Genomic DNA, 288,358 nt, shown 5'->3' on the forward strand with positions numbered 1-288,358 from the left:
CCCTGAGTATTTTGAAATGTGACCAAATATGGAAATAGTGTTTGTACAGAAGTAATCAAGTAAAAACAAAGTCACTGGAGTGGTCCCTAATCCAAGATGACCAGTGTCCCTATCAAAAGAGGAAATTTGGACGCAGAGACAGACATGCACAGTAAGAAGATGATATGGGAGATACAAGGAGAACACCATGTCAAGACAGAGGCGGCACCTGGAGTGATGCTGTCACAGACCAAGGAATACCAAGAGTGACGGCCACCACCAGAAGCTAGGAAAAGGCAAGGAAGAATTCTCCCCCACAGGCTTCAGAAGGAGCACAGCCCTGCCAAAATCTTGCTCTCAGACTTCTAGCCTCCAGAACTGCGAGACAACACATTTCTGTTATTTTAAGCCACCCAGTTTTTGGTACTTTGCTATGGCAGCCCTAGGAGACTAACATAAAACCAAAGCAAAATTTCGGTCACACTAAATATTCTCAGACTGCTATACAAGAATTTCTCTCATCTTTCTATTTCATTTGCTGTAATTTGGAATAGAATGCATGTAAGAATTTTACCAAATTTTCCTCCAACTTATCCAAGTTCTATTCACAAATTTTTTTTTATATTTTTATTTTTTTTTAAAGATTTTATTTTTTCCCCTTTCTCCCCAAAGCCCCCCAGTACATAGCTGTATACTTCCCGTTGTGGGTTCCTCTAGTTGTGGCATGTGGGACGCCGCCCCAGCGTGGCCCGATGAGCAGTGCCATGTCCGCGCCCAGGACCCGAACCAACAAAACACTGGAACGCCTGCAGCGGAGCGCGCGAACTCAACCACTCGGCCACGGGGCCAGCCCCCTATTCACAAATTTTTTAATGCTGTCAGTCTTCCTCAAATTGATTGCTTTTCCACCCAATTCTGAGGAGCAGGCATTTTCTTTTTCCTATTGTTTCAGATGTTTCTAAGCTGTAAGGAGGATGCTGCTTGCCTCTTCTAGAAACTGAACTCTCACTTGATTCCTCTACATGTTTTTTGTTTTTTTCCAAAAAAGACCCTATGATGCCATTATTGTATACCTATCTTGCTTTCTGGTTCCTTACATGATTCTAGATTCTACCTTTTCAAGGCTGTAGTTAAAGAATTGAATAGTGGTACTGAAGAATTCTCAGAACAAAGGGAGTATCATTACCTTGCTTCATCGCAACGTCAGTGTGTGCACCCACCAGGGTACTTGTGTGTGTTTGTGTTTCCACAGGAGCATATACGCACCAAATGTTTATCCCCCCAGTGATCTTTTCCTTTAATTATGAATGATGTTAATTTGAATCGAATGGAGACTGCAGCCAAGAAATCAAGAGAAGACTGAGACTTGGAAGGGCAGCGATGAAAGAATTGGGAAAGACCAAGTGTAAGGGAGTGTCATTAGACACCAAGGCCAAGATTATCCACACCCTCGTATTCCCGATTACTATGTATGGATACGAAAACTGGACAGTGAAGAAGTCTGACAGAAAAAAATGGACTCCTTTGAAATATGCTTTGGAGGAGAGCTCTGTGGATACCCTGGACTGCCAGAAAGATGAACAAGTGGGTCCCAGAGGAAATTAAGCCTGAACTATTACTGGAGGCAAAAATGACAAAACTGAGGCTGTCCTACCTTGGGCACATCACAAGAGAAGGCAGGATTCTTTGGGGAAGATGATAATGCTGGAAAAAGTAGAAGGCAGCAGGAAAAGAGGAAGACCAAGTACGAGATGCATTGACTCTGTAAACGAAGCCATGGTCATGAGTCTATAGGAGCTGAGTAGGGCTGTTGAGGATGGCACATTGTGGCCATCACTCATTCACAGGCTCTCCAGGAGTTGGAGTCAACTTGACCACACATAACAACAGCAAGGATACACATCTAGGGAAAATAGCACAGAAGTTTGTTGAATGCCAGAAATCTGCCCAGGGCTACACATTTGCTGTGGAAAACCCGCATATGAATATGAATGCAAAAGTTATGTCTGATAAGTTTCTTCCTTAGTATCCTAAATAAGTCAGTTGACATAAAGATTTAATGCACTTTAAGAAATGAACTAATTTTGCTCTCTTACCAAGAAGGAGCTTTTCTTCCGAAATTTAATCGGATATAGCACAGGAGCTTACTTCACGATTTGTAATAATAAACATCCTAACAAGTGAATTATCAGATTTATGATCTGCGTAATTAAGTTAACTAATTGTTTCACTGATATACATATCCCTGAGTTTAAATCCTTTCTTTTATATTTTATTTTGATAACTTCTGCTGCCATGGTTTCTAAAAGTTATGTCACCTGTCTTTTAAGTTCCTATAAATTCCTTAAGATCCTAATTGGCAGTGGCTAACGGAATTGCTAAAGATAAGTCACTTCTACAGCTTTTTCAGTTAAAGCCATTTAAAAAGAAAATATATCATCATAGCAAAAAGGTTCTATTATGTTCTATCAAAGCCCGTTCATGTAATGTTCATTTTTAACAACACAAAAAATACTACCTGTGAATCTTTATCCACTAATAAACATAATTTGGTACTTGTGCTGTACATCACTCTAATTGCAACCCTATCTTTTATGCTAAAGACAGCCTCAAACTCTGGGTAAGAGGAGGAATTTTTTTCTTTCATGAGAGGGTTTAATTATGTAGTCTCTCAATTGTCTTTGTTACTTAGTATTTGCCTTCCTTTCAAAACACAATACTCCAATTTATCAAGTAATCATTCTACCTGCTCTTTTATCTCTCATTTCACGTATTCATCCAAAAGCTTTAAAAATAATTATTTTCCGATGCGTCTACATTTGTCTTGCTTTGAAGTAGGATGGCTTGTTTCTAAATGCTTTCAGTTCTAACCTCTAACATTGGTAAAAAGTATGCAACTTCCAAAACACATGAAAATATAAAGCACATGAAAGCTTTTGTAAGATAAAGATATGGAAATTTCTAGATTAGAGGATGAGAAGTGAAATATATCCCCTTTATCTGACAGCTCTTGCTTTGAATTGGACCACCTAATTTCGTATTTGTATGTATGGACTAGACAGTCTATGAACACCACAACTTTTTTTCTTTTTAACATGAGTCAGATGAAAGAGAAGCGATATATAATAGTTCATCTTTTAAAATCATTACAAATTAATTAGACCTCTGTTAGTCAATACTTGTTAGCACTTGGTATTGCAACATTTGCAGTATTGCTGAATTTTTGTATCTGATTTTTCCCCCCCAGGAAAATGGACTTTCAATTATGGAACAATTTCCTGGAGGATCATCTTGCAACACAATCATTACTTATAAAACATGATACACACATTGGAAGTACTTCCTCTCAAGTTTTCTAATATTTCCTAAAGTTGTATTTGGCTAGGAAATATTCATTTATTCTTTACCCACCATAAAAAAATTTTTAAAGTTGTATTTCTATAATTTAAAGATATAACAATTGTTAAAATTTTTATTGTTTTTAGTAAATGTTACATTGTTATCAGTAACTACCAAATGTGTTCTACTAAGTGTTTAAAAACACCATTTTTAGAAAGATATAAGCAGATTTGTATCTTACCAGGCGTGCAGCTTTAGGTAAGTTATACAAACTCTGCGATCACAATTTTCACTTCAGTCAAATGGAGATTATAATAGTGAATAGCTAAGAGAGATCATTCAGTCAAGAAATAAGCATTAAATACCTGCTTCATTTTTAAGAGCTCTTTTAGTGCTGAGGATACCCTTCTTAATGAAATCAGGAGATCTCTGCTGTCCTGGAGCTTACATTTTAGGAGGCAGCAAAGTGAGTGAAAGCAAATAATAAACATAAAACATTAGGAGTTCTAAATATAGTGAAAAAGAAATAACAGAGTAAGCAGTTGGAGAGTGAGATGGTAGGATGCCGTTTAAATTGAGGATGATTAATAAAGACTTCCTTGCTCTGTTGACATTGAAGCAGAGACCAACATCGAGTGAGAGAGTCATGAAATCTTCTGAGGGAGAAGGAAGTGGTAAGTCCAAAGTTCTTGAGGACCACGTTGGTGTCTTCACATTGCAGCAAACAAGCCACGATGGCTGCAGCTGAATGAGCTAGGATGAGAATGGAAGTAGTCGACTTTAGAGGTTGGTATGAAGGAACAGAGCATAGAGAAAGGAACAGATCATGTAGTCCACATACAGACTATGGATTTTAACCTGAAGAAGGCCAGAAGTCATTGAGAGGTCTTGAGCAGGAAAATGAGAATCTTATCTATATTTTGAAGAGATTGGTCTGGGTGTTCCTTAAGAATAGACCAGTGATGAGTAAGGGTGAAAGCAGAGAGCTCATTTCCAGGGTAGTCCCAGATTTGTTCCTGCTTCGGGCTCTTTGCCAGCTGCCTCCGTCCAGAATACTGTTCCCACCATTCTTTATGGCTGACCTCCTCTCAGTCATGAAGCTATGGCTCAAATATTATCTAGTCAGAAAATCCTTCCCAGACCATCCTTTCGAAACTCTTTCCACTGCCACTCCTAATAACAGTATCCTAAAATATTTTTCTCATAAACATATAAATATTTAAGATTATTTATTTCTTAACTATTTGTTTATTAAGTGTTTCCTCCAATAGAGCTTTTCTTAACTGTTGGATTCCTCCTGGCCTAAAAAGGTAACCGTAGTATGGTAGCTATTCACTTAATATCTCACGAGCAAAGTATGAGTATTCCAGGTAAATAGAATTCTTTCAAAACAAGAGTTCAATAAATCTATAATAGACTAGTGACAAAGACCTTCTCCTTGACCAAATTTTAGTCAGATCTTTCTGAACCCTCTTTTCAGCTATGCCTCAACCTTGGGCCCCAGGCCTTGCCAGGCCTGCCAAGCCCAGTTTTAGCAAGAATCCTGCTAAGTTAAGTATAGAGAGAACACTCCACCCTTGATATCTCATCACCTTGGCTTCCCTTCAGCAAGAATCCTGTCAAGTCGGTTTAGCAGGAATCCCCCTACCCTTGATGTCGCCTCTTGGCAATTTTCCTTCCACAGACGTCCCCTCACCCTGCTCCTTGGCTATAAATTGTCCTTGTTGTATTTGAAGTTGAACTTGATCTCTCTCCCCTACTGCGGTACTATTTCTGAACATTTCTATTGCTTTAATTTTTTCACTCTTATTCAGAACTTAAATATAAATAAATTTCTGACTATATTATTAAAAGCTTTTTTAATTCAACATAATAGATTCTGAGGTGTAGTCATGTCAAGCAAGTTTATTCAATCATTCCCCTGAAAACAAAGGAAATGCTGGTTTGTTAAGGAACCAAAACAAAAAACTCCACAGAACTGTATAGAAACATCAACATGCCGACAAACTTAAGAAAGAATTACCCAGCCAAAATCACAGGGAAACAAGAGAGCTCGGAAAGATAAGGGAGAGCTATAAAGGTTACTTTTGCTTTGAGGGTATTTTCTACTTCAGGCTAAACAGCCTACAAATTTGAAATCTGGTTAAAGAGGAGACACTCTTCCCATTCCACGTTGACATTAACATGTAAAGAGAATGAATGAGCCAATTAAAAAACATCAAAAACTTGTCCATGTTTAATATAAAAACATACCAAAAAAGGGGCACAAGATCTTTGCTGTAGCAACAAAGGAAAGAAGGAAATGTCATCCACCAGTTGCCCCAGGAACTCAAGGATGGATTCAGATGCATTTAAGCCTTTAAGAGATGAAATCACCGACCACCCTGAACCAGACCAAACCCCACCAACAAAAGCAAGGCCTATGGCTTTTGCCTGGTTTTTGATGCTAGGATCTCCTCTTTGGGAGGTGCTTAGGCCTTATTACCATAATGTACAATGTATGTGGAAGTGTGTTTTCTAACTGAGCCTGTGCAAGCGAATGCTTACCTCTCCCTTTTGAATATTTGCTCCCCATCCAAAATAAAAGGCCCCTGCTTCCCTTTGTTCTGGGACAGCCACAGCTTTGGAAATGATTCCGCATGGCCTCCCATTTGCTGCTAATGACAAGTGCTTCTGGTCCAGAGTCTGATTTTAACTGCCAGCAGGCAAACCCACTTCGTTTGGTAACAGAAGGAATAAAGGAAGGAAAGAAGAAGAGAAGAGAAGGAAGGAAGAAAGGAGGGAAGGAAGGAAAGATGGAAGAAAAGGAAATTACCACTACTGATTATGCATAGGTTTCTTGCAAAAAATTCACAAAATTTGGAGATTATTTTTCTGTAAACTCTGGACTTTTCCCTTGGCCTGTTACCTCTTTTCTCTTTGCCTTTTTCTCTAGAACACTAATTTTTAAAGATGTTTATTGTTGCTTTGAGAGAAAAGGGTTCCATGGGCAAATAGGATTTGAAAATACTGCCTACTTTCCTTTCTTGGAAATAAACCACCCAAGTATGCATATTAAAAGCTCTGAGAAATTCTGCAGTAACGAAACCAATTTCTCAAACTTATTTCACCTTTCAACTCCTTTTCTTAATATATATTAATAGGTTCTCAAAAGTATGATCTCCTTGAGTTGCAGAAAATATGTATTAAAATTATTTTTTATTCTTTATGTTCTCTTTCACAGTTAAAGAAATTGAATTAATATATCAAATCAAATTAATGGACCAGATCGAATTCCCAGGACCGAGAGCAATGACTACTGGTGTAAGGTAGGTGCTCAATAAATATTTGTTGATTGAGCTTTATGAATCAGGTTGTTGCATATGAAATTATAAAGTCATGTGTAGTGAGAGAATATATTATGTCTGCTCTACTTTCACTTCACCTTTGTTTTCCTCACAAAATCTGAATTTTGTCACAGAATCAGTATTTGCACATGCCCTGTCACTGTACTTATTGGTGACAGATTTACCATGTTCTAGGACTTTAACAATAAGACTGAAGCAATTTTCAAGGCTATCGTCTGGTAGCATTGCATATATTTTCACTGCGAAACAAACAATGTAGAAGGCTAAGTAGTTTTCCAAATTTCTTGAAAAAGTACTTAAAAATGGTTATCTTTGTCCAAACTCTTATTTGATAGTGATGTAACAGGCTGAATAACAGTGATGAGAAAAAATACTAAATAACAGAAAGAGAAACCTGTTCTTTGAAAAATCTCAGAAAATAATATGGATGATACTAGGGAAATATCCATATTAACCATGTTTTTTGAATACATGTATATCAAGAAAACAAAAGAAAAAAGACCAAATAAAGAGAGAGAGAGTAAGAAAGGAAAGAACAAGGAAAAATGTGTATGTTAGTAATTCTGCCAGAAGTTTACGGTATATTAGTATTTGTCATTTTGTCAAGAGTTATACGTATTGTTTATGTATCACCATGATTAAATGAGGACATTGAGACTTGGAAGGCTTAAAAAATGATTTTCAAGGTTCCAAACTAGTATGAAGCACTTGTAAAGGACTATGCATAGTCCTTTCTGATTCCAATGTGTGTATTAACGCATACCTGTATATGTGTATTCTTCTGCAATTATGTTGTGCTAGGATCATATTGATGAGAATATTGGAGTCAGACTTGTGGGCTCCCTTGAGCCAAGACATGTTAACTCTGCAACTTGAACGCACTAATTTTTATGCTTCGTATTATAAATGGCATTGTGATACTTATAAAGAAGTCTAAATACTACATGATTATTGTCAATAGTGACACCTGCAGGGCAATTTTCCATTTCAAACAAATATTGGATTTTTCCATTCTGTCGTGTGTTTTTGTCATCATTATCATCATCATTATTATTACTTTAATTTTGGACCCACATGGAAACCAGTAAATATAGTTTTTTTTTTTGATGATTTTGGCTTTATGAAGATAGATTGAGAATGTGAGGACAATCCTTTCTCCAAGTAGTGTTGGTCTTAATTTTATATAAACTCACATTTTCCTTGACTTGATCTCTTTCTTTATGACTATGTTAGTTGAAATAATATACCCTCCAATATATGAAATGGTGAAGTCTGCCAACTATATTCATCAAATGAATTAAGATAAACTTTTATACACTCAGGTAGATCCAGAAGATTTTGCCTTATTGAATTGATCTGAGTCTCTCAAAATAATCTGTAGAATCTGAGTGTTTTCTAACAAGCAATGTTGTAATAGACTTATATAAATATTATGTAATTTTTTAACTCATCAAGAGTTTGTTTTTATTAAATTTGGTGTCATGTTCTAACATATTATTTTCTCTCATTTGTCCTTTATTAAACAATGCTGCTTTTGAGTATAGGCAATTTACAAGGTGTGTAATCAACTTGTTTTTAGTGATGGTAAATAGCTGCAGGAGCTCTCAGTCCACCTCAACAAAATTTCCATTGCAATTTGCTCTTAAGTTGCATGCTAGTACCAACTAAAGAAAACACTCTGGCTCGGGGGGAAATAATGAATATTTTGTTGATGTATTTAAGATTGTTTGTCGGTTCTCACTGCTCAAGGTTATTAAGAAAACATAATTTCTACATATAGCAAATTGCGTTTCTCTAATGATCTTACTTTGAAAGCGAAGTTCTAATTAATTTCATTGTGTCACCATTCTCAAGTTTTCATTCTTTTTTTTTCTTTCAAAAAAGGAATCTGGTCTTTGAAATGATATTTTGTGTGCTATGGACAGAAAATGCAGGCGCCTTTTAATATATTGGTACTCATTCATGAGTGTGCCATACCACCTGTATATGAGTGAATGTGTAAACTAGATGCCTCCTCTTTGGTACACTAAAGAACACAGTCAGAATTTTCAAAATGTGAAATTGATTTTTTTGTTCATGTTGTAGATGTCAAGCACTGGGGGATGACTTATCAATGATGTGAATCCTAGAATGAGAAATACAATCTTCTTTATTATTTCCCATAAGGCATTTTGCAATTAGTCTACCAAAATCTCCATAGTGCCATCTTTAAACAATCGAAGATCTAATTTTTGACTACTTGGCTCTAATCAATAAATTATTTTATCCTTTAACAGTGCCTATTGAAATTTCTTTGTGCAAAGTCATTTATAGAAGAACATTTATAAAATTATGTGAGATAAGCATTTCTGCAGAATGTTACTTCTCCCATCCCCATCAAAGCTGCTCCACATACACACAAATTTTTGAACAAAAAAATTTGGAATATACTAAATACTCCATTCGTCTTTGAAGAGCCAAAGACATAATGTAGATTTAAAATTTACTGAATCTGAAATCTGAATCCACACTACTTGACCATTGGATCTTTTCTTCCCTAATTCATATGAACGTAAATACATTGTGAAATGCTGTTCTCAGTAATAGGGAACCATTGAAGGTTTTGCAATTCATGAGAATAAGGACTATATCTATGTGTTTCCCAGGATCTAGCACATTACTCGCACATTATAGATATTTGTTTAATAAATAGCTAAAAGGAGTAACTACACCTTAGCTTTGCTTCAAGAAAATTAATCTTGCAGTAATGTGCACAGTAGAGTGGAGTGGGGAAAATAAGAGCAGTGAAGTTGGACAGAAAGTTATTACAACTGTTAAGATAGATGCTGTGACATCACTACAGTGAGTGCCTTGCTTATTTTTAAAGCAATGCCTATTCCGCTTATATGCATAAGTATCATAACTCCATTATAATAATGTAGATTCAATTTATTTCCTGAGTTTTGGTCTTTGTATTCATCCTTTAATAAACATGTTTGGCACGTTGTTCTGACACTCAGGTACAGTTTGTTGGGAACATTCAGTTCATATATCATTTCAGTTATTTTAAACTTTTCCATTAATACCACCAATGAGCCATACCTAATGCCACAGACAAAGCAAGATCACCAAAGAGCGTTTACTCAATCACTGTCAAAGCCATTCTTACTGGAACTCTTTTTTTTGCTTCAATAGACAGGTGAGGCAACCCTAAGCAAATACTAAATGACAAGTTAATGTGGAAAAATTGGAGACAAAGTAGAATGAAAAAATAGCCAAAGTACAAGATTAATTTTTTATGTTGTATCATTTCCCTGCTTTAAATATCCTTTCTTATCAGTCTGTTGAAATCACATTCTTCCTTTCAAATTCAGACCAATCTTGCCTCTTTTAAGATTTCTTTCCAAATACCTGCTATTGCAATGCACCTTTCCCTCAACTCATCTTTAATGTACTCAAAGGTCTTTATTGAGGGCCAGCTCTGATGGTCTAGTGGTTAAAGTTTGGCGTGCTCTGATTTGGTAGCCCGGGTTTGGTTCCGGGGCATGGTACCACACCATTTGTCTGTCAGTGGCCATGCTGTGGCAGTGGCTCACATAAAAAAGAGGAAGATTGGCAAAAGATATTAGCTTAGGGTGAATCTTCCTCAGCAAAAATAAATAAATAAATAAATGAAAAATTTTAAAAGTACGAGCACCTACTTATAAGTCAGTCACTATTTTATAGTCTGGAGATACAGCAGTGAACAAAATAGAACAAGAATATGATGTCACAAAACTTATGTTCTAGCATGAAAGGAAGACAATAAGTAATTAAAAAAATGAAGTTTGTCAAGTAGTGGTAAGAGCTATGGAGAAAAAAATAAAAGCAGAGTAAGTGGTAAACCTTATTATAGAAGTCATGACTGTTTGATAATTATTTCTGTTTATATCAGCAACATCATGGGTGAGTTGTAATAAAAGGTCTAACTCAATTTTTTTGATCTTTGACTGCTGACAGCTTTAAGCCTCACACCACTTCCTCTCCTCTGCTCTGCATCTGGATAAGCTGATAAGAAAGCACAGATGTTCTTTCCTTGGACACCAGTGGGAGTTTCAAATCAAGCAAGCCTTTGCTGGCATAAAGGAACCCCATCCTGAACCACCATAAAAACCCCAAACCAATCTCTTTTCCCCACTTCTTTCCTTTTTAGACCAGCTTGGAATGACTGTCTTGCTTACCCCAGAAACCTTCATTACCCTTTGTTTATGATGTCATCAGTCTTGACATCCAAATTAAACTTCCCATGGGGGTCCATACTGATTTTGCCTGTAACACTTGCAGATATGGACGTGGTGAATAATACAAGCAAAGGTCCAGAAGCATGAAGTATCCTGGTGTTTTGGTGAACTAAAAACCCAGTCTTACTGGAGTAAACATTATGAAGTGTAAGTGGTGGAAGATGAGACTAGAAGAAAGGCATGGGGTACATAACTAAGTTGGTACATATTTCTTGGTAAGCATCTTGGCCCCTATAGCAGGGTTGATGAGAGTATAGAACTTGGAGTCAGAGAAACCTAGAACAGAACCCTAGATTACTGACACTAGGAGAGCTGTTTGTCTCTAACAGGTTATGTTGCATCCAAGCTGATATTCATGACATTCTTTCTTCACAATACTGGCAGTGGTTTTCCAAATGCTCATATTTGATACAAATCCCTTGTTTAAACCATTCAAATACTTCTCATAGCTTTCAGGACAATGATCAAGCGCTATCTAGCTCCTCCCTGGCTATCCAAACTCATCTTTTGCCATTTCCTGATATCCAATCTATTGACTTGAGTCATAATAACCATCTGATCATATTAGAAAGTACTATGTTCTATCACAATCAATGACAGTGCACCAGCCGACCCTTTGTCTAGAATCCCCTTTCTAGCCTGCTTTGACATCTAAACAGTGCTTATTTGCACTTCAAGTCGCTGCTACAATGACTCTTTTTTCTTGGAGTTCTTCCTAGACCGCTCCACTCTCAGTCTGAGCGGATCTTCCTTCATGCTGACGACATATGACTTTTCATCATACTGTTTTTCATACTGTGTTATAATGAATCATGTTTTCCAAAAAATAACTACCACATTTTAAAAACTATATATTTTTTATCTCTCTCTGTTTTTAGTGCCTGACATAGAATAAGTGGTAAAGTTTTGTTAAATGAATAAACAATTCAAAAGTTAAAAATATCAGATTTTGTTAGCAACAGGATGTGAAAAATGAAAAAAAAAAAACACATAGAAAGACTTTTCTTTGGAGTGTGTTCTTGCATGGAACAGGCCAGGAACCAACTTAGATGACATTCTATTTTAGTCATATCAGATAGAATAGTTGGAAATTTAAGGCTATGGCTGAAAGAGAAGGTCAGGTACAAACATACGGCTTTGAGAATCAAAGGTGTATACATATTTGATGTTTGAGGAATAATTGAGAACATCTGGATGGACGATAGAATAACTGTAAGCCATAGGAAATATAGATATTAATATAAAGATAAAAGGCATACAGTAAATATGCCTGAGAAGAAACAGTGTTATTTTATTTGTGTTATTAATTTATTGTTTACTTCTTCACAAAACTGTAAGAAGGCTCCCCAGTGTCTGGATAAGTTTGAGCATGGAGTAGAACATACAATAAATATTTTTGGAAAGAATAAGCTTCCAGAAAGGTGCAAGAACAGGAGATCATATAGTTGTAGGAATCAAGCTTTATATGCTGGGAGAGTTTACTTATTTTAAAGGTAATCATTGTTGATGGTGATGCTTAAATGATATGCACAAAATTTAAATCATTTTTAATATTAAATTTACAATAAAGTTAGCTACTTTGTCTTTTTGGCATCACCCCATTAATGTCTAAATATAATGATTATTTCAGCATTTTTGGCTCTCTCTTTCCTCTGACTCTCAAATTGCACCTGTTATTCATATGAGTTATTCTCCTCTACTCTTTTCTTATTTATATTCTGTATCTTAGTCATTGGTGATTCAGATGAATATTTATTGCACTTAAGCTGTATTTAACCAACAAAAAAAATCAACGTTCACTTACTATTAAAAATGGTCTCAGAGAAACTCTTGAAGTCATACTTGTCACTATTCTAATAGGTATCTTAGCATTTGTTAGAAAAAAAAAGTAACATAACACAGTCTTTCAAAATGGGTGTATTTTTACCCTTTATATGCATTTTAAGTTCCTGTGAACTTGGTTACTGTTATGGGCTGAATGTTTATGTCTCCCCCAAATCCGTATGTTGAAACCCTACTCCCCACTGTGATGGTACTAGGAGGTGGGGTCTTTAGGAGGTACTCAGGATTACATGAGGTCAGGAGGGTTCTGCCGTCTTGAATGAGATTTGCGCCTGTGTAAAAGTTGTTACAAAGCCTGCTTCTTTCTGCTCTTAGCCATGTGAGGATACAAGGAGAAGACAGCCATCAACAAGCCAGGAAGCGGCCCCTCCCCGACACTGGATCTTCCAGCACCTTCATCTTGAACTTCTAATAATTTGTTATAAAAGCCTGTACAGACTAAGACAGTTACCTGACACACATCTAGTCAACGCCTGTCCTTTTCAGGTCAGGTGATTAGTCATTGAGTCACCAGAATACATTGAGTTCATTTTTTTAAAATTTAGTAGTAAATAAGCATGATAATTTAATTTATTTTAACCTATAACAACATTTCAGTGAATAACTGGGAATTTATTCAAGCATCTAGTGTTTTGATGAACTGATTTGAGTAGGAGTTGACAATTTATTTTCATAGTTTTATATTATTTAAAATATAATCTTAGTATTTAGTTTCCTATATGGAGATTCATTACTATTTATAAATCTTACATTTTTTCATTGGACATATTTTCCATTTTCCATCAGAATGAGGGAAAGAATTGGAGGGTAGACACCATTTCCTTTATTTCCTTATCACAAATTGCAGTAAAGAAGACTTTAATTGGTTAATTAGAGATACTCTTTGTTGAGTTTTTATTTTGTGCCAGGAATGGTGTGAGGAACTTAGCATATCTGATCCTTTTAAACCCTTACAATAGTACTATAAGGAAAAAATTGTTTTCATTTTTCCAGTGAGGAAACTGAGGCTTAGAAAATTAAATAATATGTCTACTTCTGCAACCCCCATGGTAGAACTTGGATTTGTACCAAGTTCAGTCAATACAGGCAGTCATTTCTGTCAGTTCTGTGAATACTTGCTGTGTTAATTTAGTTGAACATACCTGTCATAGAAGGTGACCTGAGACAAGGATTTGAGGGCTAGTAGATTGTTTGGAAAGTGCATTGTAATATGACCCTTAGACCTGAAAAAGAGGGCCTTTGCCCAGCCTGGTGCCTTGGAGTCTCTTGTGCATTGGAGTGTTTTTCTCAGTTTTTCTAAGTTGTCCTCTGGTGGCTAGGAGCAGCCAGGGCCAGTAGTGCTATCTGGGCAGAGGGCCCCAAGCCCATTAAGTCTTGTGGGCACTGGCAGTACTGTCACAATGGTGTACTGATCTGCCACTGTGAATCTCATGGGACAAGGTCCCTGTTTTTTCTTTTGGGGAGTTTTCCAACCTTCTGCGCTGTGTGTGGGGTTGACTAGATGTCCTGAGGTGTTCTGTAACTCCCTCATGTGATTGTCCCAGGGCCTTGGTTCCAGGAAGACAGCCTGGTAAACAGACTGATCCTGCTGGCCAGCATGGTATTTCTTTCCCACTATAGTATGATACTGGATGGCCAGAATGGGGATGACAGGCTGGTTTTTGGTGATTCTTACCTGTATAGGACACAGGTTGAGTTCAGGGCTTTGAGTTACCCATGGTCTACTCTCAACTCTTGAGATCCACTTAGGTGTGGGGCCCACATATCAGCTGTCACCTGTGAGTTATTTGAGCACGACACTAACTCTATTTACAACATTTGAGATCAATGGGGGTAGAAATAAATATTGTTTACCCTGTGAACCCCCTGCTGTAGGCACCCAGAACAGTCACACAACCTCCCCTGCAAGTTTCTTGCCACGTGTCAGGCAATCCTCCAGGATTGGCTGCACTTATCTCTTGAGGACTTTAAAGATATTTCAATCCAATGGGCCTTTTCAGTTAATCTCATCTCTTGCCTCCAATCAATGTCGAGATGTTATGCCTTCCTGATCAGTCTTAAACTATGCTGAACTGGGGATGGACATTCTTTGCTGAATGGTGCAGCTCTTCTTGATCTGTTCATGGGCCCCTTGCCTATCTCCCCTTGTGGCAGCAGTGTGTGGAAGGCAGTGGAGTGGACAAATTTAAGTCCTAGGAGAACAGAGATCATTTTCAGTTTCATTCACTACTGTTTTACAACACTTAGAATAGTGCCTGGCATATAGTAGTAGTTTAATAAATGTTTGTTGAACAAATTAATGAATCTTACTTGATCTGTCTTCAGTTTACATTAATCTTACTTCATAATATATTTACTGTCTTGACTTTTGTTACATTTATTTTTATGCGTTGTTCTTTGTACCACAAATATTAGTTTGTCCCTGATTCCATTCTTCATTTTTGAGTCTAGATATCCTCCTTGAATGGGCTCATCTATTTGCCTGTTTACAATTACTTAGCACCTATAAAATGATAACCCTGAAATGTATTTTTCCAACTCAAAACTTCCTTCTACTCTGCAGACTATACCAGATTTCTCCACCCAGATATCACACAGCATGTCATCCCAACACATCCAGAACTCAACTCATTATGTTCCTACCCATAACTGTTAATTTTCCTATGTTCCCTTTCTCAACTATCTGGTCAAAAAAGCCTTTTGCTTGTAAATAAAGAAGAAACAATGCAGTGTATCTTACTAGTAGACTACAAGTAGGACTAAGGAATATATTATGAAAAAATTCTAAAATAATGAACATAAAGTCTTCCAAATACTATGAAGAACGGAGTAAATGTGGCAAGGAAAGCCTTTTTCTCTTGTATCCTGGCTTGAAATTTGAGCTGAGAACATGAAAAAGATTACAAAAGACAAGATTTAAGGTGAAGTGTCCAATGGAAGGAAGATCAATAATTCAGGGCTACTTAGTGCACATTTCATTGTGCGATATAATTTACTCTTTTCTCCTTTCATCTGAGGATTACACTTTCACAGTCCAGGAACAATTTAAAATATTCAGTTGAATTTGATTTTATTCAATTAAACAAACAGTTATCTTCCTGTTATCTTCCAGGTACTTTCGCATTGCCTGAGAATAGTACAGTAATCAAGACAGACATAGCCCCTATACTCATTGAAACTGCTAATATCGGAGATGATTTAGCATTATTATTGCTGTGAGTTCAAACAACGTAGTCAGGAATCTTTCCTCTCCCTCTTTTGTCTACATTTTCTTTCTATGACCACGCATGAACGAGTCAATATGGCCTAGGAAGAAAGTGCTCTGACTACCAGGTTCATATAATTTGATCAAGCCTGGAACCTGGAGTTGGCATCCATTCACCGCAGATCACATGGACAGAGCAGAAGTGTGGGATAGTTTCTGAAAGAAAGAGATAGTGTCTGTTATCAGGAGTAGGAATACTGTATTGAAAAAAGCACAGTATATCAGCTATATTCAACCACTACTATGGGTGTCCAGAACCTTTCATCCCATACACTCCATTTAGAAAATGTTCTCTCTTAACCTAATGCAACTATCCTATACACAACTGAAAACTCACTCATCCTGTCCCCAGAGGAAAACAGCACATAGCCTGCCCCATTCCACTTTCAGGATGATTAGCATTCTTTTCATTTGGGTGCCGATGGAGCTCATCACAGTCAAACAATCTGTGGAGAAATGATAAATTTTATAAACTCTCACACGTCCAAAACACAATGGTACAGGAGAATGGCAATAAAAGTTGCCATTTGGAGTATGACAGAGGAAGAAAGAATCGCAGTGGTCTTTCTGGGCAGGAATGGCAAAGATTCCTATCCTAGAAGAAGAGTGAGTTCTCAGGCAGCCAGGATAGTTTGGCTACCAAAGAGTCTGTTCTCAGCAGGCATCCTTTAATCGACTGTCCATATGTAAAATAACAATTTGGAAGATTTTTCTTCAGGGAATGCATCACTTTATTATATTCTTCCAATTTATTTGGGGGACTAGGGACTTTCATTGATGATAGATCAAGCCTGTCGCAGATTTAGATTCATCTTGCAATAAAAGTTCTCAATTAATATGTTAGGTTGGATCCAAGGACTTGTAGCTTGAACATTGAGAATTCTCTTTCCATTAGAACATATAATTGATGACAGCAGGGATTTTTGTATCATTTAGTGTTATCCCAAACCAGTGATATTACAGTAGTTCAATAAATATGTGTGAGATGAATGAATTAGCTCTCCTTTCTCTTGTTCTCTTCCAAGGTTTATCACTTCTGTCCACTAAATAGCTCTCAAACATGCTCATTTCTTTCTCTCTCTCTTTGTCAGCCAATTTACCATCACCTACCGTCTAAAATACTTTGTCAGCCTACTAAATGTTTCCTGTTCCATAAACCTTGTTCAACCCACTCCATTTTGCACAGAACGGCAAGGTTGTGGTTTTTAAACACATCATGTTTACACACATCATGTTTAAACTCATCATGATTACATCGTGTTAATCTCATCTTTCAGTGGTTTCTCATTGCTTTTAAGACCAAGTTTAAAACTGCAACCATGGCCTATAGTCTACTTCCTCTTTTCCTTTCTATAGCTCTGCCCTCTCATTCTGCTGATCTCTCCACCTTGTTCACTAGATTGTAGGCATTCTGAGCTTTTTCCAGTTTACTAACTATTCCTCAACATTTCACATTTATTCCTTTCACTTGCTATTTATTCTGTCTAAAATATCTCTTTTGACCTACTTCCATCTCTCTGCCTTTTTTTTTTTTGTGAGGAAGATTTGCTCTGAGATAACATCTGTTGACAATCTTCCTCTTTTTTCACTTGAGGAAGATTAGCCCTGAGCTAATATCTGTGCAAATCTTCCTCTATATTGTATGTGGGTTGCCTCCACAAGATGGCTTGATGAGTGGTGTAGGTCCAGTCCTAGGAACCAAACTCGTGAACCTGGGCCGCCAAAGTGGAGTGTGCTGGACTTAACCACTATAGCACAAGGCCAGTCCCTCTCTGCCTTTTATCTGGCAAATTCCTGGTTGTTCTACACATCAGTGAAGATTTTGAAAAGCTCCAAGTTAAATTTCCTTGGTAATAACCCTTAAACTCAATTTAATAACACACAACCCTCTTATAACTACTTGCTGAATGTCTGCACAACGGACAGCTGTTGTGTTAGCCTGCACAGCACCATTTCTGTTACAGAATCCTCCTTTCCTCTTTGAAGTCATCCATTCTACTGACATTTTCCCTGCTGGTAGTTCATGTGGGGTGTCTTAGATCTGGTTAAAATGCAGGGCACGTCACTCAGACTTGGCCTCAGAACTCTGGTTTTCCCTTTACTTCTTAGCTTAATGTTTGAGACAAAGACTCTGCCTTCGAACAACAAGAGAGCTAGTTCAACCCCTTCTCTCTATGTTGTTTCCAAAGATGGAGTTATAAAAAGGAGACAATTAATATTTATTTTTTAATCAGAGGGTTTTGGGGGAGGAATCTGAGATCAAGTATTTTCTGGGCCCCCAAAAAGGAATAGTGTTCTCCTAACATAAATTCAAATCTTTGAAATTTTAAGACCGGTTTAATTTTTAATTGACTCCTCTTTTTAACTTCTAGTTGATGTTTTTAGAAAACAATTAGGTTCTTGCCCCATCCTTATATTTAAATTCATAGTGTATAAATAGTGTTGAACAAATAAAAATTACTTAGTACATATTTTTAAATTTAAAAAATAACAAATGAATGAACAACTCAATATGTTCTCATTTTAAGAGTTCCTTGTGGTGAGAGCAAGAAAACTCATTTTAGAGATTATTTTTCCATTCAGACCTCATGAGGGTATTTTAGTTAAGATCTTAAGAAATGTATCCACCGTATGGAAAGATTAAGGTATTTTGAGATATGAGAGGTATCTATTTAATTGTTTTAATCACTTTCTTTATTTTCCAGGCTAGAGCATATTAATGATAGATTTTGTAAATTGAATTTGAGGAGTTAGGCAGTTTTAGAGTCATCATTAATTTCATGGTTTCTCATTTATCACAGTAAGTCTCCTTTTCTATTTCCTGTCATAAAAGTCAATTCACTTAATCAGTTTTGCTACTATTTAAAAATTTAGTTTTATTGCATAATCTTTATTATTTATTCAAATATTGGGCCACATAGTATCTTTGAAATGTACACTATACAGGTCACAAAGAAGATGGAATGCCTATAAATTCATTTCTAAAGTTCCTTTCCAAATACCTAGGAAAATATTATTATAGAAAAAAAATAAATTCTATAACAGCTCTAAAAATATAAATAACAGTCAAATATTTGTCAGAATACAAGGTGATTTTAAACAATTACATCACTGATCACAACAGATTAAAAAATGTAGTCAATGTTTTCCATATGTCCCATTTCTTAAAAAAAAAATCATACAGATAACTTTATTTACTAATAAACTTGAGATTCTATCTAGTACTAATACTTACATTGCCCAAGGAACAAGGGAATCATATCCGCAGTGACTTTCCTTGGCCTTTTCTTCCTGATCCATCAAAAGTATAATTTGGAGATACCGTAATCCATACAAACACTGAAGAAAATTCCTCATCATCACACTTCAAGAAAGTAAGCACCCTAAATTATCCTCATCTTCAGAAGTAATAGAAATAGAAAATTATTCCAGTATAGTGAATTGGTTTAGCAAATCATGTATGTAATATCTCGGATATAACAGATATCATCTGCTTATACTCCATACCATCCCTAGCTTTTTAGGCTCTTCTATAGTCCTAGCACCTACATTTCCAAGACTCACCTGTCAGCAGAATTTTGGTTCAGGGTAGACTAACTGAGAGACACTATGATGACATTCAGAAGGTAGAAAAGAAGGAGAAGAATTATGCTTCTAGAGTAGAAGCAGACAGAGCCAAGAGAAGACCTCACATGAGAGGTTTAGAGCAGTCTACGGTTGTGATCCTATGCCTCTGCTTTGGTGCTTGTGAAGCTAAAATTTTGATGTCTACCTACTGAAATTCTAGTGCTTCCTGAGTCCATCAAGGCTAACAGTGATCTCTGTGTCCTTCACCCCTCCATGGCTGCCAATGGCCCCACAGGCACATAATTCCCTATATTGGATGCTTTTTTTGATTAAATGTCTAGAGTGATTTCTGTTTTTCTAGACACACCTGACTAATCTGTGTGTGTGTGTGTGTTTAAACATCTGTCCATATGTATACAACCATCACAATGAGAGTTGTGTAAATACATACACATATATTTCTATGTATATGTATGTATATAAAAGCAAACGTATGTTTAAAATATGATCAAAGATGGTGTTATTTAATAATATGGATGCAGTAAGGGTAAGTTATAAGTTGTGTAAAGGATGTCTCACCCCGAGTTGTTTACTGTGGTGCATTGTGCAGGAAAATAAGCAAAGTAAATAAAACTATTTACCTACTTGTTAGTTTAGCTCACTCAAAAGTAAAGACTTGCTATATGCTTAAGATATAAACTGTCCTAATGTTGTAAACAAGTAAAACATAATTTATAAACAAGTAACTTTTTTTAACAGACTCATATATAACACCCAGGGCCATTAGTAGCATTAAAAAGCCCTCTGTGCCATTAAGTATCAGAGATCCACAACATTGGTCACTGCATCTCCTCAGAATATGCTGAGAATTTTCACAGACTGGAGTAAAGATACCAGAGAATAAGCAACTCGTTGAGCAGAACAGGATGAGGCTATCAGTGAATAGAGGCCATGAAGCACCAGCTGGAAGGGACTCACTCTCCAAGAAAATAGAGAGAGATTGACCCCATCAGTCTCTATCATAAGAGAGGATGCGCCATTTACTCCTCTCCCATCTCTCTCCTCTTTGTGGGCTAACATAGCTGCTTAATTGCTGAATTAACTTAATTGCTTAATTGATTTGATGGTTCAAAAAGCCTGTTGAATAAATGTGTGCTTTTAAATGGTTTATAGCTTTTTCAGTTACCTCTTCCAACATCCTGAACTGTGTCTTTGCCATAACCCTAGGTAAAGATTTTTTTGATTTTTACGATGAGCGCTTGAACATACCTATTAGAACTTAGTGCAAATATAATATATGAAAAGACATCAAAGAGATAAAACTATGAAGGAAAACAGTGTATAAAATTGTCAGTGCAGTATGATCATATCAAACAATCTTGACCTGAAAAAATTCTTCCAAAGTAATACTGTCACTGTGGTGGGAGCATGGACTTACTTTTTTATTCTCTTTAATATCTATATTATCCAAAAAAATAGCAAGGTTTTATTTCCATTTCAATTTAAAGATTATGAGATTGTGAATATGCATTGCCTATTTTATATCTAATTGCATAATACTTTCATAATTTAAGTGTATTTAATAAACACGACTTTGATACAGTTCTAAGACTCCATGGGCTATAATGAAAAATGTGCCATAGTCAGTCTTGGATTAAGTGAGGAGGCTTGAAGTTACTGTGTTTTGCCTGATGCTATAGGGTTAGGTTTGTGTTAAGAAAATTTGAATAGTGTGAGGAAGAGTTAAATAAAGTATTAAAGATGGACAAACCTGACATATAGAAACTACGGTAAAAATGTTAACTAAGATTGCCAATGTGAATATCATACTCCACTATTAAATGCATGTATTAATATAGAGCTAAAGAGAAAATAGGGTAATGCCTGCTTCATGGAGTAATTTCAAATGCCAGTTCATTAATTAAGCTTTTTGATGCTTCTGTAACTTTAATAAATATAATTGCTTTAATAAGTATGCGTACTGGTCTTTAAGGAAGAATTTAATTTTCACAAACGTGTTTATAATCAACTTATCAATTTCATAGTTAAGAACTAAAATTAGTTACAGTTTTACCTATGGATACACTTGAACAAGGCATGTGAGCTCCTTTAAACTTAGAAATTGTAGTTTTTAAACAAAAAATGAATTATAAAGCATTAAAATTTATAATTTAGAAAACTCTTTCTTATTAATAACCTCTATTATATCTGATTTCTATTTACTTGTGAGTAACCTTTAAGTATCTAGTAATCCTGAAACCAAGCTCGCCGGAGTCTGGAATCAGCTTTTCTGGCAGAGTCAAACCACGTGCAGTCCCTAAGAATGGAGAGAGTATTAGTTTCCTGGGGCTGAACAAAACACCACAGACTGGTTGGCTTAAACAACAGAAATTTATTTCTCACAGTTCTGGAGGCTAGAAGTCCACATCAAGGTGTCAGCAGGTCTGGTTTCTTCTGTGGCCTCTTTCCTTGTTTGTAGATGGCCACTTTCCCGCTCACTGTGTCCTCACATGACCTTTCCTTTTTGTGCGTCCTAATCTCCTCTTCTTACAAGAACACCAATCAGCTTGGATTGAGGCACACCTTAATGGCCTCATTTTCACTTAATCACCTCTTTAAAAGACCTATCTCCAGATACAATCACATTTTGAGATACTAGGGTTTAGGATTTCAACATATAAATTCTGGGGAAATACAGCTTTGTCTGTAACAGCCAGAGACTCCCGTGTGGTCAGGTTTGCCTACCTCAATTCATTTCTACTTCCTGGATTTTTACTGGGGCTTCAATAAAAAGTTAAGAAAAAAAAACAATTTTATGAGTACGTATTTGAATATGTGCTGAAATAGTTAATCTTGACATACAAACAGTGTTCATTACATATGCTTTATAAAGTGTGGTACCTATTTTACTATCAACATTTTATTAGTAAAAAATAACAATGAGGGGTCAACTTATGTGACTTCTGGTTCTTCTTCTGATTCTTAATCGTTCACGAAATATTATATTATCTTATACAAATGTAAAGTATTAGTTTCTAGAGCTCCATATTTTGGAGGTTTCAGACTCCTATCTTTATTTGGTTTCTGTTTAGTCACTATAATATAAGGGATTTTTTAATTAGCAATACATGCTGCTATAGCTGATGTTGCTCCTCTTAATGAGGTTTTTGCACCAGAATAATCATGGAAATAATAAAACTGGTGCATTATTCTCCCCTTTTTCCTATCAAAGGATAGGGCTAATATTGATCTACTTTTTGGGGAGAGTCTATGCATTTGGTGGGAAATATTAGCTTTTAAGCGGGCTAATTAGTAAGCTGTCCTCATCAATTAAAAAGGTAAGAAGAAAACTCTGTCGTCCTTAATATTCGTTTAGTCACAGTATTTCAATTGGTACTGTGTGGTGAGTCAGGAAGTAAGGTCTACTAGACGGCAGAAACTCGCTCCCTCTTCTCCTCTTATACAATACAGAACACGTGATATTCTGTATTATCTACTGTAAGAAATTTTTAATATTTTGGTTACCTCCTCAGGAGTCATGGCCCCCAGGGCTCCTGTGCTAATAAAAATGAAGACTGAAACTAAGCCAGCTCAAAGAAATTTAGAACTTACTTTGTTTCCATGGAGGTCACCAAGATGGTAGTCACATACTACAAGGTATTGTATCTATGGTGCTTTTAGACAGAAATGTACATAGTTTCTCCTGGGAGATTTGCTGCAGTAATTCTTTCCAATTTCTCTGGTTTGCATAAGAAAGCATTTCCTTGGTCCTTTTGCCCATTCCTCTTCCCCCTACAACTTGAGGTGGAGTGAATTAATTGCTCCGCATTTCTCAAGTGGAAGGGGAAAATTTCAGCATTATGTGAAAGAGATCTCTATTTCTGTTATCTCCCATTTATCCTGAATCAGTGTGAGTTGGTGAACCCGTTAGATATAATGTCTCTGGAAAGTCCACCACTTCCTCTCATGTGCTGTACAAGTTCTAGACCTGTGGACCAGCACGTGGAGCTCTCACGCTGAGCCATGGTCTCTAACAGACCTGTCAGGAATGAAGCTGACATTTCTTTCTCTTCCAATTGATGGCTTTTTCTTTATTTGGTTAAGAGGGAAACTATATATTGAATTTTTCAAACCTCAAATCTCTTAAAAGTTTATTCCCCTTGGAAACATTTTCATCAATAGTTTTCCATCAACAGAACAGTTCAAATTATGTACATGAAGAGTGCCAGGTGTGGTGAGTGTTGGGGAAGGGTTACCTGAAGAAAGAGGGGAAGCAGTAGCAATTAGCCTCATTATACAGCATACGCATCCAATTCGGAAATATTGCTTTAGGAGGTTCCAACCAGTTAACTTAGTACCTTCTTTGTTCTTGTTTCCTGGTGATCCACAGACTGCCAAAAATCACTGGTGAAATTTGTGATGGAGATGCCTGTTCTCAAAATCTTGACAAAAAGGCTTGGCTCAGGCTGACACGTCCTGCACTAAATGATAAGAAAAAGAACCCCAGTGTATAAATCCTGTGTATTATACAAAAGACAAAAGGTAAAAGTAAACATTCTATGAGAAAAGCCTGTGAAATTACCACCAAATCCATCCATCCTTAGCTAAGGGAAGTAAGGACGTGGGTGCACCTAGAACACTATTTGCTGTGGAGACTCCATGGGCCAAGGCAGGGTAAGTGTTAATCTTTTAAACTGGGTGAATGCAATCACCTTAACTCTACTTGAGCACCTCTTTTTACAGTGTACCTTAAAAGCATCAATTTCCTATACTTAATCGTAGATTTTATTCTCTCTTGAAACTTTTGCACTGAATATAGCTCTAGTACATAGAAAGTGCTCAGTAAAGGTCGAAATAAATAAAGGAAAAGAAAGAGAAGGAAGGGAAGAGAGAGGAAAGGAGGGAAGTAGGAGTAACAGGTTTTTTAATAAATCTCTTTCCTTTACATTGAGGTTACATAACACAGATAGTAGTTGAAAAGGTTTATAACTTAAGTGAGAGTTTGAAACCTCTTCAAATACATACAATTATACTTTTTTCCCCTCAGATTACTCCTATTTCACATACCTCAATAATCGTTACAAACTATATTTTTATACTTATTACAGGTGAAGATCATGTGAAAATATTTTAATATTAATTTGCAATATATGTTTCCTTCTTCGTAGTTTCACATGCCACACCATCTTGAAGTGCGTATATCTTTTTAAACCTTTAAGAAAACTGAGCAAGTTTTCATTTTGGCTGTCAATATAATCCATATTTCAGCAACATATTAGGAGATTCTTTCTCTGTGAATTATCCCTAGGGATTAAAAATAAAAATACGGTGGCGTAGAAAAGCTGCCGAAGCACATTATATGACTGTTCCTGGCTCCCACTCTATCTTTTTCCTATCCAAATGAAGCATCTTCCTGCCAAGAAGACACAGGTATGGAAGCCGATCTTTCAGCCGGTGAAACTCTTGGGGTTACATCTGAAGGATGTATCTTATTTTATAACATGTATTGACGGTTAATAAAAAAAAGTAGAATTCATGTTCTTACGAAAATGAATAAGAGAGGAAGCAGATGTCACTCTTTTTGCATTATAGTGGGATATATCTGGGATATAGCTACTCAGTTATGCTCAAATATTTGTGAGGCAATATTAGGTGCAGTGATCCAGATACACATGTTGAGTGTTGAAAAATAGATCTTAAATACAATCTGTAAAACCTGCACAATATTATACTAGTTCATAGTAACGTTTGGAAAAATCAATATTTATAAGTGACTTGTGTTTTATGTTTTGCCAAATATAATTGCTGTGTTTATGGTATTTTTGATGAATAGCCTAAAAACATTTTCTTCCAGTGAGTAGAAGGAAAGATTACCATAGATTCTGGCAGAAGGAATGAGAAAATACTCATAACAAAATCTCAAGATCATTTTAGGCATAGCTGGAAAAGTATTCTTATTATTGAAAAAAAATAACAACTAAATTGTTCAATAGCAAATATTCAGATCCTTTAAATGTCATTATTCTTGATTCAGTAGTCCTTTCCAATGAATTGCTTTGTAAACAATATGTCTGTTCATATCTTAAATTCAGCTTTACATTTTGAGTGACTACTATGGGCCAACTATTACAGGAAGCAACATGTGGGAGCCAAATGGTTCATGGTATGAAATGGTCTCTTTTCTTAATCTTTAGTTTAAAAATACTTTTTCTTGCTCAAAAATAAAGAGAAATTTCGTTTTTATCTCTCTACTGTTTACTAAAATGAAGTCCTGTCCTTTATCTTGACATTCAAGTCTCACTACTTTTTGTTTCCAACTTATAGTTTCATGTCTACACTCCATTCAACCCCACCTGAGCACGCAGTTCTTTTCATCTTTGTGACCTTCTTCACATTTTCAGCAGTGTGGATATTAGGTCAGTTATACACTTACTAACAGTACATAGAACTAAAATAGTGCATGTAAATACTACAACAGAGGAAATGTAAGAACAGATAAAAGCGAGAAATTACTCCTGACTGCAGTGCTAGGCAAGTACACTTAGTAGGAGTAATATCTGAACTGAGCTTGAAGAAAAATTTAATTTTATCAAAAGTGTTGGCAAAATAATATTTCTGACAGAGGAAAGAGGATTCGTAAAGATGAAAAAGTGGAAATCATATTATATGTTGCAGCAAATTTCTGGAGTTTTCTTGTGTGGAGTAGAGTGCGAGATTATGTTGAAAATGCAAGATCAAGGTAGGGGAAGGAGTGTGTCCGATGCCAAGATAAATAGATTGTTCCAGCAAATAGTAGAAGAAAAAAAATTGTAACTGTCTTTTATTTTAAAGAGATGTAGCTCAGCAAACAAAAGTTATATTTGTAAAAATTGTTCAAAGTATTTGTAAAAGTACTCATATTTGCACACGTATTTGTAGCAACAGTCCATCTACAAGTCAACTAAATATGTTTATTAGAGTTACGTTTTAACAATAACCGTTTGTCCAACTAACCAGTTAATGTTTCTTAGAGTAGAACAGAAAACAAATCTCATTGCAAGGAAAAATCACAATAAAATTGTTTTTCTTAACCGTGAGTATAGGCATTTAGGAGTGGTACCATCATAACAGGAGTCGTGTGATAGAAGGACAGAATAGAGACTTAAGTATTAGAGTTCTGGTCAAAGTCATCTTAATTATTCTTAATTATATTATCTGCAAAATATTGATTCAGGCTCAATGACTTTGACTGCTTTTGGCTACACATATTTAAGTAACTAAAGATACTTTTGCATACAAAGTTGAATTTCATTTGGTTTTTGCCACAGTGAAGATTAGCATCAAAGTATGCTGACCAAAAATTTATTTCTGAACCTTAAGCATAACATATATCATTGATATTTTAAGTTTAATTAAAGTGAGGACAGATTAGCAAATTTTCCTCATTTCAGACCCTTCTATCTCAAAGACATGGGCTTAAACAGTTATTTTTATTCCCTTTAAATAGAATCATGTCTAAACTAACAAAATTTAACCTTTATAAAGCTCCAATGTAATCTTCTATACATTTCTATGGATATTTTATTGAAATATTATTTTGAGATATAATATATCTATTAGGATAATTTATTGATATATCATCATTCTTATTCCTGAATATGAGCTATATTTTCCTCCCTTACACCAAGAAGCTTTTCTGATTGGATTTGGGGCTCTCTAGCCTGCAGAAATGTTTTCCTGGCTTGATATTGTGGTGCTGAAATGGAGAATTTATAAGGTATTGGGGAACAGCCCCCTAAACTGGTTTCTGTTTTAAGAGTTCAATCAGTCAAAGTCCCAAGTAGAAAGAGATAGCAAACAATTTAGGATAGTTCAAGAAGGATTTATTACCAGAGGCTAAGGTATGGGCAAGGAGGCAGGGAGATCTCAAAGGACAGTGAAAAAACACAAGGCTGAGTAGTGTTCTCAAACTCTCAGTCTTTACTTTCAGCATCTGCAATTTTCTTACCCTCCTTACTTCAAACTAAATGCAAGAACATTCTACCTTACACAGCGTCTGCATTGATTCTGCCCTCAATAAATGGTTATTTGAATTGAGCTAGATTAATAAGACACATAAATCAAGAAGAATTGATTAAAACCCAACTCACTCGAGGCTTAATTTAACATATGTAACATGTTTTTTAATAGTTGAAAAGATACAAAAATGTTATTGCTTTATTCTGGTAAAACAGAGCAAAACATTGCCTTAGAGAATATCTAAAATGTGTTTGCATTTTAGTTGAAATAACCATTAAAATATAGAATCAATCACTGATATTTTCAGATATATACATCATGGATATATAATACATTTTTTTGGGGGGGGCAGTAAAATCTCAGCTCTAATACCCCAGGATTATAGTTCTTGGCTAGAAAGACTGTTACTTAAAGAACGACTCTTCCCTGGCTCTCAAACCCTGGAAAGAATTTGGCTGTTTGCCTAGTGTCAAGAAAAGAAAATGTATCCATGATTAAAATGTTATATTACCTATTTTGATAAACTAGTTCTTTTTGTTTTCAAATGAAATGGCTTCAGATTTACCTCAGCTCTCACCTGACATTTCCTGTTGATTCTGTTGTCCATTTAGCAGAATAGCTATCTCACTGCCCTAGACTTTCGGTGTTCAAAGTTATCCAATATCTTTCCAGCTATTTAACCTACTTTTATGATTCATCAGCTTCCATTGAAATCTCTTTGCCTCTGTCTTTGTTGAAAGATGTATCACAACTGGAATGCTGTTGATATAATTCTGAATGTTTATTTGTATCAACAAATGCTTACTAACATTCAGTTCATCCATATGGGCTAAATATAAGCCTTAATTACATATTTGCATTCATTTTCTTATATTAGTTTGATTCATAAATATGTTTTTGTGAAATCTGATAATTTGATATATATTCTTGCTAAATAAAAGGTCAATGCAATGGGAAATTTGATATGGAATTTGATAAATTCTTTCAATTTGAGGACATTTGGCATAATGCGATTCAGTTATCTCCTAGAAATGCCTGTGTAAATTATCTGGGGTAGTTCATATAGTCTAGGGATTGGAAGGGAACTGAAAAGTGATGTACGTTGTAGGGGAGGAGGACATTTCCTCTCCCCAAATGTGGGTTCATCTGGCCGGAGAACGAATTAAATTCACATGAGACAGAATAGCAAGAGAAAATTAAACAAAGCCTTATGAGGAACCATGGCCCGGGTCCTTTCTTCCCGAAGGAAGAAAGGGCACCGAAGAAGTGGGGTGCACAGAGTGGTTATATACCCCCAAACAGGGTGTTTCACATGTGATTGAAATGTCCCTCCCACAATAGTCACAAGATTGCCCTGTCGGCACAGTGCTTGATGGACACAGCAGGTAGTGGTCTGCTGTCTCAGAGGGTGTAGCCGGAGGCAAGTCGATTGTCTGGAGCTGGGTGGTCACAGGTGAGCTCAGCAATCAGTTCCTAGCCTAAAGAAAGATGCTTAATCCTTAAAGAAATGCCAAAGTTGGGAGGGGGAGGGAAGTCAGTTACAGGAGGTTACCAGACTAGCATAATAAAATGCAGATTTAAGTCCTTGCCTTTGGTATTGATTAAGAGTTTTTGGAGAGAAGGTCATCTCCTTTCTTCTTCCTGGTACAGAGAGGGAGGCACCTTTTACAGATCGAGATTTACCTTACAAAGGTGTCCTAACAAAGAGCAAGTTCTATTCCTCAGAGCCTCCTTCCCTGTCCCGGTTTATCAAAAGCAATCAGCCTCAAATCATCCTGATGCCAAAGAGACATATCTTGGGGTGGCCAATTCCAGGTCCCCACAAGGTCATCTCTGGTGAAAAAGGTTTTCAAGATAAAGTATCTACACTTTATCAACAAAACAGTCTTGGGGTCCCTAATGACCTTGAAACTTTATTTAAATTATGTTTAAGGAGTGCATCTTGGTGGTAGAGTCAGTGATCAGAAATAAAGTAAAATGGAGTATGCAGAAAGCAAAACATAAAAATGGAAGATAAAATGTCTTTTTCTCACTGCTCTCAATTACCTCTTTAGAAATTAAGATTCCCTTTTTATGAAACATCTCATTTATGTCTCTCCTTTTCTTCAGGTTTATGTTGCTGAGTGTCCTGTGTTTCTTAGTTCCTCTCAATTTTTGAATCCTTTTCTTAGGAAATGATCTCAAATCAGCCGTTTATTTTTTTCTTGTATGTAAAGTTTTCTCCAATTAAGGGAATTACAGGCATGGGAAAAGATTGTTGGAGAAGCAGTAAGATCTTCTCACAGCCTTTAAAATCACAATGTATGGACAGGTGCTTGCTGCACTAATGAGGAAAAAGTGGCCTTGCTCTTGATGTGTGAAAAGCTCTAAGGACAAGATCAGCATCCAGGCAGCCATTATCTCCATTTCCCTGGATGTGGGGCTAGAAGAGTGGAGGCTTTTGAAACAGGCAGTTTCAGTGCCGGATATTGAGGAATTACTTCTGACCACAGTGAGTGCAATGAAAATGTAACACTTTAAAAAGAGTGTTGACACATTTATTACCTATATCAGAAATGATTGATCATTTGGGATGTTGAAGAAGGGTACTTGGGAAGGAGAGCAAGTGTGAAATATTAAAGTACTTGGAACCTACAGCAGGTAAAGACAGAAATCAGTATTTATTTCACTGCGGCAGGTGGTTAACAGAGGTGCTCAGACGAGAAGTGGGAGCCAAAGAATCAAAATGTGTGAAATGAGTAACTGATTGACTGGCGGATCTGAGGGCTCCAGAAATGAGAAACGGGAGCCAGAGACAAAGTGAAGGAGTGATGCAAAGAAAAAGAAAAAATGAGACCACATATACTCACCAGACTCAGAAAATGCTCTCCTATTTCAGCTCATTTTTACCAAATTCCATATTCTCAAGAATGTTAGACTCCTCCCCACCATCTCCAGTGTTTTAATGGCTCTAAAAGCAAGAATGCTTAAGAAAAGTACAGTCTGTAGAAAAGTCATTCCAAGAGTAGCGTCTTGCACAACTGATAAGGTTAATAATGTGGCAAGGTCTCAAAGTCATTTGTGGTGTTTCAGTAGATGGGTTGAAGCTGTAACAATTTCTTGACTCCTCTTTGAAGGAAGCCATCTAGGTTATAGTCTCTGTCCCTGACATATTCTTCCCTGGGTTTTTGTCAGGGCTGCGCCTTTATAATTATAATAGAACATCACTAAGGGGAGAAAACGTTATGGCCTTCCAGATACCTGAATAAGAAAATTGAGTACGTTTTATTTTCTGTTAATAAAGAGAAAAGCCTGCTATATCTACACCAATACTTTATCTAGACCAATACTAATACTGGATCTTCAGTGGATACTTAGTGAATTCATTTGAATTGTATTGGAGACAGAATAAACACACATGCACACACACACACAAATTCTCAAGAAGGGAATTTTCTTTTTATAAGTCTGGACCTTTTTCACTGAATGTAACACATAGAATTTAGTCTTTGATGAAAAATCTGAAGAATATATAGTAAACTGCTTCTATACTCTTCTCTGTTATTCCTACCTTCTATTTAATAGATGGAGAAACCAAAGCCAAGAAAGTTAAATAATTCTCTAAATGTCCTATAGTTATTTAGACCCAGAGGCTTAGTCTCTTCCTTTCAAGCTAATTTCATTTTTCATTTTTATCATGCTGACTCAGTGCGTATATAAGCAGAAAAAAATTAAATTTGATTATTATTTATTACTATATTTTTCAAATGGTTTGAAAATTGTTGAGACAACAGCCTTTTATCCTTTTAAATACATAATAATATATATTGTAGCTTTTTAAATTTCAGATATGTTCTTTAATATGAGTTAATAGCATTAGTGATTTATTTAATGGGCACAGTCAAGGTTAACAACATAGGTAACCTCTAAATCCATTTGGAAGTGTTTGATGATAGGTACAGTTTTAGGTTTGTGGTACTGTAACTCGCAGAAGCTTAGACATAAAGTTATTAAATATCCTGAGCTACCTTTTTTCAGGGGGGCGTGGAGAGAGCCAGTGATATGGGAGAGAAGAATGGTGAGGGGTCAGTGCTTCACAGGAATGTCGTGATACTATGCAAAGGCCAATGCCATTTCCAGAATACATTCCAATTAAGAAGTGACTGTTTCTACCAAAGGGGTTATGAACTCTTTCCCAAGGCCACAGCTCACAGAAGAGGGTTGTTACACAGACAGAGTGTGGCCTCCATAGATGTATAAAACAGAGTGTGCGGTTGTGACAGAGACAGGACTTTTTTTTTGAGTATGATGCAATGGTTCCTAGAGTCTGTAGTAAAGATCAGGAACAATCTGTGGTCAACACTAAAGGCCATGGGACAATTAAATGTCCTGGATAAGAATATAGTGGGACACACAGAATTGGAAAGAGACTGTTACGATGCTCTTACCATAATCACTAGACGAACCTGTTTCTAAAATTCCTAGAAATTTAGGATGTTACAATTTTGACTAGTTAATTATTTTTAATGTGTTATGTTGGTGTAGAATATATTTCATAATTCTAAACCCCACTGGAGAATTTCAGGCAATCACACTTTTTTTTTTATCTTATCCATGAAGGTTAATAGTTATCACTGCTTTCTTAGTAAAAGGTAACAGGAGGCACATCAAGATCCACTAAAAATCATCTTTTGTTTGTGGCATTTGTCTCTACGGCATACATCTCCATGAGGTTCCTGAGGGTATGCTCTCGTATTTACTAAAGATTGAACAGGCAATGCCTAGCACAGGGCTTGATTTCTGAGACACTGCTGACGTAATGAATTAATGAATGATGGATAAATTTCCTGGGTCAGAGTCAAGCTCTTTTAATTAAATCTTGGGTTAAAGAAACCTGTAATGGGGGCCAGCCTAGTGACTCCTTGGTTAAGTTCACACCTTCTGCTTCGGAGGTCCAGGGATCGCTGGTTCAGATCCTGGATGCGCACCTATGCACTGCTTATCAAGCCATGCTGTGACAGGTGTCTCACATATAAAGGAGAGGAAGGTGGACACTGATGTTAGCTCAGGGCCAGTCTTCCTCAAAAGAAAGAGGAGGATTGGCAGCAGATGTTAGCTTTGTGCTCATCTTCCTCAAAAAAAAAAAAAAAAAGAAATGAAATGAAACATTTAATGCATTGTTAAATATGGATAACTTATTTGGTAAACACTAATTTTTTTTTTCTTTTAGGAAGATTAGCCCTGAGCTAACTGCTTCCAATCCTCCTCTCTTTGCTGAGGAAGACTGGCCCTGAGCTAACATCCATGCCCATCTTCCTCTACTTTATATGCGGGATGCCTACCACAGCATGGTGTGCCAAGTGGTGCCATGTCTGCAGCTGGGATCCAAAACGGGGAACCCCCGGCAGCCGAAGCAGTGCACACTTAACTGCTGCGCCACCAGGCCAGCCCCATGGTAAACTCTATTAATGTTGCTATATTTAGAAAAAAGAATCCAGAATGTCCAATTAAGTCTGAATTTCAGCAAAGAACAAATGAATTTTTAGTATTATGTCTGTCCCATATATTTCATGGGACATACTATACTTTAAAAATATACTGTTTATCTAAACTTCAAATTTGACTGGACATCTTGTAGTTTCTCTAGCAATCATATACCTACCTGGCTATTAGATTAAGAATTCTGTTTGTAGTATTAAAATCAGGTGAGCAGAAGCCTTTACGGAACGCTGCCTTTGAAAAGGCCTACTTCTGCCTGAGTTTATTACAGTGTCTGTCCTCACTTAGACCCTGAGATGCTTCCACACATACTTCTATTCTAGACTGTGGAGGTTCTTTTGCATTATTATGAACCTTGCCTTCCCCACCCGTTGATTTTCTGGTGTTTAATATGCTATTAATTCCCATTTTATTTCATAAGAGAATCATTCTTTTCAGAACAAAAAAGGAGGCCAGGGATCATCTGGTTCAACATGCTTATTTCCCGAATGAAGATACTCAATTGCGAAGAAGTAAAGGGATTTACAGTAGTTTACGGGTGTGGTTAGTGAAAGAGGCATCTTTACTTCAGTTCAGTGGATTAGTCCAGTACGATGCTTAGCAAATTTAAGAAGAAAACAAGGAGAAATTTATTTGGCTTATACTGTGTTCTGGACTAAGTGTTTTCTCATTTAATCCTCTCAAAAATCCTGTGAAGTAATTATTATCCCTATTTTGTAAGTTTTTCAAGAGGTTGAGAAAGTATCATTTTGGAGGTTTGAGAAATTGTCCCCAAAATATGTCATTTGAGTCCAGGTCTATCTCTACCCCAAAATTGTCCTTTCCTCTATCAGAATTTGGCATCCTAACACATCATCAACTAAGAAAGTATCAGGTTGTCTTGAGGTATACACTGAACTGAAATTACAGGTATTTGTCTGAATAGTTTCAGATGAAGAAAATATATAGAATTTGGCAGGGAAGACACCGGGAGACCTTGTTGCTTCAAGTAGACCTCATACACTTTGAACAAAAGAGCAAAGACTTTCCCGAGTGTCTATACACTGTCACTGTCATTATTCATTTGGAAGCAGCTTCCCCAGCCAATTCAACTTCCCTTTCATGAGTCCAAGGGACTGTTTTACATCTTACTTTTTTTAAGTTAAAAAAGTCCCCACCGTTCATTTTTAAGTCTTTCCTTTGAAGTTCTTTGCTGTTTTAACACCCAGCAAAATCATCTTGGGCCATTTCATTAAATATTCACATGAATCATCAATTTGAGATTTGCTTTAGATGCTTTTACTATTCAGAAATAATCTTAGGATATGAGATTTTTTAATGAAAAATGACACAGATTATATTGCACACATAAAACTAAGTGGAAAATTTGAATAGAAATTTTAATTATTCTCTTTCTTTTATGTCCCTAAACAAAAACATCTGATAGATTTGAAGTTAGCGTCTTCTTTATAGGTAAGATGTAGGCAACTAAGATTCAACCCTGTTGTTGCACTTAATGGGCATTTATCATTGTTTTCAGTATAGTTTTTCACATACTCTGGTACGTACAGCAATGATACTAAAGGTAGTAAGTTAAACTATATATGGCGTTTTTAAGAATTGCAATAGCGCATCACAGAATACACCAATCACAAGGTGGCTATTTACAATTAGAGCCTAATATTGAAAGAGATGGGCAATAAAATATAAATACAAATCTTAGTGGGTAGCGTGCAATCTCTTAGTACTAAATTTCCATGCTGAAAAATTAGTGGCTGTTCAGAAAACTGGTTCTCTTCCAGGAGTGGGAGTTTTCAATTATTAGAGGATAGATCAAATCCTGTGATAATTTAGCATCAGCACATTTCTGATTGAAGGGTCTCTCCCATAAAGCATCTGACAAGGTCAAGAGGTTTCATTCTGAGCTGTTTACTCACAATTGATTTCTTCCCTCACTTTGCATGTTCAAGCAATTAATATTTTTCCTGTACTAAATGTATTCAGCTTCTTGTTGTTTTCCTATCAAATTCTCTATTTCATTGGGGAAGAAGAGAGGAACTTAAAAAAAAAGGAAATGTGAGATAAATAAATTGAAGTGGAAAAAGAGCATGAGATTCCTGTTTAAGGAAAATACTTCTGTTTCATATGGCTAAATTAGTCAGGTAGTGCTTTAAAATTACTTATGCAGTTTCCTCAGTTCTCCTTAATTCAGGTGTGTGTTCTCATTTTTTAATTACTTAAATACTTTCTGAGCTATAACTTTGAAGCAACCTTGAATCCCCTTCTCTTTATGCATTATTATTTTAAAAATCCTTTAAAGATCATGCACTCTTGGACTCCAGCAAGCATTAACATCTGGAGGGGAAAGATCTAGAAGATGAAACACCCATGAGAAAAATTTCAAGGACATGTAATTGTTTAAGTAATTAATAGGGTCTTGGTGGTTTTCACTGTGACAGTCCTGTGGCTAGATAAAGAGATGTAGAGAGAGTGAGAGGGAAAGTGAGAAAGAGAAACAGCGGGAGGAAGAGAAATGTCTTTCACTGTACCCGTCTATCAAAGCACACAGAAATTTCAACTGGAAAGAAAGTTACATGTAATCTGCTCATCCATGTTTCAATCCGAGAAACTGATTTTCCTTCAATATGATGAGATATTTGAGGATATCAAATCTTTTGCAAATGACAAAAAGCAAGTAGGTTATTTTGTCCCAACATTTACCCCTGTCAAGAGAGAGCGTTAGAAATAAAACCAGAATATGGTAATCTCTGTTCATTTTGATGTTTTTCTATGAAAAGTCCTGTGATAGACTGGTGACAGGGCAGATTGTGGAAAGGCTTTCTATAAATTTTTTATGTTATGGAACTGATTTCCTTGATTAAAAAAAAAACAACTAAGCAGTTATTTTTCTTCTTGAATCAACGTTTTCTTCCAAACATTTACGCTGTTATTTAGAGTATGTTTGATGTTTATATCAAATTTTGATTAAATATGAAAAACATTTTTATTAGCATAATCACATTTTATTCAGGATGGTGACCTACTCAAATAACCAGTTATTTTCATTTTGGAAGAGTTAAGTTCATTTTTTAAAAACTCAAGGCAGACGATTTCTGATACTTCAACATAAGAGAGCTGGCTCACGTTCGTCTTCTCTGGCATTTAGAGATGGTAAGTCCTCGTCCCGGATGAGTCAGAGTAAATTTACATATCAAGGAAAAATTTTGGAGTACTTGTTTTTGTGTGTTTCCTTATATCTGCCTTTGTATTTTAGGTGGCATGTGTCTCTTAAAAAGCCTTTGATTGAGTACTCTTTACTGCTTTCATGGAACTCCTGAAGAGTTATTAGTCTTCTAACATGATTATTGGGGGACATGTTAACAATTCTTTACGTTTTTACAGGGATCAGGATAGAAAACTTCTCCTTCTCGGTGAAATCTATAGAAGCCACTCAAATCCTCTGCTCTCATATTCCCACATTCACCCAGACTGACTCCTTCTCCCTTCTGAGAATGACTGTTCTTTTCACTGACTTAAATATTCACTGTTGCTTCTAAAATGTCTACTGTTGGTCGTGAAAGTAGGGTTGAAAAATATTGATTGGGATATAATCAACATTAGGATAAAAAGTAAAGTAAACCACGAAAAGAAGACCACACGCACGTACACACACACACACACATCAGCATTCTCCTTTAACCTAACTATGACCTAAAGGGCTTCTGTGCTTTGGACATCCCACTAGGCTGTGAAGTCAGTAGAGTTGCCATGCTTGAATTAACCCTTTTAGGGCTGACTCAGGTGAAATAACAGCCCAGAGCTTCTGGATGCTTTTCTAGAGCATGCAACTTTAACTGCTTCAATACTGTCTTTTGCTGAAAATAGCTTCCCACTTCCTTTTCTCTGGCTCTACCCAGTAAAAAAGAGAATACAAAGCATTTCTAAAGAAGAGAGTGGGTGTTGCAGAAAAGAGGTAAACAACTGCACAGAAGGTGGAAAATACTTAGGCAAGCAAATGATTGGATTAATGCCTGGGACTGTGAGGGCCCTGCTGGAGGTTAATATGAATGAGATGTTATGCTTCATTGACTGAGTTTACATAATTCCTTTATACATCAATATTGCTTTTTATGATGCAGTTGCCTAACTTTGTTGCAATTTGCTATCTAATCTATAATGCTATTATTACCTCAACAGTGATTGGGAAAGCAGCAGGAAAACGCTCTGATTAAACCTTAATTATTGCACCACCTTTGCTATATGCACAGTGACAATATATGATCTCTACCACCCCTATTGCTCTCAGCATCTTACTTCAAAGCAGCAACTAAAGACACCAGGTCTGTTTAAAAGCAAATCCGCTGTTAGCTTTCATAATGAACTACAGAATCACAGCGATTTGTTTATCCTCTCTTCCCTTAGCATCATGAGAAGCCCTTAGTTAACCACTAATATATTACACAGTGCCATAGAAAGTAGAAGCTCCATAAATGAAAAATTTTCCGGTTTGTTTATTTAGGATCCGGCTGAAAGCTTGATTTTGTATTCTGTCGGTTTCTATAGTTAAAAGCTGCATTAATGTGGCTGAAATACTTTGAAGTAAGTAGAGATAAAACAAATCAGCAGGTATTTAAACTGAGGGCTACGAGGTGGAAAAATCACCACTTTCTCTTCAGGTAGAGGCCTGAAGATAGATCTTTGTTAATGAGGTTTCATGCTGTCTTACTGGCTCCTTAATCATTTAAAATGCAAATCCGAAAGAATGAAGTAAGAGTTATCATATATAGGAGAAGGTGGCTGATTTTTTAATAAATGATTTTGCCACCTGCTTCCCTCATCATTTTACTGACTGTGAAATTCCACCTATGAAATTACATGAACTAGTAAATTATAAACAACACACCTTGGAAGTCAGCAAACAGAATATCGCTGTGCTTGGATTCTCTGCCTCCTCTCCTCAATTTAGAGTGTTTGTTCATATAGTCAGTCACACGGGAAAGTAAAAATTACCTTTTATGAAAAGCTGACATTCTGCTACTTATGATTCTTATATTATTTTTATCATAGTGATTTCAGAATAAACTAGAAAGACATTTATAAAGAATTACTTCAAAGTGACCTACTTTAGATATCTTGAATACTCAGAGAGCCTAGCCATGCCTGCAAGATTTTTCAGGTAATTCTGTGTGAAATTAGGAATGCAGGAAGAGAATTTTGTTTGTGTTTTCAGAGGGGAATTTTTTTCTGAAGGAGAACTCAGGGTTGACTTACACTCCACTTTCAATGTCACCTGCCTCTGGTACAGCTGAGAAGTTTCTCTCTTTCTTTTCTGTCTTCTCCTTATGTGTATTTGTTTGTTTGTTTTTTTGGTGAGGAAGATTGGCCTTGAGCTAACATCTGTGTCAGTCTTCCTCTATTTTGCATGTGGGATGCTGCCACAGCATGGCTTCACAAGCAGTGTGTAGGTCTGCACCCAGGATCCAAACTCATGAACCCAGGGCTGCTGAAGTGGAGTGCATGAACTTAACAACTATGCCACCAGGCTGGCCCCTCTTCCTATGTATTTTAATTCTGCTCCTGACTCAATCCATGCTACAGCCTCTTTCTCTCTTCTCACTTTGCTCTTAACAGCTACTTTCGGGTCTGTATTGTCTCCACTTACCTCCCTGCTGCCCTTACCTAGAACCCTGGAATCGTCTTCCTTTCTATCCTCATTCTGACCCTAGCAAGGGCTAAGAAGGCTGACTTTACTTTCATTGGCAAATTCCTTAATTCTTCTCAATATCACTAACACACATTCAACAGCAAAACAAAGCAATATAAGGCAAATAAATAAAGAAAACAATAAAAACTAGAGTTGAGAAAGAAAGAAAGAAACACTGAGTCTTCACAGAAAGACCCCTCTGGATGCATTAGCTTTGTTATCTGACCACTAAGCCCAATTTCTCTGTCCTCAGAGACTTGGGTTCTGAAGCATTGTTTCTTTGGTCTCAGAATCTTAAATGCTCGCTTGTGCTTGACCTATCCTATGTCCTCATTATATACTGACTGAATTTTCATTTAATTTTTTTACTATGCTTTCTCACAACATAAAACATTGAGGGTTTTTTTTTTTTCCTCATCTGTCGTAAGTTAATACGTTAATGAACTCTCTAAGAAAAGGATCACTGGTTAGTAACTAAATTTTTGGCCAAGTATATGACTGTTTTTCAACTCTTTAGAGAACAAAATAGTTGAAAAACTATTTGGAACCAAGATGCATATTTTTGAACTGCTCAAAATCAAAGAGGGAGTGGTGAAAATTGAGGCTGGGTAACGTAAATAAGACTGAGGTCATGAAAGGCCTTGTGTTCCAGGACGACTTTAGAGTTTATTTTGATGAAAATGCACATTTATTAAAATATTTGAAATATGGAAATGTTTATCATGTTTGAAGTGTTGATGGTCACTTATAATTCAATGTTGGAGAGAGAATTGGGGCTAAGCTGAAGGCAGGTTAAGAAGCTGTTGGGATCATACTGGTAAGAATAATGACCATCTATATGGGGCCATACGTGTTGGTGACGGGGAGAGTCTCTTAAGGAAGCAGAGAAGAGAGAAGAGTTTGATTTAAAATTCCCAGAATGTAAGTAATAAGATTATGCCTAACTTTTCAAATAAAAAAAAAGGTTCGCAACTTCCCATTTATAATGCTGTCCTGCAAATACTGTTCAACTTCTAAGCCTCAGCCTAATACCTAGATAAGTATTCAATAGAGGCAACTTACAGTGTTTTCTTTTCCTGGTATTTAAATCACATTATATTTGAGTTCAGCATGTCTCTATGCAAACTGGCTTTCAACATTCTGGGTGAATGATAATAAAATCTAATTCCTTCTCAAAGTTAAATCATTACAATATTTCAAATTTCCATATTATGCAATACAATTTAAAAACACTAAAATTACACTTGTAAAGATTATGTGCAATTTGATATTATTATTTAAAACCAATGTTTCGAGTAATTTGCATAAAGTAGTAATTGTGTGTGTGTTTGTGTGTGTGTGTGTATCAGGCATCTATTTTATTTTTCATCAGTGTTCCTGAATTAAAATAGGAAGACCTGCTTTTTATTTATTTCTTCAGCTTTCACAAGAAGTGTCTTATTATGTCTTAAAAGTTAATGTGATAAACCTATTATAAATATGAAAAAAATAACCTATTTAAAGTATTTCTAAGAAAAAGCAGATAAAATGAATTAGCACAAATGTATAATTGTGTAGTTTGTAAAATGCTATTTTAAAAGCTGGTTGTGTATTGATTTTGTCATATAATCCCCAATACAATTTTCCCCATGAATCAGAAAACTTTGATTTATAATGAAAGCTCAGAATGCTACAAAGTAGGTTATTCGAAGTAATAAGAAAAGGCCTATGTATGAATTATTTCTTAGTTAGAAAATTGCAAAAGTGCTTCAAGCTACTCTCTCTAGGATGTCAGAGGAAGGAAAAGGTAGAAAGAAGACTGAATATGAAGTTGTTTCCATGTTTTTAACAAATAGAAAATAGTTTCTTTCTCTAGAATGACTCATGAAGGTATGTATTCAATCAATAATAGCTTAGTGTATACTTAGCATATGTCATTATGCTAGCTCTGTGGGGGAATAAACACAGACAGTCTCTCTCTTTCATCAGTTTGCAGCACAGTAGGAGACATAAAATAATTATTAAGCAAGGGAGATTGTCACATGCCTTAAGAGACCCTGAAAATATGTCTTCAAAATTTCAGAGGAAAAATAAATCATTCCTGGTGAGGGTGATGGGGCAAGAAGTCTAAATGAGGTAACATTTAAGCAAATTTGTGAAGGATGAACACAAGTCAATAGTGGGAGATGGAGAAAAAAAGATATTATAGATAAAATGGATAAAATGAGAAAACGTGTGTCAGTAGAACAATGTGGGGAAACCTTGTAAATGATGTGGTGGCAATATAACACATGAATTTTACAAATGTTATAAAATGACTAGGACAAAGGAGAAGTGGGAGAGTTGTGGTGACAAGGGTGACCTTGAGTGACAGACTAAAGAATATGGACTAAATTCTTTAGTCTAAAGAAGTGGAAGTACTGATGTGGAACCACTGAGAATAGTGAAATATTGAAAACAGAAGTGAAAGAATTAGAATAATTATATTTCAGGATGAATTTGTGAGCATAAGGAGAAAAATTAGAGAAGTTGTAAAGCAAGTCAGAAATTCACTGTACTATCTGGATGAGAGGTATTGAAGATCTGAACAGTGTTAGTAGAGATGCAAATTTTTAATAAGAAAATATCACCTTTAAGAGGGATTATTTTAGTAAATGAAGTCTAAAATGAATGAAGTGTTTCTTTATATTTTCTTCTGTGAAGAAAGAAATAGACGTGAGAATGGCAAATTTGTTGAGGACCTATATCTTACTGTGCACTGGGAGTTGTTATAATTCACATAAAATTTTGCTAGGGAATTCTCTGCCATCAATGAAATGTACCTCCTGTTAAAATGTCATGTATCCTGAGTGGACAATTTAAGCAAGTGTGGGGAAGATGCAATATTCATTCAATATTTCCAGATCCTTCGCTTTATTTAGCAAGTTTCATGTGAAATTTGAGATACATTGTTTAATTATAAAAATTACCAAATTTGAAAATCACTGTTTTATATCTACCTAAAAGATTACACGTATTGTATTTAAATTAACAAAAACTGAGATGTTTTCTGTGTCTCAAAATGTTATCATGGAATGGTCAGATTAAAGTTCCTGGAACAGAAGTGATGTGATACTATGTGCCATTCATATCTGTCATCTCATCTCACTTCGCATAGGCCACAAATATTGGTGAGAAAAAGAAAAGCATCTAATTTTTCCAAAAAGCTATGCATATTTATAATAGCGTATATAAGCAACTCCTGAGATGTTTACTTTATATTGCTAGAGGTAAAATTAAGTTAACACCTCCTATCTATCTATCTATCTATCTCTCTGTGTATCTGTCCTCATGTGTTAAAATATATGATTGGCTCTTTCAATCTCTATTTTACCTACCTTCCATTTGGAGGTTTTAGAATGCTTGAAACTGTATTTTCTCACCTCCTGTGCAGCCAGAATTCTAGATATGAATTAGTGATCACCAAGTAAACGTGCTCCCATAGATGTGAAAATGAAAGCCAACCCTCTACCTTCAACTCTGGCTACCCCTGTTGTTTAGGAAAGTAATGGTTCTCTTGCAACAGAACCCAGTGTTCATTCTTTAGCTTTCTGGAAGGTACAGTTATCTTTTCATCTTACTGCTTACCCCATGGGTTACAGCTTTGTGTGTCTTTTTAGTTTTCTACTATCCAAGGCTTCTCTGGAAGTAGAAAAGGCATTATGGCCTACCCTAGAACAGCCTAGTTTCAGAAGTAGGCAGCTTCTAGATGCTTTTGGGGTCACTCTGGAGTCCCAGCTTAGAAGTTGTCTCTTTTAGTCCTTTCAACAATTTTGTAAGCACCTAATTCTAACACTAAATTCTTTTTTTTAATTAATGAATTTTATTTATTTATTTATTTTTGAGGAAGATTAGCCCTGAGCTAACATCTATGCCAATCTTCCTCTATCTTATATGCAGGACACCGCCACAGCATGGCTTGATCAGCAGTGCATAGGTCTGTGCGCGGGATCCGAACCAGCGAACCCCGGGCCACTGAAGCAAAGCATGCAAAGTTAACTGCTATGCTAACAGGCAGGCCCCTAAATTCTTTTTTCTTTAGCATGGTTTCTGTTTTCTGCCTTGAACACTAAATGATATAGCTTGTATTTATTGAAATTATATCAGTATGATTATGTCCAATTTTATCTCTTGGTATTTTCTGAATTTGTATGAGAACTAATTTCTTCAAGTGAGCAATATTCACCTCTGACTAAGTAATTATAGAGGTAAGGAAATGTGCTTTATAGTACATTGTCTGAAACAAGTAGCAAGCTAAAAATGGTACGGTTAGTTCTATTGGACATGCAATCCTGTGTGGATGACCATCCTTGTGTGTTCCTTGCTTTCGAACTAAGAGTTTTCTATGTTTTTTTCACTACTTCCCTGTGTTCCTCCTGTAGGCATTCTCCCCTCATTTCCTCTGCCTTTTCTTTTGTTTATTAGTCTGTTTTCTCATATTCCCATTACTTTTCAGTCCCTCTTTCCATCCCTGTCACAGTTCCCTCTCACTGTACTCCAATCAGTAATTTTTATCGAGCACTGAGATAACAGGTTCTTCTGGTTCAAGGCCTGAAAGCTGTCAAAATGACAGACATTTTCTAAACGGATCTTTAAATTTTACTGATTTGTAGGGTGCCAGAATCATTGCTGTCTCTGAAGGTTCTTTTCCTTTTGTAGAATAAAATTCTGAGATTATGTTTGGTTTTTCCAGTGTGTAAAAAAGAAGTTGATAAGTACACAAACAAAGATGACAATAATGTTGCTTTAAAGAGCATAGGAAGAAGTATTGTAGAAGCAACTATCTAGACGTAATGTTAGAAGCCTCATGAAAGATTTAAGATGGCGACTGAAATGGTCTTGTTTGCTGAGGGAATTCGCTGATTAGTTTTACGAGGGTCGGGACCTTTGGCTATTTTCTCATATTGTTACATAAAGTCTGTTGTGATTCAAAGGAAAGGGATAATTAGGTCAATGGGGAAACCTAACAACATATACTTGTCAGATGAAAGGAAGTGTCTTGAGTTTTAGAATACGCTTTCTAGACGTATACTCAGTCCTCAGAGTTAGAAAACTGACCATGTAATCTCAAGGCTTATGGAGAAAATCTTCCATATAAATGTTGGCAAGATAATGTACAAAACTCGTAGTCTTATCCTGCTACTTGTTTGCATGAAGTATTTTTATTCCCATTATTAGACCTATGTATCGTCTCACAATTATGATATTAAAAAGACACAAGAAAGAGTAGATAACATGACGTACATCGTAATGATAAGCAGCTATAATGGCTTTTTCTGATTTACTTAATTGTGCAAAATTTGGCTAATCTCACGGATGTGATCAAGCTAGTACTTGAGATATGTTCACCATAATTTTAATTCTCAATACCTGTTTAACCTACATGTTAACATTTATTCTAATGGTTTATTATAGGTTGTATGATTCCTAGTAGGAGAAAATTATTCTATACATTGAATAAATATTTTTAATTACAAAATAGTATAAAATGTTGGGAGAAAAACCATATCATAAATCTTCTGGATGGACCAACATCTGGCAAACACATGATGGTAATATTCCTTCGACTCTGGACATCACATTCAGATTTAAACCTCCAGCATAAATTCCCTGGAGCAAGAACACAGAGGAAGAAAAAGTTAATGGGATTACTGCATCCAACTGAACATTTTCCTTTCTCTTCATTTCCTTCCTTTGTTACCCATAATGAAACACTACTGTTCACCACAATCCTTAAGACTACGTAGTTTGCAACCCCCAGAGCTGGTTCAGCCCTTAGCAATAGGAAGCCTCTGCACATTCAGCTGGAAATTATCATGTTAATGAGGACACTTAGTACTCTTTAAACAAGTCTATAGCTTTTTTACCCTTCTTTCAACTATCTGTGTGATGTCTCCTGATGAACAGAATTCCTTAAAACTAAGAGATTTTTTTGATATATTATTGGCACGCAATAAAGTGTTCCTACTTAAAGTATAAAATTTAATGAATTTTGACAAATGTATATATGGAGAAACTGTCAACAAAATCAAGAAAATTCACATGTTCATCGCCCTAAGTTTTCTTCACGCCTTTAGTAATTCCTCTCTGCCCATCTTATTCCCAAGCACCCACTGATATAATTTCTTTCACTAGAGATTAGGTTTTATTTTGTAGCAACGTATATAAGGAGACTCATAGAGTATGTGTGCTTTTTTTTTGATTTGGTTTCATCACTCAGCATAATTATTCAGAGTCTTTCATGTTGTAGTACGTATCAAGACCTCATTTCTTTTACTATATGGTTATACCACAGTTTGTTTATGTATTCATCTGCTATTGGATATTCTGATTACTTCCAGTTTAGGCTAATAGAAGCAGATCTGTCAGCACTTGGTATGATCAATGTTGTTAACTTTTAGCCATCCTAATATGAGAGTAGTGGTATGTCATTGTGGCTTTAATTTTAGTTGCCTAATAACTAATGAATGATGATGAACCTCTTCATATATCTTCTTTGGTAAAGTGTCTGTTAAAAACTTTTGTCTGTTTTTTATTGTCATTTTGGTTTTTTTGGAGGAAGATTAGCCCAGAGCTTAACATGTGACCATCTTCCTCTACTTTATCTGTGGGACACCTGCCCCAGCACAGCTTGAGAAGCAGTGTGCAGCGGAGGTCTGTGTCTGGGATTGGAACAGGGGAAACCCGGGCTGCTGAGGCAGGAGCACGTGAACTTATCTGCTATGCCACCAGGCTGGCCCCTTATTGTCATCTTTTAAAATTGATTTCTGAGAGTTTTTTTTATATGTTGTGGAGACTAAGTTACATGGTTTGCAAATATTTTCTCCCAGTCTATGGTTCATCTTTATTAGCTTAACCGTGTTTTTAGGAAAACAGACATTTTTAATTTTGGAGAAGTCAAATTAATATATTTCTTCCTTAAACGGTTGTGCTTTTGGTGTTATAGCTAAGAAATTTTTGCCTAACTCAAAATCACAAAAGTTTTCTCCTGGAAGTATTATCGTTTTATATTTTGCATGTATTTCAATAATCTACTTCTGTTAACTTTTTATATGAAATAAAGCATGGATCAAAGTTTATTTTTGAATATAATAATTCAATTAACCTAAGACATTTGTGAAAAGGAATCAAATATGAGATTTTGCAAATAGTTTTTCTGTCAATTGAGATGATCGTGTGGGGTTTTTTAATTAAATTGTTAACATGATGAATTACAGTAATTGATACTTGAGCGTTAAACTACTCTTGCATTCCCAGAATTAAACCTACTTGGTCATTGAGAATTCGTCATCTTATACATCCTTGGGTTTGATTTGCTAAGATTTTTTTTTAGAATTTTTGCATCCGTTTTGACAAATGATATTACTCTGTTCTTTTCCCATTGTAACGTATTTTTTGTGGTTTTTGTATCTCTTTGTAGAATGAGTTGCAATATATTCTTTCCCTGTCAACTGTCTGGAGGGTTTGTGTAGAAGTAATATTATTTTTTCCTATAACAGTTTACTAGAATTAACCAGTGAATCCTTTCAGGCCTCGTTTTCTTTCTAGAAAGGTTTTCAACTACAATTTCTATTTTCTAATACATATAGTTCTATTCAATTTCTCTATTTCTTCCTGATTGAGATTTGTGTGTTTGGAGGATTTTGCCCATTTCAAGTTGTTGAGTTGGCAATCTTGTTCAAAACATTCTCTTATTATCGTATTACATTAATATATAGAGAATTTGTAGTGCTGTCAATTCTCTGAATCCTGATGTGGGTAATTTGTGTCCTCTCCCTCTTTTTCCTGATCAAACTGACTAGAAGTTTATCCATTTATTGATCTTCTTAATGAATCAGCTTTTGGTTTCATCAACTTTTTCTATTATTTTTTTCTGTTTGTATTTCATTGATATCCATTCTGATCTTTACAGTTTTCTTTATTTTACTCATTTTTGCATTTAATTTGCTATTCTTTTTATAGTTTCTTTAGGGGAAGTTAAGGTTATTATTATAAATAACTTTATTATTTTCTAATATACTTCAATGCCTTAAATTTCCCCCTGTATGCTGCTTTTTCAGAGCATTTTATGAATTTGTATATGTTGTGTTTTCACTTACATTCAATTCAAAATATTTTCCAATTTCTCTTTTGATTTCTTCTTGAGTAATGGTAATTTGGTGGTGTTTTATATGGTTTCTAAATATGTGGAGATTTTAAAAATATATCTTCCTGAGATTAATAACTGATTTAATTTTATTGTTGTCAGAGAATATATCCTATACAGCTTAACTCCTGTAAAGTTTATTGAGATATATTTTATGACCCAGAATGTGGTTCTTCTTAGTAAATGTTCCATGTGTATTTGAAAACTACGTGGGTTCTATTGTTGTAGGATAGAGTGTTGTATAAATGTCAATCAGGTCAAGTTTGACAGTGTTGAACAAAACTCTTGGGGCCGGCCCCATGGCTGAGTGGTTAAGTTTGCTCAGTCTGCGTCAGTGGCCTAGGGTTTCACTGGTTCAGGTCCCGGACGCGGACATGGCATCACTCATCAGGCCATGCTGAGGCAGCATCCCACATAGCACAACAAGAGCCAATCACAACTAGAAGGTACAACTATGTACAGGGGGGCTTTGGGGAGAAAAAGAAGGTGAAAAAAAAAGGATTGGCAACAGATGTTAGCTCAGGTGCCAATCTTTAAAAATAAATAAATAAAAATAATCCCTTCTTGTAATTCTTAAAACAAAAAATCTCATAACCTTGTTTTCTGCTTCTTGTTCCATCAATTATTGAGAGAGAGAGGTATTGAAATATCTGTTTATATATTTTGATGTATCTATTTCTCCTTGTAGTTATATCAGTTTTTGCTTTATGTATTTTGAAGCCCTGCTATTAGGTGCATAAACAGTTAGGATTTGTTATACTCTCAATACATTGACACATTTATTGTTACAAAAGAATGTTCTTTAACCTTGGTAATATTCTTTGCTATGAAATCAACTTTGTCTTATATTAATATGGCCACTCCTGCTTTCTTTTGACTAGTGTTAATATATTTTTCCATCTCATACATTTAATCTGTGTCCTTATATTTAAAGTGTGTTCCTTTTAATTTATTTTATTTCTATTGCAGTAAGGACACTTAACACCAATCAACCATCTTAATTTTAAGTGTCTAATACAGTATTGTAGCCTATAGGTATAACACTGTACAGCAGAACTGATTCATCTTGCATAACTGACCACTTTATACCTGTCGAACAGCAACTCCCCATTTCTCCCTCCCTCAGCCCCTGGAACCCACCAGTCCATTCTCTAATCCTATGAGTTTGACTATTTTATATACCTCATTTAAGTGGAATCATTCAGTATTTGTCTTGAGTGACGAGCCTATTTCATTTGACATAATATCCTACAGGTGCATCCATCTTGGCACAGATGGCAAGATTTCCTTCTTTATAAGGGCTGATTAATATTCCATTGTATGTATACGCCATATCTTCTTTATCCATTTATTCATCAATGGTTGTTCCATATCTTAGCTATTGTGAATAGTGTTGCAATGATCATGGGAGCGCAGCTGTTTCTTTGAATTTCGATTTCAATTCTTTTGAATTTGTAGCCAGAAGTGGGATTGCTGGATCATATGGTAATTCTATTTTTAATCTTTTGAGGCACTTCCATACTGTTTTCCATAGGAGGCACATCATTTTACATTCCCACCAACAGTGTACAAGGGTTCCAATTTCTCCACAGCCTCACCAACACTTACTATCTTTTGTTTTTTGGATAATAGCCATCCTAACAGGTGTGGGGTGATATCTTCTTGTGGTTTTGATTGCATTCCCGTGATGAATAGTGATGTTGGTCATCTTTTCATGTACCTGTTGGCCATTTGTATGTCTTTTTTAGAGAGATGTCTATTCAGTCCTTTGTCCACTTTTTAATAGAGTCATTTTTATTTTTTTGCTTTTGAGTTGTTTGAGTTCTTTATTTATTTTGGATAGTAACCCCTTCCCAGATATATGGTTTGCAAATATTTTCTCCCATTCAAAACATTTTTTACAGAAATAGTAAAAACAATCCTAAAATTCTTATGGAACCACGAAAGACCCTTAATAGCAAAGTGATCTTGAGACAGAAGAAGTAAACTAGAGGCATCACACTTGCTAATTGCAAATATATTATGAAGCCTCAGTAATTAAAACAGTATGGTACTGTAAAACAGACATACAGTCCAAGGAAACAGAATAGAAGGTGCAGAAATAAACTCATGCATATATGGTCAACTGATCTTTGACAAGAGTTCCAGAAATACACAATGGGGAATGAGTATTCTCTTCCACAGATGTTAGAAAAACTTCATATCCATAGGCAAAAGAATGGAATTAGATCCTTATCTTATACCATACACAAAAATCAACCGAAAATGGATGAAAGATTTAAACAAAAGACCTGAAATTATGAAACATTTAGAAGAAAACATAGGAGAAAAACTTTAAGACATTGGTCTTAGCAATACTTTCTTAAATATGATACCAAAAGCACAAGCAACAAAAGCAAAGATGGACGTGAGACTACTCAGGCTAAAAAGCTTGGCATAACAAGGAAACAAATGGCAGAGTAAAAAGACAACCTCTGAAATGGAAGGAAATATTTGCAATCACATATCTGACAAGGGCTTAATGTCTGAAGTGTGTTGCATTTAGGCAGCATATAGTTGAGTCTCTGTTTATTGTCCAACCTGAAAATCTCTGCCTTATAGTGGATGTGTTTATACCATTCGCATTTTATTTTCTGTTATTATTTATGTGATTAATTTAAAATATACTGTCTACATTTTACTTGTTTCCTACTTGTCCAATTTATTCCTTGCTTCTTTTTTCCTCTTTTTCTCTATCTTTTGAATTAATTGAATATTTTATCTCTTTTTATTGGTTTATTAGCTATCCCTCTGTTTTGTTATTTTAGTGGTTTCTTCAGAGGAGATATTATATATATATATAGAGAGAGAGAGATTTTATATAGAGAGGATACCTTATATATAATAAAAGAGGTATCTTTACATATATATGTAATCTTTAACATATTTTATTTACCCTTTAAGTGATATTGTATCACTTCACATATGGGATAAGTACTATATAATACTATACTCTCATTTCCTCCCTTTCTATTGATTGTGTTGTCACACATTTTACTTTTACATATGCTATAAGCCCTGAATACACTGTTATTAATATTTGTGTAAAATACAACTATCCTTTAAAGGATTTAAATAATAAGAAAATGCACTTCATTTTATATTTATTTAGGCAGCATATAGTTGGGTTTTGCAAATGACAAATTCTTGCAGCTTTGTTATGCCTAAAAAAAATTCTTTTTGTTTTGCCTACAATTTTGAAAGGCATTTTTGATCAGTACAGATCTCTAGCTTGACATTTTTCTTCTTTCATTTCTTTTAACGTGCTCTGTTGTCTTCTCACTTGCATTATTTTTGACAAGAGATCTTCAGTCAAACATACTTTTCCTGTTTTTTCTGGTTGCTTTGAGATACTTTTTCTTTAGCACTGATTTAGATCGATTTGATTATGATCTGCCTTGGTGTAATTTTGCTTATGTTTCTTGGGCCTGGAGTTCTTAAGCATGTTGGATATGTGGATTTATATATTTCCTTAAAATTTAAAAATTCTTAGCAATTTTTTCTTTAAATATGCATTTTTTTGCCCTCTTTCTACCTATACTTCCTCTAGTTGGGAGATTCAAATTATAAGCATATTCGACCACTTGGAGTTGTCCCACAAATTACTAATCTCTATTAATTTTTATTTATTTTAAATTTGTTTTTCTTGCTTGTTTCATTTTTTAATATTTTATTACTATGTGTATAATTTCACTAATCATTTCTTCTGCAATGTCTAATAGATAATTAATCTCATCCACAGAATTTTTCTTCTTGGACAAATTTTCCTCTCTAGAATTTTGATTTGGGTCCTATTTATACCCTCTATATCTATGCTTAACTTTGTGAACATATGGATATAGTTATAATAACTCTTTTAGAGTCCTTGTCTGATAATTCTAACATTTTCAATAGTTCTGAGTAGGTTTCATAGACTGACTGTTTTTTCATCATTATATTTCCTCATTTATTTGTATGTGTTATATAATTTTTTATTGAATACCAGACGTGATTTTTTTCCTTGTTTCGTGCTGGGTTATTTTGTATTCCTATACAATTCTTGAGTTTTGTCTGAGATGCTATTAAGTTACTTGGAAACAATTTGATCCTTTCAGGTCCTGCTTTTAATATTTGTAAGGTGGGATGGAGCAGTGATCTGCCAAGGGTGAATTGTCCCCTACTTTTGAGACAAAACTCATTATGTACTACTCCATGCCTTATGTGGCATGAGGCATTCCAGTCTAACTGATGGAAACAGACACTATTCCTGCATGAATAGCAAATACTCTGATCTAAAACCTGTTTGTGCTTCTTTCTCTAGTCTTGGGTAAATTCGTTACCCTCACATGCTGATGAATAGTCAGCTGAACACTCAAGGGGGAAACTCTCCAGATTTCTGGAGTTTTCTCTCTGTGCCGCTCTCTCCTCTCTGTAGTCTTTCCTGTGAACACCAGCTATCTTGGTCTTTCTGTACGCTCATCTCTGTCTCTGTAACTCAGGGAGGACATTGGAGTCTGTCTGGCTTTCTGCTCTCTGGACCACACCTGTAAGCCATCTACGTCTGTAAGTTTGAGTGTTCACAGGTCTCATCTTATTTGTTTCTCATCTCTCAGTGGCCACTAAACTGACCTGAAGTCCAGTGACTTTAAAACCATTGTTTCATGTTGCCTGTCTTTTTTACTGTTTTTAAGCAGGAAGGTAAATCTCATCCCTGTTACTCCATATTGAATAGAAGTAGAACTACTACTTATAGGTTTTTGACCTTTGCAATTTTCAAATTCAGAAAGTATTGGAAATAATGGCATTTTTCTCACTTCCTCAACATTCAACTGTTTTCTGTTCTAACCCATTTTGAACAATGAGTTACATTTCTCAGCACCTGTTTAACCTCAATGGGATAAGTAAAAGTGATTACTCAGTCCTTAAGTTAACAGACTCTTCTCCAAATATAGCATTATCATTATTAATTACTATTGATCCTATTGCAGTGGCAACACCATCCATCTCATTAGACATGTCAGTAAGCTAGGTGTCATCATTGACATCTCCTTTCCATCATCCTTATTCATTTATTTCCAAGTTCACTCTTTAGGTCATAAATTTTCTGGAATCTTTGGACTCCTCTCAATATTCACAACCAAAATCTGTCACCATCTATAGGCTGGCATATTGCAATCATTTGATAATTGCCTCTCCTCATCTGCTCTTGCCCTCCTGCTAGCTATTCCTCAGGCCGTGATCAGAGGTAGCATCTTGACACAAATAATTGAATATTAGCATCTTGCTTTAAACATATTATTGACTTCTCATGCTCTAAGGAAAATATTAAAATCCTCAATAAGACCTATAAAACACATATTTTTAAAATTAATTTAATTTTGACTTAGCGTAAAGACTCAATTCCTTAATGTGATGCGTTTCTCCTTATCACTAATCACAACTGTAGTTTTACATTAGTTTGTATGATTATTTGATTAATGTTTATCTCCCCCACAGGCTTATAAACAAAGCATTGGCTTATCTTCAAATTCCTAAAACTTAGCACTGTGCTTAACACATTTTAGCAATAATTAGAGTTGTATTGGTTGAATTATAGAACTTAGTACATTTATGCAATTATAAATATATATGTAATATTAATATAATAATAAAGCTATTTTGAATGCTTCATAAGGCACTGTGCTAAGTATTTTACATAAATCATCTCATTTTATACCTAAATTCACCTAGTGAGCTGTTATTAAACTATATAAGGAAAAAAGTTCAGAGATTAAGAAATTTGCTCAGAGTCACATAGCCAGTATGAAGCAGAGTGGAATTTAAATAAAGATTGGTCTGACTCGAAGATATTCAGTCTCAGGCACTGTACTGTATCATCTATTTGTCCTGTACCAAATCTGAATAAACTGACAACCAGCTTTAGCAAATAAAACAATACACCCTTTGCCACAGACTTCCAGTTCATTTCTGAGCAAAGTTCTTACATGCACATATTCTGCTATCATCCTGTAGGTAACAATCCACCTCACTGAAAGATGTTTAGAAATCATGTAGTGTGACATTTCTGACAGTTTGTCCAACGTACAACAAATCACAGTATAATGAGGAAATGATGAGAAAAGGATACCTGATTAACAAGTCAAGGCCTGAGTCCAGCTAAAAACATACACAGACCTCCAGAATTTTAAATATGAGAAGTAAAAAGTGACTTGAAATCATTCAGGGTCAGTGTGGTACAGGGAAAGGGAAACTATGACGTGTGGTTCTTCTAGATGTGTCACTTATTAAAGGATTGACCGTTATATTTACAGAGGTCACATTGCTTCTCCTCATTCATTCACAAAGTTGGGCATATCCAATGGTGAAAAAAATAATCTTTAGGAAAATGTCCTATTATTGCTGTTGTGTTCTAATTTTTATTTTAGTATCCATAGGGTAAATAAATATCCAAATCACAAACATAGAAAAGGTCATTTTAGAAAAAAATATCTAAATGACTACATTTTATTTTACTAGTAAGAATTCTAGTGATTTGCAGAAGTTCCTTCCTACAAATTTTCCTAATAAACTCAAGGAATTTTTTAGCTAGCCCATGATGCACTATTCTTGCCAGGATGACCTGAATCTAGTTGTACAGTTGAGGTCCAATTCTGCAACTTATGACTTCAGGAAATTCTAATTTGAGGTATTTTTTGGCTCCTATGTTTGCATCTTGTAGTTTATCAGTGAACTTCTGTCATGCTAACATGGCCTGCTAAAACCTTGACAATTCATGGAGCTATAGCTCTGACTGCCTTCCTTCTCCTGCTCTTTCTTGGCGCAAACTCTGCCATCACTGCCATTATGCAGATCTCAGAGTATTATCCAGGCTCTCCTTTGGTTTCCTTCCAATACAGAATATGCAACCAAAGAAAATAGTTCAATGGAAAATTCTATGTAATAAATGTGCAACTTTCTGATTTTCCCATTTGAAAGATATAGTATAATAAAAGGTAGATTAGAAAACATGGCTTTTACTTGATATTAAAGTGGGACCTCCTGCTTTTTACTCTAAAAGGACAATTTGGATTCATTTGCTCAAGTGTGCTTATATATTGTGAGATAAGACTGGCATCGCCGGGCACACTCCAAGGCTGGCCACCTGTGTGGATGGCTGCATTACTTACTTTGCTTCAGAGGGAAAAGAAAGTACTGGGAGAGTAGCCAAGCCTGGCAAAATAGACCTGCCAGATGTGCTTTGCCACGTGGAAGTAAAGAAGTTAGTCTGTAAAAGAATATACTATGTATTCACCTCAATGACATTTCACGTTTTGAGAGGATTCTTGCCCATTGGTGAAAGGGAGCTCAGTAAGGCTTTCATCCATAACACCAGCAACCCCAATAATGGGGAGGGATAAATAAGAAGATTAAAGGAAGGATTCCCCCCAAATCTTATGTATGGTCAGAAGGTCATCTACCAGCAAAGACTGCAATGTGAGGATATGGAAAGGGGCACAAGCGTTCTCCCTGTACTATTACAGAATTGATTACTTGATGATTAAGGGAGGAAGTTCCTTCCCTCTGATTACACTCAGTCAGGGATATTCCACTGTGAAACTTCCTGGGGAACCTTGAGGTTTATAACACTAGAGAAATAATTCTTTGAATTCACACACAGAGAGTCATTGCTCCGCAATGCGCAGGTCGTTGGGCTGGATTTGGTTCTAGGGTCAGGTGTATGCTGTGTCAGAAATAGTCACTCTATTTGACAATTTGAGATCCAGTGCTAAATTAAGAACAATATATGTCTGGACCACCCCGTCTCCTAAATAACTGTACTAACTAGAGTACATTTATTTTTAAATGGTCCATGAGTCTATTCTTACAATCTGTCTTGGGACAGGTGCGTGGGGATAGTGTGAGGTGGCAAGATCATTATCAAGGTGTTATACGTTTGTCCTCAAGAGAAACCTCTACCCATCTTATATTTGAATGATGAGATGTATTGAAATGTTATTAGCAACTAACATATTAAACACTTTGCATTTTGTCTAACATTCTGCAAATGTGTTGGCATGCATTGTCTCATTTAATCTTCACAACAAACTTAAGATTTTAAATATAATCATTATTTTATGGATGGGTGTGATGATTAATTTTTTTTTTTTAAAGATTTTATTTTTTCCTTTTTCTCCCCAAAGCCCCCCCAGTGCATAGTTGTATATTCTTCGTTGTGGGTCCTTCTAGTTGTGGCATGCGGGACGCTGCCCCAGCATGGTTCGATGAGCAGTGTCATGTCCGCGCCCAGGACCCGAACCAACGAAACACTGGGCCGCCTGCAGCGGAGCGCACGAACCTAACCACTCGGCCACGGGGCCAGCCTCTGTGATGATTAATTTTGATGTCAACTTGACCGGGTCTAAGGCATGCCTAGATAGCAGATAAAATATTATTTCTAGGTGAGTCTGTGAGGGTGATTCTGGAAGATATTAGCATTTGAATCGGTAGACTGAGGAAGGAAGATCCACCCTCACCAATGTAGGTGGGCATCATCCAACCCACTGAAGACCTGACTAGAACAAAACGGCAGAGGAAGGGAGAATTTGTTGTCTTACTTGAGCTGGGATGTTCATCCTCTCCTCTCCTTCGACACTGGTGAGCCTTTGGACTCAGATTGGGATTACACCGTGGGCTCCCCTCTTTCTTAGGCCTTCAGGTTTGGACTGGAACTACACCCCTAGCTGTCTTGGGCCTCCAGCTTGCAGACAGGATATCGTAGGACTCCTCAATCTTCATAATTGTGTAAATTAATTCCTCATAATAAATATCTTTCTATACAAATCTGTATATATCCTATTGGTTCCATTGCTCTGGAGAACCCTGACCAAATACAATGGGGAAACCAAAGCTTAGAAAAAAATAAACAATTTGGCTTAAATAATATAATTAAGAAGTAATGGATTCAGAGTGAAATTCTAGCTCCAAGGGCAATAGATACTACTCAGCTTCATCCGCAACACTGGTGCCTTAACTGGGCATGAGCGAAACCGGTTCCAACTACCAATAATTTCTAGTTCTAAATTTCTTGTCAAAAATTTTTAAAAGGTTCTCTTATAGTTATAATACTTTAAAATAATTTATGTATGTATATAAATATATGTTAGTAACAGATAATTATAAGTGTACATATATTACTTTGGGTACAATGTGATTACAGCTGACAAGAAAAAGGCTTTTTGTTTTTCCCCATTCGAACACTTTTTGTTTGGCTTTCCAGCAATGGAAGATTAGACATGCTTGCTTTTTCTTGCTGTAGAACTGAAACTAATTTCAAGGATGTGACAACTGGATCTCACAGCTTGAAATTTGCTATGTCTAGCATTAGATAGAAAGATTTTGAGGGGAATTTATTGCCAAAAAAACCCTGCAATACTTGTACTATTGCAAAATAAGTAGAGATATTAGGTGCAGCAGTAACTTCTCTTATTGAAAAAGAAGAACTGGGGGAATATTAAGATGTTGTAGGTGTTATTTTTATTTTAAATATTTGGGGTTTGAGTCATATCATGCTGCCTGGTACAACATCAGAGTACTTTTTCTTCAATGAGGCATAGGTAAACATTAGGGGCAAGCTTGAGTGTCACATATAAAGCAATGAACAAAATTGTCCTTCAAGGGTCAGGTTGACTGCGAGAGAGAGCTGTCAATAATATATCAGAGGGAGAGAGCCCCCATTCTGAATTACAAAGATATTTGTCTACATGTACGGCCACGCCAATAACTCACGAGACTATCTATGGTTTTACTATGTAATATTGATAAATGACTCTCTACTTGTAAAAGCCTAGGAATTAACATAGAATTAAGAAGTTCAAAGATTTAATGATGGGGTGGCTTCACTTAACATGCCTATTGAGTGCCAGGTACTATTCTAAGCACTATCTGAATTAATGCATCCAAAGCTCTGGTAGCACAAAGTCTGCATATTTGTGCTAAAAATGTGATTAATCTACTAATGCTTTTCTTTGATATGAAAGTCTCTTTGCCAGTACTGAACAAACTGAAATGGCCATACGCTAAGCTTAGGGAGCTGAGTGAAGCCTGCAAGTTAATATCAACAGAGAAAATCACCAATGCTAAAATCAGCGTTTCAATAGACAAAGACTGGGGCATTAAACTTAGTCTTTGTTTTCTCTTGCCTCTGTTTCAGTAGCGACTCTGCTCTTCAGACCCAATGACTTATCAAATACTGAAGCGTAAGTCTCCTATAGGACTACTTGTCTGGATGGTGTGTCAAACCAGTGTCGGAACCCCAACGAGTTATGGGAATTTAGACATCTCAATACGAGCTGGAAAAAATACCAGAACCAAGGTGAATGCAGTTATCCACATGGTGAATTAAAGGTAGTGTTTCAAGAAACTAAACAGAAGACAAGACTGATATAGAGTAAGACAGAGAGCGTTGTGAGTGATCCTGTAAAGATCATGAATTAGAAGTACTCAGAAACGATATTTCCATTAAGGAATGATCATTACACCTTCCTGAGATAAAAACTGGCACTGGAAGGTTAGCAATTGGATTCTTTAAAATTTTAAATTGCCATTTTCCCCCATAAAAATGTTTAAATATATAGCTTCTTTCTTGTTATTGTAAAGAATGTTATCCCTGAAGAAGACGAGAACAATGGTTCTTAACTAAGGGCAATTTCTCCCCCAAAGGACATTCAGCAATGTCTGGGGATACTTTTGGTATCTGGGGAGTGGGCCTTACTAGGATCTCATGGGTAGAGGACAGGGTTGGTGCTAAGCATTCTACAGTGCACTGTACAACCCCCACAAGAGCATTATTCAGCCCGAAACATCAATAGTGCCTAGGTTAAGAAATCATGCACTTAGGTAAAATTTACAATAATTATATGCCACTGCTACTCTGATCCATTTTCTTTTTAATTATCTGTTGGCATCCTTTAGATAGATAAGTAAGTAACTTGGTAAAATAAGCTGCTTTGATTTTGGAAATAGTTTATGTAAATTTCTAAATCTTTCCCTCTCCCTCTCTCTCTACACACATACCTATAGATATCAGTGTTGGAAATAATGTTTGAATATTGATTTTATTTTTTATCAAACCCATTTGACTATAAGCTCTTAAAGGTTTTAGCAGTCTTGTTTATATTCCTAAGTCCTAACAAAAGTCTTTTTTTTCCCTTAAGATAAAGTATATGTAAAATAGACAAACAAATGACCAGGTTTATGTTTTGTGTGTGTTGTGTTCAGCTGGAAATAAACTGATAAGAAACTAGTGAAATAAGTAATACAGCATGATTGTTCAGATTATGATTTGGACTTCCTTTGTTCCATCTTATTTCCTCTCCTCTACCAGCAGCGTGCATTGGCCAAGTTGTGTAATGCCTCTATGCCTCAGTTTGCTCACAGACAAAATGGGGATAATAGTAATACATATTATATAAGGTTGTTACAAGAATTAAATGAGTAATAAGTTTTAAAAACTCATAACAGTGCCTGAGCACGTAACAAATTTTATTTGCCGCCATCTGTATTCATTATTTTTCCCAAATTCCTTCATGAGGCAATGAAATTTGGCAGAGCCCAAAACATCCTTCTGATCTCAGGGTTTCTCCCTGTATCTACATGAGAAGGAACAGACATAGTACGTCATTCTTCTTTGTATGGAGTGTAAGAATAAGGTACACAGAAGGTGAGAGATTGTGCTTTTCTTCCAGATCCAAGGCAAACAATGAGAACCTCAAGATTCCCCGAAGGCTTAGCATGAAGAAGCCAGTAAACTCCCTCCGTAAAGGGCTATATTCACCACTTGGTTGAGTGATACCTTGGGCGGACCTACTAGATTCTGTTGCCTCCAGTTGATTGGCACATAAACTGCTCTTGTGAGTTTATGTCTCTAGTCTCACTGCTTGGAGGAAGACTTTGACGTGCACCAGGAAGGCTTGGGATATGACGTTCCTCCATATGCATGAGCAATGAAATAAACCTCTATCATCTTTTCCCTCTGCCTGATCCCTAGAGAAGAACCCACCATATCTTCTACTTGTCATTCATTTGCCACTGAGAAAGGAATCCTAAAAGAATGCATCAGGGCTTATTGAACTCAAAATTCTGATCAAAAAGAGAAAATAATTACAGCTCAATTAAGGAAATATGTTAACATGAACAATGAAGATGGATGTTCAAAGTGGGCATTCAAAACAGAAGTCTCTCCTTGAAGTACATAAAATGAAAAAGATAAGATTTGAGTGTGAAAAAAATAACAACAAAAATAAAAGTAATGAGAAAATTTACAAATATACACAGACTTTCTGAAACAAAAGAAATCTCATGGTTTTCAGTTTTCTTTTTTTCCTGAGGAAGATTTGCCTTGAGCTAACATTTGTGCCAATCTTCCTCTGTTTTTTTCGTAAGTGGTCTGCCAGCACTGCTCTGGCTACTAAGAGAGTGGTGTAGGTGCCGTCCCGAGAACCGACCCTGGGCTGCCAAAGCAGAGTGTGCCAAGCTTAACCACTAGGCCACTGGCACTGGCCCTTTGAATTTTAAAGTCAGTAAATCAACTGAAAAACAGGATTTTTGCTATTAGGAACAGAAATATTATTGAGGAAGATCAAATTGACTGTATATAAGCAGTGTCTTTTCTTTCTGTCCATAATATATATGGAAATGGGATTCATAAGGGAAAATAAAAGATGTAGGGAACAGGTAAGAGAACTCTCATATGCAAATAACAGAAATTATGTAACAGAAAAATATTGTAGAGATGGTAATTGAACATAAAAGAATTTCCCTAAGCTGAAGAAAAACTTTGTTTAAAAAAATCAATAATTCCTAGAAAAATTAATTTTAAAGACTTACTCTAAGACATAACAGTAATATTTTTACATTTCCAGAATAAATTGATATCTTATCAACTCTCAGACTCAAATGAAACTTTTTTTACAGATCTTTCATCTGCTATACTAGAAGCTAATGACAGTGGAAGGCTATCTAGAGACTATTGAGAGAAAATGACAGTAATTCCAGAATCCTCTAGTCAGCCACTGTATTTCTTCACTGTCAACATTAAAGTGCTACATATTTAGATATGCAAGAATTAGAAGATATTCACTTCTATGTACTCTAACCAAATATCAATTGCATCAATACAGATATCTCAAGATCTGGAAGATTCATTAGGCAAACGGTGGTTATCAAAAAGTCTTACACTGTTTATGCTTAAATTCAGATAGATGGTAATATTGTAACCACAGGTGAAAATAAGTAATGAAGTAATGATTATTGAAACAGAAGATAAATGTGTAAGAAAAAACACATGATAATCCGGAACTAAGGCATTTTATATTTTGGTGATACAATTAGAGATAAAATTAGGGAAGTAAAATAATTCTAAATCAAGATCTCACATTGGAGGGGAATGAAGCAGCAAAGTACAAGTATTCAAATAGTTTTGTTCTGATGGAAAAGCTGTTCGTGAATAAATCATCTGGATGCGAGCTAATTTGAAAGCCTAAAGAAATACGGCTCTATTTATTGTTGATAGGAAAGGGAGAGATTAGGCAAAATTGAAAAGAAGAATAGAATTTAAGAACCAGGAAAGGCAAAAGATGAATGAGCAGAAATGTAACCAGGTAGTGGGTATAAGTGAGAGGAACAAAATTGAATGTCAGTTATTACACTAAATGTGGATTGGCTGAATCCCTTATCAAACAGAGACATGGTCAGATTGAGTGTGTTGGCTAGCGTGCCCTTTGCCCTTGGGGCCCCTGGGCAGTTTTAAAGAACCACAGTGATTCAGGGCCTGATAGGAATGTGGACACAGGGACGTTCTTAACTTTGTGTAAGTCTAAGGTCATCAGGGTGTTCTCTAAATTATTTGAAGCCTAAAGGCTGTTGAAACTTGATTATCTTAGATCAGCTTGAATTCAATGCTTTTTTTGAAATGTAAGGAATATCGTAATTACCTTGAAGATCTGTGGAATTAATTAAACTATCAACACATGTTTTAACCAGCTAAGAGCTGAGAATATTTAACTCTATTCCATATTTAACTGTAGAACTTCCTCCACTGGCTCTCAGGCTGTGGGAGATGGACTGTTCATGGTTGGCTCATATTTTGTGAGGTAAGTTCTCAGTAGGAGAAAAGAAACTATTTGAGTGCTAACTCTAGAATGATGAAATGAGTCCATTGGAAGTTAGTATATAGAAAAAAGACAATAGCTAGATATGGTTCAGAAGAAACAAATTAAAAACAAACTTAAAAGAATGAAGAATAAAGCTTAGATAAATATATGCCAAGCAAATAAAAATTTTGAAAAATCATATATAGCAATATAAATAGCAGACATATTGGAGCTAAGGGCCAAAGCATTATACAGGAGAAAGAAGGACATGGGTAATTACAAAATTTAAAATTTACAAAGACATTAAACATTTATGAACCAATAACAAGAAGCCAAATAAAGGAATAAAAATTACTTTGAAATGCAAGGACAATTTCATAAAAGCACAAGTTTAGTGAATAATTTAATACATCTTTTTCAGAATGTAATAAGCCAAATACACAAAAAGACAAATACATAGCAATTGCATAGAAGATTTGAATAATGTGCAATCAAAAAGCTTAAATGTTTATGTTTACAAACATTTACATATATGTCATATATGTAATTTTGTTCTCCATACAGAATACAAACTCTTTTTTTTTGGTGAGGAAGATTGGCCCTGAGCTAACAACTATAGCCAATCTTCCTCTTTTTGCTTGAGGAAGAGTGGCCCTGAGCTAAGATCTGTGCCTGTTTTCCTCTATTTTGTCTGTGGGATGTTGCGACAGCACGGCTTGATGACTGGTGCGTAGGTCCATACCCCGGATCCAAACCTGAGAAGCCTGGGCCACTGAAGCAGAGCACGCGAACTTAACCACTACACTACCAGAAGGGCCTCTCAAACTCTTTTCTTTTGTGCATACATGACATCACTTACAAGAAACTGTCATATACTTTATTATAAAGATATTCTTATTTAGTTCTGAAAGGTTCGATATTTTATATGGTGTAATTCAATGAAACCAAAAAATCAAGAGTTGAAACATGAAACAAAGAAGATTTATGTATTTAAAAAGTAAGAAACATTCTCCAAAATAACCATAGGATACTAGAAAATATTAAATAATGGAAAGTAATTACAAATTAAAGCAGAAAAATAATGAAAAGCAGAAGTGTTTTGTAAACTTATGGGAATCAAGTAAGAATGCATTTGGAGAAATAATTATCACTGTGAATGAATTTATTATAAAAATCCGATTAAAATTATGTAAATTAAATACAAGTTTCCCCCTCTATCCTAAAGTTCACTTTATGCCACCTGGCTTTTATAAACACCTGCAGTTGTACCTGTTTTCGCTAACCGAAAGAAATCTGAAGGTTTTTGCTTTTATGAAAAAAAGGCAGAAAGCAAAAATACTGTTCAGAGTTCATTTTGCAGCAAGATGTTAAAGAAGCTAAGCAGTCAAGCATAAGGTCGTACTTCTAGCCTTCCACATCAGCCACAACAGATGACGAACCTTGACCTTCCACATGGAGGCAGGCAGACATAGACGGTGTAGATGTTGACCTGCCTGCCCTGATGGATTCAGATGATGAGGAGATGTTAATAGTTGACATCTTCCTCTCTCTCCTACACCCCAGTCTTCTGTACCCCCACCACCCCAACCTCCGACAACTCAGCCTAACACACCATCATCACCAACATCCCTTCCCAACGTTCCAGTGTACTTGCTGTCTTCCCAATGCTGGTAAGTGAGACTACACTGTACATATATTATTTCATTTCTACTTTATATGGGTTATCTATCATATTCCTGCTTTTACTATACGTTAGTGTTATTTTAGGTTATACGTGTTATTTGGTATGATTTGGTAGATTATTTTGGACATCTGGAAACACTCAAAAATCTTTCCCACCTAAACTAACAGTAATTGTTTCTTCACTTTATGCCATTTCAGGTTACAAAAGTTTTCATAGGAATGCTGTACTTTTGGATAGTGGGGAAAACTTGTATTTAAATTAACAAATTGAACAAGACTACAAAATAAATCAAAGAATTAGGAAATAAAGTTACTACTAAGGAAATATGAATAAAAGGAAAATAATAGAACTAAACGATAAAATCAAATCCATTTTTTAAAAGACCAGTAAATCTTTGGCAGCTTAAATTATGTCAAAAAAGAGAGACAAAATGTATCAAAGTTTTTGTTGTTGCTTAAGGCTCTGTTCATTTCTTATCCACAGTCATTCTGCCCATTTCCGTTGCTTATAAAACTTCAATTTTTTTAGTTGTCTTTCAAGTGATCAGGTCATCTGGAGAACCCCAGATAGTGAATCTTGATGGATCTAAACAAATACTAATAAACTCAATCATCTTGCAAACACCTTGGTTTAGTTATGGACATGCGGCAAAATTCTAGAATATAAGAAGTGAGGGAAAGGCAACTTGATGGCTTTTGTTTCTAAAGTGAGACACTAGATAGGAATATTTTATTTTCTGCCTAAGGATAAATACCTGAAAAGTTTCCAGCCATTTTGGGGGTCGTGAGGGGAGTCAGTTGAAGATTGTTTCTTAAATTATGGTGCATGCATCAGCATTAACACCACCTGGAAACATGTTAGAAATACAAAATCTTGCGCCCACTCTAGCCCAGAGCTGCTAAGGCAGAGACTTTGTAGTGTAACAAGCCCTCCAGGTGATTTAGATGCAGGTTAAAAGTTTAAGAGGAAAAGCAGCATCCTAAAGATGGCCGAGGGGAAATATTGAAGGAAACTCGGTTTCAATCATGTTGTTGAGCTGCTGATTTAATGAGACCGGGGCCTGTCCTGGCTCCAGAATTTTTCTTTCTTTCTTTTTTTTTAAAGGAATAAAGTGAGGTTTAATGCACTGTATGACAGTAAAATTCTGAAATTCATGGTTTGGTAAGACCAAATATACCTTTATAGAGAGTTTTGTTTTTGTCAATCTCTTAGTCATCCCTTTGGGAGAGCTCACTACTGAGAAAACCGCTTGGCCTCAAGAGATCCAAGCAAGAAAATGTTGAGTAAAAATAAAACCCTGCGTTTTTATTTTATTTATTTATAAAATATTTTATTTTATTTATAAAAACCATAGACCAGGGAGGTCTATGTGTGATTATTAAGCTTTGACACCTTATTTATTTTTTACCTATCTTTTTCCTTTGTATCTTCCATTTTTTAAATTTGATCATATTACATCCATAAAATTTTTTACAACTAGGTACACAATTATTAATAAGCAATGATAAAATTTTAATTAATATGGCATATCTTATTTTAAAAGGTTATGTGATTATCCAGATTCTTCCTAATTTTTTTCACTTGTTGCCTAAAGCATAGTAACTTACACTGTTAAACAGAAAAAGATAAGCAAACTTACAAATGAAAATTATGAGAATATTATATGCAATGCAATGAAAATACAGAGAAAATCTAAAGAAAGTTGATTACTTTTAGCAAACCATAAATTACCAAATTTACATAAGAGGAGTTAAAAAACAAACAGGCAAATATTAATGAAGAGATCAGAAGGCAATTACAGCTCGATTTTAAAAGAAAGACTTGGAACATCAATGTGTCAACAGCTGATTTCTATTGCCAATTAAAGAAAAGGTAATTTTCTTATGAATATTTTAGATTATGGCAACAGTTGGAATTTAATGTAAACAATATCCTGACAAAAATAAAGATAATTCAAATTTATGGTCACTTATAAATACAAATAGGATATGCAACATAATATTTTGGCATATTGCATTCAGCAATTCATGAAAGCAACATAATACAATCAGTCAGCTTTTATTCCGGGAAATTTATTGCAAGGAAAAAATTAAAGATAAAGAAATTAATTTAACAGTAGGTTCTAGAAAACTGATTGATAAAACACAGCAATTCATAGTAAAATTCTAAGTAAAATAGGAATAGAAGGAAAGTAAATAGGATAAAGTTAATTTTCAAAGCACAGTAAAAAATGTCAGACAACATGATGAAATACTGAAGCCTTTTCCATTAAATTCAGGAATAAAAGAGGGATGCTTTGCCTCACCTACTGTTATTCATGATCAAGGAAAATTTTTACACATTTTAGAGGGAAGTGCCGAGAATATATATATTTTTGAAGATGATAAGATTATAAACTTAAGGAAAAACAAGAGCCTTTAGTTATCAGAAATTTTAAAGATAATCAAACTCAAGCAAAAGCTATATGCAGATGGGAATAAAAACACACAGACACATACAAATATATATATATTTAAAATAGTGATCAAAGATATATGAACCTGAGGAATAGATGTAATAGGAAATTTATAACACTTAAGGGAAGGAAACTTCAATTTTTAAGGACATTGAAACTATAAGAAGAAGTGGAGAATTATACTGTGCTCTTAATGAGAAGATTTAATTTCAAGAAGGAAACAACGCTCCAAAAGTAATATATAAATATAATGAAACTCCATTGATAATCCCTGAGGATAGTTTTCTAGATTCTAATATTAATAAGGAAGTCTACAATTCCATTAAACAAGAAGATAGAAGAAAAAAGAATTATGGAAGACTGAATTTATGAGATATTGAATTTTTCTATAAAACCATTGTAATTATAACATGATATTGTCACAGGAATAGTGGATTAGATCAGTGTAACAGAATACATACTCCATAAAGTTTAATACAGAAATATTAGCATTTCAATTCAGTAGGGAAAGGAAGTTTATTTATTAATGATTTCATCTTAATTAATTATCCATCTGCAAGCAAAAACATATTTTCTAATTTTTCATTTCACTGCTATAAATAGATGATTCCCAACATATCAGAGGTTTAAAAGCAAATAAGGAAATAAATAAATAAATGACACAAAGAAAATTAGAGAAAATATTAGGAGAATACTTGAAACATGTCTTCTTCCCACTACTTCATTCCTGGCTTGTATCTATGAAAATCATGTGCTTGCTGAGATTTCTGTTTATTCATATACCAGGTGAAAAAAATGTTTAATGGATTTTCCAAACTTTCCAGCTCTTTGCTTTTAAATGTTGTGTTTTTCTAGGCTGCCCATGGGTCCATCAGATATTGAAGATCATTCACAACTTTCTCATCATAAGTAATTAGAAATATAAATAGTTAAAAAAGATAAGAAGAAAAATATGCAAGAATCATGCATCTGTTTTTTCCAAAAAATAAGAATATCAAAACATCATGAAAAGGTTGGCAGCAAGATGTTTTTCTTTAGTATCTTCACTGAGTTCAAAATAAGTAGCTACAGATGACAGGATGATATGTGAGCTACAAGAAGACATTTCCATCCAAAATCAGTATCTTCTTGCACATGACATTATGCTAGATACAGCTACTTGACTTTCCAGCTTTCATTTTCATGTTAGTGACATTTCTGAAGAATGACATTTGATGTATTTTTGTCTTGTATCTGTTTTTCCCTTTATTTTTAATGGTCCCTTGTGGATTATTTTTGCTTCTTGTTCCTTAAATCCCAACTAGTCTCTAGCACCAGCGATAAAATTATAAGCATTTGGATGAGTAAATTCTGCAACATTTCTTCTCAGGGGATTCTGGAAGGAAACAAATTTTCTACTTTAGACTCCTTTCGTTAAGAAATAGACTCGAAAAGGTAGATTGTCTCGCCCAAAGGTACGCAGGGGTGAGCAGCAGAGGGAGATTCAGAACATAGCCGGTCCTCTTTCCATTAAAACACCACTCTATTCAATTTCCCATAATTACAAGAGCATACTCCACTACTCTGCCAGACTTCTCATTGGTGTTGACAATGGTGCTTTGCCGTACTAGCTTTCAGTCAGCTGTCAGAGTTCAGCAGCCATCTCCAAATGTATCTGTCTCATCATTTTTATGCTTGTCAGCAGCTACCTTTTCCATTTCACTCTGTCATAATTTTTAAAGTCCTTCACAATATTCTATGAAGGATGACATCCCAAGATAGTTTCACACTATGGGAGAAGTCCTGAGAGGAAAGTTCATTGTTCTATATGTGACCCAAAGAGAGATTTGTCCCAAGCAATCAAACAAGCAGCTTTACTTGGATCTAAGGCACAGGTCTACAAGTGAGCTCCATTGAAGAGGTAACTAACTTGGACTTTTAGAAAAGAGTTGTGACACTCCAGGCTGGAGATATTTGTGGAAAGGTCTAATGCCTTGGTCAGGAAGCTATTCTTGTTTGCTCTGAACCCCACTAATCACCTCTGATCTGGACTTCCTGTTGACTTCAAAGGATCTTTGGCCTGGGGAGGTAGGAAGGGTGCTGAGAAAGAGGAAAAAGAAGTCCATGGTGCTTGAAAGTCACATTAATCCTCCTTGATGATTCAGTTAGCCAAGTGAAAGGACAAAAAACAACAAGCAGACATGCTTTAAAATAAATGGAAATAAATGTGGAAATAAAAGAGGGACACAAAGTGAAAGAAAATGTCTCTTTGGTCAGTGGTTTCTATTTTGTGAATTCTTGTCCTATTTTCAACGAGTCTCATTTCTAAAGCTTGGTAAGTGCCCTTTCTTTGAGCTTCACGTAACACAGAAAGGGAAGGGCAAAAAGGGTGGTCTAACATAATACTCACGAGTGTTAAGTGTCACCTACTCTGATTAGTTATATTATATTGGCATAATTAGTTCTTTGTTCTTCATAATTAGATTAAACAATTTTGCACTACTTAGTGAATTTTTAGTTCACTTTATTTCTTTATGAATGCCTTAGTTAATTATAGTAATATGTATTAACTGCAGATATCTATTGAAAACATGAATAATTTTATACCTTTTATTTTCATCTACATATATTTTTCATGTATGCATGTGTATGTATATGAACTCTAACTAAAAGAAATTTCCCTTGTCAACAAACTGACTTACATGTTTGGGACAGGAAATAGAATTTATATACATAGAATTATAGTAAGTCAAATTGTCTTTAATATACACATACTCTTTGTCTATAGCATTTTGTGCAATATGTATTTTAAATTTAGATTGCAAGAAATGAGGATCCTATAATATGCAGTAAGTTACTTAATCATAATTTAATTTCCTTGAACAAGAATTTCCATTATCTTCCCGTATATCTACCACAGTAAATATTCTTTTCAAAACAAATTATTGCATTTAAGACCCATTCTGAAAAAAACGTACAATGTTATTCACAATTTTCTCCAAATTATAATTACCATGTTATCATAATAAGTTTAATGGTATATAAAAGTACATTTTAAAATTGCTTTATTCCAGATAAAATAGATACCATGAAATACATATGGCCATCCTTCAAAATTATACTATTATTGTAAGAAAAATCATCAGCATTTGATTGTAACCTTCAGGTTGCTAAAACCTGCCTCTTTATTAAAACTATTCTGCAGGAAAGTATGCATTTTTGTCTTTGTATCAACGTGATGAAAAAAGAATCTTTTATTTTTCCCAGCATTATTGAGATGTAATTGACATAACACTGTGTAAGTTTGTGGTGTACACCTTGATGATTGATTGATGTATATATTGTGAAATAATTACCATAATAGACAAGAGTGTTAGTTAACACCTCCATCACCTCACATAATTACTGTGTGTGTGTGTGTGTGTGTGTGTGTGTGTGTATGGTGAGAACATTTAAGACCCATTCTCTTAGCACCTTTCAGGTATATAATCCAGTATTGTTAACCATAGTCATCAGGCTGTACATTAGATGCGCAAACTTTTTCGTCTTATAACTGAAAGTTTCTACCCTTTGATCAACATCTCCTCATTTCCCCCAACGCTTAACCCCTGGCAATGGCCATTCCACTCTGTTTCTATGAGTTTGCCTTTTTTTAGATTCTCTAGATAACTGAGATTATGCAATAATTTTCTTTCTCTGTCTGACTTATTTCACTTAATGTAACACCCTCAAGGGCCATCTACGTCGCTGCAAATGGCAGGATTTGCTTATTTCTCGGACTGAATGATATTTCATTGAGGTACAATAATATACTCCATCTTCTTTGCCCATTTATCTGTACAAAGACATTTAGGTTATTCCCATATCTTGGACATTGTGAATAATGCTGCAATAAATATGAGGTACAGATACCTCTTTGTGATGGAGATTTCATTTCTTTTGGATATACACCCAGAAATGGAATTGCTGGATTATACGGTAGTTCTATTTTTAATTTTTTGAGGAACTTTCATACGGTTTTCCAGAGCATCTGCACCAATTTACATTATCACGAACAGTGCACAAGAGCTCCCTTTTCTCCACCTCCTTGCCAATAATCGTTATCTCTTGTCTTTTTGATAATAGTCATTCTAACAGTTGTGAAGCAATATGTCGTGATTTTGATTTACATTTCCCTGGTGATTAATGATGTTGAACACATTTTCATGTACCTATTGCCCATTTGTACGTCTTTTTTGGAAAAACGTCTGTTCAGATCCTCTGCCCATTTTTTAATAGGATTGTTTGTTTTTTTGCTATTGAGTTTTATGAGTTCCTTATATATTTTGGATATGAACATTTTGTCAGATAGATGGTTTGCAATTGTTTTTTTCCCATGCAGTAGGTTACCTTTTCGTTTTGTTAGTGGTTTCCACTGTGCAGAAGCATTTTAGTTTGAGGTAGTCCCACTTATTTATTTTTGCTTTCATTGCTTGTGCTTTTTTTGTCATACTCAGAAAATCATTGCCAAGACCAAAGTCAAAGAGCTTTTTCCCTATATTTTCTTCTAGGAGTTTTATGGTTTCAAATCTTACATTTAACTTTTTAAATCATTTTGATGTTCATTTAATGGAATTTTAGGTCATTTTTGTGAGTGGTGTAAGATGGGGGTCCAATTTCATTCTTTTGCACATTATTATCCTGTTTTCCCAACACCATTTATTTATTTTTCAGTTGTACACCACAGTGGTTTGACGTTTGTTTACATTACAAAATGATTACCCTGATAGGACTAGTAGCCATCAAAACCACAATGAGATGTCACTTCAGATTTGTCAGAAATGGCTATAATCAAAAAGACAGCAAATATCAATTGTTGACAAGAATGTGGAAAAAAGGGAACTCTCATGTAGTGTTGGTGTAACCACTATGGAAAATAGTACAGAGGGCCCTCAAAAGATTAAAAATAGAACTACAGTATGATCCAGTATCATTTATTGAAGAGACCATCCTTTCCTTATTGAGTGTTCTTGTTTCCCTTGTCAAATATTTGTTACCTGTATACACAAGGGATTACTTCTGGGCTTTTGATTCTGTTCCATTATCTGTGTGTTTGTTTTTATGCCAGCACCATACTTATTTGATTACCGTATATTTGTAATATAATTTGAAGTCAGGAACTGTGATGCCTCCAGCTTTGTTCTTTGTTCTTCTTTCTCAGAATTGCTTTGGCCATTTAGGGTCTTTTGTAGTTCCATATGAATTTTAGAATTTCTTTTTCTATTTCTGTAAAAATTGCCGTTGGAATTGTGATGGGGATTGCACTGAATCTATAGGTTGCTTTGAGTAGTATGGACATTATAACAATATTGATTTTTCTCATTCTTGAACACAGGACATCTTTCCATTTATTTGTGTCTTCAATTTCATTCATCAATGTCCTACTGTTGCCAGTATACAGATCTTTCACCTCCTTGATTAAATTTCTTCCTAAGTATTTTACTGTTTTTTATGCTAATGTAAAAGGCTTCTTTATTTCTTTTCCAGATGTCTTATGGTTAGCATATTGAAACCCAACTGATTTCTTTATGCTAAATTTGTATCCTGCAACTTTACTGAAGTTGTTTATTAGTTTTAATTTTTTTGGTGATGCCTTTAGGATTTTATATGTATAAAATCATATTATCTGCAAACAGAGACAATTTTGTTTTTTCTTTCTGATTTGCATGCAGTTTTTACTTTTTCTTGTCTTATTGTGTGGGCTAAAGTTTTCAGTATTATGTTAAATAAGATTAGTGAGAGTGGATACCTTTGTCCCGTTCCTGATCTTAGAGGGAAAGCATTCAACCTTTCACTGTGAGTTAGGATGTTGGCCATGGGCTTGTAATATACGGCTTTTATTATGTTGAGGTATGTTCCTTCTATACCCAATTTGTTGAGCATTTTTACCATGAAAGATGTTGTATTTTGTCAAATGCTTTTTCTGCATCTATTGAATGATCATATGATTTTTATCTCTTGTTCTATTAATGTGGTGTATCATATTTATTGATTTCCATATGTTGAACCATCCTTGCATCCTAGGGTAAATCCTATTTGATCATGATGTATTTGCCGTTGAATTTGATTTTATAACATTTTGTTGAAAATTTTTGCCTGTAAATCCATAAGGGATATTGGCTTGTAGTTTTCTTTTCTTCTACTATCTTTATCTAACTTTAGTATCAGGGCAGTGTTGGCCTCATGAAAGGATTTTGGAAGTATCCATCCTCTTCCAATTTTTGGAAGAGTTTGAGAAGGGCTGGTGTTAATTCTTCTTTAAATGTTTGGTAGAATTCACCAGTAAATCAATCTGGTCCAGGACTTTTTTTGGTTGAGAGATTTTTGACTACTGATTTAATCTCCTTACTCATTATTGGTCTATTCATATTTTCTATTTCTTCATGAGTCAGTCTTGGTGGGCTGTATGTTCCCAGGAATTTACTCATTTCTTCCAGGTTATCCAATTTGTTGACAGTCTCCCTTTTGCTTTCCCTGGGGTGGTTTGTGGTTTCTCCTAGGTTTGGGAAGACTTTCTGCACATGCTCATTAGCAGTCTATGAAAGCTCACACAATGCTATTGGGAGCACGCACAGCAAGCTGGTCAAGGGTGGGGGTTATGTGGGTGAGGTGGATGGAGCACAGGGGATGCCTGTGGGACAGTTGGAGGATTCAAAGGTGAGGTATGCCCAGCAGCTCATGGGAAGGCCTCCAACAGAGTCTGTGACAAGGTTAGTAGGATCCTTGTCCTTTAGGTTTTTCTCTCTGACCCCTTCTGCTGTTCTCCTCCCCACTCACTGCCCCTCAGTCATATAGTTCATGGCTCAGTACTTTGGTTGGGAAGAGAAAGAAACTAGTCTCTTTGGCTACAGCCCACAAAACTAGGGAAGCCAGGCACCCACTCACATGCTCTTCCTTTCCCTTGCTTGGAGAAAACCAAGGCTAAGAAGGGCTTTTTGGCACTGAGTTATGCCACCTCGAGCAAGGGGTGATGTGAGTTAAGTCAAACAGTTCCTCTTACCCTCTTCAAAGCATCCAATCTTGGTTTCTTTTTTTTTTTTTTTTTTGATACAATGGTGTGTTGGAACTTCTCCACTTGACTCCTGGACTTCCACAAAGGCTCTCTCATCTATAGGTTATAGGCTGAGTGTTCTCCAGGGACTCCAGGACAATGGTTGAGAAAGGCTAGAACTGGTTCAAGGGCCACTTCAGAGTCCTCAGGCAGGACCAAGCTGTGTATGCCTACTACCCAACATAGAGGTAGGCGAAACTCCTCCCAGGTCCCTTAGCATATGGTACTTATAACAGAACCAAAGCCAAATGGGGCTATTGCTGAGTTCTCAGAGTATGGAAGTGTTTCTGGGTCTATGGATGGAACCATGGTTGGAGAGTCAGCTGCCTGGGTACAAGCCTGTCTTCCCAAAGGTCCCTTTTGCTTTCCCTTCTCTCCTCATTCTTGCACTGCACTGGGGTTTCTCAGTTTCCTACCTAGATCCCACAACTCCCAGACAGGCACATTTGTCTGTGGATGGATGTTAAATTATTTTTGTTGGTGGAGGATACAAACTAGGGAGGTCTTATTTGGCCATTTTGCTAACTTCACTCATTCAGGAATCCTTTACATATGATAATTTGAAGTTAAAGTGAATTGTAAGAATGTATTCTGAATGTAAGAAAATGAGTGGTAGGATTTCTGAATCTGAAAGAGCACTTACTTGGTTAGGATAATTGTTACCTTGTTTATACGGTCATGCACCCCATAATGACGTTTCAGTCAACAACAAACCTCATATCTGACGGTGGTACCATAAGATTAGTACCGTATAGCCTAGGTGTATAGTAGGCTATACCATCCTTTAGCCACATCCACTTCCCCTCCTTATTCCCTAGAAAACATTCTCCATTTCTGCCCTTTCTAGCATGCTATGTAAATTATATATTATATTACCTTCTGGATTGGCTATTTTTCACTCAGAAAAATTTTCTGGAGTTTCATTCAAGTTATTACACATATGAATACCTCATTCCTTTGTATTACCAAGTGGTATTCCACAGTATAGTTGTACCACAGTTTGTTTAACCATTCACTCATTGAAGGACATATGGGTTGTTTCCAGCTTTTGGCCATTACAGATGAAGTTGATATGAACAATCATATATAAGTCTTGTCTAGAGGGAAGTTTTTGTTTTTCTAAAATAAATGTAGTTGTACGTTCATATGTGTATTTAGAGGGGTTTTTTTTTTTAAAAGATTTTTTTTTTCCTTTTTCTCCCCAAAACCCCCTGGTACATAGTTGTGTATTTTTAGTTGTGGGTCCTTCTAGTTGTGGCATGTGGGATGCCACCTCAGTATGGCCTGATGAGCGGTGCCATGTCCATGCCCAGGATTTGAACTGGCAAAACCGTGGGCCAAGGAAGTAGAGAGCACAAACTTAACCACTTGGACACGGGGCCAGCCCCCTAGAGGTTTTTATGTTTTGTTTTTTAGATACTGCCAAACTGTTTCCAGAGTGGCTGCACCATTTTACATTCCCACCAGCAGTGTATGATTTATCTGGTTTCTCTATATCCTCACTGGCATTTTTATTTTAGACATTCTGAAAAGCATCACATTGTGATTTTTATCTACATTGCCCTAAAGGCTAATGGTGTATAATATCTTTCCATGTGTGTGTTTGATCTGTATATCCTACTCAGTGAAATGTCTGTTAATGTCCTTTGTCCATTTTGTAATTGGAATTATTCCATTTTGGCTTTTTCTACTCTTGAGTTTTGATTTCTTTATATATTCAAGATACTAGTCGTTTGTTGGATATGAGTTTTGCAAATATTTCTTGCCGGTCTTTAGCTTGTCTTTTCATCCTCTTAACAAGGTCTTTCAAAGAGCAGAAGGTTTGATGGAGTCTGATTTATCCGTTTTTTCCATGCATGGATTTTGCTTTTAGTGTTAAGTCTAATAATTCTGTCACTAGCCCTAGATATCAAAAAGTTACTCATATTTTTTCTAAAGGTTTTTAGTTTCACATTTTACCTTTAAGGCTGCAATCCATTTTGAGTTAATTTTTGTATGTGGTGTGAGACTTAAGTCAATGTTCATGTTTTACCTATGGATATCCAATTGCTCCACCACCATTTGCTATAAGGGCAATCTTTCCTCATTGAATTGCTTTTGCACTTTGGCAAAGTTCAGTTCAACATATTTGTGTGGATCTTTTTTCTGGGCTCTCCTTTCTGTTACATTTATCTATAAATAAATCTCTTTTCCAATGCTAGTCGTGATTACTGTGACTATATAATTGAAATTGGATAGACTGATTTCTTCTACATTCTTCTTTTTCAAAATTGCTTTTAGTAATTAAAATTCCTTTGCCATTCCTTACAATTTTTAGAGTAATTTTATCTACATGTACAAAATATCTTTCTGGGATTTTGATGGGAAACGTGACAAATCTCTATATGAATTTTCCACAAATACAGCATTTTTACTACGATGAGTCTTCCAATTCACAAACACAGTATATTTCTTCATTTATTTGATCTATTTCATAAAAACTTTGTAGTTTTCAGTATACAAGTCTAGTATGCATACATGTTTGATTAGATTGACACTATGAATTTATTTTTTTGAATAATTGCAAATATATCTGATATCAGTGTCCACATGTCCATTGCTGATATATAGAATGACAAAACATTTTTGTATGTTTTTGTTGTATACTGTGACCTTGCTGGAGTCACTTAGTTCTAGGAGACTTTTTTTGTAGATTCTTTGAAATTTCCTATGTAGCTATCACATCATCTGCAAATAGGGTCAGTTTTATTCCTCCCTTTCCAATCTTTATGCCTTTTATTTTTGTTTCTTATTGCAATCACTAGAACTTCCAGCACTACATTAAGTAAGAGTGGTGATAATGAACATCCTTGTCTTCTTCCTGATTTTAGGGGGAAAAAAATGATTTCTTCACTGTTAAGTGTAATGTTAGTTTTGTTTTTTGTACATCTCCTTTATTGAGTTGAGCAAGTCCTCTCTATTCCTATTTCTTCTCAGAGTTTTTATCATGTATAGGAGTTGAATTTTGTCAAACGCTTTTGTTTTGTATTGACCGATAGAATAACGCAATTTTTCTTCTTTATAGCTTGTAATATGGTAGATTACATTGATTAATTTTCAAATATTTAACCATCGTTGAGTCCCTACAATAAACTCTACCTGGTCATGGTCTATAATTATTTTTATTGCTGAAATATATTTCTAATCTGGTGTTAAGGATGTTTGTGTCTATATTTGATGAGGTATATTGATCTGTATTTTTTTGAACTCTGTCTGAATTTGCTATTAGCATAATTCTGGCCTCATCGAGTAAATTGGGATGTGTTGTCTCCTATTTTCTTTGGGGAGAACTTTTGAAGGATTGGAAGTAATTCATTTTAAATGTTTGAAGAATTCTCCAATAAACATTTCAGTTTGGAGATTTCCTTTGCTGATTTTTAAAAAAATTATAAATTAAATTACCTTAATAGGTATAGAGGTATTCAAATGATGTCTTTCAATTTTTTTTAATTTTTTTTTTTTTTTGAGGAAGATTAGCCCTCGGTAACATCTACTGCCAATCCTCACTTTTTTGCTGAGGAAGACTGGCCCTGAGCTGACATCCGTGCTCTCTTTCTCTACTTTATATGTGGGACACCTGCCACAGCATGGCTTGACAACTGGTGCGTAGGTCTGCACCTGGGATCCAAATTGGTGAACCCCAGCCTGCCAAAGCAGAATGTGTGAGATTAACCACTGCACCACCAGGCCAGCCCCAAATGATCTATTTCATATTGGGTGAGTTGTGTAGTTGTATCAAAGAATGGTCTATTTAATCTAATTTGTGAATTTTATAGGTGTAGAGGTGTTTATAATATTTTCTCCTCCTTTTGATGTCAGAAGGATCTGCAATGATACCTATTGCATTTCTGTTATTGACAATTTCTGCTTTCTCTCTCTTTTTCTTTGTTTTGCTAAAGGTTTGTCAAACATGTTGACATTTTGAATAGGCCAGCTCTTTGTTTCACTGATTTTTCTCTGTTGCTTTTCTGTTTTTAATTTCATTAATTTCTGCTACTATTTATATTATTATCTTATTTTCTTCCTTCTACTTGTTTTTGGCTTATTTTGCCCATCTTTTGCAAGTTTCTTAGATGATTGATTTGAGATTTTTTTCTATTTTCTAGTCTATGTGTTGAGTATTCTAAATTTCTCTCTTAACACTGTGGTAGCTGTGTCCCACAAATGTTGATATGTTGTATTTTCATTTTAATTTTGTTCTATGTATTCTTTTTATTTTTCTGGATACTTCCTCTTTGACCGATGGGTTATTTTTAGATTTAAACAGATTTTCCTTTTACCTTTTACATTACTGATTTCCAGTTTGAGTCTAATGTGCTCAGAAAGTATCTTCTGTGTGATTTCAATGAAATTTGTAGAGGTTTATTTTATGACCCATGGCATTGTCTTTCTTGGTGTATTTTCCATAGAAACTTGAAATGTATGTGTAGTCTGCTGTTGTTAGGTGAAGTGTACTATAAATGTCAATTATATCATGTTGGCTGATAGTGTTTTGAGTTCTATTTCCTTGATATTTTTCTCTCCAGCTGTTTATCAATTGTTGAGAAAGGGTTGTTGATATCTCCAACTATAATTGTGCCTGTGTCTTTTCTTCTTATTGGTTCTATCAGTCTGCTTCATATGCTTTCCAGTGCTACTTTTTGGTGAATACACATGTAGGGTTTCTATATTTTCCTTGTGGATTGACACTTTTATCATTATATACTAACTCTCTCTGTCTGGTAATTTTCTTTGCTTGGAAGTCCGTTCTATATGATAGTATAGCCACTTGCTTTATTTTGATTCATGTTTTCATGATATATCATTTCACATCTTTTTATTTTCAATATGCTCATAGTGTTATATTTGAAGTAAGTTTCATACAGACAGCATATGGTATGGTTATGCTTTTTAATCCACTCTATCAACCTTTGTGTTTTAACTGGTATATTTAGTTCATTTACATTTAATATGATTCTTGATATGTTAGAGATAATGTCTGCCATTTTTTCTTTTGTTTTCTGTTTGTTCTCTGTTCTTTTGATTATCTGTTTACTTTTTCTTTCATTTCCGTAGGGTTCTGGAACAATATTTAGAATTCCATGTTGATTTATCTGTAGTGTTTCCAAGTGTATTTCTTTGTATAACATGTTTAGTGGTTGCTCTAGGTATTGTGTTGTATAAACATAACTTACCAGTATACTGAGATCATTATTTTTCCATTTCAAGTCAAGTGTAGAAACCTTACCTCCCTATGTCTCCTTAACTTCTGCATAGGATGTAATTGATTTAAATATTTCCTCTACATACATTTGGAACCAAATAAGACAGTTATAATTTTTGCTTCAACCATAAAACATAATTTGGAAAACTTAATAGAAGGACAGGCATTTATTTACCCATATTTTTACTCGCTATGTTCTTCTTTTTTTCCAGATATTCCAAGATTCTTTTTTTTATTGTTTCCTTTCAGTTCAAAGAACTTCCTTTAGCTATTCTATTGGGGTAGGTCTGTTGGCAACAAAGTCTTTTAGGTTTCATTCACCTAGGGAAGTTTTGATTTCCTTTTTACTCTTGAAGGATGTTTGTGCTGGATATTGGAGGCTGGATTGGTTGTCCTTTCCTTCTTTGGTGTGCCACTTCCTTTTGATCTTCATGGTTTTTGATGAGCAATCAGTTGTCATTTGAAATGTTTTTCCCACATAGATAATGTGATTCTCTCTTGCTGCTTTCAAGATTTTTTTTCTATGTCTTTAGTTTTCAGAAATTTGACTATGACCATGACTGTGTTTTGATGTGGATTTCTTCCAGTTATCTTATTTGGTGTTCAGCTTTCTTCTTGCATTTGTAGGTTAATGTCTGCCAAATTTGTGAATGTTTCTGTCATTAGTTTTTTAAGTACTTTTTTAGCCTCATCTTCTTTCTCCTCTTCTTCCAGGACTCTGATAACATGAATTTTTGATATTTGTCATAGTCTCAGAGGTTCCAGAGGCTCTGGAATTTATGTAGGCTGACAAGTCCAAAGACAGGAAAAACATGATGAAACAGTTTGAAGGCAGTCATGCAGGAGATGTTCTCTCTTATTCACAGGAAGGTGAACCTTTTTGTTCTATTCAGTTTTTCAACTGATTTAGATGAGGCCCATCCGCAGTGAGAAGGACAGTCTGCTTTACACAGTCTACCAGATCAAATATTAAGATCATTCAGGAACACCCTCAGAGACCAGACACATCCAAAGTAATGTTTGACCAAATGTCTTGGCACCCCAGGTCCCAGTGAAGTTGACAAGTAAAATTAACTTTCATAGATGCCTTGTTATACCTTGGCAAGTGTTGAGGTCTACACTTCCCACATGGCCTTTGATAATGGGTGGGAGCAGGACCACAGATATAAAAAAAAAAATTATGGTGTTTGGCTACAGAAAAGCACTTTTTGCCTAAACGTTTTCTATTCTTTTGGCTAAAGAGAACAGGTTTTTGCAGGGGCTTTTATTGTCTATGGCTTTTTGTGTTTCTGGGTGGCTGATGTCTTCAGCCCCAAGTCTGAGATGTATAAAGCAAAAAGAAAACTAAGGGAACTTACCACTTTGTCTTTTTTGAGTCTTGAGTTTCCTATCCACCTTTGAAAGTCTGTTTCTTTTATACATAATGTCAAAGTTTTTAGGAATACTTAGTTGGAAGAATAGAGAAAAGTATATTTCCTCCATTTTCCTGAAAGCAGAACACACAAGAAATAAATTTTTAAATGCTTTGGTCTGTGATCCCATCTACACATCACAAGGTCAAAAAGCAGCTTGGCAATTATCACACACAAGCTTCTGAGCTGGCATTTTATACTGAATTTTGTCTTTGTTTTTGATTACATTGACTAGAGAGTTGCCAAATTATCAATTCATGCTGTACTTTGTAGACACAGTCTTTAAAAATAACTTTAAATATGTGAATGCTGGTCTCCAATATTCATGAACTGTAACTTTTTTTTTCTCATTTTTGTTCCTATGAGGCATACGGAAACATATTTGAAGTCAATTTCAGAAGGTTGTTCTGCTTACACGTAAAAGCCATTCAAGAGATAGACCTTATGGGAATTGGAATGATCCAGGCTACACTGTTGAAAGCTGTAGGGGGAATGTATTTCTATGCTTTCATTTAAACACCTTGAAATAAATGAAAATATTTCAACTATAATATTTTCTAGATACATTCACTTCTATTGGAATGTTCCTATGTTTTTACAGTGCATCATTTTTTAGCTACAATTTTCTCTGTGACAGTGCTGCCTACATTTTAAAAAAGGTTAGAAGAATGTATTTATCAAGTGAATAGTTTAACTGGGCCTGAAGGTTTAGAACTCCATTCACAAATATTTAACTTTTATATCCAGTTGTAGTTTAAATTAGAATGCACTTTTTGCCAGTGTTATCCTTCAATATATTTCAATCGGGTGAATTTACAATAAAACATTTAAAATACAAGACTTGAAAATGTAATACATAAGACATTCACAATATATGATGAGAGGATGATTTTAAAATAAGTGCATGCTCTATTATAAGATGACCATTTTATTTTAAGTTAATGTTCATATTTCAATGAACCATATAGTCAAGAATTTGTAAAATGTTAAATTAAAGTTTAATAAATAGGAAAGTATCAGAAGATTAACTTAATATTCTGAATATATCCAAATATTATTTCTTTTTAAATGCCTACTGCTAGAGATGAGAATCATGGAATATAAACTTCTGTTTAGATTTATCATTAAGATAGGCCTAAAATCCTATTTGGTAAATATCGTTAAAAGCTACTTCAAATTTATTGTATATGTACATTGTATATTCTGATAGAAATTTCTTTCTAGAACTTGAGAAGGGAATCAGATTTCTAGTTTCTTTTAGTTTGGCATTTCCGCTTCACTTATTGACAACTTGCTCTAAGACACTTTATGCCATTTAATCCTTCCAACCACCTAAAAAGATGTATCATTTGTCGATGAAGAAACTAAAGCTTTGAATCAAGACATTCCTTCCAAAATTCTCTGATGTTTTAGCACATAGTTATTTGAATTACTCTTTATCAACATTTTACCCTGAATTTTATGTTCTAATTAATATTTTCTTATATTGTCTGAGTTGTAATCATATTTAATCTTTTTGAAAATAGAGCTTCTAGTCTTATTTTTATATTGAAAGTATCCTTAAGGTATTTTCATTCTTAAAAATCATTGCTGATGTTCATGTATTCAGACTGTTCTTCACTCATGAGGGAGTTTGTGACTAGTTCATGAATGCTCCACATTGAGTAAAAGTATTTGTTTTCCTTAACAAGTGTTTAGTAACAACGAGCTTTATTCCTTCATGAAAGGAAACATATATAGTTATAATATATATATAATAGCTATATAATTATAAAATATAGTTATACAAGTAATAATTTTATATGTATTTGCACACCTATATAACATTTTTTTAACAACGGGGTAGAAAATAAAGGATTTGTTTTAGTGTATTTTTTAGAGATATTATATGGAGGATTTATTCTGCTAGCAATGACTGATAGTGTAGATATTCTCATTTTGAATTCAAGTCAAGTGTTATTTGTCTGAAACTCCAGGAGACTCACAAGCCCTCACTGTATTAAAACAGCTAAGTGTTTATCTACATAGTTTAAGTTTTTTCAAACTCTATTTTAAGTTGATCTTTTCATGTTCCTTGATTCACGTGAAATGTAGAAGTATTTACCATTCTTGGGGTAAGAAGCCTCATTGTGTGAGTAATTTTTTCAGGTGGTACAAATACATATATTTTTGTTTGTCTACAGAGACTTTATTTACTTTTCCCTTGATAGCTTATGGCCATAATTAGATTATTAGACTTATAAATTATGTAAATTGTTAATAAGCATGCAGGACCTGATAATTCATCCAATGAGTTTCTTTCTCATCATTAAAGCCAAGTGTGGGCTGGACAGACTTTCTTTTTCACAGCTCATTTTGTTTTCTTTCATTTTGTTTTGACAGGGCATGAACCTATACCACATCTTTCTGTGATATAGATTTTCTGACTTTACATCGCTGCTTGTTTTTCTTTTGCCAATGGATAGCATCTGGAGATTCTAATATTACTAGACATTCCGTTTCAATTATATTGTAACTAACAACTCTTCCTTTCAAATACATTGGTTTTCAGAATGTGCTGTTTACTAAAAAGCCATTGACTAGGAATTTCTTGGCAAAGTTCTAAAATAAAGAGGACATTGGGGGTTATATTTTTTTCTCTACTGTTTTTACGTTTTATATTTTTCTCTTCAGTACTCAAGTCTTTCTTCCTTTGCATATAATTATAGTGAAAGCTGTAGACTTGAATGCTTCTGATGAACAGCTGCTTATAAGATGTTATACAAATAATTTTATACTTGTTTTAGAGTAACAAACCCTAAATATTTTTCACAAGTTGATACAGAAAATATAAGAACTACAAAGTAATAGCACTGTGACGTTATCAATATCCTAATACTTTCTTGGATCTAAAGCAATTGAAAAATTTTAAAAAAGTTTTTTTTATTAGAGAAAAGCAGTCGTAGTGGTTACTATCAAGAAATAGTATTGATTAGGGAATGTGTAATAATAATACATTTTATTTACGTCTCAACTTCCGAATCAATTAAGAAATAAGACAGGAGTCATACTTATATCGATCAAATAGAAAACATGGCCTAGAGCTGCTGTCAAATGTTTTCTAATATATAGCCCCCTCACCTTTTGCTTGCTTGAATTAAGTTGTTCTACTCAGTCAGAGACATCCCCAGAGGGACAGGGAGCTTACTGAACTCAAGAGAAAGAAAATATGAGCATCTTGAGGACATGTGGCCCTGAAAGATTCAGAGAGAAGGCCCAGAAGTGTTGACACACACTTGTGCAGTTTATTCTCCCCGTATTCAACTATGTACCTCAGTGTTTGAATGAGGAGCAGTGAGGCAGGCAAAAAGTGTTCCTTCCATACTTTTCCTTCTCAGGGACTTTGGCCAATGTCTTTCCCTTCTGTGGAAAATGGAGATGTGAGCAATAATGTATTCTAGCAAATAACATCTTAGTAATGCAATGAAAGTTTAAGAGGACATTGATTTTATTTAAGCCCTAATATAACCTCAGACATATGTGTTATCTCTTCCTAGGTAAAGCAATTTGCATTTTAAGATGGCTTTTTTGACAATGACTTCTTAACCATAGGGCAACCGGAAGTGTGGTTACTGCTATATACTTGCAGTGAACAAAGGTGTTTGGCCAAGAGGAGAGTGAAGAGGTAAAATCTAGCATTTTCTATCCTTGCCAAACCCTCTGCTCTGTTTCGAGGCCGAGTCAGCCTAGAGGAAGCATTATCTTTTATTAATATGCCTAAAAATGCTGCTTGTTTAGCAGCTTCCACAAAGACCCTCACTGTAAGTTAGAGGAGACGCCACTTGACAACAGGGGATTAAATGAAGATAATCGTCTAAGAAACTGTTTTAAGTAGATGGCTATGATTTTGGAGTAGATGGGCCTTCTAGAGGTCTATAAATCATATCTCACAGGCCACTACATTGCTCCTTAACAGCGGCCTTGACTGTAAAGAACGGTGCAGCATTTTAAGGTTTAAAAAAATGCTTTTTTCTATTTGAGGCCTTGCGCTGTAAGCAATACTGAATGCAATTGCTATATGTTTAATACTGAAACACTTCACAAATACAGGTGTTCTGATGGGTATAAAAGGGACAGCTTCCTGCTAGAATAAAACATGTGCTTCCTTCTGAGACATCTCTCGCCTGTCCATGTAGTATAATTATACTGTATAGAAAGAAACTCAAACAAAATAGCTATCAGCTATCACTTCCCTATGACTATCCAGCTAACCTTATGTATAACATTAAAAAGCGGCTTTCATTATGGTAGACTTCTATTTCTTTTTAATTGCTTCCATTTTTCTTGAAGTCATTAATATTCAAAAAATTCAGTCATTGCACTAACTTCATTTCCTTTTCGAGTTTCTTCGATGAAAGACTTCATAAAGCTATAAAATATAAAGAATTATTTCCATATTGAAATAGTTTTTAAAGCAGGATTCTGAAGTCTTGCTTTATATAGCATAAGCCTGGCCTCTTTTGATATCTAACAGCTGAAAAATTACTTTTGAGAAAATGTCCTTAGGTTCAAGGCCTTTTTCTCCCCTGATAATTGCTCAAATGTCCATATTTTACTGCATGTTTTGTTCTCTTGAGATTTTTCTTTCATTCTAATCACATTCAAAATTATGAATATAGAAAATATGTTTTAAATTTAGAAATTTATTTCAGAACCACTGGCCTTTCTCTCTTTAGAGGGCAGTGTTGAAAGTGCTATTTTACATTTGTCTTTTTTATATATTTTGCTCTGTGAATCACTGCAATTTAAAATACTTCAGTTTCATTTTTATCATAATAAGGATTCATTTATTTGCAAGTTCTGGTAAAAATGTATTGTTGGAGGTGTTTTAAAATTTAAACACGTACGTTAGAATGAATAATCTCATGTTTTTCAGACATTTGAATTACATCTAGAATAGCATTTATGCAAGTCCAGGTTAGTATGTTTTTCCAAAGTTATATATTATCATAATTTTAAATGTTTGCTTCTGTTCCTTTTTCTTTGCGTGTATGTAAAAACATTTTTACAAACTCTAGGTAATATATTAAAAAGAGTTATCTCTTATTTCCACTTAATTTTTGACATGAATATTTTTATATCTTGTTAAATACTTTTCAAAGTCATGTGTAATAATTGTCTTCTTGTCAGCACGTTGGGATACAGGAAAACGCTTATTGTCTTTAATGCTCCATTTTAATGGCACAAGTCACTGTCTTGCCCGCTAGAAGAATGACGTTTTCTTCTCCCTACGCCATTTTGTCAGTGATAATCCCAAACCACCCTCAGGCACACCTTTGTCCAAAGGCTGTCCTGATCACATATCTGTTAATGATGATGCCAGAAGTTATGAGGAACTCCTCTTTGAAAGATGCTTTCAGTACCACCAAGCAAGTGTCTGGTGTCCAAATGGGCACCTAAGAAATTCAGAGAATTTTGCCCACTCTAACTGTAGCCCCCATCTATGGTTAATCCTCTTTGCTTCACTTCTGCTCTTGAGACCAAATTCTGCCCTATTCTCAGAGATCTTTGAAGATGAGAAGAAAGAATGAACCCCCTCACTACCATCACTAGTTCTGTTCTCTGGTAGGAATACCATACTCTTATATGGGGCCTAAGTTCCCAACATTACAATCTTTCATTTTAATTACATAGTCTCTTTCCTTAAAAATGCAAACCTGTCCCCAAGAGACTGGGTCTAATGGATTTTTACATCCAAACCCATAACCATTTTCCCTTTCTATCAGTCACCTGACCAGAAAGAAGCAGAAGAAAACCGATCCCAACACTTCCTACTTCCATGATAATTTACATTGCCGGGACTCATTGTCCTTCCATATTGCAGATCTTTTAACAAAATTATTTCTATACTTTGTGTATATCAAAACCAGATATCTCGCAGGTATGTCCCTTTCCTGTAAACTTCTCCAGATTTTCATACATGGAAATGTCTAAGACCGTGGAGATGATGTCAACCACCTCCTCACCCTCCCACCAAATTTCAGACTATACATATCTTTAAGTAAAATCTTTTGATGTTTTGAGTCTTATCATTTGCAGCTCCATTTGTCACAGTAGGATCTCATTTTCTATCCACCAATCAGACTCTTGAGCTCTACATATCAATAATTTCTTTCTAAATTAAAATAAAATTAATGACACATTTTTCAAGATGTACTACTAGTAATTTGTAAGGCTTCTAAATTTTATTTTTGCATGAATAAAGCAATATTTCAGTATTTCCAAGTGGGAAAAAAAAGAGTAACAAAAAAGAGATGAGAAAAGAGTTCTCTTTGGAAAGAGAACCTTAATGCACAGACTCCCTGCTTCAGCTAACTGCTTATGGAGGTATCACCTTTCTACCTCCTCCAACCCAATTCAGTGACTGTTTACTGTAAAGGATTAGGGTCCTTAAAATGTCTATACTTCATCAACCAAAAGAAATATTTTCTCACATGTTATTCAGTTTGGTGCAGTCTTCCCCAACCCTCCACTTTTCCTTTGCCTCCCTGAACACCACTTGTATCATTGGTACTTTTTAAAATTTATTATTTTGAATCGAGGAAATATAGTTAATTAATTCTACTGCTTATTATTATTAGGGTTGGATTCTTTTGGCAGCAAAATGATTTCCAGCTTTCTCCTGAGAAGCCTGTGATCTTACAACCACTAACTCTGCTTCACAGGCTGCTACTCTTTCCAAAACCTAGAGCGCTGAGGAAGCTCAATGGATTAGAAATGGGAATTTTGGAGCTAATACTTTGAAAATGCTGGGAACCCATCCTGTCTCGTTTTTTGTCATTTTTGATCACTAATGAAAATTTAATCTCTTCCCTCCACTTCCATTTTACCACTTCTGCTTCTCTGATCCAACTTCATCGTCCTTTCCTTCTTTCCTAAATGTTCCATTCTGCAATCTGAAACATACATTCTATGTTTTAAGCATCTGTTCTATGCTTAAAAAATTCACCTATCTTTTCCGTTTCTTTCATAAAATTGCTCTGTACCTCCTTGTCTGAATAGAAACTGATCGTTCCCAAGGCCACTGCCTTAGCCGCCCGCTCAGCGTTTCTGCGTGTCCTCCTCCACCCAGTTCTTACAGAGTTGGAAAGTCATGTCAGCATCCTCCTCCCTCTCAAACCTACTTTCCAATACCATTTACCCACCTTGTAGAATGGAAACTTTTACAGATTTGAGAGCAACATTATCCAGGAATAGCACCTTACTCATTTCTGCCTCACTACCTTAGAGACTGCCTCTCAGTTGCTGAAGAGTTTGCCTCTTCTCTATCTTGAGAACTTCACCTGTCCTAGGTGATGTCAACTTTATAAGGACACCTGAGATATCGCCCTTTCCTCATACTGCATTAACCCCCCAAATCCTATATGATGTGGATTGCATAGTGTCCTCTCAAAAAAGCCATGTTGGATGGGGCTGGCCCCGTGGCCGAGTGGTTAAGTTTGCGCGCTCCGCTGCAGGCGGCCCAGTGTTTCGTTAGTTCGAATCCTGGGCGCGGACATGGCACTGCTCATCAGACCACGCTGAGGCAGCGTCCCACATGCCACAACTATAAGAACCCACAACGAAGAACACACAACTATGTACCGGGGGGCTTTGGGGAGAAAAAGGAAAAAATAAAATCTTTAAAAAAAAAAAAAAAAAGCCATGTTGGAGTCCTTACTCCTAGTACTTCAGAATGTGACCTTGTTTGGAGAAGAGATTTTTTAATAGCAGTAATCAGATTAAAATGAGGTTACTAGGGTGGGCCCTAATCTAATATATCTGGTGACCTTTTAAAAAGGAGAAATTTGGACAAAGAGACAGACGGGCATGGAGGTAGATGATGTCAAGAGATATGGGGAGAAGATGGCCACCTGTAAGCCAAGGAGAGAGGTCCTCCACAGATCCTTCCCTCACAGCCCTCATGAGAAACCAACCCTGCCCACACTTTGATTTCAGACTTCTAGCCTCCAGAAGTGTGAGACAATAAACTTTCATTGTTCAAGCCATCTAGTTTGTGGTAATTTGTTACGGCAGTCCTAGCAAACGAATACACCATACCTATTACCAAAACTCTGCTCCTGGCATCTAGGTTCAAACCATAACTTGTAATTTAACACCCATGACTGATAAACCTCACAGATATTAAAAGCAAAACCTCATACCTGACTACAATCTTTTTATCCTTGAAATATTCTTACTTAACATATATTTTAACTCCATTAAGCCCACTAGCCTTTTGACATATTTATCTACTCTTAATCAACTCTCTTCTGTCTTTGGTGATTCTCTAACTTAGGCAATAGAATTCATCATTTCAGCCTCAGCTGCTTTGTTATCGTCACTGCATTGCATCAAATATTACATTTTATTCGTGGTTTTTTAAAATTTTCTTCTCTCCTTCTACATTCGAACTGCTCGGTGCTGCTGAAAAAAGAAATTCATGTAACCGCAAATATGCTGCCTGTCCAAATTTATGGTCTCAAACAGTACTAGATCTTTATCAAAAAGTAATAAATCTCTATCCTTCTTTTATTTCTACTCAACTCTTATCATTTATCTTAAGTGCAACTTCGAACCTTCTCTATTCTCCTCCTACCTCTTACCTACTTTTGACTTTTAGGAGATGATCTCGTCTATTTCTCTTGGTTGTTAAACACCATCACACTGAAACTCCCAAAATTTCTTGCAATCTCAATGACAAATCCAACTTCTGTTCCCAGAATAATTGTAATAACTGTAACATAACTGTAAAATAGCTCCTTTGATGTATACTCTCTATGGTCAAGGTTTCACCCATTCATATCTCCATCAACCGGTCATTCTCTTTTCCTTGTCCTTTCTTTTTCCATTGGCTCCTTTACCCATTAGTCAACAACTATTACAGAACACATTTACGCCTAACTATCTTTTCAGTCCTTCCACTTTTATTCATCTCCACTAAAACCATTTTATTTTGAAAGTTATCCTCTTTTGCCTGAATTATTCTAACATCCTCCTAACTGGTCTCAGTCTCTACTGTCCAGTCTTGCTGATGGCTGAAATCCAAACCCGTTCTTACACTACATTTCTTGCAATCCCAATGATTCTTAAACATAAATCATTTCTTTTCCATTATTTTAACCCATGGATGTTCATTGAATTTAGTAGGAAGCCCACACCCATTAGCATTATGTAAATAGTCTTGTCATGCATCTTGGTTTACCTGAGTTCTGCTTTATACTTATTGTCCCAACATAATTATAAATCACACCCCATAACATTCAAAACCTTCCTGATTTGGATGATAAATTATCCTCACTATGTATCTTTTTATCCAGCTCTTGATACATAGCTAGTTCATTTTTTTTTCAGATTTCTTTTTCAGGAAATACAATTTATTAATGCATTTAACAAATAGAAGTATTAACCAACGTAAGTTTTTCTTATATATAAGTGAGGAATATTAAAAAATGTCCCCAAATCAGTTCCAGTGCACCAACATAATTGCTTTTGTTCAAAAAACAGTTTTATCGAGATTTAACTCATATACCATTGCAATCCACTCATATGAAGTGTAAAATTCAATGGTTTTAATATATTTATAGAGTTCTTCAGTTCTTGCTTGTTCTTCAGTTTTTGATGTTATCATGACAGTGAGCTGGTAAATTCAACTAACCCTGTGGCGAGCTAGCAAATGTAAATTAGGATCCTTCCCACATGAAGGCAGACTGCACATGGCTCTTCTTTGATATCAAGATCAAGAAAAAAATATTTGTAAGATAAATCATTGAGTACCTTTAGCTCGCTGTATTTTTTTTTTTTCCACTGATGAAACCAAATCAGAGACTATTGATGCTACAGGCGGTACTACCTTAGTTAAGCCTCAACAATAAACTATTAGTCTTCTTAGGCCATCTGCCTTTTTTCACAGGCCACACCAGGCTATTGTACAGAGAATTTATTGATACCCATATTCCAACTTCTCACACATCCTTAATGAAGTGGTAATTTTTGTCCCACCATGTAGCTGATATTGTTTCATATTAACAACTTATGCGGGCTCAGGCAAATGTCCAGGTTGTAATTTAGTACGTCCAATTAATAATGACCAAAGGGCAAACTTACGTGCCTTCTGTTTTACAACACTAGGTAGAGGAAGTGTCGCAGGTCAAACATAATATCTATCCCAATAACAGATTCGTGCAAAGATACAACCACCTTACATAAAGTTGGCTCAAAAATTCCAATTTTCTTCCAAACTTTTACCTTAATCACATCAAACTTTGCATCCCCCATATCATCCCAATCTAATTAGAGCCCCTATTATGACATCATCAAAGGTTTTCGAATCATTGTGCATTGGGCTCCTGAGAAAAAGAGACCCAGAAAGTTTTCTTCTCTACCACTGACCAATTTACCCCTACTTGTCCTTATGGCCTTGGGAGATCTTGGACTCCTTCAATCCTCATTCTCATTAATTTGCCAGACTACTGATCTGATAATTCAAAGTCAGATTTCTCATTGTCCTTTTTGTCTTCTGGCTTTTTAAATTTCTCCAAACTAGGGTAAGTAGACGTGGTTTTCTTAGGTCCCTTCAATGCTGGGGGACCAGCAGAGTCTTCCATTAATCCATGCCACTGCTGATAGTCCTGCTTAACACTTTTGTTTTGATCCCACCAACGTCTGCTTAATTCACACCATTTCTTAATAACGGTGTTGAGATTTCTACCCTGCTGGGACAGGTCCCTTGACTATCCCTTCTCATTTTCTGAGCATCTGTAAGACCCATAAGAGGAAGCGACACACCAAATTTGATATTCCTTCTCTGATCATTGCTTAATTTTTCAGCAGCTAGTTTACATGGAGTGATCATGCAGAGAGTTCCTTATTCACCCATCTGCCGTGACTTTAGTGAGAGACATGTTAAGTGAATGAACATCTAATCGTCATAAAGCCAACCCAGCCTGGTTTGTGTATACAACATATCAGCTGCTTCATCTGGGTAGTTCCATTTGGCATTTACAGGAGAGGAAGGACAATTCTCTTTCTCAGGGTAAACAAGCTTTACAGTGGCTCTTATCCAGTCCACAATGTTAACTGACCCCTTGGGAACAACCTGCTGTGTGTTTGGATCATTTATAACCATGTGTAATTGTTCAATAATAAGGTGTGGGTTCTGCATCACCTAAAATGCTCCTCTATTCTGCAGCATTCCAAACCAAGGAGATTGTTCCTAAGTCAGTCCATCTCACAACGAACTTTAGGAAAGATTCTTTAGGAAGCTAATGATATTGATTTACAAAATGAGACAACTCCTAAACACTCTACACACAGGTTTCAGTAGTTTCTTGGTTTTGTTACCCTCATACTACCTGGTCTTACTTTTTGGTCACCAGAGGTCATAGAAGTGCTTGTCTTCTGTTCCAGCATAATTTACACATAGCATCTTAAAAATAAAACAAAATGAACTTAACAAAAAGTGGACTAGAAACTGAAAACTACAAAACACTGATATAGAAAATGAAAGAAAACCTGAAAAAGTGAACAATGTATATTACGTTTAAAAGATGTTTACAAATAAGAGGGGAAGTCCTTACGGTGGAAAATAAGCGTTACTGCTATATTTGAAAATTATTCGAATGTCTGTATTAATTATTGACACTGTTGTAACTACCATATATTTCTTGTATTGATTGAATAGGTCTAACATCATGATCCAATATTCTATATCTCTCATATCATTTTATTTTTCTGATGCATTGGTAGAATACCTCATCAAAAATACTGCCAGTTGGCTTGAAAAACAGTCTTGGCCTCAGAATCTACTGTTAAGCAGGTCTCAGGAACTAATTAATGACTGCATCTCCCTTAATGTTTTTGCATGATGTTAGGAATTCTTTAATTTCTTAGCAACTACTATAAAGAAAGAGCAATGTCCTACTTTAACCAATATAATATCCTCTAAAAATATTATACTTATTCAGATACCAACCTAAGGAGAAAAATAAGTTTCGATGATAAAATTGAAAGACAAGGTAAATCAATGGTGCAGTGGGAGGGAATGGCAATTTTTAAAGTCTATTCATCAGCTCTCCAGGGGAGTGGTCTGCTTGCTATATGGCATGATGCCTTTGCCTCTTCTATACACTCACTGTGCTCTACTAATGTCTCAGTTTGCTTGGGGCACCATAACAAAACACCACAGATTACATGGCTGAAACAACAGAAATTTATTTTTTTACAGTTCTGGAGGCTGGAAAGTTTGAGATCTGTAAAACTGGTCTTTCAAATCTGTTTGAGATTGGTCTTTCAAATCTGATTCTTTATTCCCCCGATTAAAAACCATCACTTGATTCTGAGGAGCTGCAAGGTAAGTCCCCTTAGTGGAACATCCAGGATGCTTTATGATCTGGCTCATGTTGACCCTGTCGGTCTCAATTCTTACAATCTTTGTTTTCTCATATTCTAAGCCCCTGCCATTTTGAACTACTTGCCATCTCCCAACTAGATCATATTCTCAGGTTTCAGAACCTTTAAAATGTACTCTTTCTGGCTGAAACACTCTCTAACACTTTCTTCTTGTTTCTTAGCAAATTTCCGTTAGTCATTTAAGACTCCTCTTAGATATTACCATCTTCTTTCCTATACCTAACCCCTCCCTATATATTCAAACATCTTGATTTGCATATACCTTTCAACTAGCAATTACAGTAATTGCCTATTTACCCATCCATAAGAATGAGGATGTATCTTGTTCTTTAAATCTCAACTTCTAGCACAGCACTAGGGCTAAATGGGTGTCACATGCACAGATGTTAGCAGAACTCAGAAAATGAGAAGTGGATTCAGAAGCTGAATTACGCCGGATTGCATTTTCTCAAAGTTAGTCACAGCAATATCTCCCATTCCACATGTTCTCCTATAATGTGACTGTGCAACTTCTCTCCTCAAGAAATGTGGTCTATGTTCCCTCACTTATTTTGAATTTTGTCTTGATTTTTTTCAGTTCATCTTTCTATAAATGTATGGAGACATTCTACTATGAATGAAAAATAAAGTCAATCAATTTTTGCATAAGTTGACATTTTTGCCTAAAGTAAGAAGTTATTTTGTTTGTCTAACAGAAGGAAAAAGTACCAAGTCATTTGAGTTTTTCAAATATCTGACAAACAAAAAAGAAACTATTACATCTTGTTTGACCTGTAGCTTTACAAAGACATTATATTATTGTCTTTAAGAACTGATTTTCATACCATTATATAATAAACATATTGTGTATATAATAGGAATATTTAAATAGGAAAAAACTTTTGGAGATTATCACCTGGAAACATGAATTATACCTCATATTTTTAAGTACATATATCAGGACCTTCTTCTGATCTTTAAATGAAAAACGTTCTCTGAAAATATAAGCTTTCAAAAATAATTTTAAGGCAATGTATATTTACTTGAAACAAAAAGTAAAGAAAAGTTTACTCATTATCCTTGTGATGCAAGAAATGAAATGTTTTTATTTTTGAGTGCATTTTCAGTCATTGTCTGTAAATATTCACCAATTATGAAATAGCTGGAATTATAGAAGTTAAAATTTTTTACTATGTTTAGTTATATTTATTGATAAAATTGTATTATCATTGTTAAATATATCTACTTATTATTATAAATATTTAAAATTATTTCAAAGAATATCATTTTCTAGACAGATTAAATAAAATTAATAACATTTCACATACTGTTGCTCAATTGTTCATTTTAAAAATAATACTGTCTAGAACATCTTTAGACATATGCTTTTGACTGTTCCTTTAAATTATTTTCTGAGAGCGGTCTCTATAAGTGACAGTATAAGTGTCATACGTGTAAAAATTCTTCATGACCCTTGACACGTGTTAACATATTGCTTTCCAGAACGGTTTTTCAAGGTCACTGGCATATTATATGTGTTTTAGGATGACTGAAACTTTGCAGGCATAAGCTCACATTTTTAAGGAATATTGCTAATTTCAAAATGTGTGAAATTATATCCATTCTTATTTAATTGAAAATGTGTTTCATAATTTTTATATCTTAGGACTCTGCTAAGAGTTGACTTTTTATAGTCTTCTTATGGAATTTCAACGTTTCCGTAAATCATATAGTTAAAAGTTCTGGTTGTGGAATCAATCAGAACTTTATTTGAATTCCAGCTCTTCCACATAGTAGCTACGCAACATTGGGCAAATAATTTGATCTCATTAAATTTCAGGTCTGTTATCTGTAAATTTTTTTAATAATACTCCTGACTATTATGCATATCATATGCTATCAATGCCTTAATAGAATGCACTCAATAAATATTAACCTATTTTTGTTATTATTATTGTAATATTTTTGCTTCTTAGGTAATTTGGATAATAATATATTCATAACAATGTACATATATGGCTTCTGTGTCACTGTAACCTTGGTACCCAGCACAATACTTGGCACATAGTAAATCCTGTGTACATAATTGTTAAATAATTGAAGAAATGAATGCATATGACAGAGAGTAACATTTCACGTAGACTTCTTAAAGTATATTTTAATCAAACATATTTTTCAGAATTAATTATTCAATTTAATCTGGCCTACATGGAAGTAAAATAGATACTTAAACTTAAAAGCAGTTTTACAGAAACGATCTCATTCTCATTTTAATCTACGTGACTAATATGCACTTTATCAGGGATAAACTTGCCATGGAGGCTTTATTAAACACAGTGTGTACAGCTCTGTGAAGATTAGATCAGTACAAGAGCCCTATCTGGGAATTTGGACTTCATCTCTCCAATCTTAAAATTAAATTCCTTCATAAAATATCCTACAACGAAAATTGGAAGTTTTAAGGATCCATAATTTCTAAGTCAAACATGCATAGTTTTTTGCGTTAGTGTCTATGGAAGACAGTTTAGCATTTATTGTTATCAAGAACCTAACAGTTGCTAGCTGTTTTATTTGGAGTAGGTTTTGGATTCAGTCCAATCTATCTACATTTTCTATAAAAGCAGTGAAAATTACTACCATTGCAATTGCTTGATTGTAGTCCCATTATAATGGGATTAACATAAAATGTCTTGAGAAACATTTCAAAGTAATAAGTTTTACAGAGTAATACGATTTGTAGCTGTCGTTCACTAAAGAAATACTGTGCCAACCAACAACATTGCATTAGAATAGGATTTTCTCATTTAAAGCTTAAGAAATTGTTAACTAAATGTACTCGTCTTATCTCATTTTTAACTATTTCAGAGAAAGAAAAATGAGTAAAGAGACATCAAACATTGTAACTACAACACGCTATGAGCCATACTCTAAAATTTAAAACAGAACAAATTTTCATTAAACATATTTTAAATGGATGAAAAAGAAAACTCTTTTTTTAATCCACTGATAAGTGAAATATTTTGTGAAGTTTAAATAAACAAAGAGAATTTAATGCTAAAAGAAAATCACACAATAATGTATATGACCTGAAATTAATTTGAAAATAATTTGGAAAACATTAGAATGATATATTTATAGAATATTTTATTTCGGATTAAGTTTTTTTTTTTTTAATTTTCAAGTAAAGAGGTTTAAATGGTGAATATATTAGATATAAAATTCTATGATTTAAAACGTAAAGCCATCCATGTGGAGGAAAAGAGGCAAATGAAAGAGGTAAAAAGACCAAAAGAAAAAGAAACAGCCTATTGGAAAGAGAAGGTTAGTCATAGGCTTTGAAAGAAAAATAGCACAGATTAGACCAAGAAGAGTTAGCTTGAATTGTTTTTCCTCATCTCTACTGCTTTATGTGAAAGAAGGGAAAAAAATCAAAAGATAAATAATGTCTTAGAGTGCAAATGGCTCAGCTAAAGGCCCTGCTGTAATTAGAAGACTATTCCAGGTAAGCAGATTGGGTAACAAGAAGAGACTAATTAATGACCTGGTGTTAGGAGGGAAATGAGATGAACCCAAGGCCTATTCAGAATAGGCATAACCAGTGTCAAAGTATCGTCTCTTCTAAGATTATGAAGTGGGAAAGAAACCTGAAGTTACTTGTTGACAATCTCTTAGAAACCATAGGGAATTCTTAAAAACTGCAGCTAGGGTTATATAACTGTATGAGAATAAGTTTTCTTATTTTGCAAAAAATTCAAGTATAGTGAGATCCAACAATACCTGGGAGCACAAAAGTAATTTAATTTAAAGTGATTTAAATAATTGAAAAATTAAAAGGAACTCTTTGTTGAAAATAGTATTGAAAAAATAGGTAACTTGGAAACATAGCAAGTTAGAACATTACTTAAAGCATCTACCAAAGTAATTGTGTATTTAAAAATCCTAGGAAGAAATATAGATAAAGATTTATCCATGAAGGAGCAGAATTTTCTAAGCACAAAAACACTGGAATTTATTGCAAAGAAAATTTGGCAAATATACACTAAAAATGCTAATGATACATATCGTCCAGTGGTGATGTGATTTGGTGCTTGATTTCTTAATGAATATTATAAACCTCCTTAAATATATTTTATTTCATTTTTGATAAAGAATTGAGACATCATTTAAATTAATAGGCTTTCTGTCGTTACACAATATGAAATAAAGAACATCGTCTATGTACTCTTCTTCCCAAAAATGTTGAACAAATTCAATCAAACCTACATCTATTGTCTAATTTGGAGAAAATGAAGAGGATAGAGAGGCGAGTTAAAGGTCATAAGATAAACAAGTTAATATTGATGCCATGGCAAAAAAAAAAAGAATGTTTAAGTTTAAAAGATACTGTAGAGACATAATAAGTAAATGTAATCTCTGGTTCTTGAATAAATTCTAATTTTAACAAACAAATTGTAAAAGACGTTTGGGGGACAATTGACCAAATTTGAATATGTTCTGGGCATATTATGACCAATTTCTTTATTAGTAATGATATTATGATAATTCATGGAAAATACTTTAAAAATATAAAACTATCTCCTTAAAAGCACCGATCAAAAAGTATGGAAATTAGCAGAACAAAATTAAAGAGAAAATCAAAATCTAGAGAAGAGAGAAATTTCTAGATTTGTGAGAGATTTTTCTCAGTCAAATATGGTATTGTCAAACATGGTACTGACAGAGATGGTCAGCACCCCACATATAACCCCATGGGCTCAGTTTCAGTGTGCTCTAGACAACTTCTACCTGTGAATATTTATGTCTTTGTGGATGATTTTTTTTGAGAGGAGAGGTCATTCTTTCTGAGCATGAAGCACAGCAGAAGTGTCACAGAATTATCAACTTCTGTGAGCAGCCTTCAAAATATGAGTGATGACAATTAATATGTTAATAGTACCATTTCCTTGACCCTCAAGAGGAATAATGCTATGTTTCATACCATTTCCCAAACATTTTCTGTAGGATTCAGTTTCAGGTGCCCACTGCAGTAACTGGCTTAATAATACACTATTGTCTATCTTCCTTTTTGTATATTAATCTCCATTTCCCTGCAGGATTGCACTTGAATCATTGTCTCTGGGTCTAAATCTATGGAAACCCACAAGAAGAGATTCGGTACCAAAACTGGACATAAATTCTCAGGAGAAGGTTTTGAGTTGGATCCTAGGCTGGCCAGATCGCAAGGACTATTATGCTGCTGGTAAGTGGGGTGGTGATAGTGTATCAGCCTTGACATACTGTAGCATCACCATTACTAGGACCCTCATCTGTGGAGATTTGGGATCTGATATATAGGAGATGCACTGGCTTACCCAATGTCTCTAGCATATGCAATATGTGGTGGATAGTAATGATAAGGTCTGAAGGGTTGGATGGTCATATACTGTTTAGCACCCTCGCTACATGGTAGGAAAGGAATGGTAGGCTTAAGTTAGCCAACCTTCAACTCAGGAGCATGGTAAGAAAGCCAGAAGATCTCACTGATAGCACTTAAAAAGGTTTTATTTCCCAAACTGGAGCTCATATTGGGCAGAAAACCAAACCCAAGATCTGATTGTGACTATTAGGAAAGGCTTAATTCACAGTTGTAGCGTGTCTCCAACAGCAAAATCAGGGCACTTTCAGAGAAAGGGCGGGGCTTGGGATCTGGGACAGGGACATTTGTGTGCATGCACTTGGAGAATTAAAATGCTTAGATTTTCTTGAATTTACTGAGCCATTGGAAGTGGCCTGCCCCTCTTTTCTAGAAGAGACAGCCCCTTCTAGCCTGCAGACTGTGCAGAACCTTACCTGAGGAGGAAAACCTCTTCATGGTGATCCATTCTTCGTCTCATGACTTTCTAGGTCAATAAGCAGTGAAAAGTTGACAAACGCCAATTGTGGAAGTACTCTTTCTGCTTTAGGAGAAAAGATATCCTTCATGTAAATAACTGAAGGATCCAGCTCATACATATGGCAGGAACTGTGAGAAAATATCCTGAAATGGATCTTAAGGTTGTTGCACTGGGATGGGGGCGGTATGGTAGAATATCAGGCTAGATAAGAAGGATTTCACTGATACGTTGTTACTCACATGTGTGTCAAGATTTATGTCCTAGCAACGATACCTAGAGCCACTGCACTGCTGTGGTGTCTAGATGAAGTTTAGGAAAAAATGATGACCTACAACAAAGGACATTTAGAAGAATTGCTCTGGTAGAATGAAGAAGGGGTCAAAGGTCTCAGAAAGGTGGGCATGCCGGAATGGATTTGTTTCATAAGAGTAGAGAATCCACCGGCTAATTATGTTTCCCAAGAACTTCCACAGAACTCTTCTTTCACTAAACCAAAAAGAAGTGTTAATAATATGGTAACTGTCATTATTGAAAAGGTCAGTGGTGGTTGACCTTGGTAAGCACGGGTTGGTATCTCTTCATCTCCGGAGGCAAGATGAACGTAATTACCACAATGGGCAGCAAAATCACAATAGCAACTGGAGGTACTGACTTCCATTGATCTGTGGTGATGGCCATAGTTTTCATAACTGAGTCAGTTCTCAGACTTAACTCATTGCTGGAAGCTGTTGCAGACACCTAAGGAAGGACTCTTCAATGCCAAAGCATGTATATGGAGTAGAAGTTCCCTCACAGGGGACTCAAAATACCATCATATCGTCCCCATACAGCTAGAGTGGGAAGATGTGGAGCCTGGGAGATAAAGTCCTGGCCGAGGTCTGTCTCAAAGTGGTTCCTCATGTATGTAATAGCTTACAGACCCTAAAATTGGTTACCTAACCTGTCCAGGAATATCTATAATGGTAGAAAAGTGCAAGTGGAAACCCCTGAAACTAGACCTTGGCCGAGATGGAAAATAGAAGCAACAGCACATCCCAAGTAGAAGGGCAGACGTTAGCGCTGCAGTTGAAGACTTAACGCATGCATCATGATGGTCTCCATCATTCCATGGCTGAGGATTGATTATTATTGTGTTTTTAGTCATATACATCTGGGAGTCATTTCATTGTTAATAAGGTCTCACATCTTTGTAGATGAGAAATAAAAATTTAAATGGCTCTATATACAGTTTTTTTAATAAGTTACTCAAGAATAATGAGATTCCTTTTGCAGGCATTATTTTTAACTACTGTTGAAGTGAAAAATACAAAATCTGTGAATTCAAGAGTTAAGTGCCATTTTTGAAGATGGAAAATGTTTTTCCATTTGTTGAATTTAAATATATAAAAATGTTGAACATGCATTTGAAAGTGTCTTTGTAAAGGATCACACTGGAAGAGAATATAAAAATGATAACTTTTTTCTTCTGAAGACCCAGAAATTCCTTATCTGTAGGTGACCTAAAAGCCGACTATTTTTATATGCAAGAACTAGTGAAAATGACTAACAGAGGACCATTGTATTGGGCTGTACTTTTACAACTGCATTTTAACTTCTTGCAGAGTTCTTAAGGAAAGTACTATAATGTGCATTGCCCATGTAGAGGAAAAATGCATACCTCTATTCTTAGATGAGTGTTTCATAAAAGCCCTTTATTTTTTCTTTCTTGGAACAGCTTGTGGTGGCTGTACTCCAAATCAATTACAGGTTTAATGGTCAACTAGGCTAAAATATGTCAGATGCCATTTTCAAAAGTTTCTCTTTGTTCCTTAAGATTAGTTGATATTTAAAAAATGACATCTATTATAAGTAAAACCCTATATAATATGAAAAACGTTTATCAGGGAAAGTACATTTCTACTTTGCAGGAGATGTAGTTGGTTGCTTCACACGTCCTTTCCTCTTTTCTAACAGAGCCCTCGTTTGTCTCAGGTAACCGTCTCTCCATAATAGCACCTTGTGCATCAGAGGAAGCCGAGCCACCACCAGCTCCAGACGAGGGCCTAGTATTTTTCAGGTAAGCTCGTTCATCTTCCTAGTGTTTGAACACGATCAAATTCTGGTCAGTAAAACATGAGGCAAATTCTGCTTGAAGCTTCTGAAAATAGTTTCCTTGTCTCTGGAGAAAATCACAAGAGATGGTCTCCCACTCCTCCTGAATTTGGATGGTGAAACCTAAAAGAATTTTAGCTATTTTAGAACAATCTCAAAGATTTAGCCAATACAGAGGATGGATAGTTGATGAAATGGCCAATCAACCGCTAGGCTTACGATATTTTCAATGTATATGTGAGGTAATATATTTGCATATAATAAAGCTAGTTTTTTTTAAGTTGTCTGCTACTCACAGCCAAAAGAATCCTGCGTGTCTAATAACTGCATGTCCCGTTCAATATTTCTTGTATTGCCCTTTCTTCTTTTTCTTTATTTCATATCTTCCAGCTGATTATGCATTCACTTCCAAAATCAAGTGTCTTGGTGGCATCATAGATTACCTACGGAATCAAAATTAATGTTGGAAATCTTAGAATCCATTATTATCCAAAGCTATTTTCTCTTTGAAGAACAGTGAAATATAGCTGAATAGTAATTAACTCTACCTACTAATTATTGATCTTACATTGTGCCATAAAATATGGTAGGTACTTTTCACGTTATTTTTATTTGACTCTTACAAACTCATGAGATTGGTGTTATTTCCCTTATGCAAATGAGGAAGCTGAAATTCACAGAGTTAAGGAACTTGTCCAAAATTGACCATTGTATTAAATGGAAGAACCAGGGTGTGGACATAATGCTTCACACTCTAAAGCCCTTATGATTTCCTCAATGTCATCAATTTAGTGAAACAGAGAACCCAACCCAAATTAGTTGCCATCTGGAATTCCCATTAACTGTTTTGGAGGTAAGAAACAATTTTCCATTTGGAGCAGTAAATAGAGTACACTCACCTACTGTGGCAAAAATGATAGCATGATTATAGTAGCTATATTTTTGTTGTAATAATGTTGTGAAACAAATAAACTCTAACATTTCAGTGGCTTACATGGACAAACATTTACTTCTGGCTCACACTAGCTTTTTTAAATTTGAAAGACTGTGGCAGCTCTGTTTGCAGCTGCTGGTTGGATTCGGATGTACTCTATGTATGTCACTCTCTGAGGCTAGAAGCTACCTGGGGCACCATGCTCTTCTCATGGCAGATGGCAGAAATTCAAGGTCTGCAAGAAACTCATTGTACCTCTTAAAGGCTCCAGGGAGAAAAGCCACACTGGTGCATTCAATTGGCCAAAGAAAATCACATAGAAGCTGATATCAGTGGAACAGGGGCCCATACTATGTAGTGGTGGTAGAGGGGGAGGGAAAGGTCAGTATTTGCAGAATAATAAGGTAATCCACCATGAATACCAGCATATTTTATACGTTATCTATTATGTCTAAAAACCAATGACGTGTTTGCATTTTAATTACACTAGTTTTTTATAATTATTATTACTGAAAAACATATATTTGGACAAAAATTTTTTTTAAATCCTCAAAGGGTATAAAGAGACACTCACCTCTCCATTTTGCCAAAGAAAGCACTGAATTTTGTTCATACTTACTCTTATGCATTCAACTAATACATTTAGACAACTATCTAATTTACTTAAAAATTTGATTTAGTATCTATTAATTCCCAGCCATGAAAAGTAAGACTTGTGAACACTTACACAACTCCTTCTCTCTTTTCCTTTGTTAATTTGAACAACCACCACCACTGCAAACCAATTACATATTATATACACATAATTATCTGAGTTTAATAGCTTGCAATTATGCTATTTAAGTGTAGGTTTAACTCAGACAGTCAATTATTTTTACACAAGAATTCTCTGGTTAGAAAAGTCAGCATGGCTACTCATTTTCATTATCTTGGTGACTTATTCTTCTCCCTTACTCCTCCACATCTAGAACACTCTTCTGTCATTTTGCGTGACTGAGCACAGTCAGACAGTTTGACCTTTCTAAAGACTCTTGCATCCCTTTCCACTTTTCCTAGAATCCTCACCACACTGGCTCCCTAGTGACAGAGGAGGGCCAAACGTCCCCTTCTTAAGCAAGCATAGGTGTGATAGGTCATGTTGTCCATCAGGAAAGCTGTACAATTTACAATAATAAAGGAACTCTGAAGCACAGTAGCAAGAGGATCATTTTATTAGGAAACATTCTCTTCACAGCTTCTAGAATGATCAAAAATGAATCTGTGTATCCAGAGGCAGAAGAAATCAACAGAAGGTATATTAACATTTTCATGTTACCTGTAATTCATGCTAAGATTTTTTTTAGTAGTACTATCGACAAAGATGATTTCCGCTATTGTCTCAGGACAAATTGATTAAATAAGAATGGTTGGAGGGAATAAACATGTAAAGGAAATAATTTTAGCTTACTAACTTGAATGATTCAAACTGAAATCGTAAAGGAATAATTTCAGAGCAAGAGGGCATATGTGTACATCTATTTTTTCCCTCCAAGATTTTTTTAAAAAAGTAATATAAAAAGACAATGTGTGTAGTCTTGTTTGAAAATAGATGAAATGTTGGTGAATTTTGTGATAAACTTCTCAACAGAGCTGGCTGAATGAATAGTTCAGCTTTCAACCTCTGGTTCATTAGATACAAATATGCTGTATAAGCTAAGATACAATTAGTGGGTTATCCTGCATAAGCCAATGAGATTCATTGTGCCTAGTATATATTGAAATAATTGTAATTTATTTTCAAATTTTATCCTTAAGTTTGTGCCATAAAAAGAGATTTTTTAAAACAAAAAGTGACAAATGAATACAAGATTTTCAGATGAATAAATATAAAACAATCTCCATCAATATACTTTAATAGAATTTTTATGATAAATAGTAAAGAATCTCTTACTTATTCACATTCATACTTCTACTAAATTCATTAAGCTACTTCTCTTAATTAATCCTTTGTAGATATGAGAAGTCTCTTAATAAAAAACATGGATAAATCAGACCCTGTAACTAAATTCTCTTGTATTTTTGTTGTTACAAGATTAAATGATACCAATATTGATTTATTTCATTCTTTTCCAAATTTTATAATATTTTGTGTATGATTCAATGTTTTTATCTGTGATACTTTACTTTTTCATTTCTCTAAGCCTTCATCCCACCAGGATTTTTAAATGGTCCAGGGTTATAGCAAGGAAGTCTTATCTGGGAGACGGAAGGAAAGAGATGTGAACTGGTGTGTAGTTGTCTTTCTCAGAAGGTGGATGATTTTCCACACACCATGGGGAGATATTCTCAAGTACTGGACACACACCTACAAGTTAAAACTGTTAACAAGGGAGGGAAACCATTTGGGGAGGTCATGGCACAATAGGAATAAATTTAAAAGAGATAAACATCTCCACATAAAGAGTTTTTGATCCATAAAATACCTCCACACAGAAAATAATTGAGTGCAGTTATGTTCTTTTTTTCTTAGAATAAGAGACTACTCTTAACCAAAGCCAAACATAAACCCAGATTTCCATGGTGGCAAGATTAGTTTTTAGCTCAAGATTTTAGGATTCAAACTCTTACTTTAGGATTTTCTGATAAAACTAAAGGTCATAGCCAATAGAATAAAGCCTCATTAATTGATGAATTCATGATCTGACTCTTCCGTGATCCGTTCAAGTTCATGAATTTGTCTCTACATTACTGCCAAGATTTTTCATAGAAACTACTGATTGCTGTAAAACCTCCCTTATTGGGAACTCCATAATTTATAGATAAAGAGAGAGATATTAGAATTAATTTAACTGGAATTCTAGCGGATATATTTTTTGAGAGAGTCAGTCTAAATATATCTATCATACACAGTACTCTATTGTGTATCTAATTATCAACTACAATGATCGTTTCCTAGTTTCTACTCACAATATTGATCTTGATGTCTTTCATATTATTTTTTCATGTCAGCACTATATTACCAATACATATGCAAACATGGTTCAACCATGTCTTTGTGTGTTTCCTCTATGATGGTGCTCATTTGACTTTAATATCTTCTGTTCCTCTGTATTAGGTGGCACACGTGATGGTACTATTGGCATCATGGACAGAGAATTCTTGTTTGGGGAGCTTTCTTGTGCCCTGTAGTGTTTAGTGGCATCTCTGCTCTTTACCCACTAGATGCCAGTGGCAACCCCCTCAACTGGTCCAAACAAAATTGTCTCTCCAGACATTGCCAAATATCTTCTGCTGGGGGAGGAGTAAATTGTTCTCGCTGAGACCCAATGGTACAAACAGATTTTCAGACTTGCCCTGATGCATATCATTTCCTTCTTTTCCCTACATTTATGCAACAAGTAACTCAATTGGTCACATAGTCTATACACATAAAATTTGGGGCTGAAATTCTTGCCTCTGAAGTGATAGGACCAAGTGAAAGGGAGGATGACAATTTTTGATTTACATTCCTTTGTTCTTACCATTAAATTCATTTTTTGAATTTTAGAATAAAGATATTAAATATTACAAAGCCTAATCATGTAAGCTTCCATTGGGATAAGTCAAGTCAGGAGTTAGTCACATCCTTCACCACCACAGCTGAGAAACTCAAGCAAAGTGGAGAAAATTATTCTACCGTGTTTAGAAAGTTCATAACCTTAGGCTTCAGTGCAAGCTTTCTTCAGGTATTGCATTCCGTTGACTTCAATGAATTTAATCCCTACTGATACAAGGTTTCAGGTTTCAGAAGTGCAATTCCGTCTTTACAGGTGCTTCTCAGAATTAATTGCTATTTTATAGGTAATTACCATTTATATAATTAGATTAGGAAAGTTGGTAATTTGAAAGATGGCTGGAATTAAGAAGTGACATTATGAAGACTGACACTGCCATCATGCTTCTTAAATTTTCTTAAACCCCTTGACGGAGTGGGAAAACGGGTGAGAAAAGAAGTTATTAAAATAGTAGTCTGATTTCAAAGAGCCTCAACTTTGACAAAAGTCCAATAAAAATTTTGCTTTGTAATTCCCTGATATTTAAGCCCTAATGTCCACATATGCTGGAACTGCTTCTTTTCCAATAAATGTGTGACATGTATTAGTATTGTGATCTTATTTCTTTGAGGAGTTAATTGATGGGCACAAAACACAGTAATAGCAGCCTTGTCTGTTGTTGCTGTGTGCTGGCTCCTGTCTGATGGAGCTCCCCTGTTGTCTCGTCCACCTGTTCTAAATTGACATCCAAATGCTCTTTTCCCTGGGGCTTCTTTTCAAAATATTTGCATAGAGGAAAGGTGATGCCTACTCCCAGCTTTGACATTCTAGTAATATCCTTACTGTGATCTGGGGCCATTACAATGCCCTTTCAGAGGTGATTGGGGTTGCTATACTCTCACTTCCAGAAGTTTACTGTTAATACCTACCTGGAATATATAATGTGCCAAGATGTGGCAAAATATTAGTTGACTCAAAGATTAATAAAGAATTGTAATATTTATATATATGTATATACTGCTGATAACATGAATTAAAATTTACTGATATGTATTTTTAAGAGAAAAGCATGGGAAATTATAACAATTACAATTTCAGTCTTTGAACTTTTTCAAAGAGCAAGCTGTCTCTATAAACTAGGAATACATAAGTACAATAGTGCATAAATAAATGAGGAGGGGACTATACCGTTTAAATTTCAATAAACAAGACACAGTTCTATTTAAACTGTTTTTGTGTCTCATTCGTACTGAATTTTGCACCTAATTCTTATTTTTAAAAATAGAGAAATAACACTCATCCTCATTGACGAACAAAGGTGCCAGAAATCACCATTCTTAGTTATTTATCTGATTTAAAGTGCAGTCCACTGAAAACAACTTTGAAACACAAAGATATAATAAAACAGATTTGTATATTAACTTCTTAGTGTTCTTGCTAAGCAGGTGATCAGACTATGGAGCTAATAATCCTCGCAAAGTATAGGAGAGGACATTCTGATAGTAATTTTAAATTGCTTGAAAATAGGAGAAGACAGATATTGCTGTAGAAGACCACAGGTAAATAAAAAAGCAGAATGAGGTCTGTGTTGGTAGTTTTAATGAAAAGAAAGTCAATGTTGACCCAGCAAGATGACTTTTTATTTACTACCTGATACAGGACACAGTTCAAGCTCGTTAGCGTGGAACACAGGGCCCTCCATCATACCATTCTTCTTGGCTTTCTATCAGTAGAAGAGCATCAGGGAATCTATATCTTAACCTTATTTTTTACACCCCTCCTCGACTTGAGTTAATACCTGTGTTAGGAGTGGATATTCCCATGATCAAGTGTACAGCAATTATCTTACTTTTATTATATATTCTAATTACATTTTCTTTAAGAGTATTGCAGAATAAATGAAGTAACTTAGAATTTCACAATTTAGACAGTTGATTTTATGTAGCATCAATCCTTCAATTATTATATCACTTTTTTGCCTCTGTCTCAAGCTGTGACGTAGCTGTATATGTTAGTATATACAAAAATATAATTATTTACTTATGTTTATTAAATTTTACTTATTTAATATTTCCCGCTTGCAGAATTATCTTCTTTGCCTTTCCCACATTTAAATAGTCAGGCATTCTTACTCACTACCTTGAGAAAAGAAAATGAGAGGATTAAAGAAGCTAAAAGATGAGTCATTTTTGAGACTTTAAATTTCAAAAGTCTATACTCAGAAAGGAATAAAAAGGATATAAAATTTTTTAGAAAAAAAATAAGAGTAAGGATCCTGTTACTCCTGGCAACCAGCCCCCTCCCCACGCTCTCTTCCCACACACCCTGGAGGAGAATAGGCTTCCCTGAGCAGAAACAAAGCAAAGCGGAGTGAGCAGTAGTGAGTGTTAGAGAAAAGGGCTCTGTGCCCTCTGCTTTGGCCAAATTCCAGGTAAATTTATGCTGTGAGACCTGTTTCTCATTTGCTGTGAAGAGCCCTTGAGAGATGGTGGGAATGCAGCGATCAGAAAAGAATGCATGATGTCTCTAGCCATATAAGAGCTAACAAGATTCAGAGACTCTCCCAAAGCTTTGCCGGAAGATCCCTGAAAACAGTAATTTGTACACTAATAATGGAGAACCGATAAGACCACTGGTCATCTTAGATAATGCTAGCTTAAGACATTATTAATTGCACAATTATTTATTGAACCTCTATAATGTGCCAAACCTTTTTACACATAGTGAGGCACAGCAGCGATCAGTGCCCGCAAAATCTCTGGTTTTGCAGAAATTACATTCTAGTGACAGCTGGTGGCCTTAAGAACCGGATATTCACCCCTGACTCCTCAGCGCAACATAAACCTTCCAGAACTTGAATTGAACTCTCAGGGAAATGAGAGTCTGAGTAAGTGAACACAGAGAATGGATTATGATAAAAATGACAACACACTTGGAGAAGTACGGCAATTAAATTGTTACGGAAAATCAAGTAAAATTATAATACATTGAATACCTGAGTTTGTGGACTGAGGCTTATACCTCTTGCTGATTATATACACTAACTGTTGTGCTGGATAATATGTGAATAAGACACTTCTATTATACATTGTTTTATGTCACTGCTGTTGTTGTGATCATTTATTGAGCACATTCAACAAACACAGTGCACAATGTAGAGAAGGTGGAGTACATTTCTTGCAATATTTATAAACTTCTTTAACTCTTTAAAAAGTGAATCGAACACTAAAATATTTATTTGTATTCGGTCAAAGGGAAGAGATATAGCATCATTTCTTGAGGATCCCCCAAACCAAGAAGTATTAAGTGTATATATCATTAAGGCATATTACAGTGCAGTAAATCCTTCATTTACACGTATTCAGATCAGCATAATTTTGTAATCTGGAAACCTTATTTTCTGGAAAATACTTCTAATTTGGCGAGTTCAAATCTTATTTTCAGCATAGAAATATTAGTGATACACTTTATCAAGAGTCTTATATAAAATGTATAGCAATGGCAAATTATTTTTTTAATTGAGATTTTCACATACTACAAAATTCTCTATTTCCAAGTATATAATTCACTAACTTTTAGTATATTTCACTGGTTGTGCAAAACCATCACCATTGTATAATTCCAGAATATTTTATCATCACGACAAAAAGAAACTCCATTCTAAACAGCAGTCACTCCCCGTTCTGCCCTATGCCCATCCCCAGGCAACCACTAATCTACTTTCTGTCTCAATGGATTTGTGTATTCTGGACATTTCATATAAATCGAATTATACAATATGTGGGCCCTGCGACTGGCTACTTTAGCATAATGTTTTCTAGGTTTGTCCAAGTTGTGACATATGTCAGTACTTCATTTCTTTTTATTGCTTTAAACGCATTCATTCGACTGTATTGATAATACAATTTATCTATGCATCTGTTGATAAGCATTTGCATTCTTTCCACCTTTCGGCTTTATAAATAATGCTGCTATTAACATCCATGTCCAAGTTTTTGTTAGGCATGTTTTTAATTCTCTTGGGCATATACCTAGGAGCAGAATTTCTAGGTCACATGGCAACTCTATGTTTAACTTTTTGAGGAACTGCCAAATTGTTTTCCACAGAAGCTGCAGCATTTTACATTTCTATCAGCAATAGTTCAGCGTTTTAATATTTCCACATTCTCATCCAATACTTTTTATTTTCCATTTATTTGATGATAGCCATCCTAGTGGGTATGAAATGGTATCTCATTATAGTTTTCATTTGCATTTTGCTAACTACTAATACTTTTGGGTATCTTTTCACCTCTTTATTGACCATTTGTGTATCTTCTTTGTAGAAATATCTATCTAAATTCTTTGCCTATTTTTAAGTGGTTTGTCTTTTTATTGTTGACACGTAAGACGAGTTTATATATTATAGATAGTAGGCCTTTATCAAATATAGATTTGTCTTTTCACTTTCTTGATAGTGTGCTTGATGCACAAAAGCTTTCAATTTCAACGAAGTCCAATTTCTCTATTTTTATGTTATTGTTGCTTTTGGTGTCATATCTAAAAGTCAATCAACTAACTCAAGATCACAAAGATTGACAGGTATATTTTCTCCTAAGAGTTTTATAGCTTTAGCAATGATTTGTAGGGTTTTGATCAATTTTAGTTGAGTTTTGTATGTGGTGTGAAGTAGGGATCCAAATTCATTCTATTGCATGTTAATATCCAGATGTCCTAGAACCATTTATTAAAAAGATTATACTATCCACATTGAATGCTTTTCGAATCTTTGCTGAAATCACTCGACCACAGGTTTATCTCTGGAATCGCAATTTTATTCCAGTACCCTTTATGTCTATCCTTTTGTAGTAAGTTTTGAAAGTGAGAAGTATGAGTCCTCGACCTTGGTTCTTCTGCAAGATAGTTGTTGTAAGCCTGGTTTCCTTGAATTTGTATGTGAATTTCAGGATCAGATTTTTTATTTCTGCAAAAAAACAAAGGTAATTGGAATTTTGATAGGAATTAAATCTGTAGATCAATTTTTGGATTATTCTCACCTTAATACCTTAATAATATTATGCCTTCCAATCCATAATCAACCAATGTTTTTCCATTCATTTAGGTGATATTCAATTTATTTCAACAGTGTTTTGTTTTAGCTTCCACCACACACCACACAAATTTAGTTGTGTTAAATTAATTCCTAAGAATTTTATTCTTTTTGATGCTAATGCAAGTAAAATTTTTAAAATTTCATTTTCAGACTGTTTATTGCTAGTGTATCAAAATGAAACTCAATTTTTAATACTGAGCATGTATCCTGCAACTTTGCTGAATTTCTTTATTACTTCTCACAGATTCTTGTGGATTTGCAGAAGTTACTTGTAAGTAAGATCATCCCATCTGCAAATAGACATAATTTTGCTTCTTCCTTTATAGTCTAGGTACATTTTTTTTTCGCCTATCTTTTCTGGTTAGAACCTACAGTACATTGTTGAAAAGCGATGGCAAGAGTACTCTGCCTGTCTTGTTCCTGATCTTCGGGGGAAAGCCTTCATTCTTCACCAGAAAGTATGACGCAGCTTTTGAGGACATTCCTTTTCAGTTTTTTGAGTGTTATCCTAAAATATTGTTGGATTTTGTTAAGTGTTTTTTTGTCTGTATCTATTGAGATGATCATGGTGTTTTTCTCTTGATTCTATTAATATAATGTATCTTAGTGATTAGTTTTCTTATACTGAACCAACTTCGCATTCCTTGGGTAAATCTCACTTAGTCATGGTGTATAATCTTTTTTACATGCTGCTGGATTTGTAGTGCTAGTTTTTTGTTGAGGATGTTTGTATTTATATTAATAAGGAATATTGATCTGTAGTTTCTTTCTTTGTGGTGTCTTCGTCTATTTTAGTATTGTAATAATACTGACTTTTGGAACGGGTCAGTATGTGTTCCCCTTCTATTTCTTGGAAGAGTGTGTAAAGGATTAAAATGATTCTTCATTAAGTGTTTGATAGAATTTACCAGTAAAGTCCTCTGTCCTCCTAATTTTTTAAAAAATTTGTATACAGTAAGATCTACTCTTTGTACTATAAATTTCTGAGTTTTGACAAATGCAGTGTGTCATATTTCCACCACTAAATTTAAAGAGTAGTTTCATCGTCCTCAGAAATCCCTTTTTCTTTACTTGTTCAACCCTCTTCCTTCTCTCTCCCCAACCCAGAACACCTAGTAACCACTGACACATTTACTATTTCTATAGCTATACCTTTTCCAAAATTTCATATAAATGGTATGTTGACTTTTCAGATTGACTTCTTTCACTTAGCAATATGCATTTAAATTCCATCCAAGTCTTTCTGTAGCTTTATAACTCCTTTGGGTTTTGTTGTTGTTGTTTGTTTGTTTGCTTGGTGAGGAAGATTGTCCCTGAGCTAACATCTGTTGCCAATCTTCCTTGTATTGTTTGTGGAAGATTGTTGCTGAGCTAACATCTCTGCCAGTCTTCCATTATATTATGTGGGATGCCGCTGCAGTGTGGCTTGATGAGCGGTGCTAGGTCTGCGCCCAAGACCCAAACCTGTGAACCCCAGGCCACCAAAGCAGAGCACGTGGACTTAAGCAATACGCCACCAGGCTGGCCCCAACTTATTTGGTTTTGTATCACTGAGTAGTATTTACTCATACAGATGTATCACAGTTTATTTATCAATTCACCTTGAAAGATATCTTGGTTCCTTCCACTTTTTGATGATTTTGAATAAAATTACAGTAGTTACTCATGTGCAGGTTTGTCTGTGGACATAAATTTTTAAACAAGTTTGGTAAATACCTAGGAAGGTGATTGCTTGATCCTAGTGTAAGATTATGCTTAGCTTTGTAAGAAAATTGTTTACTAAAGTGCTTGTGTGAGGCTCAATTCTCACCATCAAGTGAGAGTTCCAGTTGCTCCATATCCTCATCAGTAATTGATATTGTTAGATTTTTTTGTGTGTTTCATTTTGATTTGGATTTTACCTATTCTAATATATATGTAGTAGCATCTCACTGTGTTTCAGTTTTCATTTCCCTAATCAAAAAGGATGTTGAGTGTTTTTTTCATATGCTTACTTGCCACTTTTATATGTTCATTGCTGTTTATGTGTTCAAGTCTTTTGCCCGTTTTAAATTCTTTTCCTGCTTTCTTATTGTTGAGTTTTAAGAGTTCTTGTTTATTTTGGATATGTTCTCTGATTTTATTGTCCATATAATTGGAACAGTAATTGTAATCTCCTCATCAATAAAAGGTATAATTGAGAAGATGCATGCAAAGAGTTAGTAAAGTAACTGCACACTTTAAGTGCCAAATAAATCTATTTATCTGGAAACAGCTTTGTTCTCATTTTACCTGCCCAAAGCCTAGCACAAATAAGGAGATCAAGAAAAATGAGTCAAATTAATTAAAGAGCCTGTCTGAAATAGGTAGGATTTAGGCTTATTTTTGGTCGTAACTTTTTTATACATTCTACATTTATATTAACTGTTTAGAGCTTACATACAGTAAAATTAAAAGTAAAATGTTTGGTCACGCACACATGTAAATGTTTTCTCATAACAGTCTTCTGCTAAAGATTTATTTTCCTTTTTCTATTATGTCATTTATTTTGTCTTTATATACTACAAATATTATAATATATGCAATGATTTTCTCTATATGGGTATGATTTCCATCAAATGGTGTATTCTAGCACATGTTTTTATATTAAAATTCATAATATCATGGTGATACAACAATTGAAAAATGTCCCAAATTCCTGAACTTCTAAAAACATACTTCTAATCATTATATTTTTAATGATTAAAAAAATTTCATTAATAATCATTAGTTATTCTCTAGCTCTATGTTATTTTGCAAATCCTAAACCTTAATATTTAAGCATATCCTGAACCAATCCCACTTAAAATTATTTTTGAGTTTTCAATTTGAATAGTTGTCTCCCAGATAAAGCAGGGACAATCGAAAGGTTGGAACTCAATGAAAAGAAGCATCATAGATGAAAGAAAATAAACAATTAAATCAAGTATCTGATCCCTAGCCTGTATCAGCACAATAGGAAACAAATATTGGGCAAAAACATCAACTGAATCAGTTCGCTGAGCATGCTGGTTCTTAATTAAACAAGTAGTTCATCTATGTGAAATGCCTCATGAAAACGTGTAAAAACACACTGTTGGGGGCTGAAAGGATACTGAAAGTAATCTATATTTTCATTTCAGATATTTAGACATATGGATTCTGAGCACTAAATAATTTCAGTGGCTTAGTCCATGTCCAAAGTTACACAGTTCATTAATTGCAGAAAGGGTAGTAGATCTATGGTCTCCTCTTACTCATTTTTCCTTGGGAAGATGACTTCGCAACTTCAATGCTCTTATTAGCCCAAACTTTCAGGCTGATAGAAAAGAAGATGTATTTACCCAACAAGTAATTATGTTGCTTTGCTTAGGGTAGGTGGTATTCTAAAAATCAAAGTGAAAAAATTTGTTTCTTTAGGTAAAGTATAAACAAAAACATTTCTTTTCCTTTTGAAGGATGAAATCTAATAAAAATTGAAGCAGCATAGGACCAACTGCAGAGTGGCATATAGGTTATGAGCATAAATTCTAGAGTGAGAGAAATTTCTGAAGGAATATTGAGCTGCCAATAATAGCTCTAAGAATTTGCTCAGAACTTAATCACCTTCAGTCTCAGTGTACTCATCTGTACAAAGTGCTTAATAAAATTATTATGACGTAAGTTTTTATTAGTATACAACAAGATAATACAGACAAATCGCTTTACACAGAATCTTGAACATGGTTAATACTTTAAGTAAAGGTTGTTTCTTAATGTGATTTAAGTTAAACAATCCTTTTCACACCTCACATAGAGAAGGAAACTCAAGAACTTATTCTTGATACATGTGCATGTGTGTGTTTGCGTTGTGTATGTATGAGTATATATAAATATACATATTTTAGAGATGCAGCATATAGACTAGAAGCAGGGGCCACAAATTTGATCTTCAGTGCTGACCTTGTCTGAGCATTTAAGTTTACAGACGAAACAGATTTTTGACAGACTGCTAGGAAGTAGGAGACAGAGATAAGTTTTAGATGAAAATTAATAAATGCTGGATATAATTTGGAAACTGACGTATGACAGAGTATTTCCGTAGACAGAGAAACAACATAATTTTAGTAAAAGTGATATCTAAAAATGTAAGCTTGAGTGAAACTCTTAGCTGACAAATCTTTATTTTATTTATCCATTAAATATATGTGCATGGGGATCTCTTTTGTGCCAGTCGTGAGGAAGCTGCTGAAAATACGGCAGATATAGTCCCTTTCCTCAAGATCTTTTTAATTTATGTAAGAAGAAGACCTTAAACAGAATATAAATATCCTGAAATTTATGAGAGAAGTATTTTCAAAGTGTATAATGGACATCCAATAATCTTCTTTAAACACTAATTTGTTTCATTTCATATAGATATATTTATATCAGTAAGTTTGTATCTATTCTGTGAATTTTGAAAATATTTACAGCAAGATTGTCTATTAAAGATTTAACTTCTGATGTTGCTGTTGTTTGCATTTGTTACTATTACTGCAAGAAAGTAGCAAGAAAGCTACCTTAGTCACATGTGGGAGACTAAAAGATAATTGATGCCGCTTTAAGTTTAGAGGTAAATCTCCTGGCTGGAAAAGTACAAGTGGTTTTGGGTAAAAGATGAATGTGGAAACCCCATGGACAGAGCATTCCTGGGACCACTAGCATCTTACAGATCTGCACATGGGATTAAATGTGCTGAAAAGCACTTAGAGACTTGAACAGGTGAGGGGTACTGTGGGCAGAGTTTAACAGAGGAATCAGATATAGAAGGGCATGACTCAGCGGATCTGTACCACCCCTCAGGTCCACTTGTCTGAGCTTCGCTGGTGAGAACAAGTAGCATCGAGAAGCAGCAATGGAGCCCACAGAACAGACTTCAGAGGATGCCCACCTGGGTCAGCAGAACTGACTTCTTCTTCAGCACTTCATACATTTCCACATTTTGGGGAAGTCTAAGAGGAAGGTGAAATGCTAAGAGAGTTGTAATAGAATTTCAGCTCTTCTGGCCCATTAGAGGCAGCTTCAATTACAGAAATAAAATAAAGGGCATGCGATCTTATTAAAATGTGACTTTTATGGAGCAGACCATTTATAATGATATATTTTTCTCAATGTGTTTTACCACAAGTTCACTTTATTCAAATGTCCACAATTTGTAGGCTTAGATATCCAAAAAGAAACATATCTATTTATTACAAACTACTCCAAAATGAGTCCAGAAGCCTCAGTTCTTAGAAAGCGGACAAGTCATTAAACATAAAAGACTGTTTCTTGTAAAAGTGTCTGCTTTTTGTCATATCTGTTTATACTTCTCTGCTACTGGTTTTCAAAAAGAGAAAAATTGACATCGTAAATAATTTCCTGTTCTTTGAGCTAGAACAGTCCTTAAAAGCTCGTCTGCTACAATCACTTGCTTTAGCCCGTCTGGTAAACAAACATCTATTGAGGCTCTGCAAGGTCCTGAGCACCCTGCTAAGCTATAGGAATACAGAAGAGAAGAAATTTTAGCTTGAAAAATAGTTTATTATCCCATTTCATTGGTTAGGAAACTGAGGCTTCAATAAATTAAGTGACTTGACTGAGTCTGGGAGGCACAAAGAATTGAGTAGGGACTAGAACCCAGTTCTTGTTCATATTGCTAAGCAACTGTTAATACACTAACCTATTTTGCAAATGAAATCTTAAGATAACTTCAGTATTTCATTCAATGATTTTGATATTACCTAATACTTTTTATTGATTATACTGAATTAACACCTATATATAAAAGAAAAATGTTGTCTTAGTAAGCTTTTAAAATTTCTCTTAAAGTCAAAAGGACAGTGTACATATCTATGCATTTATATTATACATCGTATATATGTTCATATATGTGTGTGTATATCTCTAGATGTGTAAATGTGTGTGTGTCTACACCCACATGTTCCAACACATATACCCTACGATATAGTAGAGTGAAATTTCAGGAGACTATTCAAAGACCTTCTTGTTCTACAATTCTACATGGGTGATAAATGGTTGAAATGCTATCAAACCACAGGTATGCAGGAGCATTTACCACAAACAGCTACTAAATGAGACAGAAGAATTGTTATGGACACTGGGAAAGTAGCAACGCTAATAAATATTGTGCATTAAACCCCTAAAAGGTAATGAAGCTAGACATTGCCTGTTATTCTCTTCAGGGAAGATTCAAGTTGGAAACAACTACCTTATCATTTAAATGTCTTGTGCTGAACATTCCAAACCATAGGCAATATCCAGCAGTGAGATCATTCTTAGGCAATAAAAATCATTTGAATACAATTACTTAAGCAACTGAGCATCTGTGCCTTCATCTAAATGACCAAATGCTCAAAATTGAGAAGAGGAGCCAAGATGCTTTTTCTTAAAAAGAAGCAAAACCTGGACAAAAACCACAACACAGTATTTAGACACAGAAAACTGGCTTGTTACTTTTATGTTCCTTGAAAGTATTTTTTTTTTCCCACCTCGTCTATATCTCTGTTTTTTGATACTAAGATGATTTGCTATTTTAGAGCTATTTTTATCTCAATAAAACAATTTCCAAATATGATGCAAGAACACTTTAATTATGTTTTCTGTAAAATTGTGCTCCTCTCCGTTATAAAATCTTTATGCACATGCTTCTTTCGTTTTCAAAAGGTATATGTGTATTTTAAAGTACGTTCTATTTTATTTAATTGTGATTTACTTCAATTATTTTCCTCAGAAAATATTCTCACAAAATCCGAAAACCAGAAAAAGGACTTTTTACTTATCAGTGATAACTAAACCTGATACTTTTTTGCATTCTTTTGTAGGTAAATGATGTTAAACGAAGATTATTCATAAACTAAGCTTATGTCTAAGGAATAGGAAAGGATGGAGGATGCAAAACCTACAAATAGTAGACATTAAGTTATATTCTCAGATAGACTAGAAGATTATATACTGATGGAAATTTTTTGTACCTTGAACTTTGATTTGATAACTTATTAAGGCCAAAAGTAGAGAGTTTGGAATTATAAGGCCAAAATTCAAGATACAACATTTCACTAAAATAGTTAATAAAAGGAAATAGTTAAAATAGTTTTAAAAATTAACAGGAAAACCTCAGTTTGTACTTTGTTAGCTAACTTGCCGGGATGTTTTGAGTATAAACAAAATAACTGGAAGTCAATTCAAATGTAGTTATTTTAGTCTCCAACCAAAAGATACTGTATGAAGAAAGTACTTCTGAAAGACGTTTTTTTTTTAATTGTAGATGAGCGTTTTTCAATAACTCAAAAGGAAACTCATCATATTTGGAACTTGATTAGCAGGAGAAAGCATCAGATCATGCCTGGGCAATATTTAGCAATAGATTAGCCCAGAAAGAGATGATGGCAATTTTGAAGATGTCCAAGAAGTAAATAATTGATGGGAATTCAAGCAATGGATGCTCAGCATGAAAAATTGTAGTAACTTGAAAAGTAGAGCAAGTAACTGCATATCTCATAATTGGGACCAAGGAAGTTCCTGCTAAACCATAGAATAGCACTTTAGCTATTGCCATGGAGACTTTGGGACTCATACCCAGGGCCAGGATTTTTAAGTTACGTGTCAAATACATTTGCTACCATGCCCGTAGCCAGCTCTGACGGAAATCACAGCTCTTAGTAGGCAGTCATGTCGTATACCACCTGGACCTATTCCTGGGCCTTACTAATTAGGCCTGATGCTACCTTGGATGTGCCCTTGACTCATGGGCTGGCAAACCAGAGAGTGGAAAATCAACTTGACATGTCCTCCCTTGGAAAGACAAGCCAAACAAGTTCTCTGTTTGATATCTAAATTAAGAGATATCAAAACAATAATACAGTTTGCAGGGGATGCTATAACTGAAAAGAGGTAAGAAGAACAGCCACGAAGTAACACAAGAAATCCATAATGAGATCCAGAGACACAATAAGGGAGACTATGTGGCTTTCAAAAGAGTGAGAGACTCACAGAAAAACTAGGCCATCTCTAGAGTATATAGATGGAAGTCTTATGTATCTTAAAATTAGTCTCCCTTTGGTCTTGAGGCAAGGTGAAAAATCTCTGTTTCTTTTATAGAAAAATCCTAAATAGAGGAAGAGTTCATGACCCAGAAATATAGGGGGCCAAAAGTAATATAAATGATGAGGCTCCTAGGGAAATGATAAAGATAGGAGCCAAATACAAAGAGACAGAGATGTCCAGCCCCTGAGCTCTAGGCAGTGACCAGCTCCTGGGGCAGCCAGGGCAAGAATAAGTCAAAGTTCAGAATTGAGATAGGGGAAGATTATTTTGATATAAATCTCAGAATTGTTTTAATTACTTACTTACCTTATAATCTTTTCCATCCAAATTCTAGGAATTAAATACATGCTAAAAAATGGAGCTGAATTCATCACCAAGATTGTAAGTTATACAGGACTGGCTGCATAGTTTGTGGGGGCCCAACTGAAAATAAAAATACAGGGCCCCTTTTCCCAGAAGTATTTAGAATTTCAAGAAGGTGACAGAGGTGGGCTGAACAAAGAGTGGGGCCCTGCTTACGCAAGTTCCTGTGCAATTGCATAATTAATACCCATGAAGCTGGCCATGGGGAGCTAGAGCAATCATATAAGTTTACCTTGGATAAATCACTTTACTGGGAGAGCACTCACTTATGCCCAGGCCTCTTAATCCAATGTCTTCATTCTAATTATAAGGTGTCTTTAGGTCTAGGAATGCCTGCTTGTTTTGCGTATCAGGTATCTCCTTTCCAACTGAAGAAGAGGCACAATACAGTTAGGAGTAAAGTCCAGGATATTCTCATCATCAGATTAAAAATTCTATTAGTCAGATTTTATAAAGTTTTCTTCAATTCAACTGGATAAAAGCCTGAGCTGGACTCAAGAGAGAACACGATCCAAGTAAAACTTTGCTACTGAATTTGAAGAAACCATAGAAATTTCCCTCAAGCATCTATTGGCCAGGGAAGATGTTCCCCTAAGCTTTTGAAAATACACTTATAATTTTGTTACTCCTGGTTTTCAAAGTTAAGCTCAAAATCACTTATATGTGGATTAAATATTTGAGAATTAATTATCCTATAATTTACTTAGTCTAACTCTTAGATCATACTTCATTTTTGCTTGGGATACCTTCTAGGTCTGTGTGAGTTATAGGCCCCAGTATATTTGATTCTTTAGGTTTAGCAGAATGTTAATGTATACTGTTTCATGCCAATTTCTTTGGGGAGAGAGAATTTTAATTTACAACTTCTACTGACTTTGCAGAACTGAATTGTCTTTTCCCATGCCCTGGGCCCTAAGGATGAAAACTCTCTTAGTCAGAGATACCAAGAAAACATAGCCTGAGGCAAATGTCAGTTGCCAAAACTTTACTGGGGGGAGTGGAATCCCAGGGAAATTAGGGTGAGAGAGAAAAGAAAGTGAGGCTGGGAAGGAGGGAAAAAATACACTACTAGCCTCTCCAAATCTTCACTAGAAACACTAAACTGAACACTAAACTGGTTGTGTACCACCCGGGTTATCTCCAAAAAGGAAGGGTAAGGAATTTAAGTATGTGCCATCTCCTGTCTCACATTGGTCAACTATTACCCCAAAATATGTGCAATTCCTGCACACTTCCTGTGGTTACACGCCCTTTTGGGCATGTCTTAAAACACAGTGCTTCATCTGGGTCTAGGTGTGGACAGAGGGGCCAGAGCCCCACCCGAGCTAAGAGCAAATCTAGGAAGGTGAGTGAAGCAGCTATGAAACTTCAAGGTTACGTTAGCCCTGACCCATTGTGTAGGGAAAGGATGCACTGTATCTTGTGCATTTTTCTTTGCAGGCAAAATAACCTTTTTATCTGTAATCTGAATGTGATATAATTGGTAGTAAATACACTTCACTGTGAATATACTTCGGTCTGTTTTAATTTATTCATTTAACAAAATATTCTTGAACTTCTACTACATGCACTGGATTATGGAAGGAATATAAAGATGAATAAGTCACCCCACTGCAAATTTTAATTAGTGCATCTTAGATTTGCTGCCCAAAGATTCATAGGCGCAAATTTGCTCCTATTCAAACTGGCTCTTTATAACAGAATGGGAAGTTGAAGAGGGATAAGAATTGACAATTTTATCATTCCTTTTTGTTTCTTCCTTGTTTTTGACTTTAAAATAGTCTTAGAAAGGACATTTATTTAACTAGAGGCTAAGAGGAGCTATACTGAAATGCTGTACATAAATTTCAAATGACAGACAATATCATTTTTTGATATTGTTTGAGACCAAACCTTTCATCAAGGATTCAGGGATTGTCTTGGTTAGGATTTACTTTTATAACATAAGTTCTAGAATCAACTCCCTTCCTTACAACTAAGTTGTTTTTAGGTCTTAATGACTCCTTTCAGATTCTCTTCCACAGGCTTTGATAAAGGGACTATTTAGCGCTTGGAATCACAGTTACAGGTGCTGTTTATACTGAGTTTATATCGAGACTGTGGAGTCAGCCCATGTTTATTGCTATTTACGGGTTAAGCTTCACCACTATATTATTAGTACGCTTGGCACAAAAAGCAGACCCTTTTGATGAAGTGCTAGAGTCTTACTTGACTGTAGAGAAGTATTGTAAGGTAAGCATACTAACTGTATTAGTTTCTTTTTGATGCTATAACAAATTACCACAAAATAGTGGCTTAAAACAACACAAATTTATTATCTTACAGTGATAGTGATCAAAAGTCAAAAATCAGTCTCACTGCACTAAAGTGACGGTATCAGCAGCCGGGTTCCCTCTGAAGGTTTCAGGGAGAATCTGTTTTCCTGACTCTTCCAGGGTGGATGCTCTTCTCATTCCTTGGCTCCTGGCCCCGTATCACATGGCCTTTCTCCCTCTGCTTCTGTTGTCAGAAGGCCTACTCTGTGCATTTGACCCTCTTGGGTCCCTTTTGTAAGGATTCCTGTGAATACATTGGGCGCGCCCTGATAACCCAGGATAATTTCCCCATCTCAAGATCCATAATTTCTCTATATCTGCAAAGTACCCTTTTATCATACAAGATAAACTGTTCACAGGTTTGGGGATTAGGATATGGACATCTTTAGGGCCATTATTCAGTTTACCACATTAACCAAATTCAGAAGAATAAATTATAATTGCCAAGATTCGCTATAGGGCAACAATAAATTCTTCTTGTGTTGTATTTAAGCTGCAGAATATCAGCTATTTTCCTATGACCTCCACTTATGTTCTGAGTAGTAAATCGTCAGCTCTTATCAGACTTCCCTCTCACACATCTATGAACTGGCGGCTCTGAACATCTCTTTTACTGGATTCATTAGCTGAAGGAGAATCAATAAACCAATCTGTAGAATATGCTTCACTAATGGGCAAACACAGTTAGTTCTGCCATAGAATATTCTTGAACTAAGAATTATATATGTAATTATGAGTCTCTACTTGTTGGAACACACAAATTAAATAACTAAATCTACAAAACATAGTCCCGCTAAACTGAAATTTGTAATTCATTCTACTGTACAATTTATTTCTTATCTTTCTGTCTTTTAGCCATCTGTTCATCCAGCCATTACCTTTTCTTTAATAAGTAAGGAGGAATTTCTCCTATAAGTTGTCTATGATATTTACCATTCCGTTTAACTGAAGTTTCATGCCAAGTGTCTAAATTTCACCCTATACATCTCTTCTATTTCGCTAGTGAATTTCGTGGCTTGCCACTAGATCAAAAAAAAGCTTGAAGATTCTTCTTCCTATGATCGTCTAGAGCCCTTAGCTTAGCCATTTCAGGCTGATGTTATGTTCCTTCTGTGCTGTGTCTGGGACTGAAGTCCATTTGTCTTCTTTGGCTAGAACAGACACTTCAGTGTATCTCTTGTTCATCACAAGATTTTCAGGCTTTGTTTGAAAAGCAAGAGTTTATAGCTAATTTCTTGAAAATTTCGCCTGTGATGAATCTTATTGTTAAGAATTTTAAATAACATTTTAACATTCTCATTGTTTAAATTGTTCTCTGGTCCCATGTGTTCTGAATATTATGGATGAGTAGTGTGGAGGAGACAAGAGGAGGTGACAAAGTGTGGTTCTTTGTGCTATGGCATCTCGGCCAAACCTAGAGCAGCACTGTCCAATAAAAATCTAATATGAGCTAATTATGTCATATTTTAACTTTTCTAGTAGGCATATTAAAAAAGTAAAAAGAAATAGGTAAAATTAATTTTAATAGTCTGTTTTATTTATCCCAATGTGTCCAAACTATTATCATTTTAACTCGCAATCAGTTACAAAGAAGATAGTGCAATATTGTGATTTATAAGAAATATACACTTTTGGTCATTCAGTTGACCAAAATGAATTTCTCATGTATATTTGGTCTTGGTCCTGGTGCCTGGCTCACAGATCCCAAAACTCTCAGAATTTCCTGAGCCATAAGAGCAGTGGGAGCATTTTTTTTTTTAAAGATTTTATTTTTTTCCTTTTTCTCCCCAAAGCCCCCCAGTACATAGTTGTATATTCTTCGTTGTGGGTCCTTCTAGTTGTGGCGTGTGGGATGCTGCCTCAGCGTGGCTTGATGAGCAGTGCCATGTCCGCGCCCAGGATTCAAACCAATGAAACACTGGGCCGTCTGCAGCGAAGCACGGGAACCCAACCACTCAGCCATGGGGCCAGCCCCAGTGGGAGCATCTTTTGTTATAACATTTGATCTCTTGTCCTCAGTTCCTGTAATGCTTCAGAGCCAGAAAGTTGAAATGGGTCTCATGTTATTCTAACAAGCCTCTTTTCACCAAAGCTTGGTTTATGTTACTGAGGTGACTTTTGGAAAGCACCAGGGAAGAGGGGCTGGTGCCAGAAGAACCAACAAGGAGTAAATGGTTGGAACTTTAGTCCCACCCCCTGATTTCTGGAGAAGGGAGAGGGGCTAGAGATTGAATCAATCACCAATGGCCAATGATTTAATCAAACATGTCTATGTAATGAAGCCTCTATAAAAACCCAAAAGAAGGGGGTTTGAAGAGCATCCAGATTGGGGAACCTGGGGAATGCTTTCTGTGCCACTGTGCCGGGCCTCAAACTCCACAAGTACAGAAACTCCTTTGTTCGATACTGGGCTTTTCTATCTCTTCATCTGCCTGTTGATTTGTATGTTGTAACATCCTTTATAATAAATCAGTAATCTAGTAAGTGAACTGATTACCTGAATTATGTGAGCCACTCTAGCAAATTAATCCAACCCAAGGAGAGGTCGTGAGAATCTCTGATTTATAGCCAGTTGGTCAGAAGCACAGGTAACAACCTGGGCTTAGATTGGCATCTGAAGGGGCAGGGGGCAGTCTTGTAAACAAAGCCCTCAGTCTGTGGAATCTGATGCTGTCTCCTGGTAGACAGTGTCAGAATTGAATTGAATTATGGGACACCCAGCTGGTATCAGGAAAATTGCTCGATGGTGTAAGGAAAACTCCCTGCACCCCATACACTCGTGTTGGAATTGTGTGACCAGAACCTTTTAGATAGTTTACTTTTTTTTTCCTTTAGTTAAGAAACCTGGTGTGTAGTTACACTTACAGCATATCTCAATTCAGACTAGCCACTTTTCAAGTGATTAATAGCCAGATGGGACTAGTGTCTAATACATTGGTCATTGTAGTTCTGTAAGTTGTATGGGGCCACTGGTCAAAGACATGTTTGACCATACCGTCTAAATATAAGAGGAATATCCAGACCTCTAAAGCCAAAACCATAAGTATTTTATTTCTGATGACACAAATCCACAGGTACAGAACTGAAACTCAAACTCTATTAGAAACAAACCTTCCAAAAATTGTATCTGCTAGAACAATAGAACTGTGAGATGCTCTACAAATAGTAAGAGTTTCAAAATTGAATTTGTTTCAGGAATATTTTGTAACTTATGCGTCTTTGGGAGATTCATTATGCAGGTCTGTGAAGTTCTGAATTAAAATGTTTGCCTTTCTTAATCCTGAGTTTTCAATTTATCTGATGATAGAATAACTTTTATTCACATGTTAGTTAACATCCTTTAAAATTAGTGTTTTTAGAAAGCCCGAAATGTTTAGGAAAGAACGTTCTGCATTGATTGGACACATTTCTTTTCTTCGTTTATTTATTTATTTATTTATTTAATTTATTTGAGGAAGTCTAGCCCTGAGCTAACATCTGCTGCCAATCCTCCGCTTTTTGCTGAGGAAGACTGGCCCTGAGCTGGCATCTGTGCCTATCTTCCTCTACTTTATATGTAGGACGCCTACCACAGCATGGCTTGCCAAGCGGTGCCACACCCGGGATCCAATCTGGCAAACCCCTGGCCGCTGAAGCGGAAGGTGCGAAGTTAACTGTTGAGCCACCATGCTGGCCCCTGATTGGACACATTTCTATTTGACAGATTATTTATTTTCTAAATAAGTTTTTGATGAAACACTGATCCTCTCATTTATATTTACTTTTATTGAATACTAACTTTGTGTATTGTTCTAAATGCTTTTATATGCCTTGATATTAACTAGTATATTAAAGTTCATAATCTTATAAGGAAGTTCTTATTATCGTCACTTACAGATAAGAAACTTGAAAAAAGAGAGATTAAATATTCAGCTAGAAATTTCAGAAATAAATGTCAAGGTGATCTGTGTCCAGTGCCCATTCTCTTAATCACTAATTATACTACCTTCCCAAGTAGTCTTTGACTATGTTTACCATACTAATAAAACTAATTAAGAAAGGCTTTAGAGCAAAGGTTAAAAAGGAACCCATTTCTAAGCACTGTGGACAACAATGCAAGAGAAGGAGTTTGTATTAACTGTACAGTAAAATGCCTTTCAATGAAGAGGAAAGCAAGATCTGGTATACACACATGGAAAGACATAGTTGTTAATGGGTGATTGAAAAAAAGCAACAACTGATAAAGGTATGATTGTTTTCTTCTTGAAAAAAATTTGGTGGTATATGAGACTCTATTGAAATAGTCCCTTCATATGTTATTGGAATGTAGACTATAGAGAACTCAGGAAACCTGGGAGATCAAGCAAGAGCAGGTTTATGCCACCTGCCTTGAAGACTGGTTGGGCAGTGCACGCATGGGAAAATTCAGGAATGAATGAGTAAGAAGATCAGTGCCTGGCTCATAGCAGCCATTCAAGACCTAGTCGTGAAAGTGTTGCTGTTGAGTATTTTCCTTAAGGTTCTTTGGTGAATCCAAAATCAGGGTGCTTGATGGACTTTTGAGAAAGCTGAGAAACTGTGAGAACTGAACTAAAGGGCAACATATACCAGAACTTTTGCACGTGGAAGCTGGAGAGGAAAATGGAAAATGGTAGAACAAATAGTCATCTGAGGAATGGAGGTACCTAGAAATTCAGAGTGCTTGTTTTATAAAACCTACTCATAATTTTAATATAAATTCTGTTGAAGTATTTTCATTTACTGTAAAATTCATATATTATAGTTTTTTATATTCCTGAATGTACTGCTATAGCAGAATAAGCCTCTCATTTATACTAGCATCTAGATAGTAGAGCAGTCAAAATGTTAAAAAAAATTACTTCACTACACATATTTAACACACAGATATTTATATATACATATTATTTAGATTATTATATATTGTTTACATTTATAATACTTTCTTACTATATAATTTCAAGCTTTATACCATCCAAAATAGTCTATATTATGGTCTCCCATAACAAATCTTATAATAAGGCATACAGTCATTAAAATATACCGTTTCTAGCTATTTTTAGTAAACCGGTTCAATGTTTATCCACCTCAGGAAGCTGAAGTTTGATTAGGTCAAGTATTATGGCTCTGCTAGCAACATTCTTGGGAATATTTTCAATGTTGCTAAATACTTTTTCTATCACTTTTCTCATGAAAGCGTAATGTGTAAGAAATACCACTAAAATTTTCTTCAGAGATAAATTCAGTATATGCTTATAAGTTTGGGATGAAATAAGTAATTTTAGACAAAGACACAAAAAATAAAATTTCCTAAATAAAATCTTATCAAGATTAGAGAATTATCATTTCTGTATATATCCAAAACCCCCTTAAATCAAGGAAAAGGCAAGATAATATTAATAATAGCCACGATAACACAAAATAATAATGACACAACAAAACCAGCAATTATCGAATTCATACAGCGTTCCAGATTTTCCCAAGCACTTTATCTCATCTAACACTATTAAAAGACCTAGAAAAACTGAAAAGGGGAGCAAAGGAGAAGAAGAAAATCTAACAGATTATTAGGGAAGAAAAACATCTAAGATAGGAAGAGAAAGTGGAAAAAACTAAGGAGAAGAATATTTGAGAAAATACATACATCTTAATGGGTGGTGAAGTTGGCGTGCTTAGACCTTGAAATGAACAGCTGCGGAGCTCTGTACAGCACTGATGGCTGAGTATTTTTTACAGCACCTTCCCACTCTACTGAGGAGGGTAGGCCTCTGCTGCTAGCTGTGCTCACCAAGCCAAGCATAGCAAGGAGAAAGTCATCAATTACTCCCCACTCAACTTGCAGGGCCAGCGCCTCCCTCTTGAATGTTGTATAACTCCCTGTGACTTGAGTGAAAATTAGGGGCGTGTAATTCAGGGTAGAATTTGACCCCATGAAGTTGAGTGAGAAATGATTGATGGATTTGGACTCCTGTCGTTCTTCCTGAACTAATGGACTTCAACAGGGCCTGAACTGGTCCCTGGAGATTTGGGTTCCTATTTTCTCCCATCTTGTCTACTTTGTACATTTTCTCCACTCTCTCTTGTTTATAATCCCTTAATGTTCTGGTCAATTGAACTGTTCAATTGACTGAGTGTTTATAAAAGATCCATCTATTCTTAAATAATTCTTGAATTTGAAGAATTTACTTAGCAATTCAGAAAATAAAAAAGTATTATATAGGCTACACGGTACACAGTAGTCAATGAATAGCAAACAAGAGTGTTGCTATTCAAAATACAAAGCTATAAAAATCCCTCTGTGATCAGGAATAGTGTTCTTTTTTCGAATGCTGTATAAAACTAAAGAAACAGCATCATGTATTTTAAAATATTTGCTAATTGATCTATAGTGGCAAAGTTATTGTTATTGGTTGTTTTTTTTTTTTTAAAGATGGTACCTGAGCTAACATCTGTTGCCAATCTTTTTTTTTTTCCTTCTTCTCCCCAAAGCCCAGCAGTACATAGGTGTATATTCTAGTTGTAGGTCCCTTCGGTTTTGCTATTTGGATGCCGCCTCAGCATGTCCTGATGAACTGTGCCATGTCCACGCCCAGGATCCAAACTGGGGGAACCCTGGGCCGCCGAAACGATGCCCATGAACTTAACCACTCGGCCACAGACCCCGCCCCTATTATTGTTTTTAAAACATTAACACAAGGTGTATTTTTCCTACATTTATAATCTCTAAAGTTACCTCTTTTAAGTGCAAATACATATTGACTTATCATTTTAAAAACAGTTATCTTTGACACATATTATATATTTATATGTGATAGTTTGATTAAGATTTCTCTTCCTTATTAACCTGTAAGCATCAGGAAGGCAAGGCTTGTGTCTATTTAAACTCACCACTGGCTCTCTGGTACTTATTTCTGGTACTTTTTTGACTTCTAGTGCTTATTCCTGACGCATAGGAAGCACTCATTTTTTTAAAATTAAATTAACCAATGAATAATGTCTTATTTCAGAATCTTTACTATACACAAACCAATTGCTGATAGATGTTTTCATTAATTTAATAGTTCTATTGTATTCATATCATCATTTGGAGACAGATGAAATTCTGAGAAAACACTATATGTGAAGTCATTAGTCAAATAAGGACAAGGGATAAGTCTATTTCTTCTCTAAAAAAATAGCCACTCTTTCAGAAAAAGATTTGTTTGTATCAGCCGAAGCGAGCTACTAGAAGCCTGGGCAAGGATATGGCAGTCTGTTGTAATTAACGAAATCCAAAATCATTAGATGTGCTAGGGTTCAACATTTCAGAAAGAAAGTAAATTGTGTTCCCTGTCTTTGAAATATAAATACAGTTTCAGAGCATGAGGATATTCTTGCATGGCTTACAGATACTACACAAGCATGGGGCACTTCTACGAGTGTCTTAGAGGTAGTGACCATATTCTTTTTTGAATTTTGGTAATATGTTAGTAAATCAAAGCAAGATTTAAAAATTGTTTTGGTTTTTGTTTTCCTGTTATGTTTTTTTTCTTTTTCCAGAATTCAGACATCCTGCTGATACACGAAAGTACAAGCTAAGTGTATTTTTTTATTCTTTTTGCTCTTTACAAATTTTGAAAAGTTATTCTCATTGTCTTTCTGATGCTGGGCCCTTTTTCAGGTATCTCTTTATTCCCTATTTTGTGTTTTGTGCAGGTTCAGTTTCCATAGACACCATAAATGCATAATATCCCCAGCAACTGTTCTCAATTTTTCTTTTAACAAAACAATGTCACCATTTGCAAGTGTAGTTGTGTCCCATTGTTTCAGGAGATGTATAACAGGTGCTTCTTTCTTTTAATTTTAATATTGAAAAATTCAAGAGATGCATTGGTTTTGCCAAGTTGCTGCACTTTACTACACTGTACATCCTTTTAGTTTTAAATAGCACTTCCAATTTGCAGTGTTTTGCATAGAGTAAACTGCTTTCGAGCTATGCAAATATTAATAAATGTCACCCTCCAATTTACTTAGATGGAGCTAAGTTAAGAGTTCATCAGCTTTCAACGACAGCGAAAACTGAGACGAATGTTACAATTCAAGAGCAATGCATACTCAACAATGGAGAAACAGTGCATTGCGTCCTCGTGCTAGTTCACTTTGTCTCAATTCAACGTAATCCTACCAATATTTATTGAGCATCTACTTTTGTTAAGGCACTATGCTTGGCAGTATCGTATATATAGAAATAAACAAGATGTGGTCATTGATCTTAAAACTTTTGTTACCCATCAGGTGAAATAGGAATGGAAACAAATTAAAAACATTAGGGAAATTATGATACATTTGGTACTAAAAATGCAAACAAAACACAGAAGGAAATGATATTAAAGTTGAATAATGCAGACATTTTGGAGTGATCTACTGGGAAGCTGCCATTGGAGTGTGTCTTGAAGGATGGATAAGGTTTAAACTGATAAAGATGACAACTGTTAATGAGAAGAAATGCTTTTGTTAGTGAGTTCGATGTGAACACAGGCAAGACGGCAGCAAATGAAAGGAAGCAAACAGTAGGGCCAGGGGGTTACATGGTGAGACTTTGTTATAAAGTGGAAGGCATAATGGAGGGATGATATGACGAGATACCTGGTGAAAGATGTATTTGAGGTCAGACCATGGTAGCTATAAATGGTTATACAAAGAACTTTGGAGAGCTCATCTTGTATATTTAAAAATTTTTCCTTAGAATAGAGTTTCATTAAAGGAATTATAGGTATATATCTTAACCACGTGTGTAATTTTTCTTACTCAATCCACTGAGCTCATTTAAGACACTGACTTATGTATTTATACACATACACACACCTGTTAAGATCACTCTTCATTATTTAAGCACTTTGTAGCTACTTCTGAAATGATCATGTTCACTTGTTAATAAACACAGCACCTTTATTTCTGTGAAAGACCTTACAACACCTCACCTATCTGAAATTTATGAATCTGCAAATCTCCCTTATGAATACAGTTGAGCACCAATCAATAGAGAAACTATAAGTGGGTAAGAGTAATTGATGTCATACAATCAATGCAAGGAATCACCTACGCCTTTTCACAAAGCATACTGCCTGGCTCTTTTACTTTATGCACAATTCTAATATATGTGACTATTTGGCCCTTCAGCTCAAGAGGCACAGCTCAAGAGGGAAGAAGAGCCACATAAATGGGTCACTCAAGGTTAGTGAGAAGTGGCAGCAGTTGAAAATTAAACTTAAGAATTACACAATTAATTTATAATAATTCAAATTTAATAGGTAAGTTTGTGGGTAGGTAAATAGGTGAATAATTTTTAAATGTCTGATATCGTCACGGAGTATAATTAATGGTTTGTTGTGCTCTGTATACCCTAAAAGAATTTAGATTTCTTTGACTATTAGAAAAATACCCTTTTGGTTAAATGTTTAAAAGAAAAGTAAAATTATTTAGTAAGTGTAAAGCTGTAAGTCAGATACTGAAATCACATCATACTTGCTTCCAAATAAAAACAGTCTTTGTTTTTTTTAGTGAGGAAACTTGGCCCTGAGCTAACATCTGTTGCTAATCTTCCTCTTTTTGCTGAGGAAGATTGGCCCTGAGCTAACATCTCTGCCAATCTTCCTCTATTTTGTATGTGGGATGCCTCCACAGCATGGATTGATGAGCAATGTGTAGGTCCACACCCAGGATCCAAGCCAGCAAACCCCAGGCCACTAAAGCAGTTTTGGATCCCGGGCATGGACCTACACACTGCTCATCAAGCCATGCTGTGGCCACATCCCACATAAAGTAGAAGAAGATTGGCACAGATGTTAGCTCAGGGCCAATCTTCCTCACACACACACACACACACAAATTGGACCATGTGCTTCTAGTCATACATACATAATCTAGAAATTGTACTGATTTTTTTTCTATTGGTTTGAATGTTCTTGTTTCCATTTCACATTGTTTCCTCAAATTATCTCAATGTCCAGCTTCACCATACACTTTGTATTTCCAAACTATGAGTAGCACTGTGCTAAGACATGTAGTAGACTCTAGTAGATATAAAATGAATGAATAAATGGATGAATGTTGCCAGTTTCTGCTTTGTGGCATCAAGCTGTGTTCAGATCATTGATTTATTAAGAGACCGGCACAGTTGTAATATACAGCTGCTAACTCTAACTGCCTCTCTTGTCTTATGGGCATTGAGAAGTAAATGATGATAGGAGGAGCTGTTAACATGTGAACCTCATCTGTTATACTGTCTCCAATTTAATTACTGGAAATATCTGTGGCAAAGATAATTGGTTTGATTAGTCTACTAACAAAATTCTTCCAACATCAGTGATATAGTCAGTTAGAATGTCTCTACAAAGAAATTAGAAGAACTGTATCTAACTTTCCTTTATTATTTTTTTCCTGCTACAATGCATTTTTAGGGAGAAAACAGATAGACTGCAGGGGAAAAAAATCTTTGTGGCATTAAAAAAACTTATTTTGCTTTCTTTGTTAATATTTTGCAATTTCAATGTATTATGTTTTTAGAAAATGGAAATAATTATTTTAAATACATTTATCGTGGCCCTGTATCATCTAAACTAAGATAGATGAGACATTGCAGTAATTGGAAGACCACACACATGGATGATGTGTGAAATATAGTGATTTTGTTTTGTTTTGTTTTTTTAATCATCACCAAACAGTAGCAAATATTGGCAGGCAAAATAAATATCAGTGTCAGCCTATACGTGATTTATATGCGTGACTTAAGTTTTCAGCTTATTGAAGTCTGGATCTAAATTTGTATATGCTTGCTTGATAACTAAGGAAAATGGAGAGGATCAAATTATGAAAGAAAAAAAGGAAACATATTTAGACCACGCTTTCCTCTCTCATTATAGTTGGAGCATCATGATGTTAAGATCTATGTATTGGCCGGTACTTGGACCTTCACACTTTGTGGATCCCTGGCACTATGTCAGCCATGGCCTTTGAAAAAATGTGAATATCTTTAAGCATTGTTACAGGCTAATTGGAATATTGAGCACAAAAACCGTGTTTCCCATGATGTTTTCCTTTTAAATTAAAGTCTGTCTGCATGACAACACAATGAGTGAATTCTAAATTTCTGACTTCTACTCATGTTTTGTTAGTAAGGGTATTTGTGCTTTAAGTATGTGGGTTTAAATGGCAATTTTGATTTCTTTATGATTCTAAATATGCAAGATCACCTTCCAACTGTATTTTGAGAAAGCAGGAAACTCTATAGTTCACCTTACTCAAAAGATCCTTCATTAATTTTATATTGAACTGATTACAGTCCTATGATTTACTGACAGGTGACATTTGGTACATTGAACAAAAAATACTTATATTTTCAAGTGTTCTTTCTTGTACTGCTGACTCATGTGATGAAGGCTAGACACTACAATGTTTAATTTACAAACCACCAAGGGGTTGAAAATCATTCAAAGCCTAGCAAAGAGCTAGTGATGATATAGTCGTCATGTTGATCCAGATGTTCTAGATTTATACCTCAGATAATTCTCCAGGCTTCCATACAGTTAATCTAGTAACTAACAGAAAGATTCCTCTGCACCCTGAAAAATCCTCACTCATTAACTGAGTCACCACATCCTAGACGTTGTTACCGGTGGAGCTCGTGCCCATGGAGGAAGGTGAGGTGCTTGCTCTTGGTTGTCCTCCTCAGGACCGGTGTCACCAAACTCGTTTTGTAGCTTTATTTTCTTTAAAAAAAAGCCCCAAAACTATGGGCCTTAGATATTCTCTCTTCATTTTTCCTTCCTTTCCTAATTACCACTCTCCTCTTTTGTATTTGTCTCTGACCCCCGCCTAGAGGCTGACAAGCTGCTAAAGAACAGGAAGCAGAGTATCTATTTCTCCCCTAATGACTCTCTCTGAAAACTGAATACTCATCCTTTTGTATTTTTAAGTGGATTTAATGCGGGTAACTAAACAAACATAAAAAATAGTGGATAGAGCAAGACTCACTTGAAGAATAATTTAGTCCCAGAAACATGAAAAAATACCTGGTTGGACATTCCTGATTTTTATTGAGATTTATCTTAAGTAAATTTAGGTATTAGAGGCCCTGTCTGTCATGCTCCCCTCTGTATTTATAGTACCTAAAGCCGCATCTTACACATATCAGCTGCTTAGCAAATATTTATTTAATAGCTAAATGAAGACCTGCAAAAATGATTTATCGTCTCATGCCTCTGTGCCTTGCCTTCCTTTGTAGATGTATACATCTAGATTTGTTCTCCTTTGGGAATCAGCATACTGACCCACATCTCAGCATGTATATATGTATTTTTGATTTCAGGCCCATGCTGAATGTAAATCTCTGTAATCCTATCATTTGTTCAGTTATCTTTGTGTCATCTTGCTTTCCTGAAAGGTTTTGATTGACCGTTAATGTTATTATTTCTTTTGGTGAGGTAGATTGGCCCTGAGCTAACATCTGTTACCAATCTTTCCTCTACTTTGCTTGAGGAAGATTAGCCCTGAGCTAACACCTGTGCTGATCTTTCATCTATTTTGTACATGGGTCACTGCCACAGCATGGCTTGATGAGTGCTGTAGGTCTACATCCCAGATCTAAATCCACAAACTCGGGCCACCAAAGCAGAGCTCCCTAAAGTTAACCACTACACCACCAGGCCAGCCCTCAACTTACCATTATTTTAAAAATCTACTTCTACTTTGAGGTAAAGTATTATTTCTTCTCCTATTTTTCCAAACAAGGGCTTTGCAAACTGGGTTCTTGAGAAGATTAGGTGCAAAAGATGCCTTATGAAATGGGATTTTGTGGTCTAATCATGATCAACACTGTCATAATTATGGTTCTGAAAAGTCGTGCAATAAAAGAAACTAATTATGTTTAAACTGGCTCTCTATCTTTATTTGACCAAAGACAACTTTTTTCCACACAAACCCAATATTCCATCACAATTAAAATATTGATTTATAAAATACACATTATTATATCCTGTTGTTAGGCAATATGAGGAATATCACTTCACAACGAGTCAGGTACTGCATAGACTTTGATGGAGAAGTCTATTTAAAACCTGCAAGCTCTAACAAAACTGTCCAAAACTGTCTCCATTTTTTAGTTCACCTCCAAGTTTCCGAGGACCTTCAGTTATGAGTTCATTTGCAGAACAGAGGTGGTCACACTCTGATTCCATAAACGGTTCAAACCACCATTGTCACCAATTACCGTTACTTCCATAGGTTCTCAACGTCATGGACGTCTCTACCTACAACTCTTCACATATAGATCTCAGATTTATATAATTACAGCCTGATAAACTATAGTAAAAATAACATGCTCAATTCACCTAGAACAAAAGAAGGCTCTTCTCTCACAATGTCTTAATACTTTTATTCTCAAACAGCATTTGTCTAGAGTTAGTTCATGGTCAATGCGAAGAACACGAGAAGCTCATAAGTAAGCTCATGTTCCATGGATGTTTACAGGAGATGCTGGAAGGATCTAGAGATATGAATCCAAAATATAGGACTGATTTAAATGTTTTCTGATGAGTCATAGTTCTACTTATTTGTACTATGCGAATACGAATGGAATAATATATATTAAAACACACTTTGCGCTACAAACTGAGTTATAACAGTTAGAATTTAGGTGGAATTCTTACTTTTGATTCTCTACTATTTTATTCAATAAACTGAATACGACTAGAAAAATCTGAAAATACCTTCTAAGAATGCCTTCTACTAAAGCGTGCCTTGTTAACAATTATTTTCTATATTAGAACTTGGGACACATGTTTAGAGAAGACAAGTGTACTTCAAAAATAACAAAATGTTTTTTCTACTGAAACTGTCCTAGAAAAAAAAAAGGAACATAGCCGTAGTATCATAAAGTATAGATATAATTGTGGAGTCTAAAACTTGTTGTTGTAAAGTAGTCCCATTAAAAATTAGTTGCCTCCTTCAATATTTGACCATCTCTTTCTGATTTTTTCCGTTAATAATTTAAGCACGGATGACAGTTTTGTGAAGTTCTGTAACTACAAAATATTAATCATTTTCTACCCTTTGGAAATCTCTTTTTAGTAGGAAACCATTCTGATTGGCCTGCCAAGTCATTTAAGGAGTTAGCATAGCTCTGACTTATGGTATAGCTGACATTGTTGCCAAGCTGTCTGCGCTGCTAGGTTTTGGTTAATAATTCTAATTACCATTCAAGAAGCTGGTCACTAGTATGTCTACTGCTATTGTAAAGTATCAAAGACTCAACTCTCAAAAATGACTTATTATGCTACTCTCTATGTGTGCGTATATATTTACTGATAAATCTGTTTGATATCTTCCCTTCCATGTAAGACTTTCTGCCCGCTGGAGCTTCCATTCTACTGTGGGGTACAGCTAATAATACTACACAAACGTGTGCATGTTTGTGCATGTGTGAGTATAGTAATTTGTAATAATGATGAATCCTTAAAAAATTGACTGGATTGAGGACATAGAGAATGAATGGGGCTCCTACCATGGATAAGGTAATCAATGAACGCTTCTCTGAGGTGACATTAATGAATGCTTCTCTGACGTGACATTAAAAAAACATCTCACTCAATGAAGTGAAGGAGGAAACTATGTGACAGTTTTGGACAATGGTGCCCAAGTGTGAGTAATACCAAATAAAAAGTCATTGAAAAAGAAGTGTATGTGAGGAACAGCTGGAGACCCATGTGGCATTTTAATTTCCTTAGAGGAATGAAATGGTGGCTGCCAGTCTCCTATAGATATTATAACACTGTTAAATCTCTAAAAAGGGTTTCGGTCTTTAAGGGAACAGCTTTGCCTTAAAGTGAGAGACGGCAGTCTTGGCAGAGTCTTTTTATGGTTCTGAATTATTTTCACGTTTTAAATTGACTTGTTTAATGCCAGCATAAGAGACAGTAACAACTTTCTTACTTTATTGAGACATTTGCAAACAGCAAAATGTTACCAATGCTATTTTCAGTATACGAAATAGGATTTTTGCTCAGAATACTTCCTGTCTTCAATGTGTATCTTTAAATTTTTGGTATATATTGTCTACAATAAAAAGATATTCTAAAATAAAAGAATAAATTGTTTTTCAAAATACAGTTATGACAATAACCAGTGTACAGGGAGGATACAAAGCTAAATGGCTTATATATTTGTAGTATAAAGTTATTATTTGCTGTTTCAGTGGGTCCTTGAGTGCTGGTACTGCTCTGCTTCTTTTGAACTTTAATCTAGTGATTGCCTATCTCTGGGTATTGGTCTCCAAAATATGTGTTCAAACAATAAGCCTCATGACAATTTCCCCATTTTCTCTTTCTCTGTTTTCCATGTTGACCCAATTACACTCAAATTACCCAATGAGAATGCTTCTTGCATGCCACAGCTACCCCACTTAAGACCCTCACTAAAGGCATTTGCCTTCAGGTCCTTGCTCTGACCAAATTTTGGTCTTTGGGTAAATTTGTATGGCCCTCTGGGCATGCTGTGCCTCCCCCTCTAGGACTTGTGAGTATAATAAATCCTGTAATTTCATATGCCTATTATAGTGTACTTTCCATGGCCTTGTTGGAGTGATCCTTAAAAACCCCATATGGGGGACTTACTCCCCCATTTACAACACAATATTGGACCTCATTATATAAATGGAGTGCTGAAATTAAAATGATCTGTTTATTTTGATAAAATAATAATTACTCTACCTTGCACATACAAACAAGACTACCACATTTGAGAACCCTCAAAACAATACATGTGCATTATGTGATTAAATCAATGACTCTCTTCTGATCTACAAGAGATTGAATGTAATTTGTCAAGACAGGCATAGGAGAGAGTGTTGTTCACAGGGAGAGAGCAGCTGGACAGATAGGAAGAGTCCAGGTCAAGCAGGCAATGAAAGATCAGGGCAACCTTGATCTCAGGCATTTCCCAGAAGCCAGTGGTCGACGCCAGCTTGGATGAGAAGTCAAGATGTAGTGTTCATATAAGTGACAAAACAAATGACAAGGCCATGGGGAACAAGATCTACAAGAATTTGTGGAACCAAGCCATATGTGATACTAGAGATCCAGGTAAGTTAGGAAGGCAGAGGAGTCAACGATGACAGTGAGAAGCTGATAGAGCAGTGATGTTTACCTCAGAAGAAAAATCAGCAAAGACTTCCTACGTGAACAAAAGCCAGTCTTAGGAAAAGGCCTAAATGGGGTCTGAACGTAGGAGTCAATGACTTACTACAGTAGGAATATAGCAACCTCATTGGATTGGGGGATGTGTTGTAAAGAGTAGCTTCTGATAGGAGGTGAGCAAGCATGGATTTATGGACCATTTCATAATGCTACAGGGGGTTCAGTTGTGGCTGTAATGTATAGCCGACTATATAACTTGTCTGAAGCTGATGTTTACCAGTCATATTCCCTTTGGGATCTCTTTAGAGGAGTCAGGATGTGGGGCTGTTTATTTAAATGAGAGAAGATAGATAAATAAGAAAGATCTTAATGAGCATTTCCCTGTGACTTTAAAACAATCTGCTGCTTCTCACCCTTCATGGAATGAAATTAGACTTTAAATCTCATTACTGAGATTGAATGCTTTATCTGGATTATTTGTGTTAAAGGGAATATAAATTCTCCACTCCCCTACTGGATGTCGGAAAGCCTGGCTAAGGAGATATATCTGTGGAAATGAGGAGGTTCTAACCTCATCAGTTTAAGTGGAGACCATTTAAATAATTATGTTGCACCAAGTAATATATTCTGGTGTCTTATGAATCAATGTCACTTTTTTATGTCTTTTATTTTCATTTGTATTAACTTCAATATGCCCTTATTAAAGGTGACCCCCAAATATATCAAAGATTAGTAATGCCATTCCAGTGTATATTGCTTATGATTGAGTTATTAATATTCTTTATATCCTCAAAGAATGCATATTACCTAAGACAGCACTTTCTTCCTTGTGTTCGTTATTCATCTTTGCAATGTACACTTTTGGTGTATGTGTATATGTTTGGAAAAAAGCCATGAAAATATCCTCAAGAAAATCATAAACCTTAGGACAATATATTGACAAATTTATTCTTTTTATTTTACTCTTCAGCGTAAATATTTCTACACTTAAAAATTGTAAGCTTATTTCTTTGTGAACAAATCTGGGCATTGTTTTGCTTATGAGCTAAGACATCACATAATGAAAAAAAATATGTATTCCAAGAAAGTTGTGGGAGTAGAGGGAATTAGTAAGTATTAAGCACCTACTGTATAATAGCACTCTCTAGAGCTATTTACAATCACTAGATCCTTACAACAGACCCATGAGATATGGGCCATTAAACTCATTTTTCAGGATAAAGAAACAGACACTGAGAGGATAAATTATCTGTCTAGGGTCACTCAGTTGGACAGTCGCTGGGTTTCACATTCAGGTCTCTCTAAATACAAAGTTCATGCTCTTACAGCCTGCATAGTCAACAGTGACTGTGTGGCCTCTGGATTCTCAGGGAAGCGGGAAATGGAGCAGATCAAATATGAACACTTGAGCAATGGGGCTGGCAGCAGGAGAGGAATAGCGGTCATGTGGAATTGATTGCATAGTAGTTTTTTCTGTTCTCCTCCGAGATTCAGTCTGTGTATGGGGGCAAGATGTTTTGGCACAGGATTGAGTTAGTCTAACAATTTTTAAAAACTAAAGCTAGCACATTCCGTGAAATTCTTGGAAAGCCGTTGTGGTATACTGTTTGCAAAAATGACCATACATCTTCACCCACTGTTATATCTACATCCTTTGCGATGCTATACTTCAGGTACTTCCATCAAAAATTATAATCTGTTTACTCAGCTCTTCAATATGGGCTGGCCTTAAAAATTACTTTGTTCTATGAAATATAGAAAAATCAACTGTGTGCCAGTTCCAAGATTTGGCCTCAGAGAGCTTTTCTTCTCCCATTTGTTCTCTTGGATCCCACCATTGCTACATGAATAAGCCCGGGCTGGCCTGCCCCATCTGACAGCCAAATAACCAATAACCACTCGAATGTGACTGTCCGAGACTAGCCAGCCTCCACTCAAACCTCTAGCTGATAGCAGATGCAAGAGTAAGCCCAGGCAAAAACAGCCAAGCCTGAACCCTGTCATCAGATGTGCCCAACTGACATGTGACAACAATAAATGATTTTTGCTTTAAATTTTGAGGTGGCTTGTTATGCAGAACCATGGTGAACCACGTTGCTTGAAACAAAGCAACATGTACTCAGATATTTCACCTCAGGGAAATAAAAGGATGTCAGTGGTTATTGGTGGAAGCCAAGATAGCAGAGGAATTCTTTCTTTCTTTGTGAAGAGCACACACATAAAGTTTGACATATACACTATGAAGTATTTTCTGATTCCTATAATTTCTAACATAACGCAGAAATAAGAATAATTGTTTGGTATTTTAGTCTTTCTCAGAAGCGAAGAGTTGGAGTAGGCAATGGAGTCCGGTCATTATTCCATCTGGAAATATTACATAGAAACTAATGTCAAGGAAAATTTTCGTACTAATGCAAAGATATAAGGATTGTATGTGAATTTCAAAATTTCACTGTATGACTCAAACAGTTCAGTAAGATTTCTCTCACATTATATAAAAATGATTAAACCCTAGATCCTCTGTTGTTTTAACAACTAAAAAAAAAGCGCATTCTCAGCCTTTCATTTGTGTCCTACCTTTATAGACATGCTACTCCGAATGGGTCAAGCCTGTCAGAAGTGTTAGGAATTTTGAAATGAAAAGTCTGGCAAGAGAAAATAGATGCAATTTCTGCTGAATGGAAACATTTGAGAAAGCAAGAAACCAGTGGTCTCTTTGTTTGTTATGTAGACGTTAGAATTTAATGAACTGTTAGCCGGACTTACATCAGTTAGAAGGATTTTGAGTTTCTAAATGTCTGGTACATAAAATATCATGCAAAGTGTTCACTATGGAGTAAAGTTCTGTATTTATTTATATATGTTTTGAACCCTGCCTATTCTCCCCAACAATTTTGACATTTGTGATATTAAAAATCATATAAAAACAGAATTATTGAAATATATATCTGAAAGTGACACAAACACAATTTAAAAAGAGGAAAAATAAAATTACTCTGGATACAGGATGATATGATTATTATAATAGCACAAATTTGAGTTTTCATCTTTCTGGGAGCTCAAACATATTGAGAGTTATTGGGGACTTATTAAAAATCCTACTACACATTACACACTCCTTTGAGCACATTATCTCTTTTATTTCACTAAATCTACAACACAATAATCCTCTAGTGAAAATACATAAGGTTATACATTCTATTGTGTAGCAGAAGAAATATAGGATTTATAGCCAGATGCTCTAATTCATATCCTGGCTTTGCCATTTACAAGCCATATAACATTCTCAGGCTTCAATTTCCTAATCATTAAAATGGATGTGATAAATAACTCATTCACTTTTATATTTATTCATTCATGCAATTAACATATATAGAATACTATTTTATTACCAGAAATAGTTAACTCATATGTGTATATGTGATAAGGCTAATTCAAAACAAATGTGCCAAACATTTTGTACTCATCTTCTAAATAAAAAGGGGAATAATAAACAAACCTATAGGTAGCTCGCAGCCTACTGTCAAAGATAGGTAATTGGACAATTAAGTGGCAAAAAAAACTGATAAGGATAGTGTATTAGTTTTCTACTTCTATATAACAAATTACCACAAATGTAGTGGCTTAACCAATGCACATTTACTATAATATCTACCTCATAATTATTTTGGAATTTAAAGAGTTACTACACATAAAGAATTTAAATAAGTGCATACTTAATGATTTCACATAAATGTTAGTAGTATTATTATTTTGTGGAATGTGGAAGATACACAGAGCCAGTATGTTTATATTTCTAGAGATACAGGTCATTTCTCTTTAGAAAGTTCAAAGAGAGAACTGATTTTAACGTTACTAAAATATGCCTAAAATGAATTACTGGCAAATTTGGAGCATGCTACAATGGGTGTGATCTAAACAACATTAAGAAAGCACATATTTATTGGTAAAATTGTTTTTGGATTTAGTAATCTATCATTTGAATAACAATAATGCTTTATGGTCTCATCTTTCGACAAATTTCTGAGAGGCGTTTCTAAAAAACTACACAGTCACCCAAAATAAATATTCCTATCATCAAAATAATGTATGTTTCTAGGATTTTAGTTTGCAAAAGTCATAGCATTTGTGAAGTCTCCCACTTTTTTTTGAATTATGAAAACCAATCCTAAATATTTCTTTTAAACATGGTATATTCACTTTATGAAAAATATATGTAACTCATAAAATTATATGTACTTTAAAAACCAAGTTAAATATCTTGGATTATTTTGAAAATGTTAGTTTTCTTATTTATTTATTCATTTATGATTTGTAATATACAATCATCTCTCCAGAACCAATAGATATGGTGGCTTGTTTCTGTGTTGCCACAATGGGAGCAGTCAGAATTGATTTTGCACTTTCTGTTGATATTGATTAGAAAAGAAATCTTGTAAATTTCTATGAAGTCTTTTAATTCACTAAAGTTATTTATGAAACTTGAATGACCTTTAGTATTTTAACATACTTAAGTTTCTAACCTTGCTCTTTTAATTTATGCAGATGGTTAAACGCAGTCATACTAATAGTAAGATTCTTATTAGTGTTATAGCATTAGTTTTACACACCAATGTGTATATATAGGATATATATTTAGATGAATAAAGGTAAACTGTTAATAAATAATCGATAATGGTAACTGCTTGTAGAAATATAGCTATAATTTTCCATAGATTTATCACAGAACATTCTTAAGCAATATTAGATTAAGATGATTAATGAATATGACGACATTTTTCTTTTTAATTCAGGAATTCTTCTACTCCCTTGGAGAAGTTTTGCTTGTCTTCATGGATTGGGAGAAATACCTATTTTACGTTCTCAGAGTCCCATGTTTCTTTTCTTTCTCATAATTTCCTCAGTCACAAATTTATTCCTCTTGTATAAATATTTGACTGATATCTTCCTCTCCCCCTAGTGTTAATAGGGCAGAAAACATGTCTGTTTCTGATTCACATTGAATCCCAGCAGTCAGTACCTGTCTGGCACATAGTAGCTGCTCAATAATTGATTGAACGAGTGAAATTTTTTATTGATGAATTTTGGGCAAAAGCATTGCATTATCAGCACTCAAGCTTACTTTGATTGATTCAGAAGAAAGGCACAGGCACATATAACGGATATTTTATAGAAAATGATTTGGAGACAAAACTGAAGGAATGTCACAAATAACCACTGACATTGCTTTTAATTTAACCAAGAATATCACTGACAATTCTGAAATGAAATATTTTTTCTGAAAGATACTTTTGTCAATAAAAATTTTTAATTTTTAAAAATGTGTGTAGTTTAAAATTTACAGGGGTTGGTCCAATGGCATAGTGGTTAAGTTCGTGTGCTCTCCTTCAGTGGCCTGGGGTCCACAGGTTCGGATCCCAGGAGCAGACCTATACACCGCTCATCAAGCTATGCTGTGGCAGCATCCCACATACAAAATTAAGGAAGATTGGCACAGATGTTAGCTCAGGGTCAATCTTCCTCACCAAAACAAAATTTACAGTAAATCTACTATAAATTGTAATCTCCTGTCCAATGGTTCCTTTGTTGTAAGTCACTCTCCCTACAACCTAATCTATAACATACACATTTTTATTGCACTGAGTATCAATGTGAAGAAAAGTTTTTTCGTGGAAGAGAATTACTTAAAGGGTAGAATCAAAGGCTTAAATTACCATCTGATTGCCCTTAGGCTCTTGCTTCAAGCTAGTACTTCCTGACAGAGACATGCGCTTTATAACCCTATAAGAAATGGAGAAACTGAGATCAACCAGGGAAAAATAGATCTCCCCCTACACACTTGCAAACAACCATCCAAGGTCCTGGTGTGCCAATTTTTAATATTGTATTAGGAACACTCACTTTTGTAACAAATCAAACCAGCGCTTCTTTTAAGTTCAGCTGACCTCCAGAGGTTTATCTCCAAATAATAAGAAACCTGTACCTATTTTACACTTGAAGGAAGTTAAGTAGTAAATGAAAGTTGTGTTTTATTTCTACTGTCTATCATACTACTGTTCCAGTACTTTTCTGTCCTAAAATATGAAATTAAGTCAGTTGGATTCTCCAATTCATAAAATTATATTCTTTTACTCAAAGAATAAAATAAATTCAATGAACATCTCCCTTCTTTTCTGTTAAATTTTCAGGGAGGCAAAAACAAAACCATACATTTTTGAGAACAAAATAAGTAATAAGTGGACAAGCATAATGGTAAACATGTTGCCTTCATTCACTCACACATGCACAATCATTTGTTGGGTTTTTGGGTGCTGGGGCAGGTGGTGGTGTGGATATGGGGTTACACATGAAAAACACATCACACTGTTACCAAAAACTGACTCTCAGTTAGGTGAAAAAGCTATTTACTTAAACATCTATTACAGCAGTGCCCAAATGATGTATGTCTTAAGAGGAATAACAAATACTTAAGTACTACATGCTAACCCTTAGATACTTTTCTAAGCTCTTTGTGTGTACTGGTTTGGTAACTCTAACATAAGCTCTGTGTGATAGGTGATATTATTACCCCCACTTTACAGATGAGAAAACTGAAGTGCAGGGAATGCAAACATATTGTTCAAGGCCACACAACCAAGTAGGGAGTCAGGATTGGGTCAGACAGATGGAGTCTGTGCATTTAGCCACATTTAGATTGCTTTTAGCATGCTGATGGGGAATTGTGAGCATTTTACTCGTTGTATCTATGTCCTACACAGCATCACAACCATGTGAGATTCAGGACAGTGTTTGTGTAGAGCTAGTCTCTCATCAGAGATAGTTCTTCTTTACCCAGATGCAGAAGACAAAGAAAAGAGTAGATGTGGTGGATGTGGAGGAAACGAGTGGTTCTAGAAGATGATTTAGAGGCAATTTATAAATAAAAATAAAATTAGATATTAAGACCAAGATTTTTAAGGAATAAACATTTCATGAGCTTTTAAAATCTTCTTTTTAAGGAGGCAGCTTTTAGGGCAATGGCTACAGTCAAAGACCATGGACTCTCTGAATTCAAATGCTGGCTGGCTATGTGGTCCCCTTACTAGCTATACGGCCTTAGGCAGGTTGATTAACCTTTCTGACAATAATAGTACACACTATTGTCAGGATTAATTAACTTAATGTTTGTAATGTGATTAGAGCATTTCCTGGCACTAGTAAAATAATAATAAGCTCTTCTGAAATATAACACAAGACTGAGTATAAAAACGAAAATGAATACAGACTGAATGGACAACCATATTTCAAATATGGCTACTTGTGTTCACAGTAAGTAGGGATTTACTATCTCCTATCCTAAAATCCCCATGTCTCATATAGTTCACAGATTATTCTTACCAACTGTTTAAAAGAAATGGCAATACCTATTTTATATAAGTTGTACCAGCAATTAGATAAAAAGAGAAAAACGCTTAGCATTCTTATGAGGCTAATAGATTCTTGATGTAAATCATGCCGTCATAGAAAAATATTATGGATCCAATTTATATATGAACATGAATTAAAAATGTCTGAAGAAAATATCATTTAAGTCTAACGGCTTATTGAAAATGAATCCAGAGCCAGCCCTGATGGCCTACTGGTTAAGTTCAATGTGCTCCACTTCAGCAGCCCAGGTTTGGTTCCTGGGCATGGAACCACAACACTTGTTCTATCAGTAGCTGTGCTGTGGCAGCAGCTCACATAGAAAAGCTAGAAGGACTTACAGCTAGAATATATAATTATGTACTGCGTCTTTGGGGAGGAAAAAAAGAAAAAAAAAAGAAAAAAAAGAGGAAGATTGGCGACAGGGATGTCAGCTCAAGGAGAATCTTTCCCAGGAAAATAAATAAATAAAAGAGAGATAATTTAAAAAAAAGAATTCTAACCAAGTGTTGCCTATTCCCTAAAGGTAAGAAGAGTCACAAATTAGAATATCTAGCAATGCAATTCATCATATTGACAAAACAAGAAAAACGTCTTACAATTAGTTCAAGACATTTAAAGAAATATAATTCAACCCTGTTTGACTAAAAACACAACAAAACAAACCTCTCAGACAAAAAGAAATAGAATAGAAATGCTTTGATACCTGATGCAGAGTCTTTTAGATATATTATCTGTAGGAACAAGTACACCATAATGAGGCTTACTATTTGATCTGCATTTTAGTTCAGTACTGGAGGTTGTGACTGATGCTATATGAAAAGAAAGAAAGCACCAGATATGTGAGCATAAGAAAGGAAGGGGAAAATGTCATTGTATGTGGATTATATAATCATTGCTTTAATAAAAAACAATAGAAAGAGGAACCAAATATCTTGTGATCAAAATCAGCAAATCTGACTAAATTCTTATATTTGCACTGTTTAAAATTAAACTTACAGAAATTAACTATGTTTCCCTATGTCAGCAGTTCTGAAATCAAGAATAAATTCTTTCTCACTATTAAGGCAAACTACAAGTATATAATGATCACTCTAAAAGCTGTGAAAATTATCTCTATGGATAAAAATTTTTTAAATCATATTAAAGTATAACAAATACTTGAAATAGACTTGATCATTACTCTGTGTTTCTACCTAGGACGTACCTTTGTAATGGTAATTCTTTTCCCAAATATATCCCCACAATTAAAAACTCCCAGTGAAAAATATCAGCTTAATTTTTAGGGATTCTGTACTCATTCCAGTATTTATATAGGATAATAAAAGTTAAGAAGTAGCTATTCAACTTTGAAAAATATCATGACAGAAAGAAGATTGCCTTAACATAGAATGTCAAGTTAAAAAGCTATAGAAATAAACCCAGTCTATTTCTTTAAAGGACAGGCTTCAGATCAATGCAAAAACATAAAATGTTGAGAAGCCATTCCATGTATATATGAGTACTTGATATATGATGATGGTGCTACACAGGGGGAAATGCCAGATTGTTTAGCAGATGGAGCTGGGAAAACTGAATTTCTATACAGAAAAACAATAAACCTGGGTCTTGATTTTGTACCATGTATAAAGAAGGATGAAAGAAAATGAATAAAAGGAGCAAGCCCCAGTGGCCTAATGGTTAAGTTCAGCATGCTCCGCTTCAATGCCCCGGGTCTGGTTCCAGGCCATGGACCTACGTGGCTCTGTTAGCAGCCATGCTGTGCTGGCTGCCCACATACTAAAAATAGAGGAAGATTGGCACAGATGTTATCTCAGGGTGAATCTTCCTCAGCAAAAAAACAAAAAACATGAATAAAAATTATACAGGAGAAAAATATTTGTATCCTAGAGGAATGAAAAACTTATTACCAAAAGCATAGACCATATAAGACGAAAATTGAAGAACTGAATTTCATCCAAATATTTCTGATAAAAGAAGGACACCACTGATCAAGATATTTTCAATGTTTCTGGAACCACTAGCTATTCATTAGCAGGAGAATGGTTAAGTAAAATGTGCTGAACTCATGTTATGGAGGCAATGTAAGAATACTCTGCAATAGATGTACAAGAACAGAGAGCTCCCATTGTTGAATGAGAAAAATATAAAAAAATAATGCTAAGCCTTAGTATTATTTGTATACATACAAACATGTAAAATGGCACTGCTTATTTTACAAAGATGTGCATAAGTTAAAAACACATATTAAATAGTTTAGATTACATGCTTTTGGGGTGTGGGTGGGAAAAAATACCCTACCCTTCTAAATTCTTGCCTGAGACTCTTCTGTAATAAAATGATTAAAAGGAGAAAAATAAAAGTTTATTACATGTATACCTGCTGTATACATAAGAGATACCCAGGAAAACTGAGTTAACTCCCCAAAATGGCCCAAGCTATCATCTCCAGCTAAAGACAAACAATGTTGTGGGGGAGCCAGTTATGGGAGGTTACCAGAAAAGGCACAGTAAATAAGATTAAGATTGTTATGCACATTTAAGTCCTTGCCTTTTGCATTGAAAAGAGCTTCCAGAGATTTATAGTCATCCTTCTCTTTCTGGTGCAGAGAGGGAAACACTGTTATGAATGGAGATTTCCCTTACAAATGAATGTATTTCTTATAAAAGGGTAACTTCTCAAGTTTTCAGAGCTGCACCAGTGTCTGCTGTTTCTTAAAAATAGGCAGTGTAAAATAATCAGTGTTACAAAAAGGCATATTTGGGGGTGGTATATTTCGCTCCCCTTCAGAGGCATGGTGGCAGAAGTGGAGAAGTGAACTAGAGAAGGAGTTTACATGTACCATGATGACAAGTGAGTTAGAGGAATGTGGTGCCTGAACTAGCTACATCATTTTTTTGAAAACAGAATTGTGCAAAATCTGCTGTAGAAGGCTTATTTATTTCCTAAATAGGATACATTATCCAATACTTTCCTAGCACAATGCTACTGCAAAATAATAATAATAATGATAAAAGCATTTATCAAGAACTTGCTATGTTCATTTTACCTACATGTGAAGAGTAAATGTAATATCCATTATTTATGGTATTGGAAGGAAAAAATTTTTCCTCTATCCTTTTAGTTTCTTCTGGCTGGTCTAATAATTAAACTGAAGTGTAACAGATTAAGAGGAGAAAAACCAGTTTAATTTCATACATATGGGGTGTCCCACAAAGACAATAAGACCCAAAGACAAGTAGGGCAGTTGAGGTTTATGTACTATTCTGAGCTAAGGAATGGGACAGAGGCCTAGGGCTTCAAAGAGGAAGAGGGTAATTCACAGGATGACAAGAACAACTGATGTTTGGTAATTAGAAGTTTGTCCTCCCACACAGGTAGGTTATTCAGATAAAAGTTATTTTTTGGTAAGAGATCCCTTTCGTGGCCAAGTTCCCTATCTAAATTCTTTAAATAGTTAAGGGAGAGGTAAAAGTTTTTCTTGACTCTGCTGGGTCTTGATTTCCTTCAGCTCAAAATAGTTTTCTATGCTGAAGTGACACATTTTGGAGAGGCAAATTCTGTTCATGTAAAGGAATATGGGTTCCACTGATAATATCATGGTGCATATCTCAGTTTATTCTCTAAGTAGAGAGTGTCTTCTCATCCAGAAAACAGTGTCTTTTCTTATTGTAAACAATAGCAGAAAATGCTCCTCTCACAGACAGAGTGCAGCCACCAGAAAGAACAAAAACACTGAACACTCGGGATATAGAAAATAAAGAATTACAGGATCAACTGGCCATTTTCATTATCCAATGAACAGGTGGCAATTTGAAGAACATAATCACAGGAAACAAAATCATTCATAGAAATAAACAGATAGGCTTCTGAAACTTAAAGACAAGTCTTAAGCAGTTCTGTGCAAAGATCATGATTAGTGATAAGTGTTGGAAGTAAAAACACATACAATGAGCACAAAGCAGTGTCACCTGAAGAAAATCCAGCCAAGGAATGTTCCTTTAAACACACTAATTAGAGCTTATTATCTTCTTTAATGGGAAGATCCTGAAGACCTGTATGCGACCACACTGTACCCTTTTATCTTTTGAAAGTCTGTGATTACACTCATGTCAGCTATGTATAATTTAACTACTATAATTCTGATGACTCTGATATTAATTTATTTGTCAAACATACAACGTATTATTTTTGAAACTGAATTTTTGGCAATCCTATGTACTTTTTAAAAATATTAACATGTTCCTACTTTTATAAGAAATTTGTTTAATGTACATAAAGTCATCTCATTCCATAGAAAATAGCTTGTTTTTCTATCTCATTTTCCACATTTGCTTTAATTTCTATTATTTATATACTTCTGTATTTATTTCTGCACAGATAGAGTTTTTCTTAGTGATTTTTCATATCAAGAAGTTCAGTTGCATTATTCAGGTCAAACATGAAGTATGTATTGATGTGGTACAGAATTTGCCATCCCATGCTATGTCTCTTTGGCATAAGGATTATTTTAATCTGATTATTTTTAGGAAACACCAGACACAGAGGAAGCTGGGAAAACCAAGTAGAAGTTAACTTTTTGTAAGAGACATTTACATTTATAAGGGAAATTTCCATTTGTACAGACATCTCTCTCTTTGTACCAAGAAAGGGTTATGATCAAATCTATAGAAACTCTTATTGATGGAGAAAGCAGAGACAAATTTGCATAACGACCTTATCTTCCTTTACTGTGCATTGCCTGAAGACCTCCCATAGCTGGCTCCCCACCCCTACCATCTTCTTTTATCTTTAGCTGGAGATGTTATTTAAGGTGGTGGATTGGATCATTTTGGGGAATCATTCAGTTTTCCTGGGTATCTCCCATGTATAAATGTTATTAAACTTCTGTTTGTTTTTATTCTGTTAATATGTCTTTAGTACAAGGGGGTCTCAGTCAAGAACCTAGAAAGTGGAGGGAAAATTGCTTTTCCTCCCCTACAGCGTTTTGCTGTACAGGGTTTGTTTGGTCTTAGGCTTGATTCCAGAAAACTAATAGCATTTAACTTTTTAAGCATTTAGTCTTAGTACATTTTGGTGCTTTCTTTCCTTTACCCACATGTGAATGTTACTTATTGGTTCATCACAATGTTGCATTTTATAAAAACTCTTTACATTTCAATAATTGAACACATGTATATTTATATATATTTATGGTATAAATATCATTTTATATAATTTTAACATTTTGTATCATTAAAAAAGTAAGTGTTTTAGTTTATGTAATTCTCATAAGTAAAAAATCTTTTAAAAAATGAAATTCTGGGAAATTTATAGAACAGAAACTTGAGAGTTTTTTTCATTTTTCTCAGATACATTTGTACTGAACTTTAATCAGAACATCTCTTTCTCAGTTAGATATTTCTCAGCATTTTACCTAAATTCTCTTTCACTCTGTGTTCATGATGAAATATGTTTATCACATTTTTCTTGGAACAAGTTCATTTCTTGAAACCTTTCCTCAAAAAGCAGACGTCCTAATCCCCAGATAAATCTCATAACTCTCCTCTATACTCTCTTAAGAATTTGAATCACTGTTTTCCATTACAGTTAGAGTCTAAAACTGGACATAATATTTCAAACCTGATGTTATGAGGGCTTTGAGTAATGGAAATACTATCTCTCCTGATTTATTTCTAATTCTTGTGCTTATGTAACTCAGGAATTTGCAAGGTGTTTACATTGCTGACTTGCAAAGAGGACTCTCCATGTTCTGCCCACTCCAAGAAACATTTTCATCTTTTTAAAATGTAAGTTTAGGGGCCGGCTCCGTGGCTGAGTGGTTAAGTTCGCTCGCTCCGCTGCGGCGGCCCAGGGTTCGGATCCTGAGCGCGGACATGGTACCGCTCGTCAGGCCACGTTGAGGTGGCGTCTCACATCCCACAACTAGAAGGACCTGCAACTAAGATACACAACTACGTACGGGAGGCGGGGGGGGGGGGGGGGGTGGTTGGGAAATAAAGCAGAAAAAAAAAAAAAAAAGATTGGCAACAGTTGTTAGCCCAGGTGCCAATCCTTAAAAAAAAATATGTAAGTTTAGCATCCTAAAAATAGTTAATGAGGAGTCAAGGCAAGTGTTGTCAGTTCTTGTTCACAACATTGTAATGTATAAACATGGAGTTACCCACTAGCAACTCCATTAGTGAGCCGAAATATGAAACTTCATGAAAGTTGATGTGGAAATCTATCAATTGAATAACATCTTTAACAAATTTGTTATATTTGAAAACAAATTTAAAATTCAATTTTTGGCTTTACTGACAATAATTTAGAATAGGATAGAATGAAGATACGAGGATGAATTAGGAAGTTATCAACATTTCTAGAAATATAAAATGAAAGAATTAATTCAAGTGATATTTCAGCATTGGGGTCATTTGGTGTCCTTTTTGAAAGTCTTCAGGTCTCAGACATTTCCTTTAAACCACATATGTATTTTCGTCTTACTTATTCCCCACCACCTACAATCATAGATACCAATAATTGCATATTGAGAGTTTTGGCAAATTGCCACTGGCATAACATCTTTTGATTTTAGTACCACTTCAAGTGACCATTTAAATTGCAACATATTTATCTTTTGAAAGTTCCTGAACACACCAATCACAAAAAGTCTGTTTGCCCAGATCCCTCAGGTTTCTCTCACTTCTCCTAATTTATTGAGGTGGAAAATAAATTAATTTCCAAAAATTCCAGGTTGCCTGAAATAAAGAGTCTGGGCAAATGCTAATTAAAGAAGTTTATTTGATCATCACAGCGAGGAATTTGAATCCCAAGAAACAGTTCAACAGAGTATTCTGAGGAACTTCTCCAAGCTCTACAGCTCTGAAGCAGTTTATATACTTTTTAACAAAGCAGTGTCTGAGCGGGAAAAGGCTTACACATCTAATGGTCACCTACATCAAGGATAACAAGGACTTTTGGGGTATACGTCAAAACAAGGCTTGTAATTTTGGCTTTATCTATGTGTGGAGGGAGGCAAGGACCAGGGTTGTCACTTTTTCTGCCAATTTTTTAAAAATGTAGTAGGGAAAGGTGAGAGCAAGGTATCCATTATCTCTCCCTGTCGCTGGTTCATTCTGCTGGCATCTCTGTCTTGAGACGAGGGATGGCAAGGCCTTTTAGACGCTGGGTTATGAGGTCTGCATGGCTGCTTCACCGTACAGCCTGGCTTTCTATTGTACTGGCTTTTAAACCTGTGCAGCTTGCTTGTTAGATTTGCCTGTTAGACCAAAGAGAGGACTTCCAGTTTCGTTCACATCCACCAATTTCCAATATTTTCTCAGTAATGCGAAATAACTTCATAGACCATCTCTATAGCAAGCAATGACAAAAGGAAGGAATTAACATAATGACACACTCACTTATGGTTTTTTCCTGCTGATCCACCTTATTCAGATAATCCTTTCTTCCCTATGATGCGTAAGATCTTACTATTTGTTTATTTATTTACTTCCTATTTTTAGCCTTCTTGTCTGGAAACATAAAGAATGTCATTATTATATGGAACATTAACTCATGAGCAGCATCTCAAGCTCTGGCCAAATTACCTCCCCTGTCAGGGAAAGCTAGGCTACCAGTGATACACAGCAACTCTTGAAGAAAAGGCGGATTAAGTTCCCAGTGCTATAGTCCTTAATTGTACGGGCATATCCATGGAACATCCAGTTAGGATAAACGTGTACTTCACTATAGACTGTAGAAAAGAGTAAGAATGAATTCTGGCACCAGGAAACTAGGCTTAGTCTCGATATGAGGCATTAATATAACAATTTAGAATTCTACTATAGCATATTGTCAACAGAGTGTGATTTATTAACTGATTAGGAAGACTTATCCAGATTTTGATCTCTCCCTAAAGATTAATCAGCTCAGTTATTCTCCCATGGCAGAATTTAGGTTACTTGTATGATATGAGAACATTCTTACATAGTTTATCTTTGTTCTTTGTAGGTGCTAGCCATATGTTTGTCTGATCACCTAAATTCTTATTTTCTCCATTCTCCTAAAATATTTTATCTTCACAAACTATCTCTCTACTTCACAAGATGATGACCTTTCTTCCTCTTTAACAAAATAATATGAAATTTTCAAAATAATATACTCAGATTTCTACTGCTTCACCAATCACAAAATACATTGTCATCCATGTATTTCTCTTTCCTTTTCTTTACAGTATAGCAAGTAAATCGATCAGGCCGAAGTCTCCAACATTGCTCTCTGGATTGCTTCCCTCTCAACTCCTCAAAGATCTCACTATGATAATGAAACATTCTCCTTCCCAAGTTTACTTCTCTTCTGTTATCCCTGGCTACTTTCATCAATATTTTACCAGTCTAGAACCACTGTAATATTTAAACAAAACCACCATTATCAAAAAACAACAACATCTCCTCTGATGGTCATCCTATGTGTCTCCCCTTTATTGCAAAAACACTTGAAAGAGTTTTTTCCAATTATTCTTTCACTTTCTCATTTTACTTTCCTGTGTCCACTCTTGCATCAACAAATGATAGATGGATGATCTCATTAATGTCTATTACTTAATTTATTGTTTACATGCTTTTAATTCACACACATATTTACATCTCAAACATATCTAGATAGCTCTCCTGAGTTCCAAGTGACCCATATATTGCTTGCATATTTCTATTTTAGTTTTCCTCAGACTTCTCAAATACCTGAAAATCAAACTCATTTTATTCTGAGCCAATTAGCTTTTTCTCTTGTGTTCTGCAGCTTAATGGATAGAATCACCTTTTACTCATTTAACTCAAACTGATAACCATTCTTAATTTCTTCTTCATTCTTACTGTGTTAGGTGGAATAATACACCCCAAAGATAGCCATACTCTATCTTCATAACCTTTGAATATATTAGCTTACATGACTAAAAGAACTTTACAAATCTAATTAAGCTTAAGATTCACAAGATGAGGAGATCATCTTGAATTATCTGGGTGGATCTAGTCTAATCACATGAGTCCTCAAAAGTGGAGGATCTTTCCAGACCATGGTTAGAGAGAGATGGAATGTGAGAAGGATTTGATGACACCCTGTTGCTGGTTCTGAGATGTAGGGGCTATGTGCAAGGACTGAAGAGAGGCTTCTAGGCTCTAAGGGTGGCTCCCAACTGAAACAAGGAGACCTCAGTCCTACAATCCCATGGAACTGAATTCTGCAAAATTTGAATGAGCAGGAAACACATTTTCCTTTAGAGCCTTCAGAAAGGAATGCAGCCTATTGACACATTGATTTTAGACCAATGAGACCTATATTGAACTTCTTATTTACAGAACTGTAAGATAATTAATTTGTTCTGTTTTAAGCTACCAAGTTTGTGGTATCCTTTTGACAGGAAACTAACACACTTATTCCCCCATCTAGTTAATTTTGCTGTATCTCCCTTCAAATATTTTTCACATCAACCCCTTTTCTTCATTTCCATACCCCTTAATTCAGGCCACCATCATTTCTTACTTGGATTATGTTCAGAAAAATTATCAAGGACTTAGAAATTGACTCCTTTCAGTAGAGGGTTGAGTGTTGTCTTTGTAGACCCTCTGGGGCTTAACTGAAACCATAGACTATGAGTCTTTGGTCTTTAACTGACCTTTTGACTAGGCTATTGTACAATTCTATAAAGGTAAAGTTTACTTGTTGAAATTAATAGCAATGCAAAGAATTCATGACCGTAAAAATGTGAATTACTAATACAATTGATTTCTCCCTGTAGAAAAGATTGCCCCACATATAACCTTTTTTTCCTTAGAAGATAATTACCAGTTTTCGTCTATTAGCAAATGAATTTTGGCATTCATTATCACAATGCAAGAAGAGAAATGGTGATCTCTGGCTTGGACCAAGGGCAGGATTGGGGGTCTATCCAACTGAATGATCATGAATACCAAAATGAGTTTGCTGGAATCAATTATAGCATCTTACCGTTACTCTTGTTTGTTAATAAATTTAAAAAGTATGTTTGATACATGTTTATGTTATGAGTCATTTTTTTAGCTGTTTGACAGTATACTTCATCACTTACTATCTCAATGTCATAATATCATCAGTTATTTCCTACTTAAAAACATCAGTAGCTCACTTTTCTCTCAGAATAAATTTCAAACTTCTTAAGCTAGCATTGAAAGCCCTTCATCAACAGATTCCTGGAAACCTTTCTTCATCTTTCAACAGTCTCCCCTGAATGTATTCTAGAGTCCCATCATTTTGTACAGCCTCTTGCCTGTGTCATGCTCTGCTTCATCTCTTAATTATATCTGGAACATCTTTATCTGCTTTCCTCTCTTTCTTTCCCCCTGTCTAGATCCTACTTGACTTTTAGGCTTGACTTTAAGTGTTTCTTCCTCCTGGAATTCTTCCTTGGCCACTCAAGCCTGGAATGTCACTCCAAGGTAATCCCGCAGCATCCTACTAACATAGCATATATCATATTCTCTGTTTCACTACCAATAGACTCTACTTTTGTTTAAGACACTGATTGTTTTATTCTTTACTGACATACATTACCCTAACATTTGGCACAGTGTATGCTATGTATGGTTTAATGATATAATGACTTCCTAATTGGAACCTTCTCCTTCTAATCCCTGCTATCTCTTATGCTGACTCTTTATTGTCTAATCTAAATTTAGCTTATAAATTCAGTATTTCCTATACACAAACCCTTCACACCCAGCCTGGTTCCATGGCTCACTTGGAAAAATCAATCTCAATATAAATCTATTTATCATTTTTATGAGAATATTTTTGGCTTTTGATAGAAAAAAAGAATATATAAAACAGGGTCAGTTTGGAGGCACCTAAATTATTTTTTAAATCCACTAAATATTTTGTGTTTTAAAATATATACTGAAGAATCATAAGACATGATATATTATTAAATAAATTTTAGAGTTCACTGAATTATTGTTCTGTATTTCTGAAACAATACGTAAATCAATTTTGTCCCAATTTTACAAAATTCTAATGTGTAAAATGAATATTAAAAGACTTGAGAAGTAAACTTTAATTGCTAAATGTTTTAAAAGTATTAATAACTTGCCTTTAATCATAAAATAAAAACGGTTATAAACATATAAACGACTATATCATACACTGCATGATAAAGATTTACTTTGCTCAAATTGGAAGAAATATTTTATCAAGGAGATAAAACATTGTACACATGATCTCGTATCTCCCACTATTCATCACAATGCAGAAACAAATGTATGAATATTCAAGAATTTCCTTTTTCGTTTTTATGTTCCACTTCGGTGCTCAACTGGTATAGAAAGTTTAGCATTATTTTCTGATTTTATGTAATTCATTTCTTCTGGTATCCAAAGGACTAAGGAGAACAGAAGAACTACAAGAAGCAAAAATTCTCTTTCTCCACTGACCCTGTAGGAAGATAGATTCTTTAACTTCAGCATAAATCAAGAGAGAGCTCTCTGTTGATAACTTACAGTATTCTGATCAATGCTTCAGAAGTTTACACTCTATGAGTTTCAAAATTCTTTCAAAATTACTCTCTTTAGCTTTTGAGCTGCTGCAATTTTAATGTTTAGCTCTTCTGATTTCAAAGCGTTATTATTTCCCCCAAACTACTCTATAAGATAGTGACATAGGAAAGGATTAGCCAGGTTTCACAGCTGTAAAATTTGCTCTTTATATCCAAAGTTGGAAAAATTAGTAACTCAAATGAGGAATTGTATAAGATGAAATTTGGGAAAGCAGAACCGTATAATCATTAAACAAAATGGCACATTATACCTCCTTTTTATAACCTATGTAATATGCATTTTTCACTGGTGACGAGAGTAAAGTGTATTTTCTTATCTTGATAAATTGTCCCTCTGATATTTTACCCTGAGAGCGAACAGAGTGAAATCCCAGGGAAGTGAATTAACTGCAATATTCATGCCATGTACTTTTTCTTAGTATTTTTTTTTCTACTTATCTTTTTGTAATAGATATTTCCCTTGTTTCTCTTGTTGAATAATTGGGTGTACTCATTTGAATACTTTTCTTCCTTGTTGAAATTTCAGATTGTAAATTTTAACAATTAAGAAATACTTCATGAGTTGATTAAATTACTATAATGAAAGAGTCTAACATAGAAAACTTATTGGCAGTACTGCTTCTAGTAACAACTCCAAATTCTTTTTCTATCTCAGTAGAAAGACACTAATTCCTATAGATTCCCTATTTTATCACCCTCCAGTGATTTTTCCAGCAAAAGCAATAAAGTAACAATATGCAACACCAATATAAATTTTTAGACATTTAATTACTAAGTTGACAAATTTGGGATCTACCATTGTGTTGCTGTTTTTGTTGTTGTTGAGGAAGATTGGCCTTCAGCAAACATTTTTTGCTAATCTTCCTCTTTTTGCTTGAGGAAGATTCACCCTGAGCTGACATCTGTGCCGATCTTCCTCTATTTTGTATGCAAGTCGCCACCACAGCATGGCTGCTGACGAGTGGTGTAAGTCGTTGGCCAGGAACTGAACCTGGGCTGCCAAAGCAGAGTGTGCCAATCTTAACCCCTAGGCCATGGGGCTGGCCCCCTACCATTGTATGTTCAAAGTGAAAAATCTGGTCTACAATTTGTTTCAGAGTTCACCATTTCAAATAAAATATGCTTTTTATATATTAGTTAGAGGAAATGTACAAAAAATAAAAATTTTAATGTGGATTTTTTCTATTTTGTTTTATTATAGTTATTATTTAGAAGACTTGAAAATTTTATTTAAATTTTTTATCCTAGGAAATTTTGAGAATATTCAGATTTTGGATGATAATTATTTTGGCCAATAATTTCACCATAGAATAAATAATATATAAATTCTACTATCAGGGAAAACAATAACAAGACTGAGTAGGGGATAACATTTTTTAATGATGCTATCTGGAAGAGCATGAAGCTGAGGATGACTAAATTCCTCATATGTTATTTGTAAATCTTCACACTTTTGTTCAAAATAGACAAATATAATTTGTCAATCCACTGTTTACATATGCATTTTATTTTATCTCCATCTCATATGAAGAAATAAAACAGTTTTAGGTTTAACATATGGAAAACACTTGATAAAAGATTCCAGTAGAATTAGTAGTCGGATTTCAGAGTGAAATTGATAACGTCTTCTGCGGCAGGCATTATTCTATTTAACAGTACAGACCTGGATATAATAAGGTAGAAAGAGATACGTGGATTATCTAGTTCAGCCAACTTATTTACAAATAAGAAAGCTGTGAGCTGACACTTAGAGATGTTGGTTTATCTGACAAAAGTTGTAAGCTAGTTATTGGCAGAATTGTGGCCAAAACCTAAGTTTTCTGACTCCCAATCCAGTATTCTGTCAATTATGTCATGCTGGACTTCCTATGTAATAAGAAACATAGCATTAATTTTTTTAAAATTCACTAAAAAAACTTATTTTATATTGAGCTATTGTAGTAAGATAATAGTAATGATTGCTTCATTTACATTACAGATTTGTAAATTACTCCATTTAGAGAGTAGAATAAGATATTTGCCATTTTCAAGTAAATTTCCCGGTTAATTTTAAGTGAATATTTGAACTATCAATGAAAGTGAAATAAAAAGGTGTGAAAATGTGTCTCTCTGACTTTTGATAAAGAAACCAGTACCCTTCCAGTGTTTATTGAGCACATAATGTGCAGCAGGCACAAGGCACAGAAAAAATCAAACTAGGGTGATAAGTGAGGTTTGTACCAAAAGTGGTTTTGTGAATTACACTAGGGAGATTAAAATTTTCCTGAAAACTGCTGTTTTATGCAGAGGCATAATGAAGACCAGCATGGCATTTTACATAGATTACTCAGACGAGTGCAGGATGAGGCATATTGGACCAAAATTAAAAGCAAGAAAATAAGTGGAATTAGCAATCAGAGAATTACCATGGAAGTTTATAAAGTAGTTATATATGAATGATGAGGCAATGACAGCGGAAATAGGAAGGAAAGGGTTCAAGAGACACTAAACAAATGAAATACTAGACTTTGATAACCAAAGGATAAGATGAAAAGGAAAATCATCAAGGATGAATCATTGATGTCTGGCTTTAATGATGTGGATAGTAGTGCATTTAAGAAAAGAAACTGAAGAAGGAGAATTAAGAATAATTGGAAGTAAAAACGAATTCCATTTTAGACATTGAGTTTGAGGTGTCTGTGGGTCATTCAAATGTTGATAACAGGCAAGTAGAATTTAGAAATATGGGTCTAAAGAAATAAAGTTTGAGAAATCATGAACATCTAAGTGGCAGCAGAAGTTGTGAATATAGATGAGATCTCCTAGGATTTAGTATAAACTGAGAAGAACAGAAGGCTGAGGATGACGTTCTGCTCTGCATTTAGTTTTCAGGAACAAGCTGAGGAAGGGTAACCTGGAAATGAAAGTACTTGAAAATAGGGATAAAGGCAAGAGAGAACAGAGAAGTGGGCACACTCCAAACGCTAGGTGGAGCTCCGAGTTCCTCCATACTAATATATTTCCCTTAGGGATAGGTCAAGTTAAAGGGCGATGTTGTTTTTCTGCACAAGATATGGGCATGGTCTCTTAGGGTCAAAATGCAATTTTTAGCCAGAAGGGGTTGGGATACTGAGATGAACTCTAAGCATTAAGGTAAACTGGTATCCACTTCCTCACCCCACTCCAGTTCCCATTAACTTCCATCACCATTACTTTCTCAAAGTGTGGTTTGTGAACCACCTGCATCATAATGACTTAATTCAACTACCAGAATCTACTGAATCCGAATGAAGTGAGTGGGTAGTGTCTGGAAAAACTGCATTGAAAAAAGTGACACCTTTTGATTGTTATGTTTCATAAAATTTAAAACAATTGATTTAGATGTGAAATATAATCATGGGCCTAGGAAGCCACTACTTACATGTAGCTATTGAGTATTGAAACTATTTATGTGTGAAGAACAGAATTTGTAATTTTATATAATTATAATTAACAAGTTTAAATGTCAAAACTGATACAGATATTGTAAAACATTTAGATATTTTTGGAACAATTTGGTTATGTGAGCCTATTTTTTCAACTGTAAACTTTGTAAGATTTAGATGTAGATTAAGTCTTGCTGATAAAAATCTAACATTTGAATTGATATGTGCTATGTGTGAGTACACACTGGATTTTGAAGATCTGATGTGAAAAAAAGTATATGTCTCACTAATAGTAGTTATATTGATTACATATTGAAATAAGGTTTTGACTGGATTAGGCAAAATAAAATATAAATATATAATATGTAAATAATAAATACATCATATAATACTACACATAATTAATATAATATATTTATACTATAGTATAATTAATTATAGTAGTAAATACTATACAATATACTATATAAACATATAACAGATAACACAAATAAAATATGTTGCTAAAATTAATTTTCCCTCTTTCTTTTTACTATTTTTAAAATAGCATATATGGGGCCAGCCTGGTGGGGCAGTGCTTAAGTTTGTACACTCTGCTTCGGTGCCCTGGGGTTTGCAGTTTTGGATGCTGGGTGAGGATCTAGCATGACTTAATAAGACATGCTGTGGCAGCATCCCAAATAAAATAGAAAAAGACTGGCACAGATGTGAGCTCAGCAACAGTCTTCCTCAAGCAAAAAGAGGAAGATTGGCAACAGATGTAAGCTCAGGGCCAATCTTCCTCACACACACAGAAAGGATATGTGGCTTACATTTTACTTCTACTAAACAACACTGATTTAAACAAAAGTAATACGTGTGTTAGTTTTCTATAGCTGCAAAGCAAACTATTAGAAATATAGTGGCTTAAAACAATGCGCATTTATTGGACTGGTCCCATTGCCTTGTGGTTAAGCTCAGTGAGCTCCACTTCCGTGGCCTGGGTTCAGTTTCCTGGTGTGGGTCTACATCACTCATCAGTGGCCATGCCGTGGTGGCAACCCACACACAAAATAGAGGAAGATGGGCACAGATGTTGTCTCAGGGCGAATACACATTTAGTATCTCTCAGTTTCCATGAGTCAAGAGTCCAGGCCCAGATTAGCTGTGTCCTCTGCTCAGGGTCTCAAAATCACTGTGTTGGCTAGGCTACAGTCTCATCTGGAGGCTCAACTGGGGAAGAATCCCCTTCCAAGCTCATTCCAGTGGTTAACAACTCATTTCCTTGTGGCTGTGAGACTGGGACCTGCAGCTCCTATAGGTGGCCGACAGTTCACACACGGCAGCCTGCTTCTTCAAGGACAGCAGAGAGCAAGAGCAACTTTAGTGAAATGGAAATTCGCGTAACATGATTGCAAGAGTTATATCCCGTCACTTTTGCCACAAAATGTAACTTAATCACAGGAGAGGAATCCCCTCACCACTGCCGTATTCTACGGGTTAGGAATAAGTCATAGAACACAGTCACACTCAAGAAGAGGAGATTACACAAAGGCATGAGCACCAGGAGGCAGATATCATTTGGGGAGTGACTGTAGGGTTTGTCTGCCATACATCTGTAATGTCAAATGTCAAATTAATGTCACTAGGAGACCACATTTTCAATTAGCATATGGAATTCTCTTGTTGCTGAGTTTTCATGAGATTAATTGAGTTTAACTTCAATAATCCTCTTGGACCAATTCTGCATTACATATAATCATGAATGGAAATTGATGCTAAATATATAGAGGAAAAATAAAGTTTACAACTATTACACTTGTTCGTAGGATGACAATCACTGATGAAGTCCATAAAGGTAAATATGAATATGTAAGAGGGTTTGAACTTAAAATAGTGCTGCTATTGAAAGAAAACTAAAAGCCATTTCTCTTAGGCAAAACTAAGTAAACTTAAATGATGGATATATTTAAGTTGTATTGCTACTCACTTTTAACTCACCTTTTAGCTACTCTGAATTCATGTTAACAGAACCGTAGGAGAATTTTGTAGAAGTGTTAATGTTGTTATGAAATAGGAAACCATCTCTGTCCTAACACTTTTTTGCTGATAGCCATTTTTCACTAATATAAATTTCCTAAGAACACGATTATATTGTTATATAAAAACCATGCAGAGGCTGGCCTGATGGCACATTGGTTAAGTGTGCACATTCTGCTTCAGTGGCTTGGGGTTCGCTGGTTCAGATCCCAGGTGCGGACATGGCGCCATTTGGCATGCCATGCTGTGGCAGTCATCCCACATATAAAGTAGAGCAAGATGGGCACAGATGTTAACTCAGGGCCAGTCTTCCTCAGCAAAAAGAGGAGGATTGGCAGCAGTTAGCTCAGGGCTAATATTCCTCAAAAAAAAAAAACCCAAAATATGCATAATAAATAGAATGAGTGTGCATGGAACATCCAAAGGACCTGTGGCAGAGATGGAACTTGGTCAAAGATTTGAGCATCCCCTGAGACTACATATAGACCCACACACTGAGGAGATAAATGGAATCACAGGAAGAAGGGGTCTTCCTCTTCTAGAAGACTAAGTTTGCACAGAAAGATTTCAACAATTTCAAGTGTTTGTAGTGATATTCTTGTCCACTCAAGGAAGAATGGATCATCTGAGTATGCTTACCAGAATTAGTCATTTATATTTCTGGTATCAGTAAAGCTGAATCACGACTGGAGATGGATGAAGCATACTATATTTGTGATGACTTCCAGGGTAGCACTAGACAGAGCTGAATGCAAATAAGAGAGAGTAGCAGAAAATTAAATGAAACTAATACAATTAATAGCTATTCAAATAAAGTATTAACACAATATATATTAAGTGGAAAGTAATGTTCTTCAGATTGCATAAAATTCCAATTACAAATTTGTCTTAATCACATAAGTTTTCTGGTTACTCTTCATCTTATGATTGGTCATTTTGACCTTTATTGTAAATCTTTTGTTTTGAAATTATGAAGCTTCAATAATTATTTGCATCTTGTATCTTCATTTATTTATATCAAATAAATTAATTGACTAATAAGTAATCAGGTAAAATTTAATACAGAGTTTAATAAAAATTATTACTAATGTAAATTTAGGATACATTTAACTTGGGTCAGTTATCCCTGTGCACATGCCAACATTTATTAAGAACAAAATATAGAATATTAAAAATAGGAGTGGAAAAAATAGCAATATACTCTTGTAGTCACTTTTTTAAGGGCTATTGTTTGTGTCTCATGTGTTTATAAAATAGACATCTGAAAGGGAGTCAAGAGAACACAGATATTTGAAAAAAGCTAATTTACAAATACTGTTATGTTTAAGTACTAAGTACTAAGAATATAAAACTGAAGAACCAGAGAGAAAATTGGAGTTACAATTAGTTTCCATATTATTCTCAAAGAACAGTATTACAGAAAAAAGAATAATAGGCTGAATTCCAACTGAGAATAGAATACAAATTGCTCTCCCACATTTCAGACATACTTATTTAGCCCATCTTTATGAATTAACAAGAACAATTTCACAAGATCTTCAAGATTTGCTCTAAGATTTTCAATTTGACAATATAATAGTAAATGTTAAAATACATCTGAAGCTGGTCGTTAAGTGACATTAACAGGAAACTCAATAATATTTACTTCCTCAGCAGTGGGGACGGGGCAGCATAGTTAATGTTACTCAATTAATGGTCAATGTATTCACTTATGATCCAATATTATGCTCATGACAACTTTGGAGATGCCATCAAATCATATTTGCCTAGGAAAGGTGAATCAATAATCTCACTGCCTGAAATTATATCATATTTTACGGCTTTATATAAAATCATAGTATAACATAGGTTTATTGTCTCCTTTAATTTTTGCTGTGTAACTAGCCAACCCAAAATTAAATGGTGTAAAACAATGATTTTATTATTTTTCGTAAGCCAGTTAGTCAGGAATTTGAGCAGGGATTGGCTGGGGTAGTTATGCTTCCTGTATTATCAGCTGAGGCTCTTCAATCGGCTGCATTCAGCTGGTGGCTGAGCTGGGCTGGAACATTTCAGGTTGCTTTACTCCCAGGTCTGATGTTTCAGTATTCCTTCACATGGTCTCTCCATGTGGCTAGGTTGGGTTTCCTTACAATGTGGTGCTCTCAGGGTAGTTAACTTAACAACTGGATTCATGAGTGAAAGCGGTAGTGTAAGGTTCTTCAGGGCCAGGCCTGGGCAAGGCACAGCATCACGTCTGCGTGTATTCTGTTGGCCAAGAGGAGTCAAAAGTTAGCTCAAATTCATGTGCTTCAATCTTATTAGAAAACCAGAAAATAAAACTTTGAGTGATGTGATTTCTGCCTGACTATGTCCTCTTCTGTCTTCTCCTTTCCCACTAGACTCTGAAATTGACATCTTTTTCTCGTTCCTCTAAAATAAAGCTTTTGCCATCTAGCACCTTTATGTTTGTTTCCTTTTGCTTAGATTGCTCCTGTGTGGCACCCACATAAAGGTGGTTGTTTCTTTATCTTTCAAAGTCCGACGCAAATGTCACCTGGAGAATACCATCGTGACCACCTTATTTTAGTAGCTATCCCTTTCAGTTCTTGATTATCTATTATTCACAATTTTCCGTTTGTAATTAGATCTACATATACACATGAAAATACATGTTTTAGCTATTCAGCCAGTTGTTCATTCTTCATTTTCTGTCTTCTCAATCAGAATATAAATTCCACAAGGGAACAGAAATTACCATTCTATAAATTTTTATTTACAATATAAATAGCATACTGGTGTGGCAAATATTTGCTTAATAAATATTTGTTGGATGATGAGATGACAAGAAAACATCTTGATAATTTAATTTCAAATGAAAATTGATTACAAAACCGAATGAGTAAAATGAACATTGCATGTATCTGTGTGTGTGTGTGTGTGTGTGTGTATGTATCTGTGGAGAAGTCTGGAAGAATATTCACCAGAATATTATTCTTAATTTTTTTTCTTTGGGGGATGTCACTATTGGTGAATTTTTTTATTTCTATTTTTCCATTTGTTTAAAAAACTAAATATGGATATTTATATAAAATGTGTTATATAACAGCAATTTAAAAAACATAACATAACTAAAATGTAGCGCTATTTTTCTCATTAAAATAATTTTCTCATGATAAGAATTTTTACCTCATATCACTCTTGAGCTTTAGATATTTTACATGCCAGATGAGTCTAAACTCTAAATTCTTGCGGCTTATTTTCACTTAAACCTTCTATTTTTCTAAAGCATTCAGGTAACTCATGCCATGGTTTTATGTAAATTAAAGCTAATTAGGTTTGATCAATATATTAGTTTTCTTTGCGGATGCATTGAATGCGGATGCATTATGTATAAACCATAGAAAAAATTAATACCCACATTGCCTTCGGTGTAACACTTTCTCCTTCTGCTATTTAGTAAAAATGGATCATGTAAATGTTAAACTTGTGCTGTTCTGCTGACAGTGAAACATAACGAAACCCCCATGCTATTAAGCCAAAGTTAAAAGAGTAGACCTAAAGAAATTTCTCTATTGAAAGAGAAATGCGAGCTTTGCAGAATGTAAATTGGCTAGGAGAAATTCAATGAGGTGCCATCTAAAATGAGTAGATAAAGTAAAGAGAGTGCTTTGGAGAACCTGTGAGAAAGCAATTTAGATATTCCTGGTGATAGCTCAGATACCTGGGTGCCTAGAAGTAATCTAAATCTGAAACTACTTAAAGTATATTGAAAGGAACACTCTGTCTGGGAGCATTTTTGTGTTTATCTTCGCTTGTTGATCTGCCATCACTGTTAATCATTCATTATTTCTCACATCATTTCATCAAAAAGGGTGGGAGAACAAAGACTCAAAACCCCAAAGTAGCTTCCATGCACAGGAAGGTTCTGTCTATGTCGAGTATTCACGAGCACTGCTTAATTTGCAATTCTGTTCCAAATGGAACTGAAGACATTTTAGTGAAATTACTTTCATGTCCATATTCATACATGTTTTTGACATTATCTCTTGACTGTCCAAATAATTAAATTTTCGCAATTAACTGTCTTTGAAAAATTAAAGATGTTTTAGTCTATATATACATGATCTATATACTTATATTTCTATCTATATAGATATATATATACCAACATTCTTACGTATGAATTTATAAATCATCTCCTCCTCATTTATTATTTACTAGGAGCAGGAATTTATATGCATTATCTAATTTAATTCCTACAAATTAATGAGCTAGATACTATAAACTCCCTTTTAAATGTGAGAAAGTGAGACTCGAAGATCATTGAATTTGTCCAACTTTTGAACTAGTAATGGGCAAAACTAGTAAAAGAGAACTCAATTCTCCTTAAGTTGAAAGGCAGATGAGTTAATAATTTAAATGTTAAAAACAAAATCATAAATGTATTAGAAAATAGATGATTATGTTTTAGATTTTAGTGTTAAAATAGCTTTCTAAAGCACAAAAAATATTGCAAAAAATGTAATGGTGGATTTGCCTACAAAGATAATTTAAAATGACTTGGAAAAAACAAAACAAAATTAGCCCTGTACGTGAGAAATAGCAACATATTTAATATATGATAAACCAATGTTATCAATAAAAAAACTCAGAAACAAGGACAGATATGTAAAAGACATTTGCAAAAGAATAAATACAAATGGAGCACTAATCTATAAAAACATGTTGAAATACCTAGTAATTAAATAAGTAAGCTGCTTTAAAATTGTAAAATCATTTTTTTTAACCTATGACATGAGCAACATCTGTGAAAGAAAGATACATAGACCAAAATATTTATAAAAGAAAAGAAGTTCGCTTTCAAAGAACTGGAAAATAAGTCCAGGTTTTAAAAGCACTCATCATCAAATTAAAAAAAACAAAGTTTCTGAAAAATTTTTTAAAAGCACATCAGAATTATTAGATATACTGAGTTTACAGTTAGCCTGTTAATGGTGAAAAAACACCAATTTTCTCACATTATCATCATCACATCCACAAGGTAAGGTCTAATATTCAGATAAGAGCTGTGAAAAAATTGAAGATGGAGATTTTTCATTAGGGAACTAGCAATACGCTGAAAATGCCTGGATTTCACTGAGTTTGGAGCCTAGAACTAAGCGGAGAGACCCAATTAGTTACGGTTTCTCAGTGCGAAGTGTTTTGTTTCTTTTTGTTTTCTGGCTGTGGGACATAATGGACACGATTATTCATAACAGACTCAGGACCATGTCTATACTGTTCCCACAATTTGAACAATTAAAACAGGCTTGTGTTGTAAAAGATGTAGGAAGATGGGCAAAATCATGCACAGCTAGTATCAGAACAATTGACACACTTTTCCAGATTAAAGAGAAATATTCAAAGTAAGAATTCCTTCAACCTTAGAATTTCCTTCCAGAAATATATAGCAAAGAAAGACAAACAAATGAACCACAATTTATATATCAAGATGGTCATATTGACATTGACTGTAATATCTGAATATTGTATATTACTTCTACATTTCACTCTTAAAGAGATGGGTTATATACATTTCGGCATGGAACAAAATTTACTGATTCAAAATTATGATTTCAATCTCTCCACTGGAAATAGGCCAATAAATATAAAGAAGTAATGAAGTTATCAAAACATGTTGATCACAGTTTTGAAAATATCTGCATGTCAGTATAGATATTAAAGCTTATGCAACAAATGGTAACCATAATTAATGCTGGATAATCCTTTCTGACTATTTTATATTGAACACATTTATTTCTTAAACACAAAAGAATATAAAATCTATTCCAAAAATAGTGTTAGAAGTGTGACAATAGATTAAAATAACACACTATTAGAGAATCTGATCTTGCTAAAATTTTATTCCCAACAGTTTACATAATGAAATCGATATTTTTAAGTTCTCTTTATTTTATTCAAATCATTGTTTGAAAATTTCAGACTAAATATGAAGGTATCATTTAAAGGTTAAATAATCCTTCCCAAAATTACTTTTTTTGAAAATAAAATGTAAAAACTTCAAATTTTCATATGTTCCATTAAAGATGCTATTTTGGTTCTTGCCAGCCCACTAATAATAATAGATTTTTTTAAGCATTACATTTCCTTTTTACGCTTACAGGGAAAAGAGTGAATTGCCATGCAAAAATTATAGGATTTTGACAAACAGTAACCTGCGTTTACCATCAGAAGTAGGAAAAGTGCAGCTCAAACACCTAAAAAAAACTCCATAGAAAACTTGCTAGATAAGAACTTAGAGCAGAAACATCCTATGTGAGCTCACAAGAACAGTTTCTCCTAACACTCTCTCAAGAATACTCTCTCCTGTGCTTTCACCTCTGCTCTAACTGCAAATTCCTTCCTCTCCAGCTGTCCAGATACCTTTTTTGTCTCTTATCTTCATTTAACCTAACTGGGCAAATAAATGCACTGTACCAAACATCAAAAATGAAGCACATTTTCTCCAGAAAAATATCAAAGTATTTTTTTGTCCTTTCATTTTCTATATTAAGTTCCCCAAATCATATGCACCCTCCAAAAAAGAGGCTAACTATATTGTTTCTGAACGTTGTTAGTTATGGGTAGCTAAGATCAATATATTTCTGACCCCTAACTCACCAAATCCACTGCTTTTCTATTGTCTAAAATAGTTAATGTTGACATAATACATCTACTATCCAAAAGACAAGACCAGAGTGACCCTTATAAGTCTAACTCATTCCCCCAGTGGGTCATCGAAACATTTGCCATTGAGTTTCCTTCTATTTCAACTGTCATATATTTAGTCGAGAGCCTCTTCATTTCACACTGAAATTCTGTAATAACATCCTAATTCGTGTATATGCACCTGTGTATACATATGTATATACATACATATATATATACACACATTCAACATTTGTTTTTCAAGCATGTAAATCTCGTATCACCCCTATTTAAAAACTTTTATTATTCCCGGTAGAAAGTAAAATACACTTTATTATTCTAATTCAATTACCTTATCCCTTTCCCTCAAACTCTATAGCCAAAAGGTCATCATTTTACTGTTAATAGTATCTTTTAAGTATTACTCCACTTCCCCTCCTTCATCTCTTTTCTTTGCCACTATCTTAGATCGGTATTCTTAATGGGGAGGAGTGGGGGGGGGGCAGATGTTTGCCCCCAGGGACATTTGAGAAAGATTGGAGGCATTTTTTGTTATCCAAACTGGGAGTGGGAATGAAACTGGCTTCTAGAGAGTGGTAGCCATGGGTGCTGCTAAACAGCCTAAAGTGTACAGGACAGCCCGCACAGCAAAGAACTATCCAGTCTGAAGTATCGATAGTGCTGAGGCTGAGAAACTCTGTCCCAAATCAAGCCATCATTAACGGTCACCTGGATAACCGCAACAACCCAATAATTGATCTCCCTCCATCAATCATGCTCCCAACCACGTCATTTTCAAAACTGCAGCCAAAATGGTCTGTCTACAATTTAAATAGGAGCCTTTATTTTGTACTTGATTTCAGTTGTTCCTGAGAATAAGGTCTGAAAAAACTTACACGATTCTTCTTGATTTTGTTCCTGATTAACTCAAGTTTCTTCTGTCAGCCTTTTTCTTTCTCATACTAAACGGCAGTCCTACTGAAATACTTTCCATTCTTTGAACATCCACCCTTTCTCTTTACTGTCCAACCTCCAGCATTTTAATGTGCTTTTCCCTCAGCCTTATGCTCTGACACTCACGTGCCAAGCCTTGTTCCCTTAGGACAGATGCCTACCTCTGAGAAACACTCAAACGTTATCAAGAATAAGCACAATAACATTGTATCACTGGGGTTTCTGAGGAAGAGATCAGGCTGTTTTGAGACCTGAAACTTAGTCCTTTTTCTACTTTAACTATTCAATAAATGTTCGAATTCGTTGTTGTTGTTGCCGCTATTACCTCTTCATTTAACATACTGTTAGAATCTTGAGGACAAAGTTTTCTCCCCGCTTGTGTTTGCACTAGAGTCTGGAGTTATCCCACGAGGACAGAGTGGCTAAGGAAGATCTACTTCCCTTCGTTTTCAGACTCCCTGGGGACCAGTGTAGGTGCCAGCCTGCGAGTATATGTTGAGAGTCATGTGTACTTTGGATATCATTCCATCTCCTTAATAGCCAGGAAGTCACAAAATAATAGAGAAAAAGATGGCAGATTTTGTGACACTCGGGTATTGCTCCTGCCAAACTTGAACCAGAGGGAAAAATCAATAAGAACAAAATGTCTGGTACAGGAAAGGCAGGGAATAGCATTTCTTTTCCTTTAGCTTTTTTGACTGCAAGATGCTGGCATGGGAAAGAAGTCATTTAAATATCAATGTTGCAATTTTAAACTTTAAAGCATTTCATGACAAAGAAAAATCAATTATTTTGCCAATCTGAAAGATAATGCTTTGTTATTAAGAATAAGACATTCTATACAAATAGAACTCACATTTTTCTTACATCCTACTGCTTGATTTTTGTTGACACTATTGCTGAACTTCTCTAAGGTTATCTCTAAATCCTCTTATCCAGAAGATCGAAGAACTTCACAGCAGGTTGAGCACATTTTTCTTCTTTTATGGTACTGTGAAAATAAAGCTCATTAAAAAATACGTCAGCAATTTCCATGCCAATTTTTTAATAATTACCATTTTCATGTTTAATTTCCAAAAAAAGAAAACTCAAACAGATGCTATTCCTTATAAAAGACTTCCCAAATTGGAAATTTGAATTTCTATGATTCTGTTGTTTCCTTACTTATCCACAGTATAAATAGTTGCTTTTAAAGGGGAGGAAAAAAATAAGCTTTTATCTTATCTGACATATTGAAAAGAGGAAATGAAATGAGTTCAAGTTTGATTAAAAAAAGTCATTTTCAGAAAATGTGTAAGTTCAATTTTTCTAAACACTACAACCCAGAATCTCTAAATGATTGTGCTTAACTCTTCTTTTAAAATTATTCCCCAGATAAAATCAAGCATTTGCAAAGCAGTCCCAAAATCCACAGAAGCATTATTTCTCACTTATAAAACTTAACTACTTTGCATTTTTTTCTTTTGTTCGATTGCCTATTAGAGAAGGATGGAGATATTAGCTTTGAGAAAAAAGGAACTCTTAGATACATGTTATGTTCCACAGAAGTATTTAAAACTGCATCTCTGCTTGTCTTTTAAAAATTGCCAATTTAAGAAAAGTACCAAGTGAACTCCATTCTAATTTTATATTATTTAAGGAGGAATTTATTCAACGAATTCAGAAATGATCTATCTAAAGAGAGGTTAGACTATATTGGGTCAGAAATAGAAAATATTACAGGAAAAAATTACTTTTTTTCAGTTGTGTACATTTACAATGTGCAATTACAGAAAAAATGCATTGTCAGAAACATATAATAAAAAAAGATGAATATGATCATTTTGATGGTAGCTATGATACAGAGTAAAGGAACTGTTTGGGAGCTTTAGGTGTCAGAATATTTTTTCACTCCTTCTTTTATATACTAGATGTTGAGGATACAAAGCAAGACAAGATATAATTCTCACCATGAAGGAATTCATATCATAGTGAAGAAAATGTCAGTTTATAAAAACTGAGACAAGGTGTGCTAAATTTTATAATGAAAGTTTTATGAGAGCTGATAGAATGCAGATTAAAGAGCTATTACCTCTATCAGGATGGGAATGGAGTGGTGGTATTGAAGGAGTCCTTTCAGGTGAGCTAGACCTCAAGTTGGAACTCAGAAGAGGTGAGGCATTATGGAGGTGATATTGGCAAAGGTTAAGCATGAGCAGGGGCAGAGAAGCAGCAGAAATCCAAGGAGACAGGAATTAATGAGAGAAGCACAGGGTATATTAGAGGTGGAAATGTGTTGGTGAGACAAGAGTTTGTTACTTGACAGAAGGTGGAAGTTTTTTTGAGATCGTGTTTGAATGCGCTTTAGGGGCCATATAAATATCGTGGAGCTTACGGCATGAATAATAGAGTGCACTGTTAGCTTTTTAAGTAGAGTGTGGAGTGACTAGATGTTTGTTTTAGAAATTAACTCTTGTGGGATGCTGGGGTGGATATTGGGCAGAGAGGCTAATATCAAGGATAGCAGTTCAGAGCCAGGCACTGTTATTTAGGCCAGGGATAGGAGAAGCACTGACTGGAAGCACTGGCAAAAATAATAAAGAAGCACATATTCGGAAAGCAGAATAAACAAAACATGCTATCTTGTTGATTCAAGAGACTGATGAGTGAAAGAGAAGAAAGAATCAAAGATAGCATCAAATAGTCCAGAGTTTTTGGCATCTGGTCCTGGAAACTATATATTTTTCTATAATCTTAGATACCTCCTGTGAAGAAATTTACATGACTTGACTTTCTTTGCAAACAATTTAATTCCTCCTTCTTCTGGGTTATATCTACACCTTGTATTTCATTCTGTCGTCCTAAGCACATCACGTCACATTTGTTTAGCCCTCGCTCAGAAGAGAAAGAGGTAAGAATAAATTAAAATAAGCAAATTACTGAAAGAGTTAAAAGGAAATTGTCCAAACTAATATCAAGTAAAAAATCACCATAGAGGCTATTAAATTAGAAACTAAAGGCTAGATTTATATATGACATTCAGTTTCTAAATCTATAAGGCATAGAAACTAGAGAGAATTAGCGATAGGGGTGTGTTTTTTATGAGGCATATTGTAGCTATGAAAAAAATTCTGTTTTCAATACTATCGTTTAACCTGCAGAGATTAAATTGTTATGAAACTATTCCATTTTTCATCCTGCCTCAGACATATTCTTTACTATTTAAGCATATAATCTCTTATATTTAATCATGAAAGAAGTCTTGAAAAGTAATGATTATGTTTATGATTGCAAAAATAATACATGATTACTATAGAAAATTTTATAAACTGAAAAATAGATAAAGGAAAATAGAATTTGACCTACAATCCCACACAGTAGATAGCCATTATTAACATTCCAAAACTTTAGTTTGAAAGTTAGTAGTATGTAAACTTAACCTTTATTAAGATATATAAGGATTTTAATGTCTAGATTTGAAAAACAGAGTCCTAAAAATGGATGTGTGCAATTTCCAAATAGTTCTCACAAGTGGGAAAATTGCCATTGAAATTTATAGTCAAAGATTGGTTCCCTGGAGAGACAATCTCACAATTAGAGCTCTTTTCCCTTTAACGAGCTGAGCAAGAAATAGCACGATTAGAAAATAATACTTTATTATTATTATTAGTTTCCATAAATTTAGAAAATGGAACGATATTTAACTTTTTATAGAAATTCTATTAAAAATCATTAGTATTGTTGATTTGAGTTGTTGAATAAATGAGCAAAAATATAATCTTTACTTAGCCTATGAGCAAAAAGTAGAAGAATGTACAGAATTTTATACTCCCATCTTGCTTTTCTTCATAGTTTATTTTAAGCTAGTTGAATTCTTCAAAAATGTTGAATGGTATTTATATTATGCTTAATTATCTCATTGAATTTCACTGTATGTAAATTTTATTTTATTTTTATTATTTTTAAACTTCTCACTATTTCTGTTAGGCTAATTTCAATGTTAAAAGTGTTAGCAAGTCAAATGTGAGAAATGTCAGGTATCAGAAAGGTTGATTTAAAAAAATGGTATGGGGAGAGAAAATTGCCTTTACTATGAAATTTCTAAATAGAACCTACCAGCTTGTGCTTTAATTAAATTGCAAATGCATTCTTCCTTTGAGTATTAAGTATTAACAGCTGGTGAGTTGTTGGATTGGCAGAGCTGTATATGGGGGGAAGGAGGGAGAAGTTAGCCATGTTGCCATAATGTCTTATTATGTTTCAATACTTTTTAGGCCACTTAACACACATACACACATACATACATACATCATGTACTCTTATACTCTTCTTTTTGTTGGAACAGGAGTACTAGATACACATTTTGAAACTGCTCAGAGCTATATCTCCTGTAGAAGTGGCCAATAGTTTGAGGGACCTCCCTGAGGCTTTTATTAACACATTGCTAGATCTCTATAACTGCATAGGGAGATGTTGCTGGTGGTCCAGCTGGCCAATTTATTGAAACCAGGACAAAACCCCAGTTTCTATTTAATTATCTGTGACATTGCTACAACCCTAAGAAACTGGGTTGCCTGGTAATTTTGCTACATTGCTGAATCTGTTACAAGGTGAAACTGGTGAATTCAAGAAATTCATTGAGTTACTGGCCTGGAATGAAACTTTAATGCCTACTTCATTCATCTCCCTGGTTTAATCCTGGGTCTGCAGTAAAGTAATCCCAAGGAGACAGACATTTTATTTTTATCTTTAAGGAATGAGAATCTGCAATCTTATTTGGAACCCAGGTCTCGTATCTCTCCATCATCTCAGCCAGAAAGTTCTTACAAGCGTCTGTACAAGGTTTAGCCAAACTGCTATTTGTTACTTCTCATTGAAAACGGATTGAACTTTCACTCCTATAATATCCTGAAGACTTAATGAGTATTACCAGATTAAAGGCAAATGTACCTATTAAATTTTTCTTATAGTCTTGCTATTTAAATTCCAATATTTGTGATATGGGAGAGTTCCAAATTCCATTGATTCTTTCCTGAACACCGTTTTAATAGGAGGCTCTTTATTATTGAGATGGAGAATTATGTGAAAAATCTAGGTTGCATCTCAGTGCTAGTCTTGTCTTTTCTTTAAACACTACCAGCTGATTCAATTGTTGAAATATTGTTTTACCTAAATTAAACACCAGTCATAATTATATCTACCTTTTAAATTCATCAAACTATTGGAACTTTAACTCAATTCCCTTAAATGTCAATTATCCTGCCCAAATTTGGCTCAATTCATAAATATAATGAGCACATCTATTTATTTTGAGTCCATTTTAAAATTCTTTATTCTTATGTTTCATGTTGAACTGAGGTGTGAAATTTGAATTGAAAAATCAGAACACAATAATAGCTACTACTTCCTTTTTTATATAAAGGGGAACTAAAACTCAGAGTGATTAAGTAAATTGCTGAATGGCTGTGTCAGGAATACAAAATCCTTCTCTTACCCTTATATCACAGTAATGTTTTCTAAGATTTAGAAAGGTAATGAAAGATAGCATTCTAATTAAAGAGGTCTTTATTTCACTTTTTGAAAATACTTGGGTCTATTAAGAATTTATCTCTATCATTTCCCTTGGAGGCACACACATGATGATACACATAAAAAAAATCTCTTTTGTGAAACAGATTTAGTGGCATCATTGGCTTCTCTGGCCATAGAAATTAAACTGTGTAAAATCCACAACTGTGGGCTTAGAAATATAACTAAAACAACAGCAACAACAAAAACAACATAAAATAACGAACTGAACTCAGATAAATGAAAATGATTGTTGTGACCTGACAAATATGTGACAGCAACATAGTCACCTCCTCCAGCACCAATGAATATAGATTAAGGAGATGAATAGACACAAGAGAGGAGCCTGAGATGCTTGCAACTACCATGGAGGGAACAAGCCATTCAGGCTCGTGTTGTTGTTGTTAGTTTAACCAGTATTTGCTCCAATGGTGTTCCGTTTCATCTATAGCCCTAGAATGTTTCATAGAAGGAGCCTGTCTGGGAAAGGTGGAGAGTCACCAACCACTGAAAAAAAGCTGGGCTCAAGCTGTGCTTTCCTGCCCATTCATAAGAAGGCAGCCATGCTGACCTTGAGTTAGAGTCAACAAATGAAGAGTCTAATGTTTGTAGAGATTCTCTTTAACAGAAAAAGATAGAAGAAATTGTCTGTGTAAATCCTTGAACAGTATTGTAAGTTCTGAGGAGAGGGGTAGGAATCAATAACTCTCTATAAAATTAAGCTTCTCTGCCAAGGCAAAACCCTGATGTGTGGATGTTATCACAGAGAATTGCACAGTCTTTGCTAGAGAACCTGGGGGTTGGGTCCAAAGAAGTGGTGATGAGATATGCTATATCAACTCCTGCTCTCTGAGGCCACCACATGAATGCTAAATTTCTACATCCTTGTGTAAATTGATGGAAGATGTGTAATTTGGAGTATATTCTTTTTACCAATCTAAAGCACAACAATGCTACACACCCCAAACGAGAAACTAGGTAGATGTGTGGACATGCTGTATATCAAGTAAATGAGAATATAGAATAGAAAATGTAAAATGAACATTTTAAACATTAGGAAGTATGCCGGTCGTGTGTTGTGTACGTGTACTTAAAACTGTGTGCTTAAAATTAAAATCCAGTGATAAAGACAGAATCATTTGATGTGATAAACTATGTGTGACAGATTTTTGAATTCCTTGGAAGAAAAGCATAAATATCTTGTCATTGTAAAGAAGTTATTTTATAACACTACTCATTTTTCTTTTTGTTCAATTTACAGTTTTTAAAAGACTACTGAAAGAGTTTGGCCTGATTAGGTTACACGTTTGGCGTTAGTGGCACATTTAATAAATACCAGAAAGGTAAAGGAGAGTCATTTAGCTATTATATCAAATGCCTTTATAAAGTGCAAACAATATTCAAAATTTTAATTGCCAGTATTTATACTGCAGTGCCCTGGATGGTTTAGTCATTAATTCACTTAATTCTAACTATAACACCATTGTAGGTGGCCATCCAGAGGACATGACTGCTGGTTGACCCGTTAACTGGACCTGTGAGCTGGACTCCTCCCCTCACCTGTCCTTGGAATGCACTTCTGCGCATAGTTCCCACAGCCAGAGCCATTTTCAAGAACACAGACTTGAAAGAGCAGTGTGTTGTTAAAACCATATGACCGTACACAGCACTGAACCCAGCTAAGCCCTCTATAAACCTCAGAGATTCTGGTAGGAGGATGAGGACGAAGATCTGCTTGTCTTGTAGCTGACCGTGAAAAGCCTCATATGTAAGTTCCTTTGCTTATTAAAATTGCCACCTACCAATCTGGAGTGGGTGCCTCCTTCTTTGGTTTGTCCCTGCCCTCTGTGTATGGGGGCCAGTTTATGAAACAACAAGCCCGTGTGATGTGTACTATTATTACCTCCATTTTACAGATGGGAAGACTTGCTCTGTGAGACTGTGTTCCACAGCCCGTAAATGTAGAGCCTTCATAAAATTCCAGGCATTTTGGCTGAGATGTCTATTTTTTTTTTTCCTTTTTCTCCCCAAAGCCCCCCGGTACATAGTTGTATATTCTTCATTGTGGGTCCTTCTAGTTGTGGCATGTGGGACGCTGCCTCAGCGTGGTTTGATGAGCAGCGCCATGTCCGCGCCCAGGATTCGAACGAACGAAACACTGGGCCGCCTGCAGCGGAGCGCGCGAACTTAACCACTCGGCCACGGGGCCAGCCCCTGAGATGTCTATTTTTTTAACCACTACAAAATAATTCATCTCATTGGTGAAAATCACACCTCCGCATGGATTGGAAACACCCTAAGTATGTCACGTTTAACCTAAACTGGGCATTTAACCTTACCAGGAAAATCTGAGTGGAACTGTTATGTTGAAAAGGAAAACGCAGCAGAATGTAATGATAAAGTAACTTTATTCCTCCCATAACTGTCTTTTTACACCCTTTATGTTTGGCTAGTTCTTCAACATCCCTTGGATGATGTCTGGGACTGGATCTATGACGTTTCTGCTCTCACCTTCAGATAACAAAATGTTCTCTGGTTACTTCAGTCACAGTTAAGCCTTATTTCTGTAAGACAGGGTTCAGGACGTGCTACTCCAAAATACGGGACCTTGGCATATTGAACATTTTAAGCTGAAGGAAATTGAGAAACGGTAGGTGCAGGAAGGACTCTCTGACCTCCTCTGTCTCCCCAAAGCAGGTCATAAAACCCTCATGTCCCTGAAGTAGGTCGTAAGACCCTCATGTGAGATGTGCCCACCCCACACCCAGAAGAAAGGAGCATCCTTACTTCTGAAGACTGAGCGATGCCGAGAGGAATTCAGACGAACAGATCTTGCTGTTTCTCCTAGTTGCCTTTAGCTTATATCCTTTTGTCCATCACATTTTTCTACAACTTCCCATTCTTTATCAAACTTAGCATAAAAATGCTCAGGTTTAACAGCTTCTTGGGTCTTCATGTCCTTATGAAGGCTCCTATGTGACATATTAAATTTGTATACTTTTCTCTTGGTAATCCATCTTTTGTTACAGAGCCCCAGCTGAGAACCTAGAGGGGTAGAAGGAAAAGAATTTTTTTTCTTCTCTTATATTTATTAGAATAACCATTCTGATGTAATAGGGGAAACTACCAACTTTAAAAAAATTTATACTTCCTCCATTTCTCCATATTTCAGCTAGAGGTCTGTAGTGGTTGGAGACTGTGGTCAGCCTCTTCTATATTTCTTTTATTTTTCCAATTTTTATTATGGAATCTTTAAAACATGTATCAAAGTTGAAAAAATTTTATAGTGAACACTCACAGACACACTCCTAGATTACACCACAAACCTTTTGCTGTTCCTGCTTCCTCAGATATCCATCCCTTTCCTTATACCCCTAGCTTTCCATCAATTCATCTTATTTTCTGATGAATTTCAAACTAAATTACAGACATGAGAACACTTCTAAATATCTCAGCATGCAGATCTTAGATAGAATTCAATATTTGTATACAGTTCTTTTTTTCCTGATGTCAAATTTACGCACAATGGATTGCACAAATTCTACTGTACGCTTTCTGAGTTTTGACAAATGCACTCTTATAAAACAAATCAAGATATGGAATATCATCATCATCCCCAAACGTGGTCCTGCCCTTTCTGCTCAACTCTCATGCCTCCCACAAGAGGCAACTGTCATTCTGCTATTTTTAGACAATATATTACTTGTGTCTGTTTCAGAACTTGAAATAAATGAACTCAAAGAGTATGATCTCTTTTTATTGGTGAGCAGTATTGAATTGTATGGAGATACATCTGTTCATCAATATTAATATAGTCACCTGTTATTGGACTTTGTCTCCTGGTTTTAATCGTTATGAATAAACCTATTTTGAAACATTTGTGTCTATGTCGTTTTGTGTACATATATTTTCATTGTGGGATCAATACCTAAGAATGAAATTACAGAATCACTGGATAAGTGTATGCTTCATTATAGGAGATACTATCAGAACTTCTTTGCAAAATGGTTGTACAGGTATGAGAGTTATGGTCGCTCCTCATTCCGACCAACTCTTGATGATATCAGTGAGTTTAATTTAATCATCCAGGAGGGGATGTGATGGTAGTTTTTCTATGGTTTTATTTTTCATCTTCCTAATGATTAATGATGTTGAACACCTTTTCATGGCTCACAGTGTATTTTGTTTTCATCGATTAGAATGTTCTATAAATGTCAATTGGGGCGATTTGCTTGATCGTTTTTAACATCTGTCTCATATCTGAGTCTGGTTCTGATGATTGCTTTGTCTCTTCAGGATTCGTTGTTCCTCGCCCTTTTGTATGCCTCATAATTTTTGATGGGAATCCTCAAATGTTGTGTGTAGGACACTCATACTGAGGTAAAGATTTTGTTTTGCTTGTAAAACTGAACTCCTTTCATTCAGCTGTGATGTGTGGGCCTCTGATAATCTGTCAGGAATTGAGTTGGGTTCTAGGCCCCTTGTTGCCACGGTTACTCTCATTGTACCACAGCCTTCAAATTCCTCTGGCGATAACTTGGCTTTGGGGTGTGGGTTAATTTGCAGAGGTTTTTTTGTCTGTTCATTCATTTGTTTCCTCAGTTTCTGCTCCCTTCTTGGCTTTGGGTTTCCTTTTCGTGTCGTGGTCTGGAGAGAATCTTTCTCTTGCAGTTCTCCTAGGTGTATTCCATTCTTAGGTTTACTCAGTGCTTGTTAGTCTGGGGGGGGTGGTCTTTGATGTTCGGATTAAACTTCAGTCTTGGTAGGAACTGTGTCCCTGCATCTCCACAGTGTAGACTACACAAGTGCCCTCTCGCAGCTGTAGTACTAGTATGTGTCTAGTATGTATTCCTGCAACTTCCCCTAGGGACTGTGTGGGGTTTTGTTCTTGTTTGTTTGGTTTGGTTCCCCCCCCCGCCCCCCCGCCGTTCTTTTCCCCAGCTGGTTTGGGTTTCACCCAATGGTCTAAGGGCCCCAGCTACCAATTTTCGTTGTTTTTCCCCTACAGATCAAGGTTTGTTCTCTACAGGGAAGATGGGGGAGACACTTCTCTGCAAATTTCCATAGCAGTTGGTGTTTCCCTCCCCCACCACAAGGAAAGCTTCTTCCAGATTTTCCTGTCTTCTCTGTGAGCACCTGGTAAGGTTTGTGGGGGAAAAGTCTGCCAAAAGTTTGACCCCGCTCCTCTACACCTGTCACTTTCAAGGGTTTCACATTCTCCTATTTGCCTACACTTGACTTTTAGATAGTCTTTACAGTGTTGTAGCTGTAGCCTTTTCCTGGTTTATATTGTGTTCTACTGCATCTGTCCCACGTAAGCACGTGTGGAGTCCTGTTTCTTTCTTCAGGTGCCTGTGTTTCTATGGATTTCAGGTGACTTGTTTGCCCTGCAATATATACTCTCTGGTGGGAGAGAATATTCAAAAAGAGAAAATTCAAAAAGTAGTTGTTAATTTGAATTTTGTCCAGCTTTTGCCTTGTTGTGAAGGTGGGAGGGGTACTTATGCATCTTCCTACAACTCTGAACTGAATCTAGATGTCTCCCAATTTTATTTTGATTAATTATATCTTTCTCAGCCTGGTATGTCTTTCTCCATCACTTTGCTTTTAATAATTGTTTGTGTCATTATATTTGAAGTAGGTTTTTTTGTAGGTAGCATATAGTTGAGTATTACTCTTAATTCTTGACAGTATGGTGGATTTTTTTATGTGTGTGTGAGGAAGATCATCCCTGAGCTAACATCTGTGCCAATCTTCCTCTATTTTATGTGGGATGCCACCACAGCATGGCTTGACAAGTGGTGCTATGTCCATGCCCAGGATCTGAACCTGGGAACCCTGAGCCATGGAAGTAGAATGCATGAATTTAACCACTAAACTACTGGGCCAGCCCCTATCGTGGATTTTTTTAATTGAGTTTAACCATTTGCATTTAATGTGATTATTCACATAGGTGGGTTTAAATCTACCATCTTGCTATTTGTTTTTCATTTGTACGATCTATTCTTTTTTACATTTTTCCTCATTCTGCCTTCTTTTAGATTGATTGTTATTTATGATACCATTTTATCTCTCTGTTTGCTTATTATATGCTTTATGCATGTTTTTAGGGTTGTAAGTCTTTATGTTGCCCTAAAGCTTACAGTATGACCTTTTAAAATTGTTACAGCCTGCCTTCAATTGATATTGTGATATCTCACATACACTATTATGGACATTATTACCACAGTAGCCTTCCATTTCTCCCCTCATGGACTTTATGCTATTGTTGTCACATGTTTTACTGGTGTATTGTAACACCCACAATACAATGATATTATATTTGTTTAAACCACTGTATTTTGAAAAAATTTTAAAAATAGGCAGTCTTTATAGTTATCCATGTAGTTACCAGTTCTGGTGCTCTTTATTACCTTGTATACGTCTAGGTTTCCATCTAGTATGATTATTCCTTAGCTTCAAAGACTTCCTGTAACATTCTTGTAGTGCATGTGTGCTGGCTACTAATTCATTTGGCATATTTGGCATTTTATGTACCTTTAAACACCTCTATTTTCAAAAGATATTTTTGCTGGCATTTTTAGAGGGCAGGTTTTTTTCAGTATTTTAAAGATGTTTCTCCACTGTCTTCCAGCTTGCTTTTTTTTTTTTTTTTTCCAACAAGAAATCTGCTGTCATCTTTCTTTTTGCTTTTCGGTATGGATTGTGGTTTTTTGCTCTAGCTGCTTTTAAGATTTTCTCTCTCTCTCTTTTTTAAGCTTTTGAGGGCAGTAACCATATCTGTCTTTCTCCCTACTGTTTCCTCAGCATTATCACATTGCCTGACACATAAGACGTACTTAACAAATAGTTATTTAATGAATGGAAGGCGCGTAGTGCTCAGCATGGTTGGTTGCATAGGATAAACCCATGAAAAAGGGTAGCCTGCATAAGAAGCCACTCTATAAATAAAGACTGTGTTCTGTTGTGAGTGACAAAAACATAAGAGAGTTTATGTCTCTCTCACATAAAGGAAATACAGATATCAGAAGCTGTGGGCTGGTATAGCATCTCCATAGTCAATAGAAACCCTAATTTCTTCTATTTTGTTGCTTTACCATTCTTAAAGTATGGCTTCCACTTCATATTCCAAATGGTTGCTTGAGCTCCTGCTATCACTTCTGCATTCCAATCTGTGGGAAGAGTGAAGGGCCTAAGAAAGAGGGAGCAAAAATTGAATGTCAGTGATTTCTAAGAGGTGCCCAGAAACTGTCATATGACACTTTCCCTCACATCTTATTGGTCAGAACTTAGTCATATAGCCACACCTATTTACAAGAGAGGCTGGAAATGTAATCTTAATCCAGATAGCCATATGACCCGACAAAAATCAGAGATACTGTTACTCGGGAATAGCAGAAGGGTAGAACAGATGTTGGAGGATCACTAGCTGTCTGTCACAGTCACCAACAGCAGATATTCATTCTCCTAGGGCCGTGAAGAGGAGGGGAGGAAAGGGGGCGTGTATTGGTTAGCTATTGCTGCACTAGCGCTGCACAACAAACCACTCCAAAGCTCGGCAGCTAAAGCAGCAATCTTTTATTCTCCGTTATGCTTCTGCAAGTCAGCTAATCCGGGAGGGGCTGAGCTGGACTTGGCTCCTCACTGTGGGCTGGGCTCAGATGGCCTCCATGTGACCCAGCCCCCCGGGTAGAAGGGTCAACATCCACCTGGGGAAAGTTCCCACTGAAATGAAAGTGATTTGGGGTTTTTTTGTTTGTTTTTAAATTTTGAAATAATTATGTATTCACAGGAAATTTCAAAGATAGTACGGAGAAGTCCCATGTATCCTTCATCTAGTTTCCCCCAAGAGTTACATCTTACATAATTATAGTAGGCTATCGGAACCAGAATTTGCAATTGGCACAATGTGTGTGTATAGTTCTGCATCATTTTATCACATGTGTAGATTCAGGTAACCATTACCACACTCAAGATATGGAACTCTCTCACCTCAAGGGTCTCCCTCAATACTCCCTATAGTCACCCCTGCCAACCACTAATCTGCTCTCTATCTGTATAATTTTGTCATTTGAAGAATGTTATATAAAAGGAATCGTACAGTATATGACCTTTTGAGATGGTCTTCTTTGATTCATCATAATGCCCTTGAGATCCATCCAAGTTGTATGTATCAAGTGTTCCTTCCTGTTTCTTGCTGAGAAGCGTTCTGTGCTGTGGGTGTACAACAGTTGATTTAACCGTTCACCTTCTGAGGGACATTTTGGTTGTTCCCAGTTTTGGGCTTTTACATAAAAGCTTCTATGAACAATTGTGTGGGGAGTTTTGTGTGGACACAAGTTTTCATTTTACTGGAATAAATGTCCAAGGGTGTCATTGCTGAGTCATATGGTAAATATAGGTTTAATTATTAAGAAACTGCCAAACTATCTTTCAGAGTAGTTGTATCATGAGAGATCCGGTTTATCTGTATCCTTGTCAGCATTTAATGTTTCCCTGTTTTATGTTAGCTATTCTAGTAGGTAGGTGAGCATTTTCTCCTTATCGCTGGTTTGGAGTAATTTATTTGTGATGTGCCTATGTGTGGTTTTCTTCCTGTTTCCTGCGCTTGAGGTTGTTGAACTTATATCTGTGTATATATATTTTTTTTTTAAAGATTTTATTTTTTCCTTTTTCTCCCCAAAGCCCCCCGGTACATAGTTGTATATTCTTTGTTGTGGGTTCTTCTAGTTGTGGCATGTGGGACGCTGCCTCAGCGTGGTTCGACGAGCAGTGTCATGTCCGCGCCCAGGATTCGAACCAACGAAACACTGGGCCGCCTGCAGCGGAGTGTGCGAACTTAACCGCTCGGCCACGGGGCCAGCCCCAATCTGTGTATATATTTATTTTTTATAAAATTTGAAAAGTTTTTGGCAATTATTTATTTAAATATTTTTCTGTTACCCTTTAATTCAGTGAGTCCAACACACACATCTTTGGATGCTTGAAGTCATCCCCCGGTACTCTGATGCTCTGCTGTTTTATTCTCCACGCATTTTTCTGTTGTTTATTTTAGATTTATTCTACCGTTAAGTCTTCAAGTACAATAATATTCTGTAATGGATAATCTGCTATCAGTTCCATCCAGTATATTTTTGATCTGAGACCTTGTATTTTCTTTTCTAGAGTCCATTTTGGCTATTTATTTTTCTATAATTTTGATGTCTCTCCTTAACGTGACAAATCATTCTATATTCTTGAATAAATGAAACAGTTAATTATTCTTTTCATCTCTTTTTCTACTGACTCTACTATTTCTATATTTCAAGGTCAATTTTCCACTCTTTTATAGTAGGTGTATTGAGATATAATTCAAATATCACAAAATTTACCCATTTAAAACATACATTTTGGGGCTGGCCTGGTGGCACAGTGGTTAAGTTCGCACGTTCTGCTTGCATGGCCTGGGGTTCCCCATTCGGATCCCTGATGTGGACCTACGTACCACTTGGCAAGCCATGCTTGTGGCAGGCGTCCCACATATAGAGTAGAGGAAGATGGGCATGGATGTTAGCTCAGGGCCAGTCCTCCTCAGCAAAAAGAGGAGGATTGGCAGCATATGTTAGCTCCATGGCTAATCTTCCTCAAAAAGCAAAAAACAAAAAAACACATACATTTCAATGCTTTTGAGGACATTCAGAGTTATGTGAATGGTTTTTAGCATATTCAGAGAATTATCTACACAATCTAATCTTAGAACATTTTTTTTTTTTTTTTACTCCAAAAAGAAACTTCACATATGTTAGCAGTTGTTTACCACCCCTGTACTCCTCAGCCCTCAGAGACCACTAATCTTCTTTTCTTCTCCTTAAATTTGCCTGTTCCGGACATTTCATTTAACTGGATTCATAACATATGTGATATGTTACTACCAGCTTCCTTCATTTAGCATAATGTTTTTAAGTTCTGTATGTTGTAACATGTAGCAATAATTCATTCTCTTTTATTGCCAAATAATATTTCATTATAGGGATATATAACATTTTCTTTGTTTCATCAGTAGAATGGATTTTGGTCTTCTACTTTTTGGTTTTATAAACAATGCTGCTATGAACATTTGGTACAAATTTTTATGTGGACATATATTTTCATTTCTTGGTAGATACCTATGAGCAGAATTTCTGGGTAATATGTAACTCAATGTTTAACGTTTTAGGAATTGCCAAACTGTTTTCTAAAGCATCTGCACCATTTTATATTCCCATAAGCAATGCATGAGGGTTCTAATTTTTCCACATCCTTGTTAACACTTGTAATTGTCTGTCTTTTTGATTATGCCTCCCAGTGGATATAAAGTGATATTTCATTATGGTTTGGATTTTCATTTCCCTAATGAGTAATGATGCTATCTTTTCATGTGATCTATTTCTCAAGGGAAAAAATCCTACATTGCTTCAATGTCCTGAGACACATTTTTCATATAGTTACCTGATATTTTAGTTATTTCAGGAAGGAGAGAAAATCCAGTTCTTTTTCTCTCATTCCGCCCAGAAGTGAAAATCCATTACTACAATATTAAACAAAATGATTCTAATGATTGACAAAGCTCAGTGGGAATTACATTACCTTTGTAATTGTTTCAAAATAAGCCTAACAGCTGTATATGTATGTTGCAACCCAATCCACACAAAAATATCATCTTGCCCAGAGTGACCTGAATTGCAGATTTAGGGCAAAAGATAAAATAGGCAGCCCCAAAAGATTTGCATCTAAATCCAAAATTACAAGTGCTGAAGTTTATTACATTGGCCAAAATGGGGTTATCATTTTGACCAATGTTTTTCTTTTCACATATGTCTAACAAATTGTGAACTGTAATTTTCCTAATTTCCTAAATCATATGGACAACATGAATACATTGATAAGATTGACAAGTTGGAATTATAGCTTCAGGAAACTCTAGGTAAAATACCTATCTCTCCATGTTTCAAAGTTCTCTGGGTTGAAGCATGTTCTTCCCCATATTCATGGGTTGGAGATGTGGGGGACTGGAATTGGCCACCCCAAGATATATCTTTTTGGCATGAGGATTATTTTGGGCTGGTTACTTTCTAGAAACAGCAGATAAGAGAGAAACTCTGAAAAGTAGAATTTACTTACCCTTTGTAAGAGACATTTAAATTTATAAAGGAAATCTCCATTTGTAAAGGTGTCTCCCTCTCTGTACCAGGAAGAAGGGGTATGACTTTATCTGTAGAAACTCTTATCAATGCAGAAGGCAAGGACTTAACTCTGCATAATCTTACCCTTGTTTACTGTGCTTGTCTAGTAATCTCCCATAACTGACTCCCCTCACCCCCAACACCCTCCCTTGTCTTTAGCTGAGGATGGTATTTAAGGTAAGAGCTTCTGCCCTTTGGTGAGTAACTCAATGTGCCTGATTCTCTCGCATGTATACATGTTATAAAACTTTGTTTAATTTTCTCCTGTTATTCTGTCTCATGTGAATTTAATTCATTGTCCAGCCAGAAGGACCCAGAGCAGGTAGAGGAAATGTCTTCCTCCTCTACAGAGGCCCAACCCTTGGTACCTCACAATGTGACCTTATTTGGAGATAGGATTTTTACCGAGGTAATTTATATAAAATGAGTTTATTAGGGTGGGTCCTCATTTAATATGACTTCTATCCTTTTAAGAAAAAATTTGGACACAGAAAACGTATAGAGGAAAGACCATATAAAGACATAACGAAAAGATGGACATCTATAAGCCAAGGAGAGAGGGCTGGGACAGATTCTTCTTTCACTGCTCTCCAAAGAAACAAAGCCTGCTGACGCCTTGATCTTGGACTCCTAGCCTCTAGCACTGTTAGACAACAAATTACTGTTGTTTAAACCACCCAGTTTGTGGTACTTTGTTATAGCAGTCCTGATAAACATACACGGGGGAAAAGAGAATGAACGAATTTATTTCGGGAACCCAGTCCTCCCTTCTCCTCCATTACTTTGTCCTTTGCTCTCACTCTATTAGGCTTGCCTTTCATTTTCGTTAGTCTTGTGGTGAACTACAGAAGAAATGTTGACTTTTCCACAATGCTGACACGATGTTAAGCCCCCATCTACTCCTGGCAGGTATTTTCTTCCCTAGACAAGAACATTTTACCCAGTGACAGAATCTAACACAAAGCAGTAACCTGCCAGAAGCTTTAATATATCTATGGCAACAAGATTGGAATGCCATTTACTGCTAAAGTTCAAATCAACAATTCTATGGAGAGAGGACAGGACGCTAACATCCCAAATAGCTCTTTTATCCAAAGCATAAAGGAGCCACAGTCTTTTTTTTCTTTCTTTTCTTTTTTGTGATGACTTTTCTTCAATGAATTTTTGAAAGCATATATACTAAAGGCCATATTAAGATACTTCTTTCTTCAGTAAACTGCCAATGTGCTTCTGCTTACCAGCAAAGGGAGACATAAACTTTAAAAAAAGGACAGATTTTTAAAAGGGATTAAAAAAAACATAAATAGAGAAACAGAAATTACTTTCACTCTCTCACATATTTGTATTTCTACTTTCAGTTCATATGTCTGTTTTCTCTTAAATGATGAAAAACTTGTTTTTTGCAAGCACTAGAGTTTAGATAAGTAATCATAAGAAGAAACTAGTGGCTTTTTTCTTTAACACTTAGAATATTTTACTCTGCTCTCTTCTTGTTTGCATAATTTTTGATGACAAGTCCATTATAATTTTTATCTTTATTCCTATAAAGGTGAGTTGTTTCTTTTTGTTTTCTTTCTTTAAAAATTTCCTTTGTCTTTGGCAGTCAGCAATTTGAAGATGAAATGCCTAGATGTGCCATTTTAGTGTTTTTTGCTTGGTGTTTTCTGAGTTTCCTGAATCTCTGGTTTGTTTTCTGTCCTTGGAAATTTCTGGGCTGTTGGTAATTCAAATATTTTCTCCCCTTTCTTTCTGTCTTCTCTGCTAGTATTTCAGTTATGCATAGATTACACATTTTTAAATTTGCCCTGCAGTTCTTGAATGTTCTGTGCTGTTTTTATTGTTGTTTTTCTTTTCATCCTTTTTTGCTCTTTAATTTCAATTCGGTAAGTTTCTATCAGCCTATATTCAAGCTCACTGATTCTTTCCTCATCAGTTTCTAGGCAATTGATGAGCCCATCTAAGGCATTCTTTGATTTCTATTACTTTTTTTTGAATTTCTAGCCTTTCCTTTCAATTGTTTCCTAGGATTTCCATCTTTCTCCTTACATTGCCCATCTGTTCTTGCATGTTGTCTACCTTTTCCATTAGAGTCCTTAATATATTAATTAGGGTTATTTTAAATTCTCTGTCTGAAAATTCCAACATTTGTGTCATATGAGTCTGGTTCTGATGCTTGCTTTATCTCTTCAGAATTTGTTTTTGTTTGCCCTTTAACATGCATTATAATTTTTTGTTGAAACCTGGGTGTGATGTATTGGATAGTAGGAACTGGAGGTAAATTGACCTTTAGTGAAAAACTTCATGGTAATCTGGCTAGAATTTGACCTGTGCTTAATGTTTTCTGTAGTTATATGTAGCAGAGGCTTCAAATTCCTCTAGAATAATTTTAATTTGTCTCCCCTGTTAACTTTGGGTTTTCCTAAGTACTTTTTCTCAAAAATTATGCTTCAGAAAATTCTTTTAGCTGTGATCCATTGTTATTATGCTAGAGTCCTGTTGGTTTGGCAGCAAAGTGGAGAGAAGGGGAAGGTTTCTAAAGTCTTATAAATAAATCTAATTTCTTCAGAGGGGCTGACATGTGACGTTTACAAGACTCTCTTAGTCATTTCCCCATTTAAGTAAAACAGAAAACAGAAGCTGGAGTGGGAGAATTGCCTTTCACCCAGGTGAGCTAAAGCTCTGATAGAGGCTTCCTTCCTGGACAGTAGGCCTTTTATGTGAAGTGTGCGCTGGTCCTCTTTCACAATGATTTCTGTTGCTCTCTCCCATCAAAGCCATGAGGTGATCTTTTGCAGCTCTTTACTGTGAAAACCTGATGTGGTTCCTCAAGGTAAAACCCACGAAAGTGTTGAGGCCGCCTAAGACTGTGGCCCCCCAAGTTTCCCACTCATGCTGATGCTACTCATCCTCCAGTCATTTGTCAAAATTACCAGTACACAGAACTGCCACTTAAGTGTTCCTAATAGTAGATTCTGCTCCAGATAAGCAGATCTCACCCATGACTCCCTGGATTCACCAGTCTCTCCAGATTTCCTGGTGGTGGTTTGTCCTGTGACATCATCTCTCTGATGTGTCCAAGAAAAGCCATTGGTTTTTATTCTGTTTGGTTTTTTCACTTAAGAATGGAAATGATGACTTCCAAGCTCTTTCCATTTCAGAGCTGAAACCAGACATTTAATTTAAATGTTGAGAACCATGGAGCATTGTTTTGTTACTTAATGTATCTTTGCATATTATAATAACTATGCTATTTAAGTTCAGATTAGTGTACATTTAATCAGATAAATGATGCATTTTTGATACTCTAGACAGATGTACAGTGCTGTAGGTTGAATATTCTGATATCATTTTTTATGTCTCTCTTCAAGCATGCTGTTTTCATAATATTAATCCAAATTATTTTGAATTCTTTTGGAAAAGTGTGGCCTGTTTTATTGCAGCAATGAAGAGTTCTCCTAAGGGTCAGATTCTTAGATTTCCTCCATAATGTTGACCTGTTCTGACCAGCTCCATTTTTCCTTTAGGATAATAAAGAAATTTCTCCTAATTATCATGAGGTATTTTATTAATATTAAATATTAATATCAATATCTAAAAGAATGGTAATTATCCATAGTGGTTGAAAAATCAAATTTAGGCTTAAAAATTTATCCAAAATCTCTATGGCCACAGTTCTAACAAGCATGGTAATCTATCACATGGAATATTTAAAAAGTAATATGTATTGTAAAGTCAAATTTTTGTTATTGAATATACACCATAAACATTGAAATTATACAAAATTATTTAAGAATCTGAAATACAAGTTTTTTATGTATGTTACTAAAAATGATGCACTGCTTTCCTCATTTATTTTAAGTTATTCTTTTTTAAAACAAATTCAAATACTATATTCTACATTATTCAGATGTTTATCATTAAATTATCATCATTCAGTACATTCGTTTCAGACCAAGATCCTTCCTGGCTTAGAGATGACTAAGATGAAATCTAGCAAAGCATTATCACAATTCAGAATATAACAACAAACCTAGGTGTGTCTAAGGAATTCACTCTTACTTATCTTTGTACAACTAACACTTTTATAAATTGAAATTCAGATGAGATTGCCATCAAAATCTCACCCTCTAAATATTCAACTGCCCAATTTCTTTTAGGCAGAAATTCTCTAAAGCACTTTCTTGGGACTGGTGTGCTGCTAATCTTGTATATGGCAGGGGAATTGTGCCTTGTTGTTACTATGGTAGCTTTCTGCACTTTTTGACTCTGTTGACCACAACCATTTGTCTCACAAATTAAGTGCTATGCCTGCATTGATTTATCTGTTACAGCACTTGTCCTGGTTTAAATTTAATTATTTCTTGTGTGTGCAGCTTGTTGCATTAGGTTTCATGTATTTACCCATCTAAAATATAGCGTATCATGTATGCTGGAGCAACTGGGCACCCTAAAATGAATAAATTAGACAAATTTATAAATAATAAACCTACTCATTTAGCCAGAAAACTATTTCCACACTAACAGCTGTAACCACCTGCTAAATAGATTACACTTACATCTGACTCTTTGAGTCAAAGAACTCATAAAATAAAATTTATTTATATTGTTCCCAATTCAATTTAAAATCCCAACTTTCATAGTCATTACTTTATCAGCATAGTTGTAAGCTATGTTTTTCAAGTATTTTGAAGTTAAACAGTAATGTTTCTTGGAGTACATCTGTCAAATAAGGGTTTACGAGAGGGACTTTGCGGGTCCAGCCCAGTGGCATAGTGGTTAAGTTTGCACACTCTGCTTGGTGGCCTGTGGTTTGTGGGTTCAGATCCTGGGAGAGGACCTACACACCATTCATCAAGCCATGCTGTGGTGGTGTCCCACGTACAAAATAGAGGCTAACAGATGTTAGCTCAGGGCCAATCTTTCTCACCAGGAAAAAAAAAAAAAGAAGAAAGGGCCTAGTGCTGAATGCCTTCTGTGGTTGGTACATTCTATAACATGGAGATTGGTGTTGTAATGGCAAAGAGCTCAATGAGTTGTTTAATCCTGATGGGAGTTTTATGGTTTATTCTCACTTACAGCTGTTGTAGGTTTGTTGTACTATGATGATGAGGCTAAGATTATGGCTATGATATGGAGTTCTTAGGACACATACGGCTTTCTCAGCTCCCTGGCTGTTGGTAGTCAAAAGCCTATTGTCTTTGAATCATGGGTATAGCTTCCCCTGGGGGCCCCGTAGTGGGACTTGGATGGGATCTCTGTCCTGTATGCTTTCCATCCTGGAGGGACTCTACAGTACAGCACTCCTTGCAGTGGGGATTTTTGTAAAGTAGGAAACCTGCTTCTAAGTTTGAGTTGGGAAGCTATGTCATTCACATCCCATAGTCTACTTCTTGGTAACAGAGGTGGAGATAAATTGTGTGACATAATTTATATGTTTTTTTCATTTTAGTGATGAGCCCATAAGTCAACTCAGCTAAGACGGCACAGCTGATGACTGATAAAGCCAGATTATAAGATAGGCTTTCCTGGCCTCGATGCCTGGGCCCTCTCTCCCTGGTAACCTTCTCTCCAGAAGGGTTATTGCATTTTCAGAGTTTGCAGGTGACTGCAAAAAACTTACAAGTGTACTTTATTTGAGGTATAATGTATAATCTCACATATAAACTGATGTTCATTAATTTTTAAATACAGTAGTTGTTTTTTGAAAGTTTAATCATGTCAAACTTTCCAAAAAAGTTATAGCAAGACACATGGGAAAACTTAAAATGCATTAGACTCTGACAATTGCACTCTTATTGCTTAAATTTTTCAATACAGTATTTGGATTTGAGGTAGATGATTGATACACATGTTTAGGCCAGAAAAGAGGAGTTTTGCCAATTCATGGAAAAAGCTTTCAGGATATCACAGAATTTTAAAACATGGGTCTTCTTTCTCATTTTCTTTAAGACCCCATAATAATAAATGAAAATTGAGGCACTAGATTTTCTAAGGAGAATGAGAAAAGAACATGTTCATAATCTGGCTTGACAACTCTTGCCTGACATCAAGGGTATAATGTGATTGCAACTAGAGCAGGCAATGGTAAACTGAGGCAGGATTTATTTGAGAGTTTTCACTGTATTCCATTCCAACATCCTACTAAAGATTGCATATTTGTCCACCGACTTTTCCATAGACCAACAGCATATACTCTCCGCAAGGGTAGGGTCGCGCTGCCTTGTCATTTTCTTTCCAGCCCTCAGCTGGGAGTAGAGTCAGTACATATTTTAAATAATAAATAGGAGAGAAGGGAGAGGAGGAAGCAGAAGAAGGAAGGAAGGATCAGATTACAGATTTTCATCTTCCTCATTTTTAATTTTTTTTTTAACCTATGTCCTCTCTGTCTGCATCCCTTGTGCTCACTGTGTTATTTCTATCCACTTACCACCCTTTTGATACTGTTAGACTATATGGATAATTAAAATCCTTTGGACTTCTCCTTGGAGTAGTTGATGAATATGTATAACTAAAAAATATCTCCTGTGCCATGATAATTGCCTAGGCAGTTCTTTAAAATTTTCTCATACTGTCCTGCAGGAGTTGGGGTAACACTGGGTAATCATTTTAGAATCATCGCTCTTGTATATTTTGACTGCCATGGGCTGATTGTATTATGTGGTATCAGTATACAGATTCACTCATACTACTAGTTTATGATAATTTTGTTTTTAATAATCCATACGTATTAGTATTTCTTGGTTTATTAATTTCTTGATTTATCTTGTATTTGATAATATGAGTATTAAATACTGATTTTTTTTTGAAGATTTTATTTTTTTCCTTTTTCTCCCCAAAGCCCCCCAGTATATAGTTGTACATTCTTCGTTGTGGGTCCTTCTAGTTGTGGCATGTGGGATGCTGCCTCAGCGTGGTTTGATGAGCAGTGCCATGTCCACACCCAGGATTCGAACCAATGAAACACTGGGCTGCCTGCAGTGCAGCGCGCGAACTTAACCACTCGGCCAAGGGGCCAGCCCCCTAAATACGTGATATTTTAAGGGGATGTTGAAAGCTGACAGGAATTAAAACAAACTATGAAAATGTTTAAAATATTTTATATATTTGCAGCATCTAACAGGAAATACATAGAAAATATTGAGCATTTAAAGCATTGATCTATAGGTCAAATATATTTAAATGTATTCTATCCATATAGTAAAAAAGATAATGCTTACATAGGCCTCAAAAGGTAATAAACCAGAGACTTTCTATAGGAAATTAATTAATGGGTCCATTGTGCATGAAATCCCATTTTGTTAAATGAAACAAACCCGTCAGTCTTTATTGATCTTGTTGCTTTTAGATTGGCTATGCCTCCTGGTTTCCTTTTATTTAATCAAAGCTATTATGTGAATGTAGAAAAATAATCTTAAAAACTTGCAATGATCGATTGTCTTAAAATTAATTTCAAATTCAAACTGCCCCTACAAATCCTACTATAAACATATGCTCACTTAATGTAAATACACTATTAAAACAATTAATATAGCAGTTAGGAAGAAATGACTAAATCAAGTAGTGTCTGATTACATAAAAGCAATGAATTGGATTGAACTGTACGGGGTTGAATTTTCTTCTCTTTTCTTTGTGAATAAGATTGGCCCTGAGCTAATATCTGTTGCCCATCTCCCTCTCTTTGCTTGAGGCAGATTGTCACTGAGCTAACATCTGTGCCAATCTTCCTCCATATTGTGTGGGATGCCACCATGGTATGTCTTGACTAATGGTGCTATGTCCACGCCCGGGATCGAAACCTGTGAATCTCTGGCCGCCAAAGCAGGGCATGCGAACTTAACCACTATGCCACTGGGCCAGCCCCATTGAATTTTCATATCAGGGACTCTATGTGGGAAAACATTGAAGTTTTGATTACATAAAAATTAATTACACCTGTGCTCACACACATTCACACACACACACACACACACACACTCCTTATACATCTTTTTAGGCCTTAACAGACTGAAATAAGGAGAGAGGAAATTTTATTGAGTTTTAACTTTATACTCAAAATGTGATAACAGGCATTTTTGAATGCAAAAACCTGGCTTGCTCATAGTTATATATCCCTGTTCCAAAATCTTGTAAACTTCTGGGAACAATTATTAGAAGACACTTTTCTGGACTCACTAAGCTGAATACATTTAACATGAAAATATATGATTTCTTCATAACTGTCATTCTTTCTCTCTTTAAATGTATAGATATATATTTACATACATGTGTACGTATATACATATATACACGTACGTATATACATATATATTTACACTCTAAAATAGTGTCTCATCATATTAGAAGAATAGAAAGTTCACCATACAGGTTATTCTAAAATACATACTTGGAAGACTGTATCTATCCTATTCCAATATTCAAAAGGAACAACACAATAGGAAAAAGTACCGTCCTCATAGGTGGAGCCTCGTTATAGAAAATGATGAGGAAAATACATGTATCTTTTATCCGGTTGTTCATTTTTCCTCTTACAGCTACTAACTTAACCTTTCAAAAGTCATCTTTTTATGTCGCTGTCGGACTAATTCAGTTGTCAATGTTTTGTTATAACATAGTGTCTTTAATTTAACCTTTAGCAAATATGTTGAAACAACCATGGGGAGGTCAACAGTTTCCATGGCAAAATTCTTAGGAAATTAAGAATGACAAATCAGACTTGGTCTTAATATGAAGCCAATGTCTTGATAGTTAATTATGAACTCAGTTAACTATTATACTTTTGTAGTATTGAGTAGAAAAGTATTTCAAAGAAGATTTTAGTATATTTTACAAATTGAACTTTTACTTTTATTAAATTATACAAGTACTATGAATTTCCTTACTCCTTTTTAGCTAATTTTTAATTTAGCTCTATATTGTTGAATGCTTTGTAAACATTAGACAGAATCTTACAAATGATGGACTAAAAGAGACACATGGAAAACCATTTTAAAAATTGTTTTTATAAGTAAATTATTTGAGGTACAATTATTTCCCAAAAGTGTAGTCAAAACAATTTTAATTCCCATTACCAATTTGAGTTGTGAATGTGTTTTTGAATTTAAGTACTCTATATAGTTTCATTTAAATATAACATTTGTACAAGCTTTTGCTTTAATTAGTTTTACTTCCAAGGGATTTTATGTATAGAGAGGATTGGATAAAACATAAAGATAATATTCATAAAAAAATAATATATTTTATAGATAGTTTTACAACTTTTCCAAATCCAGCATTAATTTTGATAAATGGATATTTTCAAAATATTTCCTTTATCCCTATTAACACTCCAAACATCATAAGCATAAAAAGTTTTGTAATATTGGTTATGTTACACTATTAACTCTGAAATATTTGGTATATTACCAGCAAGGATGTTGTACACAACCCGAAATCATTAATACTTTTTAAAAATCACATGTACACGGTTATTTATCCATCAAATGAGAGTGGAAATAACATTAAGTAATGCAGAGTAATCAGAAAAATCAATTCTAAAAGTTAAATCCTTTTCTAAATTCACTTCCTCATAAAAAATATTTAACAGGTATAGTTTTTTCCTTTATCACTTCTCTTATTCTCATTTCATCATTAGTACAGAGGTTTCTTTGAACAAAAAATAAGATCAATTTTCACTTTATAAATTCACTTTTCTATAGAAATTTCCAATATATGTGACTTAAAGGTCAACAGTTACACATCTATAGATCTTGAGGGAAAAAAGTTCTAAATCAAAGATCCTGAAAATTTTTAAGCATTAAAAAACACATTTTCCTCTAACATTTCCTCACAATTAACTATGATATTGTCTCAAGTCATGGCCTTCATGATAATCTAAAACTTTTCACTTTGTAGCACTTTCTTTTATGTGTACATATTTGTTGGGACTTGTTCTGTTACAAGGGAAATGATCCCTTATCCAAATGAGCTTATGTATAAAAAATAATCCACTCCCTCATAAAACAAGAGTATTGGGGGGGGGGCGGATATAGCTTCAGGTGTGGGTTTATTCAGGACTCAAATGGATCACAAGAATCCTTTCCCAAGTTCTGCATTTCTTACCAGGTTTAAATCTTCACAATATCTAGTTCACTATGTAAGGGAGGGTCTGACGGCCCACATACAATTCTTCCCATTTGATTGCCCTGAATTAAGTCCCATATCAATCTCTGAGCCTGTTTCTGTGACACTAAGTATGAAATGACTTCATGGGTTTACCAAAGATCAAAGATTACTGTCTTGCTCCTAGAGATACAGTCAGGTTTATCCACAGGACATAGACTAGAGGATAGTTTCCTCTGGAGTGGTGTCAGAATCAGACAACTAGGAGGAGGAGATTCCAGGAGGCAATGACAATAGATAGCCAAGACAGTTTCAATTTTCATTTTTTGTATGACTATAAAGGAGATGCGTTAAATATCCACATCTGGTCATAAATCAGTATATATAACTCAAGTTCCAGTTGTGGCACTAAATTAACTTTCCTATAATCTCCAGTGAAGACAGTAAATAGGTAAGCCACGCACAAGAGCAAAATATAGTCTCTTGTATTATTAAAATATTCAAGCAGTTACAAAAGTAGAGAGAGAGCAATGATTTCCCTGTTGTACTCATGTTGTAGCTTCAACTTTTAACAATTCATAGCAAATGAAGCATCATCTCTTCCACATAGCTCCTCTTCCCTACTCCAGCTTCACTGGACAGTTTTCATGAAAAGTCATTACACAATTTCATCCACAAACATTACATCACTTATATAATTTGACCTATAAGAGTAGTGAGATTTTTACCTTTAGGTAAATTGCCTTTAGGGAATTTTAAAATGTTTACGTATGGTTATTCAGTACTCATAATTAATATTGAACAAGGTTAGAAACAGACATAAATTATATGCATTCTATGTCTTCATATTTCACTACAGCCTTTTTATAATGAGGCCTACTCTGATTTCTGATCATGAAACATTTAAACTGGAAAGATACAACAAACAACATTAATATTTACTTGCCTTTTATGCCTCTTTTTGTTAATGCATTTGGAGTCCTAATGTCTAGAATAAATAAGTGTTGCCAAATTCCTAGAAGATGCTATTTAAATTTATTTAAGAGGTAACAATTAGAGCTTAAATATACGTGCATAGTGATTGCTTGAGATGTATTTTTAAACATTTATTATAAAGTCTTAATATAAAATACTTCACTCTTGTTGTAAATAAAATGGTTATTTTGAGTGGAAGAGACATAAATTGTAATCCTGATTAGTCATGTAGTCCTGGCAAAGTCATATAAAGTCTCTGAGCCTTGAGATGAGGAATATTATATTTACCTGTAGGAATGTCTGTAGAACTAAGAATATATGAAGAACCTAGAAAAATATATAATTGGAAGCAGTTTATAAAACAATAACAAAATTTATTTCAAAATATAGTTGAGTTAAATACCTGAGTCCATTACAATATTAAGTAAACAATAGTTCATTTATTATATAAATATTATAAAAGTTGTCTTAAAAAATACATTCGGATTAATGTATTAAAATATTTACAGGACTAGGTGGAGAAAGAGGGTGAAGAAGACAGCAGTGTTGAAATGATCCAATTTCTATGAACAGGGCTAACATCTTTCCAATTTGCCACAAGGTTATTTGATTTGGATTTTTTTAAATGTAAAAATGGTAGATATGAAACATTTTCTGCTTTCAGCTTAGCTTCTCTCAATGTGAAACTCAACCATATGCAATATTTCATGAAATAAATTATTTTAAATGCTTTTCAACAGTGAGAACAATAAAAGGAAGGGCCGTGAAAGTACGAACATCAGTTGCTATAAGTGTGTTTGCATATATGATCCATGATGCTTGATCACTAGTAATGCATTCATAACTATTCAGAACTGGAAGTGACCTTGATATTTTTATTGCAAACATCTCATTTTTTCAGTTTAAAATGCCAAAGCTCATGGAGATTAAAGTGGCCCCAATCATGTCTCTAGTAAATGGTGAAAACTGCAATAAAGTAATCAATCAATTAATTAATTAAAATAAAACCATTTTCCTAACACATATGCTACAACCTATTTACAATGAGAATCACATTGCAGATATCTCAGAATTTTTGTCGTGCTCAAATGAGTGAATTAGGACATGCTTAGAAGAATGTCCTGCTCCTAGGAAAATCTCAATACACATTAGAGTTGACATGGGGATGATATCGATTATGCTCAAAATGATGACAACTAAGAGAAATAATCCCATTACAACAGAAATCCCCCTGCTCATGTGCTATATCAGTATACTTGATGCCAATATGTGTATGTGTGGTAAATTGTTTAATGGCCACAAATTCCTTCAAGCCTAGTGTGCATGCCACTTTGCAATGAAGCATTGCTGATCCTTCTATCCAGTGGCAAGTCTTTTGATTTTCTTTGATCAACTAAATGTGATGGAACCAATATTGTGTGAGTTCTAGAGTCTGGCCTCAAGAGATCCCTTGGAACAAACACATTTTCCATCTTTAAAATTGCCCTGAGATGCCCACATATGGAAGGCCACTAGCTTAATGGAGAATGAGTGGCCATGTGGCAGCACGAATAGTATCCAGTTCCACCTGTCAGTGTGATTGAGTCCATCTTATATGTTTATTTGAGCCAATCCTCCAGCTGACTATAGTTGCTTTGCCAATGCAGCAGAACTCATGAGAAATATTTTCAGTGTTGTGTAAACCACTACATTTTATAGTAGTGTGATACATTATAATAGATAACACACACGACAATCTTGACTTTCATTAATTTTATTTTATTTTGGTATGATCTTAAAGTCTATGCTTTTTAAAGCAGAAAATTATGTTTATCTTTTATAAATATCAATACACAGCAGTGAGCTGAGTAAAATTCTACATTTTCAGCAAAATATTTGCTTATTTATTTTGGCCTGGGTATGAATCAATAATGAACATATATAATGTAACAGTATAAAAATAATCAATTTTACAAAAAAAAATAAGTGAATTCAACTTAAATGACTTTCCACTATGTCACTTTTTTCTGGGCGAAAAGAGCTGAAATGTATTACAGAAATGTAAAGGCTAGTTGACTGTGTCTGTCATGTAAATGTATTGTTAGCTAATCAATTTGTATTGCATATGAAGTGTTGATGTTCTGCAAAAGAATCAATAATATTGTGGTAAATTTTTTTACCTAAATGTTTTATTTTAGAACAGTTTTAAATTTCCAGAAAAATTGTGAATATAATATAGAGTTATCATATAACCCTCATCCAATTTTCCCCATTATTAACACTTTATGTTAGTAATTAACATTTCTTACAATTAACGAGCCAATGTTGATATATTAAGCAAAGTCCATACTTTATTCAGTTTTTTATTGTTTTCCCTAATATCCTTTTTCATGTTCCAAGATTCCATTCAGGATACTACATTACATTTAGTCCTTATGTCTCCTCAGTCTTTTTGCCTGTGACAGTTCCTCAGATTGTCATTGTCTCTGAAGTTTTGAGGAGTGTTTGTCAAGTATTTCATAGACTAACCCTCAACTGAAATTACTATTAATGTTTTCATTATGGTTAGTCTGGGGTTATATGTTTTTAGAAAGAAGGCCACAGAGGTAAAGTGCCATTTCATTACGTGTCAACAAAAATACTCTCAAGATGACTTACCGTTGTTGGTGTTGAATTTGATCACCTGGCTGAGATTGTTTTTCAGATTTCTCCAGTGTGATGTTACTCCCCTCCCCACCCAACACCCTTGTGCCTTTTCATACTGTACTCTTTGAGAGGAAGTCACTATGCACAGGCCAAATTTAAGGAGTGCAGAATTATGCTCCCCCAGCTTAAGGGCAAAGTATCCACACAAATTATTTGGAATTATCCTTCAGCACTTGAGATTTGTTTCCTCTGACTCATTCATTCATTCATTCATTCATTCATTCATTATGGCCCATCAGTATGGAGCTGAATATTTATTTTATATTTTGGGTTAAAATCCAATACTACTTTATTCATTTTTGGCTCAGATTGTCCTGGCTTTGGCATTGGAAGTGTTCAGTTGGCTTCTGTGTCCCTTTGACATATCACATCAACATAAGGTTTTTCTATTTTGAACACTCTCTTATTTTGGGCACTACAAGATACTCCAGGCTCATCTTGTCTATTTCCTACTCCAGTCCTAGAATCATCCATCTTTCAAAGGAAACCTCCTCCCTTTTACTGAAGAATGTTATTAGAAACCAAGATCTGAGCTCTGGGTGTGGTTATTCCTACTGTGGTGGTGTTGCTTTCAGGCCCTCTCCGGTGACATAGCAAGGAAATATATGTGCATACACTAACCTGTATACATTCATACATACATAAATATTTCTATACGTAACCATCTTTTTCTATATTAAGTTAAAAATGAATTCATACTGATATCTCCAACTCCACATGGGTCATTCTAGCTTTATCATTTCTTACAAGTGACCACCATTCCAATAGTGAGAAAAGTGACTCCCATCATCCATCATTCATTTACATTCAATTACAGAATTCATGTGTAGTTGTACCAGAATTGTTAGCCTACACTCTTACGGGAAATTGGTTTCCCAACTAGAGTACAGTGATTATGAGCAACTATTTTAATTAATATATTTATTGAGTTTGATCCTACAGATTCAACTCATTCCAAAGTGACTTAGATTTAGTTCTGCTTCTTTTCTCTCACTCCCTTCAGTGAGATTGTGTCATACATTTGTAATAGCTAGATTATTTTATCACATACCGTGTTGCATACTAGGGTCCGCCAACTTCTTCACTAATTTTTTACTAAATTTTCTATACGTAAAGGTTCACTCTTTGTGATATAGATTTCTGTGGGTTTTGACAAAAGCATAATGAAATATATCAACGATTACAGTGTCATACAGAATAATTGACTACCATAAAAGAAAATCCTGTTTTGCCTATACAACCTCCCTTTCTCCATTGAACTCCTAGTGACTTCTTATCTGATTACCATTTCCGTACTTTTGATTTTTCCAAAATCTCATATAGTAGAAATGATACAATATGTAGCATTTTCAAACTGAATTGTTTCTCTGAGCAATATGCACTGAAGATTCATTCATGTCTCTTTGTAACATGATGGCTCATTTACTTATTGATCACTGTATCATATTCCATCATTTAGATGTACATCCTATATGGTGGAATATTATTTATTCTTTGAACTACTGAAGTGCATATTGGGAGTTTCTATTTTGGGTGATTATGAATAAAGCAGCTATAGATATCCATGTGACTGTTTGGGTGTCAAGAGTTTCAGTTCAGTTTGGTATACCCAGGAGCATGGTGGCTGGATTGCAGGGTAAGAGTATATTTATTTTTGTAAGGAATTGCCAAATTGTTTCATAAAATGGCTATACCGTTTTTGCATTCACACCAATCAGAATGAGAGTTCCAGTTCTTCTACAATTTAGCCAGCAATTGGTAATATAATTTTTAAATTTTGTATCAGCTATTTTATCTTAGCTATTTTACTAGATTTATAGTGGCATGTCACTATTTTAATTTACACTTACCTAATGAAAAATAACATTGAGCTTCTTTTCATATGCATTTTTTCCATCTGTATCCTTTTTGGTAAGGTATCTGTTTAGTTTTTGCCCAGTTTTAATTTGATTTTTTGTCTTCTTATTTTTGTATTTTAAGATTTTCTAGCTTGAGACAGAAAGCCTTGAGCAGTCTGGAGTGGGAGAAATAGACTTCCCAAGGTGGGAAAAGCTTGTGGTGAAGTGTTTTCTCCTGGAGAATAAGATTTGGCTTTCGAGAATGTTCTGCTTATATCACAATGGTTACTTTTCTCCCTTTACAGCCAGAGGCACGGGGGGTGTGGGGGAACAGGAATCCTTCTTTGCTCTTTACCATCATATGCTTGTGTGGTTACCAGAAGTAAAACCTATGAAGGTAAAACCAACGCATCTGTGGGAAGTAAAACCCACGAAATTGTGGGGGACTACATTCCTCAGGATTTTCTCACTCTAACACTAGTCCACACTCAGCCTCCATCAACTAGTTAAAATTAGCATTTAAGTGTTCTTCTTGGTTTGTGGCTCCAGTGGCTTCTGCTTCAGATAAGCAGATCTCCCCTGTGACTCTCTAGATTTGACTCTCCCTTCAGAATTTGGGGTGGTTACTGGTTCCATAAACTCAGTTCTCTGAGAAATCCACAAAAAGATGTTGACTTTCAGTTTCTCTAATTTTTCTTGTTGTAAGAATAGATTTGATAACTTTAGAGCTCTTTACATATTACAGCTGAAATTGGAAGTCCAGTATTGAAATTTGAATAAAAAATTGGTACCCTTTACTCTACTTACATCTTGAAGAGAAAATAAAGTATTATTAGTGTACAAAATATTTTATTTTTATCTATTAAGATATATAATTACATTCAAGTTGCCAAATAAATGCCTTTTGTGTTCATAAATTGGGCTAATAATTTGTGTTAGATTATTTGCATTTGGACAAAAAATTATTTTACGTAAAATAATCATTAATAAACTGAATTTAAAAAAAAATTGATTCTTTTAAGAAGGACAAGTAGTAACAATATCCACTTGGCTAGCCAAACTGGATGAATAAGTTAATTTCAATCTCTTTTTAATTCAAGATATCTATTTGTGACAGTCATGGGAAGTCTAGGGTATGTTTTTGTAGTTTAAGACTTTTAATACTTTGTCTTTATGTTGTCAAAACCATTTCAGTAGTATAATTGTTTTTAAAAATGTTATGACTTAAGAGAATTACTGTGAACATTTAGAAATGCATTTCTGATGCCTATAGATTTATTTTTTATTGTATGGAAATTGTTAGTACTCAGATGTTCTAACCTTGTATTATAACCTTTACACAAATAATTGCATAGATTAGAAATTTTGCTAATTATTGAAGATTTAATAAAAGTTAGACATCTTATAACAAGCAGAAAAATTACACAGATAAATTTTGGTAAAAAAAATTTAAGCTTATGAATTACAGCTATAAATAAGCTAGTATATGCTATTCTTGAAATCCTCACTGTAACAAGTTCATGAGACTTTTTCATTAACTTATTCCTTGAGGATAGAAGTGAGTTTTCTTCAGATATTTATCATTATCATTGGTGAAATGTAAGGAAAATGAATCAGGGTAATAACTTATATGAAAGGATCCAGACTGCTCTGTGAGCTAAATGAATAGAGACCAAATCTTTAATCTTTGAATATCCATGTCTACTGAATAATTGTTACACGCTATATCCTTAATGAATGTTGATTGAATAAGAGAATGAAATGGATTGAACTATTAGAAAATGTATTCCTATTCCTCCATCACAAAATGAGGGAATCCCTTACAGCAAGCTTAGAGTTCCTAAATAATATCATAGAAGGTAAAATAACTAAACTGTGCTTTGAATATGATAGGATATTGAGTTATATTTTTCTACAAACTATTAAGGTAGTTCAAGAAATTTACCTTTAATATAAACAAAGTGAAAAGTATTACATTCCAGAAAAAGCTGGAAAATTAAAATTTTATTGGGAAAAAATGATAACAAACGTGGAGATTGTCTTATGTAAAACAGTATGGTGAGCAACAGAAGAAAAAGTTTCATATGGAAAGTTGAAATTTTAACATTCATCTTTCAGTAACTAAAAGAGCAAATAGATAAAAATAAATGAGTTAAGAAAATATTCTAGGGCATTTTCTCTAATATAAATGCATTTAACATCTTTCTATTACTGGAAAGAAAAGGAAATGTCTTTCAGTGTTAATTTAACCATAGGGTTCTCCTATGGTAAATATTTCCATTGGTTGCTTAATGTTATTGAGAATCATATCTGGTAAAATGGGACATGTAATTCCCTGGACAACATGGTCAAGTGGGAAAAGAATATGACCTTTATCTGAAATAGCAAAAATTATTTTTGATATGATGCCAAAATGAGAAATTCAGAGAATTTAAAGTGAAGATATTGGTTCCAGTAGGGATGGCTCAAATCGGAGAAAGAAGGCACAGAAGATCCTAATGTAACGCTGACTCATTTTGTAGTGTTCTCAGTCTAATTCGTATTCTAACTGCTATTTGGTGTAATACTGCTATAACTGGTAGTATAAATTTAATTTTGATAAAATGAATGATAGCACTGATATTGTTGATCAAATACATTGGAGAATTGAATTAAAACATCCACATGAAGTGCTTTCAATAGAAGCTTATCAGGCAGTAGAAGAACTAGATTTAGTTATTAATCAATTACTTGTTATATTGAATTAATCTATTGATACCTTTCATAAAGTTCAAAAATCATGACAAAAGAATTGTCAAACTTTTACACGATTGTGAAAAAGTTTGTACTGGTAGACTAAAGTGTTTGGTATACTGAAATGTTTCTTTAAAGAGAAATATACACCTCATTTGATGACACAAATGATTATTATTTTCACCAATATCCTTTTGCTTTTTATGTTCTGTAGATTGTGCAAAACATACCAGAAAAGAAGGGCATGAGCAATTATAATGACAAAGTCTTGACTGAGAGTCAGAGCTTGAGTTTTGGTGATTCCTGTCCATTATCTGAATAGCAAAAACTCTATCTTCGTCTTTGGGCCTGTCTAGATGTCTGATTATTAATTCTTGTCCAAGGTAAGGACAATAGAATTTATAATGTCCTGCTTACGGATGGACTCAAACTCTCCTGGCGACCCCAGAGGTCAGTTTCTTTACTGATGGTTTGCAGCTGCCCAATGCCCCAACTGTACTGAGTGGCAACACAGAGAGATCAATACCACTGAAAGAAGACTTATTACTTATAGTTCTCACGAGGAGGGAGTGTGCCATGCTATGCAGGGCCACACGGCAAAGCACCAAGTTTGTTCATGAAGCAGATGGAACAAGGGAGAAAACATGGCCTAGACCTTTAGTATTGTGTTTTCTGTGGGAAAGCTAAGGCAGGGCAGGGCAGGGAAACAGCATAGGGTTGGCTAGTCTGAATAATGTCTGTAAGTTCTGGGCTGCAGTGCTGGTTCCTAGTAGTCTGGTACCTGGCCCTGGGTTAATTTGGGGAAGGGGAAATGTTGGCTCAGTGTGTAAGAGTTAGATAAAGAAGGTGGTTGAGGATATAGACCTGGGATTGCTTGGTTTGCATATGAAAGGCATGCCGACAGGCAAATTGTTATCTTGGGAATTAGCTAGCCCTGGGAGGGACAGTCTTTCCCCAGCCAGCTAGACTCCCCCAAGATATCAAAGCATCATAAAATATAGAAAATAAAAAACATGATTAATACAGTCTAACCAACTTGAAAAGACAAGCTTGATCAGATGGTCAAGGAGACATAAACGCATCTTCTGAAAATTTTTCCTTTGAGCTCTCCCAAAGCCAAAATTCCTGTCATAGATATTGACACAGATACTGTCTGAAGCTGAACAGTCTAGTCTGCTTCATGCCAATCCCTGGGGTGCTTACATATTGATGTCTGTTAGTTCTCCAATGCTTTGGTGTGCTCTCCTACTGCGCCATATCCTTTACCTTTAAATAAAAGCCTTATGTAAGTATATTTTGTGGGGTCTGTTAGGCCCTTCCACATATATGAAATAAAAAATATTTGCAGCTCTACAGCATATTAAATACTGCATATGATAAGTTAACTTGTAAATATAGCAATAGAAAATATCCAAATTGAGGCTCAAGTAAAAAAATACTAAACTATGAGAACATGAAAGATCCTCGGTCTCATGGGGAAAAACATCAAGCAGAAAATGGAGTAATTGTGTAATTGGAGATCTAGAAGGAGAGAAGAAAGGGAGGAGGCAGAAAACAGCAGAACTGACACAAATAGAAATAAGAAAATTATATATGATAGTACATCGTATACATATATACACACACATATGCCATACAGATGTATGTGAATGAATTCATTATATGTGTATGTGTATATATGCAATGAATTGCCATACATATGGAATTCAATTTTAAATTTAGGAAATCACCACAAAAGAAACTCACTGATGAATTTATCAAACATTAGAGAATAAATATCAATTGTAGACAAACTCTTTCAAAAAACAATCCTTGGGTCATTTTGTGAGGCAACCTTGATATTAAATAAATAAGTAAATACCTTATAAGGAAACATAGCTATAGACTAATATTCTCCATGAACCTAGATGGTAAACCCTTAACAAAACGTTAGAAAGTCAAATCTAGCAATATATAATAACATAATATATCATTACCAAGTAAACTATAATCAGGAATTCAAGGCCAGCTTAACATTCCAAAAATAATACATGTAATTCACAACATTTATCGAATAGAGAGAAATCCATATAATTAGGAAATTTTTTAGGAAATTGAGAAGCTGATACTAAAATTCATGTTGAAATGCAAAGGATTTTGAGTGTCAACATAATTTTGAAAAGAACAAAGTTGTAACACGTACACTACCTGGTTTATTACAAACTTTCATCAACGAAGACAGAATGATACTGATGTTACGACAAACATGGATATCAATGCAACACAATAGAATCCAAAAACTGACTCACACATATATGATTAGATGGTTTTTGACAAAAGTTCTAAGGAAATTGAATAGGGAAAGAATTAACAAATAATGCTACAACAGCTGGATGTTTACAGGAGAAAAATGAACTTCAAGTCTTGCCCAGCACCATGCACTGACATTATCTTGAATGTATCATAAACCTACATGTAAAAGCTAAAAGTAGAAAAGTTTTAGAGAAAAACATAAAGGAAAATATTTATGGCCTTATGGAAAGCAAAGATTTCTTATTCAGGACACAGAAAGCAATAACCATTAAAGAGGAAAAGACTGATAAAAATAATTAAATTTAAAACTTTAAGAAGATCTTCTAACAGAATGGTAAAAGTAAATGACATTACTAAATGTTGAGAGGAAATGGAGGAACTGAGACTCCCATATTTTGCTGGAGAAAATATAAAATATTAGAACCATTTTGGAAAAAAGTATGGCAGGCTCTTATTCATTTAAATAATCCAGCAATTTTACTCCTCCATATATATTCAAGGCAAATGGAAGATTATGTTTATATAAACACTCCACTGTCAAGGCTAATAGAAGCTTATTCATAACAGCCCCAGACCAGAAATGCAACTAATATCCATCAACAGATGACAGGATAAACGGATATTACATATAATAAATGTATATCCATACCACGGAATACTACTCAGCAATAAAAAGGCATAAAGTACTAATTCACAAACAACATAGCTGAATCCCAAAAATCACTTTGTTGAGTGAAAGAAGCCAAATACAAAAAGTACATATTGTATAACTCTATTTATATGAAATTCCAGAACAGACAAAATTAATGTAATGTGACATAAAGATAAGTAGTTAGTTAGGACCAGTTGGGTGAAAATTTTCTCTAAGGGAGCATAAGGGAACTTTTTTGAGAGATGAATATATTCTATATCTTAATTATGATTGTGGTTACATGAGTACATACGTTTATCAAAACACATCAAATTGTAAACTTAAAATGTTTGCATTTTACAGTGTGTCAATCATACCCAAATGAAATCGATACACCATTTATTAAGGATGTCCCATATCTTTTAAGAAGTGTGATACTATTTATAAAGTCAGGTCACCTTCAAGACTACAATCAATTGCAGAAAATCCCATAAGATAAACTATAGATTTATCACTCAGCAGCAATGTAAATTGCATTTTTATAATTTCCAAAGAATGTGGATGTGTGGGGTTTTGCCCATTGATAGATACTTTTAGGTTCCTCTGGAAATTTAGAAAACATAAGAGGCTATTTCAGCAGCTTCTCAAGAAAGCCTCCTATAGTAAAATAGTGCTTACTGCTTTTTTTTGGTAGAAAAATAGTTACAGTGTCACAATAGCAGTTCTTACAATCCATTCAAGTTACCATCCCTTCAGAAGTTGCCATCCATTCCTTCAGACTCAAGTGACTTGGTCTTATCCGTTAATCAGGTTTGCTCTGAATTAGCTTTTTTATTTGTACTTTCCTACCACTCTTATCTTCTAGTACTCAGAACATCTTCTACATTTTCTTATACCTTTTGTTGTCCATATTTCACTTTTAAAATATCCCCAATACATAATTTGATTGCTTTAAAAATTATTTCATATGCTTATTTATTATTAATTCCTTATATATATTTCTGTTTCAGTCCATAGATTGTCAGTCTCAATATTGAGTGCTCTTTCTTTACAATTTATGCATATACTAATGCAGACATATGATTTTATTTATATGATACTTAATGGATACAAATGTCTATCTCTGTAATGAGTAAGTTTAGAAGGCAGTATAACCTATTTATGAAAACTCTCAGTTGTTACGTAATCATCATATAAAACTGAACTGATTTCACTTTTGAAATACTCATAAGACTTAGCTTAATTTTTTTCTTTATTATAAGAACTACTAGTTATGCTGAGATATATTCACACAGATACAGACTGAGAAACACAAAGATAAAACTCATGTGCTCACATGATAAAAAAATGTTATATAGGTATTGTATGTACATTATAAAAATCTTATATAGATAGATAATAGAAAAAAACGTTGCCCAAATTAAAATAACACTTGACTGTCTTGTGGAGGAATTTTTCAGTTAGAATGTCTTATATTTTTAATTAGAATGCAATGTTTAGCTTGGAAGGAACCAAAATCTTTTCCAAAATATCTTTTAACAGGATTTCTATTTATATTAGATATGCAACATCACAGAAGCAAGTTGTGCTATTCTTCTCACCTTCTGCAATTTTATTTCAATGTAAATTATTTTTTATTAGAATGTCTCATCTTTCTGGCCAGTTTCCATCAGCTCCTGTGAGTTTTGATGATTCATGAGTTCCCTCCAATCTATGAAGGAAACATAAAAAGAAATTAAACATTGGGAGCAGGCTGAACCCCACAGAAAGGCAACATCACTTTTGTTTAAGTAATAATTTATGACCACTTTTCACTTCAAAGTACTTTTAAAAACTGACTCCATAACCAAGTTATAATTCTTACGAGGAAGGTGAATAGTGCTATACCTCTAACGAAAGTGGAAACTAAGGCTGAGATTTGAGTCTTCAAAAAACATGAAAAATGAAACAAAACCAGATTCTCATTATCAGTTTCCTGTCATTATATGACATAAGTCTTCAACTGCCTTCTTAGTACTCTGTTTATGATCTGCATAACCTCCTTTTAGTCAATGGTACTAGTTGTATTAACAGACATCTCAAAGCTTATGTTCTTTCTGGGTATGATTCACAGCCTAACGAAATTTTGGGTAAGTGGCAGAGCTTTAGATAAGTACATAGTCTTTGACTCAGTTTATGACAATTAAATTCAACAAAACATTTATTGAGTCATAATATGTGTCAGACACTGTGGAAAGTGCTAGGGATAAAAAGATAAATGTGGAACGCTGTTTGTTCTCAAGGGCACACAGTCAGGGATGGAGATAGGGATGTAAGTAAATCATTGGAATAAAATGTGATAAGTACAATATTGCAAATATTTCAAAAATAGAATATTGAAACAAATCACAAGTCAACTTGAATGCATAAGGTATAGTCTCAAAGAAGAAATGTTTTAATATGGATCATAAAATAGGAATAGGTTTTTTCCAGATGGATGCAGAGTGAGAATGGGAGGTTAGTGAGGAAAGAAGAATATTTCAGGAGGCAGAACAGCATGTGCCAAACTAGAAATATATCAGAGAGTTATGGGAACTTCAGAGTTTTGGTCCTGATTGAAATGTAGACTATATTTATGTAACAAAGAAAAATTAGGCAAAGGAGAAATTCTGGAGTGTATCTTATGATATTCTAATAAGCTCTTAAGCAGTGGGACCCCCCTGAGAACATTAAAAATACAAAGAAATAGGTGAATCATGGTTGTTTATATTTTAGCTTAATCCCTGTTGAATTTAGGATGATAGATTATAAAACTATGGATAATGAGGAAGAGTGAATCTTACTGTGGTTCAGGTGGGAGAGGGTCAAATTTGACAAGTCATTGGTAACTAGGCAGGGGTTGATATTTGGAGATACTAACATAGTAAACTGAATAGGATTCAGTGACCTCTGAGATGTGGTAGGAGAAGGGAGGGAAGTCTAGGGGGTCTCATGAATTTGTGGGTTAAGTAAAATAAATGGTTTATTCAAAATGGAAATATAGGAGGATGACTAAGTTGAGAAGAAAGATTATAAATTTGATTTTGGGCATGTTGACCTGGAATCTATCCATTAAAAAGCATTTTGATAATTGGCAGTTAGTGTTTGCTGTGTATTTACAGACGAAATGCTTAAATAGTTTATCGAATCTGAAAGTTTGAGAGTATTAGCCTCATGTTTCATTTGTATAAGAATGTTACATTTTAATTAAGCGAATTGTTCTTAGTTTGAATCATTAGTGCTGTCTGATGTAGGTATTTAGGTGATTATATTGACCCTACCAACAAGACATTTATTGTGTCTATTTAATGTTTCTTTTTGACATATTGTTCTAGAAAACAAAAGTTTAGTGAAGGAAAATCATGTTTGTTTTCAACAATTTGGAAATTACTTGGAGATAAATTGTCTCGGGTTGGATTTGAAATGAAAGCACAATTTTAGAAAGCCTAATGCAAGGGAGAAAAAGAGCAATTTGTTTCCATTAAAGTCATAAGTGCTAGTTTCTGAAATTTGATAGAACTATCTTCTTACCTTCTCCCCAACAGGCCATTATATTGCATCCTGTGAATGCAAAAAAGTGCTGATTCATTAAATTAAAATTTGATATTGAAAGGTTTCCCATGTAAATGCATTGCTGAATGTTACTATTTTAAAAAGCAGAACTAAGGCAAGAAGTTGCCTGCATCTGAATGGCCATGTTCCCTTTGACCATAATATTAACACATTGTTGAGCTGACAAAGTTATGGAATAGCTGAGTTCACTTCATTGCTACTGTTATTCAGCTTGATATGTTTCATTAAAATCATTATTGGTGAATTTTATTTATATAAATAATTGAAAAGTATGCTTTCTCCCCATTTACAGTGTACCTCCACCACCTACCAGCTGTTGCAAGCAAAGAGCAACAGCCTTCCTCTTGATCTAACATCTGGAGGGAAAGTACAAACCTATTTTCATACCAGATTCTTTTAAGATACAAAACTACATTAATAATGCGTCCAGAATCCTCAAAGTGTCTCATTTTCCTTTTGATGCATTCTTTTAAGTCACCAACGCTATAGCAATAGAGAAACAATCAATCATTTGGTTCAATAAAATAGTTTTACATATATGAATCGTATTTTATATTACTAGGGATTTATATCTGAGTAAATGAAAATAGGAATATGAAAAGTGCCTTGTGGTACCATCACAGGACTATCATCATGACTAAGTTCCTTTTAAGACTGATATCTAACACTCTATTTATGCTTAGGACGGTCGACTCATTGCAGGGCACTTCACACTCACAGTTGAAATCTGTCCGCAGTAAGGAGACTGGCTTCATTCTCCACAGCCATCCCTGAGGTGGCCCTCATTCTTCCCATTAGAATTAATCCAAAAGTAGTTCCTTTCCTTGCTTTGCTCTGATATGTTGACCTACCATAAAAACATTGTAACTTGAACTGGAGGGTCTCCCATTTTTCAAAAATCTATTATTTCTTTCTGACAAGTAAAACTGTTACTATTCAGAAAACACCCACATTCCTCAGCTGAAATTAAATACTGGAATCTCTATAGCACTATTGCTGATCTCTGAGAAAGGACACAAAAAACCATTCTTTCGTTTGACCAAAAAATATACATAAACACACATTTTAAACTATATTCTTGGTTTTAAGAGCCACGGGAACTCAACTTACACTCATGTCACTATGTGGTCATTATTTTTTTTCTTTCCCTTCCATAAAAAGAGACTTACAGTTTCTCAAGAAATCAGCAAGTAAATCCATAGCCTGGAATAGAATCCATGAATTGCTTTAGATTTCTTTTTCTAACAATCAATCATGCATTGTCCAAGCCATACAGTCTTCTCTTTAAAAAAAGCACAAGCAAGGAAACAAAAGTGATACAGAAATCCAATAGTGAGAAAATAAGTCCATTAGAGTTGAAAAGAGATCATTACTCATTTTGTATCTTATATGAGAATTTTCAAAATAGCAGAAGTTAAAGAAGAAAAAAAAGTCAAAATTCTAAGACAGTCCCTAGCGGCAAGCAGTGTATCTATGGCTGTAAGGCAGTGTTTTCAGCCAAATGTAAATGTCAGTAAACAGAGAATAAATGAAAGATATATTTCTTTTCATAGAAAAGCAATGAAATGTAGCCAATTGTAAATACTCTCATCACCTTCCCATTTTCTTTCTACAAGTCTGCAGAATATACACTTGGGAACCTATTCTCTGTTTTTACATGAATAAAAATCCTTAGAGTCATCACTTTTTTTTTTTTTTACTAATATTTAACAGAAATTCAATGTGGTGAGCAAGTCTTCCTCCATTCTTCCTCTGTTTACATACTTATCTTTCTTGAATTAAGTAATTAATCCCCAGAAAGAAATTATATCTTCTGAATTAACAAAGTTCACAAATACACAAACATTAAAAAATAATATTTGAAAGATGCACCGCAGCCATTGACACTTATAGAAAAAACTGCAAATATACTCTTTGTTTGAGAAGAATGCAAATACTGTTTTAAGATGTTCTTAAAGACATAAATAATAATTTCGAATTATCTATAATCCAAAACAAGTCCTTATCAATAGGAAAAGAATAATTAGTTTGTACAACCATTTTACCGAATATGGAATCTAATAAAATTGTTAATATAGACAAGAGAAAGCCAAATACACTACTTTGCAAATGCGCTTTATTTAGTATGGATACAGATAGAGATATGTAATCATGGGAAAAATACTTGGACCAAAGTGGGGAAGTTCGGAATAAATTTTTGACTTATGAATCTCTGAGGAGGAATTGTTAGGAGATGTTATACCTGATGCAATTTAGAAAAGGTTCACCTTTGACCAATTGAGTGCATTACATCTGAGGACAAAGGAGAGTGATCACAAAGTTTGTCACTGAGCACAGGTTGTCTTATAGAGCAAGACAAAGGGGAAAAGTTGAGGGATAGCAATCCAAATGGTGTCAACAATAAATAAAATTTGAAATTTCTAGTTAACTAATTCTGGTGCTTCTGAAAGAGAAAAGAGTCTAAGGAAAACAGTTTAAAAGCATGGTGGAAGCCAAGGGTTTTCACAAATTATGAGTGACCTGAATTTCCTCTTTGTGCCACAGAAGCTGCTTTCATGTAGGAGAACTGGATCACATGAGCATGGCAAGTCCAGCTCTAGCCTTGTAGTCTGTTATTGTTTTTGCTGCATCATTTAGGTGTGAATTATGAATTTCTGTGACTCACAACTTATATAAATTTTACAGGGCAAACCTGAGTGGCATGAGTAAAGATTTTGAGCTAGCGCAAGATGGATATTTTTTCATTTTAGGTCGTTGTTAATGGAAGACTGCTACTACTTCAAATTTTTCATTTTTCAATATCCAATTATTTGTTATCATTTACTTTTTCAAAAATTTTCATTCAAAAGGTGGCCTAATTCATTTGAGCTGCATGAATAGCCCAAGGAAAATGATTCAGACTGTAGAGTGTTGGAGTGAGTTCAAAGAGTAGTTTTACAAAGGTTCTAGATAAATAAGGCCACAGCCATGCAGGAGGCTGGGTTTATGTACAGGCTGAAGAAGACCCTGGAATGCACAATAGGCCACCCTCAGACAATAGGCTGGCTCTGTGGGAATGGGACGTGTCATATGCAGAAAAGGAGTCTTTCTCTCACTCCCCCCTCCCCTTTCTGCCTTCCCCCACCCATCCTCCTCTCTCCCCCTCTCCTTCCCTCTCTCTCCCCGCCCTCCTCACTGCAAGATTTGAATTTGAGCAGTTGCTGTGGCAGTGCTTTCTCAGTTAGGGGTGCCATAATGGTGCACCCCGCATGCCAAGGGGGCTTGAAGGTAGGTGAGAGAAGTGGTGGGGCGTCACTCCCACAATGGCCAAATAATACAAATTACTAAACTAAAATGTAAAAATCAGACTTGCTGAATTTATGCCAATCTCAGGGACCGCTTTAATTTTTATCATCAGCTTTTTACCAGAAGCATTTTGTATGACTGAGATATAGTTCAGCTCTAATATGTTACCAGGGAACTTGCATTCATTCATTCCTTTATAGTTTCTCTTCCTACTTGGAAAAGAATGCACAGGAAGCCTGTCTCCTTTTGACCAGCATGGTGGCAGTAGTATTCAGTGAATGACAGTGAGGGGAAAATAAACATTACTGAAGAAGTTAGGACCAAGAGAGCTAACTGACCCTTGTCCCTGGGCACGTAAGTGACAACAATAAAGACTTGAATCTATTTAGGGAGATAGAAATGCATTATAGTTTAGTGGTTTTGTATTTGAAAATTTAAAACTCTCTAAATTTATTTAGCAACTAAACACAGATTAGCACCATGTAAACACCAGATAGTATAATTGAGAGAGCACTTTTATAAAAAGTTTTTTATTATGTAATTTCATCCTCAAAAAATGTTTTTTTGATAAGAGAGAGGAAGAAAACAGTATCCTGAGAAATAGCTGATATTGTTAGGCACTTAAGATCTTTACTTTTTCTCTTATACCGCGTTTCAAATACGCTGTTTTCAAATAGAAAATCCTTGAGGGAGGAAACTTTTCTAAAAACCCAAACCAAACAAAATCATTTCCTTGTCCTGTGTAGCTCTAAACATATAATAATGCTCAGTAAATGTCAATGACGATGATTTCTAATGTATGGTTAACTAACAAGAAGTTGTTTTTTCTTGTAGGTATTACCACTTACTTGTGGTTTCTTGGTTTTTATAGAGGGCACTTTTTTCTATTGATTTCTTATTTTTCTTTATTTGGTAATGTCATGAAAATGAGAAACCTGGGCTAATTTTAGCTTAGGTACATGAGAACATATGACTCAGTGTTAAATAGCTTGCAGAGGCGAGCCACAGTGAATTGCGACAATGACACATAAGTTGTTCTCATGTGATCATCTATTAAACACTCCGCAGGAGGGTAACAAGCACTGCTAACAAAATGAAAATCCTTGCTAAACAAGACAACAGGTCACAAAAGCATTAATAAACTGAATTAATAAAATGTCCTATAGAAAGTAAAGCCCGGTGTTTCAATTTTCTCTTCTTAATTCAAATTCCAGAAATTAGGCCAAGAGCACCAAACCAAGCTGATGTATTGAAAGGTCGTTTTGTAAAGTTCATACTGAGACTAACAAATACTCTCCTTTTGCTAGGGTTTTTTGTTTTCTTTTTTTTTTTCCAGGACAGTTGTAGTGTTGGCTATTTGAGAAAATGTGCAAATTTCTAGCAAGTAGTTGTTTGCCCCCGTAAGCTGCAACTATGTCTCCACATGGTAAACACTGCAATGTCATTAAGTAGATATAGTTGAAATATAAATTTTACCAAACACTGCAAAAAGTGTGTTTAGATTTTGTAACATCTGTGTTTAAATAATTTTATTTTTGTTAGTAGTATGGACTTGGGTAAGTATATCCATTTCAGAAATACAGAGCACAGACAGTTCTTTTAGTAGGTAAAATAATTCATATGAGATGACTCCTAAACATTTTTAATTATTTGACTAAAAACATAGTGCACATTTGTTTAAATAATTCAGGTAAAAAAGACTAGATTAAAAAAAACAATGGGGCCAGCCCGGTGGCACAGCAGTTAAGTTCACACATTTCTTTTTGTCAGCCTGGGGTTTGCCGGTTCGGATCCCGGATGTGGACCTACACACCACTTGTCAAGCCATGCTGTGGCAGGTGTCCCACATATAAAGTAGAGGAAGATGGGCATGGATGTTAGCTTAGGGCCAGTCTCCCTCAGCCAAAAGAGGAGGATTGGTGGCAGATGGTAGCTCAGGGCTAATCTTCCTCAAAAAAAACAAAAGTGTTTACTATAAATGCCCACCAGCACTGTTTGAGATGTACAAATTTCTGTACACATATCAACATGTTACTTTTATAAATATTTGCCTATTTGCCATTCTGAATATAATATCCTTTTTTTCATTTTCATTTCCCTGATTATGAACTAATTTACCATCACATCATATATTCCTTTGATATTTGAATTTATTTTCATGTTTTCCAGATAGGAAAACAAACATTTGTTAAAAAATTATTTTTTATTATTTTCAGTGATTTGTCATTTTCAAAAAGTACTTTTGGTTACAAGTTTTAGAAAAATATTAAAAATAGATTAAATTTTAAAAAATTCAGCGAAGATGCCACTAGTTTCCCAAGTAAGGATAATGTTGTTTGACATGCTAACCAAGTATCCTTCAATTATCCATTTAGTAATATTTAAAGAAGTTTTCATTAGATAATTACAGATTCGCATATACTTGCAAGAAATAATACAGAGAGATCTCACGTGCATTCCACCTAGTTTCCCACAATAGTCACATTTTTAAGAATCATAGAATATTATCACAACTAGGATACTGATTTTGACACAAGACACTGATATTATTCATATTTGCCAACTTTACTGGTACTGATTTGTGTGTAGGGGTGGGTATGTGTATGTACGTGTATTTAATTGTATATTATTTTATCTCGTGTGTGTGTTAGTATATCCACCACCACAGTCAGGAATCTGAACAGGTCCATCACTATAAGAATCTCTATTGTGCTACAGCTTTATAACTTTATAACAACTGCCTCCTTTCCAGCCCCTCTCTGCCCAACCTCTACAAACCACTAAACTGTTCTCCATTTCTAACATTTTCCATGGCAAATATGTCTTATAATTGAAATCATATAGAATGTAAAATTTGGGATTTGGCTTTTTTAATCATAATTCTCTGGATGAGTCTTCATGTATGACTAGTTCATTTTTTTTCACTGCTAAATGGTAGTCCATGGTGTGGATATACCACAGTGTGCTTAACCAATCACCCTTTGAAGGACTTCCGGTCTATTTCCAGTTTTTGCTGTTACAAATAAAGCTGTTATGAACATTTGTGGACAGGTTGTTGTGTGAACATAAATTTTCCTTTCTCTGGGATAAATGTCCAGGAATACAATTGCTAGGTTGCATGGTAGTTGCATGTTGACATTTATAAGAAACTGCAAGACTGTCTTAAAGAGTGGCTGTACCATTACAATGTAAGAGTGATTAAGTTTCTCTCTATCCTGAAAATTAAATTGTATTAAAATATTTTTTCAATTTTTGCGACTTCTGTAATTTCTTATCATTGACAGTTGAATGAATTTTATTCATTTTCCTCATATTAAACAATCCTGCATTCTTGAGATAAATCTTGCTTGGTTTAACTATACATTGGGTTTTATTTCCTTCAATTGCTTATTTTCCCAAACAAATGAACACAAGATTATAAATCTACGTACATCTTTTTTTGGTGTGAATTTACTTTGGTAGATTAGGCTACCGGTAAAGTTATCTTATTTTTCTATGTACTTGAGTGACTTCATTCGTAGCATGAAAACCATCTGTCTGTTCCATGACTCAAACTATCCTTGAAGCCATCTGGACAGTTGCTTTGGTAGATACAATGTTTTACAATTTTGTGCAACTTTTTTTTGCAATTTACTTAATAAATATGTGTCCATTTCAGTTACTATTCTTTAAGGTTTAGTTGGATATATGTCTAATCCATTTAATTACTAATCTTAATTTATTAAATTCAGTTGTGCTATCCCAGAAAATAATAAATTTCACTGAGATTTGAGCTATGCAGATAACTAAATCTTTAATTAATCAGAAATTTTTATAAATACCAATGTAAGTGTATGATGTTAGATGAAAAATGTATGTCTGTCATTAGTGTATTTTTTGTGTGGAATCCATTTTCTCTTATTTAGAATTTTATCATGTTCGCAGTTACTTTATAATTTTTTTCTTGTCAAAATTTTAAAATGTCTAAAATAAGTTAGAGAGCTGGCTATCTTGTTCTGTGGTCCGCAGTAATTTAAATGAAGATTGAAATTATCAGTTCTCTCAAACCTAGTTGAAAACACAAGTGTGACTATCGAATTCTGATTCTTTTTCAATATTGACTATGGCAAATGGTCTTCTTATTGGGTTTATTTCTGTAATTTATATTTTGTTGGGAAATCAAACATTTTCTCTAACTTTTCAACTTTGATTTAGAATTACAGGTAGAATTATTTTTTCCCACTGCCTTTTTCTATAGTTATGTTATCTGTATGATTCATAATCTTGACTTTTCCTTAGTCCTGCTAAAAGTAATATATTAATTATTATTATAATATTTCCAAATAGACATATTTTAGATTAATTGATTTATATTTTTGCATATTAATTACATTTTAATCTTTATCTTATATTTTTATTTTTTAAAGGTCTTTCATATTATCACTTTTGAGTGATGTCACTTTTATAACCCACTTGTTGCATAAAGAAATTCATATTTGCTCATTACTTTCATGGTTTTGTTATTTACTTTTAAATATTTGGTCATTCAGAATTTATCCAAACATAAAATTTGTGGAATGTATATTATTTCTTCACAGTTCTTCCAACTCTGCAATCATTAATTGATAATCCATTTTCCCCCTATTTGAGTAGGCATATTTATCATATATATTATTCCAATATGTAATTTTTTATTTCTGGACTTTTAAATCTCTCCTAATTATCTCTCTACCTGTCATTTTGCCAATAAACCTTTCTTAATTATTTGGGCTTTTAGATGTGATTTAATACTTCTTAGTTATTTTTCATTATTATTCTTGTTTATTTTCTATGTGAATTCTAGAATACTAAATTTAAAATTTCTCAGTTTTTAAAAACTGTTTCAAAATTATAGAGCTGACTTTTTGAAAAGATAAACAAAATTGATAAACATAGACTAGGAAAAAAGAGGGAGGACTCAGACAAAATCAGAAATGAAAAAGAGACATTGTAATTGATAACACAGAAATACAAAGGGTCATAATAGACAACTATGAGTATTTATGCTCCAACAAATTGGACAACCTGGGAAAAATGGATAAATTCCTAGAAACACATAGCTTACAAAGACTGAATCATAAAGAAATAGAACATCTGAACAGAATGATATTGAGTAAAGAGATTGAATCAGTAATCAAAAGCCTCATGACAAAGAAAGGCTGAGGACCAGATGGTTTCACTGGTGTATTCTACCAAACATTTAAGGAAGAATTAGCACCAATCCTTCTCAAACTCTTCCAAAAAATAGAAGAGGAGGGAACACTCCCGAACGCATTTTATGGGGCCAGCATTACCCTGATACCAAAGGCAGATAAAGACACTGCAAGAAATGAAAAAAAGCCAATATCCTATTGATAAACATAAATGCAAAAGTTTTTAGCAAAATACATTCAGCAGCACATTAAAAGAATCATACACTGTGATCCAGTGGGATTCGTCCCTTGGATGCAAGGATGGTACAACATATGCAAATCCATAAATGTGATATATCACATTAATAGAATGAAAGTTAACAATCATATGATCATCTCAATAGATGCAAAAAACATTTTGACAAAATTCAACATCCTTTCATAACAAAAACTCTCAATAAATTGGATATAGAAGGAATGTATCTTAAAGTAATAAAGGGCATATATGACAAGCCCGCAGCAAACTTAATACACAATGGAAAAAGATTTAAAGCTTTTCCTCTAAAATCAGGAACAACACTAGGATGCGCACTCTCACCGCTTCTATTCAACATAGTACTGGAAGTCCTAGCCAGAACAATTAGCCAATAAAAAGATGTAAAATGCATCCAAATTAGAATGGAAGAGGTAAAATCTTCTGTGTTTGCAGATGATATGCTCTCACATATAGAAAATCCTGAAGAGTCCACCTAAACTGTTCGAACTAATAAAGGAATTCAGTAAAGTTGCAGGATAGAAAATCAACATACAAAAATCAGCTACGTTTCAATATAGATATCAATGAAATATCTGGGAAAAAAGAAAACAATACCACTTATAATAGCATCAAAAAATAATATACTTAGCAATAAATTTAACCAAAGAGGTGAAAAATCTGCACACTGAATATTATGAGGCATTAATAAAGAAAATGAAGAAGACATAAATAAATGGAAAACTATCTCATGTTCATGGATTGGAATAATTACTATTGTTAAAATGTCCATACTACCCAAATCCATCTATAGATTCATTGCATTTCCTATCAATTCTAATGGCATTTTTCACTGATAGAAAAAATAATTCTAAAATTTGTGTGGAAGCACAAAAGAACCAGAAGAGTCAAAGCAAGCCTGAGAAAGAACAAAGTTGGATGCATCACAGTATTTGAAACTATGTTACAAACCTACAGTAGCCAATATAGTGTACTACTCTCATAAAAATAGACACATAGAGAAATGGAGCACAGTCAAGAATCTAGATAAAAACCCATGTGTATATGATCCACTAATATTTGACAAGAGAACCAAGAATACTTAATGGGAAAAGTACAGTCTCTTCTATAAATGGTATTGGAAAAAATTGGATATTCACATGCAAAAGACTGAAATTGGACTCCTATCTTAACACCATTCACAAAAGGTAACTCAAAATGGATTAAAGACTTAAATGTAAGACCTGAAATGGTAGGACACCTGGAAGAAAACAAAGGGAAAAAGTTCCTTGACGTTGTTCTTGACAATGATGTTTTTGGGTATCACATCAAGTGTGCAAGCAGCAAAAGCAAAAATAAACAAATGATACTACACCAAACTAAAAAGCTTCTGCACAGCAAAGGAAATAATCAACAAAATGAAAAGGTCACACATGGAATGGGAGAAAATATTTCCAGACCATGTGTCTACTAAGGGGTAATATCCAAAATATATAAGAAACTCATATAACAATAGTAAAATATAATCTGATTAAAAAATGCGCACATGGCCTGACTAGACATTTTTCCAAAGAACACATACAAATGGCAAATAGGTACATGAAAAGATGCTCAACGTTATTAAGCATCAGGAAAATGCAAATCAAAGCCATAATGAGGTATCAACTTGGACCTGTTAGAATGACTATCATCAAGAAGACAATAGATAAGTTTTGGCTAGGATGTGGAGAAAAGGAAACCGTTGTGCTCTGTTGGTGTGGATGTAAACTAGTACAGCCACTATGAAAAATAGTATGGAGTTTCCTCAAAAGTTAAAAATAGAACTACCATATGATCCAGTAATTCCACTTTGGGGTATATATCCAAAGGAAGAGAAATCCCTATTTCAAAGAGATATCTGCACCCCATGTTCACTGTAGTGTTATTTACAATAGGCAAGACATAGAAGCAACCTAAGTGTCCATGGATGGATGAGTGGATAAAGAAAAAGTATATATACATACACAATGGAATATCATTCATCCCTAAAAAGAAGGAAATGTCATTTGCAACAACATGGATGCGCTTGCAGGCATTATGCTAAACGAGATGTCAGACAGCAAAAGAAAAATATGGCTTGATTTCACTTATATATGGAATCTAAAAAAGCCAAACTCATAGAAACAGAGACTAGAATAGTGGTTATCAGGGGATGGTTGGGGGGGGGGGAAGAGGAGATGTTCAAAGAGTACAAACTTCCAGCTGTAAAGCGAAAGAGTTATGGGGATCAAATATACAGCATGGTGACTACAGTTAGAAATACTGTATTAAATGCTGGAAAGTTGCTAAGAGAGTGGATCTTAAAGGTTCTCACAAAAAGAAAGGGTAATTATATGAGGATATGGAGGTGTTAACTAACCTTATTGTAGTAATCATTTCGCAATATATATGTGTGACAAGTCATAATATTTTCAACTTATGCAATGTTGTATGTCGATTATATGTCAATAGAGATGAAAAAAATCAAAAAATAAAAAGTCAGAAATCTTTTGGAAAGAGAAGAAAAATAAATACTCCAGAAACATACAATTAGTTAATTAATTTGATTGAAAGCTAAATTTAGTTTCTTGACAGGCAGGAAAATAAGGAAACCATGACAAGTTTTATACTTTCATTGTGTGATAAGGCAAAGCCAACAACGTTTTTGAAAAGAAACTTTTTCCTGACACTAAAATCCTTGTGGAATCCATTAAATTGATCCTCACACACCTTCAGAGATTTAAGAAAAGAAAAGAGAATGAGCCTTGATTTCTTTTTCAATTTGGCTTTTCATTTTCGGTGAAAAGGATAATGTACTTTTCTTAAGTACATTGATAGGATAAATCATATTAATTAATTTCCTGATACTGATTTATCCTGCTATTGGCCATGGCGCTATTAATACATTATTCACTTAATGTGCTACTGAATTTCGTTTGCTAATGTTATATTTAGGATATTTACAGTGCTATTCTTACATAAAATTGATCTTTGTTTGTTGGATTTGTGGATTATAGATATTCTTATATCATAATACTTTATTCTTTTTATAGCCTCTGGAATATTGTTAGTGGAAGTCAAATGATCCTTTTTACCCCAAAATTTGGTAGAACTGACCTGGTACATTTTTTTTTTCTTTTCTTTTTTAAAGATTGGCACCCGAGCTAACATCTGTTGCCAATCTCCTTCTTTTTTAATTTTATTTTTTTGCTTCTTCTCCCCAAAGCCCCCCAGTACATACTTGCTTATTTTAGCTGTAGGTCCTTCTGGTTGTGCTATTTGGGACGCTGCCTCAGCGTGGCCTGAATGGCCTGATGAGCGGTGCCATGTCTACACCCAGGATCTGAACCGGTGAAACCCTGGGCCCCCCAAGCAGAGCACGTGAAAGTAACTGCTCGGCCACGGGGCCCGCTCCCCCTTTTTATTTTTTGATACATATTTTATAGGTAGTTCTTTGATAATTTCTATGCCTTAGCTCATCATAATTGAATTATGTAGGTTTTCCAATTATTTTGCAATCAGCAAATTTCATTTTCCTAGAAAATTATCCGTTTGTTCTATATTTCTAAATGAATTTTTATGGAGTGGATCTAAAATTCTTTTAATTTCTTCATTATCTGTAATTATTTTTGTCTTAGTATTTCTTATTTGGAGTGTTATTTTGCCTCTCTTTGTCAAGTGAGATAATTATTACTTTAAATTAAAAAAAATCCTTATGTGTGTATATATATATATGTATATATATTCTATTTTATTTCATTCAAATGCATTCATGTTTCCTTTTATCTTTACTGAATCATTCTTCTTTTTGTCTTTGCTCAAATAATACCTCTTCATAGAGAATTTTACCAACAAGCCTGTTGAGATAGCAATTCTATGGTTAGCTTCTTCACAGCACTTAATTCTTTATGGCATTTTACCTATTTGTTAATTTATTGCAGGAAATAAATCTAAACATCTCTTGAGAATGCCTTTTGAAACAGAGTGAGGAATAAGCATCTGTCTTGTTTCTGTCATCGTGCATTTATGATTTTATTACATTAGCTATGTTTACCTTAAGGAATAAGTCTTCATTTAAATTTTCCTTTTTGGCTACCAGGTTGTTTCCTCCAAAATTTCTACTTTAAAGGCTCCTTTTCTTGTGTAATGAAAGCAAATTGCTGTTTGTCTCTGAGGATATTAATTAGTGTGTGTGTTTTTTATTAAGACTTTATATTTTTAGATTCAGAGCAAAATTGATGGGAAGGTATAGAGATTTCCCATATACCCCTCCCCAACTCATGCATAGCTTCCCCCATTATCAACATCCCCCACCAGAGTGGTATGTTTGTTACAACTGCAGAACCTACATTAACACATTGACACACTGTAATCTCCCAGAGTTCGTAGTTTAAATTATGGTTCACTACATTCTATGAGTTTGGACAAATGTATAGTGAGGTGTATGTATCATGGTATCGTGCAGAGTATTTTCACTACCCTAAAAATCCTCTGTGTTATGCCTTTGCATCTCTCTTTCCACTCTGCAAGCCTTGACAACCGCTCATCGCTTTACTGTCCCCATAGTTTTGCCTTTTCCAGAATGTCATATAGTTGGAATCACACAGTATGTAGACTTTCAGGTTAGCATCTTTCACTTATCAATATGCATTTAAGGTTGCTCTGTCTTGTCATTGCTTGATAGCTCATTTCCTTTTAGCACTGGATAATATTCCATTGTCTGCATGTACTGCAGTTTATTTATCCATTCACCCACAAGAGGACATCTTGGTTGCTTCCAAGTTTTGACAATTATGAATAAAGCTGCTATAAACATCCATATGTATATTTTTGTGTGGACATAAGTTTTCAACTCCCTTGGGTAAATATGAAGGAGCATGATTGCTGGATCATATGCTGTAAGAAACCATCAAAATATCTCCAAAGTGGCTCAATTATAATTAGTATATTTTTCATTCATCTATTTCTCCCTGTATTATCTTTTTTCTTTGGAATTGCATTTCCTACTTTCTCTCTCTCTCCTTTTCTCTCTACGTATATATATATATATATATATATATAATTTTATTTATTTTTATAAATAAAAATACAGAAGGTTTTCTGAAACTATATGATGATTCTTGGTAGACAAGTAGGAGAGAAGTAATAAAAATTTTATTAGAATCTATGTATGGAGTAGCAGTATATTTTGACTAGTAGATTTTACTCTAAGGTAATCTAGTTTTTCTCTTTTGTTTAGATAACCTCAACCCTCAATATTTATAGATCTTCTCTCTTGGATTTCTTGGAAAGAAATTTTTCAATCTCCTAAATTGTGTGTTGACATTTATCAATCAGCATTCTTAGAGCTGAGTGAGAGATTGGGCCCAGGGTTTCAGTTTTCAGTTTACAGAATTTAATTCCACGCTCAGATGATGAATAGAGTGCCCCATAATCTTAGATTAGGTACCATAAAAGCAGAGCCTAGGGAAGGGATGTACATGCTTATGACTTACTGAGAAACCTTCTCTTCAGGAGAAACCTACAATGGCATGAGGGAAGCAGAACAAGGAAGAGAAATAACTATGGTCTCAAAATAAATTGTATCCTAAACCTGATCCCTGGGAGAGGAAGGGGGGTGATGTAGGACATAAACCTCATATAAGATGATTCTGTTCCTTTGTATCAGTAGTACTTTGCCTTCCTTCTTTAGGGTGGTAATAATATAACTCCCAGGAATCTCTGGACAAAGTAAGAGAAATTCTCCAGAGAAGGGCATAGGCCTAAGCTATCACCCACTGCCTCTGTGGGATGAGAGCAGTGGGACTAAGAAAAGGGATCTGGCTGAGTGAGGTTCCCATATGATTGTGCCCCACTGTCTAAATTCTTTTTGGTTCAACATCTCCAGGGAGTAAATCGGCTGCATGAGGAATGTTCTAGAGTTCAAATTATGTCTTACACATTTTTAAACCAATAATCCTACTCTTGTTGTACTACTGTGCGTTTAACGCAGCTATACTTTGTCAAGAATCCAGCGCCTCCAATTTCTCAGTCTTTTAGGATTCTGTGGTGTGATTCATCTTACATGTGAAATTCCCCTATTGCCTGCTATGGTTTAATTCTCTTTGCTTTTCTAAGTCTCTCATGGCTTATTTGATTTCCAAATGTAAAAATGTTGCTGTCGTGCTCCATCTCTTTTCTTTATTCTCATGTACTTTATGTGCTTGTGCTCTTTTTACCCATTTTACTTTTAGAGTGGTTTCAAGAGAGAGAGGTTGTAAATGTGTGATTTAATCTGTTATATTTAAATAGAAGTCACAAAGGTTTACCTCTGCAGTTTCCCCATTTCAGATGAGTGCTCAAAGGAACATGGATAAGAAATGATAAAGATCAAGATAATATTGTATAATAATTAAAATATACTGGGTGCTAAACACTATTTAAGAATTTTGCACATATCATTTTCTTTAATCCCGACAGCATCCCTAAATAGTAGATGTGATTATTCTGAGGCAGTTATTATTACTATTATTGCTCAGTTGGATGATCTGTAAAGCAGAGATAATAGTACCACGCGTATAGGTTCTTGTAAACATGAAGTATATAAGCCATAATTTTAATCTTATGAATTTAATTTATAAAAGGATGTAGAGCAGTGCCTGGCACACAGAATGTAGGTGTTGTAGGCAGGATAATGCCCGCCTCCCAAAGATGTGTACATTGTAATGCTCCAGAAACTTGTAAATATTTTATGTTACCAGGCCAAGGGGAATTGAGATTACAGATGGAATTATAGTTGTTAATCAGATGACAAGTAGATTATACTAGATTACCCAGGTAACATCAATGTAAGCACAAGTCTTCTTTAATATGTAAGACTAAGGCAGAGAGTCAGAGGAATGTGAAAGGAAGTAAATTTGAAGTGACGTGATGTAAGGACTCAACCCGACATTACCGCCTGCCTGAAAAGCTCTAGGGAAACCACAGGCCCGGAGCCCCCAGGACCTGGAAAGGGATTCTCCAAGAATTTCCAGAAAGAACACAGCCATGCCCACAGCTTAATTTTAGTCCAGTGAGATTCATTTCAGACTTCTGACTTCTAGAATGTTAAGATAAATTTGTGTTGTTTCAAGTCACCAAATTAGTGATAATTTCTTGCTGCAGCAATAGGAAACAAATACAGTGCCTAATAAGTATTACTTTTTATAATTTCAATTTTAAAGATGAAGAAAATGAGCAGGAGAGATGCAAGTAACCTTCCAAAGTTCGTATTGTAAATTTTAGAGCCAGAATATAAACCAAGATTGTCTGAATTCCAAAATATCCTGCACCTATAACTACTATGCTAAGATTTTTAATGCCTGTTATCCTGCAAGAAAAAATCAAAGCACAGCCCAGCTTTTGCTGCATAGTTTTTAAAATTATCATTAATTATAGTGAAATAATTCATTCAAATATCAAATACATAGTTTTAATTTAAAAAGTCAAAAAGAATTGCTAATTAAATTTTAAACTCGACCTTGTAAGTCCATTTTTGGCAAATAAAATTTATGATAAATTATAGAATATGTATAGCATATTTATGGATGTTTTGTACTCAGACATTAATTTTTATCACATTTATATACTTATCTTACTTCAGTACAAAGAAGAATATTTACATGTTAATTCCTGACATAGCTTACATATTATTATCCTCATATGCAAGTTCAGTACCTCTTCATAGTTGAGTTGACTATATTCAAATCACCAGTTTTGTAGTTACAGTTGTATATATACAAGTATGTACAGAGTTTTGAATTTCTAGTATATTAAACTTTTCATAGTATACGCTAAATAAACGTAGACAACCATATTTATGTTTTTTTGTTTTCTAATGTGAAGAAAAGGAAATCTGAAGTTTCTATTTACTTAACATACTCTGTGCTTCACTGCAATTCAGTCAAGTATAACAGGATTCTGCAGGCTTAGAAAATAAGGATAGTTCAGAGAAAAGTTCATAGAAGTAGAAAATAGAAAACAGGGATAGTTCATAGAAAAGTGCCTAGTACATAGGTACTACATAAAAAATGTTGAAGGAATAAAAGAATACCATGTACTATGGACTGAATTGTGTCCCCCTAAAATCCACATGCTGGAGCCTTATCCCAGTGTGACAGAGATGGGGCCTCTGGGATGTAGATTTAGATGAGGTCCCGAGGGTGGGCCCTAATAATGGGGTTAATGCCCTTATAAGAAGAGAGACCAGAGAACTTGCTCTTTTTTCTGTCTGCCATGTGAGAACAAGCCAGGTAGAGAGTTCTTACCAAAACCCCACCATGCTGGCATCCTGATCTCTTGGACCTTCAGCCTCCAGAAGTGTGAGAGAGAAAATTTCAGGTGTGTAAACCACCCAGTCTATGGTATTTCATTATGGCAGACTGAGCAATGTATGCATTAAGGGAGAGCATTTATATTATTAGAATTATTTTATGTGCCTAAATTAAGTACGATAATGTGAATTAGAAAAAATAAATTCAAAGTGCAAATTTTTGGTAATTGGATTTTATTATTATTATAATAAAGATAAACCAATAGAATAATATTGACTATATAGGAATGCATTAAAATTATATCTAGACATGTATCTAAGGGACACACCATCAACATTTTAGAGCTAAATATATGTTTGTGAACCAAGCCTAAGTATTCTTCACATTCAGCACAGTGAAAAGTATGGATATAATTTAACCTATTTTATGAAGTCTCAAACAATTGTAGAGGATTCTGCATATTCTACTTTTTCACAGAGAAAAAGTAAGCATAACTGTATAACAATTTGATAATTTGATACTGAATAACAGTATAACACTGTCTAACAATTTGATAAGAAACTGTGGATATTGAAATGACATAAGTACATACACAAATTTCATTAAAATGAGTATTTTCTGTAACTTATTAAAATTCTTATATTTCACATAGTAACATAATTACTTTCTGAACTAAGAGGAATATAACTTCTAACTCAGCTACATAGTCTACTTGGCTGGATTAACTGGGAAACATTCTATTGTACTTTTGTCTTTCTCAAAGATCTTGGCAGGAGACCCTGATCTCTGGGGATTCCCTTCTAGCCAAATGTATTTTATTTATGACAAACATTTGTAGATAATAAAAGAATCAAATGCTATTTTGTAGGCTGGAAGTCAGAAGTGGAGAAAGATTTGAACTTTTGTGTTAAGAGGACTGTTACTAACGGGTTTTTTTTGTAGTACAAGATCTTAGAAAAGGAATCATTTGAGAACAAAATTAAATATTTAATGTGGTCACCTGCTACGATATGACATGCTACATCTCTATACTTCAGCCAGAAGGAAAACATTTAATTCATCTTCAAGGAAAAGATGTATTTGAAAAGGAGGAAAGAACGATGCACTCTCTTTAAATTAAATTTGAAATTTAAAAAAAGTCCCCTATAAGAAGAATATATAGCACTTACTCATTCTTTTGAGAACATTCTAATTAAAATTGAAATCCCTACAACTTTTACATAGTTGATTTTAATTTTTACCTTTTGTGGGTTTTTTACCTAATTATTTTTTTCTAATTTGTATTTAATCCAAAAGATATTTGCTAAATAATTAATGTAGTGATTTAATATTTTTCTTCATGCTAGTTTCCTTTTCTTTTATATTGCTTTATAGAAATTCTCACCACGACTTGTAACTCTCCCTGAGCATCATTAAGACACAGTTAAGCTTCTAACCTTCCTAGACAAAGAGACTGCCTTTCTCTGAGGAAGTCAGCTATCTTGGCTTTCACAGTACTATCTCAAACCTGCTCTTTATAATTCTTATAAATCTGCAATTTTACGTTAGTGGTTTTGACATTAGTGTTTTAAGTTAGTGGTTTTTTAGTATTATTATCTGTTTCTTTTACTAAACTTAAGCTCTGTGAGAGTAGAAAGCATATCTAGTTTGCTATTCTTAGGACTTTCCCAATGTGCCAAACACATGGTAGGTACAAGAGTCAATGTTTGTTGAATGGATTAATAAACTGGGCTGAGATGCCATTTTCTTTTGAAGGGAGGAATGGTTAACTTGAATTATAGAGTAAATAATAAGAAATATAAAAGAACAAATATTTTAAGACACAGCCATTAAGATTATGCTTTAAGCTTTCCAAGACCCCGATGGTAGTGCAATGATGTTTTCATCAGGAAAAGTACAGTTAGAAGCAATTGCTATGATTGTATAAAAGAAAAAAAAGCTCATTGCTAATGTATTCTACTAAACACTGAGGATTATCAAATTAAAAGGAATTTACAAATGTCTAAAGCAAATCAAACTATATCTTAATTCAAGGATTATTTTATCCTTACATTACTTTCAGTCCATTTTGTTTATGGACTAGTTTTTCTATTCTATACTGATATAGAAGGACATTCGTTAAAAAAGAAACTCCTTTCAGGGCTGGCCCAGCAGTTATAAAGTTCACACATTCTGCTTTAGCAGCCTGGCATTCCCCGGTTTGGATCCCAGGTGCAGACCTAAGCGCTGTTTGGCAAGCCATGCTGTTGCAGGCATCCCACATATCAAGTAGAGGCAGATGGGCACGGATGTTAGCTGGGGGCCAATCTTCCTCAGCAAAAAGTTTGGATTTGGCAGCAGATGTTAGCTCATGGCTATTCTTCCTCAAAAAAAAAAGAAGAAAGAAACTCCTTTCTTTTCATTGTTATAGAACCTTCCTATACTTTTTATTATTATATTTAAATTGGAAGTATTTTTAGTGTTTAAAAGATATTCAGACACTTTCAGTATCTCCTCAGAAATGAAAGAAGTTAAAACATTTTGACAGATAAGAACTAAGTAGCCTATCTCTCAGCTGTTAGTTTTGCTAATCTAAAGAGTAGAAATTATTTGAAAAAAGAAAAGCAGAAATAATTATTTTTTTCTTATGGAGTGAAAATAACTGGAATTATAACAAATTATTTAAAAAATAATCAGAGCCCTCATCATGTTGATTCCAACTGTATAAAGAAATGTTATACCAATTTAAAAATTAAATTTTACTAAGATTTTTAAAAATTTAATCAGATAAATCTCAATAATTTTATCTCTCTTTGAATAAACATAGATACTACATTAACTGCTATTTTTTAATAGATAAGATTATAATCTTATTTTTTCAGGAAAATCCTGAAAAATTAGGATGTTCTTCAAATTTGAAGCTTTAATTTTCTTCTTCAGATTTGAGGCCAGATTTAGAGTCTAAATTTTTCTATTGGATATACCAATAGTATAGATTTACTAAACCATGTTTAAAATGTCCTGATTTGGAAATGAGAGAATAAGTGTATGGTATTTTTCTGCTTATGATCTTCTATGTCTACTTTCAAGAACAATTCAACAAAGTATGGGCCACTGCGTAGACATTTTTTCATACTTTGGGCAAAAAAATGTAGAGCTGAAGAATATTACAGACACTTAGCAGTCTCAACTGTGAAAATCTAAAAAGAGGTGTAAACTATGAAAATACGTGTAGCTTCTGTGGTGCACTGTTAAAAGAAGTGGTGATAGGGACGTTAACAACAGGATCAATCTATCCGACACATCTTTTGTGGGTCAGCAGAGAGCCTGTGATGTCCATATGTGATGAGAAAAAGATGGGTCTCCTGTGTCATATGCAGGGGTTTTTTTTGTGTGTTTTTTTTAAACAGCTTTATCACAATGGCACCAGTGAACTAAACTTTTAACATTGAAGGGTACAGTCGAGTAAAAAAATAATAACAGCTTTATAGATCTCAGATAACAATCCAGCAGTGAAATGTTTTTCTTCATAACTCAGTAATGCTGAGCTGAATAAGTATAGAGAATGAATATAAAATCTCTTTGAGAAGCATTTATTGCACCCTCACAAATTGCCAGGTCCTGTGATGGATGCTTAGAACATCCCATCCTCTACCCTTACCATCTTCCCAGTCAGAGGGGGAAGCTCCCGAATAGCAACATATTATAATAACACGCTATAAATAACAACACCAGGACATTATAAATACAACGTAAGATATTTTCACGTAAAGTTACGAGAGCTTAGAGAAAATGAACCTTATCCAGCTTAGAGACAAGAGAATAGTTTGTGGAAGGTTATGAAAAAGTCTGGCACATCCAAATAAGTATAAGTGGTTTGGTGTGATAAGTCACAAAATACATGTGGAAGGGCTAGCATAAGATGAAGCAGAAATCAAAATTTAGGCAGAGGCTAAATAGCAAGTGGCTTACTGATGCCCTCCTAAGGGGTTTAGGATTTATTCTGAAGGTGAGAGTCACTGATGGACTTCTAAGAGGGAGATGACAATAGATGTATGTTCTGGAAAGATAATCTGGTCATAGTTTTGAAGTGTATGGGAGAGGAAGCCAGTGTAGAAGAATTTAGGAAGCTGCTGTATTACACTTCGTGGGTCTGGAAAAACTAAGGCAAAGGAAAATATAGTGAAAGACAGAATCATCCTTTAAAAAGAAATTCTGTAAATTGTAACTGATTAAAGAGATGATTAAAAGAATAGATAGGAGAAATGACTTAAGTGGTAACAATATGCGCTAAGTACTTTATTTGATGTATCTTCTTTATTCCTTAAAATATCTATAAAAGCACCATTATTATACTCTAATTTTGTCTATGGGGAAAGTCTCGGAGGGCTTAACTAACTTGTCCAACTCCCGCAATCAGGAAATCTGCAAATGCAGTTACCCAACTTCAAATGCCAGCCTCTTTCACCTCTGTTATACTGAAAAACCTGTTCAAGAACCTCAGTTTGGTCAATGGGGTATGTGAAAGTGTCATTTATTAGAACGAAGAATATTTGTTTAAGGAATGGAAGTGAGAAGAAAGTTCAGTTTAAGATAATGTTGAGTTTGAGACATCTTCAGAACATTTGATGAGATATAACTGATAGGAAATTCAATGTATATATCTGAAAAATAAAACAAAACAAGGAACCTCACACTAAAATAGAGACTTTAATGACTTATAAGAAAAACCACCTTCTCTGGAGAATTTGTAGTATAAGAGAAGATCATGGATGACGTCTTGAGAAACAGGGTAACCTTAAGGAGAGGAACTTCAGATAAGGCCATTTATGGAGAGCTCTAATTGAAAGAAAACTCTTGAAGATACTTTTTCCATGTAAATATATCCAATAATTGTATCTTAACAGCAATTCAAAACAGATATATTGAATTTCCTCTATCGATGATTCTTTTACTATTTAAAGATAGCCATCATATATTACTTAGGATTTTCCTTGACAGGAGATTCTCTCATTACTATAATATGAATCCTGCAAATTAGCACCATCAGAAATGCTTTTTGGATTAAGCTATTGACTCTAGAAAGAACCTATTAAAACATCTGTTCCTGGGTAGAGAAGATTGCATTTACTTTTAGCATAGATTGGTTTACTAGATTAACTTTATTGAGAAAGTTCAAATCATAAGTAAAATCAACATAAATAAGGCAGCTTTCACTACAGAGGCAGAGGACAAAGCAGAGAATGGACTATTTTCCATGAAGGTTACCCTTTAGTGAGACATCGGAAGGCATAGAGTCATCATAAACATTTTAGAGCAAATCCTTTAGATGAAAATTCGGAAAATGGAAAGGGGCTAAAAGGCTGTTGCAGTGTTCTATGAAATTTTCCATTGTTGATCGTTTATACATAAAGTGTAAAGTTAAACTCAGTGTGAACTAGGTTTGGAAAATATTTATATCAAGTTGCATGTTGTAATTATTTTTAAATAATTAGCATCTTTTGGGAAAATATAGAAGAGACACAAATTTGAGTGTTTAACTTCACATTTTTCCAAAGTAGGGACATGGCCTGGTGGTTATTTAAATATTGAAAACTCTGAATTAAAAAAATTTATTTTTGTGATAAATATGTTCCTGGCTATCATCCAAACTATAAAGCTTAAAGACACAAAACTACGAAATGGATTCCAGCAATTAGTCTGTTAGTACTAGTGTCAAATATCACATTAAAAAGAAGCAGTAACATTATCATAAAAGCTTTGACAAATTTTTGATATTGGACAAAACAATATTCAAAAAAGGCAATTTATCATGATCAAAACCTTTACTTATTTTCTTCTTCTTTCTACACCTCAATAATACTTTCCCAAGTTGGTGCCATCAAAATATTCATAAAGTATACATGATAAGTGTAGAATCTTAAAACAATGAAATATTTATATTATGAAAATTATGCTCAAGCAGTTATAGAAATTAAAATGAAATTGTAGAGTCCAATTACAAAGAATCCTTTTGTGATGATAATTTTCTTGCAGAACAACTGCTGTCTAATAGCAAGGGTGGTATTTCCTATTGTATTGCTTCAGGATTAATTAAAATACTTGTTCTAGTGTATTACAAATGAAAATCAAACACGCCACTGATGAAGGTTGGTTGCACCAGTGATTATAATTATCATTTTATGGCTTTTTTCATGGTCATAACTACATAATTCACCTTTATTCTTATCAAGCCATTCTAAACCCCACCAAAACCCCCAATTACATAATAAACACATATCAATAAGGCAGAGATGAAGTGTATTATCGTGACTCATGAATGTATTATAATAAAGTATTTCACCAATCAGTGTTGCTGAAAAGATTTATTATAACAAAATATTTTATCTAAAATGTTCAAATATGATTTGGTCATAAAAACAAAACTATATTTTGTCAGGTGGACTTATTCAAATCATCTATAATATGAATCCAAATTTCTTAGTTTTCTTGGCTCATTCACATTTTAAATATTTTTCTTCAGATTTGTAGACTCTTCTCATTTTTCTGGGCTTATTTTTTTGGTGATATCTAACTCCTGGTAATTTCTTCCCATTCTATTGTTCAGCTCTTCTTCCTCTTCTCTCCCTAATTTTACTCCCCAGACTTCAATCCTCAACTCTGTGCTCGCCTTGGTCTTTATGTTTGATGGATGACCTCATCCACACAAGTGGATCCAAGTACTACATGTGCTGGTGTCTCCTAAATAGATCTTGCTAATCTGGAAGTCAGTTGAATTTCAAACCTTTATATCCAACTGCTTTCTAGATGTTTTTACTTGGATGATACAGTGAGCATAAAATTAACATGTTCAGATTGAATTCATCATCTTTTCCCAAGAGTACCTTTTCCTGTTTTTCACGGTGTGCCCAAACATCTCCATGTTCTTCAAACCCACTTAGACCCTGTACTCGCCTTCACTCCTTAGATCTAATCAGTTAAATCCCTCAGACTCTATCTCCTTAATACCTCTTAAAATTAACTCCATCTCTTCATAGCTACTCTATGACCTTTATTCAGACATCACATTTTCTTGGATTATGAAAATAACCACCTTCCTTCTTATCTCTCCTCTATTAGAATTCTGTAAGATGAGGCCTATCTTCTCCACGTGCTCCCTTCAGGTACAGGGTCTCAGGTATAATGAGTTGATTTGGCTAGGTGATCTCAAGTGAAAAGAATGAAAAGGGAAGGAAGAAAAGCCAAGGTATAGCTGAGTTATCCAGCTGGTCACACCTACAGGATTCTCTGAGAGCCTCAGAATTGTTTGCTGGAAAGATAGAAAAGGGGAACATTTACCCACTGGTTTCTATCCTCTTTGATCAAGTGCTAGTCCATGGAGTGTTTACTCTCTAGAACTTCCAGGTTTATGCATGCATTAGCGAAACCAGCTCAACACAAGGTTGACATAAGGGAAGCCATATTGTAGAAAAGAGACCATATTGTAACTTTGGATGACCTTTGACTAACTATCCCAGCTGGATATGTACCCTCCTGGAGATCCACCTGTTCTGTAGATTTTATGACCCCTGCTAGTGCTTATACCTCCCAGCTGCGATAAGACAATAACTTTGCTTTTTTTGAGTTCCTTAGGAATCTGATGATCCCCAAACAGAGAGTCTGTGCTGATAGCCATCATCAACGAAAACTGAAAGATCTGGTATGGCGATTCCTAGTCTGTAACACCAGAGGGTCAACATTCCTAACCCCTTCCCTATAACCCACTGGCCTATATAACTACTTCAAGATTCTGTGCCCTCTTTAAGATGGTTGTTTTGGACATTAATTGGCCATCTTCTCTCTTGCTAGCAAGCTATAATAAAATGCCCTTTCTCTGCCACCATCTTGCCTCTTGACGATTGGCTTCTGTCTTATGGCAAGCAGATCATGCCCTTTATGCAGTAACATGAGTATTGAGTGGTTTTTCAGCTGTCCAAACGCGTGGCTTCGGAAAGACCCTGGGGTAGAAAGCAAGTGATGCTGTGAAACTGAGGCAAGGTGCTGTCCATTACACCTGTTCAAAGCTGTTTACTGCAGCAGTGTCTGGAGGGGAGCTGAGAGGCAGGTATAAACAGAATCTGTGTAAGTGCTGTTTCCATGACATAAGTCTGATTATGCAGTGCCCATGACTGAAAATCTGCATGACTTCATAATGATTAAGCTCCTTAGCCTATATACAAGTCCAAATCTGAGTCAAATTTCTTCTTAAGTGATCCTGTGCTTACTACAATATCTGGAACACACACGTACAGGAGCTCCTCATTATCAAAGAATGCTCAGTACAGGAAAAAGATGCTTAAAGTGAATCCATTTAAAACTGGACTCAAAATTTCTTAGGAAAGAGTTGTAGTGGCAGTAGTGGACTGGAATGTGAGGGGAGATTGTAGAGAATTATAATAAAACTAAGAAATAAAACATAGCTTATATCCTTGGATCTTTTAACAAGACAGCACATAGACAACTGTGTTCTGATCCTTAAATATATTTTAAAACTGTTCTCTTTTTGAATGGAATTTTTCTGACAATGTTTTGCAATACTGTGAAAGTATATCCTTTATCACAATTTGAGTTTTACAAAAGTACCATAAAGAATGTCATTTTTATTAAAATATATATAAAGTTTTTATCAGTTTCCCCAAAGGGCTAACTTAAATGTTGATTTCTAAAACCTTCTTATTTTTGAGATAACTAACATATCATAAGTCTTATCAGTACAACTTTCTTCATTTGTTAACTGCTCAACCTTTTAAGATCTTCATTTGGCAGTGGTTTTGTTTGTGACTGGAATAGTCCACGAACAAAATTTTGACATAACGAAAGTGTGATTCTTGCAAGATATGCACTTTCACTTTATAATTAATTTGCATTGTATTTGCATTGCATTGACTAGTGTTTATATAACACTATAATAAGTGAACAGAGTGCTGATAAAGAACTTGAAGAGAACAGCGGGGATTCTCAGTATTGTTAAGAGACCGGCAAGGGAGGGAAGGACATATTTTACCGAGAATAAATTTATAAACTGTCAGTTCCTTAGTGATTATTTTCACGCGATAGCCAATTTTGTTTATCTCCTCAACCGTGGGAATTCAGAGGTGGAATGGATAATGAGAATACACTGTATATTTACTTTTCATTCTTTTATTGCTCCCATAGGAACCTTCCTGTTCTATTAAAATTGCCAGTGTACTCCTCCTTCTCTCGTTAGACTTTAAACTCTGTGAGGTTAAGCTGACTTTTAATGACAATAAAGCAATAGCAATAATAGATAATTAGTGATCATGTGATTTACTTTTGGATGATAGTTTTGGTAAAAATTTACTTGAATTATCTGATTGACTTTTATGACAACCCTAGAAGACACTGTACATTTGAATTCCTATTGTTATTCCATTTTACATATCAGAAAACTAAAGTACAAAACTATAAGTACAAAAGTACAAAATGAAAAGTCATTTTTTCAAGCACATACATAAAAGTGGTGGAGTTGGGATTGAAATCCAGGTTGGGCACCAGAGTCTCTGTATTTCTCATAAAATGGCAATAAAATAAGACCCAGAGTTGACTGGATGAAGTCCTCCCCTCATATTTTTTTAAGAATTTGTCACAAGTGATGCTGTTTGTTTTTTGAAACACACCAGGAGCCATAAAATGACTGGTTACCTCTCATTGATGTTAAGTTTGACCACTGGTTTGGGTATAGTCAGCTTGATTGTTCTCTTACAATCTTTCACCTTTTGATTTGTGCAGCCATTAATGCCAGGTTGATTATTCCATTAGTGATTGCAAAATGGTGAGTTTCTAATTTTATTGTTCCTTTTGCATTTATTAAGTTATTTTATGAAGAAAAAATTCCCACATCAACTACAAGAATAATAGGACAAATATCGTTTTCCTTATTTAGTGGATTTTGTCTTTTTAAATACTCTTTTCCTCCCTCTCTTCATCTACCCCCTCATGGAAGAAAATACTAAGCTAAGATTGCCCTTTCAAGGAAGCTTTCTCTGAATCTCACCTGAGCCCCATGTAGTATTCATCCTTGATACTCCACTTTGTTCTCATCATATCTATGTTAAAATATAACAGTCGCTTCTGAGTGATAATACTCCTCTCTGCATCTTTTCCTAAAAGATACACTCCCTGAAGACAGGGATAGTTTATCATAGCCCCTTTTTCTTCCAGGTCTTAATACTCTGCTTTCTAAATGGTGGATGAAAGAAAAGTTGAATAAAATGATGAAATTAGAAGGTAAAAACAAGATCATGCATTGTGGTTCCACCAGTTAATAACATGAAGTGTTCTCAAGTGTTGAGTGGAAGAATGGTTGAATGAATAATGAATTAATAAGATTAGGGGTAAATATACAATTATGCACCCTGAGGAATTACCAGCAGTCTTGGTCCTCAGGACGACATAGAAATAAAAATGATTTGCTTGTATAAATGAACGTCTGTTATTAAAACATTTCAGCAATGAAAGACATTTACCTCAAATTAAGGTTATTTCAGTTCTCAGTTATGCTATGAGAGAATAAAAGTAAATTTTGTGTTTACAACAATATTTGCCTAAATGATATAAAAATGAATATTGTATTTCATCACACCTCAATCTAAACAATTGAAACTGATAAAAAACTAAATGCTGCCTTAACTCAGTACGCCAGACTGTTTTACTGGACATATCTGGAGACATTCTACTGATCAATAAATAATGAAATTTGTTTTAATCAACTGAACACAGACCTGTGCACCCATTTTATCCTATCTGAATGCTAGTTTCCAATGTTTAATTAGCATTACCATCTTGACCATCATATCCCTTTCTAGCACTTAAAAAAAAATCCTGCCTTTTCCAATCAATGAACTACTCAATGAATTGTTTCACTATTATTTATTTAATAAACTTGGCTTTGTAGTTTCTTCTTGCACTCTCTTTTTATTCTTGACATCAGGAATGGGATAGAAGCAATTGAGGGTGACTAACTTACTTGATAGAAACCAAGTTCTTAACTCCACTTCTCCATTTTTTTTTAAAGATCCTATATAATAAGTCAGCTCCTTGATTTTTTACGTACTGAAATATATCTTCAAGGTTGTGAGTTATGCTTTGGTCAGTTCTCATTCTATTTTTGTGTGAGTCCAACTATAGGCCCATTGTATTGGATTGGTGTGAAGTTCAAAGTAGTAGATGAAGGCTTTTGACTGATTTCTGAGGAATGAATAGAATATAATATGGTTTATGATCTCAAGGTCTGAAGCCAAACTGACTACTTTTGAATCCCAATCCTGTCACTTTCTACATAAGCGGGAAAGTTATTTAACCTCTGTTTCAGTTAACTGATAGAGCAATTATAAGAATTAAATAGGTTAATAGATGTTAAGCGTTTATAATCATGCTGGGCACATAGGAAGCACTTAACAAAGGGATTAGCTGTTGTTATTATCCTCTTGTATTAATGTACCTCAGTAGATTAACCAATGCTGTCACATTGCCTATTGGATAAGATCAGCCTCTCTTCGTGAACTGTTACAGTCCAGAGCAATGAGAAATGGAGATGGAGCATAGTACCTGGTACATCTTTAAGTACACAATAAATATTTGAGGAAACAAAGAATATTGATTAACCTGAGGAAATCCGCAATTGTTCAGAGTTAGAATAATCTCAAAGAAATAATGGAAATGTGATGTTCTTTCCAAAGATTGAGGTCCTAAAGTGCATCTCAAAGAATAATTTGTACACAAATCCATTGCCAGTTAGTTTCTGTTACAAGGTGATTGATAGTAGTATTAGGTTGTGATATAATGTGTGACATAATTTAGTTTAAACAATCACTCCTTGGAGCATGGAAAATTAACATCCAAAAGATATACCACATTATGTTCATTCGAATTATATAGAGAAATATAACTTCACGTATAGCTAAAATAGAAAGTAACAAATTCACTTTTAATTTTTGTAAATTCCCTAAAATAAAACAAGGCAAAGAACCAAAATAAATATAAATAACGTCTTGTTTGTACTAAATGTATATCATCTTTTAGTTTTTTCAGATTTTTGTAAGCTTAAAATCTCTATTATAACTTCCATTTTAGAACAAAACTACTAAAAATTCTATTGTTGAAATTTTCAACCATGTTTACTACTGCCTGGGAAAGCTCTGCCCTCAAAAAGGCTCTTGAAATGCACTTGGTCCCATGCTTTCTTGTTTTCATAACAACTGTCCCATCTATATTTAAAAGTAAACTATTTTTCTGGAATTCCTTTTCTGCTTTGGATCAACCACTTTTCTGAACACATCTCCTCATTTGTCTCCTCCGTTTCTAGCCGTGGGATATCATGATTCTATGTCTGTCCCAGCTGTTTCTAATTTAATGACTGGTTGTCTTTGGGAAATGACTTGGCAACTTTGCTCTTTTGTTTAAATGGAGGCAGTGTGTTTTACTATGTAGTCACTATGTGTTAAACAAAGTGTCCCCATCCTACATTTTGTGCATAAGACAAACACACACATATTTTCACAGTTGGATAATGAGAGGGAAGCATTACAATTTAAAACTCTGTTCTGTGAAAGAAAACAGGTTTTTACAATTCATCTAAAAAAATAGTACACACATCTGGTGAAAACTTAGGTTTTTTTCCTTCTATCTAATTTTTTGAATAGTTTTATCTATATTGACACCTGTAAAAAATACCAAATATCAAATATTGGCATTTGTGTGCTTCAATGATATATGGTTCTTTTTTTCAAAATATCAATCTATTCTAGTGCCACTGAATAAAATGCACTTAGCTTTTATTTAATTAAAGAATGAAGGCACTCTCAGTATTTATCCCTAATATTATGATTTGGACTGTAGAACCAGCATATGTTTTATAAAAAGATTTAAGCTGTAGATCCAATTAAATATAACATATATTACTAATTTTAGGGTTTTGATTTCCAACCAGAAGTTAAAATGCTACCTTTTTTATTTCTTTCCTACAACTTCTGGGCTTCCTTTTTACCCTGTGCTTCCTCCCCTTTAGGCATGTTGCTGGTACCCACGCACATGCTGCATGGATGATTCTAGCCTGTTATGACGATTCCTCTTTATCCTATAGAGCTGTGGGGAACATTTAACCTGTGAATGCTTTTCTTGTAGCATTGTAGGGAAAGGATTGGGTAGAATTCCCTCTAGTAAGTGGATCTCATGCAACACAAGTAATATCTTTTCTGTTTTTTTCTTTACATTAAGATAGACTCCTTCTGTAGCAATTTTTTTCGCTGTTTTCCTAAATAGCTTGAAATTTCACTCAATAAAAGCAGATGACTGTTGCATAGATTTCTGTGAAGTGATTCATGGTTGTTTCTTCATTAAATCATTAAAAAATCCACAAAACAATGTAGTATTTTATTCAGGCTGACCCAATAACCCTGTCCACCAGCGGCATTGAATGTATTTCGGCTTTATTGTAATGACTCAAATATGAAGGGGCAATGAAGTGCTGTATTGGTAGGACATGAATTTTGGAGTCAATAGACCAGTTTTCTTATTTGCCTTCTGCAAAATAGGGATACTATTGCCTATGATTCTTTTATGAATTAAATTGGATAAAATATAAATTGATTTTTATAGTGTGACATTGAAATAATGAAGGTTAATCCCAGGGAATACCGTCAAAAGCAAGATGCATAAGCATAATTGGAAAAATAACCACTACCCTAAAAGATATGGTTGGCATGTTATGGTACTAAAATTATGAGACTTTTCACATTGTATGCATTACAATTGCTGGTTTGGTATTGCCATAATCAGTCAAGTGCATAAAAATTATCCCAGAACACATTGATTCATTTTTAGAATCTAGGGGGCTGGCCCAAGAGAACTTCCTAAACAAAAATGTGAAGTAGATATGCAAAATATCTTAAAATTCTCTCATAAGGGTTCCAAATACACTGCTTAAAATAAGATAGTGAGGACCTCTGATTCAAAATAGATATTGGAGCACATGTTTAACGGCCCTCTCAAAAAATAACAGTGAAAGCAAGAAAAAAAGATAAGAAAAGGATGGGGGAAAGAGGAGAAGATGGAAGAGGAGGACAGGGAAGTGAAGGAGGAGGAGAAGGAGAAAAACCCAGGAAGTGATAATTACCTTGGCAGCCATGCTAGCCAACCCTGCCTCACTGACTTACTACTCTTTTAGAGAAAGACTATTAGTTGACATGTCCTGTTAATTTTCAGAATAACCAAAACCAGGAAAGATATCTAAAGGAGAAACAAACCTGAAGAACTATGGAGGAAACCAAAACATTCCAACCTTTCATCCTTTAATATAGGCAATGATAAGATGACCAAGGTCCTATACACATGTAACCAGAGTTCGAAGAGGACTGAATCGAGATCATGGGAAGTAGGGTAAAATCAAATCAAAAATAGAAAACAATCTCCTGGCTTGAATAAAGGCTTGCTCCTTACTTGGAAAGATTCTGTGAAATGCAAGTAGTGAAAATTGTAAAAAATCACATTCAAGTAAAATCTTAGTTATAGAAAATCAAAAGAAAATCCTCAGAATTAGTAGAGATAAAAAAGGGAACCATGAATCAGACACCATCAACAATAGATGCTAGAATAAGCAAGTGCTTGATAAGCAATGTTTATCAAGTTCTGCTGAGTGGTTTGAACCTAGAATGTAGAGGCAGTCAAACTTTCTTTTAAGAATGAAGACAAAATAATAAAATTTCAGACTTGAAAGTTTTACTAATATGCATTTTCCACTTATTCTTTCAAATTTAAATTAATCATATGTCTTCTTATAAAATATGCAAAGAATAGTAAAATTAGAAATGCAAGCCTTAGAAAGCAATAAAATGAAATTAGAACAGGATTTCAGGGAACTTTTTGCAGAATGATCTCAGAAGAAATAAATTATCTTATAAGCTTAATACACAACACTCTGGAAGTACAAATAAGTAATATGTTAATGGAATGAGAGTACATGAGTCTTCTGATACATGAAATGTATGTTTTAAACAGGAAGTCAAGACTTTGAGGAAAAATGTCAATAAATAGGTCATGGTGATTGATAGTGCCGTTCAGGTCAGTTATATCCTTATTGATATTCTTCCTACTTGATCTATCAATTACTCAAAGAAAGATGTTGAAGTCTTCATCTATAAAAATGGATTCATATATTTCTCCTTGAAGTTTCATCCATTATGTCTCACAGATTTTGACACTCTGTTGTTAGGTGCATACATGTTTAGGATTGTTATTCTTGTTGGAGAATTTATGTCTTTATCATTTTGTGATGCCCTCTTTATCCCTAAAAATTTTCCTTGTCCTGAAGACCGCTTTGTCTGAAACTAATATACCTATTCTAGGTTATTTTTCATTAATGTTAGCATAACATAGCTTCCTTGATTCCTTGGCTTTTAATCTATCTTAATCTTGATAATTAAAGTGTATTTCTTGTAGGCAAGAAACATTCCTTATTTTTTCCTCCAGCGTGGCGATCTTTTTTTGGTGTATGAAGACCGTTTTTTCTTCTCTTGTTTTCCCCCCTCCTCTGGTTTGAATTGAGCATTGTGTCAGTTTGCTAGGGCTGCCATAATAAAATACCACAGACTGGGCGGCTTAAACAACTGAAATTTATTTTCTCACAGTTCTGAAGGCTAGAAGTCCCAAGATCAAGATGTGGGCAGGGCTGGTTTCTTCTGAAGCCCCTCTCCTTGGCTTGCAGATCGCCGCCTTCTCGCTGTTACCTCACATGATGTTTCTTGTGTGCACATGCCTCCCTAGTGTCTTTTTCTGTGTCCAAATTTCCTCCTTTTGTAAGGACACTGGTCAGATTGGAAGAGGACCCATCCTAACAGCATCATTTTTATTTAATCATCTCTTTACAAGGCCCTATCTCCAAATGTAGTCACATTCTGAATTACTGGAGTTTAGACTTCAACATACGAATTTTGAGGGGGACACAATTCAGCCCATAACAAGCATATCACATGTTCATATTTTCTCCCCTATCTTAGATATCAATTATTCTTTTAAAAAATTTTAGTGGTTGCTCTGGAGTTTAAAGTATATGTTTTAAGGGGCTGGCCCCGTGGCTGAGTGGTTAAGTTCGCACGCTCCACTGCAGGCAGCCCACTGGTTCGTTGGTTCAAATCCTGGGCGCGGACATGGCACTGCTCATCAAACCACGCTGAGGCAGCGTCCCACATGCCACAACTAGAAGGACCCACAACGAAGACTATACAACTCTGTACCAGGGGGCTTTGGGGATAAAAGGGAAAAAAATAAAATAAAGTAAAAAAAAAATAAAGTATATGTTTTAAGTAATCTAAGTCCGCTTTAAAATAACACTATACTGCTTCACTTGAGTGCATATGACTTATAACAAAGTATTCCCAATTCCTCCCTCCCATCTCTTGTGACATTCCTGTCACTCATTTCACTTATCCATATACTATAATAACGTAGCACGTTGTATTATTATTACTTTAAATGATTACATTTTAGATCAATTAACAATAAATAGAATAGACTTAATTTTACCTTCAATTATTCCTTCTCTGATATTATTCCTTTCTTAGTGTAAATCAAAGTTTCCGATTATACAGTTTCCTTCTCCTTTTAAACATCTTTTATCTCTGATTACAGGGAAGGTCTGCTGGTGAAGAATACCTCAGCTTTCGTTTCTCTGAGGAAGTCTTCATCTCTTCACTGTTGAAGAAAATCCCATTGTAAATAGGATTCTAGGTCAATAGTTTTTCAATACTTCCAATATTTCACTCCACTTTCTTCTTGCTCGCATGGTTTCTGGTAAGAAGTCTATTATAATTCTTATCTTTGGTCATCTGTAGGTGACCATGTGTTTTGCAATGTACTTTTAGATACACCACTAAAGCACTATCCAAAAAGAAAAAAGAATGAAAAGTTGTACTTATTAAAATTAAACCTTCCGTATGTGAAATACATGTTAAGAGAATCAAAAGACAAGTCATAGAATAAGAGAAATTTTTGAAAAACACGTTTAATACTTGTACCCACAATACAAAGAACTCAGAACTCAACCAACCGAAAACAAATAGCACAAATGAAAAATGGGAAAAAAATCTGAACAGACCTAACACCAAAGAAGATATTAGGTGGAAAGAAGCATATGAAAAGATACTCAACATTGTTATGGTTAGAGAATCACAATTTAAAGCAACATTACCTACCAAGAGATTGGCTAATATTGAACAAACTGATAATGCCAATTGCTGGTGAGAATGCAGAGTAACAGAAACTTTCATTCTCTGGTGGTGGCAGTTCCAAATGGTACAACCATTTTGGAAGACATTAACACTTTCTTACAAAGCTAGACATAGTCTTATCACATGATCCAGTAATTGCTCTCCTGTATATTTATCTAAACATTTGGAAATACATATTTATCCAAACATGTGAAAATGTGCACATGAACGTCAATATTGGCTTTATTCATAATTACCGAAAACTGGAAGCAACCAGTAAGTCCTTCAATAAGTGAATGGATGAAAAATCTGTGGCGCATCCATACAATGGAGTATTCTTCATTGATAAATATAAATGAGCTATTAAGCCACAGAAGACATGCATGAGTCTCAAATGTATATTATAAGTAAAAGATGCCAGTCTGAAAAGGCTATACATAGTGTTTGATCCCATTTATATGACCTTCTGGCAATGGCAAAACTACAGAGATGGTAACTGAACACATTAGTGGCTGCCAGTGGAAATAGCTAAGGGTTTAATATGTGAAGCAAAGCAGATTTATTTAGGGTAATAAAATTATTCTGGATGATACTATAATGGTCTACAAGTGACACTATATATTTGTCAAAACCTATAGAATTTTAGAGCATAAAGAGTGAACCTTAATATATGGAAATTTAAAAATAATGAATTAGGATATTGAGGTATTCCACTTTGGAATGAAGAAGGTGACAACAGTCTAACTATTTGAAAGGTATGAAACAGCCACACTGAAGAGAGCGGAGGAAAAGGTGCTAAACTAGATAACTTTAGAAATAAGTCACGTTTTTAAGCCTCTACCTGAGACAGTTGTGTCACATAGTATATTGGTTCTGATATGCTATCTGTACCAGATACACATGTACTGGAATTGAGCAATTCATAAATGGATGGCAGATAGTGAAAGTCAGATTTCTCACTGTTGGAGTGGAAGTTTACAGATAAGAAATGAAAAGAGGATAAAATGTTCTATGCAGCAATGAAATAGAGTTGGAGCTATCAGTAGGAAATGACGTTTAATTTAATATGGATACAGATGGTTACATATAATAATATCTGTAGATGTGTGTATATACATGTTAGTATACACATGTATTTCCTTACTCTGTCACCTGAGACGTCCTGAAAGCAGTAGCAACAAACGCAACTAGAGCCCAGATTTTGGTTTCTAATAACATTCTCCAATAAAATGATCCAGTACTCTTTAGAGAAATGGCTAATTCAAGAACTGGAGCAGCAAATATACAAGATAAGCCTGGAGAATCTTGTTGTGGCAGAAAGTAAGGCAGTGTTTAAAAACACAAATAAAAACTCTTTGTTGATGTGCATATGTCAAAGGGGTGGAAAAGCCAACTGAAAGAGCTCCCAATGCCAAAGCTGGGACAATCTGAGCAACAAAATGAATAAATTAGTGTTGGATTATAACACAAAGGGTAAAATAAATATCCCGTGAGTCAGTATTGATATAAATAATGGAAAAATTAAACAAATAGGGCAAAATAAGCAAATCTCACGTGCAGAAGAATTCCAACAAACTTACATAGCTATTCCTACCTCAAGTTGGCTTATATAGTATGAGTTCTCCATGACGTTTAGTCTCCTTGGTCAGAAAATTGAATGGGCTGTTAGGTACAGAGGCAAACTTAGGCAAAAAGGTTCTTAAGGGCTCCCACATAAGGACTAGTTTCAACCTCTGACTTAAAAAATCTTCAGGGATCACTGAAAGCTCTTGGCTGTTAACTCCCCACAGAGACCAGTCCTAATATGAAATCAAGCATTTCAAATTTAAGAAAGACAGCTCATTTCAGTGTTTTTCTGGTAAATATTTTACAAATCACTCCTCAAAAGAAAAAAATGCATAAGTTTACTGTAAATTTTACAAATGTCAGGACTTTGTAAACACAATTTACAAATAAAACTAAAATATACGAACACTCTTCATTGTAAATTCCATATAGCCAATGGATACACGTAGAAGAGTATCATTGAATGCTTTCGTTGATTTTTGCAGTGTTCTTCTATCCACAGCCACCCCATGGCCGCATTTGATGAATAAGTGTAGTTCTGATAGGAATGTTTGTTGATGGTTTTGTTTACATTAATAAAAATGATGGAAGTGAAACAACAAAAGCAAGTGTTGGAGCTTCCCTCATTTGCCCTTGTAGTGTGTGTTTTGTTTAACTGGATAATCGTCTTTGAAGACTGGAAGTATGTTTCTTCTTGGCTATTCATAAAGTAATAACTGCAGACAATATACTTTTAAGTTTAGTCTACATTATCAACATTTCCATCATTTCTCTTTTTACTTTTTTTTTTTTTTGAGGAAGATTAGCCCTGAGCTAACTACTGCCAGTCCTCCTCTTTTTGCTGAGGAAGACTGGCCCTGACCTAACATCCATGCTCATCTTCCTCTACTCTATACGTGGGACGGCTACCACAGCATGGCTTTTGTCAAGCAGTGCTATGTTTGCACCCAGCATCCAAACTGGCGAACCCCAGGTCGCCAAGAAGCAGAACGTGTGAACTTAACCACTGTGCCACTGGGCTGGCCCCGTCCATCATTTCTTAGTCTTAAAAATCAACAAAACAATAAATTGAATTTTTAAATTTGTAATATTTTCTTACTTCCATGGTTTAAATACTTTGCCATCTTGGCCCAAGAGACATCTTACAATGCAGAACTGGGAAGATATGAGCAGTAACACAGCATCATATAGCATTTAAACCATACTGATACACTAGATGTAAATAATCTCAAAACATGGATAATAATAAAATATAGTAAAATATGGAAGTGAGGAGTTTGGAGTATTTAATATTTTCTTTGTAATTTAATTTATTTAACTGTAAGCTCACATGATTGGATTTTTAACAATGTTTGTGTTATAACTACCACCTTTCAAATTGCCTGACAAAAATGTAACAATTCACTCTCCACCTGGCCCTGGTACACCACTGGCTCAATCAAATAAGTGTGAGGCTATTTGATTTTTAAAATGTTTTTGTGTTAGAGATTACATCATTTTTTAAATTTTATTAATTTTATTTCCGGAATCCAAGTCAACATATCTTAAGTTGCTTAAAGTTCTCTCTGGCCCGCCAGAACAATTAGCCTTCTCTTCGCATCTGACTTTATTGCATTTTTCTGCCTCTAGCCTTATCATAATAAATTATAAAGAGTGATTGTTCAAATGTCCTCAACTGGTTCATAATTTGAACTCACCAAAAAAACTAATCCAGTCATCTTCCTGACCAATTTTTAGCTTGCTGTTGATTAAATGCTGCTTTTGTTTATTTATCTTTTATGGAATAAAATTAATATAACATAAAATTAACCATTAAGCATTTTAAAATGTATAAGTCAGTGTTGTTTAGTACATTCACAACCTCCACTTCTATATCATTCCAAGACATTTTTATCACCCCACAAGGAAACCCTGTACCCATTAAGCAGTCACTTCCCATTCCTCCCTACCCGCAACCACTGACAACCACTAGTCAGCTCTCTCTGTCTCTCAATTTACCTACTCTGGATATTTTATAGAAATGAAACCACACAATGTGTGAACTTTTGCATCTGACTTCTTTCGCGGACTTTAATGTGTTTAAGGTTCATTGACATTGTAGCACGTATCTGCAGTTCACTCTATTTTTTGACTGAATAATATTCCAATGTATGGATATATAACATTTTGTTATCCATTTATCTGTTGATGGACATTTGGGTTGTTTCCACTTTTGGCTATTGCAGATAGTTCTGCTATAAACATTTGTTTTACAAGTAAGTGTTCAAATACTTGTTTTCAGTTCCCTTGGATATAAACCTAGGAATGGAATTGTTGGCTCATGTGGTAATTCTATGTTTAACTTTTTGAAAAGACGACCGAACTGTTTACCACAGTAGCTACACCGTTTCACATTCCCAACAGTTATGTACAAGGTTTGCAATTTCTCCACATTTTCACCAACACTTGTTACATGCTGTCAAGTTGGGTCCGACTCCTGGCAACCCTGTGAATGAGTGATGTCCACAATGTCCCATCCCTGACAGCCCTACTCACCTCCTATAGACTCATGCCCATGGCTTCCTTTATGGAATGAATCCATCTCATATTTTGTCTTCCTCTTTTCCTGCTGTCTTCTACTTTTTCCAGCATTATTGTCTTTTCCAAAGAATCCTTCCTTCTCCTGATGTGCCCAAGGTAGGACAGCCTCAGTTTTATCATTTTTGCTTCTGGCAATAGTTCAGGCTTACTTTGCTTTAGGACCCACTTATTCATCTTTCCGGCAGTCCAGAGTATCCACAGAGCTCTCCTCCAACAGCATATTTCAAATGAATTAATTTTTTGCCTGTCAGCCTTCTCTGTCCAGCTTTTGTACCCAGACATAGTAATTGGGAATACGAGGGTGTAGACAATCTTGGCCTTAGTCTCTAATGACACTTCCTTACACTTGATGATCTTTCCTAAGTCTTTCATTGCTGCGCTTCCAAGTCTCAGTCTTCTCTTGATTTCTTGCCTTCAGTCTCCATTTCAATTGATGACTGAACTTGAAAGTAAACAAAATTTAACAATTTCAACGTTTTCATTGTCTACAGTAAAGTTGTGTAGTTCTTCTGTAGTCATGATTTTTGTCTTCTTGATGTTCAAATGCAGTTCTGTTTTTGTCCCTTTCTTCTTTCAATTTTGTCTAAAGTCATTTCAAGTCATTGCTGCTTTCTGCCAATAAAATGGTGTCATCTGCATATCTTAGATTGCTGATATTTCTTCCACCAATTTTCACTCCTCCTTTCTTTGAATCTAGCCCAGTTTTTCATACGATATATTCTGTGTACAGACTAAACAAATAGGGAGATAAAATGCATACTTGTCTGACACTTTTGCCTGTAGGAAACCATCCTGTATCCATATTCTATCCTGACAGTGGCTTCTTATTCACAATACAGGTTACCCATCAGGACAGTCAAGTGCTGAGGCACGCCGATTTCTTTCAGAGCACACAGTTAAAGGCTTTACTGTCATCTGTAAAACGTGGACCAACCTTCTGAAATTCCTTAGATCACTCCAGTAGTCAATGAATAATCACAATTAGATCTCATGTGCCTCTCTCTTTTTGAAATTAGCTTGGACCTCAGGCATTTCTTGCTCCATAGAAGGTAAAAGTCTTTGTTGCAGCTCCTGGAGCATCACTTTAGTTTCATGGGAAATGAGAGCAGTGGTCCTATATTTCCTGCATTCCTTGCCATCTCCTTTTGTTTTTGTTTTTCAAAAAAAAATTATAACCATCCTAGCCAGTGTGAAATGGTATCTCACTGAGATTTTGATTTGCATTTTCCTAATGACTAACGATGTTGTACATCTTTCATATGCATTTTGGTAATTTGTATATCTTCTCTGGGATCCTGTCTTTTTAAGTCCTTTGCCTATTTTTAATTGGGTTGTTTGTTTTTGTTGTTGAGCTGTAAGAGCTATTTTGGATATTAGACTTTTATCAGATTTATTATTTGCTAATATTTTCTCCCATTCTTTGGGAGGGTTGCCTTTTCCCTTTCTTAATAGTGTCATTTGAAGCATTGCTAGAGGTACAGCTGCTGATTAATTTTTTTGAGGAAGCTCCATACTGTTTTCCACAGTGGCTGCATCCATTTGCATTCCTACCAACAGTGGACAATGGTTCCCTTTTCTTCACGTCTTCACCAACATTTTTTATTCTTTATCTTTTATTTTATTCTTATTTTTATTGATAAAATTGATTTATAACATTATATAAATTTTACATGCACATCCATTATATTTCGACTTCTATATAGACTGCATCATGTTCATTACCAAAAGTCTAGTTTCTCTCTGTCACTGTACAAATGTCCCCCTGTACTCTTTTTAACCTCCCATCACCCCCATCACCCCCAGCCCCTCTGGTAACCACCAATCTGTTGTCTTTCGGTAATAGTCGTTCTAGCAGAGGTGAGGTGAAATCTTGATTTGCATTTTCCTGATTATTAGTGATGTTGAGCACCTTTTCATGTACTTGTTGACCATATATATGTCTTCTTTGGAAAAATGTCAGGTCCTCAGCCCATTTTTTTAAGCAGGTTATTTGGTTTTTGCTATTGAGTTGTATGAGTTCCTTATATATTTTGCATATTAACACTTTATCAGATATGTGATTTGCAAATATTTTCTCCTATTTGATAGGTTACCTTTTCATCTCATTCATTGCTCTTGGAGAGGGCCTGGTGGTAGTGGGATTCCTGAATCTGCACTTTTCAGTAACATCACTCTTAAAATGCTACTTTTAGAGCAGTCCTCCCTACAAAATCTCATTTCTCAGTTTGCTTGCATTTCTACTTATTTCTCTCCTCTATCTCTTTTTCTCTCTCTCTGTCTCTCTCCTTCAGTGAAGGACCTGGAAAGCAGAGAAGAACACATCGTTTGTTTGTTTACAAAGGAACTATTCAAAAGTCAAAATGCAAAACAGTTGGGAAAGGAATCTTTGACAGCTATATTTCTATTCTGAGGAATATGACCTAGCCACAAATAAATTCACAGATAAGCTAGATGCAAGGATGCAAGCAGAACTGAGAAAGTAAATTACCTCTAAAATTATTCAACACCCTGTAATGTAACTTCAGTCTTCTCTCCTCGCAAATGGCAATATAAGATAGCTAATTTTTTGAAGCAAACAAATCACCTTAATTGAACACAGTTTTCATTTTAAAACAAGTTGTAGAGCTTAAGGCTGAAGTCCTCCAGAGAAAATAGCCCTATGATTTATATCAGCACTGCTCAAACTCAAAGCAATTTGTGAGGTTGCATATGAATAATGCAGGTTAAGAACAGCACAGGAGGAAACCATTGAAAGAAAGTAAATGAAGTCCCTTTAAAATGGAATACATAGGAAACTATTTAATTTGAATTATTCACCAACACTGGTGATATTACAGGAATAACCATAGATCAGTGAATATTTCAATTTTTAAGATGGGGTCATGCTGTTCCTTTTACATATTAAAAAAAAAATCCCAGAGACCAGGAATGGGAAAGAGAATGAGAAGTGCATTAAAGCTTATGAATATGCACGAAGGCGGCGGAGTTCATCTTAAAAGAAGGAAAGACTGGCCTGTTGAACTCTGTGACACACATCTATGGCTGTTGACTCAAGATCCACAGAGGCAGTTTCTGCCAGCTTGAAAGAAGTCAAATGATCAGCAGAAAATGTACCTTTCAGATATGTTTTAACTATTGCTGACTCTAATGATAAGCTGCATGTTTTGGAAAAATTCCAAGCACCTGAGTGTGTCGGTTCCTTTACATATGGAAAAAGAACATATGTTGTTTCTTTTTTCTTTTATCTAATCCTAAATGCTATAGTGTCAAGTAGTTTAATATATAACTATTTCAAGAGAGTCGAATGAGAAAGTTAAAAGGGTAGATTGTTCAATAATGTGGTAATAACTGTACAATTAAATACCATGAAAAGCATTAGATATTTACCCCATTAAAATCAATTACAAAACCTTATCAATTTTCATATCAATTAATCCTGTTTAATGTTGTATATTATTTTCAGCCTTAGCACTTCCTTAGTTATATACCCACTATGCGTATTGACTGCTTTAGAATCACAGAGTTGAAAAGTCATCTGGTCTATAGAAGTTTGAAATCAATAGTCATTTAAAGTTAATAGTATAAGAATTCTAAATGATCGGGGAAAACAGCCAGCTGACCAATATTAAAGTAGATGACTAGCCTCAATATTTGTATGGAATATACTTAACAGAACTCAAGTAATTATGGCTAAAATCATTTAATTCAAAGAGATGCTGGACCATATTTTATAAGGAAGTATGGATAAAGCCTCAAACCATTCAGTTTGTCCAAATACTTCTGGAAATCAATTACTACTGAGAGGCCATAATGTCATGTAGTTGGAAAAATACAACTGTGAAATATATATATGTATATCTATATAGAGAGATATACAGATATAGATATATATCTCCTTGTAAGCAATATCGTATAGAATAATATGAGTTTGTATAATGCAAGTTAGATGATAGAAATAAAAATCATTCAACTAGATGGTGCCTTAATATTCAGGCCAAACCAATATTTGATTTCAGATTCAATGAACACTACTGATCAATGAAAATAAACGTAGTTCTTTCACTTTGATGTACAAGTCCTGTCTGTTAGGATAACTGATTTGATCTGGCTGCTTTTAGCATCAACTTTGATTTCAGGCATACCTTGTGATTGGCTAATGTGTGGTTAGCATTTTATGCGAGAACTTCTCCCTCATGTTCATATTTTAAGATCTCTATGTATGTCATGGTACACCCTCAAATTCTCTAGAAATTGTATTTTGTTTACCTGGACCTGCACATTTGAGGTGGCAGCGGGTAGGGATGGACTGTTGGGGGGAATTTATAGAGACTAAAAGGATGATTATATTTCAGAACTTCTTAGAATGCTTTCTAATGATTTGAGAGAATTCTGGATTCTTTTAGATCCAGTTAAAAGAAGTTCTCAAACGTTATAAAAGTTTTTTAAGCACTGAGTTTTCCTGAAAGTGACGCAGCACTCTGATAATTCCCATTGACATGAATGCCTCATATTTTCCTTTCTCCAGAAATAACTCCTGAATACGCCACCTGTGAGATATGAGAAGGCTACAGAGAAGAAATCTTTTTACCCCATTTCCATCAGTTTGATATTAGCATCAAAGCAAAGCTCTGGTAAGTCAACTGGCTTCAGTAGAGCTGTTTAGCCTGACAATTTTCCATCAGTTCTCTTTCCTATGATATTGAGGTGCAAGTAATCATGTTTAATGATAAGAATCTGAGAGTATATTTATAAATATTTTTTTTCTACTTAGGCGTAAAATGAGGGAGAGAGATTTCTAAAATAGATAAGATTCTTCATATATGGTAGGATACATATAAAAGCAATTGTATAGTATGGAGGAGACATATTTACATATAAAATATTATATAGTAGAGTGGCAATTAAATATATAAAATCACCTTCAAATAATATATAATATTTGGATGTGCCATAAAAGTGGAGAACCCAGGCATTGGAGGCAGATTGCCTGAGTTTAAATTCCAATTCAATGACATATTAGCTTTATGATCCTGTGAAAAAATCACTGAATATCTGTCCAATGTAGTAATCATCATTTAACCTTGGGGTTGCTGTTGAGGTGAAATAAATGATCAGAGGTTATCCCTGAGCCCAGAACAAAATAAATGTTGAAGAAAAGTTAGATTTTAGCATTTGCTTCTATTATTTCTGGCATTGAAAATATATGACAATATTTTAGGTTAAACTTTCAACAAGAATACTGATTTCCTAATACTCTGTTAGAAATTATCAAGAAGTTCTACCTATGTTGTAGTCAACCTTCTTTATTTTGTTGATTGCAACCATGCTTTCTGTACCAGTCAATCATGGCCTCAATAGTGCTGCATGTCATAACTCTTCAAAATTGACTGACTTGAAACAGCTGCCATTTGTTCGCTCTCATATATCTGCAGTTCACCTGTGCATCAGCTCATCTTGGCTGGATTCAGCTGGGCAGACCTGTTTTATGCTGGGGGTCAACCAGCCTTGGCTCCTCACTGGGAGTTGGCCTCAGGTCTGCTCTATGTGAGTAAATTCTGAGGCCTAGGGTGAAGGGTGCATTTTTCCCATGGCCAAAAGAGAATCACACATGCACCACTGCACAAGCACAGTTCAAGCAGAGTTTGCATCACATTTAACATCCCACTGGCTAAAGAAAGTCATGTTGTCAAGCCAACATAACAGGGCAGAGAACTACACTTCTCTGAGGGTGAGGAGGGCAGTGAGTATCTTTGAACAAATCTACTATATTCAAATCTACTATAGTCTCTTTATTTGAGAATGATATAATGGATCTATACAAATTTGAACGTTTAAAAAAAGTGTTCATAGCTAGTAATTTGAATATTTATGAATCCCTAATTTTTTGCTATCATACTTCATAAATGTTCACATGAGTCCTTCCAGGAGAGTGAAATATAATTGTGTACATTTTCTCCACAATATTTGGTGAATATCAGAACAGAAAACTTAGGATCTATATTAGTCTGCTCAGGCTGCCATAGCGAAATACCACAGACCGGGGGACTTAAACAATAAAGATTTATTTTTTTGCAGTTCTGGAGGCTGGAAGTCCAGGATCCAGGAGTTGGTTGAGCTGGTGTTTTCTGAGGCCTCTCTCCTTGACTTGCAGATAGCCACCTAGCTGCAGGCTGCATCTTCACATGGTCATCCCTCTGCATGCACACTTGACTGGTGTCTGTGTGTGTGTTCAAATTACCTCTTCTTATAAAGATAATGGTAATATTGGATTAGAGCCCATCCTAATAACAAATCAACAAACAACTTTATTTTAACTTAATCACCTCTTTAAAGACCTTATCTCCAAATATGGTTACATTCTGAGCTACTGGGTGTTAGGACTTCATTCAACACATAAGTTTTAGGGGGACAGTTCAGCCCATGACAGGGTTTAACAAATGGATTTTAGATGTTAGGGAACTGAAAAGCCTGATACATTTGTTTAATAGTAAAAAAATAAAATCAAGACAAAGGTATATATTCCAAGTGTTAGAGCGGTCAAGAGTGAGAAGAGCTATGATGACATTGAGATTGGAATTCAGAACTAATGTTTTTGTCAAAATCCTATCACTAATTAGCAGGTTTGTGCTGACTAATGTAATGTTAAACAGATTTTTAAAAATGTATAAGCGAATGCCATTAAAAGTGATTTTGAAAAATTTGGGGCAGTCTCTTATCTGAGCACAGATATTTGTGTCTATTATCTGTTGGAAGAAAGTCTTAATTAGGGAAGTTACTTACGTGTCTCCTTTGAGATAGGCTGTTTACACCACTGATAATTGTTTTCAAAGTTTATGAACCTAATTTTTCCTAGTTTCCAAAGATTTCTGGACAATACAATCAATGGGTGCAATTTTTTAAACACTAAGTGAAATAGTGTTACTCTCAGGTTTTTTCCTTCTGATGTGGGGTAATAAAGATTTTCTTCTTTGAACTGTGTTTTACTTATCCTTTTTCTGAATCTGATGTTTTAAATGTGTAAGTGAATCAGTTTGTACTCAGACTGTGATCTCTAGGGCCGAGCTAAAATGTCCCATCACGCGATGTATGCCTAACTTTCTGTCATTTTGAATTTCTTCCAAGATTTCGCATATTTGCAAATTTAACTACTCTATTAAAACTGTATACTTTCCTCTCCCATTTTCTTTCTCTGAATGGAAAACTTTGGTTTCTAGACCTTTTCTGTACATAAGTTACAGAAATAACAGATTTTCTCTCCCTCCCTTCCTCATTCCCTTCTTCCTTCCTTCTCTATACATTCTAGAAGGAAAATCAAGAGGCCTATGAAATGTTAAGAGTCAGAGAAGGGAATAAAGAAATCTAAGACCAGATACCAGATGTTAATATCATTACTTACTGAGATTATTTACTCAAATTGATAAAGAATTAAATAAGTATGGGATAACTTTCTTCTTTCTTTGTCATAAGTCCCATCTGAAAGGAACATTTGAAAGGAACACTCTTGTAAAGCCAGTTCAGCGTAATATTTTAGATATTTAGGGGTCAGCATTAAGTACTTTATCAAATGATTTTAAAGTATAATTGGCTTAAAGCAACCCTGTTTTTAAAGAATCTTTTGAGGAATTGTGATAATGAACCATATACATTTTTCTCTACGTATAAGATAGTTCTTATTACAGGTCAAGAAGCTAAAGCTTAAGCTACAAAATGATAAAATATGACAAGCTCTGTAGAATATTTGATCTCGGAGATAATAAATTAATCATAAATCATGTCCTTTATAGTGTAGTCTTCTTTCCATGTATTCCATATTCTCAATGTTACATCGTCTACCCACAACAAAGCAAACTGAAACAGCGAGGAGAGGAGAATTGCATTTGGATAAACATCTATATACCACCCACCAAGAGATAAACATCCTAAAAGCTAAATTTTTTGCTTATTTATTTGGTGTGTCTACAAAATGCCTACCATGTATTTGGGCATTAATTTACTATTAAAGGATCTATTGTCAGTTTGAAACTTTATTGACTGTATCTACTCTTCCATTAATAATGGCTCCACTGTGTCTAAGACCATATAGATTTATAACTCAAATCAGAATTTACAAGTTCAACAGGAAAAGTCAGATGAAGATACTAAGAATATATTTTAGATACTTTCTTCTTTTCAGTCTAAAACAAAGAAAAGAAAAACACAAGTGAAATTAGTCTTCTAGGAATTGAAGATTTTTCTTTTTGCTTCTGAATTAAAGTAATTAATGTTAACTTCCATTAGAAAAAACTCAGTGGCTTACACAAGAAAGATTTATTTCTTGATTACACAGCCTGACACAGATTGTACGGCTTTCCTGCGTCACTCTCATGTAAGCAATGACTCAGAAAACTAGAGGTCTTTCATTTTGTTGTTCCATTGTCCCTTAGGGCCTCCATGGCTTACTCTTGAGAATTCCCTCCATCTGGGTGACTAAGGAGCAAAAGACATCCATTACACTCTTCCAGATATTATAAGAGTCAGGCCTTGTAGTAATACAATGCTTTCCACAACATTCGCTCTGCAAGATGTCAGTCACAGGGCCTAATTATTTGCAAGGAAGGCTGACAAATGTAAAGGAGCATACACTTTGCTGCAAGAATAGCCTGTGCCATGCTACTTCAGTTTTGGCAAGTAAGAAAGCAACACAAAATGTGTAACGGCGATTGATATTGAAAAGATCAACAATGAGTGTTTACTAAGTGCTCTAATATATCAATAGAGGCAGAAGTGACTGGTTTTTAGAGCTAGGAAAAGTCTTAGCATTCAACTAGACCAAATTCCTTTTTATATACACGAATAACTTGATGTGCATTCATTCATTTCTTCCTTCTTCTAGCTAATATTCGTTTAACAAATGCTTCGTGTGTGCCCAGCTCATGGGTGTTAGGCTCCCTGTTTACATGTGGGGAATAAGATATCATTTCTGCTTTAATGAAGTTCAGAGACTTTGAGGAATATCAAGCATTAAATGCATCAATAGGTGCATACACACGGTGCACTGGAAGCAGAGTTGAAAGAGTACCACATCCTGTATGAAGAATGGGATTTGGAGACCAGGGAGCCGATAGCAACATGCTCATGCAGAGTCAGTAGGGAGACTAAGACCAACAAGTTTGGACTGGGCAAGGGAGGAGGAAATACAGACAAAGAAAACTCCATTTTAAGGTATAGGCGAACCTGGAATAATCAGGAAAGGCAAATATTTCACAAAGGTTATGCTGAGTTAGGTAAAGTGTTTTGATTGAGCTCTAGAACTCACACTTACTTTGTAGACTGGACTTCAGCTGATTTCTAGAGTTCCAGCCCATTTCTCCTTGGAAAGAAAAATTGTGGGTACGTTAAAAGCCTCAGCTGTGGAACTGGAATAAATCCTATATGTTCCAGTTTTAACTGTATAAATAATTTATTTATTGAACCCTTGTTATCTCATCTAAAAAATGGGCATGATAATAGCTATTTCCTCCACTTATGTTTGTTGTGAAAAGTAAATGAAACAGTGATGAAAATTCACTTAGCTTAGTTCTTGGTTCATAATAAGCATGCAATAAATATTAGCATACCTTAATGTTATGATCAGTTAAATTACATAAGATATTGACTTTATAAGAACTTAATGTTAAAATTCATAAAAAGGATTTCATGTTCTTCAATTTATTTCTTATACAAAAAAAAACCTAATTCACATTCATTATATGGATAGCCATAGCCAAAGCCGTATTCTATTGGATTGTGTGGATTATGTGGTTTATTGGTTAAAACACCTTTGGTTGTTCAGCCTCATGTTTGCTTTGACAGTTTGTTCAAATGATCAAAGCATTGTAAACCGATAAAATACAAAGTACTATATTTCTCATAAATATCAGTAAATGGAAGTTTTCAAAAACACATTGAGATTTTGGAGTAGAGAAGCAGTATCTTTTCTTAGTGATCATGACTTAAGGCTGTGTTGAAATCTATTGTTTGCTTACACTGGTGATTGCACCTTGGTTACACCATGGTCTCTTAATAGATTATGGTTTTCAAGGCTATTAAATAAGAGTCAGGAGAGGCATTTCCAGAAGTGAAACAGCAGTAGAACACCATCAACCGTGAATTCATAGGAAGTGGAAATAGGTAGGGAGAAGATGGTCAATAGAGCCCAACAAATTTGCCCTGAATTCTGACTAAATATATATATTAGTAATAATATATTATATATATTATTGCAATATGTATTAGTTTTGTGCTCTTGTGATTGTTACTTACAGTTGTGTACTAACTTTCCTTATCTCAGAAATAGGACTAAAAATCCATTCTTTGTGATGTTTTTAAAAAAATCAGATGAATGAGTTCTACACTTCTTTTGTCCTAGGTGCATATATTCAACATTATAACATCTCTAAAATTAGAATCAATCCTGCCATAGATAGCACATCATAGTTTAATTGGCAGTATTTATTTTTCTTTCTTAAGGGTACATGAATTAATGACGTGCCTTGCTATTGATGGCTTAGATGAAACACAGATATGGTGCTCACCCTAGTGCTTAGTGGTGTCATCAGTTTTATTTCTCTGTCCTTTCTTTTTCTGGCTTTTCCATGTCACAAATTATTTGGTCATATAGAAGCATGCCGAAGAGTCTGTGCAAATAAAGTAAGTGGGCAATCAGAAAAATTATCCAAATATTTAATCCTAATAATAAAATTTTAGAAAAATTAAGCTATGTAGCAGAGATGTTTGAATTATAAAGACAATAAATCTGTTTGTGTTAATATAATTATTTATGTAAAGGAGCTAGAAATAGATATCACCTTTTTGAGGAATATAACAGAAATGCTGAAAAGGGTTAGAATTGAAGACTCCTTGACCTTCTTAGGGAAGATTCATACCGTGTCTCCATGAATAGACTTCTTTTCTCAACTGGTATGTATGAGTGTGATACCATAAAACTCTAGGCCAAAATCTGATTTCCCAACACCCATGCTATTGTATTTTGCATTATTTTAAGAGAGTTCTTTAAACTATCAAATAACTGTGCAATAGGACAAAAGTTGTCTTTCATTTAACGTTAAAACTAAAAGCGTGCCACAGTGGAGTTATTTTTCCAATTGTTTTAAAATGTTTCGATCAGAGAAGCTTTTCTTTAAAGGAAAGATACTCAGAAATCTAATATTTTTTAACACAGATGAAAGCACAGCTACTCACATTCAAAAAGATGGCATGATCCAACATCATCTCACTGGTCACTCCCTTACACCCTTTCTCCCAGGAGGAACCCTGAGAGCACCACCTCTTTGGAAGAGCCAGGACACAGTTTGCAAACCACTGCCACAAAATGTAAATATATAGAATTTGAGACTACGTGCCATCTTCTAAAGGTGGAACTCTTTATTGGAATTCGGAAACAAAACGAGAATGGCTCTAATAATTTTCTGTCTTCTTTTAACAGTAATTTCATCTAATTTCAATAAAGATTTGAAAAAGTGTATACATTCAGAAAAAGATGATAAGATGTGAAAATATTTGAGCATTGTACCAGTTAAAAGAGTTATTATTGATTGCTTATTCACTATAAATGGAGCTACACTCTAGTTTGATAATTCAGAAGAAAAATATGTTGACCCTGCCGCTCAATAATAAAATAAATAACAACAAAAGAACAAGAAGAATCATTTAATGTCAGACTATACTTTGATAAAGTTGATGATGCTGAAACTTTGACGGCTCCTATATTTAAGGATGGTATTTTACTTCTCTGAAATCTTGAAGGCACTGGCCAATACAGATCGAATAGGTAGTGATGCTTAGCTGCAGTGCTCCAGTATCCAGCATCCTTATTTTTTAACGCATACTGCTTTATTTTAGTGCTGAGATTCCCTTGTAAACAATAACCAATACATATTGGGCTCGAACAGAAAACAATTGTAATGGATTTTTATTTTTTATTGGTACGTCTCATGCTACATACAATTAATTCCTTTCCTTCTGTCTACAATTTGGGATTACTAACAGAATATCATTTTGTAACTAGCCTTGTAGGCATTTGCTGACATTATTCAACATCTATCTTTCCTGACTAAAGAGCATATTCTACTTAACAGCCATGGCTTAACACCAAGCAACCAAAAAACATAGGAAAAAACTTCAATATTGATTATATGTTAATACTAGACTAATGACAGTCAGAAAAATGAAAATTTTCATAAAGATTATTTAAAGGTTATGATTCATCATTTTTTATGAAAATCAAATTTACAATGTTAATTTTTTGAAAGTAATATTTGATGTATATCAAAGAGCATGATGTGGTATATATATATATACACATATATTTATAAACATATATAAATAAATATGTATAAAGAATTCAAAACTATATACACTATCTGGACGTATTTTTAGATAGAAAATTATCTAACTAATATTCCTATCTTCATATTTTAAAATGAAAGCAAATTCTTTGTTTTATTGAAATATATTTGACATTTTGTAAGTTTAAGGTATACAATGTTTGATTTGATAGGTTTATATATTGTAATATTATTACCATTGTAGCATTAGTTAGCACCTCTATCATGTCACTTCATCATTTCTTTTTTTCTGGTGGGAATAATTAAGATCTAGTTTCTTAGCAAGTTTGATGATTGCAATACCATATTGTTGTCTATGTTCACTATACTGTATATTAGACTGTCAGGACTTATTTATCTACTACGTTGCAAGTTTGTACCCTTAAAAACATCTCTCGTATTACCCCCACCCATGACCCCTGGTAACCACCATTTTGCTCTCTGCTTTTACAAGTTTGGCTTTTTTAGATTTCATATATGTGATATCACACAATATTTGCCTTTTTCTGTCTGACATCTCACTTACAATAATGTCTTCAAGGTCAATTCTTATTATCACAAATAGCAAGATTTCCTTCTTTTTCACTGCTTAATAATATTCCATTGTGTATAATGAATAATATTCTAATCACATATCACATTTTCTTTATATATTCATCTGTCCATGGACTCTTAGGTTGTTTCCATTTCTTGGCTATTGTGATAAATGCCAAACATGGGAGTGCAAATATCTCTTTGAGATAGTGATTTCATTTCATTCAGATATATATGCAGAGTGGGACTGCTAAATTATACGATAGTTCCATTTTTGAATTTTTTAATATAATAAAAGTAAATAAATAAACATGTTCATTGAACATACACATATAAAGAGATAAATATTGTTCTATTTCTTAATCTTAGGAATTCTCAGATATATGATGATAAGTGGCTATAGATAACAGAGTTAGTAATATATTTCAGTATTATATTAGCTGAAAACTTAATTATAAAAATAAGTTTTTTATAAAAATCTTATGTGAAATAAAAGTAATTTTACATCTTTATATTTAGTACTGTTAAATTCGCTATTAAAATCGATAATTTAAGTATCTACATACATATTTACATACACATACATAAATAAGAATGCAGAAACACAGAGAAGGGCATTGAAATCATTTAGAAAGAATAAATGTATATACACATACATATGCAGCAAACAACTTTTAAACAGATTTTCAGAGCTTTATAAATATAGAGATTATTACTTGGGATTAGAAAAGATGCATTAAAATAGAATGTTACAAAAGCTAAAATATATGAGAAAATATTTATAGAATTCCTAGATTGTACAATATGATTGAGTTGCTTCTTCCCTTTGTGTCTGGTACACATTAGCAATGTGATTCCTGCATGTTTACGTAGGAGTGCTTTCCTCCCTTTGCCCTCTTAACCACAGCACCTAAATATGAATGGTTTCATATAAAAATATGGGCCTATATTCCCAGGGATGTTTTATTACTTGAGTCTAGCCTTTTCATAACTCCACTAATCTATCTCATCTCTTTTAAGACCTTGTTTAGTCTTTGAAATCTTGTAAAGAATTGAAATCTAAGCAATAATTATTTATACTTGAATATGGTACTCTGAAATTAGATGGGGATTTTCAGATTCTGAAATGATAATTCGCATTTACAGGTAAAATGCTGTGCTATTTTTAGAAAATCAACATTAATGGTTCTAAATATTGCATTACCTAAAGGTAGTAGCTTCAATTACTATTTTCCTGGAATGAAGAGCTGGGCAGCTCTTTTCTGCTGTTGAGAAATTTATTATTCTCCTTATGCATTGTAATCAATTCCTCCCTGAAACAACCACATTCTTGTGGAGAAGCGAACTGGAATTAGGGCAGAACAGTCTTAGTTATACCTCATTTACTACATTTATCTAGAAAAATGTCACTAGCAACTTTCTAGTCTTAGAATGTATTTGAAGAGGTCATCAGAATGAATTATGCTGAATTACACTGAAGAGATCAGAGAAATGTTAAGCGTTGTATGGTACCTACCTAAATCTAGATCAAGAATAATTAACCATTTTATGTGTTTCCCAAGTAACATTTATTAATACATGAAATTTAGGGGTTAAAAATGCACCATGCTGGCACCCAATCTCGGCCTTCCAGGCTTCAGAACTGTAAGAAAACAGATTTCTGTAGTTGAAGCCACTTGGTCTATGGTATTTCATTATGGCTGCCTGAACCAGCGAAGATAAAGGTTGTGTGGAGCAATAATTAAGACAGTCATGTATCCAATTAGGAACTTACTTGCTATCTCACATGAGAATGGCTGCTTCCAGTGTTTCTTGAGTATTTATTTATACCAGAGAACTAATATAAGAACTAATTTAGATTGCATTAAACACACATACACACATCCATACACGCACACACGTACTTGCACACAATTATTTTATGTTACAGCCTAGCAAGTATATGACTCAGGGTAAAATATCCGAATGTATGTTAAAACATAAAATAATATTCTGAATTTCTTCATAAAGTTTATATGTACTTACGGCTCAAGTTCTCTTTGTAATAATATCTTTAAAGAAGAGATTCAAAATATAGAATCATTCTGAAACTCACATTGAAATATGGCATCATTGATGCAATGCCATTTAATTGACCCTATAAATTTAACTTAAATTCCTGTTTAGAAATAATTAAGGGAAATTTGCTTTTACATTAAATGTTAAAATAACTATTTGATTATTATTTAATATTTATAAAATTAAAGTAACTATTTCTATATCAGGAAAGAAATGTTTTTCCAAAATAATACGTAAGTTAAGCATATTTTGTTGTGTGGTTTCTTGTTTGGGGTATATTGCAGGAAATATGATAGGCATGAAATCAATCCATCAAGAGGTAAACTAAAAAACCCTTACAAGATGAATTACCCTCCTCAGTGGCAGCAATATACGGGAAATTAGAGTGTAAAAAGTATAAGAATAATTTAGGAAATTAGAAATTAGATATATCCATGGTGGATTTCATATATTTAAATTTCCATCCTTGGAATAATTTTGATGACACTCAGTATATATTTGATCAATGTGAAGTGAAGTTACAAGTAAGGTGGCCCTTTCTATAACTAGGGTCCATCTAATAATACACTGTAACTTCGGATTGCCTGAAAGGTACAAATCCAGTAACACTCAGTGGTCTAGCAATATCCAAAGGCAGCTTCAGGTTTAGGACTGATCCAACCCCAAAGGGCTCTTAAATCTTTAGAAAGGCTGGTTCCTTATTCTAGGTGTTAACTTATATGTTTGGAAAACTCTATTTAAAGTCTAGAAAAACACAGATTCAAGTTAATAGCTAATTGAGCTGTTCAGCTAAAGTTTTGCTTATATAGAGTATAAAAATGGTGGTTTAAAACAAAATTTTTGTTCTTTGCCTTTGCACTCTGTGAGAGGGGATCATCAAACGAAATGGGAGCCAAACTGAAATGACCTGGGGGTGGTTGTGCTCTACTAAGAGTACATTTTTTGAGAAACATACTTTTTGGGAAATCATTCCTCCTAGCAAAACACAAACAATATCCATATTATTTAATCTGTTGAAGATCTTTTATCCTAAAATAGTCAGACGCATTCTAACATGGCCCTTTAGCTGCTTCATGGTTAAAACACTGCATTCATTTTCTAATTCTGCATAAGAAATTGCCCCAAAACTTAACCAATAGCTTAAAAGACATACATGTATTATTTCACAGTTTCTCAGATCAACTACCTGGGCATATTTTAACTAGATTCTGTACTTCCAGGTCTCTGACAGACAGCAATTAATGGGTTGGCTGAGCCAAAGTCATCTCAAGGCTTGACTGGACAAGATGTTAGTGGAAATCAGTTCCTAGTGCTTTGCTGGATGGATTCTGCCATCAGTTCCTTCCCAACTGAGCCTTTCCAATATGGAAGCTTACTTATTAAAGCATAGAAGCCAAGAAAGCAATAGAGCAAGCCTGCTAGAAAGGGAAAAAAGGCATCATCTGTCCTAACCTAATCATGGAAGTTATGTCTTCTCACCACAGTAGTAGTCTATTGACTAGAAGTAACTGTTTCTGGCCTACACTCAACAGGAAAGGATTATACAAGTGGGTGAATATCCAGAGGTGGGCATCATTGAGGACCATCTATGAACGCTGCCTACCATAATACTTATTAAGTTTGGTTGGTTTTCTTTCCCACTTTGATTGTTTACATATCCTTCATAGACATTAAAGTAATCCTACTTCATCATTGAGATAGTTATTGAAATGGGTATTGAAATTAAAGTAAATATATTAGGTGAAATTTACACCCAATATAAATTCAGTAGAGGAGTTTTTCAGCAAAATAAAGTATTAGCAGTTGTAAAGAGCTATTTAAAGTAAGAAACTGTCTCTAGTAAAGGGAATAAAATGAAGTAGTTCTCCTTTTTTCAGGTTGTGAAAACTATGGCAATACAGATGTGTAATAGCCCCAGGGGACTATACTTGTGCTTTATGTGAAGTTAAAAAGACTGTGCTCAGATAGATTAAAGTAACATAGGTTCTGCTGAGGTCTTGTTAATACAGTTAGCTGAGCTGGCCTAAGGAAAAAAATACAAAAGTAACATATATTAGCCTGTGATTGATGAAACATTATTTTCAGTATGATTGTTGTTGCTATTTACTGTGAGAACTGCATACTATTTTCCACATAATCCTCTAAGTATTTTGTAAACATTAGTTGATTTTATTCGCATCATAAACTGATAGTGTAGATATTATTACTATTTGAGTATTTGTGTTTAACAGATAGGGAAACTGATGCAAAGAGAGGTTAAGTCACTCACCAAGAAGTGACAAATCTTGAACTCAGGCAGTCTAGCTATAGTCTCTGGAAATCCACATATCCTGCCTTTATTTAATAACAATTGGTAGCAACTTATTATGTGCTAGGTTATGTTTTGTTTTTGGTTAATCACATTACCCGTATGACACAGGAAATATTACTGTATCAATGAAACTGAGAGAGTGAGAGGATGAGGAGGAATCCAACGCCAGATAGCTAGTAAAATGTAGTGGAGGAATACAGGAAAATCTAAAAGTAGAAGGCTTACACCACTCAGTTAAATGAAAAGCACTGGAAATAAGAGGTTAGATTTTTCCTATTTTAAAAACATAACTGTTTCTGGATTGTTAACATAAAGATTCAAATAAGAGAAAGATTGATGCAAATAGTTGACCTGATTAAAGTATACCAAAATACCTTATGAATAGTTAACATTTTAATTCAGTAAGAACTACTGTTAATCCGTTTTTACTATGCTTATAGACTTTGCTAAGATCAAGTATATTCTGGATATATAAATATAATCTTAAGCACTGAAAATAAGTCATTAACTTATTTCATGGTCCTCATACTATTTTGTAACTTTTTATTTTGTTATAATTTTAACATACAGAACCCATTTATGAACTACTTGCGAGTAAATTAGAGATATTATTTTCCTTTACCACTAACTACCTCAGTGCGCATTTCCTAAGAACACATTTTCTTACACAACTGCGCTAACATATTAAAATAAAAAATTTAACATTTATAGAATATTGTTATTTAATCAATAATCCTTAGTCAAATGAATCAATTATCAATTGTTCCAATATCTTTTATATGTTTTTTTATCCTTGTCCTAAATCTTTTCCAGGATGACATATTGCATTTAGTGATTATTTGTGTTTATTTCCCTTTAATGTGGAACATTTTTCTTTCACAGACTTTGAAGGCTATGCTCCAGTAGTCTTGCAAAGACTGCATACCAGTTATTTTGTAGAATGTCCCTCAGTTTGGGTTTGTCTGGTGTTTCTTCATGGTTAGATTTGACCTTGCATTTTTGGCAGGAATACTATAAAAGTGGTGTTCTGTATTTCTCAGTGCATCATATCAGTATGTACATGTTGGTGATATTATCTCAGCATTGATAATATTAAACGATCATTTGTATAAAGTAGTATATGCTAGGACTTTCTACTGTAAACTTATGATTTTTATTTTTATAATTAATAGGTAACGTGTGGATATAGTTTGAGACCCCATAGTCTCAATATCCTCAATATCCTCAATATCTCAATATCATCAAAGTTCCCTACACTAGTTTTAGCATCCATTGATAATCTGCTATCTTCAATATAATATAAATTGCAATTCTACTGTAGTAAGAAGCTTTTCTCATGTCTTCTTCACACATTCAGTATGGAATTTGTGGGTCCTTATTTTATTCTGTGGGCTATTGTCTATTTTATCTTTATTTATTTTGGAGCCCAAGTTCATCACACATTATAGTGGTGATACACAATTGTCACACATCCTGTATGATTTCAGTTATTTGACTTTTGTTGAGACATTTCATGGACAAACAAATGGACTAACTTGATGAATATCCTTGTGAAATTATAGTGTTCTATGTAAATTTAATCATGATGTTTGATAGTGCTGTTCAGATTTCCCACATCCTTACAAATTATTTTCTGGGTTGTCTATCATTTGGTGAGAGAACAGTGTTAAAAGTTTCCAAATAAGATTGTTGAATGGTCTACTTCACCTTTTGTTTCTGTCTATTTGTGATTTTTCTCTCTGATGAATTAACCTTCTATCAGTGTGAGACACTAGTCTTCAGCTCTGGTGATACTCCTTGTTTTCAAAGGGGTTTTCACCTGCTCTTAATATAGCCATTCCCCTGCTCTTGTTCTTAATGTTCACATGGTAATTCTGTTTCCCTTCTCTTACTTTATACCTGTCTATGTTTTTATATTTAAAGTATGCTACTAGGAGACAGTTACTAGGGTTTGGTTTTCAATTTTATCCAGTCAGAGAATTGTTGCATTTTAACTGATTTATTCCATTTATATTTAATGAAATTGTTGACATTGAGTATAATCAATCATTTTCCTAAATGTTTTTTTTTTTGCTTTTTTTCCCGTTCTTTGTTTCCAGCATGTTGGGGGGTTAATTTTCTTCCTAATTCCATTTACCTTCTTATATTGGGTTTTTGCTGCACCTCTTTGCATTCCTCTTTTTAGTTGCTTTAGAAATTACACTTCACATTCTTAACCACCATATTCTACTTCCAGTCAATGTTTTATTACCTCACTTAGAAAAGAATCTTATGGCAGTATAATTCCATTTCTTTGATCTTTGTGGTGATGTTGTTATGTGCATACTGAATCTACTTAGATTAAAAACCCACAATATATGGTTAAAATTTTTCTTTACATATCATATATTTTTTAAGAGATAAAAATTAAAAATGCATTGGATTTTATATTTACCCATATACTTATCAGATCTGGTGTTCTCCTTTTGAGCCTGTAGAACCAATGTATATCTGACATCAGTGTCTTTCAGCTTAAATAATTTCCTTAAGCAATTCTTGAATTGCAAGCCTACTGACTACATATTGCTCTATTTGAAAAATTTTTATTTTACTTTCATTTATTAATTCTTTTTCGGATTTTTAAATATCATAGCAGTATCATTATTAATTATTTTTATTTTATCATTTAGCGCTTTAGTAATGTTGTTCTGTTGTTTCTGTCCCCCATCATTTCTGATGAGAAATCAAGCAGCATATCTGTTTTTCTCCTGTATGTGAGTTTTCATGGTGCTCTTTATCTTGGATTTTCAGCAATTTGACTATGGGATGCATGAGTGAGCTTTTCTTTGTTTTTATTTTGCTTGTGGTTCTCTGATCTTATATCTTTATATCTTTCTTCAAACTTGGAAATGTTTTAGTCATTATGTTTTCAAATATTTTTTTCTACTCCTTCTCTCTCTTTTCAGTCTTAAACTCCAATGGTTTGCATGTTAGACAATATTAAGTTGTTGCACACAATATTAATATTCGTTTACTTCTTTTAAAATACCTGGTGTTCTTTCTTGTTTAACTTTTTTGTTTGGATAGTTTTATTTATATCTCCAATAAATGGACAATTTTTCTACTATCTGAAAACTCATATTAAGCCCACCCAGTAAATTTTTCATTCTGATTTGTAAAGTTTTATTTGAAACATCCATTTGGTTGCTTCTTCACAGATATTCTTTAACTGTTCACTCATGATGATCACATTGTCCTTGAAAATATTTACAATGGTGACTGCAAAATCCTTATTTGCTAATTAGAACATCTGGTTTATCTTGGAACCAGTTTCTATTCCTCTTTATTTTTTTGACTATGGGTTATTTTTTTCTACTTTCTTTTTCATGTCTCATAAATATTGATTTTATGCTAGGAATAAGCATAGGAAATGTGGACTTTTTCCTTTAAACAGTGTTGATTATCTTTTCTGACAGTCATTTAAATTAGGTACCTTTGGCCCTTTAGACTTGTTCTATTCTTTCTTGACAAGTCTATTTCAGTTTTGAACTTAGACCTAAGAAATACCCTTTATTCTAGATCATGATTTTTATTCTAATCCATTGTCTTCATGTAATTTCAATTGCATGCCTAAGGCACCTAGTGAGGCTCTCAACTCTGGCTGGGGTTGAATATAACATATGCCATCACTGCAAGATTTTGTCACTGTTCACCTCTTGTAAGTTCTACTAAGGCCTCACTGACATCTTGGCCCCTGCATGAGCCGACACATAATGAACATCCAGACAGACTTTTGAAGAAGTCATCTGCACAGGTCTCGCGTCTTAGGTACCTTGATCCTCCTGTACTAGTCTTGTAAGTAGCTTGAAACTCTGATCTCTCTCTCTTCTCAACTCAGTAAGACCCACTCTTTGCTTACGCTCTACCTTCCTACTTCTGGGCAAGACGAGAAACTCAGGACAATTGTGAGATGCTTTGGGGGCTTAATGGAATTATCACAATCCTGCACTATGTTGTTCAGTTCTTGAAAATTATTGTCTCATATTTTTCCAAGTTTTTAGGTGTTTTTGGAGAAAAGATAAGTCTGATACCAAGTACTCTGTCATGAATAGTAGTAGAAGTATTTCATATTATTTTTGAGTGACGAAAAGTGAAGTATTCTTATTTATTTTGGAAATAGGAACTAAACTCAGAATAATAGAAAGGATATGCCATCAGAAAAATAGATATAACATGCAGATCTTCTGATGTTGGGATTAGTGAATTAAACTTTGTGTTTAAGATTTGTATGTAAAACCTCAGTATCACCCTTCTGCTTTATAAATGTCCCTTTATTCATTAGAGTACTAGGTTGTGTAACAAAAAAACTTGGTGTACAGTAAATTAAATATTTCACTCACAGACTAACATAAGCAGCCCAGTGCTACTGGAAAATACTGCTGACCTTAGGTCATGGCTTCCAAGATTCTTTCAGTGATTGCAAGCCAACAAAGGAACAAGATAATACAGTAAACAACTTTGTCTTTCAGAAGCATACTTTGAATTTGCTCATATCACTTTCCCAAATATCTTTGGCTCTGAAGTCAGTTATGTAACATGATAATACCTAGCTACAATAAAGGATAAGAAGGGTAATATTTTACGGGGAAGCTGTATGCCTGGTTAAAAGTCAGAGGAGTCTACTAATAAAGAACGGGAGCATCAATAAAGGGGACAAGCTATAGACTGTGCCACATCTCCTGTGTTAGCAAATTCGTATATCTGACCCTCCGGGGTCTCAGAATGGTTACAGTTAGTTATTTTCCCACTTTCTTTATGGAGAAAGGAAGGAAGCACTGTAGTGCAGTGGAAGGGTAAGAGGGATTGGATTTAAATACTAAATTGCCAGTTCCATGTGTGCTCATGAACCAGTTACTGAAAATCCATAACCCTCATCTTCCTTATTTCTATAATGGATATTTAAGAATCTAACTCAAAAGTTTATTCTGAGGATAAAATGTACCTGAATTATAATATACGACTTGACTTACAGTAGGCACTCAAGATATTCCTCTTTCATTTCCCTTCTTCTCAGATGGCCCACCCCCTACCTGAGCATTATGTAATTTTAAGTTAAAGATATAAAGTTTGAACCAGCCAATCTTATCATCTCTTTATCTGTTATCTATAAGATTTTGGTGATAATACAAGTTAACCAACTATAAAATATTTGTTTTAATTCTCTGTCAACCAATCTTATGAATATGAAAATTACCCCCAAAAAGCTAGATTTGATTATTAAATATTGTTCATATTATCCTATCTTATACTATTTAATGCGATATGAACTTAATTATATATTCATATTATACATAACTGCATTATATATTATATAATGCTTTATATATATACATAACTGTATATATGCATTATATATATACATAACTGTATTATATATACATACATTATCAGCATTACTGAATAGGGCATTTGATGGAAGAATCTCTCTCTCCTTGAATTTCTAAGTCTGATTTTAGTAAAAGCAGAAAGAAACACATACTTTTCTTTAAAGCACCTTTATTTATTGCAGACAGTAGCTCTCAACTGGGAATGATTTTACCACCAGGGAAATTTGGTAATGTCTGGAAACACTTTTGGTTGTCACACTTGGAGGTGATGTTATTGGTGAGCAGAGGCTATAGATGCTGCTAAACATCCTGTAATACATAGGACAGCTATCCATGCCAAGAATTATCCAGTCTACAATGTCAATAAAGCCAAGGTTGATAAACCCCACTGTAGAAAAATGTCTTTTAACTTTGCTATTCTATAGGATATGAAAATAATTTCCTGAGAAGATGTAAAGAAACATTAATTTGGATCACATAACAATGGAAAGACTACATATGTTTTCATGGGAGTTTATTATGTGTTAAAATAGACGTTATGTAAGAGGAAGCTTGTCAAGTGTTTTGAAATACACAATAGTAAGCATGATTAAGTGTTTGATATATCTGATACAGTGGTTACTTAGGTACAGGTAATGACTGTTAAAATACTTTGAAATTTCCGTGTTTCATTGTGTCCATTCCATTCCATTCATTCCAAGGCAGAGATCATTGCTGTCTTATTCACCATTATGTCCCAAATACCAATTTGAGTGCCAGAAAGACAGAAGGAGAAATTTTTGTTTGATGTAGGTATGAATTTGATAAGTATAATTTTAATAATCAACTTTATATTTCTTTGCTCAATGAAATACTTTTTTACAAATGGTTAAATACAAAGGCCAAGTTAACAAGATTGAGTTAGTACAAATTCTGAATTTTTAAGGTCTGATTTATTAAGATTTTTTTCCTTATGTGCAGTTCTTTCAATAATTATCAGCTATCAAGGAAAATTAGTGTTACTCCAATGACCAATGAACTTTTCACTGTTTCCCTGCATGTTGGGAGGCAAAAAAATAGAGATTGTAACTGTTTCACTCCTTGAAAACAATACTCTTATACTGGTGGCATTGTTTTTCTGTTGTCTTATGCGACAACATAATACTGGGGACTCCTGAAGCCAGGATTCTAGAGAGTCTGCTGTCACTAATGCATATAGAGTGCATACCAGGCGGAAGCCATACCCCTTATCACTCATTCCATTTGTCTTCAGGATAAACCATTAGATTCATAAGATAATATCTGGAGATCTTTCTTAGTATTTTGGTCCCTTCTGGTTACCCCTAAAACCGTACTAATTTATGGATTTTAACTAATGGTGACAAAGGATTCAAAATATACCTTCAGAGCATAGAAATATAACCCCTTGTCTATTTTGACATATGCTTAGAATGTTAAATTTCCCGGCCCTTTAACATTACTTCTAAGCCATTGTCTTAACAATGGTTAAAATAAAGCACATTAAGACTTGAACTGAAAGTTTAATTTTTTTACATACAATTATTTGAAGCCCTTTTTCTCTGATATAACAGTAGTCAAATATTTTAGCAGAAGAATTCTTTTTTATTTGAAATAACATCTTGTTAGCTACACTTATATAAAAAGTCACTGTTTTATTCTATTCTGTATGAGTTAAAAAATAATACAATGATTATTTAACATCATCCATTGAGAATAATAAGGCTATTTTGGCATACGTAAAACTGATATCATGGGTTTAGATAAAAATTCCAGCTATATCTCTATTTTTATCCAATTTATTGAAATATATCAATAAAATGTTTATGTCCATAAACTATTTGTAAATGATAACAGATTGCTTTTAAATGTTTTACTATGCTATCTCATCCTGTGGCAGATTGTCATTTCCAAAGAAAAGCCACAGAAATATTTCTAGTCCCGGACATCCCCACTCCTCAACAAGCAGTGAAATTCATTTCTCTTTCCCTTAAAAATGAACAAGACTTTGTCATCACCTTGAATAGAATGTAGTGGAAATGACACTGTGGCTTTGGAAGGTAGGTCAGAAAAAATATAGTATGACTTCCACCTGATATGCACTCTATTTCTGGAATCTTGCTCTTCGAGCCCAGTCAGCATGCTGTAAGGAAGCCCAAACTGGTTGATACAGAGTCCCAAAGGAGAGAAACTGGGCCAGCCAGCTTACACCCAGCATTTACTACCATATGTGAGTGAATAAGACTATAGTTGAATTTAGCTCCCAGCTTTTAATTCTCCTTTCTGAGGCACATATATCGTGAACCAGAAAGCCATTCCTGCTATTCCTTGTCTTAATTCCTGATCCACAAACACAGTTTGTTTGAAAATAGTTGTTCTAACGAAAATAGTTAACACTACTAAGTTTGGGGTGAGGCGTAATGTATTATACAGTCAGAGAAACTGAAATGGATTTGGTTCCTAGAGTGAGCAGTGCCGTAACAAAAAATGAAAAACCAGAAATGTATCAGGGGCTTTGAGACCAGACCATGGTTCTGAAGAGATCATGAGTGAAGCATGATAACTTGTGAGGAGACTGTCAGTGAGGACTTAAGTGAAAGTGAAGAAAATATTATTGGACATTAAAGAAAACAGTCCCTGGTGTGTGCTGGTTAAAAGTTTAGCAATACTGTTGACTAGGGTAACATGGAAAGTGGAAAAGAATCAAATCAACCTAATGATCTAACAACCAGAGCAATAAAAGAGAAGGTTGAAAACGCTGTCTGGCTTCTTTTTGCTACTTATTGAAGAGCATGAGAGGGATAAAATAAGTGAAAGAGAGATCTGTTACATAAAACGAGCCAAGAAATGATAGGTTTGAAAACAAAACTCTTTCTCCTTCCCAGTCTTTTTATTATTTCCAAATTAAGAAAAGACCTCAGTGCAAATATCAAATCCAAGATAAGACTATCAGATTCTTTGTTAGGATCCCAGAAAGCAATGGTGAGGTTGTACTTCAGAGTATCATTCACTCAGACAAAGGGCCCTCTAAGGATCTAAAAGGCATGGCTCTCAGTTAAATAAAAGCCCCTCTAAGAATGTAAGTTTGAAATCCCAGAGCATCCATAGAGGAGGCCAAAATAATGAAAGGCTTACCTTAATGAGACTTGCGAGCATAGGGATTTTGTCTAATGGTTCTAAATTAACTAATATGAAATCCAAAATCTTTTTTTAAATAATTGTATTAGAGAGTACGATGGAAACAGTTATTTGAGCCCCCAAACTTCAAAGGGAAGAAATAAATTGGGAAAACAAGTTAGTTGCAAAATTGACCTAATCTTATGGAAAAGAAGGTGTGATTCAGATGACAGACCAAGAGCCCAGAGGATGGAGCCAAGAGCTTTCATGAATCATTTACTGGCAGGAGGACTGATCTTCAGTCAAGAAACTGCCAATGTATGTCTAGCTGTATTTCAGAATTGCTGTGAACTAGTGATTCCTATGAACTTCACTTTTTTTTTTTATAGAAGGTCTATCATGAATATCCTATATCTGACCCACCACTAAATATTGGCTGTGGAAGTTCAGATAAATTGCCTTTCAGTTCATAGGTCTTCATATAGAGAAAAACTGTATTTAATGAGCCTTATCCACTCCTGGACCTGATCTAGAGGATGGGATTCTTGATCCTGAGTCTATGCTTGAGATATCCTAATCGGATGAGACTTTGAGAGTTCTCCAGGAAGAGGTGAGTGTACTGTGCATGTAGGAAAGACTTCATAGTTGTGTCCAAGGGCAGGATGTAGAAGACTATATTTTCTGAAAATGGTCACAGCAGTATTTCTGACTCCTCTTGCAGAAAATTGATACTCCCCTTTAAGAAATGGAGTCTATTCACCCCCTCCTTGACTTGAGAAGGTCTTTGTTCAGTGAATATGTGAGGCAGAACTGTGTTACTTCAGGCTAGACTAACAAAGGCAGTACAATTTTTCACTTGGCCATCCATTTCTCTCTTGTGACATCTGCCTTTGGAACCCAGTTATCATGCTCTGAAGAAGTCCAAACTAGCCAAGGTGGAGAAACCATATGCAAAGTCCATGTACAGAGTAACTAACACTATCAGCTCATAGCCATTATCAACCTTTAGACCTGTGAGAAAACAAGACATCATATAATTTCAACCCCTAACTTTTACATCATCTAGCTGAAGCTCCAGATATCATGGATGAAGAACAAGCAGTCTTGCTGTTCCCTGTCTAAATTTATACACACAAAATTTCTGAGCAAGATAAATGATCATTTTACGTGGCTTAGTTATAGGACAATTTGTGACTCAAAGTAACATGGATAAACTCCTTTAAAAGTTTAATGCAAAAACTTGAAAGAGTATGGAAAGTTTTTTTCCCCAACTTTATTGAGATATAATTGACGTGTAAGTGTGTAAATTATGGTATGCAACATGTCTATTTGAGGCATTTATGTAACATTGCAAAACGATTACCATCATAGCTTTAGCCAACACTTCTATCCTGTCACATCATTATTTCTTTATTTTGTGAGAACATTTTAGATCTATTCTCTTAGCAACTTTCAAGTATATAATACAGTATTATCATAAAGTACATTAGAGCCCCAGAATGTTATGTTAAGCTGGAAATTTGTATCCTTTCATCAATATCTCCCCATTTCCCCCAACTCCCTACCCCTCATAACCACCACTCTACTGTCTCTTTCTCTGAGTTTGGCTTTTTTTGATTCCACGTATAAGTGATTATGCAGTACTTGTCTTTCTCTGTCTGACTTATTTCACTTAACATAATGTCCTCAATTTCACCCAAATTGTTGCAAACACCAGGATTTCCTTCTTTCTCTGTGGCTTAATAATATTCCTGTGTGTGTGTATCTCACGTCTTCTTCAACCATTCATTCGTTGATGGACACTTCGGTTGTCTCTGTATCTTGGCTCTTGTGAATAATGCTGCAATGAACATGAAGGTGCAGATATCTCTTCAAAGGAGTTATAGCAGTGTATCAAAATGCTCACATTTCTCATTTGTTGAGTGTTTAATTTGGAACAAGTAAATAGTACCTTCAGTCAGTTGAAAATTTCTTTGTAAAAAAGATTTCTTAAAATAGTTATTACCCATTTCTAGCATTTCAGAGTTTTAAAAAGATTTCTTTCCATAAATTAGTTCAACATAAATTGTAAAATCAATCTATGGAACTGTACCTGTGGTTGTAAGCATGGTATTATTACTAAAATTTGTTTGTTGTATCAAAAATAACAGTAAGGTAAGTAAGATATAGTGTTATTGTATTTGGGAAATCCTTAGGAAGTTTACATTATCAATTAAAAGTGGTATTTTGTTTTATTTCAAGTAGTATATTCATCTCTAATTTTAAGAGAACCAGCGACTTTAAATGTGAGACAGTAAAACCTGCCACTCATTGCCCAAGAAAATTCTGCCACTCATTGACCATCTAATCCTAAATAAAGCTGAAAATTTACAAATTAAAGATGATTTCTGAAAGATTGTCCAATTCTATTGGATTATTAAATATTCTTTTGGAGTATGTTAGCAATCCTCTCAAAAACCATAACTAGTATTTCAAACATGTAGTAATTGCTTAACCATATTTTGGCCACAGCTTTCATATCACTCACTTTTTCTTAACTGATGTATAATAAACATACAATATTAGTTTCTGGTGCACAGCATAATGATTCGACACACATAGACACACGTTACAAAGTGATCACCATGGCAAGTCTAGTAACCACCAGTCACCAGACAAACTTACTACAATATTATTGAGTATATTACATCTCATGATTTATTTATCTTGTAACTGGAAGTTTGTAGCTCTTAATCTCTTTTACTTATTTCACCATCCATCCACTCCCCTCTCCTCTGGCAACTATCAGTTTGTTCTTTGTATCTATGAGTTTGTTTCTGTTTTGTTTGGTTTGTTCATTTGTTTTGTGTTTTAGATTCCACTTATAAGTAAAATCATATGGTATCTATCTTTCTCTGTCTGACTTATTTCACATAGTGTTATACCCTCTGTGTCCATCCATATTGTCACAAATGTCAAGATTTCACTCTTTTTTATGGCTGATATGCCATTGTGTATATATACCACATCTTCTTTATGTGTTCATCTCTTGATGGACATTCAGGTTGCTTCCATATCTTGGCTATTGTAAATAATGCTGCAATGAACGCAGGGGTGCATATATTTTTCAAATTAGTATTTTCATTTTCTTCAGATAAATATCCAGAAGTAGAATTGCTAGATCACATGGTAGTTCTATTTTTAATTTTTTGAGGAACCTCCATACTGTCTTCCACAGTGGTCACACCAATCTACATTCCCATCAACAGTATACGAGGGTTCCTTTTTGGCCACATCCTTGCCAACACTGGTTATTTGTTGTTTTTTTAACAATAGACATTCTGACAGGTGTGAGGTGATATTGTGGTTTTGATTTGTATTTCTCTGATAATTAGTGATGTTGAGCATATTTTCATGAACCTGTTGGCCATCTGTATTTTTCTTTGTAAAAATATCCATTTACGTCTTCTGCCCATTTTTTTTATTGGATTGTTTGATTTTTTCATATTGAGTTGCATAAGTTCTTTATACATTTTGTATTTAACCCCTTATCAGATATATTATTTGCAAGTATCTTCTCCCATCCAGTAGGTTGCCTTTTCATTTTGTTGATGGTTTCCTTCACTGTGCAAAAACTCTTTAGTTTGTTGTAGTCCTATTTGTTTATTTTTGCATATCCAAAAAAATATTGCTAAGACCAATGTCAAAGAGCTTGCTGCCTATATTTTCTTCTAGGAGTTTTATGGTTTCAGGTCTTAAATTTACGTCTTTAATCCATTTTTAGTTTATTTTTGTATATGGTGTAAGAAAGTGGTCCAGATTCATTCTTTTGCATGTGGCTGTCCAGTTTTCCCAACACCTTTTATTGAAGAGACTATCTTTTCCCCATTATATTTTCTTGCCTCTTTTATAGCAGATTAATTATATATCCCTCATGTTTTGTTCTATTTTTTTCTCCTACTCTTGAATGAACACTATCACTTCAGACAGATTGTATTTTAAGAAATGCATCTCATAGCTTGTTAAAATCTGATCTAAACAGTAGAGTATTTCTTCTCTTGTGTATGTCTCACTTCTTTTATAATGTAATGTCTCCACTTTTTTTACCTGCATGAATATAAAATGTACAATCAAGCAATCTGAAGAGATTTATACTGTTGTCCTGTACTACACACAAGTCAGACAATCTCATTCTATAAATTAATGTAATAAAATAAGATTTTATATCTATATTTATCTCATGGTTGTAGTTTGAGACTATGCTACTGATATGTTCCTAGTAGCCAGGAATCCTAATCTTTCTCTTGGAATTCTAGCAAACCTGGATTTGTTAAGTTTTCTCACAATTGTGTAGTTTTCTCTTATATATTATATTATTTATTTCATGCAATACTGGATTATTAAATAAATTTAATTGCTAGAAAAAAATTGTATGCTCTATCATTTAAGATATTATTAGAAATATATCTTATGTAAAAAAGAGATGAGCTTTATTTTAATATATTTACACATCCACACACAAATATTTTGTTAAATATCTAGACATGTTTTGTTTCACAGTGACTTGGTAACTTATATCAAGAAATCATCAAAATATAAATGCCTTAAGGACATTTATTTTTCCACCAAAAAGGTGTAAAGTTAGGAAGCATAGAGGTTTTAATATAAAAGGTAAAATGGAAATATTCAAAATTTCAACAGGTGCCAAAATTATGCAGTATTCCCATAAAGCAACATTTTATCTTTTCACTTATTCTTTTACATAAGGGTGAAAATATGCCCTGAGCATATGAACCTGGCTGATATACCAAAGCTTTGGCCAGCATGTGAGTATGATGTGGGACACACACACATACTTGGTTAATAATTGCCTGTATACTTTTTTATAAATGGACATGAGAAGTTTTAGACAAAAAAAGACACAGCAAAAAGTTACAGAATTCCCACTGAAGTTCACATTTCTAAAAATTTCAGGGGCTGGCCTGGTGGCGCAGCAGTTAAGTGTGCACGTTCCACTCTCGGTGGCCCAGTGTTCACCGGTTCGGATCCTGGGCGCAGACATGGCACGGCTTGGCAAAGGCCATACTGTGGTAGGCATCCACATCCTCTTTGGGGGATGTCAGCCTTAACTCTTAAGACCTTCGACTGATTAGATGAGGCCCACCCACATTATGGAGGGTAATCTGCTTTACTCAAAGTGTACTGATTTAAATGTAATTCACATCTAAAACATACCTTCACAGCAACATCTAGATTTATGGTCTTTCTTTGGTTGGATGTATTGTAAGTTATTCAATAAACATCTTGGTTGACAGCTATTTGAGATAGTGTCATTTGAATGTTCTGACAAACCATGCCACATAATTGGCCTTGTACATATTCCCTGAAGCATTTTTTGAACAGTTGGGTAAACTACTGTGATAGTTAATTTCGTTTCAAGTTGCCTAGACTATGGTGCCCAGTTGTTTGGTCAAACATAAATCTAGATGTTGCTGTGAAGGTATGTTTTAGATGTGAATTACATTTAAATCAGTACACTTTGAGTAAAGCAGATTACCCTCCATAATGTGGGTGGGCCTCATCTAATCAGTCGAAGGTCTTAAGAGTTAAGGCTGACATCCCCCAAAGAGGAAGGAATTCTGTCTCTAGACTGCCTTTAGACTCAAGACTGAAACATCAATTCTCCCTGGAATTTCCAGCCTGCAAGCCTGCCCTGAAGATTTCAGACTTGCCAGTGCCCACAATTGCAAGAATAAATTCCTTATAAATTTCTCCATCTCTCTCTCTATATATATATGCGTGTGTGTTTTAATGGTTTAGTTTCTCTGGAGAATCTTGGTGAATACAATCAGTCAGCTAGAATAAGGATTGGTAAATTCTTTTCTACTGTTAAGTCTCTCATTCAAGTTAAAACACCAAGAATTTTGGTTTTTACTGTTTTCAGGACTACTAGATTAGTTGAATTGTTTTAAACATCTGTATGTATAAAAATAAAAAAGAAATGTATTTGTCTCAGAATAGTGATGGTGCTGGAATAGAAGAGTAAGTGATGATTTTATTTCCTAGTCTGCTTAGGTTTGCCTGACAGCATTACCAATATGCCTCCACGAATTCTGTAACTTCCTAAAGGAAACATGTGGACTGCTATCTGTGCACATTACAACATATGTGCTTGATTATTTGGATGGACTCTAAGTTTTAGAAACACTATTTCCAAAGGGAAAGTGATATACAGGTTCTTAAGAAATTGCTTAAGTGAAGTCACTTCCTTATCTTCATTCAAATGATATCCAAAAACCTAAATACATCTAATTCAATATTATTTTTGGAAGATCATTTGAAGATTTTGTAAACCTGTTTACCTCACACAGACTATAAGAGGGCCTCCTTGTGTCATTTACAGTAGCGCCAGCTTTACTTTTAAAGTGAGGGCAGTGGGGGGAGATTATAAGCAGACATCTTCTAATTACAATCATTTTCTAATTTATTCTGTTTCGTAGCTGGTGGATATCCCACAAGTATCTGAAAAAGAGATAGTACAATAGTCAGGATGTTTGTTTCAGAGAAAAATAATACCACGTTTCCAAGACAGGTAATACAATTTACAGTACAATCATAAAGAATGAAAAAGAGGTATGAAGGAAAAGCTCTATTTACTTAATAATTTAAATCAAATTTAAAACGTTTAAAATATTTTTTATGAATGTCAGACTGAAATACAAAACCAAAAATTATTGGTCACAATAGGCACACTGTTAGACTTAGATCACATTGTTCTTGGCAACCGCTGAGAAATGAATGATAAAAGCTTAGAATTGCATGAAAGTATCACTGTAAGATCCACCTGTCACTTGTATTAGAGAAATTTCAGCTATGTATACTGTAGCTAGGACGGGTTTTATGTTGTTGGGGGTACACGAGGCTCAAAAGTACTTCTAATTGTCAGGACTGAGCTTGATTCTTTTGTATATTTTTAGGTAATTTATTTTACATTTGAGGAAACAGGTTCAGAGAGATCAAATGATTCTCCAGGCTCACAAAATTAGTAAATGTTAGAGCTGAAATCGGATCCCAGGACCAGCCCAAAGCCCTCACCTTATTTTTCTATCATTTTTGTACATTATAAATAAATTAATGTTTATAAAATAAATTTTTGAAAGTAGACGTACAGTGTTTATTGACATGCTTGATTTGTCTTTACAACTTATAAGGGTTAAAGACATTCTTTGAGGTAAAGTTGCTCAAATTACCAAGCTGGATATCATAACTGGATATGAGGTTTCTCCTCTATGGACCTATCTCTTCTTTGACCTCTAATCAGAAGGATCTCCATAATGTTGGGGAATGTTGTTCCAGGACCCTTTCAGTGGACAGAGCTAGGGAATGTATGTATATATGTCTGTATGTATACACTTACACATGTATACAGCCACATCTACATTCATTTCATTTCCCATCTATATACATTGAAAACCATGAGTTCTCACCCATACCCCTAATTCACCCAATTTTCTCCCGTCTCATTTTGTAACTCCCTCTTCTGACAATGAGAAAGCTGATTCCCATTTTCCTCAATGTTTTTACTTTTTGAATCAACCTCCGTTGTGCGTAATCAATCTGTTCCTAATACCTCCCTATGCAAATGTCCTTCTCCCCCTGCCAGGGCTCTGAGACCATGCATGCCCCAGCCCAATGAGCTTGATTTTTTGCTATAATAGGAAATCTGGATTTCTAGTGAGGAATGTTATTGTTTTATAACTTTAGTAAAAATTATTGGACAAATTATACAATTTTAATTATAACATGAAGTAAAAAAATAACTGGATTACTGTATTTATAATTGCCAGAAAATCATATCTGACTAGTTTTTACTTAAAAATTTAAATGTTCTTATAAAAATAATGAAAATCAAGTGAAATATTTTTTTCAAAGTTCAGCATAGTGACATGTTGTAGTATTTGAAAAAAATTGATACTTGTAGCATTTCTCACTTATATAATTCACTTGTTTCTTCCAAAACCCTTTTTGATATATCTCATGATTTAATTGGCTTCCAAACAGGTAAATTATTTAGGGCCCAAAAGGTATTGGTGATAAAATTTGATCCATTAGTAGTACAAATTTCTTTTTTCTATATATTTTTTCTTTCTTAGTGGTATTGTTATTAAAAATGGAAGTCCAAATCATATTCTGCCTAATGATTCTTGTATACAGAAAATATTATTTCGTCAGAATAATAAGTGCAAATTTGGGAATTATATCAACTTGAAGGGAATAGCTCTATCACCGTAGACATTATGTATGAAATTTTACCTACCTAACCAGTTAACTAACAAAAAATGTAAGTCAACTTCATGAAATAATTTTAGTGCCAAAATATTTTTTAATCAGGTCTGCCATTCCTTTAGTGTCAGAATAGCTACAGTTTATGTAGCATCTACTTTTTAGTCAGAGAGACATTTCCACGACTCATGAGGAGTACAGAAGTGAGAAGTAGAAAGCCCTGCAAATCTTCACTAAATTTCAAGCTCGTATTTTAATGTACACTATTTTATGCTGTAATTTTGTTTTGTGTTTATTTTAATAAAGAATAACTTTTCATTTACATCCTGAGGAACATAATTGTAAAGATTCTAGCTTTATAATTCAAATAAATCAGTGAAACCAGATGTAAGATTGGTTTACATTATTGTTTCTCAGTTTTCTAAATTATTTTTAGTTTGATCATAATAAAATAAAAGAATTGTAAAACACCCAAAGAATTTTAAAAATTCAGAATTTACAAGTTAGCACACTTAACACAAAATCTTTTTTACAAAAACACAAAATTCTTAAAACCAACACACTTTGTGTTCTAAATGTATACATTACTTAAAATATATAGAAAATATTACTGGAACCTAGTGGTAAAAAGACTTTTAATAAGTGTAAACTAACTCATTTTATTTATAATTATCTATCCCTGCCAAATCTCCTACCTGAATTATTTTATTTTATACTGTATCATCACAATACTAATAATAGATTTTTTTAATCAAGACTTTACTGTTTTAGAGCAGTTTTAGGTTCACAGCCAAACTGAAAGGAAGGTACAGAGATTTCCCATATACTCCCTACCCCACACATGCATAGCTTCCCCCATTATCAACGTCCCCCACCAGAGTGGTACGTTTGTTACAATTGATGAACCTACACTGACACATCATAATCTCCCAAATCCATAGTTTACTTTAGGTTTCACTCTTGGTCTTGTATACTCCATGGGTTTGGACAAATGTATAATAGCATGTATCCGCCCTATGATATCATTCAGAGTATTTTTTTTTTTTAAAGATTTTTTATTTTTCCCTTTTTCTCCCCAAAGCCCCCCAGTACATAGTTGTATATTCTTCGTTGTGGGTTCCTCTAGTTGTGGCATGTGGGACGCTGCCTCAGCGTGGTCTGACGAGCAGTGCCATGTCCGCGCCCAGGATTCGAACCAACGAAACATTGGGCCGCCTGCAGCGGAGCGCGCGAACTTAACCACTCGGCCACGGGGCCAGCCCCTCATTCAGAGTATTTTCACTGCCTTAAAAATCCTCTGTGCACTGCCCATTCATCCCTCCCACACCCTCCCTGCCCCATGCCCCTACAAACCCAGGCAACCACTGATCTTTTTAGTATCTCTCTAGTTTTGCTTTGTCTGGAATGTCCTATAGTTGGAATGAACAGTATGTAGACTTTTCATATTGGTTTCTTTTACCTAGTAATATGCACTCAAGTCTCATCCATGCTTTTTCACAGCTTGATAACATATGTCTTTTTAGCACTGAATAATATTCCATGTCTGGATGTACCATAGTTTATTCATCCAGTCATCTAATGAAGGATATCTTGGTTGCTGCCAAGATTTGGCAATGATGAATAAGGCTGCTATACACATGCATGTGTAGGTTTTCACATGGACAGAACTTTGCAACTCTTTGAGTAAATACCAAGAAGTGCAATTGCTGCATTACATGGTAAGAGTATGTTTACTTTTGTAAGAAACCACCAAACTGTCTTCCAAAGTGACTGTACCATTTTGCATTTCAACCAGCAATGAATGAGGGTCCCTGTTGCTCAACATGCTGGCCAGCATTTGGTGTCATCAGGGTTCTGGGTTTTAGCCATTAACAGGTGTTTAGTGCTATCTCATTGTTGTTTTAATTTGCATTTCCCAGATGACATGAGGTGAAGCATCTTTTCATATGCTTATTTGCCATCTGTAAATGTTTTTGGTGAAGTGTCTGTTAAGGGCTTTAGCCCAATTTTTAAATCTGGTTGGTTTTTTCTTATTATTGAGTTTTAAGAGTTCGTTGTATATTTTGGATAAGTTCTTTATCAGATGTGACTTTTGCAAATATTTTCTCCTAGCCTGTGGTTTGTCCCCTAATTCTCTTGACATAGTCTTTCACAGAGCAGAAGTTTTTAATTTTAACGAAATCCAGCTTATCAATTATTTCTTCCATAGATCATGCTTCGGTATTGGACCTAAGAAATCATTGGCATATCCAGGGTCTTCAAGGTTTTCTCCTATGCTACGTTCCAGGAGTTTTATGGTTTTGCATTTTACATTTAGGTCTACGATCCATTTTGACTTGATATTTGTGCAGGATGTAGGTCTGTGTCTAGATTCATTTTTATTTTGCATGTGGATGTCTAGTTCTTCCAGCGCCGTTTGTTGAAAAGTATTTTTGCTGCATTGTATTACCTTTGCCCCTTTGGTAATGATCAGTTGACTATATTTATGTGGGCCTATTTCTGGGCTTTCTATTCTATTCCAGTCGTCTGTTTGTCTATTCTTTTGCTAATATCATATTATCATAGCTTTATGGTAAGTTTTCAAGTCAGATAGCATCAGTCCTTCACTTTTGTTCTTCAATGTTGTGTTGGCTATTTTGCCTCTCTCTACATATACTTTAGAAACAGTTTGTTGATATCCACAAAATATCTTGCTGGGATTTTGATTGAGATTGCATTGAATCTATAAATCAAGTTGGAAAGAACTGATAACTTGACAAAATTGAGTCTTCCTATCCATGAATATGGAATATTTCTCCATTAATTTAAGTCTTCTTTGATTTCATTACCAGAGTTTTGTAGTTTTTCTCATATAGATCTTGCACATATTTTGTTGGGTTTATATCTAAGTATTTCATTATGGGGGTGCTGGTGTGAATGGTACTGCATTGTTAAATAATATATTTTTATAACAATTATTTCTAATAATTGTGCTAATATGGTAGTAGGTACTCTTTTAATAAAATAATGGATTTTAAATGTATTATGTTTTTTAATCCTCACATTACCCCTTCCTTTAAATTTACGTATTATTATTCTAATTTTAGACATGAAGAAATGAGAGAAAGCGTACAGCAGAGAGAGATTTAAGACTATGTGTGTGTGTTTGAGGTCATTCAGCCAATATATGGTATAATGGAATTTCAAGTTCAAAACTCTTTGGTTCTAAAATCCATACAATACAATAGTCCATAAGAATACTTAAGTGGTTAAACAACAACAACTTAAAATTCACTATACTTTGAATTAATATCACTTTGGAGGTCATTATTGTAATATTGTATCACACAAGGATACTTTAAAATTCTCTAAGATTTTAAAAATTAGGACCAGTTTTACTCACCAAGTAAGTGGCGATCATTTATATAAAATGTGAAAGCACATGTCTCTATGAGGAAAGTCATAAGTGGCCAGCCCCATGGCATAATGATTAAGTTCAGCACATTCTGCTGTGGCAGCCCAGTTTTGCAGGTTCAGATCCCAGGAGTGGACCTATACTACTTGTCAGCCACACTGTGGCAGTGACCCACATATAAAGTAAAGGAAGACAGGCACAGATATTAGCTCAGAGCCAATCTTCCTCAAGTGAAAAATGAGGGAGAATGTCAACACATGTTAGCTCAAGGCTAATCTTCCTCAGCAAAAAACGAAGGCATAGGGCTATAGATAACTATCACTTACTGAATTTCTTTATGTTAATATTAATTTGCAAGAAATTGAAGAAGATACAAATAGAAAGATATTCTGTGCTCTTGGATTGGAAGAATTAACATAGTTAAAATGTCCATACTTCCTAAAGCAATCTATAGATTTAATGCAATCCCGATCATAGTTCCAACAACAAGATTTTTCACATAAATAGAACAAAGAATCCTAAAATTTATATGGAGCAACAAAAGACCCTGAATAGCCGGAGGAATCCTGAAGAAAAAGAACAAAGCTCGAGGTATTACACTCCCTGATTTCAAAATATACTACAAAGCCATAGTAACAAAACAACATGGTACTGGCACAAAAACAGATACACAGATAAATGGAACAGAATCAAGAGCCCTGAAATAAACCCATACATCTACGGACAGCTAATATTCGACAAAGGAGCCAAGAGCATACGATGGAGAAAGGAGAGTCTCTTCAATAAATGCTGTTGGGAAAATTGGACAGCTACATGTAAAAGAATGAAAGTAGATCATTATCTTATACCATGCACAAAAATCAACTCAAAATGGATTAAAGACTTGAATGTAAGACCTGAAACCATGAAACTTTTAGAAGAAAACATAGGCATCATGCTTTTTGACATCAGTCTTAGCAGCATATTTTCAAGTACCATTTCTGACCAGGCAAGGGAAACAAAAGAAAGTATAAACAAAGGAAACTACATCAAACTAAAAAGCTTCTGCACAGCAAAGGAAACCATCAATAAAGCAAAAAGAAAATCTAACAATTGAGAGAAGATATTTGCAAACCATATATCAGATAAGATGTTAATATCCAACATATACAAAGAACTCATATGTCTCAACAACAAAAAAAACCCAACATGGCAGTTAAAAAAATGGACAAAAGATCTGAGCAGAGATTTCTCCAAGGAAGACATACGATGGCCAACAGGCACATGAAAACACGTTCAACATCATTAACTATGAAGGAAATGCAAATCAAAACTACAATGAGACGTCATCTCACTCCAATCAGAATGGCAGTAACTAATAAGACAGGAAACAGCAAGTGTTGGAGAAGATGTGGAGAGAAGGGAACCCTCGTACAGTTCTGGTGGGAGTGCAAACTGGCACAGCCATTATGTAAAACAGTACAGAGTTTCCTCAGAAAATTAAGAATAGATTTACCATATGATTCAGCTATTCCTCTGCTGGATATTTATCTAAAGAACTTGAAAACACTAATGAATAAAGATGCATGCACCCCTATGTTCATTGCATCCTTGTTCACAATAGCCAAGGCTGGGAAGCAACCTAGGTGCCCATCAAGGGATGAATGGATAAAGAAGATGTGGTATATATACACAATAGAATACTACTCAGCCATAAGAAATGATGAAATCTGGCCATTCATGACAACCTGGATGGACCTTGAGGGTAGTATGCTAAGTTAAATAAGATATCACAGCCTATAATTAAATGAATCATTTGCATAATTCACTTTTTGTCTGTCTCCCCCTCTAGAATGTAGACTCTATTGAGAGCAAGGATTTTGTTGGTTTTGTTTGCTTGGTATCCTCAGTGATTATCACTGTGTCTGGCATGTTTTTGTTGTTCTTAAAATCTTGTTGCTGGAATAATTAATATGTCCACATTTTTCTAAATTGAATTGAATGGAGCGTAAAATATAAAGCAAACTTTCTCCACTTTCTCTTTTTACTCCCATGAAATTCACAATGTAGTTTTTTTCTTGGCCTTCTAATTATAGAACCTCAACAGAAGAAAAGTAATACACTTTGTTAATAAACTCTCCAGAATTCCTTTACAAATAGAAAAAAGAGATGAAGACTTGAGTAAGCCAATTCATCTGAATCATGAAGAAAAGCTTCATGCTGGCCACATTTGATCTGGCAATGAACAGAACTATCTATTCAAGCATTAGTCAATTAGTGACTCTATTAATCAAAGAGATATTATCTGTTAGGCATTATTGGAACTACCAACGAAGTAGAAAATGTGATTATTGCTGTCTATAATTTTGCCAATTATGGCTTTCCTGTAATCAAAACAATAAAAAGTCATCTTTATATAAACACAAATGAAATTCACAAAAATTCCCTCTTGAACCTAGAAGTTAGTTAGAGAATTCAATTGTGTATTAATTTTAAGTACTTCAGTATTTTTAGGTATTTTTCAGTATTTTTGAAGTTATTTTTACCCATTAATCTTAAATTTATTAAGCATCCATTTTGTTCAAAAAAGGAAGCAAGAACTATAGATAATTTAAATGATTGCTAGAGGCAAGTATTAATTTAATTTTCATTAAAATTGCTTTTAAGCTCTGAATCTCTATTTTAGGAATGTGTCCTTGTAGGACCCACACATCATGAGCACAGAAAGCATGGCACCAAGCCATATGGAGAGCCCACATGTAATCGTTCTGGTCAACTGGCCCAGCTGAGCTCCCAGCCAATAGAAAGTATAAATTACCAGGATGTGAGTGAACTATCTGGGATGTTTCAACTCAATGGAACCTTGAAATAATTGCAGGTTCTGTCCACGTCCTGTGGCTAAGCTCAGTCACCCACAGAATCTTGAGAGATGATAAAATAATTGTTATTTTAAGCCATTAAGTATGTTACATATATTTAAATAAATGAGACGGCACTAAATGTATGACTAAAAAACAGATTCTTTTGTTACAAAATAACAAGCCAGATTTGAAGTAGAGCCAAATAGCAGTTCTAAAACTGTAACCTATATTAATTAAAATTTGGATTTGAGGACATAAATTGGATATAGCAGAAGAGACCATTGGTCAACAAGAAGATCAAATTAACTAATTTATCCAGAAGATAACAAAGAACGTTAGAAACTGAAAACTAAAAGGGAAGAAAAATAGGAAAAATGAG

The sequence above is a fragment of the Equus asinus genome, chromosome 3 (genome assembly GCF_041296235.1).
Source record: "Equus asinus isolate D_3611 breed Donkey chromosome 3, EquAss-T2T_v2, whole genome shotgun sequence".
NCBI classification, from domain to species: domain Eukaryota; kingdom Metazoa; phylum Chordata; class Mammalia; order Perissodactyla; family Equidae; genus Equus; species Equus asinus.